The sequence below is a fragment of the Canis lupus genome, chromosome 3 (assembly GCF_011100685.1).
Source record: "Canis lupus familiaris isolate Mischka breed German Shepherd chromosome 3, alternate assembly UU_Cfam_GSD_1.0, whole genome shotgun sequence".
Lineage (NCBI taxonomy): Eukaryota > Metazoa > Chordata > Mammalia > Carnivora > Canidae > Canis > Canis lupus.
Window position 1 is genome coordinate 53037952 of NC_049224.1, and position 258102 is coordinate 53296053.

At 47.5% G+C, this 258102-nt stretch overlaps 8 protein-coding genes, 4 long non-coding RNA genes and 1 pseudogene across 31 annotated transcripts; 5 read left to right on the forward strand and 8 right to left on the reverse strand.

Annotated features, from left to right (window-relative positions):
- Positions 1 to 880: 880 nt before the first annotated feature.
- Positions 881 to 18558, reverse strand: LOC102153997. Of its 4 annotated transcripts, none has more exons than XR_005357064.1 (5): positions 18094 to 18558; positions 6151 to 6332; positions 3617 to 3747; positions 1261 to 1323; positions 881 to 1033 (listed from the first exon to the last, which is right to left on the reverse strand). It is a non-coding gene; the product is annotated as an uncharacterized LOC102153997 (long non-coding RNA). The 4 variants fall into 4 exon arrangements; XR_005357063.1 differs by having other exon boundaries at positions 3641 to 3747; positions 18094 to 18556; XR_005357061.1 differs by lacking the exon at positions 3617 to 3747 and having other exon boundaries at positions 18094 to 18551.
- Positions 18559 to 35171: 16613 nt separating this feature from the next.
- On the forward strand, positions 35172 to 80486 carry TICRR (TOPBP1 interacting checkpoint and replication regulator). Of its 2 annotated transcripts, none has more exons than XM_038532829.1 (22): positions 35172 to 35907; positions 40740 to 41019; positions 41952 to 42190; positions 43337 to 43571; positions 44548 to 44677; positions 48482 to 48621; positions 49619 to 49822; positions 52098 to 52249; positions 54045 to 54142; positions 54486 to 54579; positions 54664 to 54743; positions 54911 to 55150; positions 55648 to 55744; positions 58013 to 58070; positions 60123 to 60269; positions 71685 to 71775; positions 72895 to 72956; positions 74045 to 74179; positions 74741 to 74898; positions 76532 to 78674; positions 78805 to 78930; positions 79693 to 80486. In XM_038532829.1, the coding sequence occupies exons 1-22, from the start codon at positions 35245 to 35247 to the stop codon at positions 79803 to 79805; spliced, it is 5685 nt and encodes a 1894-aa protein (XP_038388757.1). In that variant the 5' UTR covers positions 35172 to 35244; the 3' UTR covers positions 79806 to 80486. The 2 variants fall into 2 exon arrangements, with proteins under 2 accessions (XP_038388757.1, XP_038388758.1); XM_038532830.1 differs by having other exon boundaries at positions 78823 to 78930.
- Positions 63837 to 64622, reverse strand: LOC102154388 (annotated as a pseudogene).
- Positions 80487 to 80815: 329 nt separating the features above from the next.
- On the reverse strand, positions 80816 to 99905 carry KIF7 (kinesin family member 7). Of its 4 annotated transcripts, none has more exons than XM_038532832.1 (19): positions 99807 to 99905; positions 97799 to 98150; positions 95966 to 96166; positions 95272 to 95665; positions 94551 to 95100; positions 93968 to 94084; positions 93231 to 93458; positions 92343 to 92488; positions 91863 to 91978; positions 91555 to 91707; positions 89976 to 90178; positions 85655 to 85852; positions 85195 to 85320; positions 84858 to 85034; positions 83717 to 83932; positions 82946 to 83152; positions 82077 to 82275; positions 81834 to 81980; positions 80816 to 81624 (listed from the first exon to the last, which is right to left on the reverse strand). In XM_038532832.1, exons 1-19 carry the CDS (start codon positions 99882 to 99884, stop codon positions 81251 to 81253), a joined length of 4182 nt encoding a protein of 1393 aa, XP_038388760.1. In that variant the 5' UTR covers positions 99885 to 99905; the 3' UTR covers positions 80816 to 81250. The 4 variants fall into 4 exon arrangements, with proteins under 4 accessions (XP_038388760.1, XP_038388762.1, XP_038388761.1 ...); XM_038532834.1 differs by having other exon boundaries at positions 91555 to 91704; positions 92343 to 92491; XM_038532833.1 differs by having other exon boundaries at positions 84858 to 85031; positions 92343 to 92491.
- Positions 95145 to 96869, forward strand: LOC119871207. Its single transcript, XR_005357065.1, has 2 exons — positions 95145 to 95694; positions 96060 to 96869. It is a non-coding gene; the product is annotated as an uncharacterized LOC119871207 (long non-coding RNA).
- A 7963-nt stretch (positions 99906 to 107868) lies between the features above and the next one.
- On the reverse strand, positions 107869 to 121476 carry PLIN1 (perilipin 1). Its single transcript, XM_038532835.1, has 8 exons — positions 121203 to 121476; positions 118436 to 118640; positions 116634 to 116716; positions 115073 to 115337; positions 114595 to 114767; positions 112041 to 112229; positions 111389 to 111634; positions 107869 to 110514 (listed from the first exon to the last, which is right to left on the reverse strand). The coding sequence occupies exons 1-8, from the start codon at positions 121245 to 121247 to the stop codon at positions 110179 to 110181; spliced, it is 1542 nt and encodes a 513-aa protein (XP_038388763.1). The 5' UTR covers positions 121248 to 121476; the 3' UTR covers positions 107869 to 110178.
- A 3818-nt stretch (positions 121477 to 125294) lies between these two features.
- On the reverse strand, positions 125295 to 135715 carry PEX11A (peroxisomal biogenesis factor 11 alpha). 2 transcript variants are annotated; one of them, XM_038532844.1, is made up of 3 exons: positions 135511 to 135715; positions 129566 to 129681; positions 125295 to 127342 (listed from the first exon to the last, which is right to left on the reverse strand). In XM_038532844.1, the coding sequence occupies exons 1-3, from the start codon at positions 135564 to 135566 to the stop codon at positions 126771 to 126773; spliced, it is 744 nt and encodes a 247-aa protein (XP_038388772.1). In that variant the 5' UTR covers positions 135567 to 135715; the 3' UTR covers positions 125295 to 126770. The 2 variants fall into 2 exon arrangements, with proteins under 2 accessions (XP_038388772.1, XP_038388773.1); XM_038532845.1 differs by lacking the exon at positions 129566 to 129681 and having other exon boundaries at positions 135511 to 135697.
- Positions 132843 to 134310, forward strand: LOC111095223. 2 transcript variants are annotated; one of them, XR_005357070.1, is made up of 3 exons: positions 132843 to 132997; positions 133756 to 133928; positions 134045 to 134310. It is a non-coding gene; the product is annotated as an uncharacterized LOC111095223 (long non-coding RNA). The 2 variants fall into 2 exon arrangements; XR_005357069.1 differs by having other exon boundaries at positions 133756 to 134310.
- WDR93 (WD repeat domain 93) lies at positions 135630 to 183955 on the forward strand. Of its 11 annotated transcripts, none has more exons than XM_038532836.1 (18): positions 135721 to 135764; positions 137370 to 137522; positions 144142 to 144483; positions 145311 to 145503; positions 147169 to 147233; positions 153160 to 153238; positions 155351 to 155466; positions 157412 to 157450; positions 162904 to 162988; positions 166553 to 166724; positions 168134 to 168204; positions 168749 to 168835; positions 169860 to 169979; positions 171575 to 171788; positions 173892 to 173955; positions 174808 to 174964; positions 175262 to 175460; positions 183576 to 183948. In XM_038532836.1, the coding sequence occupies exons 3-18, from the start codon at positions 144184 to 144186 to the stop codon at positions 183670 to 183672; spliced, it is 2058 nt and encodes a 685-aa protein (XP_038388764.1). In that variant the 5' UTR covers positions 135721 to 135764; positions 137370 to 137522; positions 144142 to 144183; the 3' UTR covers positions 183673 to 183948. The 11 variants fall into 11 exon arrangements, 8 of the variants coding, with proteins under 8 accessions (XP_038388767.1, XP_038388764.1, XP_038388768.1 ...); XM_038532837.1 differs by lacking the exon at positions 135721 to 135764 and adding an exon at positions 135791 to 136117; XM_038532839.1 differs by lacking the exon at positions 137370 to 137522 and having other exon boundaries at positions 135630 to 135764.
- Positions 183956 to 189268: 5313 nt separating this feature from the next.
- MESP1 (mesoderm posterior bHLH transcription factor 1) lies at positions 189269 to 190839 on the reverse strand. The gene is made up of 2 exons (XM_038532092.1): positions 189959 to 190839; positions 189269 to 189625 (listed from the first exon to the last, which is right to left on the reverse strand). The coding sequence occupies exons 1-2, from the start codon at positions 190679 to 190681 to the stop codon at positions 189551 to 189553; spliced, it is 798 nt and encodes a 265-aa protein (XP_038388020.1). The 5' UTR covers positions 190682 to 190839; the 3' UTR covers positions 189269 to 189550.
- A 12129-nt stretch (positions 190840 to 202968) lies between these two features.
- LOC111095224 lies at positions 202969 to 208202 on the reverse strand. The gene is made up of 2 exons (XR_005357071.1): positions 208072 to 208202; positions 202969 to 203232 (listed from the first exon to the last, which is right to left on the reverse strand). It is a non-coding gene; the product is annotated as an uncharacterized LOC111095224 (long non-coding RNA).
- MESP2 (mesoderm posterior bHLH transcription factor 2) lies at positions 208143 to 210444 on the forward strand. The gene is made up of 2 exons (XM_038532846.1): positions 208143 to 209006; positions 209862 to 210444. Exons 1-2 carry the CDS (start codon positions 208143 to 208145, stop codon positions 210129 to 210131), a joined length of 1134 nt encoding a protein of 377 aa, XP_038388774.1. The 3' UTR covers positions 210132 to 210444.
- Positions 210445 to 215300: 4856 nt separating this feature from the next.
- ANPEP (alanyl aminopeptidase, membrane) lies at positions 215301 to 230401 on the reverse strand. Its single transcript, NM_001146034.1, has 20 exons — positions 229770 to 230401; positions 229075 to 229217; positions 228822 to 228961; positions 228276 to 228402; positions 228039 to 228193; positions 227703 to 227816; positions 227453 to 227596; positions 227233 to 227298; positions 227022 to 227087; positions 225340 to 225515; positions 224994 to 225073; positions 223652 to 223785; positions 223464 to 223519; positions 222496 to 222643; positions 219278 to 219369; positions 218428 to 218538; positions 218137 to 218304; positions 217180 to 217320; positions 216682 to 216763; positions 215301 to 215908 (listed from the first exon to the last, which is right to left on the reverse strand). The coding sequence occupies exons 1-20, from the start codon at positions 230399 to 230401 to the stop codon at positions 215756 to 215758; spliced, it is 2928 nt and encodes a 975-aa protein (NP_001139506.1). The 3' UTR covers positions 215301 to 215755.
- Positions 230402 to 258102: the final 27701 nt, after the last annotated feature.

A 258102-nucleotide genomic window follows, 5' to 3' on the forward strand; every position in this document is an offset into this window, starting at 1 on the left:
AAATTGTGAGCCCTAAAGGCCTTACCAAATTTTTTTGCTTCAGTTAACCAGAGCCAAATTCTGTAGCATATGAGCAAGAATCCTGTCTGATTAAAAAGCCCTGATTGACATATGAATTTGGAAGATGTGATAAATTGCATTTTCCCAGGATGGCCTCAATAGTTTCTCCTATCCCACGTGCTGATTGACAATATAGCCTTGCCACTCCTTCCCTGGAGAGGTGGAGTCTGTGTCCCCTCTCTTGAGTCGGAGCAGGCTTCCATAGGTAAGGTATAACAGAAGTGAATGCTCTGTGACTTCTAAAACTAGCCCTGTCTTTTTTGTCCTGGTCCTTTTGAGATGCTTACTCTGGTGGGGAAGTCAGCCCCCATATAAGAAATCCAACCACCCACATACTGGACAGTGCTAGATGGAGCCCCCAACCAAGAGCTATCATCAACTGCCAGCTGAGTGAGTGTATCATCTTGGACATCCAGCCCAGTTGAGCCTTCAGATGGTGACAGCCCCACTCAACAACCACCTGGGGGAACCTCAGCAAGAACTTTCCAGGTGAGTCTTCTCAAATTTCTGACCTATTATGAACAAAACAAAACAAAAAATTTAAAGTAGGCTCCACCCCCAGCATGGAGGCAATGCAGGGCTTGAACTCATGACCCTGAAATCAAGACCTAAGCTGAGATCAAGAGTCAGATACTTAACCCACTGAGCCATCCAGGTGCCTCCCCCCAAAAATATTTTTTTAAGGTGCTACATTTGGGGATTGCTATGCAGTAATGGACACTAGAAACTCTGGCTTACTTGCTTGCTTACTTTGCCCCACACAAAATTGCATAGTCTCAGGAAAAAGAAAGATAATGGGATAAAAGCAATAAGACCTACATTTATTGAGCTGGCTACAGGACAGATCCTTTTCATATACTACCTCATATAATCCTCATGATTCTGTGAGCTGAAGACCATTATTCCCTGGTTGAAATGAGGAAGACACAATGCTGCAGTTAGTAGTCAGATTTCAGAGCTGGTGTTCTTCCTGCTGGAACAAAGCACCCAAAAGCAAGAGTAAATCAAGGAAAGAAGGTTTAGTGTGACCACATGATGTTGTGAGAATAAAGATGACTACAGTTATGTGATCTTTTAAAGGGATTAACGTGCCCACGTTGCTTTGCCCCACGCATTAGTCAAATGAGTGGCAAAACCTGTTGTCTACGAGGAATGAGAATTTCTGCAGAAATTTCTGGGGTTTTCATGCTTGTAAATTACCTCCATTAGTTCTCAGGCAACTCTGCTAAGACCTAGGCCGAGCTCACCAGCAGGTAGTTGACTCTAAGATGAAGAGATAGAATGTATTAACATTAAGATGGGAAATACGAGGTTTAGCAATCCCTGTGTGAGTTCCTACCATAAGCAGGGCACCTCATGAATATTATCCCCAAGTGACTCAATAGCAACACCATTACTCCTTGTGGAGGGAGACACAACTGCAGCTGATTATTTGTCCTAAGCATCATACAACAAGGAGGTGCAGACCACAGAAGGGTCCCACTGGGGTGGGGTGTACAGACGCAGAAGGCAGCGGATGGGTAGCAAGGCTCTGCTGGCATGGAACCGTAGGCAGAGACACAAGCCTAGGGCCCCCTGGAACTGTGGGAACAGAGGATCTGTTGGAAGAACTAGCAAAATGTGGGGTCCACAGCAGGCCACGAGGTCATCAATGCTGGAGCAGGGGCAATGTCCCCATTGACCTATGGATGTCCCTCCTCTGACCCTCTCTCAGCTCCTGCTCACTTACTTCAGAGCAGTCATCATAAGTTGGCATTGGTCTGTGTGTTTGTTACTGATTGGTACAGTCTGCCCCAATTCATTGTCTGGTGAAGCTTCTTCTCATAATGACGGGGGCCCAAGCAGGGATTGGCATAGGCCTATGGCACACTAGCAAGATGATGCAGTCACAGGCGTGAAAAGCATGTGTGCATGGGGCTTGCCCTCTTGGAACACTTCTGTCAAGTGAAGAAGCCCAGGCTGGCCTGCCTAGAGATCCTTCTGTTAGAAAAATCTCAGCCTCCTGCCTGTATTTCCAACCTGTGCAAGTGAGAAAAAAAAAAAAAAAAAAAGGCAGGGGGAGGGACAGTGCTCTAGCAGATTCAAACTTGACAACATAGAGCTTTGGTTCAGTGGGTATCACCCAGAGGGAAGCACCCAAAACCGGAGCTCTGCTGGGCACAGCAGGGCACTTGCCCTGTGCTAGGCAGGAAGAGTAAAATGGGGCCTCTGTTTATCTGTACACAGCTCTAAGTGGGTAGGGAGGCCACCTACAGAGCAGCCAGTTCTAGGGCACCCTGGAAATCTCTGGGAAGACCAGACCCTCAAAGCTGGTCCTCCATCCCCTCACTGGGCTCAGAGAGTAAAAACAAGTTCTCAGGTCCCTTTAGTCATAAGGCTATGGCGAAGCTTTCCTGGTGGACAAGTGGGTGGCATTCAGCTGTCATGCTAGAGTGATCATGTGTCCCATTTGCCCAAGGCAGGCCTGTTTACACCTGCTGTCCTGGTGTAATTATTAATAATGCCCTCTCTTACTCTCTGGTTTTGGTGATAACTAGGGTCACCCTAGTTATGGTCCAGGTTTGATCCCCAGAACCAAAGGAAGAAGAATTTTTTTTTTTTTTAAGAGAAGGAGTTGGGAAGGGGCAGAGGAGAGGGAGAATAATAAGCAGGCTCCATGCCCAGAAGGGAGCCTGACTTGTGGCTCAGTCTCACAACCCTGAGGCCATGATCTGAGCCAAAATCAGGAGTCAGATGCTTAATGGACTGAGCCACCCAGGTGCCCCAGGAAGATGATTCTAAAAGAGAGTTGGTCCAGAAGTGGCAAGACTCTTGTCTTGCCCTGCTGCTGACAAACACAGGACCTTAGCACGATTTCTGTGTGTGAACTGAAGAGGTTGGATCAGACAGGCCTCTTCTAGTTGGGGAGTTAATGTCAAATGTGGGTCATTGGGGTTTCTGTTTTTAGGCCTTTCTGATACAAATAAGACCTAAGACAAATCAGTAAAAAACAAACAAAATAAATAAAATGAGCACTCTTCTTAGTGGTCAGGGAAAATGTTCAACAATCGGAGGATGTGGTAAAACACTGAAGGGAAATCTGTGGAGTGCTCCAGAAGGAAGTCTGTCCTGGAAGTTGGATAGGACCTGGTAGGAGGGGAAGAGAAGGAAAAGGAGAGGTTTAGGAAGGAGGAGTTTACAGCGTCATAGAATCAGGAGAGGAAATGGGAAGGCTCCAGGCAGTAGCTTCGAAAAGTATGAGTCTGTAGGGTGATGAACCTTCCCAGAGCTATCTGGACCTTTGGAATTTCATCTTACAAGGGTCCTATGGGGGCCCATCTGCAGCATCCCAGGCATGTGAAGAAAGATTTCATTATCCTCTATCCCACCTCCCACTTAAATTGGCTCAGCCCACTTGCTCTCACTCTGGGGTGTCTCTCCATGGTCACATCCAGAGGAAACACCAATTTTACTTTGAATGTCTTGTTTATGCATTTCCTGGAGGTTTTCCTGGATTTGGGGTCAGGGCAGCAAAAGAGAAATCATCTCCCCCAGTGTCAGCCCAAACCCTCCTTACCCATCTCTACCCCTAGACACCCACTTCTCAGCGAGGCTTCGATTCATTTGGATCCCATTCTCTGTAAACTCTAAAGCGGTGGTTTTCAAAGCATGATCCCCAGACCAGCAGCCGTCAGCCTCATCTGGAAGCTTGTTAGAAATGTAAATTATTGGAACCTGTGGTATGTAGCATACTGGTCCCCATTCTTAATCCCCAGAACCTGTGAAAATGTTACTTTACTTGGCAAAAGGGACTTTCAGATGGATTAAATTCAGGATCTTGATCTGGGGAGATTATCCTGGATTATTTGAGTGGGCCCAGTGTAATCAAGAGGTTGCTTATAAGTGAAAGAGGGAGGCAGGGGTGTTAGGGTCAGAGAGGGGGATGTAGACCAGGGGAAGGAGGGCTCTGATAATGGAGGGAGGAGCCATAGCCAAGCCAGGTGGAGGAGCTCCAGAAACTGGGACAAGCAAAGAAACCGGCCTCCTGAAGAGCTTCTGGAGGGAACACAGACCTGCAGCACCTTGATTTCAGCCCACTGAGGCTCACTTCGAACTTCTGACCTCTAGCACAGAACGATAATTGATTTTTGTTTAAGCCAGTTAGTTTGTGGTGATTTGCTAGAACAGCAATAGGATGGACCTAGAGGGTCTTATGCTAAGAGAAAGAAGTCAGACAGAGAAAGACAAATACCATATGATTTTGCTTATAGGTGGAATCTAAAAAACAAAGTAAGGCAAAAAAAAAAAAAAATCAGAAACAGACCTAGAAATATAGAGAATAAACTCATGGTTGCCAGAGGGGAAGGTGGGGAGGAGGGATGGATAAAATGAGTGAAGGGAAGTGGGTGATACAGGCTTCCAGTTACGGAATGAATAAGTCACGGTAATAAAAGGTAGAGCTATATAGGGAATATGGTCAATGGTGCTGCAATAGCGTTGTATGGTGACAGGTGGTAGCTACACTTGCAGTAAGCATAGCTTCACGTATACAGTGAATCACTATATTGTACACCTGAAACTAATGTAACACTATGTGTCAACTAGACTTCAATTAAAAAAAAATGCAGCAATAGGTAACTAACCGCTCTATCCCAGACCTGCTGAGTCAGAAACCATGGTGGGGCCCGGCACCCTACATTACAAGCCCTTCCAGGGATATAGAGGTGAGCTAAAGTTTGAGAACCAGTGCTCCCAAACAAGGCTGCTTGACTTTCATTGTGCATCAGACTCATTTCTCAAAATCTCCATTTCTAATTCTGGTGCCCTGCCGAAGTTAAACCCTGGGATTCCCTTTCGCCTTCCTGTTTCAGCCTCTGCTCTTGCCTCTCCCCTTGGTATGGGTTTCCTCTTAGTCTTCTAGACTCCTCCCAGGACTGAACAGTGAGATGTGAGACTTCATCCTGGGATGGTAGGGGACAGGTTTGCCAATATTCTTAATTAAAGAAAAAAATATATGTCACAAACTCAACAAGGAGTGCAGGGTATAGATTTCGTCACACACACTCCTAGAAGGAAAAGACCTTGGAGAACTACCTGATCCAGCCACATTCTTCCCAGTTGAGAAAACTGGGGCCCAGAAAGAGGACGTGACTAGCCCAAGGTTGTCCAGTGAGTGAGGCTCAGAGCCTGGGGCAAAATCTTAGTTTGTAACCCATTGTCCTTTCCAATCCACATGTCACTCTGACCTAGTGCCCTGGCATGGAAAGTGGAGAACTCCAGGATGGGAGTTGGCTCTTTAAAACCATCCCCCACTTCAAGCAGAAGGGGGCCTGTGCAATGAGTAAGCGCTGAATCCTTTGGAGGTGACCTTGGGTTGTGGGGGGGTGGCCAAAGCATGGGAGATTCTGATGGCCCAAGATAAGGGAGCTGCGGGGGAGGAGAGGCAGCCAGCTGAGACTATCGCCTGCCTGAGGAACAGCTAGCCTGTTCCCAACCACCTACACACCACCCTGGGTTGTGGGGGATGGGGGAAGAGGAGAGGGCAGAGTGGGGAGGGAACAAGGGGCAAGCATCTGCAAATAAATGGCAGGGGCCTCCAGCTAACAGGGGCAGAGCATCACTGTGAGGCCTCTGGTGCCCCCTTAACCCTCCCCTTAACACCTGCAGGACCCTCCCCCTGCAAGAGGCAAGGAGGGCACTCAGCTTGGCTGCGAAGTGGCGAGTTTGGGAGGGGCAGCAGCTTGGTGTCTTTAAAAGCACAGGCAAAAAACAAACAAAAAACAACAACAACAAAATAATAAAATAAAATAAAAGCACAGGCAGTCTTTGGATTCACACAGATGTGAATTCAAATCCCGCCTATGCCAGCACTTTCAACTGTGTGATCTGGGCGTTTCTGAGTCAGTTTGCCTTCCTGTGAAATGGGGCTAATGATCCCTGGTCCTTGCAAGGATTTTGAGAAAATTCACATCCATGTATGTACACGTGTGGCTCGAAAACGGAAGGCAGCATGAAGAAGGGTTCAGACTCCTAGGTTCAAATCCCAGCTCCGGTTCTATCTGGCCCAGGAATGCTTATTGCTCTACTGGAAAGGGGAGGGGGGGCACCCACCTGACAAGGGTAAGTGAACTCATAGGTGTGAAAGGCTTCTGGTGGGGGGTGGGGTCGCTGCTCAGTGGGTGGTCCAAGGTGGCAACCTCATTTTGTTGCTCCTGCTCTGTGGTGACCCCAGAAACTCTAGACACAGCACAAGGCCTGCCAGGTTTTCTTATCCACAGAAATATTCGTAAAACCTAGAAAAAAATGATTGGCTCCAAAATATGAAAGGAAAACTGTGAAGTCAAAATTAGTGAATGCTTTGTTAAATGCTCACAAAACATACTATTATTTTAACATTATAAACTGTGTTTGGGGGCGCCTGGGTGGCTCAGCCAGTTAAGCATCTGCCTTCAACTCAGGTCATGATCTCAGGGTCCAGGGCTCCCTGCTCAGCAGGGAGTCTGCTTCTCTCTCTCCCTCTGTGTCCTCTTTGTCTCTCAAATAAATAAATCTTTAAAAAAAACCCAACTGTTTGTAAACATTTAATAACATCTGAAATTCATTTATTGGCTAGATTTTCTCATCCTATGAAAATTGCAGTGATGATAGGAAATCAGACCAATTATAATTTGAGTAATTTTTAACACCCAAATAATCTGAAATGCAAAAACTGTAAAAATAATTTTAGTCAATCACTGTGATAGAGTTGAAAAATGCAAAAAAAATTAAATCTGTTTTAAAAATATAAATATTTATATATAAAAAGTTTAAAGAAATGAATGGAGATAGTACATTCCCACTTCAGCACAGTAGATTCCTCCAAGGGAGGGGAGGCGTATACAGAGTTTCAACTATCTTGGTAACTTTTTACTTCTAAGCGGGTGAGTACTGTAGACTTGTATTTTATTATACTTTATCTCTCTTTTTTTTTTACATATGAAAATGCAATGAAAGTTTAAAATATGTTTTGGTACCAAAAAGAGGAGAAAGAAATGTTCCACATCATTTATTTTTATTTTTTAAAAAGATTTTTAAAGGTTTTTTATTTTATTTTATTCATGATAGAGAGAGAGACACAGAGACACAGGCAGAGGGAGAAGCAGGCTCCATGCAGAGAACCCGACGCAGCACTCGATCCCAGGTCTCCAGGATCATGCCCTGGGCCAAAGGCAGGCGCTAAACCGCTGAGCCACCCAGTGCCTCTTTTGTTTTGTCCCTACATAATTTAAAACAATTTTATGGCAAATGTCTATTTAATGTAAAATGTGTATGTGTGAGGGGTCCTTTAAAATGTTCTATATAATGTAAGGCAGGGCTTCCAAAAGTTTAAGTCCCCAGGGCCCGGACTCTGCCAGGGCACCTCCATGTCCCAGACCCCTTACCTGGGATGGATAATCATTAGCTGCCCACTGTGCCCCCCCCCCACCGCCCTGCACAACCCTGTGGGGGGTTTGTTTTCTTTATTAAGTGTGTGTCTGTCTAGGAGTGGATATATCTGTCTCTCCCTATGTACGAAGTTGGGAGATCTAGGTACATGGAGTTGTGAGAAAGCCAGTTCCAGAAAAGTAGGAATTGAGTAGACCTGGAAGTCTGAGCAGACCTGGGCTAGCGTGGGTACAGCTGCGTGGGACAAGGTGCTGGCTCAGCCTGACGGCCTGAGAGCGTGTCTCCTTCACCTCTGGGGACTGGCAGTGGCTGCCTGAGCCCTGCCAGTTATAGGGAGATGCTGATGAGGCATCTGGGGAAGGGTAAGCCATGAGACTTCAAGGTGAAGGAAGGCAGAGAGGGGAACAGTGTGTGTGTGTGTGGGGTGGGGGTGGGGGTGGGAAAGAGTCTCAGAGATGAAAAACCTGGAGAAAGGGGGTTGTTTATTATCAGCAGTGTGATGAAGCCAGACTCCCCAGAGCATCACTGGGCCCCACCCAGGGCCCTGGCTTGTTGGAGCTCCCTAGAAAGGGGAAAGGTCCTAAATAAGAATCTGGGGGGCACCTGGGGGGCTCAGTTGGTTGAGCATTGGACTCTTGATCTCAGCTTGGGTCTTGATTTCAGGGTTGTGAGTTTGAGCCCTGTGCTACTTAAAAAAAAAAAAAAAAAAAGCTGGATAAAACCTTCCTACTTCTATGGAAGATGCCAAGGAACCTTTAGGCCAGTCTTCTGGGTGGATCTAACTTGGGGCCTTGTTTGGCTTGAGGTTAGAAGCCAGAGTCCAGGGGGACCTGGGTGGCTCATTTAGTTAAGCGTCCGACCTGATTTCAGCTCAGATCATGATCTCAGGGTCGTGAGATCGAGCCCCAGATTGGGCTCCATGCTGAGCATGGAGTCTGCTTAAGATTCTCTCTCCCTCTCCCTGGCTTCTCCCACCCCAAAGTGCACTCTCTCTCTCTTAAAAGAAAAAAAAAAAAAGCCAGCATCTAAGGAAGAGGTCAGCTGACACCTGATCCCTGATCCCTGGGTCTGGGTAATGACTCCTTTGGTCATCGACTCCTGGACAAGAAAGTAAGGTAAAGATGGGACATTAAAAAGAAGAAAGAAAGAAAGAAAGAAAGAAAGAAAGAAAGAAAGAAAGAAAGAAAGAAAGAAAGAAAGAAAGAAAGAAAGAAAGAAAGAAAGAAAGACACATCTCTGCTCCAGTTTCCAACTTGGGGCTCCCAAAGACCTTGTAGATTGCTAAGTGATAAGAGCACGAAGAACATCTTTTGTTCTAGTATTTGGTCTTTGACCCTAATTCTTGACACAGAGTTCCCAAATCCCTTGGAATGTCCTAAGTCATAGAAGTGTCTCTTGTTCTAGTGTGGTGACTCTGAGTGGGCTCCTGGATAGCTTCTGGGTGGGGGCCACTCACCAGACAGACCAATCGAAGATGGAAAACTTGGAATTTTCAGTAGCGACTGATCCTCTAGAGAGAGGAGAGGGGTTGGACATGATCCTGCCTATGTGAGGAAGCTTCCATAAAATTCCAATAATGGGGGGGTCTGGCGAGCTTCCAGGTTGGTGAATACACGCACACGGGGAGGGTCACGCATCCCAGCGCCATGGGGACAGAAGCTCCTGTGCTCAGGACCTTCCCAGTCCCTGCCCTATACGTCTCTTATGTGGCTGTTCATCTGCATCATTTGTCATGTCTTTTAATAAACTGTAAACGTGTTTCCCTGAGTTCTGTGGGCCACTCTAGCAAGTAATTGAATCCATGGGGGAGAGGTCACAGGAACATCTGGTTGATAGCTAAGCCAGGCAGAAGGTGTGGGTAACCTGGGGAATATGTCTTGCGATTGATACCTGCGGTGGGGGCAGTCTCGTGGGGCTGAGCCCTTCACCTGTGGGATCCAAGGCTACCTCCAGGTAGATGGTGTCCAGGATTGAGTCAAATTGTAGGACACCCTACTGGGGTCACAGAGAATTGCTTGGTAGGGGGAACCCCACACATGAAGAGTCAGAAGTGCTGTGGTGGTGGCTATGTGTGATAGTACAGAAGACACAGGAAGCTTTCTACACCAAAAGTTTTCCCCGAAATTCTTATAATCAACCAGAAGAGGGGCCAGAGGGTAAGATAGGGGTGGGGGGTGCAACTGAAGGCTGGACTCCATGCAGCCTCAAGATAAGGAAGGAAGCCTGGAGCCTTGGCTAACATCAGTCCTCTAATAAATGAAACCCTGCGGAAACAGTCTAGTTCATGGCAGGTGCTTCCCTGTCGGCAAAGGTCTGAAGTCCGGTGGAGAGGGAAGGTCAACAGGTAAGAAAGAATATAAACACACTGATGACTTTAATTTATGAAAACCTAGAGGAAACATCATTCTTTGCAGGGAAAATAGGTAACATCTCTTAAAATCCAGATGAAGGGGGCACGTGGATGGCTCAGTCGGTTAAGTGTCTGCCTTTGGCTCACGTCATGATCCCAGGGTCCTGGAATGGAGCCCCGCATCCCATCAGGCTCCCTGCTCAGGGGGCAGTCTGCTTCTCCCTCTCCCGTTGCCTGTTGCTCCCCCTGCTTGTGCTCTCTGGCTCTATCTCTCTGTCAAAGAAATAAATAAAATCTTTAAAAAATCCAGATGATGATCACCAAGGCTCGCTACCACCTTTTCTATTTAGCATTGTGCCAGAGGTCAGGTCATAAAATGAAAGGAAAGGAAAAAGGATTTGGAAAGAAGGAGATAAACCATCCTTGCAAATGATGTAATTGTCTGCATGGAAGGCCAAATGAATCCACAAGCAAATTATTAGAAATAATAAGAGAACTTAGCAAGATGATTGGCTACATAATCAGTAATGGGCAATCATTTTCATTTTCACTGACCTCACATCATGCATTATAATAATAATAATTAACCTTTACTGGATTAGGGGCACCTGAGTGGCTCAGTGGTTGAATGTTTGCCTTTGGCTCAGGTCCTGATCCCGGAGTCCTGGGATTGAGTCCTGCATCAGGCTCCTCATAGAGAGCCTGCTTCTCCCTCTGCCTATGTCTCTGCCTCTCTCTGTGTCTCTCATGAATAAATAGGTAAAATCTTAAAAACAACAACAACAACAACAAAAAAAAACTTTACTGGATTAACTTTTTCCAGGTGCCACGAACTTTATATTTACTCTGCTAAGTGCTTTCTATGGATCAGCTTGAGTCCTTATAACAACTATGTGGGGTTGGTACTATCACCATCCTCATTATAAAAGTGAGAAAGCTAAGGATCAGAGAGGTCAAGTGAATTTCCCATAGTCACACAGCTGGTGTGTGGTGAGGTGGGACGCACCCCAGAGTCTCCCTTTTAATCACTATACTATCCTACACGCTCAAGGCTGCCAATCTCTGACATCCACAGTGGGACTCAAGATCTAGGATCCTTCTTCCATTCTCCACATGTCATGAAAGTTGCCAAGATTACTGTGTGAGCAGAGGGGGATCAGTGGGGGAAGGAGAGAAGGAGGCCCTGGGAAGGACTGAGACTGACTGTCCCTCCAGTCTGTTGGGAGTCAGGTAAAAGCTGATTTCAAGAGAATAAGCAAGTATGATATTTCTCGTGCCCTTGGTAGTAGCTGCAAAGTCCTGTCTGTACCTTATTTAACTCTCAAAGGAAGCATGTCTCCATTTCACTGATGAGGAAAGTGAAATTGCTAGAAATTCAGAGACTTGTTCAAAGTCACAGAACTGGGAAGTGGCAGAGGCAGCATTCCAGCCTAAGTGCATCCTTCTTAACTTAAAACTGTTTAGACTTTCCCTAAAAAACTAGAAGGGAAGGTGGAAAGGGGAAGCATGTCCACTGAGCCATGCATGTAGCAAGGGTACAGAGCAGGAGATGAGCAGGCCAGGCAGGGCAGTTAAGGAGAGGTAGAGGGTCACCTGTGTGGCTCAGTGGTTGGGCTTCTTAAGTGCATCCTTCTTAACTTAAAACTGTTTAGACTTTCCCTAAAAAACTAGAAGGGAAGGTGGAAAGGGGAAGCATGTCCACTGAGCCATGCATGTAGCAAGGGTACAGAGCAGGAGATGAGCAGGCCAGGCAGGGCAGTTAAGGAGAGGTAGAGGGTCACCTGTGTGGCTCAGTGGTTGGGCTTCTGCCTTTGGCTCAGGTCATAATCCCGAGGTCCTGGGATCAAGTCCCACATCGGGCTCCCTGCATGGAGCCTGCTTCTCCTTCTGCCTATGTCTCTGCCTCTCTCTCATAAATAAATAAATAAAATCTTAAAATAAAAAAAAGGAGGGGTAGAAACCACTTCCTGGGAAAGGTGGCCTTCAAGCCAGACTTTTGGGGATGAATAGGAAGGAGCCAGCAGAAAAGGGGGAGGGTGGAGAGAACATCAGGTGTGAAGACCCAGAGGTGAGGGAGAAATAGCAGATTCTGTGAACAACTAAGAGTTCAGACCAGAACGGAGCTGGCTGAGGACTCACCTTCTGTAACCGCCAGTGACCACTGGCCTAAGCCACAGGCAGGCCCCTCAAGAAGCAGCCCAGTGGCTGGGACCTCAGCCAGTTGGACAATGCCCATTGGACAATGCAAGTGAATGGCTGGGAGCTTTGCCTGGGGTCAGCCCTCAGCGGTCCCAATTCCTTAGGCGTGGCACCCTTCCATTCCTCAGTCCAGTATTCCTGCACTGGCCAAGGGAACTCACAGAGCTGCCTGGCCCTGGCTTCCTCCCCTAGTCCCCCTGAATTATATCATCACATTCTCAATACCCCTCCTGACCAAGCAGGGGCAAGTCACACCATTTACTTCAGTGCTTCTCAAACTTCAAATTATGTTCCAATCACTGGGAATGGTGTGAGATGCAGATCCTGACTTGTCGGGTCTCGGATGGGACCTGACATCCTGCCTTTCTATCATGATGTCAGGTGATGCTGCTGGTCCAAGGACCACACTTTGAGTGGCATCATCCAGGAAACTATACTGATCCCCTGAGATCTGCCAGGCGTTGTGCAAGCTGCCTTCTACACTTTTGCTACATACTAATTACAACAATGCTCTGAAATAAGACTTAATGTATACTTTTCAGAATAGGGAACTGAGGGTTAGAAAGGTGAAATATATTACAAAAGAAGTATCAGAGCTGGACTTTGAACTTGAGTCTGTCCAACTCTCTAGCTGATGCTGGGCCTCCTGGTCAGAGGGACTGAATTGTATCCCTCCCCAAAACTCAAATGTTGAAGCCCTCTTAGCAGGGCTGCATTTGGAAGCAATTAAAGTTGAATGAGGTCATAAGGGCGGTACCTTGATCCAATAGGACTAGTGTCCTAATAAGAGGAGACATCAGAGAGCTCGCTTTCTCTCTCTGCCACGGGAGGGCACAGTGAGAAGGTAGCCAGCTGCAAGCCACAAAGAGAGCTTGTACCAGGAACCAAACTGGCCGGCACTTTGATCTTGGACTTCTAGCCTCAAGAACTGTAAGAAATAAATTTCTGTTGTTTAAGCCACGCAGTCTGTGGTATTTTGTCCTGGCAGCCCTAGCAAACTAAGACAGGGGTCCAGCTGCTACCAATGAGCCAAGGCTGCTGATTAAAATGAATGGCTCCCCTTGCGTGGAGTGTTGCTCTTCCCAAACTGAGTGGGACTGGAGGAGAACCAAGATGGTGGTGATGGTGATGGTGATGACAGCGATGCTGGTGACAATGACAGTGATGATGATGGTGATGGCAACAATTATTCACATCCAAACCAAAGCCACCCCTACCATTCCCCAAATGAAAACTCAACAAGCTCAGAACAATGTAGCTATCCCAAACCTCACACTCTAAATCCACGCATATTTCATGAGAAGACAGGAAATGGCACAGTAATTAGGTACCATCCACTAATTTGTTCTCTGTACCAGGATGACCCAGTGCGTCCTCATGGGGTGGATGGATAAAACAAATAAACAAAGCCTGCTTCCTGGGTTAGCCAGGCCCCCTGTGCCTGCATGTCAGTGGAAAACCGGAATGTGGTAGATGAAACACCTGAAAGTCTTCTAGGGAAAAAACTAAAAAAACTGAATACTAAGTAAAAGATTAAACACTATATATATATATATATATATATATATATATATATATATATATATATATATATTCATAGAGACAGAGAGAGAGAGAGGCAGAGACACAGGCAGAGGGAGAAGCAGGCTCCATGCAGGGAGCCTGACGTGGGACTCGATCCAGGGTCTCCAGGATCACCCCCTGGGCTGCAGGTGGCCCTAAACTGCTGCACCACTGGGGCTGCCATATATATAGATTTTATTTATTTTAAGATTTTTTTAACTTGAAAAGATTAGAGATTTAAGATTTTATTTATTTGAAAGAGAGCACGTTAGAGAGACAGAGCAAGCATGAGCTTGCGCTTTGCTGCTGCCCCCCGCCCAAGAGATTAGAAGATAAATCACAGGGTCCTCAGAGGATGTAGGGAAAAATGTAAGCACGCATCTATAGGTACATTTTACTGATACAAAGACTGTATGGCACTCTTTTATAAATAGTAATAAAACCTCTTTCCTGTAAATTCTACATAATTAATTCACACAAAATGCTTTTGTTGATTTTTGCCAAACTCTTGTATCCCTAGCCAAGACACAGCTGTCGTTCTTTGTGACGACAGTTGTCGTTCTAATGTAAATGTTGAGGGACACTTCCCTGATTGATGTGAAGGAGGAAGAGGAAATGAAACAACCAAGACATGTTGGAACATCACTCACTAGTCAGTAACGTGAGCTGCTGCTTGGTTAAAGCAGGTAATTATTTTTGAATGGTGGGAGAATATTTCCTCAGGCTTCTGGGTGTGAGTGTGTATGCACGCATGTAATTCACAGTGTAATGGCCACAGACATAACACACTTTTTAATTAAAGTTTTTATTTATTTGAGAGAGAGCAAGAGAGCAAGGGAGAGCACAAGTGGGAAGGAGAGGGAGAAGCAGAGAGCCTGATGGGGGGCTCGATCCCAGAGTCCCAGGATCACTACTTGAGCCACAGGCAGACATCCCACTGACTGAGCCACCCAGGTGCCCTCATACATTTTTTTTTAAGATTTTTTATTTATTCATCTGAGAAAGAGAGAGAAACAGAGCACAAGCAGGGGGAGAAAAGAAGCAGACTCCCCACTAAGCTGGGAGCCCAATATGAGACTCCATCCCAGGATCTGGAGATCATGACCCGAGTGGAAGGTAGACACTTAGCCATCTGAGCCTCCCGGGTGGCCCAACATAACACACTTTTAAGTTTAATATGAATTATTAACATTTCCCCATCACTTAAGGCTAGACGATCAATAAAACACTAAACCAACACTTGATTTGTGGTTCTTAGAATACTGCGTGGCAAACTGAAATGCTGGCTGTTATTTATTATTATCATCTATGGTCCAAGTCACCCGGTGACGACGCCTGAGTTTGGGTACAGCTGGCTACTAGATTGTCTCCACATGTGCCTGGAGAGCTACATTCCTGGTTCAAGTCCCAGAGAAAGGCAGGAACGTGGGTAGACACAGGGGGTTAAGGAGGAGTTTGGGCTGGGAGAGCAGAAAATGCAGTGAATCACGGGGAGTGGGAGTCTTGCCCTACCGCCCACTGAGTGCTGTGAGGGGCCTCTGGATGGATGGCTGAGGCCCAGGACATGCATGGGTTTCATCCCCACAATGGCATCAATAGAGTTGAGTCAGAACACACTGTTTAGACTTGGCTGCTATATATCATTCGGTTAATTGATTTGGTTAACTCTTTCTCAATATTCTGAATTTATGGGTGTTGTTTTCTTCCCCGCCTCCCTGCCCCTCACATGTAGTGCACTTTGGTCTTTGGGAATCTTGGGGATCAAAGGTTCATAGGGTCCTAGGACCTAGGTGATACTATCCATTGAGCTCTGAGAGCATCCGGAAGGAAGTATTCGTCACACAAAATTCTTAAGTTTCAAACAGGGCCCAGGGAAAATCTTCTGGGTTGTCTTAGAAGACAGTCAGCTCTCCTTTGTATGATCTAATTAAGGAGACTAAGTCTTCTGTGCCAAGAAACATGAAGGTAATTGCCAAGGTAGACAAGATAGTACTCTTTTTTTTTTTTTTTTTTTCCAGACTTCACCAGTGGAAGAGTGATTCCCTCACTCAGCAGCCGTCTTAATGATGCCACCCCAGACCCCTGGGGATTCACATCTCTGTGGGGGCTTACTCCCCAAATGACTAGGGCTTGGGACATGGAGGACGTGGATGAAAAGCGCTCTGGCTGCATTCTACCAACGTCTTCTTCACTCTTCAGTCACAGGTCTGGAGAGATTAGGTGGCAAACACTCAAAGCTGTTGGTTGGAAACAGAACTCCTTGGGGCAGATGTAAGCAGAAAAAGGTTTTGGATGTCTCTAAGAAGCACCAGGAGGATGTGAGGCTGGGTTTGAGAGCTTGGACAAGACAGAGCCGCTATAGGGATGCCTGGATGGCTCAGTGGTTGAACATCTGCCTTCAGCTCAGGGCATGATCCTGGGGTCCTGAGATCAAGTCCTACATCAGGCTCCCCACAGGGATCCTGCTTCTCCCTCTGCCTATGTCTCTGCCTCTCTCTCTCTCTCTGTGCCTCTCATGAATAAATAAATAAAATCTTTTTTTAAAAAGCTGCTGTAAGGGGATATCATGGCCAGGCATGGGCACTCACAGGGCTGATGCTGGGCACCTAGCTCTGCTGCTGCTTGCTTCGGGCAGCTGGATGCTTCTGCCACTACCGCCCCCAAACTGGCACTCACTCCCCAACTGTTAGGCTATCAGGTTGCATCTGATTGGTGGACACTGGTCACACAGCTATGCTCTAACTGCAAAGGAAGCTGGGAAGGTACGTTCCTAGTTTCTACTTTCGGGAGACATAGAAGGTGGAGGCCATCCTAAAACATTCGAAAAGTGTTTGTGGGCAGTCAAGAGGAAGGATAAATATTCACACATAATCAGTAACCTAACATCACATGACTAAGACACCCCCAGAGCTAACTGCACTACCTTGAGAAAGGGCCCTGGGTCCTGTCCCAATGCCTGGATCCTGAGGTTCTCACTCTGCTCTCCTAAAGCTGGTCCTGCCTCCTTCCCAGGAGCCTTAGTTTAAATGAGAAGTGAAGGTTTAATTATTGCTGGTGGGTTTGGTTGGGTCTTTGTAGGCAAATGCAGATGCCTTCAAGGGCCAGGCAGCTAAATCAGTGAAGGAAGTGAACAGAAGCAGGATGTGCTGGAGACAGAGGGACTGATGGAGAAGCTACTCTCTAGATGTTTCCATTTGGAAATATGGAACTGGTGGCCAGATACTCTGTGGATTTCTTTTTATTTTTTTTTAATATTTTATTTATTTATTCATGAGAGACACAGAGAGAGAGGCAGACACACAGGCAGAGGGAGAAGCAGGCTCCATGCACGGACCCCGACGTGGGACTCCATCCCAGGTCTCCAGGATCACGCTCTGGGCTGATGGCGGCGCTAAACTCTGAGCCACCGGGGCTGCCCCTTCTGTGGATTTCTTTATGTGAACTATCCAGATTTAACAATAATTGGCCAAATATTCTCGATATGATAAAAAAAATTTATTATAAAAAACTGCAAAGGTACAACAAAATAGAATGATAGTATAATGAACACCCACATCCAAATACACTCATCACTCAGATTTAACACTTTTACCATTTTTCAATGTTTCATCTACTTTTTTCCTGCCTAAGCATTTTTTTGTGTAAGTTTTTTTTTTTTTTTTTAAGTAATCTCTACACCGATATGGGGCTTGAACTCACAACCCCAAGGTCAAGAGCAGCATGCTCCACCAACCAAGCCAGCCAGGGTGCCCCATCCTGGTTAAGTATTTTAATGCAACAAAATCAGAGAAGCTAATAAAGTATCTTATCCTTAAATACTTCAATAGGCAACTCTTCAAAACATAGATACTTTTCTAAGTAAAGCTACTTAAAATAACAAATGCTTTGTCTTTCCCCAGATTTCTTTCTCTATTCCTTATTTATTTTTAAGATTTTATTCACTTATTCATGAGAGACCCACAGAAAGAGGCAGAGACATAGGCAGAGGGAGAAGCAGTCTCCTTGCGGGGAACCTGTTGTGGAATTCGATCCCAGGACCCCAGGATCACGCCCTGAGCCAAAGGCAGAAGCTCAACCACTGAGCCACCCAGGTGTCCCAAAGATTATGCTTCAGATGGATTGTTCAAACCAGAATCCAATTGAGGACTAAGAATTGGATTTGATTGTTATGTGGCTTAATCTCTTTAATCTAAAAGAGACCTGCATTGTTTTGTTTTGCTATTTTTTGTGTGTGTTTTTACTGACATTGATTTGAAGAACTCAGACCAGTGTCTTGACTGTCCTATTTATCTAGATAGGTCTGATCGTTTCCTTGTGATGTCACTTAACCTGTTCCTTTATTTTCTGCATTTTCTGCAAACTGGAAGTTAGATCTAAAGGTTTGATTAAATTTACTTTCGCATTTTGGCAAGAATGTATCTCGGGTGACGCTGACTGCCTAATCCATGACCTCAGAAAGCATGCCATCCTATTAGTACAGATGTCAGATGAAAGACTAGGTTGAGATCATTCCCTACCTTGTAACTTTGCATTTTCTTCCTTAGATCCACCATTGCCCCCAGAGACATTTTATCTAGTGGTTCTAGCATCCATTGATACTCCTTGCCTGAATCAATTCCTTTATTAGGGATTGCAAGAGGGTGTTTTCTAATGCTATGTCTTTGACTTTTATTAGCTGGCATTGTTCTGTAAGGAAGAGCATTCTTGTGTCATCAGCTGGGACTATGTGGTCATCCTGAAACTGGCAGTACTGGTTCCTACTGGAAGGCAGAAAAAAAATGCATCGTGTTTTGGCTTTAATGAACATTTCTCAGAGTAAGGAGTTGGTGTAACAACCTTGGCCAATCCAGTAGTCCTCCTTATTCCTGGGGGGTATGTTCTAAGCCCCCCAGAGGATGCCCGAAACCGTGGATAGTACTGAACCCCATATACTATGTTTTTTCCCTATACATACATACCTACGATAAAGTTTAATTTATAAAATAACACAGTAAGAGGTTAATGACAATAACTAATAAAAAAAATAGAACAATTGTAATAAGAGCAATATACTCTATGTAATATACTATATATAAGTTATGTACTGTAATAAGAGTTATGTGAATGCAGTCTCTCTTTCTCTCAAAATATCTCATTGTTTTGTGCTCACTCTTTTTTTTTTTTAATTTTTATTTATTTATTTATGATAGTCACACAGAGAGAGAGAGAGGCAGAGACACAGGCAGAGGGAGAAGCAGGCTCCATGCACTGGGAGCCCGATGTGGGATTCGATCCCGGGTCTCCAGGATCGCACCCTGGGCCAAAGGCAGGCACCAAACCACTGCGCCACCCAGGGATCCCTGTGCTCACTCTTCTTATGATGATGTAAGATGATAAGACACCTGCGTGATGAGCTGAAGGGAAGTGGATGACGTAGGCTCCATGACTTAGCACTAGGCCACTATTGACCTGATGATGCATCATCTGCTTCCAGGCTGCAGTTTACTGAAACCACAGATAAGGGGCAGAGAGATTACTGTAATAACAAAGTGTTCTCCTTTTGTAAGTATCCATGTATTCCATGTTGTATAATCAATTACAGCCTTTATTTTTTTTGGTTTTATTTACTTATTTCACAGAAGGAGAGAGCGAGCCAGAGAGCACAAGTTGGGGAGGGGGGTGCGGAGAAAACAGCAGAGGGAGAGCGAGAGAAGCAGGCTCCCTGCTCAGCAGGGAACCTGAAACAGGCCTCCATTCTAGGACCCTGGGATCATGACCTGAGCTTAAGCCAGAAGCCCAACTGACTGAGCCACCCAGGTGTACCCTTTTCCAAATATTTTAAAGGCAGTGGACAAGTTAAGTAAACCATGCTCCTCTGCTGGATACAGCCTATGGCATGCTTGTTTGCCACCTCAACTTTTAAGTTTCTGTAGTTTTATGCTATAAGACACAGGCAATCAAATGTCTCTGCATTGTTGTTGTTGTTTTGTTCTTAATTGTTGATTACTTTTTCTTAAACATAATAAACATCTGTGCAGGATCCACCTATCCATTAACTACCATGCTCACTGTAGCCTGTGAATATTCTCATTTTGTAAAGAATTCTATGGAATAATTTTCTCATAATATAGGTTTACCTTGTCAGCTCCCAACTTTGGTCTCACTTATTTAGGATTATGCTGTGTCCCTCTCGCAGCTTCATGACCCACAGCATTTCAGAAGAGCTGGCTGCCTAGCTGACAAGGTGAGAAATCCATGGTATACTATTAAGTGGGTGCAAGGAGTAGGGTCTTAGAAATTGGCATTCTCATCCCATGCTATTGGGATCATACATTTGCATCACTTTTCAGGAGGACAGCGTTGAGCATAGTTCAGGACTCCACTTACAAATGACAGCAACTGATACAAAACTAGCTTAAACAAACAAAGGATATTCATTGACTTAATTAAGTGGGAAGACCTAGGGAGGGATGGCTCCAGGCACAGCAGGATTCAGGGGCTTGGGGAAGGTCATCAGGGCTCTGACTTCCTATTTTTTGACTTTCCCTGACTGTGTTGGCTTTGCTCTCATGAGACTCCAGTTACGTGGCAGGGAAGATGGCCTCCTAGAGCCTCAAGACTATATTTTTGTGACTTCTGGTCCAAAAGGGAGAGAAAGATCCCGCCTTGCACAAAAGCTTCATCTAAAGTCTCAGGGAATACTATGATTAACTCTGGGTCTTATGCACATCTCTGAACTGAACACTGCAGTTAGAGTAAGACAATACTCTGGCTACCTCAAGTGATATTCAGCCCTGTAGAGGAGAGGTTCATAGAGTCACTGACAGCCCACAGGGGCCACAGAGAGTAGGGGAGGTGTGGCTCCCAAAGGAAAAACAAAAGGCTGTTCTTAGAAGAAGGAAAGAATTCTGAGCAAGGAAGCACATCAGATGTCATTACATTTAGAAAAAAAAGAAGTCAACAAAGACTTTAAAGCAGTCTACCTTCCATCTAAGAGAATAATTCCACATGAAAGAGTTTGTGAGAAAAGGAAATCATGGACAAGGGCAGATTTGTGTCCAAAGATGTCTATAATCACAGTACTGTTTATAATAGCAAAATACTTTAAGAATCTAAATGTCCACTAAGAGGAGATTAAACAACTTAGTACACATCCATGTTATTGGGATGCTAAGCATCTGGTGAAAATGATCATTATTTCCTTGTATTTCATGACCAGGAAAGACCTTCATGATGCACTGTTAAGTAGAAAAGGCAGGCTACAAAGCAGCACACATATTATAATCTAATTTTTTAAATTGGGTATATACCCATTGGGAAATAAACATTGTCAGGAAACACACTGCAGGCTTAATAGAGGTTACCTTTGGGTGATTATTTCAATTTATTTAATTTGCTTATCTGAATTTTCTATAATAAGTACATATTATTTTTTAATAACAGATAACTTTTTTGGAAAAGAAATCAGGATAAACACACAAAGACACTCGAAGAATAGACATAACAAGTAAGGACATAAGATTGGGGGTGACGCAGGACCAATGCCCACAAGGTCAGGGAGGCTCAGATGCAAGGACTCCAGGCCTGTAGGTGCCTGTGGGGACATTGCACACCTATTCATCACCTCTCCTTCCCTGTCATCTTTACGACTCACAGTTATGACACTAATCACAGGGTAGGGTTGGCAGGATGGGTTGACCAGGGCAGGCTGCCACTGGCCTCCAGCAAGTCATCCTCATCTTTTTCCTCATCTGGCCCTGCCTGTGAAAACTACCTTTTCTCAGCTAGCCCTAACTCCACTCCAAGCCCTGCCATTTCTGGCAAGAGCAGCTCAGGTTGGTCCCTGTGCTTTCAGGTTAACTGAGCAATCACCCAACCTGGTAGTAGAAGCCAGCGGGCCAGTAGGCAGGGAGGTGCCATTGTGACCTGGGAGGGTTGGTCGCATTGGCCTGATGCCCTTATGCTCAGCTCCCTGGTACTGGCTCAGCAGACCCCACCCCAACTCTTCCTTTCACTCCCCTAGGGGCTGGGATAAAAGGCTTCCTCCTTCCAACGACCTCAGCTCCAAACTAAAGTCAGTCTCTGCACAGTGCCTATTGCCAGGTGCTGGGCCTTCTGGCCTTGGGTTACTTCTGTATCTCCACTTGGGGAATGCTGAAGGATTTGTCCTCCAGAGGCCTTGATATCATCCAAACAGTCAACTATAACTGATTACCTCTTTTAGACAAGCACAGTGGGCAGTTCTCTTGAATCTTCAGTAGCAAATTAAAACTGCCAAGAAGCAGAATCTCTGGTTACAGAGAGAACAAGAGCCCCCAGCACAATTTGCTAGACTTGTTTCCCAAGAGAAAAGAAGAAGAAAAAAAATCACTATGATTAAGTGTTGGGAGGAAGGGGCACTTCAGGCCAATAAAGGGAATATATTCAAGAATTGTCTGGAACATTCCTGTTCTATCATATAAAGTTCACACGGATTTTATATGCTACTCCATGAAATAGCTATGTCTTTTTTCAACATTTTTAATTAAAAATTTCAAATATAATGAAAATATCCCTATACCCATCGCCCAATTTCTATTATTAATATTTTATTATATTTGCTTTATCATATATCTCTTTACTTTTCTATCCATCCATAAATACATGTTATTTTTCTATGCATCTCAAAGTAAATTGTAGACATCAGGTACTTCCCCCTAATTACTTCAGTATGTTTATCTTTAACTAGAGCTCAGTATTACTTGTTTATAGTTTTTTTTAAAGATTTATTTATTTATTAATGATAGACATAGAGAGAGAGAGAGGCAGAGACACAGGCAGAGGCATGGAGCAGGGAACCCGATGTGGGACACGATCCTGGGTCTTCTAGATCACTCTGTGGGCCAAAGGCAGGCGCTAAACCGCTGAGCCACCCAGGGATCCCTACTTGTTTATAGTTAAAAAAAAATTTTTAAGTAGGCTCTATACCCAATGTAGGACTTGAACTCATGACCCTAAGATCAAGAGTTGTATGCTCTACCAACTGAGCCAGCCACGCACCCATTTATAGTCTTTTGAAGTGAAATGTATAAGCAATGAAACACAGAATCTTAAGAGTGTCCAATTTTCACAAATACATAAAGTTGTACACTCCAACCTCTGTCAAGATATAGACCCCTACCATCACCCCAGAACATTTCCTCATGCCCCTTCCCAGTCAATATCTGCCCCCAATCTCTCAGAGGACACCACTGTTTGTATTATTTCCACAATAGGTTAGTTTTACCTGTTCTAGAACTTCATATATAGAATCATACAGAATATACTCTTTTGTGTAAGGCTTATTTCACTCAACATAATGGTTTTGAGTCATTTATGGTTTTGCACGTACCAGTAGTCTGTTCTTTTTTGTTTGGAGTAATATTCCATTTTATGAACATAGCACTGTTCCCCAATCTCCTATTGATGAATGTCTGGGCTGTTTCCAGCTTTTTGGCTATTATGAGAAAGCTGCTATAAACATTCCTATACAAGTCTTTTTTTTTTTTTTAAAGATTTTATTTATTTATTCGTGAGAGACACACAGAGAGAGGCAGAGACATAGGCAGAGGGAGAAGCAGGCTCCCTGCAGGGAGCTGGATGCAGGACTTGATCCCAGGACCCTGAGATCACACCCTGACCCAAAGGCAGATGCTCAGTCACTAAGCCACCCGAGGTGCCCCTGTTCAAGTCTTGTTGTGGACATAATTTCATTTCTTTCAGGTCAATACTTAGAAGTAGAATTGCTGGGTCATAGGGTTGGTGTATAATTAATTTTAAGAGAACTGACCTGGGGATCCCCGGGTGACTCAGCAGTTTAGCACCTGCCTTTGGCCCAGGGAGTGATCCTGGGGTCCTGTGGAGCTCCCTGCATGGAGCCTGCTTCTCCCTCTGCCTATGTCTCTGTGCCTCTCTCTCTCTCTCTGTCTGTCATGAATAAATAAAATCTTTTAAAAAATAAGATAACTGACCTTTTCCAAAGTGGTTGTATTATTTTATACTCCCAATAACGATATTTGAGTTCTGGTTGCTCATTATGATCATTAGTCTTTGGAGGGGTGGGGGTCAGTCGTTTAAATTTTAGCCATTTTGTTGCCTATGTAGTAGTATCTTATTGTTTTAATTTGCATTGCCCTGATTATTAATGGCATTGTCTTTTTTGCATGCCTATTATCAATTCATATATTATCTTTTGGGAAGTACTTGTTCAAATCTTTTGCCAATTTTTCACTGGGGTTGTTTGTCTTTTTATTATTGAGTTATAGAAATTCTTTTTTTTTTTTAAGATTTCACCCATTTATTCACGAGAGACAGAGAGAGAGAGAGAGAGAGAGAGAGAGGCAGAGACACAGTCAGAGGGAGAAGCAGGCTCCATGCAGGGAACCCAATGCGGGACTGGATCCCGGGTCTCCAGGATCAGACCCCAGGCCGAAGTCTGCGCCAAACCGCTGAGCCACCGGCACTGCCCTCTTCTCCTCCTCCTCCTCCTTCTTCTTGTTCTTCTTGTTCTTGTTCTTCTTGTTCTTGTTCTTCTTCTTCTTCTTCTTCTTCTTCTTCTTCTTCTTCTTCTTTTTCTCCTTTCTTGTTCTTCTTGTTCTTGTTCTTATTCTTGTTCTTCTTCTTCTTTTAAGTTTGTTTGTTTCTTTCAGAGAGAGAGAGAGAGAGAGAGCACAAGCAGGGGGAGCAGCAGTCAGAGGGAGAAAGTGAAGCAGGTTCCCTGTGGAGCAGAGAGTCAGATGTGGGGTTTGATCCCAGAACTCTAGGATCATGACCTAAGCTGAAGGTAGATGTTTAACCAACTGAGCCACTCGGGAAAGTGGGTTGTAGAAATTCTTTACACATCTTGAATACCAGTTCTTTTCAGATATATTTTGCAAAATTTGGCCCCAGTCTATAGCTAGCCTATTTTTTTTTCTTTAAGATTTTCTTCTTTTAGAGTAATCTCTATGCATATATATCATGGGGCTTCAACTCACAACCCTGAGATCAAGAGTTGTATGTTCTACTGACTGAGCCAGTCCGGCATCCTTTGCCTTTTTTTTTTTTTTTTAAATAATCTATTTGATAAGCTTAAACTATTGATAAAGTCTTATTTATCTGTTTTTTTAACTTACAGCTATTGCCTTCCTAAGAAACATTTGCTACTCTCAAGCCACAAAGATATTCTCTGTTTTCTTTTAAGAGCTTTATGGTTTTGGCTTTTATGTTTGCATTCATGATCTGTCTTGAGTTACTTTTTGTGTATAGAGTAAAATAGGAGTTAAGGCTCATTTTTTTTTCTATTTGGATATCCAGTTATTCCAGCCCCATTTATTGAAAAGGTTTTTCTCTCCCCCTTGGATTGCTTTGGCACCATTGTCAAACACCAAATGACTAAATAAGTGTGAGTCTATTTTCAGTTCTCTGTTCTGCTCCTTGATTTACTAGTTCTTTCTTATAACATTACCACACTATGTTGATTAATGTAGTTTTATATTTAGTCTTTTTTTTTTTTATATTTAGTCTTGATGTAAGGTAATGTAAGTCTTTAACTTCTTTTCAAGATTGGTTTGGATATTCTAGATCCTTTGCTTTTCTGCATAAATTTTAGAATTAGCATGTAAATTTCTATAAAAAAGCCTATGAGGTTGTGATTTATGAATTAAATCTCTAAATCAATTGAGAAGAATTAACAGTATTGAGTGTTCTAATCCATGAACATGGTATGTCTCTTCATGTGTTTAGATCCTTTAAAAATTTCCCTCAGGAATGTTTTGTAGTTTTCAGTGTGTAAGTCTTGCAATCTTTTGTTAAACTTACTCTTAAGTATTTCCTGTCTTTTGTTTTTATTGTAAATTGGATTTTTTTAAGGGAGGAGGGGTAGAGGGAGAGAGAGAGAGACTCTTTTTTTTTTTTTAAGATTTTATTTATTTATTTGAGACAGAGAGACCCCGAGGGGTGAAGAGGTGCCGAAAAAGAGAGAAGCAGACTCCCTACCGAGCAGGGAGCCCAATCAACTGACCAGAGCTCCATCCCAGGACCCTGGGATTATGACCTGAACCAAAGGCAGATACTTAACCAACTGAGCCACACAGGTGCCTGGAGAAAGAGAATCTTAAGCAGCCTCCACACCCAGTGTGAAGATTGGTGGGGCTCAGTCTCACAACTCTGAGATTGCGACCTGAGCTGAAATCAAGACTTGGACACTTAACCAACTGACCCACCCAGGAACCCCCAAACTGGATTGTTTTTTTATTTTATTTTATTTTAAAATAATTTTTTAAAAGATTTTATTTATTTATTTATTCATGAGACACACAGAGAGGCAGAGACACAGGCAGAGGGAGAAGTAGACCCTCTGCAGGGAGCCTGATGTGAGACTTGATCCCAGGATCCCAGGATCACGCCCTGAGCCAAAGGCAACTGCTCAATCACTGAGCCATCCAAGTGCCCCTTGGATTGTTTTCTTTAATTTTACTTTTCAATTATCAATTATCTACTACTGAAAAATATGGAGTGCTTCACAAATTTGATGTCACCTTACCTTGGGCAGGAACCAAGTTAATCTGTATCATTCCAGTATCAGTATACAGGTTGTCAAAGTGACATTTATATGTTTTTAATAAAAACACAATATGATCTACTCCTGTGAGTTTTTAAGATACACTCCAGGCAAGGAAGTCCCTTCTTTCCTGAGGCTTCTTGTGCTCCTAGCATACTGCTGGGACCCCTAGATGGAGCATTATGGGATCTCTGCCCAAAGTGCCTTTTCTGGGTCATTATCTGGCTCTCTGAGGTTGGATACCTATATTCTCCACTACAAACTCCACACAGTCACATCAGCTGTGATTTTGTAAAATGATTGATCAGTCCTAAAATGTGGTGGTAAAAAATGTTTCCTGAGTCAGGACCTAGGACCTGATATATTGGTTCATTCCTCACATGCATCTCCAAATATTAGTGGATAAAGAAAATCCTGTCTCATGTACCTAAGGATAGCTAGAAAGAGTGAGAAGAGAGGCACATCTGTCAGGCTCCTTAAGATTTATTTCTAACCCCTTGGGTGGGTCACTGTAAGGCTTGAGGAAAAGACAATGCCTTCCTCAAAAGTTGGGTGGCCACAGTCTGCAGGTGTTCTTGGAGCATGTGGAAACCTTTCTTCAGACTCAAATGAGACTGGCCTGACATGCTTTCTAAGCTAACAACAGTTTCACATCCTTCTTTTTTTAATTGTAGTGAAATATACATATCATAAAAGTTAGTGTTTTAACAATTTTAAAGTGAACAGTTTGGCAGCATTAAGTAAGTACACTCATACTGTTGTGAAAATAAGCATCACCCCCATCCATCTCCAGCACTGTCTCTCATCCCATATCACAGTTCACCTTCTAAAATATTTTTCATCTGACCTATGCTTTTGAAGAATGAGTTAAAAGCAGAATACCTAGCCTTCCACTTCTGAACCATTTGGCATTTCTGGGGTTCACAATGTGATAGAAATCTTTCCTCATGGTACCTATTCGCGGGTCCAGGCCTCATTGGCTCAGCCCAGCCCGGGCCTGTGAAGCAACAGTTCCCCTCTCCTGAAGGGGGATGGGTAGATTCCTAGGAAATGGGGCCTCCAGATCAGCTTCAGTCTTCTCTGGTCCGGCCATGGATCCATTAGGGAGATTGCAGTCCTGCCCACCCCACTAAATTGTCTGGGATCTCCATCCCTCCCCACCCTTCCACCAGGACCTCACAGCTCTCCTGAGCCTCTATAAGCCCCTCTAAGTGTAGGGAGGGAAATTTGAGGCCCTACCTCAAAGGTGAGTCGACCCTCTGTTGGGCAGAGGTTGAGGCTGATGATCATTCTCAGAACTGTCCCAATCTTTGTGGCAGACTCAGGTTCTGTGCAGTATAACTGACTCCAGAGAAGGAGTTTGATTCTAGAAGGAGTTCCAGCCTGCTCAGTGGCTGCAGAACCACTGCATTAGCCCCATCTCCTGATTGATATCTGTGAGGAGCCCAGGCTGCCTTCCCAGGAGAACTTCCTTTCATCCTTGGGTTCTCACATCAGTGAATGGACCCAGTGTTCCAAGCCATTTCCACAGGACCCAGGGTGAAGGGTTTCTGAGCTCTGTGTAGTCCTGATAAGGCAGGCCTGGGCCATGCCTCACCGGCTTCAGCCACAGCTTGGGCTTCTCAGGCAGAAAAGAGCGTCAGTCCCACAGGACTCTGGGATTGTACTGGCCCTCAGAATTGGTTTCCCAGGAAGCACTGTGCTGGAGTGGGAGTAGAGGTGAAGTTTGAACAAGAGATTAGGGTCCCAAGCCTTAGGCCAGCAGGACTCAGAGAGATGACAGGGCAGGAGTGAGGCAAGTACCACCCAGCCTGCACTCCTGCACCCCACTCTACCACACCTCTGAACCACAGCCCTGCCCCTCTAGTAAGTAGAGGGACCACTCAATGAGCTGTGTGATGTCCAGCAATTTACTTAGCTTTCCTGGACTGTTAAAATGGAGATTTAAAAAAATACCCAGAAGGGTTTTGGAAGATTAAATATGAGTGTTCCTAGTGCAATGCCAGGCACTCAGAAAGTGTATGATAAACATTTTCCTTTCTGCTTTCTCCTCCCTAACAGCTTTACACATACTGCTCTGCCTCTATCAAGGGAGCTAGGCAAGCTGGCAGTTCCCAGAAGGCTCAGGGAAGCCACTGTTCTTTCTCCATGCCCAGAAATACCACCGCAAATGGATGGTTTCTCCAGAGACCACCAGGGAACACTGGAGCACTCAGGCCTGGGCAGAATGGAGAGTTGAGCAAACAACTCCTGTGGATGATAAACAATTTCCTCAGAAGACCCACTCCTTATCTAGACCCACCAAGAACACATACTCTTCATGGCATTGCCAGTAAAAATCCCCAGACCTGAGACCTTTAAGGTCCCTGCCCAGGTCCCTGCCCAACGGGAGTTGGAGTTGTCCAGATACCTCTGCTGCTTTCCCAAAGGAGGGGGAGGATAGTTTTGTCATCATCACTCTCAAGTAAGAACCAGAATCTCAGAACTTGAAGGGACTTTACGTGACATGCCCAGCCCCACTGCCACCCAGTTCAACTAGAATCTTTGGGGGGTAAGGCCAACTTTGAATAGTTTTTTAAAGTCCCCGGGTGCTTCTAATGTATAACCAGGGTTAAGAACTTCTGGTTTAGTCCAACCTCCTCATTGTAGAGATTAAAACACATAGGAGGAGGGGTACCTGGTGGTTCAGTCATCTTGATTGTAGCTCAGGTCATGATCTCAGGGTTGTGGGATCAGGCCCTGCATTGGGCTCACATGTTGGGCATGGTACTTGCTTAAGATTCTCTCTTTCTCTGAAAAAACAAACAAGCAGATAAACCCCGTGCACAGGGGGAGAAAACCCCAGAAAGGTTGAAAGAAATAAAATTTTTAAAGTGAAAGTATAGTGCAGATTAGTTGTGCTAAGAGGGAAGCTATTATGATTTCATTATTTCTAGTATTGCCCTAGACAGCTGGCCTCATGGACATGTGCCTTGTACAGTCACACAGGCTTTCATGCTTAGAAGGGCCCCATGCTTTGTTTAATGCTCTATTGTTGCTGTTTTGAAATTTTTAATTTTCTTTTTTTTTTTTAAGATTTTATTTATTTATTCATGAGAGACAAAGAGAGGCAGAGACACAGGCAGAGGGAGAAGCAGGCTCCATGCAGGGAGCCAACATGGGACCTGATCCTGGGTCTCCAGGATCACACCCCGGGCTACAGGTGGCACTAAACCGCTGTGCCACCAGGGCTGCCCTGAAATTTTTAATTCTCTTAATAAGGAGGTCCCACATTTTCACTTTGTACTAGGCCTTGCTGGTCCTGGCCTTAGATCACACAGTTCTTAAAAGCAAAGTGGATTATCACCCCCATTAAAGAAAGATGAAGAACACAGGGCTGAGAGGCTTGTTGGATGTAGGGCTGGCCTGGCCCTCCATTGCCAATGACTCCCTTCCCTGGTCCACTCTATCTTCAGGGAAGGAGGCTGTCCTTGGATCTCCGGCGGGGAAAGAGCATAAACGTTTCAGTGTTCCCTCTTACTAGCTGTGAGAGACCTTCTGAGCCTCAGCTTCCTCACCTGTAAAAGGCAGGAAATAATGCATGCTTTGCAGGATTACTGTGAGAAGAGCCCAGAATCATGACTGTCTCTCTACCCGCTGGAAATATGTGACTTCCCCTCCCTTTATGAGAACATAGAACACATGGTTCCCTGAAAGAATGGGACCCATGGGCTCCAGGTGCGGCCTTGACAGCCACCCCCAAGGTCCCTTCTTCTCCCTGAAAGGCCCAATTACAGTAAGTTCCCAGATTTCTGCCTTTCTCACCCAAAGGAAGGATAAGCAAAGCTTTCTTTCTGGAATGGGGGCATGGGAGCTGGGGAACCCCTAGTGAAGGGTTGCTGCTACTGCCCTCTGGTGGTACTATAGACGTATGTGCACAAATTCCTAATGCCTGACGCTGGGAAATGCTTGATAACATACTCCAATTACAAAACTTCTTTATTGCTGCTCTGCTAGGTACTAGGGATACCAAGAGAAATAAAGCACAGTTCTTGCCTCTAAGAACTCACACTTTAGAAAGTGAAGCAAACTCTTAAAGAGATAGCTGGAATGCAGTACAATGTGATGTTATAATAAAAAAGACACCTGATTTTTCATGCTAGACAAAACGGGGTAGACATATTTATTCCTATTCTTCCAACTAAGTAAAGCTAACAACCCCTGGACATTCTCTATAAACAGATACATGAAGGCTCTTTAAGGTTGAGAGAAGAGGAGGATTTGCTAGCAACCTGAAGACTCAAAGATTAACATGGCGGTGAGTTCCTTGGGTTTGCTTTTGCCCTTTTAGATCTGACTGGATACTGGAGAAGCTGGCGACTTAATACATCAATGGATGTAGATCCCAAAAACCTCAAGAAAAGTCTGCTCTCTCCAGTCAAAGGACCAGGAAAGGGGCACAAGCAAGACAGAAAACTTTTTTTTTTATAAGATTTTATTTATTTATCCATGAGAGACACAGAGAAAGAGACAGAGACATAGGCAGAGGAGAAGCAGGCTCCCTACAGGGAGCCCGATGGGGGACGCAATCCCAGGACCCCAGGATTACTACCTGAGCCGAAGGCAGATGCTCAACCACTGGGCCACCCAGGCGCCCAAGACAGAAAACTTAGACAATAATGGATCTAGTCCAGTCAAACTCCAAAAATCCCAAACAAACAAAATTATATCCCAGCCCCATCAGCAAAGACTGAATGGGAACCTACACTTGCCCCTTTGCTAGGCATAATAAGGCAGCCCCTTCCCCACCAGAGTGATACCCAACGTGTAGTGGGGAGCTGGGACTTTTATCCCCACCTGATGGTAATGAGGCTCAACTCCTGCATATCCGGGGAGGTCCCTTAGGGAACATGAACTCCCAAATCCATCTGTTGGGAACAAGAGGCTCTCCCTGCCCTTGCTAGGGTGATGTCAGAGGAGGCACAGGGGAGAAACAGGACTGGCACCACCACTCATGATAAGGCAGCTCCCCCACCTGCAGGGTCAGAGGAGGCCACAGAGTGCCAGCGGGGAAGCAGTACTGCATTTTTCAAGTGATGGGGTTGGGGGGGGGAGAACTGTCACCCCAGAATTCTATAGCCAGCGAAAGTCCTTCAGGAATAAAGAGAAAAGGGACACCTGGGTGGCTCAGCTGTTGAGTGTCTACCTTCGGGTCCGGGCATGATCCTGGGATCTGAGATAGAGTCTTACTTCAGGCTCCCTGCAAGGAACCTGCTTCTCCCTCTGCCTGTGTCTCTGCCTCTCTCTCTCTGTGTCTCATGAATAAATAAATAAATCTTTTTTTTAATAAATCTTTTTTTAAAAAAAGGAATAAAGGGAAAATAAAGACATTCTCAGATGAAAGAAAATTAAGGAATTTACTGCAAGCTGACTTGCCCTAAAATAATGGCTAATGGAAGTTATAAAACAACAACAACAACAAAAATGGTAAAAGAAGGAATCTGAGAACATCAGGAGGAAAGAATGAACAATGGAAAGAGTAAAAGTATGGGTAATGGATCCCTGGGTGGCGCAGCGGTTTAGTGCCTGCCTTTGGCCCAGGGCACGATCCTGGAGACCCGGGATCGAGTCCCACATCGGGCTCCCGGTGCATGGAACCTGCTTTTCCCTCTGCCTGTGTCTCTGCCTCTCTCTCTCTCTGTGTGACTATCATAAATAAATAAAAATTAAAAAAAAAAAAGAAATTCTAAAAGTATGGGTAAATACAATAAAACTTCCTTCCCTTCATACGTTTTATAAGTTAAGTTTGATGGTTAAGGCAAAAATTATAACTAATATGGTTACCAATATTTATAGAGGGAATAAAGACAATTTTAAGTGAGGGAGGGAGGGAGAAGGACTCAAAAGGAGGTAATATTTCCATACTTCACTACAACTATACTTCACCAGACCATGGTAAGTTATATGTACATATTGTAACACTCAGACAAAACACTAGAAAATCTGGACAAAGAAATACACTAACAAACAAAATTGATCAATCACAATTGAATTGAATTAAAAAAAAAAAAAAAGCTCAGTTAACCCTGAGGTAAGCAGGGGGAAAAACAGAAAACCAGAACAACAAACAAAAACAAAAAAATAAGATGTCAGACTTACGCCCTAATAATCAATAATACATTACACAGTCTAAATACATCCATTAAAAGATAGAGACAGGCAGAACAGATATTTAAAAATGACTCAATTAGATGTCACATAAAGAAACTCACTTCAAACATAATGATATGGACAGGTTGACAGAAAAAGAATGAAACCAGATATACTATGCAAACACTAACCAAAGAAGGCAAGAGGGCACCTGGGTGACTCAGTCAGTTAAGCATCTGCCTTCAGCTTGGGTTGTGATGCCAGGACCCTGGGATTGGACCCCACATTGGGCGCCCTGCTCAGTGGGGAGACAGTTTATCCCTCTCGCTCGGCCTCTCCCTCTGACTTGTGCTCTCTTTCTTTCAAATAAATAAATAAAATCTAAAAACAAAAGCAAGCAAGAGACCTATATTAATAGCAGACAAAGTATTTCAAAGCAAAGAAAATCCCCAGTTACAGACAGGGATATAACAGTGATAGAAGAGTCAATACACTAAGAAGACATAGAAATTTTAAATGTGTATGCACCAAACAACTGAGATGCAAAATATATAAAGTAAAATAATGATAGAACTGAAAGGAGAAATGAACATATTCACAATTACAGTTGAAGGCTTCAACATCTCTCTCTCTCTCTCAGCTGATAGAAAACTAGACAGAAAGCACAGATACAGAAGAACTCAAAAATACCACTAACCAGCAGAATCTAATCAGTATTTATAGAACACTCAACAATGGCAGAATATACATTGTTTTCAAATGCTCATGGAGCATATATGAAGATAGGCCATATCCTGAGACATAAATCAAACCTCAATAAATTTAAAAGAATTGAAACCATACAGAATGTGCCTACCAAGTCAATGGAATCAAACTAGAAATCAAAAATAGAAAGATGACAGGAAATCAGCAAACAACTGGAAACTAAACAACACATTCTCATTAATCCATGGGTCAAAGAGGAATTCTCAAGAGAAATTTAAAAATACATGGATATTAGTGAAAAAAAAAGGTGTCCAAATTTGTGGGACACAGCTGTGCTGAGAAGAGAATTTATGGCACTACATACCAAAGAGGAAAACTCTCAATAAGTTACATTCTCATTTAAGGAATCTAGAAAAAGAAGAGCAAAATAAACCTAAAGCAAAAGGAAGAGAAAAATAAAGAACAGAAATTAATGAAATGGAAAAACAGAAAAGAGAATCAATGAAATGAGCTCATTCTTTGAAAAGATCGATAAAACTGATAAACCTCTAATAAGATTGATATTAAAAAAAGAGAACACAAATTACTGACATCAAGAATGAAAGAGAAGTTTCACTGCAGACCCTGCAGTCAGGTGGAGTCCTGCACTGAACCCGTAGCCCTTTTTACCAAGCCTCCCAATGTCATCCTTATCATCTGGATTTTAACCTCTGACAGCTCTGTATATCCCCTGAGCTGATTCCACCCCCCTCCCTTTCCAAGCTCTCCCTATAGTGTACCGTAAACAACCCCCCCCCTTGGTCTCAGCCTCTACCATGAATATTCCCTTTACCTTCTTGGAAGCCTGGCTTCTTCTATTTGCAACAGGAAATACTTTCTTTTTTTTTTTTTTTTTTAAGATTTTATTTATTTATTCATGAGAGACACACAGAGAGAGGCAGGTAGAGACACACAGGCAGAAGGAGAAGCAGGCTCCATGCAGGGAGCCCGAAGCGGGACTGGATCCCGGCACCGTAGGATCACGCCCTGAGCCGAAGGCAGATGCTCAACCTCTGAGCCACCCAGGCGTCCCAGGAAATACTTTTGATTCATTAAGTATATTCCCCGCTACTATAAAAGTAACAAGGAAATACAAAATTATAGACAATTTAGGAAAGAGTAATATAATTTTAAAAAGTAAATCAGCATAATGTCATCACCCAGAAACCATGACAGACAACTTTCTGTACAGTTTTATCTTAACAGTTTAAAAATATACACATAGGGATGCCTAGGTGGTTCAGCGGTTGAACATCTGCCTTCTGCTCAGGGCATGATCCTGGGGTCTTGGGATCCAGTCCCCCATGGGGGCTCCCTTCGAGAAGTCTGCTTCTCCCTCTGTTCGTGTCTCTGCCTCTCTCTGTGCCTCTTATGAATAAATTAATAAAATCTTTAAAAAATAATAAAAATATTCACATAGAAAATCCAGGGTTCTCACTGCATGCAGTTTGGTAGTCCTTTTTTTTTTTTTTTTTTAAATCTACTATTACATATAAAAAGCTACAGGATGTTCCTTCCCTTTAGGGTGTACCATGCATTAACCATTGCCAGTTCCCATTTGAGCTGTTTTCCAATTTTTCTCAAGTTAGCTGACTCTGATAAACATACGTCTTTCATTTGTATCTAATTATCTTCTTCAGAGAAACTCCTTGAAATCATTGGGACAAAGGAAATGAACTTGTTAAGACTTTTTTCTTAAATCACAGAAAACGGAAGTCTTTATCATCAGATTCTACTCCATAGAAAGCCTGGGGTGGCTTCATCCCAGTCTGAATCAGACCTTCTCCATCCAATTCCCTCCCACTACCAAGTTTGCAAACTTAGTAAACTCCTCCCAGCAGCCCGCACCCGCGCCTGCGCACAATCGCCCAAACGCCGGCCTCCAGCCCAAAAGGGAAACTTAAGGACACGCCCCCGAAGCACAACCTCTTTAAATTTTAAAACGAAGGCCTCAGCCAATGAATGTGAAGTTTCTCCCGGAACACGGGGCCCCGCTCACGGCCACGCCCTCCGCCAATTAGGCAGAGGGCTTCTCCGTCTCCCTTCCAATCAGCGCCCAGGATGGAAGTTACTCACGTAAGGTACGTAAGGCAAGCGACCAATAGGAGCTGATTTTGGGGGAGGGCTCCGCCAATGGCAGGAGCACTCGGAGAGCGCGGGAGCTTTTCCACCGCAGCTCCTGAGGGAAGCGGTGAATGGCGCTGGTTCTCTGAAGCGAGGCCCGCGGCTGGAGCTCCGGGGCTGCGGCGCGGGCGCCATGGCCTGCTGTCACAACGTGATGCTGCTGCTGGACACCGCGGGCGGTGCCGCCGGCCGGAGCTCAGTCCGGCGGGCAGCCCTGCGCCTCCTCACCTACCTGAGTTGCCGGTTCGGCCTGGCCAGGGTCCGCTGGGCCTTCAAGTTCTTCGACTCTCAGGGGGCGCGGGGCCGGCAGTCCCGCGTGTCTGACTTCCGTGAACTGGGGGCCCGCTCCTGGGAGGACTTCGAGGAGGAGCTGGACGCCAGGCTCGGGGCCGGCGCCCACGGCGCCCACCTGCCGGGCCCCGCGCCCAGGGCCAGCCACACGCACGGCGCCCTGATGGAGACGCTGCTGGACTACCAGTGGGACCGGCCCGAGATCACGTCGCCCACGAAGCCGATCCTTCGCAGCAGCGGGAGGAGACTGCTGGACGTGGAGGGCGAGGCCAGGGAGGCCGAGGCTGCGCTCGGGGGCTTCGTGAACGCGGTCTTCCTGCTGGCTCCCTGTCCGCATTCGCAGAGGGAGCTGCTGCAGTTCGTGTCCGGCTGCGAGGCCCAGGCCCAGCGCCTGCCGCCTCCCCCGAGGCAGGTGATGGAGAAGCTGCTGCCCAAGAGAGTCCAGGAAGTCATGATCGCCCGAAAAATCACCTTGTACTGGCTGGATACCACCGAGTGGCCTAAGGTAAGTTCGCGGTGAGCTCTGACTTGGCGCGCGGTGTCCTGCTGGCTGACCGGGACCTGGCGGTGTCTCCGCAGAGGCGGGGAGACCCAGAACGAGACTAGCACGACCAGCATGTGTCTCCTTCAGAAGGAGAGTCCTGTGATTACGAACTGGGACGATAGGTAAGTAGATCCTTGGTACATCCTAAGGTCAGCATTTAAGGTCCTTCATAATTTGGGTCCTGTCTGCCTTCCCCGGTTCTACTTTTCCTACGAATCCTCCAGCATATTATTATTATTATTATTATTTGGGTCCTGTCTGCCTTCCCCGGTTCTACTTTTCCTACGAATCCTCCAGCATATTATTATTATTATTATTATTATTGTTGTTGTTATTATTATTTTAAGATTGTATTCATGAGAGAGAGAGAAAGAGAGAAAAAAGCAGGCTCCATGCAGGGAGCCCGAAGGAGGATTCGATCCCGGGACTCCAGGATCACGCCCTGGGCTGAAGGCAGGTGCTAAACCGCTGAGCCACCCAGGGATTCCCCCTCCAGCATATTATTGAAGCATCCTCTAGTCGTTCAACAAATCTTGACTGCTTGTTCTGTCTTACCAGTCACCCTGAATGCCAGCGCTCACTCTGCTATGCCTGTTTAAACTCCTCTCTAGCCTTGCCCCGTGGCAACTACTCAGCCTCAACTGAATTTCCATGCACTTTTGTGGCACCTACCCTTTCCGGGTTATAGGTTCCAATTGTGCAAATCGCCTTTCATTTAGTCTAAAATACCTCAAAGGCAGGTACACACACACACCTTTGTATTCCCTGCAGATGCATGTCGCTGAACATTGTAAGTGGAATGAATTTGGGTACTTACAATGGTAAATGGCTCATTTGGATCTTTATTGAGCCAGTAGGACCTCTGCTTCCGTTAAATACACAGAGATAAATATGTACTTTTACCCTTAGCATTTTCCTTCTGTCATCTTCATTTAGTGAACAAATAGTCATTGAGAGGGACGCCTGGGTGGCTCAGTGGTTGAGTGTCTGCCTTCAGCTCAGGTGGTGATCCTGGGGTCCTGGGCTCGAGTGCCAAATGGGGCTACTTGCAGGGAGCCTGCTTCTCCCTCTGCCTATGTCTCTGCCTCTCTCTGTATCTCTCAAGTATAAATAAATAAAATCTTAGAAAAAAAAATCATTGAGAAGCCATTACATCCAGTGCCCACTATACTGTTAGAGCTGTGGAGGGGTGTGGTGGTCAGCTGAGGTGGTTTACCTTCTAGTGAGGAAGATACATTAAACAGATAAGAATAAACAGGTGAGCAGGAAAAGGTAGAAGGGTGGGGGACTGTTGTATAAAGGGTCGGGAGTGCTCTATGAGCAGAGGAGGTGACAGAGGAGGAACAGGAAGGTTGGGAAAGAACATTCCAGGCAAAGAGCAGGTATAAAAATTTGAACTGGAAATAAGCTTAGTTTGTTTCAGAAAGCACATGTCCTTTTCTAGACAGTAAAAGTGCGCAGTTTCTTCTAATTGCTGGGCAGTGGCTTAACCAGGTCAAATAAGTGGGCATGTGTTTCCACTTATTGGAAACACATGTCATTAAACTAGGAGTGGGTTAAATTGCAAGATTACAAATGGAAAATGAGCAGGTACCTAAAGAATGATAATACAATGTTAAAATTTCCAACATGCTTTCACACACAAAGCTCAAAAAAGACATCGTAAATCCAAAATAAGGCAGCAGTGGCTTGTCAAAGAAAAAGAACAAAGGTCTTCAAGGTGATTGTAAACATTTGAGAAAATGGAATTCTAGAACTTAAAATTTGTTAAGGCAACAAATCAAGTTTTGGACATAGTACACAAGACCTAACTGCTTGATTTGGGATAACTGACACCAAGTCACACCAAAAACTTTATTCTGGAATTATATCAGAAACTGGCTAGAAATAAATCTTAGCAGATGGGGCTTGGAGATTTTTCTCCTTTTTCTCTTTTTGGAATAGCATTGCAATAAATAGATTGACCGAATCTTTTTAAAGATCTCTTTCAGTTCTCACATTCTACCATCTGAGGGAATGGGTCCTCTCTGAGGCTTTCCTTCTCACATCTGCTATGTTGTTTCCCCTAAGAAAATGCCTATCAAACTTTTCTGGGATTTTTTTTTTTCTGGTTAAGATTCATCTTTTCCTATTTGGAAAGCCTCTGCCCAGCCACACTAGAGACAAAAGGGAGCTTTAGTTTCTGTCCTTGGAGACCTCTTGCTATAAGGAGTAGAGAAAAATCCATGTCCTGTCTTGTGGAGCTCACAGTCTGGGAAACAACTGGAGGAAATAGAACGTGGACTCAGACTAGGGGAGGAGGGATCCAAGCACAGGACTCTTGCAGGATAAAAGGGAGCATGGGAGATCACTGGCACGCTTTTGACTTTATGCCTCTCATTTATTCACCCATTTATTACATATTTGCTAGATGTGCTGGATGTACCATTAGTGAACCAGACACGTGTAGTTCCTGCTCTCTTGGAGTTTATAGTCTTTTTTTTTTTTTTTTTAAGATTTTTTTTTTTTTAAGTAGTCTCTGCTTTTTTTTTTTAAGTAGTCTCTGCGCCCAACGTGGGGCTTGAACTTAACCCTGGTATCAAGAATCAGATGCTCTACTGACTGAGCCAGCCAGGTGCCCCTGAATTTATAGTGTTGTGGACATTTATAAGTCTCCAAATTTTAAACTATCACTAAGATTTTCCTCTCACTTAATCTGCAATATGCATAGAAGTGAAAAATGTAACTGTATTCTATATACTGATTTTTTTAATCCTGTGCATATATTACTTCTCATCAAAAGTTGATATCTTTTCAACTCTTATTAAAACTTTACCTTTCAGCTGATGAGCAAAAAAAAAAAAAAAAATTTTTTTTTCCCTGGATGTCCTCTAGCCAGAATTTCTAACAACTTCAACAAATTTTTTGTTTCTCTTCGGCAGAAAATCCTTCCTAATCAGGATCTCTGGTAGATGAGCCAGCTTACTGTTGTCCCCCATAGCAATGAACACAGGCAAGGACATATGAATGGTTAACAGGACATATTAATTGATTAATTTCTAAACTGGCATGCATAGCTGAAACAAAAGTTTTACAATATATTGTTTATCTACACTGTGAGATATTTTCTTTTGGGCTCTTATACTTTCTATTCTGTTTTTTTGTTTGTTTTGTTTTTGTTTTTGTTTTTTGCTGTTGATCCTTAGCCAATTGATCCATCAAAGGGTCATGACCCCTGTTTTAAAAGCACTATCCAAAATGGTTCTTGGATCAGTTTGTCCTTGTCTTGCTGTGATCTTTAGCACTCTTATGCCCCTTTTTAAACTTGAATAAAGGAAAAGTTTGGAGATGATTGGAAGACCTTACATTCCATAGCAACTTATGGTTTACAGTTGTTAACTCCTGTAGAGTAGGTAAACCAGCATAATAGCTGTATTTTGGAGTAGATGCACTTCCATCATGTTCCCATATTACTTGAATATTGTCATGTTATATTGTGCTGTTAAATATTTCATATTATTGCTGTTTTACTCATTCCATCCCCAACTTTAAGATTTTAGAAGACAGGACTGGGTCTTGCTAATCCATGGTCTATAAAAGTTTGTTAAAAGAAAATTGAACACTTTGCAGTGAGGAAATAAAGACTGGCTTTTACAGAGAAAGCAGGATTTGAGCTAGATTACCCAAGTTGGAGAAGAGGGGGAAAGCACGGGAAACAGAACGAATGAACCAAAGTGTGGAAAATCAGTTAGGTGTGTTCTGGAAACAGTAAATGGTTCAGTGTGCCTGGAAGGTAGTGATGGGTGAGGGAAAGATAATGTCTTTGGAAAGGTTGTTTAGGGCTGGGCTATGCCCAAGAGTTACTTTATCATGGAGGCAGTGGGAAGCCCTTGAAAGTATTTGGAGAAGTAACATGATCAAATTTGTGATTTGGAAGAATACTTAGAACAACATGGAGGACAGATTAGAAGCAGGACACAGACTTCAGCGGCTGTACAGTAAGAATCCAGGCAACAGATGACGAAGGCAGTAGTGAGAGCAGGCTGTACAGTAGCAGGATACTAGCCATTATTTGTGTTTGGCTTAAATACAGTAATTATTTCATTTGATCCTTTAATGTAGATATCAACTTTACTCTCTCCTGCTCTCCCCAAGCTTTATTTGTGGATGCCCCGTTTGTTTATTATTATTTTTTATTATTTATTTTTATGGTGAAAAAATTTAGATTTATAGCCAGCTGGACTCAGTTTAGATGATCCCAATTTTGTTGGCAACATAAAGCATCATAGTCAGGAGCCAGTCGAACATATGCTTTCTTCTCTTCATCAGGCCTGATCAAGGTGTTGACCTTGGCCACATCAATGTCATAGAGCTTCCTCACAGCCTGTTTGATCTGGTGCTTATTGGCCTTGACATCCACATGAACACAAGTGTGTTGTTGTCTTCTATTTTCTTTATGGCTGACTCAGTCAGGGGGAACTTGATGGCGTTGTGATCAAGCTTGTTTCTCCTGGGGGCGCTCTTTCGAGGATATTTGGGCTGCCTTTGGGGACGCAGGGTCTTGGGTCGTAGGAATGTAGGTGCCTTACAAATCTTTTTTTGTGACTGTGCCGCCTTTCAGCACTGCTTTCTTAGCTTTCAAAGCCTTTGCTTTGGCTTCGGTTTTGGGAGGGGCAGGGGCTTCCTTCTTCGCCTTCGGTGCCATCTTCAGTGAAAGGGATTTCCAAGGCTCGTTTCCACGGGCTTATAGAGCTGAGTCTCACCCGGATGCCCCGTTTATAACCACCTGAGGTTCGTTGTCATTTTTATTTTAGTTGTGGGAATCCCCGGACCACGTTGGGTACTGGACAATGTGTGAACTGCTCCACCTTGTAGGAGGCACTATCTTACCCTCCGAAACTTTCAGCCAGGATTGTGCAAAAGCTGGGAAAATACTGCTCGGTGGTGAAAAAAACCGGTCAACTGAATCTCCCCTCTCTTCATGGATTTCAATTCTGCCACCTGATGCCACTTTAAACTGTTTGCTCTATAATTCTCCTGCATACGAAGCTTCATTTCCACGGACTGAAGGAACGTTATTTCTCCCTCTTGAAGGTAACCAGATACTCTTTTGGGAGGGACGCTTTATGGTCTCAGGCATGTTGATTTCTTCAAGGCAAGTCCATGCTTTTCACTTCTTTAGAGTTTCCCACAGTCTAGGCACTCAGTGAATGCTTATAATCAAGATGTCTGTGCAGGATCAGGTACCACAGGAAAGTGTTAAACACAGGCACAGGATAACTACCAGCCCACCTATAAAAAGAACTAGCAAGTGATTTTTAAAGAATTTCCCAGCTATTGCAAAGAAGGTAATATTGTTCAGGTGCCTAAGCAAAGGGGTGGCAAGATTTCCTGCCTCATAGACGAGACTGATAAATTGAAGACCACAGAGAAGCAATGATTGATGAAGAGAAGAAACAATAAATTAGTAAACAGTTTGTAAAAATGGTGCTCGTTACCATGTTAGACTTCATAAATTTGTTTTACTGTATGATCTACTGTATAGTGAATCTTCTTTCTGAATCCCATATTCACACAGGAGTCCTACCATATAGAGTTGTATACATAAAACTATGTTATATATTATGTGCAGTTTAAGGAAATCTCAAGAGTAGTTTGTGTAAGCAGTTTTGTCATAATCTTTAGAATTTAACATTCTCATAAGATGTGATATATTGTATTTATGAATTCAAGAAGCAATAATGTCTTTTTTTTAATAAGTAATGAGCATTGCTTAAATATTTATTTCTAAGGCATAATTATTGAGAAGTGCTGGCATTTAGTTGTACCCTCACTGTCCGTTCATTTATAGCTCTTCCTGTAGAATGAAATGCACTTGCTATACTAGCCTGTTGGCAGTAGAATGAGGGTTGAAGTGTGAAATGACAATACTAGTACCACAACTGACAATCTCATTTTTTTCTTACTATTAAATCTGTTTTTAGTAACTATTACATTAAAATTTTAATATTCTTTATTTCTAATAGGGAAAGAGATTCAAGAAACATGGACAGTTACTCTAGAGCCCTTGGCCATGCATCAGAGACATTTTCAGAAACCAGTCAGAATTTTTCTAAAAGGCACAGCAAGCCAGTGGTCTCTCCCAGCAAGTAGCAGTTTGGGCACTGATAGCTGGATGCTGCAAAGTCCAGAGGAGAATAAATCAACTCAAAAGATGTTATTTCAGCAGCTGATAAGCAGACTGACTGCCGAAGAGGTACACTTGGTAGGTTTCTGGCGCATGCTAAATTCTTCTGGTCTAGAAGCACACTGATGAGGTGAAATTAGTGTGTTTATGAGATGCCAAGGATTGTTCTACAAAACGTAGTTTCAGTGATGCTTGTAGCATCGTGACGATGCTCATTAGTGAAGAAACAGCTTATAAAATTGCCTGTACCTTGATTCCAATGAAGTTAAATTATATTAGCAGGGGGGGAAAAGGTAGTGGACTGAATGGAATGCAAGTATTAGTTTAGGGTGGTGAAATAATGCCTGATTTCTCGTTATTTTGTAAGTGTTCTATTATAAATTTTTATATAATATCATTTTTAAAAAGCCCTACACTGTAAAATTAGATTTAATAGTGTTTACTAGTTATACAAATTTAGAAATGTCTTCTGAAAAATACATACATACTCAGATTTGATTGAAAGGTGATGATTATTTATTTATTTATTTATTTATTTATTTATTTAGTGATGATTATTTTTAAATGACCAGCAAATTTCTTACTTTGTCTTTTGCCTTTGTAACCTCAGAAGGCTTCTGTCTTCTGGATCCCATTGTGAGACATTTAGAGAAGAACTGTATAGTCTCTGAACTGATGTTCTAAGAGTTGTGTGTTCTGATGGGAAGAGCACTTGGGGCAGGAGTCAGGCCGTTTGGGTTGGTCTCAGCTCTGCTGCCCAACCTTGTGATCTGAGTAAATCCCTTAAGTGGTAGTATTGCCTCACGGTTAAGAGCATGGGTTTTGAATTCATATGCACCTGGCTTCTGTGTCTTACTGAGTGACCTGAAAGAGGTTATTGATTCCTCAGCCTTAATTCCTCCTCTGTAAAATGGGTATAATAATCATTTTTACCTCAGAGTGGTTGTGAGGACTCAGTTATAATAAACACATAATAAGTGCTTAGTAAATATTCCTGGTAACCTTAGATTTTTCTTATTTGTAAATTGAGAGATTAGCATTATATGGTCACTAAATTCAATTCTAGCACTAATACCTATCCAGCCTGTCTTTTCCACAGTTTTCTCTTTTATAATAGTAATCATTGGGGGATACTATCTTTTTTTTTTTTTTTTTTTTACTAAGCTGCATACTTCTTAGCCATAGGTCAATAATCTTCTCAACTAATTAGAACTTCTGATGTAGGTTGCCAGTGTGGACCCTGGTGAAGGCTGGCCCCCCATCACAGGAGTTATTTCCCCCCTCTCTACCAATGCTACAATTCTCACTGTGTTCCGCACTGAGGAAGCTGAATTTCAAAGACATTTTTTCCAGACAGTTGTGGCAGAGAGCTCCCAGGATACAGCTTCCCCTTTTTTTGATGTTATGGATATTGTATTACATCAGATTCACAATTCACTTGAAGATCCAGCTACCTGCGGTAAGCTTTTGAACCAATAATTAAGATACTCCAGGACAGTGGTTTATAGTTTTTTCCACCATCAGAATTTTTTTTCACTGTGCTCTTAGTAAAACCCCAATATCTATTATAAAACAGATAAGAGCAACCTACAGTAATACTTTAGGCAATTTAAATCATCATCGTTTATAGAAATTTTGAAGTGCTTCTGAGGAGTCTAAAAGCTCTGTGAAACTAGTTTGAAATCAACGGTATAAGATGAAACCTGTTTTAATACATTTAATGAAGACTGCATATAAAATTATTATAATTCTGTCTACCTTCCAATTTGTTGAATTGTCACTAATATGATGCAAACTTTATTTATGCTAGGTATATATAAGTATAACCAATTTAATACTTACTTCATTTATTCAGCAGATTTATTGAGGGACTGCTATGGCAGGCACTGTTCTAAATGATGGGAATATCAGAGAACAATATAGACCAGAGTCTCTGTTCTTATATAGTGTACCATTTAGTCAGGGGAAATAGGACAATAAATAAGGAAATTGCATAGTATGTTTGAAAGAGATAAGTGCCATCATAATAAAGCAGGAAAAAAGGAATAGGAAGTGTCGGGTGGGAGGGTTGCAATTTTAAACAATCTTGTTGATAAAGTAGTATTTGAGCAAAGGCTTGAAGGAAGTGGTATGGAGAGAACATTGCTGATAGAGGCAACCCTAAGCACCAAGACTCTGAGAAGGGTGCATGTCTGTTCTGTTTGAGAAATGTGAACAAACCTGCAATTGTGGATTATTGGAGTAGCATTTTTCATAGACAACATAAGCTGATTGGAGTTGGTAGTACGGATGAAGGAAGGTTGTTATTGATGTGGCTTTGTGTGTCCTTTGTAAGAATGCCACCAGTGCGAGGGAGGAGCACTTAAATTCTCCACTTTGGTCCTAATGCCTCTTTTTCTGTCCTTCCTCTCCCATCTCTGCCCTTGTCCCTATAGCTCCTCTTGTTCCAGAGTGGGCCCAACAGGAGCTTGGCCGCACTGATCCCTGGAATGCAGCTGTTGTGGAGAAGTGGTTTCCTTCCTCCAACCTTAGTGGTGCCAGTTCAAGTTTGATGGAGTCATTTTGGTAAAACTTTTTTCTCTGGATATTGATTGATAAAATCAGCTCTCACCTACATATGGGCTTGTTTGTTTAGCATATCACATTTTCTTAGTATTATTTTCAATAATAACATTAAAAACTAATTACAAATGGGCAGCACATTGTTTACTCAGTTTAGAGTTTCAGTTTTACAAGATGAGAGTTCTGGAGATGGTTGGAGGTATCGGTAGCACAACATTAGGAATCTGCTTAATACCCCTGAACTGTGTACTTAAAAGGGATTGGATGGAATGTATTCATGGGATGTATATTTTACCACAATAAAAAAAAAAAATTGGAAAAAATTAATTACAAAAATAAAATGCTCTCATTATGAAAGTCAGAAAATATTTAGTATTAAATCTCAGTAAAAATGAAAAATAATACATTTGTTATGCAGCTAAGTTTATATGTCAAGGAAGATTTATAGAGCTTAAACTATCTTTTAAGGAAGAAAAGTTAAAAAATCAATTAACTAAGGTTTCAGTACAGGAAATAACGCAAGAGAATAATAAACCCAAAAAACAAGACAGTAATAAAGATAAGAAAAATATGAATCACAGAAACAGTAGAAATCAACAAACCTAAATTGATTCCTTGAGAAGCCAAGTAAAATAATCTATAACAAAATCGAGCAATTTTCTTTTTTTAAAGACACAAACCATACTAGAAATGTAGAAGAGGGGTGCCTGGGTGACTTGGTTAAGCTACTAACTCTTGATTTTGGCTTAGGTGTTAATCTTGGGGTAATGGGATTGAGTCCACATGCGGCTCTGTGCTTGGTAGTGAGTCTGCTTGAGATTCTCTTTTTCCCCCTGCCCTCTATCCCCTGGGTGCACTCTCTCTAAAATAAGGAAATAAATCTTAAAAAAAAAAAAAAGAAGGAAATCTAAAAGATAAAGCAGAAATTAAAAAAATAGTATTAAGAGATAAAGTAAAGATTTATTTTTGCTATAGAGATAACCATTTGTTCAAACTCCATTTGCTAAAAAATACTCTTTTGCTCACTGAATTACTGTGGTACCTTTGTCAGAATCCATTCACCACCATCTTATAGGTCTATTTCTGAAAAGAATCTAGTCCAGAAATTGTTAATATCACATTATCTGGAGTACTGTAATCAGGTAGTCTTAGTCCTTGCAACTTTGTTTTGTTTTCAGAATTGCTTTGACTATACTAGATCCTTTGCATTTCACTGTAAATTATAGAATTAGTTTGTTAATTTCCACCAGAAAAGCTTACTGGGATTTTTGACCAAGAGTGCACTGAGTCTATAGGTCAATTTGGAAATAATTGACTTAATAAGAAGTCTTCTGATTCATGAACACAGTACAACTCAAAAGGGCTAAGACAGAACAGGTGCTTTTTCCCCTCTATGATAGCAGTATTTACCGTAAAGTTCTAATGAGTAAGGCAGTGTGGTATTGGTGCAGTGATTGACAGAGAAACCCATGCAACCCTAGAGAGCCCCCAAAATGACCCACATTTGTATGGGAGCTTGGTAAATGACAGAGGCAGAATTATAAATCTGGGAAAGAATAGACTGTTTAATAAATGGCGGTGTGGCAATTGGCTCTCCAGAAGAAAAAAGATAAAAATTAGATTTCTACTTCACAGCATACACAATGATAAATTCCTAATACATTTTTAAAAACAAATGTGAAAACTTGAAAGTTGTAGGAAGGGCATAGAACTTACTTGAAAAAAATAATAATGCTCAGTTTAGGCAAATCAAAATGAAAACTCCAATAAGAAAAACCCCACAAGATTCTATCTTATACCCATTAGATTGTCCCAGGTCAATAATTCTGATCTAGCACACAGAAAAATAAGAACACTGTGGATGATAGGATTGTAAACGGTTGCAACCATTTCAGAGAGCAGTTTGTATTCCTAGTGGAGCAGAAACATTACATACTGACAACCAGCAATTCCACCTGTATGTGTTTCTGTTAAAGAAGTATTTGTACAAATGAGAGAGATACACTCAGTTGTTCATTGCCAGTCATTCAAAGTGAAAAAGTGGAAAGAACCAGCTGTGTCTCAGTGGGAAGTGGATAAACAAACTATGGTTATATGATAAAATATTATAGATTAATAAACTGAATAAACTAGAGCTGTTTATATGCTCATGAGAAATATGTGGAGTACAGACAGAAAATTGCAAATTGATGTATGATATTTTTAAAAACTTAGAATGTATAATAGCAATTATGTTGGCTTTGATACATAAGTATGCCTCTATAAAAGACACACGGGTCTAGGAAACCTCTGGAAAGAAGGTATGGGAAAAGATTGGGACTTTTCTATGTATAATGTGTAATTTCATTAAAACAATCTGAAATAAAAGGGTAAATTGTTAGCAAGTATTTAGTCTTGCTGAGGGGTACATATCTAATAATGCTTTCTCTACTTTTCTGTGTATTTGAAAAGTTCAGAAGTTCTAAAAAATTAACAGAAAGAAAAACCCCTCAGTAAAAGGCAATCCCAGCACACTTAGGGACAATCAGTCTGCTTTAGATCTGCTGCACATGTGAACCCGAGGGTCCCAGCAGATTCAAGTAATGTCACCATAACTCTCCTCTAAATCAAATCATATCACAAAATGGAAGATAGTGAAATACAAGTAATACGTTTTGAAAGTTGGGTGAGTTTCCTAGTTTGCTTAGTGACTGATAGTAGCCCTAGACAGAAAAGCATTTAATAACCAATTATCCCCTCTGCCCCACTTCTCCCTTTCTCATCAATCCCAAATTAGTTTATACTATGATGTGAAAGAATTATTTATTTATTTATTTATTTATTTATTTATTTATTTAAGATTTTATTTATTCATGATAGAGAGAGAGAGAGAGAGAGAGAGGCAGAGACACAGGCAGAGGGAGAAACAGGCTCCATGCCAGGAGCCTGATGCGGGACTCGATCCTGAGACTCCAGGATCATGCCCTGGGCCAAAGGCAGACGCTAAACCACTGAGCCACCCAGGGATCCCTGAAAGAATTCTTTAGATGCTGCTGTGACACTTATTATACTGTTATGTCATCTTATACTTTAATGTTTGGACACTGAGTAAAAAATAACTGGAATAGTTTCATTAGACGTATACCTGAGGACATTAAGAATCTTATTAATAGGGACACCTGGGTGGTTCAATCAGTTAAGTGTCTGACTCTTGGTTTCGGCTCAGGTCATGCTCTCACCATTGTGGGATTGAGCCCTGTGTCAGGCTCTGTGCTTATTGTGGAGTCTGCTTCAGATTCTCTCTCTCTCTCAAATAAATATATAAAATCTTTAATCTTATTAATAAAGCTGTCAGTACCACATGTAATGATTACTGATTTTAAGAACAGATATTTTTTGTTCCTGAGTCTGTTTATTTTTAAATATTTATTTATTTTAAAGATTTTATTTATTCATGAGAGACACACAGAGAGAGGCAGAGGGAGAAGCAGGCACCCTGCAGGGAGCCCGATGTGGGACTTGGTCCCAGGACCCAGGGATCATGACCTAAGCAGAAGGCAGACACTCAAACCACTGAGCCATCCAGGCCGCCCCCCCTCGACCCCCCACCCGCGTGTTTAAATCCTGAGAAGAGACCTACATTTCCCTCCTGAGAAGATATTGTTTTGTTTTTGTTTTTGTTTTTGTTTTTGTTTTGAGAAGATATATTTTTGAAGACTTCTTGTGCAGACATCTTTTGATTAGCTTTTAAAAGGATAATGCATTATTAAAGCATTTTGGAAAAACCAGAATTTCAGCTTTATACTAGACCTCTTGCCTTCTTCATAGGTTACTACAGGCTGCCTCATCTAATAAGGAAGAGTCTTCCAAAACTGAAAATGAATTAACGTGTTGCCTGTCGGAGCTCTACCAAAGAAAGTCTCGGGAGGAATCCAGTGTATCCAATCAGGAAGACAGCAAAAAGAAACGTATGCACACAGACTTTTTCTTGAGGCAGTCTTTTTTGAGTGTGTATGTTTTAGAAGACTGGCGTTCCCTGAAATGAGGTTGAAATGGTAACTGAATAAGAGAAGGATGAGTTCTTACATTTCAAATTTGAGAATGATTATGTTAATACAAAAGTGATGTTAAAAATTGCCCATAATTCTACCTTCTTAATAAACCATTTCGATTTTTACTTATAACAGAAATATAAATACAATTTTGTGTGCTACTCATAAATACTAATCTGCTGCCTTGCCTTTTTAGTTACTATTTCACTTCATTGTGTCACGAAATTTATGAAATTCTTACATTATTGAGCAGATTGTTTTCAGTTTTTGTTATTATAAATAATACCGTAGTGTACATCATGCATATGATTTATTCGTTGAGCGGCTTCATTAGAATAAGTTGTCAGGGTCAAAAAGTGGGAAAAAGTAGCTTTTGATGAAGACTGCTCAGTGGCCCTTCAGAAGCTTCCTCACAACTCTGACCATGAGGGATCACTGAAATGGAGCTGTTTGGCATTTACCTTACTGAAAATCATCTGATCCTATTGCAGTGTTTAGTTCCTAAACTTCAGTTTATTTTATTTTATTTATTTATTTATTTTTTTATTTACTTATGATAGTCACAGAGAGAGAGAGAGGCAGAGACACAGGCAGAGGGAGAAGCAGGCTCCATGCAGCGGGAGCCCGACGTGGGATTCGATCCTGGGTCTCCAGGATCGCGCCCTGGGCCAAAGGCAGGCGCTAAACCGCTGCGCCACCCAGGGATCCCTCTAAACTTCAGTTTAAAGAAGAACTTTCTACTCTATATTGTAGCTACAAAGAGTTGGAAGAACCACCTAATTCAGATCATCCTTAAGGGATATACTTTATTTCAGTATTTTTTCACAGAATATTAAATCTGAATTAAAGTGGCTCCTAATTCTGCAGAAGTAAAAGCTATTTTACTCTTCATCCCATGATGCTGTTTCCATAGGTGGGGTCCCTCGTACTCCAGTGAGGCAGAAGATGAATACCATGTGCCGCTCCTTAAAGATGTTGAATGTTGCAAGGCTGAATGTAAAGGCTCAGAAGTTGTGTCCAGATGGCAGTCCAGATGCAGCTGGGGAGAAGGGGAGTCGAAGGACAGCAGATAAACTGGAAAACCGAGGAAGGATACTAAGAAGCTCTAAGCCTAAAGGTATTCCTCAATTCCATTGCTTTTGGGTGTTTAAGGCCATGTTTGCTCTTTCATACCCTCAATTTTTTATAAGTTTTGATCCTGTCTCTCAATTAACGAATGTTTATCAAATGTCTGCTGCATCCCCCAAAGTGTGTTATGGGGAATACGATAAAAGTAAGGTTGTGTCCTGTTCTCAGTTTATCCCAACCACAAAGATGATAATGATAATTCATATGTGTAGACATATACGCACACAGACATGTATAAAATACATAGTAAACTAATGAACGTAATACATAAGAAAGCCAAGAATCTACAACAGGAAAGACTTGCTTGTTGGGGAAGTAAAGACAGTAAGAGTTGAGAATGGGAAGGTCAGCCTTGGGCTGGAGCAGGTTGAGGAAGTTTCTGAAGAGTCAGTGGAGCCTAGGCTAGACGTTGAGGAGAGAGCAGAGTTGAGATGACAGGAACATAAGAGACAGTGTGCCAGATGGGGAATAGGCATATGCCAAAGTCACAAGAGGGGCCATGGCATGGCCGTAGAATAAATGGTTAAAGAAGCTTTATACATTTAGGAATAAAGAGAAAGGGAAAAACTTTGTGATTGCTGTAGGGTATTGCAATCTTTGAGAATTGGGAGGAAGAATTTCATCCAGTAATGTTAATTTTCCTATTCTTTATTTCTTTTCTAAAAAATGGATAGAATTGCAGTGGGTTTCTCATTCTCAGGGCGCCTTCTTAGTTAACGCTGCCAGAGCCAGTCCTGTGAGAGGACTTGTAAAGATAGCTTATGGACCTTGAGCAGTAACTGCACAATGTCACCTTTGATATCTTTTGAGAATTCTGGAATAAAATTTTTCTGCTCCTTGAAAGTTTTGGTCTTTCTTTTCTTTTTTTTTTTTTTTTGCCTGTGGAATGCTAGATTCATAGATGATCATCAGTTTGAATGAGACAGAGCATCTTTAATGAGCTAGTAGAAGTATTTGAGGATGTGGATGGTCCATTCAAGGGGGAGCAAAATTAATAGCACTCAAGACCATGTGCTATAATTAACACAGTTTCTGGACTAGATTCTGAGCATAAATAGAACTGTCTGACAGTGGCACATTGGCTTTTGACAAAGGTGCCCCAGTAATTTAGTGGGCAAAGGATAATCTTTTCAGCAAATGTGCTGAAATAAATGAGTGCCTTTATGGAGAAAATGAACTTCAACCTTGCCTCTTACTAGTTATTTCAAATGTTTTCTCTATTTTTTTCATTTTAATATTGCTTATTTATGCTTTCCCTTGTTCAGAATGGCTCAGTGTTACTATTGGTTTCTGTATTTGGCTTTTCAGAGAATCATTTTTTTGTTTCTGTTGACATCTCTTGTTTCTTATTTTTTTTCCTATTTTTGTTCCTATCTTTATCATTGCCTTCATTTTGAGGGCTTATCGTAACTCATGTCATTTCTTGGGTTGGACCCTCAGCTAATTGGTTTTTATTTTTTCTTTGTTGAAAGATTACTTAAGTCTATGAATTTTCCTTTAAGTATAAATTTAACTGCATTATATAAGTTTGCCATATTCTGCTTTCATTGATACTCTCAATATTTCCTGACACATATAATGTAAGGAAATTTCTTAATCCAATCTGATAGTTTCTACCTTTTACCCAGCAAGTGTATTTGTAAAATAAATGTTTATAATTACTGATAAGCTTGGATAGTATTTGGTGTCTTATTTTGTACTTTCTAAAGTTTTTTTCCTTTTTAGCAGGCTATGGGATTAAGTTTTGTTTATTCCTCTTTTTTCTTTCTGTTAGGTTTGGAGGTTATATAGTTATTGTGGGTTTTTTTAAAGATTTTATATTTAAGTAGTCTCTACACCCAGAGTGGGGCTCAAACTCACATCTGTCTGATCAAGAGTTGCATGCTCCACCAACTGAGCCAGCCAGGCACCCCTATAGTTTATTTTCCGTTAATGGTTATCCTTAAATTTATAACATGCACACTTGATTTGCAAAGCGTTAAAATGACCATCTCTGTAATTGCTCAGCCTCTACACTATTGACGTTTTGGGTGGGATCATTCTCTGTTGTGGGGGCTGTCCTTTGTGCTAGGAGATATTGAGCAGCGTCCCTGGGTCTCTGGCCTCTGCTCACTAGATGCCAGGAGCATCCACCTCCCCAGTCTGGCAACCCAAACAAAGCCAGGTGTCCCCCAGGAGGCAAAATTTTAGTTGACAACCACTGGCTTAAATAGTACAATGACTTCAGTTGGATGTCATGATCAGTTTGGTTGTTTTTTTCACAGATTTTAAAACGGAAGAGGACCTCCTATCTTACATACATGAAAATTACCAAAAGACTGTGGCTGCAGGAGAAATCACATTGCATTCATGTGCTCGGAATATGATCTCAACCATTAAAGCGTTCCTAAAGTCCAAGGGCACCAAGGAATTAGAAGTAAGAGAGTATGGATGCTGCTGTCATAGATGGAATGGTTGGTTGCTCACTGGTGGGTTTGGTTCACTTGTCCTGGGAAGTGACTATTATGTGATGTGTGGTTCACAAGTAAGATTAAGCAAGAGGGTGAACATAAGTCCAGACCTTGGAAGGTGGACATGGTGAAACTGGTAAGACAGAAACTCAGGAACCAGGCCAGGTGAGTGGTAATAACATGTACTTGTTTTCTAACGAAATCTCTGTCCTCCACTGCATGATAGCTGTATCAAGCCAATGGTTCTTCTCCAGAGTCACTTAGAACATTCTTTTAAAATGCTGGTGCCTGGCTTCCTCAAGACCAACTGAAACAGATCTCTGGGGCTTGGGTCCTGGGCATAGGAACTTATAAAAAGCTTGCTAGATGATTCTTTTGCACAGAGAGTGTTGCACACTACTGGTTTAGACTGTAGTATCATTGTCTTTATTCATGGTTAGTGGTGAAAGCCAGCTGCCTCTTCTAAAATGGATAGGAGGGGCAGCCTGGGTGGCTCAGCGGTTAAGCGCTGCTTTCTGCCCAGGGCATGATTCTGGAGACCCAGGATTGAGTCCCATGTCCGGCTCCCTGCATGGAGCCTGCTTCTCCCTCTGCCTGTCTCTCTGCCTCTCTCTCTCTGTGTCTCTCATGAATAAATAAATAAAATCTTTTTAAAAAAATAAATAAAATAAATGGATAGGAGTTGTTTAATCCTTAATTACTTTTTTAAAAGTAGGCTCCATGCCCAGTGCAGGGCTTGAACTCACAACCTTGAGATCAAGAGTTGGATGCTCCACCAACTGAGCCATCCAGATTCCCCTATAGTCCTTAGATTTCTCAGTTACTCTGTTAGGGATTTTTTTTTTTTTTTTTTTAAAGAAAGGTCAGATATGTAGGCTTGTTGTATGTATCCCTCATCCCTTTCTTTTTTTCTTTTTCTTTTTTTCTTTCTTTTTTATTTTATTCTAAGAATTTTATTTATTCTTTTTTTTTTATTTTTTTATTTATTTATGATAGTCACACACACACACACACAGAGGCAGAGACACAGGCAGAGGGAGAAGCAGGCTCCATGCACCGGGAGCCCAACGTGGGATTCGATCCTGGGTCTCCAGGATCGGAGCCCAACGTGGGATTCGATCCTGGGTCTCCAGGATCGCGCACTGGGCCAAAGGCAGGCGCCAAACCGCTGCGCCACCCAGGGATCCCCAGTATTTTATTTATTCTTGAAAGACACAGAGAAATAGACATAGGCAGAAGGAGAAGCAGGTTCCCTGTGGGGAGCCCAATGTGGGACTTGATCCCAGGATCCCAGGATCATGACCTGAGCCAAAGCAGATGCTCAACCACTGATCCACTCAGATGCCCTCCAATGCCCCTTTCTCTTAAATACTTCTTACCGTATTCCTTTTGAAGATATGAAAGAATGTTTCTTTTTCTTTCTTTTTTTTTTTTAAGAATTTATTTATTTAGTGAGAACATATGAGTGGAAGGGGAGGGAGAGAATATCAAGCAGACTGCATCAAGTACGGAGCCCAATGTGGGGCTCGATCCCACAACCCCGAGATCAAGACCTGAGCTGAGACCAGGAGTTGGATGGCTCAACTGACTGAGCCACCCAGGTGCCCCAGATACTCATTTCACTATTTTCCATTCAAGTGAAATAAGGAAGCAATTCGTAAGGGAATGTACTTCCCTTCTTAGGGCATTAATCAGTTGTGAAATAAATTAGAAATAATAAGTAACACAATATTCTCTTGTGTAATAATTTTGTATTTTCAGATGACCTGCCTGAATCAAGTAAAAAATAGCCTCTTAAAAACTAGCAAAAGTCTTCGACAGAATCTAGGGGGAAAACTGGATGAAGATAAAGTCAGAGAGTAAGTAACTACCTTGATTTATTTACTTGTTTTTTTACTGTCACTCCAAAACAGCTCCAAGATTTACTTGGATGAATTTTAAATTGATTGATGAATTGATAAATAAATACATCAAACTAGATTGCCAGTTGCTCATTAAGGCTTTTTGTGGCTGATTCTTTGTGGTGTTCTGATGTGTAGTTTGAGTTACCTATTTACCTAATAACCATATCATCATTTGGAGAAAGCAGTGGCTCTTCTTCTTGGTTGTTGGTTCTTATGTAAAGAGATCTTTGCTTAAGGAAGGAGCTTTTAGTAAAATGACACTCAAGATATATAAAACCAAGTACTTTTTTCTGTCAAGGTGCCAGCTTCAGGTATTTCTTCGTTTGGAGCTGTGTCTGCAGTGCCCTTCTATACATGAAAGCATCGTTGAGATGGAGCAGGTGGTGAAGGAGGCAAGTATATAACTTAGTGACGCTGGAAATAAGCCTGAAAGCTTCCCTGCAGAAAGCATGGTAATTTTCAAATATCTTCTTCAGGTGACAGACTTGCTGCGCATGGTGTGTTTAACTGAGGATTCAGCATACCTAGCAAAGTTCCTGGAAGAAATTTTGGGATTGTGAGTTTGATGACTACTAGCTTTAGAACAGTTTTACCTGGAACTACATGTGGTATTATGTGAGAATTATGGAATTGTAAAGGCTGTTTCTCATGTCATAAAGATGAGGGATGGAACAGGAAGGGTGGAACGGTGACTGTTGCATATTTAACCAATCTATTCCATAGGTATATTGACTCCATCCCGAAGACACTTGGAAATCTTTATGACAGCCTAGGGTTTATGATTCCTCAGAAGCTGGCTGGTGTCCTTCCTCTAGATTTTTTCAGTGATGACTCCGTGACACAGGAGAACATATCACCCCTCCTTTCTGTGCCTCTTCTGTCAAGTGCTCATAAGTCAGTGTTGGGTGGCACTGAATTTGATCAGTTGGAAGAGCTTCGTACCAGGTCAGCTAAGAAGAGAAGGTAGGAGCTCAAGGAATTGAGGGAATTACCTGCACTTTTGTAGTTCTGACAGAGGGCGGTTGGCTTGGTATAGAATTCCTTGAATTACTAGTTGCCCTTCTGTTTGAATCCCAGAAGCCATCTGTTGGCATTCCTAACATGCAGTGTCTGGCACCCTTCTAAATATCCAGAGAATATACAGTATCAATTACATAGTCCACGGTGCCCTTCTTGCCTGTCCACATGGGGTCTCCAGGAGCTAGGAGCCTTTTATGAGATAAGCTTAGAGCTTCAGCATACTTTTTGTTTTCTTTGATGCCCTTCATTGTTCATAACTAGTTGAATTTATAGTAGTTAAGGTTTGGAAATTGTGAGGTTGGCATGTTTTGCTACAAATTCAGACTAATGCCAAGATAACTGATTTTCATTTAATTACTATTTTATTTTCAACTCTGATTCTTTTCAAATTTACTCATGACCTCTGTTGAATGTATATTGGTTGTTTCTATTTTTAAAAGGAAAACTGCATTAATAAGACATAAAAGCATTGCAGAGGTTTCACAGAATCTTCGACAAATTGAGATCCCCAAAGTGTCCAAGAGAGCTACAAAAAACGTAAGTTATTTCTAAGGGACAGGAAATAGTGCTACCAGATCTGTTCTGCCAGCATGGGTTGACGCAATAAATAAGCTTGAAAGGGCAGTGTTTCTACTTTGAGGAAGTGGACAGTGGATGATACAGAAATAAAACATGTTTTTATGAACAAGTATTCAGCATGCAACAAGCATGCAACAACTAGAGAACTATAAATTTGTTAAAGATAAACCATCTTACTCAAAAGTATGATGGTTAGAGATGATACAAAGAAAAACAAAGGAGCGAGTAAGTTCATTAAAAATCTTGAGATTGAAAAAAAATCTTGAGATTAAAAAAAAATCTTGAGATAAGAAAACTCAAAATAGTAACTTAGGCAAAGAGACCATTGAAAAAGAATGTGCACCATAATAGGACTTTCGTTGCAGACCAGAAGGTATCAGTGCGTTTCACTTTGGTAAGGTGGGGCAGGGGGTGGCTGTGGTGAAGCTGAGTGGTCGCTGTTATTTTGGTGGCAGTAGATGTGAGAACTTGAGGCTTTGTTGGTTGCAAAAAAGAAAAACCCAGCTGGAGTCTGTTAAGTTGAATTGATGTCTTGGAAAGGAAGGAGAGAAAATGTGTTGAAACTTTTTGAACTGCATGAACTGAGAAGAGTTAATTCTGTAAGAACTAGCTTTAGCAGCATTAGTCATCTCAGCAGTGGTTTGCGCTGTTTCTAGAGATTGATAGGTGTCTTTTGGAATTGGAAGTGGGGTGGTTAAGAGTTAGTGGTGTTCACTTCCTTACCATGCCTTAAATGTAAGTGAAAAAGAGGCAAATCTTGTGTATCTTGGAAACCTATTTAGAGAGTGGGGAAATCCAGAAGTGGATGGCCACAAAGGTGTCAGCCCTCCTCTCTCTAGATGTTAACAATGATTTGCAGTCCTTTCTAGCACTCCTTAAGTCAGCCTTTATGTGGTAGTTCATGCTTCAAGAAGTGCTTTGGCATAATTGGAAAGAAACAAAAGCTTTAAAAACAATTCCATTGTTTAGATGCATCTAAATTTTGACTATTGAATAGCAAATACATTAATACAGATAAGTTCTTAAGAGAAGTCATTCTCTAATATATATGGGCTTTCCCTTATTTTTTAGTTATAAAAGGTATACGTAATCATCATGAAAAAAATAGAAAATCCTATAAAGTTAAAAGTGAAGAAGGGGGATACTTGAGTGGCTCAGTGGTTGAGTGTCTGCCTTCAGCTCAGGTCCTGATCCTGGGGTCAAGTCCTGCATGAGGCTCTCAGTGGGGAGCCTTCTTCTCCTCTGCCTATGTCTCTGCCTCTCTCTCTCTCTCTCTCTCTCTCATGAATAAATAAATTTAAAAATCTTAAAAAAAAAAAAGTGTCCCTCCTCCATTCATTCTTCAGAGAATAATTTTTTTTAAAGATTTGTTTATTTATTTATATGAGAGAGAGAGAGAGAGAGAGAGGCAGGTACATAGGCAGAGGGAGAAGCAGGCTCCCCGAAAGGAGCCCGATGTGGGACTTGATCCTGGGACCCCGGGATCACGTCCTGAGCTTAAGGCAGACACTCAACCGCTGAGCCACCCCAATGTCCCCAGAAAATAATTCTTGATGACCATTTGCTGTGTCTGTCCCAGGTTGTTTTCTATATATACAGCAGTAGCACACATCAAGGTGTCATCTGTCATACACACATATATGCATTAAAAACAGTTGTACAGAGCAGCCCTGATGGCCCAGCGGTTTGGTGCCGCCTTCAGCCCAGGGCATGATCCTGGAGACCCAGGATCGAGTCCCACGTGGGGCTCCTTGCATGGAGCCTGCTTCTCCCTCTGCCTGTGTCTCTGCCTGCCTCTTTCTCTCTCTCTCTCTCTCTCTCTCTCTCTCTCTCTCTCTCGAATAAATAAATAAAATCTTAAAAAAAAAAAAACAGTTGTACAAACCTGCTGTACTTATTCTACTTTTCTTTTTTTCCTTTATCCCCATTATGAGCTTGTTTCTGTGTACATAGATAGGTCTTCTTTCTCTATTTCTAGAAGTCTTCCTGATCTTTTAATGTCTGCGTTGGATGAATGTATCAAAATTTGTTTCACTCTATGGATATTGAGGTGTTTTTTATTTTATATTACAATGCAGGCTTCGGTGTCCTTGGAACATATATCTGTTTTTGTTCATTTTACAAGTGTTTCTGTTAGGGATTCCTACAAGTGAAACTGCAAGGGTCAGAGGATTTCACGTGGAATTCTTATTCTTTTAAATGAATGCCAATTTACTCCTCTTTTAGGAGACCTCTCGTTCTACTGTTCAGCAGCCTCCACTTCCGGTGAAAGATCCAGTACAAGGTAAGCTGTGCTCTCCTAGCGCACAGATTTATTAACTAGCTTGACAAACTTAGTTTAATTTCATTTATTTTAGCAACTGTATACAGTTATAAATTAGAATTTTGTATGATTATACAAATCGTTAATTATATCCAAATACCACGTGCTAGGAGAATAAGAGTCACATAGTCTCAAAATATTGCATTCTACAAAATCACTGGCCAGAAATCTTTTTTTAAAAACACCATTATTATGAAAGCCACAAAAAGGAAAAGCAGTGATAAACTGATTTAGATGAAAGCACTTTAAGTGTGGCAGCTGAACGCACTAGGTGATCCCTGTTTGGATCTTAACTTCCAGGAGGACAGGGTCTCTCATGAGACCATGAGAGAAATGGGAAGCTGGATAGTATGCTGAGTGACTTGCCCTTATTCTTGGGAGATCTGTGCTGAAGTACAGGGAACTGAAGGGTTGAGATGTCCCCACCTTACCATGCCGTGCTTGGATATGGCAAGAATTGTGTAAATGTAGAGAGAGAGAGGTGGAGGGAGAAAACATATGTTGACAGTTGTGGATTTTAGTGATGATTCTCTGTGTGATGTATTCTTTGAAACTTTCAATATTAAACTTTTAAAAAACTTGGGAAAACAAAGTAGCAAATCAAATTTGGCTGTCAAGTCATAAATTCATTTCAGGCATTTTTTTTTTTTAACTTGGGTATTATTGATGTCCTTAATAATAATGTTGGTCCCGGTGGGTAATATAAGGGCTCCTCCCAGCTTGTGGATCATGGCTAATTTGATTTGTATTTAAGTGACCTGCTCTCAAAAGAGTTTATCCTTGGTGAAGTTTGAGGAGCCTTCAGTAGGCCGTCTTGCTTCAGATTAACATGCCACCCTGCTGGCTTTGTCAAGTAATTTTTGACTCTGAAGCTATTTCTCCTAACTTTGAGTCTAAATGGCCACAAATTCTCATGCTCTGGAGTCAGGAAGAGCATTTAAAATAACCTAGTAAATTGGTAAAATATCCTAAGAAGAAAGATTTGTGGAATTGAAGGAACAGTTTTCTCCTTGGAGCTAAGCTGAATACAAAGCAGTTAAAAGGCCAAAGGTGAGGAAAATCCTCATAACACTGGTTTTTATTAAAATGACCCTGGAACACCTGTGTGGCTCAGTGATTGAGCATCTGCCTTTGGCTCAGGTGGTGATCTTGGGATCAAGTCCCACCTCCTCTCAGGGAGCCTACTTCTCCCTCTGCGTGTGTGTCTGCCTCTCTCTCTGTCTCTCATGAATAAATAAAATCTTTAGGAAGGAAAAAAAAAAAAAAAAAGACCCTGATCTACATTAAGAGACATGCCAGTCTCTTAAGGATTGTGTCCACTTTACAATGAGGATAGCCTCCAATTTAAGCGATGGCCTTCCTTATGTTCCTTATGAAAAGTTGGATTTAAACTGAATTTTTTTTTTAATTTTTAAAAGATTTTATTTATTTATTCATGAGAGACACAGAGAGAGGCAGAGAGACACAGGCAGAGGGAGAAGCAGGCTCCATGCAGGAAGCCTGATGTGGGACTCGATCCTGAGACTCCGGGATCACACCCTGAGCCAAAGGCAGACGCTTAGCTGCTGAGCCACCCAGGCGTCCCCAAACTGAATTTCTAAAACTAAATAGTTTAGGGATCCCTGGGTAGCGCAGCGGTTTAGCGCCTGCCTTTGGCCCAGGGCGTGATCCTGGAGACCCGGGATCGAATCCCACATTGGGCTCCCAGTGCATGGAGCCTGCTTCTCCCTCTGCCTGTGTCTCTGCCTCTCTCTCTCTCTCTCTGTGTGACTATCATAAATAAAAAAAAACAAAATAAAAAAATAAAAAATAAATAAAAATAAAAATAAATAGTTTGAATGTACCATGTGAGTATAATATTTAAGGAAATTCTATTAGTAAATGTGAATATAGAAGCTGGTCTATAGAATACTTTCCTTAAGCAGCCTCTGAGTATCTTTCTTTTCCCAGATATGGCACATATTAGTGATAATATTAGATGCTTTTGTTTTTTTGTTTTTTTTTTTTTTCCAGAAGTGACCAAAGTTCGAAGAAATCTCTTCAACCAGGAAATGATTTCTCCTTCAAAGAGATCGGCAAAACGGGGGTTACCTAGAAGCCACTCTGTGTCAGCAGTGGAAGGTCTAGAGTGTAAACTTGACAACTTCAAGAGGACCAAAGGTACCATGTTTTAGGGTAACCAAGAGAAGGGGAGGGCTTTTGGATCCAAAGCAGCCTCCAGACTCTGTTGCAGAAGCTCATTGATCTCCTGTTTTCCTCTCTAAGTTCCATTAGTTTTCCCCTGGGTGTCTCTCTCCCTCTAATCTTGAATGAAGACTTAATCCTAGTATCTGCTCAGTCCTCCCCTTCCTGTCGTTTCCACAGACAAGCATCTATTTTACAAAACCAATGAAAAGGAAATGAAAGATAGTGACCGGTTATTTTCTAGTCTTTTGGGGATTTTTTTGGCTTGGTTTTGTTTTTGTTTTTGTTTTTTCTTTTTTGTTCTTTTAGTAACTGAGTAAAATATGTGATTTACCTGTCTTCATTATATTCACAAAGTTGTGCAACCATTATCACAAATTCCAGATTTTCATCATTCTAGAAAGAAACCACATATCCATTAGGAGTCATTCCATTTCCCCTGACTTTCCCAGCTGGAGGCAGCCACCATTCTACTTGCTGTTTCTGTGAATTCACCTCTTGTTGGTATTTCTTATAAGTGGAATCCTACAGTATACACCAGCATCTTTCATTTAGCATAATGTTTTCAAACTTTATATGGGTGTCGTGGCACATCTCAGCACCTCATTTCTGTTTATTGCCCGTAATATACCATTGTATGGATAAACTGCCTTTTATTTATCCCTTCATCAGTTGGTGGACATTTGAGTTGTTTCTACTTTTCAGCTGTTATGAATAGTGCTTCTGTAAACATGTACAAGATTTTATATAGACATGTTTTTAATTCTCAGGCACTTGCCTTGGAATGAAATTACAGAGCCATATGGTAACTCTGTTTAACTGTTTGAGAAAATACTGCATTGTTTTCTAAAGTGGCTAAACCATTTTACATTCCTACTACCAGTGTATGAGGGTTCCATTTTCTCCACACCCACCTTCCGTTGTCTCTCTCTCTCTCTCTCTCTTTTTTTTTCTTAAGTAGGTTAGGATGCCTGGGTGGCTCAGTTGATTACACATCTGATATTTTACTTCATCTCAGGTCGTCGTGATCTCAGGGTTGTAAGATGGAGCCCTGTGTCAGTTCTGCACTCAGCATGGAGTCTGCTTGAGATGCTTTCTCTCCCCCTCTCCTCCTCCTTGCCTCCCTTACTCCCTCCCATGTGTGCACTCTCTGTCTTAAATAAATAAATAAGGGGTACCTGGGTGGTGCAGTTGGTTAAGCCTCTGACTCTTGGTTTCAGCTCAGGTCATGATCTCAAGGTTGTGAGATCAAGCTCTGTGTCAGGCTCTGTGCTCAGTGTGAAGTCTGCTTGAGTTTCTCTTTCACCCTCTCCCTTTGCCCCTTCCCATGCTCTCTGTATCTCTTTCAAATCTTTAAAAATAAAGTAAATAAATAAAATCTTAAAGTATGCTCCATGCCCAGTGTGGAGCCCATATGGAGCTTGAACTCACAACCCTGAGATCAAGACCTAAGCTGAGATCAAGAGTTGGACACTTAACTGACTAAGCCAGCCAGGCACCATGTTGTCCCTCTTTTTTAAAATTAAAAAAAAATTTTTTGTTGTTGTTGTTGTCCCTCTTTTTGATTCTAACTGTCTTCCTGTGTGTGTATGCAGTAGTATGTCATTGTGGTTATCAGTTGTATTTCCTTGATGACTAATGTTGAACATCTTTTCCTGTGCCTACATTTGTGTGTCTCTTTTAAAGAATGTCTATTCAAATTTTGCTCATTTTGTAATTGAAATATCAGTTAAAAATTATCTTGCAGTTGTTGAATTGCAAGAATTCTTTATATATTGTAGATATTAGTCCCTCATCAGATACATGATTTGCAGATATTTGATCCGGTCTGTGGGTTGTCTTTTCACTTTGATAGTGCCCTTCAATACACAAAGTTTTTAATTTTGATGAAGTCTATTTTTTTTTAAAGATTTTATTTATTTATTCATGGTAGATATATATGTAGAGAGGCAGAGACACAGGCAGAGGGAGAAGCAGGCTCCATGCACCAGGAGCCCGACGTGGGACTCAATCCCGGGTCTCCAGGATCGCGCCCCGGGCCTAAGGCAGGCGCCAAACCACTGCGCCACCCAGGGATCCCCGATGAAGTCTATTTTTTTTTTTTAATTTTTATTTATTTATGATAGAGAGAGAGAGAGAGAGAGAGAGGCAGAGACACAGGCAGAGGGAGAAGCAGGCTCCATGCACCGGGAGCCCGACGTGGGATTCGATCCTGGGTCTCCAGGATCGCGCCCTGGGCCAAAGGCAGGCGCCAAACCGCTGAGCCACCCAAGGATCCCTGATGAAGTCTATTTTAAAGCAATTTATGAATTTTTGTCATTGCTTATGCTTTTGGTGTCATAGCTTAAAAAAAACAGTACTTAATCCAATTTTAGAGTGTAAGCTGTTACATTTCAGTCTTTGATCCATTTTGAGTTAACTTTTGTGCATTATTTTGTGTGAGATGGGAGCCTAATGTCATTCTCTTGTATGTGGCTATCCTGTTGTTTCAGTCCCATTTGTTGAAAAGGCTTCTTTCCTCATTGAGTTATTGTGGCATCTTGGTCAAAAGTCAGTTGACCACATATTTTAAGGTGTTAATTCTTTTTTAAATGTTAGGTAGAATTCAGCAGTAAGCCATCTAGTCCTGAGTATTTCTTTGTGGGAAGTTTTTTGATAACTAATTCCATCCTTTACTTGTTATAGGTTTATTTAGATTTTCTGTTTCTTCTTGAGTCTCTTTTCAGTGTTTGTGTCTTTCTAAGAATTAGTTTCTTCTTGGTGATCTAATTTGCTGTTAATACAAGTTGTTCATAGTATTCCCTTAATAATCCTTTGTATTTCTGTGAGGTTGATATCTATGGTCCTTCCTTCATAGTAGTTTGGGTTTTCCCTCTTGGTCAGTCTAGTTAAAGGTTTGTCAATTTAATGATCTGTTCAAAGAACCAACTTTTGGTTTCATTGATTTTTCTGTTTTTAATTCTTGCTTTCATTTATTTCCTATGCAATCTTTATCATTTCCTTCCTTCTGCTTGCTTTGGTATTAGTTTGATCTTTTTGAGCTTTTAAGGTTAAGTTGAGGTTAATGATTTGAGATATTTTTCTTTTTTAATACAAGCATTACAGGTATATATTCCCTTCTAAGCACTGTTTTAACTGTATCTTGTAAGTCGGGGTTGTGTTTTCATTATCTCAAAATATTTTCTAATTTCCCATGTGATTTCTTCTTTGACTCATCGGTCATTTAGGAGTACGTTGACCTCCATGTATTTGTGAGTTTCCCAAATTTCTTTCTGTTGATAATTTCTAATTTCATTCCATTGTGGTTGGAGAACAAACCTTGTATTTCATTATTAATTTTATTAAGACTTATTTTATGCTTTCCCATTTGTCCTGTAATGGAGAATGTTCTGTGTGTATTTGAGAATAGTGTGTGTTCTGTTCTTGCTAGGTGGAGTGCATTACTATTCATCTGTTTGACCCATTTATTTTATAACTGAAAATTAATTCCCTTTATCTTTTTGATTCATCCCTCACTCACCTCCCCTCTGGCAACCACCAGTTCCATGTATGTAAGAGTCCGGGGTTTTAAATTAAATTTTATTTTATTTTAAGTTGAATTTCCTTTTATTTGTCCTAAAATGCTTACTTTCAAACTTGAAGGGACTTCATTTATTCCATGTAGTTTTGATAACATTCTTTTTTATCTTTTCAGACCAGAGTCAGAATATTCGTACAGTATTCATACTGCATCTTCCATCCACCCTTTGGTCACTTGAACTGCCCTTTGGTTCTTTTTATGCTTTCTCAGATCTGTCTTGTAGTAAACAGAACTGTACTGAGTATTCCAGCTGTGGTTTGGTCTATATTGTCGGAATGGCTTCTGCTATGCTGTGGTCTTCCAGCCAATCTACTGTTTCTAGGTCTATAAGATCTTCTATGGTTGTAATCAAAGGACTGGCTTCTTGATCTTCTTTCATAACTTGAGCTTCTAGAATGTCTATATCTGTCATAATCATCATAGTGTGAAGAACTGTACTCATTCCTCCCTTCCTTGACTTTCATTTGATTTGGAGTCTTCCAATCCCCCTATGCAAACTGTATTTCAATTTGGTGTCCACAAATCCATTTTTTGTCCAAATTATGTAAAGCATCTTCAGCATCATGGACATCCTCAAATTGAACATAAGCAAATCCTCTTGGATGGCGTGTGTAGAAATCAAGTGGAACATACACATCAACTATAGGACCATAATGACCAAATTCTCATCATAAATCTTCCGACCTGGTATCGTCAACCACGTTCCTTATGAACAGAGACATGTTGTTGGGGCGCAGGTAGCAGGACATGACGGTGACATGAGTCTCAGCAGGGGGAACTAAACCATTCACGGATCTGGCGACATGGATCCTCAGCCAGAGGGTTCCACTACCTGTTTTGTGTTTTAGATTCCACGTGTAAGTGAAACCATATGGTATTTGTCTTTCTCTGACTTAATTCACTTAGCAAAATACCCTGTAGGACGATTCATGTTGTCATAGATATCAAGATCTCATTCTTTTTAATGACTGAGTAATATTCCATTGTACATATACCACATCTTCTTTATCCATCCATCTATCAATGGACACTTGGGTTACTTCCATATCTTGGCTGTTATAAAGCTGCAGTAAATATAGGGGTGCTTATGTCTTTTTGAATTAGTGGTTTCATTTTCTCTGGGTAAATACCAGTAGTGGAATTATTGGATCATATGGTAATTCTATTTTTACTTATTTTTATTTTTATTTTTTTTTATTTTTACTTTTTTTTAAGGAACCTTCATACTGTTTTCCCCCAGTGGTTGCATCAGCTTGTATTCCACCAATGGTGCATGGGGATATCTCTTTTTTCCCCATATCCTCGTCAACACTTGTTTCTTGTGTTTTTGATTTCAGCCGTTCTGACAGGTGTGAGGTGGTATCTCGTAGTTTTGATTTGAATTTCCCTGATGATGAGTGATGTTGAGCATCTTTTTATGTGTCTGTTTGCCATCTGTTATATCTTTAGAGAAATATTTGTTCATGTCTTTGCTCATTTTTTTTTTTAAGATTTTATTTATTCATGAGAGACAGAGAGAGAGAGGCAGAGACATAGGCAGAGGGAGAAGCAGGCTTCCTGTGGGGAGCCTGATGCAGGACTCTATCCCCAGACCCTGGGATCACGCCTTGAGCCAAAGGCAAATGCTCAACCGTTGAGCCACCCAGGTGTCTCTTCTGCCCATTTTTAATTGGATTATATTTCAGTTCTGACTTGTCCTGAGTCTTTATATATTTTGATAGTAACCTTTTATTGGATATGTCATTTGCAAATATCTTCTCCCACTCAGTAGGTTGCCTTGTGATTTTGTTTCCTTTGCTGTGCATAAGCTTTTTTATATTTTGATGTAATCCCAATGGTTTATTTTTGCTTTTGTTTCTCTTGCCCAAGGAGACATATATAGAAAGAAGTTGCTAAGGATGATGTCAGAGAAGTTACTGCCTGTGTTCTTTTCTAGGTTTTTTATGGTTTCAGGTCTCACATTTAGGTCTAATCCATTTTATTTTTTTTGTTTGCCATGAGAAAGTGGTCCAGTTTGATTTTTTTTTTTTTTTTCATGGAGCTGTCCAGTTTTCCCAACACCATTTATTGAGGAGATTGTCTTTTTCCCAATGCATATTTTTGCCTCCTTTGTTGTAGATGAATTGACCATATAAGTGTGATTTCTGGGCTTTGTATTCTGTTCCTTGATCTATGAGTCTGTTTTTTTGCCAATACCATACTGTTTTGATTACTGTAGCTTTGTAGTATATCTTGAAATCTGGGATTGTGATACCTCTAGATTTATTCTTTCTCAAGATTGCTTTGGCTAATTGGGGTTTTTTGTGGTTTCATATAAATTTTAGTATTATTCTAGTTCTGTGAAAAATGCTCTTGTTATTTTGATAGGGATTATATTGAATCTGTAGATTACTTTGGGTGGTATGGACATTTTAACAATTTAAAATCTACCAATCCATGTGTCATCTTCTATTTTTTTCATCAATATTTTATAGTACTCAGAATACAATTCTTCACCTCCTTAGTTGAATTTATTCCTAGGTATTTTATTCTTTTGGGCACAATTTTAAATGGGATTGTTTTCTTACTTTTTCTTTCTTCTACTTTATTACTAGTGTGTAGAAGTAGAACTGGTTTCTGTATATTAATTTCATACTCTGCAACTTTACTGCATTTATCACTTCTATTAGCTTTTTAGTGGGATCTTTAGGGTTTTCTATCTATAGTATTGTGTAATCTGCAAATAGTGACAGTTTGACTTCTTCCTTACCAGTTTGGATGCCTTTTTATTTCTTGTTTGATTGCTGCAGCTTGGACATCTAGCACTGTGTTGAAAAGTAGTTGAGAGGGGGCACCTGGGTAGCTCAGTGGCTAAGCATCTGCCTTCGGCTCAGAGGAGTCCCGCATTGGGCTTCCCCCAGGGAGCCTGTTTCTCCCTCTACCTATGTCTCTGCCTCTCTCTGTGTGTCTCATGAGTAAATAAATAAAATCTTTAAAAAATTTTAAATTAAGAAATTAGTTGAGAGTAAACACTCTTGTCTTGTTCCTGGTCTTGAAGAAAAGCTCTGTTTTTCACCATTGAGTATGATGTTAGCTGTGGGGGTTTCTCATCTATGGCCTTATTACATTGAGGTATGTTCCCTCTAAACCTAAACTTTGCTGAGAGTTTTTATCATGAATGGATATTGTAGTTTGTCACATGCTTTTTCTTTTCTGGGATGATCATATGGTTTGTATTCTTTCTCGTTTGTGTGAAGTATCACATTAATTTGCAAATATTGAATCACTCTTGCATCTTTGGAATAAATCCTCCTTGATTGTGGTGAATGATTTTTTTAATGTATTGTTGTATTCAGTTTGCTAATATTTTGTTGAAGATTTTTACCTCTGGTAATCAGAGATACTGGTCTGTAGTTATTCTATAGTATCTTTGGTTTTGGTATCAAGGTAATGCTGGCCTTCTTGAATGAACTTACAAGTTTTCTTCCTCTTTTATTCTTTGGAATATTGAAAATTTGGTTTCTTTTAATTTTTATCACTTTATTGATATTCTCATTTTGTTCATATATTGTTTTCCTGATATCCTTTAGTAATTCATGATTTTCTTGAGCTCATTAAGCATATTTAGAAAACTTGATTTGATGTCCTTGACCAGTGATTCTAATGTCTAGGATCTCTTGAGGATGGTTTACATCAAATTCGTTTTTTTCCTGTGAATGGGCTCTACTTCTCTGTTCTTTGTATTCTTTGTTGAAAATTTGACATTCTGAGTATTATAATGTGGTAACTCTGGAAACCAGATTCTCCCACTTGCTAATCGTTGTGTATTGAGAGCGTTAGCTCTGTTTTTTTTTTTTTTTTTTTCTCTCTCTGTTTTCTAAGCTTTTTGTAAAGTTTGTATTCCATGTGTGTGTGGTCACTGAAGTTTGTTCTGTTATCTCTGTGGTTAATCAGTGACCTGACAAAGATTTCCTTAAATGTCTTGACTCCAAAAAGGGAAAAGCAAGAGGGTATACTTGTCTCTTAAATCTTCCCAGGGGTGGGGACCCGGATGGCTCAGTGATTTAGTGCCTGCCTTCAGCCCAGGGTGTGATCCTGGAGACCTGGGATCCCACATCAGGCTCCCAGCATGGAGCCTGCTTCTCCCTCTGCCTCTCTCTCTCTCTCTCTCTCTCTCTCTCTGTCTTTCATGAATAAATAAATAAAATCTTAAAAAAAAAATCTTCCCGGGATGGGGCACGTGGATGGCTCAGTTGGTTGTGTCTGACTCTTGATTTCAGGGTTGTGAGATAGAGCCCCATGTTGGGCTGTATGTTCCATGTGAAGTCCACTTGAGAGTTTTTCTCTCCCTCTACCCATCCCCCACTTACTCTCAAGCATGCTCACTCTCTCTCTCCCTCAAAATCTTTAAAAAAAAAAAAAAATCTTCCCAGGAGTGCATTGAGGGAAAACTACTGCATCCTGAGAAGTTCAAAACCAGGGCAAGCACCTGCATCAGCCCTTCAGGGATCCATCAGATTGACCAAAACACACAACCCCAAGTTTGGAAGACAGGGTGTTTACTGTCTGTCTGCTCTACCTCGAGCCAGCTGCTCCCAGAATGTGGACCTCTCCCATAGAGGTGGAGCGAAGCTGAGGAAAAGAGATCATAGCTGTTTATGCATGGCATTCCCTTACCAAAAATCAGCATCTTCCTTTCATATAAAGCATTTTCCTCATTGTTATAAGTATCCAGTTGGGTTCCATAGCTCCAAAATATTTGATTCTGATCATTTCTCCCCCTAGTTTACTAATTGTTTCAGTGGGGAGACCAATCCTAAGAGCTTCTTACACCAGTGTTGTATGACATTACCCCCCCGCCCCGCCCCGCCAGGGATTATGATTAATATCTTGTAACAGCCTCATTCAGATGAATACCAATTTAATTTCAGTAGTGTTGAAGAACTTTGCTCTTGTAAATTCAGTTGTTTCCTACCTCCTCCTTTGTACTATATTGTCATACACATCACATCTTTGTACATTGTATGCTTATCAGCACCAATATATTTTTTATTTTTATTTAGGTCTTTTTTTTTTTTTTTTTTTTTTTTTTAAGTAGGCTCCATAACCCAGTTTGGAGCCCAACACGGGTTCAAATTCAGGACTCTTGAGATCAAAACCCAAGCTGAGATCAAGAGTCCGACACTAACCAATCAAGCCACTCAGGCACCCCCATCAATACCAATTTATAATTATCACTTTATCTTTTAACTCCTAGGAGAAAAGAGTTACAAACAAAAAATGCTTTTGTGCTATACATTATATTTATTTATGTAGTTCCTTCACTGGTACTCTTTAATTCTTCCCATGGATTGGTCTCACTCTTGAGTGCCCTTTCCTTTTGGCCTGAAGGACTCCCTCTAGTGGGGCAGATCTGCTACTTAAAAATTCTGTTTTGTTTTTTGGGGGAGGGGAGTTTGTTTTTAATCTGGGAATGTACTAATTTTCCTTCATTTTGAACAATAATTTGATGGATATAGATTTCTCAGTTGAGTCCTTTTCAGCGCTTTGAATATACCATCACATTATCTTTTGTCCTTTCTTTCTGTTGAGAAATCAGCTTTACCCTTCTAGAGGATCCCTTATACTTGATGAATTCCCTGCTCTTTGGCTCCTTTCAAGGTCCTATCTTTGACTTCTGACAGTTTATGATTTGTGCAGGTGTGGATCTCTTTGACTTTATCCTTCTTGGGTCATTGAGGTTCTTGGATATGTAATGTCTTTCATCAGACTTGGGATTTTTTCAGCCAGTATTTCTTCAGATGTTCTTTGTGCTTCTCTCTCCTCCTCAGACTCCCAGTACGTGGACGTTATGCTTGATGGTGTCTCACAGATGTCCGAGACGGTTTCTCTTCATCCTTTTGCTTTCTGTCCCTCGGATTGGTTAATCTGAATTAACCCATCTTCACATTTGTTGATTCTTCTCCCACCTCCTATTTCATAAGTTTTTCATTTTTCAGCTTTAGAATTTCTGTTTGGTTCTTTTTTAGGATTTCTGTCTTTATTGACCTTCTCTATGGGGCAAGTCTTCAGTCTCATACTTCCCTCTGGTTCTTTGGATGTGGTCTTTGTATTTCAAATAGCTCTTTTAAAGTCTTGGTCTAACAGATCCGATGTTTGGAATTCCTCAGGGACTGCTTCTCTTTTCCTGCGCCTGGGCTAACCTCTGTTTCTTTGCATGTCTTATTTTGTACTGAGCACTGCACCTCACAAAGGCAGTTCTGACAGCCAGACCTGTCCCTTCCCAACCAGGGTTTGTTGTTATCGTTAGTGCTTTTGTTGGCTTAGTAACTTTGCTGAACTACCTTAAAGTCTATTCTGTCTCGTGTGGCCACTGACATCTGCTCACTTAGCTTAAGTGATCCCACTAACGATGCGACAGATTTCCTTTAATGTCTGGAACCAGTTAGTTTCTCAGCTCCTGCTGAGGGCCCTAGGTGAGCTGGCTCATTCCTTCAGAGAGAACGAAAACTGCCTGGCTAAATGTGGGAGGCCTCGAGAGTAGTCATGGGTGACAGCTTCAGCCTTAGTGGTTTATTCTGGGCTTAGGTTCCCAGGAATATGGTGGAGGTTTGCAGAGGCCCCTACAGATGTCTCCTTTCCCAGTGTTCCCCTTTAAACTTTTGGTTAGCCTGTTGTTTGCCCCAGCTGTTAGCAGTCTCTCTGGCAGCAGTGATGTTTACAGTTGCTGCCGACTGGCTTCAGTAAGTGTTCCCTGGAAAGAGGTTGTTTGCACTGGGTGAGTTCTGTGTCGGGTCAAATAGAGACCACCCCTGCGTGTGGGGTTTTGCAGGAAACTGCCAGACGGATCAGATAATGAGATCTGGGAATGGTGTTTTGGAGGAACCTTAGCCCCGTTCACAGGCCCCTGGGCTGTTGGTTTGCACAGTGATTGCAGACTGTTGGTTCTCAAGGCTGCAGGACTGGGGAGAGGAGGGACCTGGGCAAGATAAAGTTCTGTGAAGCTCACTCTTACTGGGATTCACTGTTTTTGTTGGATAAATACTCCATGGATTGTAATAAACTGGTTAGTTTCCAGAGTTCTAAAAAAGCTGATTTTGCCTATTTTTGCCCAGTGTTCTCATTCCTTTTATGGAGAAGAGTTATTTCAGAGGTCCTTATGCCACATTCCTGCCGAAATCACTTCTTTTCCTAGGCACTTGTAACTCCTTTTAAACTAGTCCTCCTATGAGCAGCTTGGTTACATACTCTACTGGGGAAATTTATGCCAGCTAGCTGGATCTTATTATTAAATACCTTAATATCTGCATGGCATATCAGCATTTTCACATACTTTATTTCATTTAATCATAAATGAAAGAACTGATGAGTGAATGTATTAGCTTTAATAAGTGTATTTCATTTTTTTCAGAATTGCTTATTAGAGAATAATTTTAGGATTTTATTTATTTATTTGGGAGAGAGAGAGCGAGAGAGCACAAGCAGGGAGGAGAGGGAGAAGCAGCCTCTTTGCTCAGCATGTAGGGCTTGATCCCCTGGGATCATGACCCAAGCTGAAAGCAGCCGCTTAACCCACTGAGTCACTCAGGCCCCCGAGAATAATTTTACGATATTTTACATTGGCTTACTATTTAATCTCTTATGCTGATGAGCTGTTGTATCATGTTAAATTGAGTCCTATGGTGAGACTTTAGTCTAAAAACCATTAAGTGAAAACAAGCAAAAACCACTCTAGCATGAGTAGTAAGCCATACATAAGTTCAAACTGCCCCCTTTGCCTTGTTGGTGCTTCTTGATAAGGTTAAATGAAATTTATGCCATTTACATTTTAGGTTATCATAGACTGTTGACTAGGAGTGTGGCTGAAACTCCAGTACATAAGCAAGTGTCCAGAAGGCTTCTTCACAGACAAATCAAGGGCAGGTGAGAACATCCTTGTCTAGCTGCTTTGTGCATCCACACGGCCTTGCTAAAGATCCTGTGGGCCACTGTCCATCATCTCAACCCTCTCATGATGTAGGTCTTAACTGTCTTATAACCAAAAAGCATTTAACATTCTATAAATTCCATGAGGGCTGGAGAACCATACAGAATGTACTTTTTGTTTCACTTACTTCATTTGCCATAATTGAAATTTATCCGTGGTGTTGCATATGTCCACAGTTCATCCTGTGTGTGTGTGTGTGTGTGTGTGTGTGTGTGTGTGTGGTGCGCATGCGCGCGCTGAGAAGCATTCCATCAAATGGATATTCCACATTTTTAAAAAGCATTCATAATTGGACGGAGGGAGTCCTCATTGCTGCTGAGCAAGCCTGGAAGTCTAGGATCTCAGCTTGGCCTCTGGGTGTGGTGGGGCCACAGTTTTCCGTGACAGTTAGCATCTGAAAGTTTGTCATGTGAGGCTGCTCCTTTCCTGGTTCTTTCGCTAGAGAGAACTGGCTTTCCTTAGGGCAGTTTTTGTTCCTGTTCATATATCTGGGTTGTCTGTTCCCCCAGCACCCAGTCTGGGATTTATGAAGCAAAAAGGGATCTCTGGGAGCTTATTGCCCTGTCTCACCTGGGGTTCTGAGGACCTCAGCCAGTTTGCTTCTTCCTGCCACCTTTTAGTCTGTAAGTCATTTTATATATAAGAATGTTGTTATCATTAGTGCTTTTGTTGGGGCTTTTTATGTCCAGGGCTTTTTAGCTGCACTTAACAGAAACAATAGGGAAGGGCTTGTCAAGGCTTCTTCTAGACATTATTTGTGTACAGACTTTATACACTTGTATAAGATATCTACAGCACAAATTGCAAGAAGTAAAATTGGTGGTTTAGATGGCATACATATTTCTAATTAATTTTTACATTGTAAAACTGCTTCCCGAAAAAATGTTCTATTTTACTTTGGACAGTAAAGCATATGAGAGTGCGTGCCAACACTGGTGTTATCAAACTCTGTGGTCTTTATTGCTTTGTGAGGCGAGAGGCTCTCTCTTTAATGTGCATTAAGTATGTTAATAATGAGTGATGCTGAATAATCTTTATGCCTTTTGTTCCTTAAGGTCCTCTGATCCTGGTCCTGATATTGACATTGTTGAAGAGTCCCCAGAAAAAGGAGCAGACGGTATTTACCTACAGTTGCTTTTTGTTGCCTTTTTTTTTTTTTAAAGTAGGCTCCTCACCCAATGTGGAGCCCAACTCGGGGCTTGAACTCACGACCCTGAGATCAAGACCTCAACTGAGATCAAGAATCAGATGCCTAACCAACTGAGACACTGAGATGTCTCTGTTTTGTGTTGCATTTTAACTAGTTTCTATGAAAGCCCTTCTGTACTTGTGCTATCAATTAGCATATCCTAGGATATTTTACAGACATTGTGATAGCTCTGGGCCCACAGTATAAATCAGTAAATATTTATTAGTAAATGGTCTCTTACACAGAATTTACCCAAGGGATTTCTGGAGAAATTTTTTTACACAGTAGAAATGGACGTCAGGGTACAGTCTAACCACTGTGTAATACAAAAAAGGGCTATTGTTTATTTTAAAAGAACATGTAGGGGCATGCACCTGGTTGGGTCCATCAGTAGAAGATAGAGCTCTAGATCTTAGGGTTGTGAGTTTAAGTTTCGTGTTTGGTGTAGAGATTACTTAGAAATAAAATGTTCAAAAACAGGTGATACAGAAGTTTCCCCCAAAACAAGAAAACCACTTCTTTTTTAATGATTCAAGTAATTTGTTTATTGAAGAAAAATTAGAAGCCAAGTTTTTAACAATTGCTTGATAATCCCACAATTCAGAAATACTGTTAAGATTTTAGTTTTAGTAATACTTAGAGGTGTTGTTTCTATACAAATGTATATAACATAAACATGAAAACTGCAATTTCTAAATTAAAAAAATTTTTTACAGAAGTCACACTATACACACCTTTTTTTTTTTTTTTTTTTTTAAACCCAACACAATGGTTAAAGGGTGGCAGTTTGAAACTTCTGAAGGGACTGTCTAGAGGGTCAGTGGTTGTTTTTGGACTTTGGGGCTATATATCATACCCCTTGTAGCTTTGTTAAAATACTTTAGAAATCTCAAAGTTAGTAATTTGTCAAATTTTTATCATGTGTGTGGCACTACATAAATTTGACCCATTTCATAAATGGAAAATGTAAAGTTTGCATTTCTACCTTGTTATAAACTACAAATCTGCTTTTGCAGAAGTAAGCTTGAGACGAAGTCCTCGAATCAAGCAATTGTCATTCAGCAGGACAAATTCTGGTTCCTTCTACTCTGGGTCTCAGCCAAAGTCTCGAAGTGTGCAAAGAGTTCACTCATTCCAGCAAGAAAAGTCAGGTAACATGCTTGCCCATCTGCCTTCAGAAGTCTGTGCCTACTTCGTGGGAAGTGGTTTTGGGAAGAGTACAAAATTTGACATTTTCTTTCTTGACATTGGAGCAGTAGAATAGGTATGCCCATTAGAGGTTCAGGGTGATGAATAATCCATGGCCTTAACAGTGTCCTCCCTTTGGATTCTTACAGCTGGTCCATACTATCCTTAGAGGTAATTATTCATTTAACAGGAATTACCCATTATTTCCACCTTGTGTTCATATTCTACACTCGGTGTCCTAGGTGGAAGGTGATATGTTTGTCCTTCATGCTTTCATCCATCATTGGTTTGGATCCTCAGATACATTTACAAATAGTTTTACTTGCATAATGTAAGGGCTCAGGTTAATATGGAGTCTTATTAAAATTCAAGATGGCAGGAATAATTGTAGCTGTTGGCATAATTAGGTGGGTTCCCTCTCCACTTCCACTTGCTCTAAAAAATTGTGATCTTGTATGGACTGGCTGTTCTAATAGTACTAGGAGGGCAGGAGTTAAGAAAGAATCACTGTTTTTGACTTGCAGACCAAAGAGAAAATTCTCCAAACCAAAGTATTCGTTCTCCTAAGAGGCTGCTTTTTGGGGCAATGTCTGAGATGGTCAGCCCCTCTGAGAAGTGTTCAGCTCGAATTCAAAGGCCTTCAAGAAACTCATTGGGCTCTGAGATACCCACCGCATATCAGGTATAACATTTCTATAATGTTTAAAATTGTGTGGTCTTGAGGGGGAAACGGAGACATGGCCAAGAAAACCCACTGAGTCCATTAGGGAAGAGAAGATAGATGATCTATAGATACTGATAGCTATTTGGAGGTCATTGGGTGGATCCAGATGAATGATGATTGGGTATGTGGGGATGTAAGACAGCAGTCTGGTAGAGGCCAAGAGAATATAAATGATCTCCCCTGGTCTGTTGGTTTCATCCACCATTTTTATCATGCTATGTATATATATTTTTGAAATGGGCAGGGATCAATCCTCTGTTTCCCTTACATTGCCCACCTGATCCAGTCACCCACATTAGAAACGTGGGAGTCTCTCTGGACTCCTTCCTCTTACCAGACTAAGCCAATCAATCAATCCTGCCAGTTTACAGACTATTTGATTGCATTCCCTCTTCTCCATCCCCTGCTATTCCTGCTCTACTACTCTTTGTTAAAGCAGGGTTTCTAGGTTTTCCTAAATTGAGACCATTGTGTTAAAAAAAAAAAAAATTGTTTGTAAACCTAATCTGCTTAGAGGTTGAGGGAGGACATAAATCTATGGGAATGGGTTTGAAGACCACTGATCTCCAGGACCAGGTTCAGTCCTCCCCAGACAGGCACAGGCCTCTGTGGGCTGGCTGTGGCCCTTGCCCCGCCCCTGCTTCATCCTCCATGTCCCTGGCAACATCAGGCTGCATGCTGGTCTGCACACAGCTGGTGCTGTTCCTTTTAGGCGTAGAAAACTTTAGAGCCCAAGGCACAGGAGTTCCCTCCTCCCTATCTTTTGCCTTTACCTGCTGACACCCATTCTTAAAGACCCGACTATTCCTGTCCCCATTTCCTGCTAGCTGGGTTAGACAGACAGCCTGTTCTTGTGCCCCCATGTTGTCCCATGCGTGGCCCTGTCAGTGCACAGGCACCACTGTGTCATCATCTGGCTGTATACCCCGTTGAACATGAAATGCCCACCAAATCAGGATTCCCTTGAGATGATCGAGCAAGTTTGTAGAAATGATGGGTGTCTGATCTCCTTTACCTGTTGGGAGTGTTTAACTGCATGTTGCAGGAAGGGAGGGAAATTTTTTTGCTGGGGTGTCCTTCCTGAGACATTATCTGTGTTGCTGTACCTTATGGATCTGTATATTCCATACCCCTCCCGCCCTACCCCCCCCACACACACACAGCCTGGCACATAGTGGGTGCATAGCCGGCACATGTTTGATGCAGGTGAATAGCAGGTGATGTGATATCTGGAGGCCACATTAGGCAGAGACCAGAAGGCGCTGTCTCATTGAAGAGAAAAGTAGCTGAGAGTGGAGTGATATATCGTTAGAGGCAAAGCCTATTTTAGCTGGAGCATGCATACTATGAAAATTTTGTCTTAGAATCAAGATTAGATTCAGTGTTTGGTGCTAGAAAAAGTAGACAAGTGAAATCTGGGTCATGGTTAGAAGTGGAAATGTGTCACTATTTGAGATCCAGCTTACGGTCATTTGTTCAGCTGCCCAGAAATCTCCCATCTGCCTTTCTCATTGTCTTAGAGATTATTCTAATGCTCGATAAAGAATATGGGTCATGCTGTGTATGCACTGAAACAAGTATCTCTTTACAGACTCCTAAGAAGAGTTACCGAAAATCTCCAGGCTCCTCTAAAGCTACACCACAAAGGTTCCTCCGTACACCGCAGACTCCACCGTACACCCCTGAAAGGCGGCAAAAAAACCCTACAGAAGTGACCCCTGGCAAACAGGTCATTTTTAAGGCATCCTTAAAAGACTGCTCACCTGGCTGGGATTCACCATCTCCACCAAAAGTCACTCCTCAGAAAGGATGCTCCCTGGCAAAAGGAGGAACCTCTCCTCTTGAAAAGAAGATACCAAGAACTCCCAAAAGGCCAGGTGGTCAGCCACCTGGATTTCTGAATTCAACTTGGCCACCTTCACAGACTTCCAGTCCAGAAAACACCTCCAGCAGGGCAGCGATGACCAGGAGTGAGAGTCTGACTTCCAGCAGGTATGCCCTAAGAACTCCTCCGAGAGCAGCAGCCTCAGGGCTGCAAAGAGAAACCTCTGTGGATCAAAAGCACCCCCATCCCTGTGTCCCCTGGGCTCCTCAGGTAGAGGAGCTAGCCCAGAAATGGAAGGATAAAGCTGTTTCAGTCCCCAAGACACTGGAGAGTACAAATCTGATTTCTCTCCCACCTTCTCCTCCAGAAAAACCTTTGACCTCTCCCTTAGGTGAGATTTCCACAAAAAGTCCATTTTGGAAATTTTCGATAGAATCTCCTCCCCCTGAAGAACTGGATTGGGAAGAGCCCCAGAAAGCACCCACTGTATCCTCGTCTCTCTCCTGCCCTGTGCCTTCAACGCCCCCCAGAACCTCACTGATAGCCCAGTCTGACCCCATGCCCCCTTTGCTCCCTTCTAAAATTGGAAAAAGGCAGAGAGACACCTCTAATCTTGAAAGCAGCTCCCTGCAGCGCCAGCCTAGCCCCTTTGCTGCTCCTAGGGTTACCACAGCTAGCAACCCAGCTGCCATCACAGATGCCAGAAAAGACCAGAAGGAAGCAACCCTCTCTCCTCAGCCTTCTCCTGAAAGACATAGTTACTGTGGGACTGGCTTCAACAGTGACTGGCGTCTGTCCTCTCCTCTGCTTATTGTGAGTGACACAGAGTATTTCACTCTCCTGGACGAAGCAGAGCACCATGGCAGTAATGGCTTACAAAGTCATGTCACACCAGCGGAAGAAGGTGAGGCGTCAAGGATGGTGGTTACCTGTGAGCAGCCTTCTCCATCGCACCATGGGCTTCCTTCATCCCCTCAGCCCAGCTCACCTCCCACCCTGTCATATGACCTGCGCTGCACCGCAGACAGGAGGCAGCGCCAGGCAGCCTCCCAGCTAGAGAACCTGCAAGCTTCACCTCGGTTTCCCAAAGCCTCTGCCAGCCCACAGACCTATGAGGTGGAGCTGGAGATGCAAGCTTCTGGCCTTCCTAAGCTTCGAATTAAAAAGGTAGACCCCGGCTGTCTATCTGAAGCTGATCCACCACAGAAGGTGGGCTGCCTGGGAGAGGAGAGTTCCCTCCCTGGACTCAGCAGCATGTCCCAGGCCAGTAAGGTCTCAGGTAAACCTGAAGCCACCTACATGTCACCCCCCTGCCTGCGCCCCGCGCACAGCACCCCCGGCAAGAGCGGAGGACAGACCTACATCTGCCAGTCCTGTACCCCGACCCACTGCCCCTCCAGCACCCCCTCTCCGTTTCAAACAGATGTCGGTGTTCCTTGGACCCCGTCTCCCAAGCACGGCGGGAAGACCACTCCTGACACAATTAAAGACTGGCCCCGGAGGAAGAGGGCAGTGGGCGGCAGCTCCGCTGGCAGGAGTGAAGTCGGCACTGACTTTCTTGCAGGCGTGTCCCTGCTCGAGCCGGAACACAGGGAGCGAGCAGGCCTTGAACTCAGCAGCTGTAGGACTCCCCTCTTGGGGGATTTTGAGCTTGAGGGGGTGTGCCAACTGCCAGATCAGTCACCTCCCAGGGACAGTGTGCCTCAGGCTGAGGAAGCCTTCTGGGGACAGTTTGGGTTGGGCTCCAGGAAGAGGCTCCTTCCTGCCAAGGAGGAAGTGGAGTGTCAAGCCAAGAGAGCATGTGACGAGCAGAGAGGAGACACAGACCGTAGCAGGAGTGAGGAGCACTCTCCGAGTATGAGTGGGCGGCACCTCCCCTCCACAGGGGACAACGAGGTGTTTATTTCCAGTGAGTCTGGGGCCCTTGGCTGGCAGCTGGCCGGGTGGGCAGGGAGGTGCTTCCTGAGAAGGTTCTGGCTCCCTGGTCTGGGGTGCTGGGGGCCGCGCTTACCCTGTGCCATTGCATGTTGTCACTGTAGGTTCCACACCCCCGGCAGGTTGTGCTGTGCGGAGCTGCCTTTCCACCAGCAGCCTGCAGGCGCTCACCCAGTCTCCACTGCTCTTCCAAGGGAAGACCCCTTCCTCGCGATGTCAAGAAGCCAGAGGTAATTTGTCCATTAATGGTCCTGGAGACTTACAGGATCAAACCTCTGTCCTTTGGGGGACTCCCCAGAGTTAGCTCAGGGTTGCCAGGTAGCTGGATGGATGGTGGAGGAGTCAGATGGCCCGAGTAGGGGACAGATGACTTTCCCTGTGGTATCATGTACTCTTCCCAGAGAAACTCCACCTGAGAACTCCAGTGTGTCATTAAGCAGACCTAAGTTCCTGCTCTATTTTCTTCAGCTTCCTTAAGCAGTGACAGCTGTGGACATAACCACACACCACGTGGCTCTAGTCCCTGGAGCCTGAGGAGCGTGTGTCAGGCAGCATGGGACACAGGTGGCACACTGGCAGCCAGCTGCTTCCCTCCAGGGGTGTATACTTCTGTACACAAGCTAGGATTAAGGACTGGCTGGCATGCACAGCCTTCAGACTCAAGGATTCCCTTTACTGTACCCGACCTGGGGAAGGACTTGAGTGTCTAGAACTGAAGGGGAGTGCAGGAGATAGAGGCCCTCCAGTGATTCCCTTCCCTCGAGACCAGGATATAAATCACGCAAAACAATGTACAATCCAGCTGAGGGAATTCAACCCACAGCACTTTACTTTTTCAGTTCCTTACCGCCACCAGCTCAGTGCTGATGTGGTGGGGCGGAGAGCCTTGTGACAAGTATGGGCAGTGCTTCAGCAGCACTCAAACCTGCAGGGTTTAAATCCACCTGTGTGTGTATCACTCTCTAGTTCAAGCCCTTTCTGCCTTTTTCTAGATGAGGATACAGAGGTCTTCCCCACCACGGCCGAAGAATCTCCGTTCAGCCGAGCAATCTCCAGGAGACGCCCCATCAGCAGAACTTACTCACGGAAGAAGCTGATTAGCTAGTTAGGACAGAACTGGCCAGGGGACTTATAACAACACTACCAAGCTGAGCTAGAGCCCTGACACTCCCTACACAGAGGAAGTGCACCAGGAGCAGTTTTCTGTGGACAGGGTAGGAGTTCAGGCTCATACCACAGAGGAATTCTTAAATAGACACTCAGTTCGCTGAGCCAGGGCCCAGCTTATCTGTCCTACATTAACGCTGGGCTTGCTGCACAGAAACATGAAGAACCAGGGCTCCGTGGAACCAAGGAAGCTCAAAGATGGAAGTCAGCCCAGTCCCTGGGAGCATAAAGGAACAGGGGGGCCTGGGCCTGCACCTCTCTTACTGTCCGCTATCAATTCTGACATGAGTGCCTTAGGGGTTTTAATCCTCTTGGAATGTGTCCTTCCCACCTGGTACCCCAATCCACCACCCTAGCCCCCTTGTTAGGGAGGTGGTATAGCTGGTGCCCTAACTCAGCCTAGGGGTTGGGGGCAAATGGAATTGTAGGGGCTCCCATTCCAGCCCTAGCCTCTGAGAGACCAAGGCAAGTCCGACAACCACCCCCCATCTCACTTGTGAAGTGGGAGAAAGGGCTCCCCACAGGTCCCTTGAAAAGCTGAAGGCTGTGTCCCATGGCAGAATAAATTTCTTGCATTCCTCATGTAATAAAAAAAAAAAAAATCCTCTCTGGCTACTTAGTTAGCATTCGGGCCCTTTCTGTTTAAGCTCACAGTCTCTGGTTGACTCACTCAGGCCGAGCGCTAGTGGTTCTTGGAGCAGCTGCGTCTCCGGGTCAGCCTGAAACCCAGCCCGGCCCCAGCCCCACCCTCACTGTGCACGGGGAGATGCCTGTGTCATGGAGCAGCCAGGAGGGTCCTGGGGAACCGCTTGTTGGCAGTCTTGGCCAGGGGCAGGACTAGGGCTTCTTAATTAGGCCTGTCTCAGGAACTCTGAAAAGCTTTCAAGCCCAACATGTCCTCCAATCTGATTCTCTTGGCTTGTACATCAGACCAAGTCAAAACTCCCATTTCTTCCTTCAGAGATTCTCATTTATTATAAAATGGTTTTACAAAATTCTAAAAATACACAAAGCTTCCCACCATAAAAACAAGACCATTTAACACACAACCCTGTTGTCACTAATTGTTCTGTGTCCAGCACTGGCTGAACCACAGCCACACAGTCTTGAGACCAGAACTGCCTTTTGCACACTCTCAAGCCAAAAGATGGCAATCTGGTACCAAAGCTCAAAGGAAGTGGGGGGCAGGACTTAGCATATTTTTTAAAAAATTGAGTTGAATTCATTGGGCTGTAGTCCAAATTTGCTGACTCCAATTGTGTCAAGATCAGGACCTGGATCTGCAGTGGGAGGTAAAGACTGCCCTTCCCAGAAGCAAAGGCAGGCAGCTGGACCTTGCTGCAGGCCTGGAGTGTCCCTCTGGGGTGGGTTCTGCCCATGAGCCTACAGGGGGTTCTTCCTGACGTCAATCATCCCTGGGCTGCCTCGGCGCAAGTCCCGCCGGGGTGTGGCCAAGGGCCCGAAGTTCCAGGGCAGCCCCAGCTCACCCCCAGGTAGCACCCGTCCCACCAGGGGCTCAGTGGCCTCCCGAGGCCGCAGCTCCTCCAGAGAGCCAGGCTCCTCACCGCACAGGCTCGAGCGTTTCCACGTCAGTGGCAGCGGGGCCCGGACCACATCCCGCACCTCATCCCGGGCACGGGGGACGCTGTCGGGCAGAGGCTGCTGCCAGAGCAGCTCAGGGCCAGCAGGGAGCTCCTCCTCAGTTCCAGGGGGTGGTCTGTTCTCCAGGCACAGGGTCCTCTTCTCCCCACCTGTCACTGGGAGAAAGGATGCGCTCATCAGAGGCGGAGGCAGTGCCTTCCAGGGCAGCCCCACTTCTCCAGGCCCCAGCCCAGGAAGCCATGTGTGAACTGCCCTGGGAAGAGCTGGAGTTCGCACAGTTTCAAAGCTTCCCCCAGGGAGGGAAGCCTGACACTACAGGGCAGGGCAAAACGTGGCCCAGCTCACAGACTCAGGTGAGAATTACCCCTGCTGAGGCCTGCAGCATTCCAACTGCTGAGTTTCTGTTTCAGTTCCTGGTTCATCCACATGTGGCGGCCCAGTTCCTTCTCCAGAGCTTGAATCCTGGTCTCATATTGCCTCTTGCTGTCTGCTAACCCCTCACCAAGGTGATCTGGAGGGCAGAGACCGAGGAGGTGGTGGGAGGCTGTGGGCGGGTGGGTGGCCAGGAGCTGGGCCCAGGGAGTGTGTGGGGCCTGGGGTGCCTCACCTCGACTCTGCTGGAGAAGGAGCTGGATGTTCTGCTCGTGCTCCTTCTGCTGCAGGGTCAGCTGGCGGTCCATCTCCAGGCGCTGCCGCTCCAGAGCCACCTCCAGCCAGTAGACCAGCCTCTGCTGCTCCTCCAGCTGCATCTCCAGCTCCGAGAAGGCAATCTGCTGCTGGTGCTGCTCCTCTCGGAGTGTTACTACCTGTCCCGAACCCAGACACACTTAGCCCCGAGCTCTGGCTCCCTTTGCCGACCAGGGACAGCAGGTATTCGGCCAACTTGCCACCATTGCCCCCCGGGGCAGATGTCTCTAAGAAATTGCCAGGGTGTTCCACTGAGCCAAGACTTGGCCTCAGACACCTCAACAGTGTCCCAGCTGGTGACTTCCTGATGACAAGAGTCAGCTCTCAAGATGAAGCTTACTTTCTCTCCCTGTCTCAATCTCCTTCCTCTTCAGGTGCTCCTAGGCTCCCAGGCAGAGCCTCAAGCTGTGGGATCTCACTGAGGCCAGGATATCTCAACCTTGGCACCAGTGACATTGTTGGCAGAGAACTGTGGTTGTGGGGGTCTGACAGCATCCCTGGTCTCTACCCCCCACTACTGTGATGACCAGAAGCATCTCTGGACCCCTGGGGGCAAAACCTCCCTGATAAGAATCACTGATCCGGGTCCACTGGAGGGGCCAAGCAGGGGAAGGTGGTCGGGGAGAGTACTGGCTCTTAGTTTCACTAAGGCAGGTTTTAGAAAGTAGAGTCCAAGGTGGCCTGGAGTTAGCCTGGGAGGAAATGGAGCTGCCTCTGCAGCTTTCATCAAACCCACCCTCATCTGAAGGCCAGAAGGCGGTGGCAGGGGGTTTGGGGCCGCAGACCCACCTTGTCAAAATACTTGCAAAGCAGAGCTCTGGTCTCTGAGGATGAGAGGTAGCTGAGCTTGGCCATGAGATTCATCTCACACTGGGAAAGCAAGGAGGCTGAGGCCCGCAGCACCCGCTGGCGGCATGTGATGGCCTCGTTCTTATACTCGATGGCAGCGTCCAGGGCCTCGATGGCCTCATCCAGCTGGAATAGCGTCCGTTCCTCCTGCAGGACAGGGGCATGCGTTGAGGGGGAGGCCCGGCTTCTACCACACGCACCCAGTGGCTGAACGACACACACACAGCCCAGGGCAGACAGCAACAGCTTGTAGCCACAAGGGAGATGTCATGTCCCCTCGTCCTGAGCACGCAGTCAGCACAGCAGGGACAGGAAGCTTCCATTACAGCCCCAACTCCAGGGGGAGGCCAGGGCTCTGGGAGGCTACTTTCTGCAGTGCACCGCCTCACATGATCTCTAGCAGGAAGCACAGAAGACCCTTTGCCCAAGGGAAGCATGGGGAGACTGCTTCCGAGCACAGAGGGTCCGCGGGGCCGAGTTTATAGCAACAAAGCTCTCCCTGCTGCCGACACTCATTCCCACACGAGCCCAGGCATGTAACACATGGATTGACACCCAGGGCCCAGCCTGTGTGTCCCAGAGCTGACGACAGGGCCAGGCCAGCAACCCTGGGAGCCGCCCCCCTCTCTGAGTCTCACCTGCGGAAAAAGCACATTCGGGAAGCAGCAGGGCCCGGCACCAGGCTGGGGGGAGGCCAGCCACGGGGCTCACCTCGGGTGATAGCAGGCTGCCCCGCCGCAGCTTGCTGTCAATGTCCAGGCGCTGCTTCAGCAGCGAGTCCTTCTCCTGGCGCAGGGCATCGATCTCGCCACGGAGCCGCTGCTGGCTCTGGGCGCTGCCCTGCCGCAGCTGCCCGCTCTTCTCCGACAGCTCCTTCTCCAGGTGCTCCAGCCGGCTGGACACACGCACGATGTCCTCGCTGAGGGCCTGGGGGCAGCCCCGCCAGGGGTCAAGGAGGGAGCAGGAGTTATGGCAGCGATACTACCTCACCCCACCCTGGGATGATGCCCTTCCCTCAAGCCCTAAGATCCAGGAGCGCTGCTCAGCGGGGAGGCCTGCGGAAGCTGAGGGAGTGGGGCCCAAGGGACCGGAGCCTCTGAGGAGGGGCCCCCATGGATGGCCTGGAAGGACACAAGACGAGCACATGAAAAGGCACTCCTGGCAAAATGGGGGAGACCCAGCTGGAAGCAGAGCAGGCCCTTCCAGGAGCCCGATGTGGGAGGAAGAGAGGGCTCTGAGGGCAAAGGGAAGTTCCAGACAATCCAGCAGCACCCTGAAGCCCCTTGGACTCAAGTGTTCTAGAATGGCAGCAGCAGTGGGGCTGGACCCCTGCAGGGACCTAGCCAGGCACCTGCTCCTGGCCCCGCCCTGGGCTTTGTGTTTGACATACCCCCTTCTCATCTGCACGGCAACACTGACTCCATTTGACTGAAGAGGCAACTGGCTGAGAAGCTCCTTATTTAAGAAGCAATGATGCAGGGTGGACGGAGGTGACCAGGCCACGTGCCTAGGTCTGTCTGCCTCCAGCACCACTGAGTGCCAGTGCTCCATGGTCAGCCCTCCTGTCTACACCTGCTATTCCTTGTTCTGCCTGCATAGCTGCACATCAGAACCTGCATCATAAACACCCTAAGGTGATGTAAGCCCTGTAGGACCGAGCTTCACACAGCTGCAGCTTACATGGCCATTACGTGGGACATCACCCAGAAGAACCTCACCTGCCTAGACCTCACCTGGCAGGGTTATTGTCTGGAGTGACCTCAAGTGGAAGGACCCACCTAATGGAATCTCACTTGGAGGAACCTCAACTGGCAGAAACCCAGCTGACAGGTTTCTCCTGGCAGGACCTCACCTGGCTGGACCGTAGGCGCTTGCTCTCCAGCCCCGTCTTTTCTTGCATCAGTGCCTCCTTCTTGGCCAGGATAGCCTCCCGCTTGTGGAGCTCCTCCCCCAGCTCCTCCAGGGCCCGCCGCTGCTGGAGGACTTTCTCCATCTCTTGATCTAGCCACTTCTTCTGTTCCTCGATCTTCTGGGGGAGGGTGGGGGAGGCAGGGAGGGAACTCAGCTCTCACCCTGGGCCAAGGGTCCGAGGGGGAGAACAGCGAACCTGCCAGCTGAGCCCCAGGGGCCTCTGGCAACCCGGAGGGCTGCGGGTGCTCCCAGGGATGCAGGCCCAGCCCGGACCCCACCTGCTGCTGCTCCAGGCTGACCACGGAGCCATTGCTGCCGCTGCGCCGCTTCCTCTGGAATGCCGCGATCTCTTCCGTTTTGATCTTCAGGATCTTCTGCTGCTGCTCGTGCCTCCGCTCCAGTTCCTGGGGAGGCACCAGGCGAGCAGCTCAGAACTGCCTGTGGTCCACAGAGCCCCCCTGGAGATGGCCTCGCCGCCCTGCATCTCCGGGACCAGCAGCAGCACACACTGGCCTGGCTCCTGCGAGACGCCAGTCAGTAGGCACAGCTTGCCCCTGGGACCCCCGGCCCTCCCCTTTTCCAGGTAGAAGAACACACCCCGGGAGGCCAAGTGACCTGTTTATGAGGTCACACAGCCACAAGTCGGGGGGCTGTGATGCAGTGCTGGCCCACCCCCCACCCTGCTGTGCCCCAAGCCGGCCTCTTGCCCAGACACCTGCACCCCAGTCCCAGCCTGACCTTGACGCGGTGCTGCCGCTTCGTCATCTCTGTCTCCAGGCGCCGCTTCTGCTCCGTCTCCTCACGAAGCCGCTTCTGCAGCTGCCCCTGCTGCTGCCGCATGAGCTGCACGTGCCTCTCGAGCTCCTGCAGGCGCTTCTCGCTCTGGGCGGACAGCGACACCAGTCGCTCTGTCGCCTGCTTCTTCTCCTTCAGCACCTGGACCAACACAGCCTCTGCTGGGTCAAGAGCTGTCACCACACTGACACAGCCAGGGTGGGCAGGACCAAAGAAGGAGAACAGATAGAGGGGCAGACAGAAGGGGACACAGGCCACTGGCTAATGTCAGAAGGCTAGTGATGGTGGCTAGTCTGACATTTCCTATGTACCAGCCACACACCAGGTGCTCTGTGTGTATCAAGGGATCCTGACTGTCTTATGAAAAAATAGGATTAGCATTATCCCTACTTTGCAGATTAAGAAACTGAGGCACAGACAGGTCAGGAAACTTGACCAAGGACCCAGAGCTAGTAAATAGCAGAGCTGGGATTCACACCCAAACACTCAGGTTCCAGAGCCCACACTCTCAATCATTCTACTGAAGTGTCTCTCAGACACCTGAACTGAGAAAAGGAAGGAAGGAATGAAGGATTGACAGCTGTATGGATGGATGGAAAGGTGGGTGGTGAGATGGATGGGATCATATAAGGGTAAATGTGTTGGGGAATGTCACTGAGAGATGTGACCACTGGCTAACCCATGAACTGGATTGGGGTGATTGGGGCACCTCACCCCTTCTCAGGCCTTGGATCATGGGTTCCACTTGCTTTTCCTGCTCCCAGAGGTGGCTCCAAGGACCCACCCTTGAGATGGGATGTGGAGCTGGACAGCCACATGCAGAAGAATGAAACTGGACCACTCTCTTATACCATACACAAAAATAAACTCAAAATGGATTAAGAACCTAAACATGAAACAAGAAACCATAAAAATCCTAGAAAAGAGTATAGACAGTAACTTCTCTAACACCAGCTATACCAATATCTTTGTAGATCTGTCTTCTGAGGAAGGGGAAACAAAAATAAACTATTGGGACTTCATCAAAATCAAAAGCTTCTGCACAGCAAAGAAAACAATAAACAAAACTAAAAACCAACCTACTGAACAGAAGATATTTGCAAATGACATATCTGATAAGGGGTTAGTATCTAAAATATATGAAGAACTTACACAACTCAACAGCAAAAAGACAAATAATCCAATTAAAAATGGGGAGAAGACCTGCAAATGGCCAACACACACATGAAAAGATCCTCAACATTACTTATCACTAGGGAAAAGCAAATCAAAATCACAATGACGGGTTACTTCATAGCTATCAGAATGGCTAGAATAAAAAGACAAGAAGTAACAAGTGTTGGTGAGGATAGGAGCAGCGAAAAGGAACTGTTGCTGGGAACGCAAATCAGTGCAGCCACTATGGAAGACAGTATGGAGGGTCCTCAAAAAATTAAAAATAGAAATGCCATATGATCCAATAATCACACTACTGGGTATTTACCTAAAGAAAATGAAAATGTGGGGATCCCCGGGTGGCTCAGTGGTTTAGCGCCACCTTGAGCCCAGGGTGTGATCCTGGAGTCCCAGGATCAAGTCCCACATCCGGCTCCCTTCATGGAGCCTGCTTCTCCCTCTGCCTGTGTCTCTGCCTCTCTCTCTCTCTGTTTCTCATAAATAGATAAATAAAATCTTAAAAAATAAAAAAAACGAAAACACTAATTCAAAAGGATATAAGCACCCCTATGTTTATTGCAGGATTACTATTATTTTTTAAAGATTTACTTGAGAGAGATTGAAAGAGAGAAAGGACAAGCAGGCAGGGAGAGGCAGAGGGAGAGGAAGAAGCAGACTCTCTGATGAGCAGGGAGCTCGACATGAGACTCAATTCCAAGACCCAGGACCATGACCTGAGCCGAAGCACACTCAACTGACTGAGCCACCCAGGTGCCCCTATTGCAGCATTAGAGCCAAGTCATGAAAGCAGCCCAAGTGTCCACTGATAAATGGATGGATAAAGATGTGGTCTTTACAACACAATGACTATCATTCGGCCGTAAAAAAGAATGAGATCTTGCCATTTGCAACCATATGGATGGACCCAGAGTATTGTGTTAAGTGAAGTAAGAGAAAGATACAATATGATTTTGCCTATATGTGGAATCTGAAAAACAAATGAACAAACAGCAAAGAGACCCAGAAATACAGAGAAAAAACTCATAGTTGGTGGGGTGGGCAAAATGGGTGAAGGGGCGTGGGAGGTCCAGGTTTCCAGCTACGGAATGAATATATCATGGGGATGAAAGGCATAGCATAGGAACATAGTGGTATTGTAACAGCACCGTGTGGTGACAGTTGGTAGCTGCACCTATGGTGAGCACAGCAAAACATACAGACTTGTCAAATCACTGTGTTGTACACCCGAAACTAATGTAACCCCGTGTCAACTACAGTTGAGTAAAAAAATCAAAACCAACCATACAAAAAGATTAAATTATTAGCAGATAAAACCAGTCTGGCTGAGTGGACTAAAGTACTGCCCCAGGCTTCAATACATTTGAATGATCAACCAGTAGGGCCATTTGCCCCATATGCCAGACTGGGGACCCCTGCCAAGGCACCCAATCCCATGAGGATATGCAAGACATGGGAAACAGCCATTGTCCCAAGTCTTACCATGGAACAATATGCTATGCTGCTGAGAACACCAAGCCCCTCTATCATGCCCAGGAAAGGGATTACCTACCAGAACATGCCATGGGATGTCCCATCAGGATGGTGGGAGACTTCACACCCCCAAGTGAGAGGGAACCATCCAATCTCCACTGGCTTTTTTTTTTTTTTTAATACTTATTCATGAGAGAGAAAGAGAGAGGCAGAGACCTCTCTTTCAAAGGCAAAGGGAGAAGCAGGCTCTCTGCAGGACTCGATCCCAAGACCCTGGGATCACAACCTGAGCCAAACGCAGATGCTCAACCACTGAGCCACCTAGGCGTCCCTCCACTGGGATTCTGTTGTCCTGCTACAAGCTGGACCAGCTGAAATTTACTATTTGTGGAATGGAATACATACCATTGAGCCAGGGAAGGCAGCAGGGGTGGGCATATCCCACCCCAGTCCATCTTTACACGCCTGACAGCGCTGCCTCCACCAGCCAACATGTGTGGTATGCACAACCAGGTCAATTTCCTAAAGCTGCCAACCTGCCTCTCCCTGAGGCCAGGTGGACACCATTTTCCAATAGTATGATCATGTGGCCACCATCTTGGTTCCCTCCATGGCCTGGAGGTTACAGCACACATGGAAGCCCTTCCTAAATTCATCCAGCAAGCCTTCGATAATAGCCAACAAAGTCTATCCTTATTGAGAACACTGAAATGTCTCTGATGAGAATAGCTATCCTCCAAAATAGGACGGACGGCCTTGGACATGATTGCTCCACAAGGAGGCACCGGTGAAATTATCCAAACAGAATGTGGTGTGTCCCCTGGCTGAGTCTGCTAATGCATGATCTTTATTAAATCACATAAGAACAGAAGTGAACAACACCCTGGGTGATCCAATCCCCAGCCTGGGGGAGTTAATAAACCAGTGGTTCGGATCACGGGGCTCTTAGAAAAAGTGATCACTGATTTTGGAATCCGTGTCTCAATCTGTATTCTCTCGGACATGTGCCTGTGTTGTTGCTGTGGCATCCAGAGCGCCACCAAAGGAGCCACCTTCAAGTGAATCAAAACCCCTTGATGATGGCTCAGAGAGGTGCCTGTGGAAAGGGGCACCCAGGACGAGTTCCATTGCTTAGTAAACCTGCCACTTTCCTCATTGGAGTGGCTGTCTCTTTCTTCCATTTCTCCCTGACCTCCAAGTGTGGGGACCCAGTTCAGGTTACACCTGGGAAACTCCAGAGGGGAGTTAGGAACCAATTAAATGAAATGGGGTATGGATGAGACAGACATATGGACTGGTGGGTAGAAAGAGGGAAGATGGAATGGAGAGGCAGGTGGCCACGGAACTGGGAGACGATGGTTGCATGAATAAGAGGTAGCCTGTTTTCATACCCGCCTACCCACCCCTGGTCTCCAGGCAGGACTGGCCTCCCTGCCTCTGCTGTGTTTAAAGCTGAGCCGACTCCCAGCGCTGCGGACTTCTTTGTCACCCCAGCCTCACCCTGCGAGGCCGCCAAACCAGCCAGGGGCTGGGGCACCAGGGCCTGAGCATCCATAGGTCCCAGTGAACTTGGGCCCCAGGACCCACGTGTCTGGATCCCGGGACTCCCAACACTGACCTGCACCTGGCTCTGGGCGGCAGCCACGCGCTGGCGGAACTCCTGGAGCTGGGACCGCTCGCCAGGGTCCTGAGGCTCTTTGCCCTCGAGCTCCCGCAGCTGTCTCTGGCTTTCACTCAGCTCGGCCCGCACACGTTCTGCCTCCTGCTCCAGCTCCCGGATGTGCTGGCTATGCTGGCGGTTCAAGGCCTGGGCTGCCTTCCCTGGAGGGGATGGGGGCTTCATCAGCACAGGAGGCCCCTCCCGCCGGGAGGACGATCCTTTCACCCCCCACTCCTGAGGTGGCCACCTGCAAGACGGTACCAGTACCACAAGTTACTGAACGTATTTTCCTTTAAATCACTTGCTTTTCAAATTAGCCTCATCCGTCACAGTGTCCCAGGGAAATTATGGGTTCCGCTGCCTTTATTTTTATCTAATACATACTAGCAAAGACCTAGCTTGGGCCTCCATAGAATTAAGCCTCTAGAACTAACTTCCATTTGCAGGAAATCTGAGGACAGAGGACAAGTTGAATAACACCCCAGGGAGCAAATAGGCAGACCCAGAACATGGCAGGGTGGGGGTGGGGAGGCTGTGAGACATTCCTCAGGACTGGGAGAAAGTACTGGAAGGGAGACTTTAGAGGCCTAACAAGCAAACAGTGTGTGGAACACATGTGGAGCTAGGTTCTAGCAAACCAGCTGCCGAGGAACCGAGGGGACAGGTCTGTGCTCTGGGCATCGGGGTGACATTAAGTGTTGTTAGATGCACTCATGGTATTTTGGTTAAAGTGTCCAAAAAGAGGCGCAGCAAAAGGTATGGGGGCGAAATGACAAGATGCCCGGGATTTGCATCAGAACGCTTCAGCAAAGGGAAAAAGAGAGATGAATGCAGGGCAAGACATTGTAATGTGAAATCTGCGTGACAGGTGTGAGAGCTTTACCAGCCTTTCCTCACGGGTTTGAAAGTTTTCACAATGCATTTTTTTTTACAATGCATTTTGTAATAAACTTACCTACTAAAATAAAAAGGCTCAGCTGGCCACTACCTCAAATCTCTCCCAGCCCCTTTACATGCATCACCAAGGCAGCCCAGGTGGCTCAGCGTTTAGCGCGGCCTTCGGCCCAGGGCGTGATCCTGGAGTCCAAGGATCAAGTCCCATGTCGGGCTCCCTGCATGGAACCTGTCTCTCCCTCTGCCTGTGTCTGTGCCTCGCTCTCATGAATAAATAAATAAAATGTCGTGTTTATATGCATCACAGCGGCAGACACAACATGATTTGGGGACATTATTTGCTCCCGAAAACCAAGAGAGTGTGAGCACCACGGTGCCTCACACAGCAGGCAACTGATAAATGCAACTAATAATGCTAGGTAATGCTTCCTGAGAACCAGTCTAATTACTTACTTCAGCTGAATTCACTTCAACAACCCTTGAAACAGGTACGATTACTATCCCCACTTTAGAGATGAGAAAACTTGAGTCCCAGAGGAGCTGTCCTACCTGCTCAAGGCCACACAGCTGGAAGAAGCTGAGCTGGTTACCAAACCTAAACGACCGTCCGGTGGGAGGCCCACCTGACAGACCAGCACCTCACCTGTGCGGACCAGCTCGCCAATGAGCTCCTCCTTCATGCGAATGTTGATGGACAGTTCCCGGATTTTCTGTTGGGCCTGGGCCAGCCGCCACTCAGAGGCCATGGCAGCTGGGGTCTGACGGGGTCGAGCCGGAGCCTTGCTCCCACCAACTACTGTAACAAGCACACTGCACTGTCAAGGCTGCTGCCCCAGCTGACAGTGGGGGAGGCGGGCGAGGGAAGGGGCAGCCAGGGGTGATGTGTGGACTGTCCAGGATGGCCAGTCCAGGACGGTGGAGGGGAGGGTCTCTGCGCCCGACCCAGCTCACCTCTGGGCCCTGGGATGGCTGCACCCAGTTCCTCAAGGTGAAGCTCTGGGCCCTTCCTGTCGAGTGGACTCCCCGGGCAGGCCCCCTCCCTTTGGCTCCATTTGTTGATGCCATTTCTGGAAGACAGAAGCAGGAGTCATACGCTTCCCAGCCAGAGGAAGGCAGTGAAGCCACTGGGTCAGTGGAATCCCAGAGTGTCAGTCCAGCAGGACAGAAGCCAGGGGGCTGAGTCTCAGGGGCACTGGGATGTTGGGGGCACCGAGGGCCACCTTGAAGGCTGAGGACCGGGAAGCCCAGGCCCACCCAGCAGCACATTCACCCCAGTGAGAACTCTTGGTCCCAAGTCCACCACCCCCATCTGTTCTTCGCAGCTAGGGAAGCAACATAGGTGAGGGCACCCTGAGACCACAGCAGGACCCTTCTCCAGCCCTGCCTGGGCCTGTGGTGGTTCTGGTCAGGTGGGCAGCTGGTCCCACTCACCTGCGCAGCTGCAGGTTCCGCTGAGGCAGCTGTTCCTCCTGCTCCTCCTCCTGCTCCTCCTCCTCCTCCGATGCAGCTGAAGAGCCGCTTCCTGGCCTGTCTACCTCCGCCAGCAACTTGGCTCCAGCCTCTTTGCCATTTGTCACCTGCTAGGGGAGTGCCAGGGCTTCAAGACAGGAAGCCTCTAGGGGGCCCTCCATCAATCATTTCCCAACACCAGTCTTTGCTGCGGACCAAACCCTGCCAATCCCAGGGTAGAGCAGGAGCTTCCTCCCTGCCCCCCTCCACCCCTCCCCTCTGCCCCACAGCACCTGGGACTCCCCAGGTGACAATCTGCTCTGTCTTTGTATACAGATCATCTGCACCCAAGTCTTATCTCACCAACACCTTGCCCAGGTGGTGTGTGTATGACAGACTCCTGCCAAACTCAAGCCCTCCCTCTCCTCCGTGCCTCAGGCTTTTACAGCTGAGATGACCCAGCGCTTTCAGGAAGATGCAGGAGCAGCATTTGTCCAAAAGGTCCCAAGTGAGTAGGCAGCCAGGCTCAGGGAAATTAGGGCTCATGGAAAAGTAAACTTGCAAAGACAGAAGGGGTGACCTCAGAGGTGCTAAGCTCCACATCTCTGGAGGTACGTAAGCTTCCCATCCAGTGCTGGAAGTCAGAAGCCCGTTTGTAACCTCCTCACTCCACAGTCAATCTCCAGCCAGCCCAGGGATGCCCAATGGCACCAGATCCTTCTCAGCAGCCCTAGAGAGTCACCCAAATTTTGGCCTTTCCTCACAGCCGGTCCTAGGAAAGCCTGGAGTGAGGAGCACATTCCCCAACACTGCTTTCCCCTGCCTGAGCCTGTCTAATTCAACAGACACCCAGCCTTGCTACCTCCTCACCTCTCCCCAATTCTCGGGGCCAACATCATCTCCAGGAAGGCAGGCAGGGAGCACGACACCCAGTGCATGACTGTGAGCACCCCCCAGGGGGGCTGTGTGAGGCCGGGGCACAAAGGACCCGGGAGGCAGGCCCTGCAGGAGCCCTGGGGTCCCCCAGCCAGGCCGCACCAGTTCTAGCCGCAGCCGCAGCTCTGCCATCTCCTGCTGTTGCTCACGCAGCCGGTCGCTCTGCAAGACAAGTTCAGGTGCTAAAGGGAGATGCTGGATGGGGAGGGTGCAGGGATGCCGACAGGCAGAGGAGGCCACCCCCCGTCCCTGAGCCAAAACTCAGAAGGGCCAAACATCTCTGACCACCTCTTGGTCTCCTTCCCCCCGAAACACACACGGACACACACACCCCTACAGACCTAGCTCTCACCCCACCCCGTTAGGTCCTATCCCTCCCTGCGAGTCACAGGCCAATGACTGCCGCCAGAGGGCGCCCGGGGAAACGCTGACTCAGTTACCTGGGACAAAAGGGCCTGATTCCAGGGACCCATCCCAGCCCCTCCAGCCCCACCTCTCACCCCCCTTCACTGGGATCCCCCCCAGTCACTGCACCGTTCAGTTCCTCACCTCCACACGGGTGCTCAGCTGTGCCTCCCCCATCTCTGCCTACCCTGTCAGAAGCGTGCCCTGGCTAACTCCCTCTTCTCCTCGGGAAACTTCACCTCAAGGAAGCCTCCCCCGCCAAACACCTGTAGTTTGTACTGTTCCATGGCGTCCTCCAGCGCAGCCAGAAAGTCTCGGTTCTCCTCCTCCAGCCGGGCCACCTGGCTCTGCAGGGCAAGCAGCTGCAGTGCCCCTTCCTCATCCTATGGAGCAAGGAAAGAGGTTTCAGGGGCAGGACAAGACTGCCTGTCTCTGGGACACCCCAGCTTGCTGCTCTGCCCTTAGCTCCGCCTGCAATTGGGGCTCCAGAGCCCACCTCACCTACGATCCCCTCTGCAAGCTATTTGGGCCACCTCAGGTCATTAATCGTACTGTTATTAACAATATCACCACTCTTAGTAGGAATCCGAGACTCCACTAACGTGCTGGGTGGGGTACCTGGTACACCTTCGGCCCTTACAACAGCCCCGGGAGCCCAGAAGGTAGATACTAGCGTAATCCCCATTTCACAGATGGAGACCCTGAGGCTCGGGGATGGACAGGTACAGAGTGTGATCAAGGTCACTGGCAGAAGTGCCTCTGAATCAGGAATGTGGAGCGGGGGCAGGGGTACCGCCGGCTGGACGAGAACCCTTTCCTTCCCCGCTCCCTCCCTCCCGCGGGCCACACCTGGCCTTTGGCCACCTTCGGCCCGCCGGGCCCCTGCGTGGCCGGCTCCTCGGCGGAAGCGCTCTCGATGCCGCTGTCCGGCCCAGAGGCGGAGCTCAGGGCGCTGCGCTCGCCCTCCACGGCGCACAGCCAGTCGCGCACTTTGCGGACGGCGGCGCCGGGCAGCCCGGGCTCGGCCTGCAGCTCGCGCAGGAGGCTGTAGGCGGCGTCGGTGCGGGCCCGGTAGCGCGCGCACTCGGCGCCCAGGCGGGCGGCGGCGGCGGCGGCGACAGCGGCAGGGGGGGCCTGGGCGGGGCCGGGGGCGCGCCGGCCGCGGTGGATGATGCGCGTCTCCGAGCGGTGCCGCGGGGGCCCCCGCGCACCGGCCGCCACCTCCTCGGGCGCGCGCTCGGTCTCAGGCCGCCAGTTGACCGTGGCGCGGTTACGGATGTTCTGGGCGCGGCTGGCGTAGTTGAGGGTGTTGAGGGTCTCGTCGAAGTCGGAGGACGAGGGGCTGACGCAGGCGATCATCACCGTCTTGGCGTTGCCGCCCAGCGAGTCTTTGAGGATCCTGAGGACGCCAGGTGGGGTGCGTCAGGAGCCCCGGCGCCTGGACTCGCCTGCCGCCGCAGCCCGCGGGCCAGCGCCCCGGGAACACACAGGACCCCTCCCCTACCGGCCTCCCCTCACCCAGCGGCCCGAGAGGGGCCCCTGCTCCCGTGGGCCGCCCGGGGACCCTCACCGGGTGATCTTGGAGTCCCGGTAGGGGATGTGGCTGCCGCGGCGCTGGGGGTCGCCCAGGGCGCTGATGACGTTGCCCAAGGCCAGGAGGCTGCTGTTGATCTGGATGCTCTCCTTGAGCCGCTCGCCCGTGCTGCCCGTCTTGAGCACCCTCTCCGAGCCCGCCAGGTCCACGAAGTGGAACTTGGAGACGAGCAGCTGGCCGGCGGCCGGTCGGGGCATGCGGCTGGGGGCGCGGCCCCGCTGCTCCAGGGTCACGGTGAAGACAGTGTGGGAGCGGCTGGACAGGCGGTTGAGGTGCGTGGCCCCGGTGTGACGCGCCGCGTTGCCCATCTCCAGGAGACTCAGCACCTCGTCCAGGCCCTCGACGTCCACCTCCTTCACGCCACACAGCACTGCGGGCATGGAAGGCTGTGAGCTCGGGGTAGGGACAACTCGGGACTGGCCAGGATCCAGTGGCTGGATCTCTGCAGCATTCCCGACCCAGGGGCCCATGGAGGGAGGGGGGGAGGTCCTGCCCATCCTGGCTCCAGCCTGCCCCAGGCCCACCTCAATGCCTTGCATGCTGGGCACAGAAGTCGATACTGAACTCAGTGGAGACCGGAGACAGGAGACAGGAAGGCAAAACCTTCCAGTGCCACCCCTCAGCAGCTGCAGCCCCACTCCCAGCCAGTGGGGCCCCCAGAGTTCCTCACCAACATTTCCCCGATCATCCTCCCGAAGCTGGATGTCGCGGCTGGCAGTGCCCACCTCCAGCAGGTCTCGGAACTCCTCCTTATACACTTCCAGGTAGGACACGTGCACCAGACAGTCAAGCAGGTCATTCTCATCGATAAGCTTGAAGGCTTCAGCCATGGCCCGGGGGATGATGCCCTGCTCGTCCTCATGAAGGGAAGCTAGGGAGACACCACAGAGCTCCTGCCACCATGCCTTCAGACGGACATGGCTCAAGGCCCCGAGGCCCCTGCCAGCAACTGGAGGATGGAGCTCCAGCATGCACGTAGCAGCAGAGGCCAGGATGGCTGGGTAGCCTGAGCCGGGCCATGCTCCAGGATGGTCAGGCAGATTTATAGAATTTCAGAGTTGGAAGCAACCTCTCAAGATTCCACCAACCCCTTTCATATTGTAAGCATCCCCTTCACTACATTCCTGCTAGATCATCAGATACCCCTGGCTTGATTACTCCCTGGGGCAGGGAGCTCATTGCTATAATCTATGCTCAGTTATATAAAGGACCTCCTAGGGGCAGCTGGGTGGCTCAGTTCGTTAAGCATCTGCTTTTGGCTGAGGTCATGATCCCAGGGTCCTGGGATTGAGCCCCACATTAGGCTCCCTGCTTAGCAGAGAGCTGCTTCTCCCTCTACCTCTGCCCCTCCCCCTATTTATGTGCTTTCTCTAAAATAAAATCTTAAAAATAAATAAAAGGAAAGACTTCTTAAATGTAACCCAAAAAAGTAATGAGAGGATATTCAGAGCAGCACTCTTCATAACTTCAAAAAAATGCAACCATCCTAAGACCCAATAGAGGATGCAGTTAAATAAACTATCTTATATGCACAATGGAATACCAAACCATCATTAAAAAACTGGCTTGAAGTATATTTAGTGACACAGAGTAATGTTTATGATATATTGTTAAGAAAATAAAAACAGGATATAGGGATGCCTGCATGGCTTAGTGGTTGAGCGTCTGCCTTCGGCTTAGGACGTGATCCCGGGGACCTGGGAGCGAGTCCCACATCAGGCCCCCTGTGAGGAGCCTGCTCCTCCCTCTGCCCATGTCTCTACCTCTTTCTCTGTGTCTCTCATGAATAAATAAAATCTTTTTTAAAAAAAACCCAGGATAATAAAAAAAGGGTATAATATAATCCCATTTTTTTTATATAATCCCATTTCTTAAAGGTAAAATAATTTCCTCAGAGAGAGAAACTATAATGCTAACAGGGTGATTGTTGAAAAGCAATTATCAAGTAAGTTTTCTTTTGTGCTTGTGTTTTTCTGTATTTTCCTAATTCGCCATGAGAAACACGCATACCTTTATAACCTAAGAGAAAGCAGTCTGTGCTACTTAAAATGGGGCAGACCCTCCAACTGGCCCAAAGCATCTCTCCCAAGAGGCTGTTCCCTCACCAGGCATCAGCCAAAGCACAGCTTTCCCTGGACCCTCCCCATTCCAACTACGACTAGAACACAGATTCCTGACGCTTGGCAGCCATCCTGACAACCTCCAGAGACAAGCCAACTTCTCTTCCCTTTCTTCCCACTGAGATCACCAGAATCACACAGTGCGACCTCGTTTCTACAGAGTTGAAAAGCACCCCCTGCCACATCCAAGGACTCATCCTTCCTACCCCTGGTCAGCCCACTGATATGGCTGGTCCCACCCTGGGCTGCAGATCTGATGAGGAAATCTCCCCCCAGCACCCCTATCTTCAACAGGGAATGGCAGCAAGAGGGCAGGGGCAGAAGTTCAGGAGACACGGAGTCCCCTCGATGCGGGCACGGGGCCCTCAAGCAGGGTCACTCACCCACACTGGCCTCCCCCATGGTGTATGTCTTCCCAGAGCCAGTCTGACCGTAGGCAAAGACAGTGGCATTGAAGCCCTCGAAGAAAGCCTCGAGGAGGGGCTGCACACAGGCCTGGTACACCGCCTCCTGCCCGGTGTCCTCATCCAGCACCACGTGGAAGCCAAAGTGGCGGTCTCGCCCCAGGGTGATGCGGCTGTGCTCGGGCTCCACCCGCAGGCAGCTCTGGTGTCCGTGCAGCAGCTCCTTGGGCAGCAGCGGACGGACTCTCAGGGCCACCCTCACGGGGGCCTCCTCGGCCCCTGGCAGCCTCTGGGTCTCCAGTCCCATGTTGCAGGAGGGCTCCTCCTGGCCCTGCAAAGAGAGGAGGAGGCCCCTATCATCACCCCCTGTACTCTAGGGGCAGGACTCAGCCCGCAGGTGACCTGAAGCCAGATCCTGGGGCTCCTGACCTTGGAGAGATGAGATGAGAACGTCCTCCTTGCGACCCTGGTGCCCAAATACTGCAAAGGCCAACACAGTCCTACACTGTAACATTCAATGGCTCCCATCACTGGCAAAATAAGGCCCTAACTCCTCCACTTGACTCCCAAGGGCTTCTGTGTTCCAGTCATACCCTTCCCCTGGGGCCCCATCTCCTAGAACACATACACACCCCACTACCACCACCACCACCACACCAGGGAATTCCTTTCCCTAAGACCTACTGGGGTCTCCATAATCTCTGCCTTTGTCACCTCACATCCCCCTGCCCCACCTTCTTCAAAAAAGATCCTTCAAGACTTTCCATCAAGCTCCCACCACCAGATCTGCCAATTCTATCTCCTAAATATCAAGTTCACCTGCTTCTCCCCATACTATTGCCGAAGCCCGGGCCCCTGCCACGGGCCTCTTGACAGGATGACATTTACCAGCTTTGTCACTGCTCTTGGTCTCCCTGTGCAGTCCAATGGGGCAGCCAGGGGCATCTTTCAAAATTGCAAATGCAATCCCGTCACTCTCCCACTTAAACTCTCTTAAAAGAGGCTCCCCATTGCCCCTGATATTCAAAACTTTAACATCCCTGCCTACCTTGTCTACACTCACTTCCTGCACCCACCTTGGCTCCCCTTTCTCTGCAACACACTCCCATCTCTCCCGGCTGAGGCCTGCTGGGTGTTCCTCAGGGAGCCAGGGAAGCGCCTGTGTTCTGTGTCCCACCACTACACACGCACAGCGCCCAGAGGTGCTCCCACCAGCCACGGGCCACTCTGTCGCAGAGGGGGCTGAGAGGCAGGGACTCTGCGGTCCCGCTTCCTGCTGTATCTCCAGCGCCCAGCACAAGGTCGGACGCTTAATAGCCGTCCAACAATGATGATGAAACTGCACCCCAAAAAGCTTTCCCAGTCCCCTTCTCTTATCGCACTGGCCCCCTCCCCTTCGGGCCCACAGCACTCTATTTGTCACTATTTAACTTTTCTCTACAGGTGTAACGGTTCGTTCGTTCCCTCACTCGATCACCCAGTCCCTGCTGTGTGCGGGGCCCTGGGGACACGGCGGCAACTACCGCGCAATCCAGTGGGCGCCTGCGCGCGCCCCGCACCCTGAGCTCTTCAGCGCCGCGCGGTCCCGGCTTCTCCGCGCCCCCGCGCACCCCGGGCGCCGGGACAGCCCCGCGGCTGCGGTCGGCGCTGGAGGAGGCGGGCACGAGACCGGAGCTCCCGGGAGTTTGGAAAAGTGATTACAGATGCGGAGCCGACCCTCGCAGCGTCGGCGCTCGCTGCTCCGCGCCAGGCCCGGGATGCTGGCCTCAGGCCCCCGACTTAGGGAACGGGGTGCTCCCGGCCGCCCAGGAAAGGGGCCTCCAGGAGGCTGGTATGCAAGCAGCGGGGGGCTCCTCGTGCTGGCGCAGAGCTCCCCAGGTGCCGGCTCCCACTGCCACCCCGCCCAGGCCTGCGCAGGGAGGCGGCGAGCGCGCGCCTCCCCCACCCACCCGGTCCCCGACCTCCCCGCTCCCCGGCCCGCACCCACCTGCTCGGGTGGGAGCGCGGTCCCCCCGCGGTGCAGTCGGGCGCCGAGCCTCCGCGCGGCGCGATCCGATGCCGTCATCGGGACCCCCGCCCCCCAAAACATCCCGCCCCTCACCCGCCCCCCCGCCCGCGCGGGCGCTCGAGGGCGGAGGCGGGAGCCGGGCGGCGCCGCGGAGTCTGTCCGCAGACGGGGCGGGGCCGGGAGCGGAGGGGCGGCGTGGGGCGGGGCCTCGTCCGGGGGCGGGGCCACGGTGCCGGGGGCGGGGGGCGCCCCCCAGCGCCGTCCCCGCCTGCAGGCGCCGCACTCTGGATTCCAGCGCAACTTGCAGAATGCTGGGGACTCGGCGGACGCCAAGGCCGCCGGATGCTCCGAGCTGGAGAAGCCCACCTGCTCTTGGAGCGGGGCCCCTAAATCTTAAGGCAAGTTGCAACAGGTGAGGAAACGAAAACTAACTGGGAGACTTTCGCTCCACGAGGAGAGAGGTTGGCTTCTCCAACCCTAGACTCTGAATAACAGCGGACTGAAGATAAGCTTCTATTTGTTCGTGAATTCATTCGTTCGGGTGCAGACCTTCGCTCCTCCCGTCATTGCTACGCGGGTATCGCAGTCCTCCCTACACTCTCTCAGACCTCAGCAAAGCTATCCCTTCCCCAACCTCAGAAAGCTTCCATCCCGCTTTTCTCGGATTTCACTACCCCTTCTAAAAAAGCTGAGAAGGATCCAACCCCCAGGAGATTTTCCAGGTAGGGCTGGGGGCCCACTCCACCCTGTGTGAAGGGGCTCTGGCTGCACCCCCTGCACTCACACCAGGGAGTCCTCGCTGTGCCCCTTCTTCACCAAGACCCAAAGTGACATAGAGGGTGGATGGATGAAGCCACCAGGGACCGGGCATGCCAGACAGAGAACAAGCTGGAGACTGCCCCTGGGAGAGCCTCACCAGGGCAGGCCCTGACAAGGCCTGGCACCCCCCAGCACTGGCTTGGAAGCCCCCAGTTTAGAGTGAGCAGGGGAACCACCTGTCCATTGGTAGACTGCACCGCCACCCAGCCTCAGGTTCCTGGATGCCACAGTGTCACAGTGCCCGGGAAAGAGGCCACTGGGAGGTGAGGTTTTTGGAGAGTTCTCAGCCAACCTCTCCAGTTTGGGAGGTTACTCTGGGTGAACAGCTAGTGGGACCCTTGCTGAGGTGTTCATTCTGAATCTACCCAGGGAAGGTGCTGACCAAGGGACTGCCTCCCGCCATCTACCCCAGCACTCCAGCCATCCTTGTCTCCTCCTCTCATCCTTTCTGCCAAGGAGCCCTGACTTTCCCCTCCTCCGTAGCTTCCAGTCCAGGCAAAGCTTTCTCCTCTACACCCTGGCCACCCAAATCATCACTACCTCTCATCTGGGCCACTGCAGAGCCTCTTCACTGATCTCCTTCCTGTCCTTGCAACACAGGCCAATTTAAAATAATAATAATAATAATAATAATAAGCATGAAGTATGAAGGAGACAAATAAGAATACTCAGTGACGGGGATCCCTGGGTGGCGCAGCGGTTTGGCGCCTGCCTTTGGCCCGGGGCGCGATCCTGGAGACCCGGGATGGAATCCCACGTCAGGCTCCCGGTTCGTGGAGTCTGCTTCTCCCTCTGCCTGTGTCTTTGCCTCTCTCTCTCTCTGTGTGACTATCATAAATAAATAAAATAAAAAATAAAAAAAAATTAAAAAAAAAGAATACTCAGTGTCTTGGAGGGTACCCTTCCAACTCTTATTCTCTATGTATCTTAGTCCATTCAGGCTGATATAATAAAATATCAGATGCCCAGACTGGGCAGCTTATATATTTTTTTAAATTTTTATTTATTTATGATAGGCACACAGTGAGAGAGAGAGAGAGAGAGAGAGAGAGAGAGAGAGAGGCAGAGACACAAGCAGGCTCCATGCAGGGAGCCCGACGTGGGATTCAATCCCGGGTCTCCAGGATCGCGCCCTGGGCCAAAGGCAGGCGCCAAACCGCTGCGCCACCCAAGGATCCCCTGACTGGGCAGCTTATAAACAGCAAACATTTATTTCTCAGTTTTGAGGGCTGGGGAGTCCACGATCACAGCCGTGGAAGATTCAGTGTCAGATGAGGCCCCACTTCCTGGGTGTCCCTAGAGGGCCCAGGCCACAGCGTGCTCATGTGGTAGAGACAGGCTAGCTCCCTGAGGTCTCTTCTATAAGGACACTGACCCCTTCCACAAGGGCTCCACTCTCACAACCTAATCACCTCCCAAAGGCCCCATCTTCAGTATCATCACCTTGAGGGTTAGGATTTCAATTGCGAACTTGCAGGGGGACACGAACATTCAGACCACAGCCCTACCATACACAAGCACTTGCATGTGTGTTACACACGCATATTATACACATATTATCACTTGCCCATTTTACCTGCTAAACTGAGAGGTCCTTGAAAGGAGAGTGCACTATTTACCCATGTCTCTTTCCCTTGGCCCACAGCCAAGCACCATCACTCAATAGAGGTTTTCAGTAAAAGTTATAGAAGAAAGGAAGGAAAACCTTTTTGCATTAGCAGAAATATGGATATGGATCACTGTGGCTCATGTTTTTGTATTGTAGGCACAAAGTGATAGAGTGCCACGTAGGATGTATCTGGAGAGGAAGGAAGGAAGCGTCCACTTAGAGCACCTGGGTGTCACTTAAGTATCTGCCTTCAGCTCAGGTCATGATCCTAGGGGCCTGGGATGGGCCCTGCATTAGGCTCCATGCTCAGCGGGGAGTCTGCTTCTCCCTCTGCCCCTCCCCCTGCTTGTGCTTTTCTCTCTCTCTCTCTCTCTCAAATAAATAAAGTCTTTAAAAAAGAAGAAGAAGAAAAAACATCCCTTTGATGATATCTTATGCCTTTAGAAGTCAAGTCCCCCATCCAGATACCAGGCCATCCTGTCCTCAGCTCAGAGTCTTGTCTTCAGTCACCTCTGCTTTGCACTCTCCGTCCTGACCCTCCCCACCCAAAAAGCCTAGTAGAAATGTCTATCTCCCCACATCAAAAAAATGCTTGCTCAGTTCTGAGACTTGCATTTTCCCACATTGTAACATTTGTGAAATTAAGTTGCATCTTGTGGTCATTGCCAAGGGAAATGTGGCACCAGGAGAGGTGAGAGGGGATGTCCACAAGCCACTTCAAGGAGATGGTGCCTTCTCTGTGACCTCTGATGGACTGGTTGCATTGGGAGCACCATGCATGGTTGAATTTTAATTAAAATCTAGAAACAAATTTGTCATTTTAAATGTCAGTAGAAAAATTGAACTGTGATGTAGTAGCGAAATTTAATTTATTATGTATACAGAAGATTGCCTGTCATCACAGGCAGTATCATTAAAGACTGTAGAAATTGCCAAGTCTCTTTGGATGGATCTATAGTGGGAAGCCTTCAGCTTCAACCAACACAAACCACAACTTGAAGTGGCTTGAACAAAAAGACCATTTGTTCTCTCAGCTGAAAGACAAGAGGGAGGTGGCTCTGGGGCAGGTTGAATCAGTGGCAATGTGATAGAGGACCTGGCTTGTCTATTTCTCTGGCCATCACCTTCAACCATAGAAGATTCAGAGGAGGAAGAGAGCATTGTATCATGTGGCATTCTTCGGATTAAAAGAAATTTCTTAGGAGCCCTAAGAGCGGCTTTCCCTCATATCCTTTTAGGATTTAGGGCTGCCCCCTAGGAAATCACCACTGGCGAAAAAGCAGAATGACTATGCTGGCTTAAAATATGCACATGAGATGGGTCAGCCTGTATTGGGAAAAGTGATGGTTCATTTTATGTATTCACTTGACTGGGCCCTGGGCTGCTCAGATATTTGGTCAAACATTACTTTGGGTGTTTCTGTGAGGGTGTTTTTGGGTGAGATTAACATGTAAATTGGTGAATTTGGAGTAAAGCAGATCAGCCTCCCCATTGTGGGTGGGCCTCATCCAATCAGGTGAAGGCCTGAACAGAACTAAAAGGCTGATCCTGCCCCAAATAAGAGTTTTCCTGTCTTCCTTGAACCAAGACTTCAGCTTTTATCCCACCTTCAGACTCAAATTGAATATTGGCTTTTCCTGGGTCTTGAGCCTGCCAGACTTTAGACTGGACTGTACTGGAACTCCATCTCTGGCTCTCCTGGGTCTCCAGCTTGCTGACTCACCCTATAGCTCTGAGGACTTGCCAGTCTCCATAACTGTGTAAGTTAATTCCTGGTAATGAATCTCTCTGCATATACACACCTCCTATGGATGTATATTTATATACTGTCGGTTGGATCTGTTTCTCTGGAGAACTCTAAGACAGAAAGTCATCCACAACCACATCCTAGAATTTTCAAAGATAAGAGAGGCTGGTCAACTATTCATATGCATGAAGGATCCTCATTCAGGTACCAACCATCTGTCTGTCAGAAGCTGCATCACTTCTGTGATATAAAATGCAATTAGGGAAAAAAAATTCAATCAGGGAGAAACTAAAAATTCACACATTTGGGAAATATAGATGCAACCCCAGTGTTCTCTGACATGCTGTAGAATTACATTATTGGTCCCAAATATTCTAAAGCAGCTGGGGTCCTGAGCTGGAATGATATAGAAAAGCCTGGTACCATAATGGTCAAAACAATTCCTTTAGTCTCTATATGTGAAGAGGCTGGAAATGAAACTTGAGTCCTCATGCTTGTAAATGTAACAAAAGTTGACAATGATTGGCGAAACCTCATTATTTAAGAAAAGGAAGTGCAATTACAATTACAATTACAGTTATTAAGCTTTAAGAAAAAACTAAAACTTTTTTGTTACAATAAAATTTTGAGAGAATTTTGTGACCTTAGAGTTCACTGGAACCATCAATGTGAATTCATAACTTTGGAGAGAAATACCTTTTTTTCTCGCTCTTATTAGTAGTGATTGTGCAATGTTTTTTGTTTTGTTTTGTTTTGTTTTGTTTTTTTGTCTATCACCAATATGCATGTGGAACAATCAGATATGCTTACCCCAGGGTTCAAACTGTGGGCTTTATATCTGCTCCCTATTAAAAGTAGCTGATTCCAGAGATGTCTGGGTGGCTCAGTCAGTTGAGCCACTGACTCTTGATTTTTTTTTTTTAATTTGTTTTTTAATTTATTTATGATAGTCACAGAGAGAGAGAGGCACAGAGACACAGGCAGAGGGAGAAGCAGGCTCCATGCACCGGGAGCCCGATGTGGGACTCGATCCCGGGTCTCCAGGATCGCGCCCTGGGCCAAAGGCAGGCGCCAAACCGCTGCGCCACCCAGGGATCCCCTCTTGATTTGTTTTTTGTGTTTTTTTAAAAGATTTTCTTTAGGGATCCCTGGGTGGCTCAGCAGTTAGTGCCTGCCTTCAGCCCAGAGCATGATCCTGGAGTCCTGGGATCCAGTCCCACATCAGGCTCCCTGCATGGAGCCTGCTTCTCCCTCTGACTGTGTCTCTGCCTCTCTCTGTGTGTCTCTCATGAATAAATAAATAAATAATTTAAAAAAAATTTTTTTAATTTTTATTTATTTGTGATAGTCACAGAGAGAGAGAGAGAGGCAGAGACACAGGCAGAGGGAGAAGCAGGCTCCATGCACCGGGAGCCCGACGTGGGATTCGATCCTGGGTCTCCAGGATCGCGCCCTGGGCCAAAGGCAGGCGCCAAACCGCTGTACCACCCAGGGATCCCAATAAATAAAATTTTTATAAAAAAATAGCTTCTAGGTATCAAAGGCCAAAAAGCATACTATAAAAAAACAACAACAACCATTTTCTTTATCTATTAGAGAGAGAGAGCATGAGAGGGAGCTAGCACATGGGGTGGGAGAGAGGGGAGGGGCAGAAGGAGCAGGAGAAGCAGACTCCCCACTAAACAGGGAGCCCAATGCAGGGATGGATCCCAGGACCCTGGGATCATGACCTGAGCCAAAGGCAGATGTTTAATGGACTGAGCGACCCAGGAACCCCAAAGAGGAACTCTTTACCTTCCCACAGTGTACACTTCCACTGAGGAGAAACTAAAAATTCAAGAAATTAGAAAATATGTATAGGACAATCAGTTCTCCACGTGGAAGAAAGGCTGGGACTTGGCCATATGACATGCTTTGGCCAATGGCATTGAGGAGACATGATGCAGCTGGAAGGCTGTGCTTTGTTGTGAGAGAGCAGGCCCCAGATCTCCACTGACCCTTACCCTGGATCCCCAAAATAGTATACCTGGATCAGATTTGAACTCATGCACAACCTGAAGCCAAGTTCAGCTGATCCACAGGCGGAATCAGAGCCACCGTGAGTACCAGAAGGATGAGCTGAACCACACCCTACCTGCTGACCCACCCACAAACATAAGAATAAATGCATATTGGGATCCCTGGGTGGTGCAGCGGTTCAGCGCCTGCCTTTGGCCCAGGGCGCGATCCTGGAGACCCAGGATCGAATCCCACGTCGGGCTCCCGGTGCATGGAGCCTGCTTCTCCCTCTGCCTATGTCTCTGCCTCTCTCTCTCTCTCTCTCTCTCTGTGTGTGTGACTGTCATAAATAAATAAATAAATAAATAATTAAAAAAAAAGAATAAATGCATATTGTCATAAACCACACTATTTAGGATATTTGTTGTGCAGCAATATGGCAGAGGCTGACTAATACATATTGCTATTTAGGCCTTTCTATCTCTCAAGACTGGTTCAATTCTGATACAAATGACTAAATTTATATACTTATTATTAATATACTAATTTAATATACTTATTAAATATAAAGTGTAATTGTTTTAGTCCGTTTGGGCTGCTATAACCAAATACCACAGACTGGGTAGCTTATAAACAATGGAATTTATTTCTTATAGTTTGGAAGGTCAGGAAGTCCAAGATCATAGTGCCTGCATGGTCATATTCTGGTAGTGGCCCTCTTCTTGATTTGTAGCTGGTGTTTCTTGCTGGGTCCTCACATGGTGGAAGAGGCAAGGGACCTCTCGGGGGCCTCTTTTTTTTTTTTTCTTTAGATTTTATTCATTCGTGAGAGACACGGGGGTGGGGGAGAGAGAGAGAGAGAGAGAGAGGCAGAGACACAGGCAGAGGGAGAAGCAGGCTCCATGCAGGGAGCCTGACATGGGACTCGATTCCGGGTCTCCAGGATCACGCCCTGGGCTGAAGGCAGCGATAAACCGCTGACCCACCCAGGGCTGCCCTGAGGCCTCTTTTATAAAGACACTAATCCTATGGAGTCCTCATGACTTTATCACCTCCCAAAGGTCCCACCCACCTCCTAATACTGTCATCTTTGGGAGGGGGTAAGATTTCACTATATGACTTTTACAATCAGATTACAGCAATATTTGTATTTAAAAAAATCTCTAGTGAACATGAGTGACTGGCAGGAACATCATTTAGAGTGAAACAAAAGCAAGTCTCAGACGAATACATCAAATTCAACTTAAAATGCAAAGCCTGCAAAACGAAATAGCATTGGAATGGCGAATATGCACAGGAAAGGAATCTATAAAGAAAAGCAAAAGGCAAAAAAAAAAAAAAAAAAAAAGAAAAGCAAAAGGCATAATAAACACAAAGTTCCAGATTATAGTTCCTGGGGGCAGGGCCAGGGTGGGAATGGAGATGCCACACAGGACGTTCTAACAGTACCGCTCACGTTCTGTGTGTCCCATTGAGTGGTAGGTAGGACAAGGGTCCACCCAGCAGTACGTGCAGGTTTAGTTGCCTCTCTGCAGACAGGAGAACCTGTGGACGCCTGCTAACTATAGTCAGGTGCTGGTGAGTCGTGTGGAAGTTTCCATGGACTCAGGCCTTACAGGAATGTTTAAGAGAATTTGACTTATTTGTTTGTAATCAACATTCCAGTATTTTCAATAATTTGATTTATGCATTTTGTAATATTTGACTAAGTATGAAGTACTTAAATGTTCAGGAAAATTATGCTTCATATGGTGAGCAAGAAAGCCCAAGTCATAGTGCTATCTGTCTCCAGTCAAGAAGTCCTTTGGCTACTAAGATCCTAAATAATTATGAAAGAAAAAAGTGGTAAATAACTGTGCATATAAAGGTATTTTATGGGCTGTAATTGTTATTTTTCCATCTCTGAAAGCTGTGATTAAGTTGGAGGTGCATTTCAGGAGCTGGACTAGAAGAGAGAGGATAAGGAAAGGGGCCTTGACATCCCAGTGTGAAGTGAAGGTCTTCCTGAGGTCATGAGCAACAAAGATGAGTGTGGATGAGCCTTCACATTCACATGAGCAAGGAGACTTGCCAAAGTGATGTGTCTAGGAACAGTGAAGAGTCTCACACCAGACAATGAAGTACATTTGTATCATTTAGAGGAGGTATTTTGCTCTCATTTCTCTCCAAAAAGTATTCAGAAGCCCCAAGGTCCAGGCTCAGAGCACTTTGCTACCTAATCAAGAGGTTTCTAACGGTAAAAAGAATCTTTTACAACTTAAACTGTTTCCTGAGCTGTCCTATCCCATACACTGGCCCCCAACACCTGAGGGGTGGGGGTGGGGGGTACGGGCCTGGCCAGCAGGTATGTTGATTGCTATTGTCCTGTCAAGGCCCCAGTTCTTCTGGGCTGCTGAGAGGGCAGTTTTTGTGCCAACTGGAGTATGGTCTAGAAGGAAGAGCCACAGGACAATGGAAGAGTGGACAGTCAGGAGTGTGGTTTCTGAAGCTCCAGGAAGAAAGCAGCATGGACAGGTGAGTCCAGAACAGCTGGGTGTTCCTCTCTGCACACTGAGGCCTGAGGTCACTGCACCAGCAGCTACCCACAGGAGCACTGTCAGGGCTAGGCTGGACTCGATCTTTATAGCCCCTGCCATATTGGCTTATAAGGGCCCCTCTTGCCAGATTATACTCCCTCCTCAGGGAACTGCTGGTAGTGGTGTGGATTGTAGAGGTGGGGGTGGAGTGCCCAAGGCTAGCTCAGAGTCCTGGTCGTGTCCACAGGTGCATGTCCACCGGCACTTCCATCTCCCCATCCTGGGCATCTTCAGATTCCAAAACCAAGCATCAAGGCCAAGGACTCATTACACCAAAGATCTGCCAGGACCCAGACTCAGTTTCAAAAAGCTGGGCTTTCAGGTGTGCAACAGAGTGGGGGCCAAGAGGGTGCTCACGGGTCTGACGGAGAGGTAGGAATTATCTGTGTAGCTGCAGATGACAGTAACAAGGAAAACTGAATTTGGTTTAAGGCTACTTGCTATTATCTGATAATAGTTAAAATGCACATACTCTTTCACCCAGCATGCCATGGTTCCAAGTTATAAATTTCTCCTATAGATATATCTACACAAAACATTTTATATGCAGACATTTATTGTAGCACTGTTTGCAGGACCAAAAGAAAAAAAAAAAAAGGAAACAACCTAAAAATCCATCAATAGGAAACCACGGATAGCACATGTACATCATGAAACACTTACTACATGGCCATTAAACAGAGCAAGGAGGATTTATGGTGCTGAAACAAAAAGATCTCTAAGATGTATTGTTCAATCAAGAAAGCAGGATATCATCCCACAGCTGTGTGGGCAAAACGGGGGGCGGGGGGGACGGGGCTCCGCACATGGGTTTCACATGCACCGCCTGGACCTGCAGGATACACCAGAGACTGGCAGCGCGGTGGTTTTTGTGAAGGGGAATGGGTCAGAGAGGACACACGCCCTTTTGCAATATTTGAATTAAAATGTATATACGCATTCCCTAGATTTACCAAATATTGACATTTTCAAAAATAGGGCTTGGAATGAATCGTGGCTACTAGCGTCCACACGTATGGTCTACGCAGTCGCCGTTGGCCGTCCCCCGGCAGCGGGGGGCGCCCGCCTTCAAAGGGCGGTGGATGCAAGGCGGGCGGGATGCAAGTGGCAGTGTGGCCGTGAGCCAGGAGGTGGCGCTACAGAGCACAGGCCGGGGCTCGCCCTGCGGAGTCCCGCGTACTCAGTAAGGGGGGGGGGGGGGGGGGGGCGTATTTAATATAAACGTACAACCGCTTTCGCACCTGATTGACGCTCCCTTCGAAGTAGGAGCCTGGGTACTCAGAGGAATCCCCGACTCAGGCCTTTAAACACACGTCAGAGACTCCTGCCTAATTTTGGAAACTGTCAAATGTCATTTGGCCACAACTTTGGTTAAAGAGGTGAGAGATCAAGTCAGACAAGTAATCCCTTCGTTTAAAAGACAGAGCAAAACAAAACAAAAAGCCGCCAAGCGTAGAGTCCAAGCAAGCTGCTGCTCGGATGCTTCTTAAAAACAGGTTGTGGCCGCGACGCCCGAAAGCGGGGCCAGGACGACGCGCGCCTCGGCAGCGCGGCGGGACCGAGGCTCGGGCTCCGGGGCCCCGGGGCCCCGGGGCGCGGGGCTCAGCTCTTCTTGCGCAGCTGGCTGTACTGCGCGCGGCCCAGGATGGGCTCCATGACGCTCGGCCGGAAGAAGCTGTCGCTGACCCTGCGCGTGGGCTTCTCGCGGGCCGCCGCCGGGAAGGCGGGGCGCGGCGCGGCGGGCGCGTCCAGCCTGTCCTCGGGTCCCGGGCCGGGGGGCGCCCCGGGGCCGCGCGCGGGCCGCGGGCCGCCGCGGGGCTGCGGGGGGCGCGGCGTGGGCTCCGGCGCCCCAGACGCCCTGCGCTCCGCCTCCCGGCGCCCGGCCTCCTCGATGTCCCGGAATTCGCTCTCGGGCTCCATCAGCGACAGCCTGGGGAGCTGAGGGCGCGGCGGCGCGTCAGGGTCCCCGGCCTGCACCCCGTCCCCGCGCCTCCCGCCCGCCTTTCTCAGGGACCGTCGCGCGCGCGCCTCCCGGGAGCGGCCCTCCGGAGCGCACCGCCGGGGGTGGGACTGGGCGCGGGCAGGGGAGACCCGGACGGCGTGCCCTCTCCGGCGGTCTCCCGCTCCGACCCCTAAGGGAGGCCGGCAGCCCCCCTCCCAGACTGTCTGGACCCCTCGGGTCTCCCTCCTGGAAGGTCAGCGGCTTTCCCACACAGCACCCCCCTTGGGCCCAAGCACAGCCCACACCCTGCCCCTGTCTGGGTCGGGGGCCCATGCCGGGCCGTTGGGAGCCCAAGGTGAACAGGCTGGCAGCCAAGACCCCTGCATGCTTCTGGAAGTGTTGAGTAATTTCTGCCCCCAACCCTTGCTCTGAGGGGTCTGGTGTGTCCCTGGCCCCCCTGGAGCCTGCACAACCCAAAACTTGCTCTGGGAAGGGGCCTGGGGACCCCCAAAAGAGACAGTATTGGTGTCTCTTGGGTTTTTCCTGTTGGTTATAGGTGATACTATCGAGACGGGCAGCAGGGAGCAGCATGCAAACCCCCTGGGGGGGATGGCTGGGCCCCTGGAAACTCCCAGACTGAGGGTCAGAAGGGAGGATGTGGGGGAAAGGTCGCAGGCCTGGGCCAGGGTCTCTACACTCTCTGCCGGGCTAGCAAAGGGCCCCCTTCGTCAAGGGTGCAGTTTGTCAAAATGTTTCTGGAGCTCTGAGGACCGGAGCCCGCCAAGGAGTTTGGGGAAGGCAGGACTGCTGCAGCCCCTTCAGTCAAATCTGCTTTACCTGTCCTTCCCCGGACCCTGGGGTGGGACTCACCGGGACATAGTGCACGACTGTGTCCACCACGTTGTCAGTGACGCCCTTCAGGGCGTCTGACAGGGACATGGCCCTCCCTTTGGTGGAGGAGACAGCACGGGCTGGGGCGAGGTGTAGCATCCTCGCTGCTGAGCCCAGCACGGCCGCAGGTGCCCATGTCACGGCTGAGATGGTGCTCTGGACGGCCTTCTGCAGCGTGTGGGCCACACTGCCCAGGAGGCCTTGTGGGCTGGGCAGGGCTGCTACCTGGGGGCCAGAGCTAGGTCAGCACCTCCTGCAGCCCCACCCATGGCCCTGATCCCTCCACCTCCCCCCACCTCCCGGAGTGGAGGGAAAGAACTTGGACACCTAATCAAAAAAAAACTGTCTGCCAATTTCTTCCAGCTCTGTGGCCTTGGGCAGGTCACTTCCCCTCTCTGGACCTGCTTCTTCATCTGCAAAATGGGAAAGACAGTCTCTGCCCTGCCTACTTTGTGAGGCTGCTGGGAGGGTCTGCCGAGAGAACAGTGAACAGCGCAGCAGGCCTGCATGATGTCTCTGGGCCTGGGGGCATAGACTTGTTTCATCCATTGCCTCTGCTTCACATCCCCTCAGTGGCCTGTGGGACCTCGAGGTGGCCACCTCCCCACTGGGCTTCTACTTGCTCCCTTACCTCACTGAGCTTGTTCTCCTCGGTGTCTGATTCCTCCTCCTCTGTCTCCTCTCCCTCGGTGTCCGTCTGGTCATTGTGATCCTCCTCCTGGGAGGCAGTGAGGTTGTGCAGCCAGGGCACCCGCACCTCACTCTGCCGCCGGGGCACCACCTGCATGGCTACCGATGCGCCCCACTGGGCCAGACTGCTCTGGGGGTGGTGGGGAGAAGGCCAGACAGGCTGTTGGCTTCACGGCGCCTGCCGGGGGGCTTAGCGGCTCCAGAGGGCAAATTCCCTCACCCCCAGGGCCTGGCCCCAGCAGGCTGTGTCTAAAACCTATCGAGGGGGATCCCTGGGTGGTGCAGCGGTTTGGCGCCTGCCTTTGGCCCAGGGCGCGATCCTGGAGACCCGGGATCGAGTCCCACGTCGGGCTCCCGGTGCATGGAGCCTGCTTCTCCCTCTGCCTATGTCTCTGCCTCTCTCTCTCTCTCTCTCTCTCTCTCTGTGTGTGTGTGACTACCATAAATAAATAAAAATTAAAAAAAAATAAATAAAACCTATCGAGGGATGCCTGGGTAGCTCAGCGGTTTAGCGCCTGCCTTTGGCCCAGGGTGTGATCCTGGAGTCCCGAGATCAAGTCCCACATCAGGCTCCCTGCATGGAGCCTGCTTCTCTCTCTGCTTGTGTCTCTGCCTCTCTGTCTCTCATGGATAAATAAAATCTTTTAAAAATATATTTAAAAAATAATAAAACCTGTCCTCAAGTGATAACTTGCATACCTAGAGCACACACATCATTAGTGGGTAGCTCTGTGAACTTTTAGAAGCACACACTTCTGTAACTACCACAGGACAAGATATAGGTGATTTTCAACACCCCCAAAATCTGCCATGTGGTTGCCCCCCTCCCAGTCAGTAACCCCCTCCAAGAGGAACCACATGTTGTCCTCTGCCACCATGCACTGTTTTGCCTGTTTCTGAAATCCATATAAATGGACTATTGCGATGTGTCTCCTTTCATGAGACGCTTCTTTTGTTCAACATGATGTTGTGAGACTCATCTGTGATATTGTGCCTCTAAATAGCCCCTTCTTTTTCACTTCTGGGCCATATATCATGTATATCTACCACAATTTACCCACTCTGCTGTTGGTGGACATCTGTGTTGTTTTCAGTTCTTGGTCAAGGATAAAGACTGATAGGAACCTGTCTTTTGGGGGACAGAAGCTCTCATTTCTGTTGGGTTGAATTGCTGAGTCTTGGAGGGTAAGTGTGTTAAACTTTAGTAGAAAAAAAAAAAAACTTTAGTAGATACTCATTGGAGATCTTTAAAGAGTGAAAAAAAAAACCAAGAGGACTCCAGTATCCCATGGGCGAAAACAGACCTGGGCAGGTGGGCTAGTGTCCCCTTGAGGCAGAGCTTGGCTCATTCCTCACCCCAGGGAGCTCTACAAACAGGGCGTCTTCACCATAGAACTTCAGGGGACAACATTATGTTCTATGTGAATAGGGTGCCTGAGGTTGCATGGTACAGAAGGCCCTCCTGACTACACATAAGGCTGAGACAAGGGTTAGTTGCAGCCCCCACTGGTAGGTAACTTATCCCCAACACAGGGGACAGTGATACTCCTGTATCCCTACTGGAGCCACAGAACCTGACTCCTAGTAGGTTTTCAGCAAGCATTTGAGTGAATGAGTCAGTCCTGGTGATGCTTTTTAAAGTGTCACCCAGGGGCGCCTCGGTGGCTCAGTTGGTTAAGTGTCTGCCTTCAGCTCATGATCCTGGGGTCCTGGGATGGAGCCCCACATAGGGCTCTCTGCTCAGTGGGGAGCCTGCTTCTCCCTCTCTGTCTGCCTGCCACACACCCCACTTGTGCTCTCTCTCAGTCAAATAAATAAAATCTTAAAAATAAAAGTGTCACCCAAATGATGGCTGAGAAGTGGTTGTTTTGTTTGCTGACCTTTATGCTTTAATTTTCAATTTTTATTTCCTTTATTTTGGCCTTAGTTTCTTACTTAAAGGTCCTTATGAAAAAAAAAAAATCCAGTCTATATCTGCTAAAATACACAGTGGAGAGTGGGATACGGTGGAGGGTTAGCCCTGCCCAGGTCTAGAAAAGGCAGCTTTACTTTAGGTGCAAGTAGGATGCAAATTAGACACTTCTAGAAGAGAAATTTTTAAAACCTGAGGTCAGTCAGGGATGCAGTCCCGCCAGCACTCTCTCCCCAAGAGAAGGGGTTTGAGGCCTTGCCTATTTACAGGTGACAATCCCCAGTGCCTGGATAGCAGCTGAGGGTCTCTGCTCCCTCATAGGTGGGAGAGAGCCCACAGCAAGAAGCCCCTTTGCCAGGATGAATGCTGGGGGGTGGGACTCAGAGGGAGAGGGAGAGAGACAGAAGTGGGTGGCTTGCCCTTGGCTCACGTCCTGTCCTTTCTCTCTCCTAAAGCCCAGAAGACTGGCCTTCAGTCCCCATAAGGCCTCTTGTCCTTAGACCAAAAGCCCCAGCCCAAGCTGGAGGAGGGATGGGAGAGACACAGACTGGGGGGTCAGCCAGAACTCAGGACAGACACTCACCAGGGGTGCCACGCCTGGGATCCACATGGCCAGGGCCTGGCCCTGCTTCAGTGCCCGGGCTGTGGTCTGGAAGGTGTGTCGAGAGAGGATGTTGGCCAGGGCCCCAACCCTGTGCACAAGGCTCGGCTTGGCTTTGGGGGGCTTCTGGGTCTGCTGGTGTCCTGGAGCAGGGGCTGGGTGAGATTTAGGGGGAAAGAAAGGAAAGCTGATCAGAGAGAGAGGGGCTGGAGGAGCTGGGCTGTGTCTAGGGTTGGAAAGAGGTCACCCTAGGTCCACCACTTGGGTCACTCACTTTCCCCACTTACAAATGGAGAGAGGAGGCTAACTTAGGATAGATCCATCTGGAAATCTTGCTGGGCCTTCCCTGTTCCAGAGTAGTGGCCAGGTGCGCCCTGGCTGCCTCTTGCTAATTCCCAGGCAGCGTGGGCAGTCAATTCCCTTCCCAGGGCAGGTCTGCCAGCCCCCTAGCAGTAGATACCTGAGTCTTCCTTGGCTGAAGGGAGGAGGAACTCTACCACCTTCTCAACACCACCCAGGGCCAAGTCGGCCCCTCCAGAGGCCAGCCGGCCCGCCCGGGTGTTGGCAGCATACTCAGCAGTGTCTTTGGCTACCCCCCAGGCGAGCTCACAGCTGGCCAGAGCGGCCCCTAGGACCTTGTCCGAAGTGCTGGCGATGGGCACACTGATGCTATTCCTGGCACTGCGAAGGCGAGTAGAGATGGTGTCCTTCAGCTCAGAGGCAATCTGGGGGAAATGGGGAGGGGAGTCAGGCCTGTGGGTCTGGTAGCCCTGAGCCCAGCTTCCAGGAAGGTCTCACCTAAAGGCCGAGGTGGGGAGTATCTGGCTGACTTAGTTGGTAAGAGCATGTAACCTTGATCTCGGAGTCGTGAGTTCAAGCCCTACATTGGGCATAGAGCTTACTTAAAAAATAAAATACAGGCCCAGTGGAGTGGCACCAATATCCAGGCTCCTTGGTTAAGATGGACTTTAAAGGGAAAGGGCTCCATTCGTCCCTGGGCATGACTCTCCGGCTTCTTCACGCTCCACTTCGGCCTGTCAAGATCCTAGCTAACTGACCCTCCAAAGGCCAACTCCTTGGTGACACCAGCCTTGATATTCTCATGCACATAAGGCAACTTCGCTCTCAAATTCCTTGAATGTCTTGTCTGTCCATCCCTCAGAACACACATCCCCATCTTCGTTTAGACTGATTCAAAGATGTGGCTGATCTTCCTACCAGCTCCATATTGGAATAATTTCTCTTTCCCTCCTATTCATCTGGAAGCTCTTTTGTGACAAAGATGCCCTTCATCTGGAAACATGTGAAGAGCACAGGCCTCTGAGCCAACACACCTGCTCTCATGTGGCCTCTGCTTAAGGCTGTGTGGCCAGGGAGAAATCACTGGTTTTCTCATCTGTAAAATGAGGATACTCACTCTGTCCCAGAGGGTTGACAAGAGAAGATTAAATTGGGAAGGCCCCATAAATCGCATCATGGCCCCTGGCACAGGGTAGGGCTCAGTAAATGTTTGTGGGGTGAGTAGATAGTTGGTCAGTAATTCCCCAAAAGCATCTGATATGGCCCTTAGTTACTAGATGCCCAATGAATATATAGCTAGGTAAAGTGATTTTTTCAGTCTCATGGTCCATAAAGGGTTGATTTTGAGGACGCGGGACTTCACAAGATCTGATGAGTACAGCTCACAATCTTAGGTGACTGTAGTTACCAAGTGGCCCAGGGCAGACCCACTGGGTATCCTGGGATGGGGGAGGGGGAATGGTGGCATCAGAAGCAGTGGGACCCACCCCAAGTCCCTGTTTGACTTTGCCCCTAGGCTGTTCCTGCTTTCCAGAAAGCCTGCCCTCATTTGGCACCACAGGGAGAGGAACAAGCCCACTGTGTGGCCTTAAGGGCAGGCAGCCACCCACAAACTTGGATGGCACTTGGATTGAAATGAAAGGCTGGTAGTCGTCGGCCTGTGCCCTCCCCTCCCAGAGTACCGGCACACTAGAGACACTAGAGACGGGGAAGGGGCTCACCTTCTCAGGAGGGTACTGGAGGGCTGGGATCTTTTCCTCCAGGTGGTCTAGGCCGCGGCAGGCCAGCTCATTGGCAGCTGTGACTAGAAGTGAAGGGCCACAGTGGGGTGAGCCGTGAGGACCTGCCAGTGTGCCAAAGAAGGCATCTCGGAGCCCTCAAAACCCCCCAGCCCTGCTGCCTCCAAAGCATCTTGGAACCTGAGCTCCACCCCCCTCTCCCGGCACCTTTAGCCCCCATCCTCTGTGACTCCTAGAGGTTGAGCCCATGTCTTCCCTCTGTGTAGCTCTGGAGTCAGGCAGATCTCAGAGCCCTGAGCATGCACCCGCAGACTGCAGATCTGGGCAAGTGTCAACCTGCTCCCCATTTGTTAAATGTTGACTAGTGGTGCCTACCTCGCAGAGTTGGGGTGAGGAGGAAGCAGCAGGGACTCTGTGACTCACCAGCACATAATAGTCCCTCCCCTCTCTGGGTAAGGTCTGGGTAGGCATGAAGGACAAGGGGAGTGAAGGTGTGAGAGGAGGGGCCGCAGGGCCCTTGGGTGGGCTTTGTGGGAGTAGGGCCGGCACTGCTTAGTCCTAGGGGTCACCAGGTCTGAGCTGCAGCCGGCCCCAGGCCCCAGACTATCCACATCCTTCCTTCTACCCTCAAGGAGTAAGATGATCAAAAATGGGAACAGGGTCACAGGGAAGAGAAAGGAGCTCCCCCAGAGAGGGGAGCAAGTGTGAGAGGATGCAGATGCTTCTAGGAGCTACTGCCCAAGGGCTGCTGAAGACAGAGCTTTGCAGTCATGAACATGGAGATTAGTTCTCTATTTTTTTTCATATATTCTCTCTCCAGATAGCTTACCTTTCTTCCCAAAATTCTCAAGCAAAAGAAGAGCCCAGATGAGATGGGCCATCTTCTGATTGGACAAAATGAGACCCAGAAAAATTATTTAACGAGTTTGTAGGCAGGGAGGCTAGCCCAGGGTGGAATCCTCAGATACCCATAGTTCTCTAATCAGGATGATAGAAGGTTCTAGATTTCCTGGTGCTGCTGGAATTTCCCTCAGCCCTGTCAAGAGGGAGGCACTTGTCATGATGAGCACTGCATGATGAATTGCTGAATCACTATATTGCATGCCTGAAATTAGCATAACACCATATATTAACTGTACTGGAATTAAAAAAAATAATAATAAAAGAGCCTTTCTTTGGAGACCATATTTTCAAATGGGGCAGAACAATTTGAATTGGGCTGGGTCAGGTAGTAGGGCTTGCATGGACAGGACCCTGGCTGCTACCTCTCTGCTGCTGGGCCCAGAGGTCTTCCCATCCCCCTCTGAGCCATCCCCCAGCCACTCTGCCACCCCAAGGCTCTGCTGGGCCAGACCTAGTGTCTGCTGCCCCTGCTTCTGTGTCAGACTCTGCTAGTTCCTACTGCTGCTGCCCAATTTGGGGCCAAAGTGCATATCTGCTCTACCATGAGCCCCACTCCCACCACTGCCCACACAGCTCTGCCCATCCCTTCCCCTGCCAATTCTTTGGCCTGTCACTGTCATCCCAGGAAAATGACGACTGGGCTGTAGATGGCCAGATCTACAGATGAGGAGAGATGTATGTCTACTTCCGTACCTATACCTACAGCCATCTGTAACTGTATCACCTGTATCTGTAGATAAGATCATGTAACGGGATGTAGGTGGTTAGAAAGGCAGTCAGACAGGCAAAAAGGTGCACAGAAATATTGGCAGACAGACAAGCAAGCTATCAGACAGTGAGAGAATGATGGATGGTGGCCTGCAAGTGCCACGAGGACTCACACTGGGTGGACAGCCTGCGGACCACCGGCTCCATGCTCCAGGCTGCCAGGCTGCTGGCACCCTGCACGCCCTTCTCGTAGGCATTGCATACAGAGGCCACTAGTGGGTAGGCTTCCTTGGTGCTGGTGTAGGTCTTCTGGAAGCACTCACAGGTGCCGCTCACCACTGGCAGCTGCAGGACCCGCTGCAACACGTTTTCCTGCTCCTAGTGCCAGAAGGAAGGAAGACAATCATGGTGCTCCCCTGCACACTCCTGCCTCTTGGGGAGGTGGCCCTGGGTCATGCAGCCCACTGATGAGGCAAGCCTGTGTCCCAGTGACCTGGGGGGGTGGGGCAGGCCACCGAGGTTTCTGGATGGCCAACAGGAAAAACCAGAGCCAGCCTGCCACTCTCCTGGCTTGGTCCAGGCTCTGGGGAGCTGCTGGAACACGGCCTCTCGGCCTGCGGATGCTGTTCGCCTGCCCGTGCGTGCTCCCCCTTCCCTCCCATACTCCTTTCTATCTGGCAGAATGCCACTCCCTCAAGACACAGCTGGAGCCTCTGCTGCTCTGAAGCCTCCCACCCCTCCACGCTCACATTAGCAGCCATCACTCCTTCCCTGGCTCGTCTCTACATTCCTCACATGGTGCTGTGCTAGGATTGTGTTGTACTCATCTCTCTCCCAGGGGACTGTCATCACTGGGTCCCCACTGTCTAGCCTAGAGCCTGTACAGTGACTCTGGCTGAATAAGTCAATCAGACTGCACCCGGGGTGGTGGTGGTGGGGTAAGTTTAGATCTGCCCAACAGCACAGAATCACAGATGTTTGGGCCTCCAGGAGCCTCTGTAGCAAAAGGGCTTCCCATAGTCTCTTGGGCAGGCTTGTATTTAGATGCCTCCTTAGATGGACCTCATAGAGTGGCCTGTGGCCCTTGTTGGACTGCACCACTGAGCGCAAAGCGCCCTCACCCGCTGCTCTGCACTCTCCCCTCTGCCCTCTGGGGCAACACTGAGCAAATCGATTTCATCATTCATGGGCAAATCTATTTCACCATGCATGGGCTGGCCTTCCACATATTTGAAGGCAGTATGTCTTCCTTCAGTGATCCCTCTCGGGTGCTAACTAGCTTAAGATCCTAACTTTGCTTACTGCCCTGGTCTGGTAGTCCCCTCTGGATATGCTATAGCTTAGTGCTGCCTTTCTTTTTTTTTTTTTTTTTTTTAATTTTTTTTTTTTAAACTTTTATTTATTTATGATAGGCACACAGTGAGAGAGAGAGGCAGAGACACAGGCAGAGGGAGAAGCAGGCTCCATGCACCGGGAGCCCGACGTGGGATTCGATCCCGGGTCTCCAGGACCGCGCCCTGGGCCAAAGGCAGGCGCCAAACCGCTGCGCCACGCAGGGATCCCAGTGCTGCCTTTCTTAAACATGGAGCGCTCAGACTATGTTTCAAGTGCTTCAAGTGCTTCAAGGGCCAAAAAATTGGCCATGGGATTAATGGCTGTTGAAGCTAGTGTAGGGTGTTAATAGTCTTCTGTCCACTTAAGAGTGCTAAGGATTCTCCACATGAAAAGTAAAAAGGAGGAAGTGCCCCGGGTCCTGACTCAGACGCTGGAGCTCTCTCTGCAGTTTGAAAGGTCCTCTGGGGTCAAGGACCTAGCCTCTTCTATTTGTAGGTTGAGTTCAGAGACCCATGAAGGAGACGTGTAACAACAGGTTACAATATTTTCACTCTCATTTTGCAGCCAAGTTTGAAATTTGAACTAGAAAAAGATTATGACTGTAAATAAGAGTATATTTTAACATTTGGACGGAGCCTTCTGGGGTTGTTGTAGGCAAAGCCAAAGAGGGATAGAGAGAGGTCCTGGGAAGGGAATAAACCACCCACTGTTAGGCTGGATTAACTATGCACTGGTTCATTTTATGCTTCTGTGCTCTATGATTGATTGATTGATTTCAATCATTTATTCATGAGAGACACACAGAGAGACACAGGCAGAGAGAGAAGCAGGTTCCCTGCAAGGGGCCTGATGTGGGACTCGATCCTGGGACCCTGAGATCATGCCCTGAGCCAAAGGCAGACGCCCAACCACTGAGCCACCCAGGCATCCCTGCTCTATGATTTAATATAAAGCCTAATGGTGATTCTGAGTGCAAACGCTAGCTAAAGCCTAACTTGGGACAAGATGGGTGTTATATAGGTTCACAGTTTTTAAAGTTTCACCAACTACCTGAACTGTGCCTAAATCCGAGGCCTGGCCGGGAGGCATCAGGTACACTTCAAAGTCTCAGACTGCTCCAAGTCACAGTGAAAGCCAGGCAGCACACAAAACCCCGGAAGCAATGCTCCTCCAACATACAGCTCAGGCCGCGAACTGCATAACTCATAGAGGTGCCATTCATGTATTCTAGAACATGCACGACACCCTGGAATTACAGAAGGCAGTGGCTCGGCATTTGAATCTATATCCCGCCTGGGTGAGCAAAGCACGGGCCTTTGCATCAGCGCTCAGAACGCAGTAGCTCCCTTCTTCTCCTTACCCTCTCAGCCAATATTTCTGTTCTTTTCCTCTGAGGAGCTCAGTTTTCCGTAGGCACTCCCCCTGATCCTCTAAGAGCCCCCCTACCAAAGGTACTGAGGGCAAGAGTAATGAAGACATGATGGTCAAGAAAAGAGGGACACAATCTAGACAGAATTTGTTCTGAGTCCCCTGAACCTCTTCTCCGGCTCCTTCCTCCCCTGCTCAGTGGTCCCCCCACTTCTCATATAGGCCCAAGCTACTTACAGGGAGGTCTCCATCCGGCAAGGTGGGGCCCTTGTTGACTGCCATCGTAGCTCTTCAAGCTGCAAGGCAGAGTTGCAGGTCCATCAGAAAGCCCTCAGCTGGAGGCCTGTAGGATCAGTCCCCTAGCTCCAACTGGGCTCAGGCTGCTGGGAGCTCCAGCTCCCTCAACAGAAGACATCAGGTTGGAGGGTAAGTGTCACAGACAGGCGGCCACTCCCTAGGGCCCCACTGGGAGGAGCTGCCCCACAGCCTACTTGTCAAGATTGATGTTTCTTATAAGGGTTTGGGGTAAGAAATGACAAATAAGGGTAAGAGAGAAGAGGTTTTATATGGAGGTAAGGGGCTCCCAGAAGAAGATCCAAGAGACTAAAAGAGTAAGTTTCAAGTTTAGTCTTTTCTGATGAAAAAGTTCTGCATTAACTCCTCTCTTTTTAAGCAACCCTATCTGCCACCATTCCCTGAAGGCTCAGTGAGGAAGCAACTAGTCACTTAAAACCAGCTATTTCAGCTGTGATCTGGAAAAGCTAGTGCCCCAGCATATCTACCCTACACTCTTGGTCATTCACCTTGAATGATCTCGGTGGATTCCTTGTAGGCCTCTTCATCTTCAGGGACATTCTCAGGAGACCCCCACCAGCTTCTTCCCTTTACCTCTCAGAAACAAACCAGGGAAGGCAGATGTTTCTGGATCCCTGCACTCACACTAGCTGATGCTGTCTGTCTCAGAGCCCGGGTTGCTGAGCATCTCCCCCAGCAGAGACAATTCTAGCTGATCCAGGGAAGCCTTGGGCAATGCTACTAACACCTTCAAGCTAGAGGAGGGCAGGGAGGAAGAGGACATGGGGTCAGCCAGTTGTCATGGTTTTTTTTTGAGCCAGGGTCCCCTGAACATATATCCCAACCTCTGTAAGGAGATTTAGCCAACTAGGAGGAGGAGGAGGATCGTGGAGTTGACGGAGATGCAGCTCCAGGAGGGTTCTTATTCCAGAGCCATGAAATATCTGTGGGTTTTTTTCTAATATTTTATTTATTTATTCATGAGAGACACACACAGAGAGGCAGAGACCTAGGCAGAGGGAGAAGCAGGCTCCCTGTGGGGAGCCCGATGTGGGACTCGATCCCAGGACCCTGGGATCATGATCTGAGCTGAAGGCAGATGCTCAACAACTGAGCCACCCAGGTTCCTGAAATATCCCTTCTGTAACATGTTTCAGGCCCCGGTTCTCAAAAAAGTGCCTTCCAGAAGGAAGGTGTTGGGATTATAGGTCATTAAACTCATAAATTCTAAAGTTCTATAATCCTTGGCTCCTTTTTCACAGAGTCTCCTGTAAGAGTTTTCAACCCATTTTCCTCATCCCTTACTATTTACTATTAAGAGCAAATTTTGAACAGTAAGATTTAAACCCACACAGGAAGTTCACTTGAATGTACTTACTACTCTTTGGTTACTAAGATAAACTACTCTCGGGGTGTCTGGGTGGCTCAGTTGGTTAAGCAGCTGTCTTTGGCTCAGGTCATGATCTCAGGGTCCTGGGATCAAGCCCCACATTGGGCTCCCTGCTCAGCAAGGAGATTGCTTCTCCCTCTCCTCTTCCCTTCGCTCCTTTTCCACTTGTGTGTGTGTGCACATGCATGCTCTCTCATGCATGCTCCCTCAAATAAATAAAATCTTAAAAGGAGAGAGATAAATTGCTCTCAGTGAAGAAAAGGACAAGAGCTAGGGGTTGACTCCTTGACAATCTAGCCTTTGAGCAGGGAATTTCAACCTCTAGAATTACTAGATTTCAAGGAAGTTTATTGAACTCTACCTGGTCTAAGGTGCCACCAGAATATGCTGTGGAGAGCCAACTGGATTTTGCTGAGTCTGGAAAAGTGTTAGTGTTGACCAGGATCCTCTTACTGATCAATAGCATCTAGACAACCAAGAACTATTACTTCTCATCCCTTCCTTAGCAACAAATCAGGCAAGAGCCTGAGTTCCAGTTCCTGGCTTCAAAGATGATAGAGGACTGTGGTATAAGCCATAGTTTTCAGATTATCTGAGAAGGGCTTTTTAAAATGGATAATGGGGCACCTGATGACTCAGTCAGCTAAGGGTTTGGTTATGATCCCAGGGTCCTGGGATGGAGCCCCACATGGGGCTCCCTGCTCAATGGGAAGTCTGCTTCTCCCTCTCTGCTCCTCCCCTCACCTCCCCAGCTCATGCTCTCTCTTGATATCTCTATCTCACAAATAAATAAATAAATAAATAAAATCTTAAAGGTGAATAAAAATTAGAAATAAAATGGATAATGGGGATAGGGCGTGCCAGGCTGGCTCAGTTGTAGAGCATGCAATTCTTGATCTCAGGGTCGAGGGCTCAAGCTCCATGCTGGGGCTTTATTAACAATAAAATGGATAATGAGGGGACAAAACTTATTTTCCTTGTTGTTGGTAGAATAACCTCTATTGCTGACTCTCTAAATTGTATGCTGTGGGCAATAAGAGAAAGAGGCAGAAGGTGGGAAGATTTCTCATAGATCCTTGGTAATCAAGTCTGTATCTGTGATAGAATAAGGCAGGGAATGAGAGGTCAGAAAAAGGGAGGAGAGTTAAGCAGGGAGCCTCCAAAAGGAGTTCTAAATATATGATATATTTAGGGATCCCTGGGTGGCGCAGCGGTTTGGCGCCTGCCTTTGGCCCAGGGCGCGATCCTGGAGACCCGGGATCGAATCCCACGTCGGGCTCTTGGTGCATGGAGCCTGCCTCTCCCTCTGCCTGTGTCTCTGCCTCTCTCTCTCTCTCTCTCTATGTGACTATCATAAATAAATAAAATTAAAAAAAAATATTAAAAAAAAAAAAATAAATATATGATATATTTAATACTGATCCAACTCAGACTTTTTAAAATACAAGACAGTGGGGCACCTGGGTGGCTCGGCTGGTTAAGCGTCTGCCTCCAGCTCAGGTCCTGATCCTACAGTCCTGGGATCAAGCCCCACAAGGGGCTCCCTGCTCAGTGGGGAGTCTGCTTCTCCCTCTCCCACTCCGTGCTATGCTCTCTCTCTCTCATGCTCTCAAATAAATAAAATCTTTTTAAAAAAATCATCCACTTAAAAAATAAAATTAAAAAAATAAAATACAAGACAGTAATGGAGAGGAAAGGCAGCATCTGAAAAAGGAGACTCTGCCCTCACTTCAGGATTCAGGACAAATTATCCATGAGGCTGTGTCTGGAGAATTGGGCCAGAGGGCGGTTCCAAGCCTTTGGAGTAACGGCTCTGGGCCAGAGAGTGTATAGGGCTCTGTGCCAGAAAGCTCTGTTGACAAAGCTGACCCTTTGGCAGCTTCGGCTGGGAGTCTGGAATGTGGGTGAGAGGTGAGGAGTGGTGAAAGGGCCTAGGGCGGTCCCCTGGGTGCAGTCTGTCTTCCAGCCTCAGCTTGAAGGATAGTTATCTTCTTTCCTCCTCCTCCCCACCCCGCCGCACCCCTCTCACCCCTTTACCTTTCCACATGAGCATAGAGACCTTGGTCCTCCTGTATAAAGTAGATCCCAGAGCTAAGCATGGCATTCAAACATCTGTTGTTGGATAAATTCTCAGGGAACAATATTCAGTTGTGAATGTACTGGCCTGTACATCTATTAGGAATGTCTTTGGTTTTTAGAACCCCTCATGAATGCGGAGGCTCGGAGTGGGGAGGTAGTTAGAAACGAGAAAGATGCACAAGGAAGGATGTACCATTAAGGTTTTCACAAATTCCAGAAGGGGTGGTTATTATCCAAACTCATCACCCACCCTAAATTAGAGGACAAAAGTACCAAGATGGACACCACCATAACATGCCACCACAGATTTGAGGCCAACTTCTCCAGACAGAAGCCAAAGCACCATCTGAGAGTTAATACAGAAGACCCTCTCCTGGATGAGATCATCCCAGAGGTCTCTTTCAACGCAGATGTTCCGATCTAAAGCTTTCTTGATCATCTTCCTCAGCTTGGGTCCTCCAGGCGAGAGCTTATTTTTCCTGGAGCTCTCTCTACCAACTGTGTATACTCTGATCATCTCTGGATCGCCCTTCTTCATTCCCAGAATATATTCACAGATACAAGAGTGTCTTTTGTCTAGAAATTTATTAGACATAATTAACCTTTGATAGTAGAGGATCTGGACAAAGTAATATTTAATTGCTTAAAACGTTTTATTTGCCCTGACCTAGCAGCTTTCATTCCTCTTAAAATTCCCCAAGTGTTTTCTCAAATCTCGTTATCTTGACTAATCACTTTAAAAATAAGAGAGCCAAGGACCTGAGTCTACTTCTTAAGAATCTCATTCACATTTACGGGAAATTTATTTAGTGGCATTTCTCTTCTCATTTCCCTTCAGGTAAGTGAAATGGCTTTACTGATAGGACTGACATTGGCTTCCTACCTGACAGCATCCTATTTTTCTATATCACCGCCCTCCAATCGGAGGATCTGCAATCACAAATAAGAACTCAACACCCAAGATGGGAAGGAGGACCATGAATAAACGGTCTTCTCAGTAGCCCCTAATTGCTCTTTCCACTCCCCCAACCACCCCACACATATGAAGCCTGATTTATCACAGAAAATTGTGATGCTCCTCCATTCAGAGTATTCATGAAATTTCTTAACTGCATGAATTTTGATGAAAATTAATGTACAAGTACCCAAACTGTTATATGGCTTTAAATAAAAAATCTAGTTGATAAATCTAGATAGTTTTTTTTATATAAACCACTAACAAAGTTCTAAAAAAAGGCTTTTCACACAGGATTCTGGAGTCTCACACTTCCACTCAATCAGGAAGGCAACAAACTATTTTGGAAAGAACACTGGATTGGGAGTGAGAGGAATGAGGTGCTGGCCTGTTTTTTTTAACCTGTTTTGTCCATCTGTCACAGGCTACCCACAAGCACCTGTTGTAACCTCCCATATTACAGGTACTCTAGTCCTTTCCATGTGCTTCTGATTTCTGCTTACTCACTGTACTACCCAGTCATCATTTACACCATGAAGGGACCTGATGCATTTCTGATTCTACTTCCGGACAAAGAAATCACAGGATAAAAGGACGTAAGCCTAGCTCTCCTGTGTCTTGGCATGGGCCTCTATGGAGAAGTGGGGGGGGGGTGGGGAGGCAAGAGCTGGGGTTGGTATCTGGTCAGAGGAATGAGAGGCCTCTACTAGGTCTGAAAGAGGGCTGGGTATCAGACCTACAGTAGTGAGGCACACAACCAAAAGGTCACTGTATATTAATGTTCAATTGTTTGGGCCTTTTTCAATTTTCACCTACTCAGCAAATAGTAAGCTCCCACTATGAGCATATCAGATGCTCGATTAAGTATTAGATGAAAAGAAAATACTCAGAAATGCAGAAGTCACTCCATCTCTCTAAAAAACACAAATTTTCAGGCACTCCTGTTCTCCATTCTTGGCCCCACCTCTGCTCACATCGCTGGTCATGAAATGCTCCCATGAACGAGTCTCTATGCTCAGTATAGCATGGTCTGTGGCTCACAAAAATGTCCATCCTAAGGATGCTGTCTCTTCAGTCTGAAACCACTTCAGTGCATCTTCAGCCTCATCTGAGGATATGCCACAATGATGATGCCTGCTATGGAAGACACAAGACCTCCAAGTCCAATAAGGCCAGGATTGGACTTATAGATCCCCAACTGGTCCAAGGGGTTCAAGATATCACAGAAGTTCTTCACTGTGTCCAGGAACAAGGGAGGATGCTTCTTCAGAGAGCGGAATAAGAGAAGGAGAAAGGACTGGAGCCACTCTGTTTCCTCATCGGCCACGTTGTACTCAAGAGGATCCTGAGACAGTGACTTCTCCCTCTTTGCTCTGTTGTGTGCAATCTTTTCCATCTGCAGGGAAATTTCATACAGATCCCTGGCCAGGCTCAGCAGGAGAGAATAGTAGTAATGGCGGGCCGCCCACATTCGCCATTTCTCTTTGTTAATGCCAGAGGCAAGCCCTACGCTCCTCACCCAGAGGATGGTATCACAGATGAAATAAATCACACGGTTCACGTTGGCTAACGTTAGGCATACACGGGGCACCAGGTCAGTGGCATGAATGCTCTGCTGAGTCGCCTGCACAGCATGTACTACATTGCCTAGTCTGAACCCTGCAAGAAGAACCCACAACAGTTAACAAATATTTAGTTACTATGGGATATGAAGGCAGGATCCCTATATCAGGATGAGAGACCAGTGCTGGTGTTCTGACAACTAACTGTCATTTGAGGCTCAGTCTTCACTCAGGAATAAGGAAGGACTTTACAGCATATTAAGGACACCCAAAATGATCCTGGAAGGCATAAAACACAGCAACTCTTTAAATTTATCACTTCTATTCAAGTGAATACCTTAACACTGGCTTACAACATCCTTCAGGCAAGGTCAATCATGAGTGTGGATTGTGACATTTTACTATTATCAGCTTATCAGCTCTACATCTTTAGAAGTAGTACTATGATAACATGAAGTCTAGATGCAACTTTATTTACTTCCTTGTTTATTTTTGCACATATTAAGGTTTGATTCACTGTGGCCATTCCTCCCGACCCAGATGCCAATATCCTTTTGGAGAGTCCGATACCTTAGATTTTATTGACTTTCCAGACAAAAGACTGCTTTTTTGTTTGTTTTTTTGTTTTTAAATAAAACACCATTATCATTTTGCCATCTCTGTGTCCCAAAGCCCCTTCAGCTCCGTAGAGATGGTAGGATTTAGAGGATAGGAAAACTATTAATATTGTCATATGTGACTCCTAGTTGAATTCAATCAACCACTATAAGGCATAGCCATATCTGAGCATGTAATTCAATTAATCGGGGATGTATTAATCAACAAATATTTACTGAGTGTCTACTCAAAATGAGTTATAGTCCTAAACATTATGGAGAATACAAAAGAAGTATTTTCCATTAAGGACCATATTTTTGACTCAGCAAACACTTAATATCCTCAATAGACTTATAATCTCAAGAGAATGTCTCGTATTATATCAAAAATAACACAAAACAGAGTATGTAATGAATAATCCTGGGTTCCAGTTCGGACTCTTGCATCAAAATGGCTGAATGACCCTGGGTAATTCCTTCCTCAACTTCAGAGACTAGTAACCTCTAAAGGACCTGTGAGTTCTAACATACTAAAGAATCTGAGAACTTCTAATCCTATCCTTCAAAGCCATCCCCCAAAGCTCACCCTACCCCCAACATGCCTCCACTTGAAAATTTAAGTCTCCTGGGCACTCCGGTGGCTCAGCAGTTTAGCGCTGCCTTCAGCCCAGGGCCTGATCCTGGAGGCCAGGGATGGAGTCCCACGTCGGGCTCCCTGAATGGAGCCTGCTTCTCCCTCTGCCTATGTCTCTGCCTCTCTCTCTCTGTCTCTCATGAATAAATAAATAAAATCTTTTCAAAAAAAAAAAAAGAAAATTTAAGTCTTCTGTCAAACTAGTTTCCTCATTGATCGTCCAATACAATGGTCTGCTCATAACAGTTCTGAGCTTTCACGGAGGAAATCATCCTTCAGAAAGGCTCTCCTTCCCTTATTCTCTAGCTACAGCTCAAGTTCCACTTCCTCCTAAACCTTTCTTTCCCTCTATCCTAGCTAATATATTTGGCACTAAATCTTATTATTTACACCATGTAATCTTATTTGTCTCATAAAGCTCAGCACCATACCTAAGGTAGGTATGCAAAAATAATTGTTCAACATCTAATTTCTATATTCCACTCTAACATCTCCACCTTCCTGCTGTGACAACATCTGATTCTTACCAAACAACTAAGATTTGGGTATGAAATTGTTATTAGAAGTACGAGGTTTTCCCGGTATGCTTTATTATTAAATTGAATTAATAGAGTGTAAAACACTAACTTCATTTTTGCCTTGAACATGAAACCACCCCACAAACAGGCTGAGAACCACCCCATTGATTTTCTCTAGCAATCCCTCAAGAGAAGGAGAAAAGGTAAGCTATTCTGCTCTTCTAGAAAATACAAAGGCCTTCCAGGAGCCAGAAGCTCATGTTAGGGACTGCCAAAATGTTGTACAATTCTAAGAATGAAAGACGAGCAAAATGCCATATGTCCACTGGTTATAATTAAGCAAAAAGATACGGTACAGCACCAAGTGTGCACATAGGAGGGTGTTTGCAAATGGTCGGTAGCAAAACATCCAATTTTCTGGGCCTGTCATTTCATGAGGGCAGCCTTACTGGTCAACTTCATCAAAAAACATGATGGATTAGAAATCAATGATCTAGAAAGCATTTTGTGAATTACAGGGTCTGATGATTTGAAACCAGGAGCCACTGTCCCTCAAGAGACCAGGTACTTACATTTACGGCCAGTGCTCACACTGGACTCCAGTTTCTTGAGCTTCATTACCACCTTCTCTTTGCCAGCTTTAGGCTCTAACAAATATCTAAGCAACATGCATGTGTACTGAGTGGCTCTGAAATGGAAAAAAAAAATGAGGAGAATGATTTACAAACCAAACAAAATTTGATTCATGCAGTAAGGAAAGCAGAAAAGTGTGTTGCTAAAAGCAAAATTTCCAAGACAATTTCTCATGGAAGTGGCTCTTACAAGAGCATAATTTTGCAACAGTCACTCCAAGGGCCAAAGGGTAGAACATGTGATGGAAATATGACACAAAGGTAATGCAACAGAACTCTGCAGGAATAGTGAACAGCCCCTAAAGAGGCCTGTTGCTGGCACAGAGAAATGGGTAGTCAAAGCAGTAAAATGTACAAATATCTCCTTCATGGTAAGTTTCCAGTGATCCATATTCCTTATTTTCTCCTATATAGAATGATTTTTCAGATTTCTAAAATGAACTTTTTACCTACTACCAACTACTGATATGATTGGACATACACTCAGACCAGAACCAAATGAAAAGTTTAGTTGGCACATTGCTTAATTTTTTGTAAAAAGATCAAATACATGCCAACATAAATACATATAGATGTGTTTTTATATTTGTCTTTCAATATTAAGCAGGAGCCTGTATTTTTTTTTAATTTTTATTTATTTATGATAGTCACACAGAGAGAGAGAGAGGCAGAGACACAGGCAGAGGGAGAAGCAGGCTCCATGCACCGGGAGCCCAACGTGGGATTCGATCCCGGGTCTCCAGGATCGCGCCCCGGGCCAAAGGCAGGCGCCAAACCGCTGTGCCACCCAGGGATCCCGAGCCTGTATTTATATAAAACCCTAACTAGTTTTGTTTTGTTTTTTTTCCCTAAAAATACTAAATATTCAGTAAAGTGATTTTTGCTAGGACTATAAATAACAATCCTTACTAAAAGCATTAACACATGAGAAATTTTATATCACAGAATCAAACATCTAAACACATTAATATTTAACAAAGTGGGTGCCTGTTTCCCACAGTCCTGTAACTGCACTGGAACCACTGTCAGCTACCAATATTATGCTCAATAAAATGTGGCACATTTTCCAAAATGGTGAACTTGGTACTGGAGGTGAACTAAAAAGAATCAATCTCTCTCTTTCTCTCTCTCTCTTTTAAAGTAGCTTCATGAAAAAAAAAAAAAAATAAAGTAGCTTCATGGCCATAGGGCTCAAGCTGGTCACACCAATAAGTCCCCCTTTTTCAGATTTGGTGTAATAACAGGAATGTGTCCCAAACCAAGGTATTATTTTATGAATGCCAGTTAGTTTACGGGAGCTATAGATCACCATGGGTGTTGGGAAATAAATACTAGAGATCTCAGATCTTACTGAAAAGTATATCATAAACAATTTGTTTATTAACCAACCTCACTGATAAACCTTGCAGGGTACATTCCAAGAGCAGTGCATTAGAAGGCTTCTATTTTAATGAAGCTTGTATATAATGCAACCATTTAAAAAAATTCATCAAATTAATTACAACAGTAGTATGGGTTGGTTATTACTATGTGGGCACTGGAGTCAACCATGTGGATTTCAATCTCAGTTCTGCCACTTAGTTCCTATTAACCTTCTGCCTCAGTTTCCCAATCTGTAAAATGGGAATAATTTAGAGTATCTACCTCTTAGGGTTGTGATGAGGGTTAAACGAATGAACAGTTGTAACACACTGAGAACAAAATCTGGATAAAATCGGTTTCCAAAAGTCTCATGACTGGGGGCATTCATGGACTGTCTTAGCCCTTCCATATCCAGGAGAGAAGGGAAGGGAAAGATGTTAAATGAAATCACAACCCTAACTATTCTTTCTTTATTAAGAATCAACCAAATTTTTTTTTCCAACCAAATTTCTAAAAGAAATATCATTAGTGTTACTAATTGGAAACTAATTAGTGCTAAACCACAATCTCAGGGCACCTGGGTGGTTCTGTGGTTGAGCATCTGCCTTTGGCTCAGGTCATGATCTTGGGGTCCTGGGATAGAGCCCCATGTCAGGCTCCCTGCTAAGCAGGGAGTCTGTTTCTTCCTCTTCCTCCCACTCATGCTCTCTCTTTCTCAAGTGAATAAATAAAATCTTAAAAAAAAAAAAAAAAGCACAATCTCTGTCTAGTATTTCCAGCAGCATAGCATGCACCTTAGAGGTACAGTTAGTTCTGTCTCTCCATATTGTACTCTGGTGCTCTCCATATTGTACTTTGTTTTATGGTTCACAAAACTATTCCACACACTGGGCAGCCCGGGTGGCTCAGTGGTTTAGCGCCTGCCTTTGGCCCAGGGCATGATCCTGGAGACCCGGGATTGAGTCCCACGTTGGGCTCCCTGCATGGAACCTGCTTCTCCCTCTGCCTGTGTCTCTGCCTCTCTTTCTCTCTCTCTGTGTGTCTCTCATGAATAAATAAAATCTTAAAAAAAAAAAAAAAAAAAAAAACTATTCCACATAGAATCTTGAAGGGGCCAAGAGCAGGCTGCCCCAAAATCTGTACACTGATTATTTTAAATAAAAGTTACTGAAGAAACAGCTGGTACAAGGACACTCAGACTCTCCTTCATCCCCCAGAAAGCAGGAAATATATCTCCCACATGAAAAATACCCTCCCTGTACTAAGAAGTAAAATGATCAAATATTTTGAAATGTTCTATGTAGGAAATGTAGGAACAGGAAATCTTGCTTCCTAACAAACTTTAGTCAGATCTTTAATCATGGCCATTTTTAACATTTTTATCATTTATAGACAGTTAATACTTTACTCAGATTCTTTTACAAAAGCTTCCTGCAAATATGTTTTATCTTAAGAGATTCCTAAAAACGAATTTTTACAAATATAGGTTTCGATAACCTTAAGATTATAATACTGAACTGGGTAAGGAATTTTGTAACTAATGGAAGAAAAGAATTTAAGCAGATCAAGAATAAATAACGACTAAATGAACTTTGGAGAATAATTATAATTGACAATTTTGCTCGAAACATTGCTAATTTTTTAATGCTTTGTTTTACAGATTTAAGAAAAGTTTTTCTCTTAACCTATGATTTACAACAATTTCTTTCTCTCCTTATCTGATCCCTCCAGAATTCAAAAACTCTCATTGAATTATTCTATTTTTTTTTTTTTTTTGGACAAGATTTAGGTAAGTTCAGTAAGAATTAGTTCTCCTTGTAACAGGACACAAGTGGAAACATGGGTTACATTACCAAGGCTTTGACTGGAATGTCACACTTGGGAGACAGGCATTGACTAAGATATGACTGGACAGTTTTAAGGCAGTAAGGGTGACTCTAAGGAGCCAGTAAGGGCCTTTGGAAAAAGAGCCTGAGAGCTTGCTTACAGGGCTCCCAGCAGCCTTACCAGGTGAGTAAAGGAGGCCACTTCCTAACAGATCCAAGAACCTCAGGGTATTTTGGGGACCTCAAGAAGAGAAGAATTAACTTTTTTTTTTTTTTAAGATTTTATTTATTTATTCTTGAGACAGAGAGGGGTGGGGGGCAGGGGCAGGCAGAGGGAGGAGCAGGCTCTACGCAGGGAGCCCGACGTGGGACTCAATCCCGCCCGACATGGGACTCGATCCTGGGACTCCAGGATCACACCCTGGGCCAAAGGCAGGCGCTCAACTGCTGAGCCACCCAAGCGTCCCGAGAAGAATTAACCTTAATCTTTCGGTATTACAGGTGAAGTCTGATGGCAATATTTGACTTGGCTTCTGGCTTCAAGAGGTTGTTTAAAGTTCAGTATGGAGATTCCTAAAAAAAAAGTTCCAGCAAAGCCGATTTAAAAGAGCCTATATGTTTAATCACCATTTTTGCTTTTTGCTGCACTTATGTAAATAATCAGGCCAAGTTTATCCCAACTAGATTTATTTTGTAAGAAATTAGTCTTGATTTGGCTCTCTTTGGTAAAATGAGAGTGAGTATATGAAAAAAATTATGTTTCAATAATACACCTTTGTGGAAATTAGATTCAAATACAATTCTTTATAAACTGGGCTAGATCCTAATTTCTTCTACCTTCTTCCGAAGCCTGGTTACAATTCTCCAAACTAGTATTTTTGGTATTTCCTATCCTTTTGACATGAAATCATTTGATAACTAGGATTGCCTTTTTTCTTAAAGCCCTGCAAATTGAGTATGAACAACTTGATGTGAACTTCAGAAAAGTCACAACAGCTCACACATGAACAATCTTCATGCCTGGTGCTCTACAAGCCACTCAAGATGATCTCCAGAAACACTCAACTACAAACCAAGAAACTCTGTCAGGTTGCCACTGCCTGCCCTCACTTTATGTAAAGATGCTTTAAACCTTAACAACTAGAAATCTTTGACTGGCTACATTCAGAACTCAGAAGCTGGTTCATAATTTGATCTAATCATTAATTGTTTTTCTTTTGTTTCCCTAAAGATGCCTTATTTATAATCTGATAATTTGAACCCTGGCCAAACTTAGAACACACTGCGTCACCACCTCCTGAGTTTAACTAAAATGACCTATCGTCGGAACTAAGACACTGGTTCAAGGACATGGGACAATCTACCAGCTCAACTTTTAATGTAAGAAACTTCCAGGGAAGTTTCGGAAAGGGAAACTGTAGGGGCCAAGGGTAGGCCAACCCAAAAGGTGCCACTCTGGCATTTAGATTATTCTAAATAAAAGTTATTTAAGAAACAGCAGTGCAAGGACACTCAGACTCTTCTCCATCCCCCAGAAAGTAGGAAACACATCTCCCATGAGAAAAAAATACCCTCCTTGTACTAAGTAAAAAGACTTCCTTATCACCAAAGAAGGGCTTTAAAACAGAGAAATCTATAGAAACAAACCTCGTTACTTTTTTTTTCTCTTCTTCTCATCTTACTATTTCAGCCTAAATCCTGTTTAGGATTTGCTCCTAAATGAAGCTCCAAAACACCTGTTTTCTTTATCCTGCCAATTCTTCACAAATATATTGTCTGTTTGTCTAAAATGTAGACAAACTGCCTCCCTGGGTCATTTCTTTAGGTCTTAATTTCAATACTGGGACTCTGTGCACACACCTTTTTTTTTTTTCCCTGTTTCGTGTACATTTATTTCTTAGTCTAGTTGAAAGACCTTAAGGATAGAGGGAGAATCTTTACTTCCCTACAATCTCAGTGAGATAGAAGGGCAATAATAGAAGAGAAATACAAATTCTGTCTCTCCATAAGCATTTCATGGGGGTATTTGAAGCCACAACCAAGTGGCTGGCTTCCCGGGCCACAAATGTCAGCCCAAAGTTCATCTTAAAAATAAATAAAGAAACAAACAGGGGGGTGGGGGGGGGGTGGGGAGCGGGGCACGCCTAGTTGGCTCAGTCGGTGGAGCGGTGGACTCTGGATCTCGGGGTTGCCAGTTCGAGTCCCACTGTGGTGTAGCGATTACTTTGAAAAATTAAAAATTTTAAAAGATTTTGTTTGTTTATTCATGAGAGACACAGAGAGAGGCAGAGACACAGGCAGAGGGAGAAGCAGACTCCTTACAGGGAGCCCGATGCGGGACTCGATCCTGGATTCTAGGATCACGCCCCGAGCCTGGGTGGCTGACGCTCAACCGCTGAGCCACCCAGGCGTCCCCCCAAAAATTAAATTCTTAAAAATAACTCCCGGGAGGAATGCCGAGTGGAGAAGACCCGGTGTTCCCCGGGTTAGGAGAGCGCTGGTGGGTTGGTGTGCCGTGGTTGGGGTCAGGGCGGCCGCGAGGCCCGGTCCGGCAGAGTGCCGGCGAGAAGGGCTTTGGAAGCCAATTCCGTCCCGCCGCCGTCCACTGCGCGAGTCCCTCCTCGGGGAGCCAGGGGTCAGGGACCAGCTCGGGTCGCAGCGCCAGGAAGGGGTGCAGGCCGCCGGCGCCTGACTCACCTGAAGAGTCGGTCCCGGCCCTGGGTCTGGTTGGTGAAGCGCGTGAAGGCGTCCATGGCGCCCGGCCCGAGGCCACGTGTCGCTCCGGGTTCGGTCCCGAGTCCTCAAAGGTGTCACTGGGTCCCTGCGGGAGAGGCTGAATCTCCCCGCCTCCACCCGGGCGGGCGGGCGCGCCTTCGGAAGAGCGACTTCACGGGCTTCCGGCGGGGACCGGAAGTGGCGGTTACTAAGGAGACGCACCGCCGCCGGCCCAGGTGAGCGGAACTTCGGCCTCCCGGCGCGTGTTCAGCGATTCCCCGCGTGTCCCTGGACACCCCTCGATATCTAGAGTCTCCTAGAGAGGGGCTCTGCTGGGGGGGGGGGGGGTACCCGGGCTCTGAGGAAGGGGAGGACCCATCTCCCCAGCCTCGGGTGTCCCCGGAGATCCTGGGAACTCCCTGCGGCATCCCGAATGGAGATTCCCCCGAGGTTTTGCTTGGGGACTTTGGGGCTTAATCATTTCCCACCGCTATGCCTCTTGAGCACCACCAGCTGCGGGTCTGGGGAAGAAATGCTTAGCGCAGAAATCAGCCAGTGCGTGGCATGTACTTCTAGCATGGAAAACCCGGTAAATATGAGAGAATTTTCTGTTTGGATCATTGAGTCCTCAAAGAAGATTGCTGCCTGAGGATATCCTAGAAGGGCTAATATGAACAAAGTGGAGGCAGAAACTGATTTCGAGGAAATTGCACCACTGAACGTTGGTTCTTTGGGGCTTGAAAACATGGAAATCCCACCTGTTCCATAGCAGTAATTTTACGAAATATATCCCCTCTAATCAAAAAGCGAGGTCACCTATTTTTGTAATCGTTATTGCCTTGGTCATTCCTGCCCTTAAAATGTGCAGGCCTCGGGGTAGGATTGCAAATACAGACCCACAAACCATATGCTTTTTATTTTATTATTTTTTTAAAGAGATTTTGTATATTTTAAATATTTTTATTTCTTTATTTGAGAGAGAGAGTACCCCAGAGGCATGCAGTGAGTGGGGGCTAGGGCAGCAGGAGAGGATCCCCAGGGGACTGGTGCTGAGCACTGTGTGGGGCTCCATCTCAGGACCCTGAAATCATAACCTGAGCTGAAACCAAGAGTCAGAGGCTTAAAGACTGAGCCACCCAGATGCCCCAAAAGATTTTAAGTAACCTCTACACCCATCCTGGGGATCGAACCCATAACCCTGAAATCAAGAGTCCTGAGCTCCAAGGGCTGAACCAGCTAGGCACCTCTCCCACATTTCATATGTTTAAATATTTGAAAGGTTTTTAAAAAAAATATTTATTTAAGATAGAGCAGGAGCAAGAGAGAGAGACATGTAGGGGTGGGGAAGGATAGGAGAGAGAATAAGAGAGAGAAAGAGAGAGAGAGAGAGAGAAAAGCAGGCTCCTCACTGAGCAGGGAGCCCGATGCAGGACTCAATCCCAGGACCCTGGGAATCACACTCAGAGCAGAAAGCAGATGCTCAACTGACTGAGCCACCCAGGTACCCCTAAATATTTTAAAGTTTTAAGTCTAGGTAACCAATTGTCACATCAGATATGTTCTGTTCTCCTACCTTGTCATATATATTTTCATAATGACCTACAAGTTCAGTTTCACATTCAGAATTCTTGGGCTCCTTGAAATACCTGGAAACACAGCTGGAATGTGGGACTGTGGGGAGAGCTGGCCCCCAGTCCTTTCCCACCCGCCACTTCTCTTCTCATTCCTGGCTCCCATCCACATCACTTGAGGGGGCCTTGCATACAATGTGTGGATATTCCAAGCCATATCCAAGTTCTGCCCATACTCCTGCAAACAGCCACGTTCTGGCTACCTTTCAGGTCTAGGAGTGCACATATTAGCATCTGGGCCTGCCCTCAAGAGAAAGCTGGGAAAGAGGCTTGTGTCGGCCTTGGCATCATCTGGGCAGTGAATTTCAGGTTATAGTTACCTGAATGTGGTCTAGACTCCAGAAGAATGCATCTAGGCTCTGGGTACGTATAATCTCTTGGCCCCATAAATTGCTCATCCTTGTCAGAGGTAAGTGCTTGTAAGAGAGGCATTTAGTATTCTCTAATTTGATGTCCCAGGTCAGGGCAATACTGCAAGCAAATGGTTTGTTGATGCTGGCCATGTACCAACCACTGTGCTAAGGCCTAGGTTAATGAGTGACATAAGTAAATAGTAAATACAACACAGTGATATGATGATAAAGATGAGCACTTTTGCTTTTAAAGACAGATTTATATTGTTTCCTACACCTATAATTCTTCCTTTTCCACAATATTATACAAATTGAATCATGTAGTATATAGCTTTTTCTATCTGATTTCTTTCACTTAGCATCATGCATTTGAGTTTGTTCCATGTTGTATATATCCTATCTGTAGTTTTTGGCTTTTTATTGTTAAAAAAACAAAGTCCATTGTATGGATGTACCATAGTTCATTATCTCTTCACCCACTGACGTACATTTGTGTTGTTTCTAGTTTGGGGCAATTATAAATAAAGCTACTGTAAATATTTAAGTACAGATTTTCATATGAAACAAACTTTTCTTGTGTAATATGTAGGAATGGGATTCCTGAATCATATGACAAGTGTATATTCAACTTTGTGAGAGATTGCTGGACTGTTTTCCAAAGTGGCTATGCTATTGTTTTTAAGATTTTATTTATTTATTCATGAGAGACACAGAGAGAGAGGCAGAGACACAGGCAGAGGGAGAAGCAGGCTCCTTGCAGGCTCCTTGAGCCCGATGTGGGACTCAATCCTGGGATCCCGGGACTCCGGGATCATGACCTGAGCCAAAGACAGGTGCTCAACCACTGAGCCACCCAGGCGTCCCAGTGACTATGCTATTTTATCTGGTCGCCCGTTGATAAACATTTGGGTCGTTTCCAGTTTGGAGCAGCCAAGCCATAATGAACATTCATATATAAGACTACATGGGGACATATGTTTTCATTCCTTATACCTAGGTGTGGAATGTGGAATGACTGGCTATTGTGGTAGGTAGTAGGTTTAACTTTTTAAGAAATTGCTAAACTGTTTTCCAAACTGATTGTACCATTTTATCTTCCCAACAGTATTTGGAGGAGTTCCGTATCCTCCACATCCTTGACAACACTTGGTGTGGTCTTCTAGCTTTAGGCATTCCAGGGATCCCTGGGTGGCGCAGCGGTTTGGCGCCTGCCTTTGGCCCAGGGTGCGATCCTGGAGACCCAGGATCGAATCCCACGTCAGGCTCCCGGTGCATGGAGCCTGCTTCTCCCTCTGCCTATGTCTCTGCCTCTCTCTCTCTCTCTCTCTCTCCTCTATGTGACTATCATAAAAAAAAATAAATAAATAAATAGGCATTCCAGTACACATGTTGTGGCATCTCACTGTGATTTTATTTGCATTTCACTAACTAATGATGTTGGACATATTTTCATGTGCCAATATGCCATCCGGTCTATCTTCCTTCTTTGGTTAAGTGTGCAAATCTTTCGCCCATTTGAAAAAATTGGGTCATTTCTTATAATGGAGTTTTAAGAATGTGCAAAACATTCTGAACACAAGTACTTTATCATATATATGACCTGCAACTATTTTCTCCCAGTCTGTGGACTACCTTTTATTTTCTGGACAGTGTTTTCTGAAAAGGATAAATTTATTTTTGGAAGGTTTAAATTACTCATTTCTTCTTGTATAGGTTGTACTTCAGTGTCATATTTAAGAAATCTTTGTCTAACTAAAGACTGCAAAAGTTTTCTCCTATATTTTTTTCTAGAAGTCTTACAGTTTAAAATTTTACATTTAGGTCTATGATTTACTTTTTGAGTTAATTTTTGTATATGCTGCAGGGTATAGATCAGAGTTCATTTTTTTAAGATTTTATTTTAAAGATTTTATTCATTTGAGAGAGAGGGAGAGAGAGAGGGAGAGAGAACAAGTACATGAGTGGGGGTAGGGGCAGAGGGAGAGAGAGAGAAGCAGACTCTCTGCTGAACAGGAAGCCTGACACAGGGCTCAATCCTGGGACCGCGGGATCATGACCTGAGTTGAAGGTAGATACTTAACCAACTGTGCCACTCAGACACCCCTTAAGATTTTGTTTTTAAGTAATCTCTACACCCAACATGGGATTTGAACTCATAACCCCAAGAGTCATGTGCTCTACCGAATGAGCCAGCCAGGTGCCCCCAGAGTTCATTTTCTTTTCCATTTGTATATCTAATTGCTGCAGCATTACTTATTGAAAAAAAAAAAACTATCCTCTTTTCCATTGGATAATCTTTACTGTGTCAAAAATAAGCTGTCCATACATATGTGAGTCTAATTCTGGGCTCTTTATTTGATTTCACTGATCTATTTGTGTATTTTTTTAATAGATTTTTTTTAAATTTTTATTTATTTATGATAGTCACACAGAGAGAGAGAGAGGCAGAGACACAGGCAGAGGGAGAAGCAGGCTCCATGCACCGGGAGCCCGATGTGGGATTCGATCCCGGGTCTCCAGGATCGCGCCCTGGGCCAAAGGCAGGCGCTAAACCGCAGCGCCACCCAGGGATCCCTCTATTTGTGTATTTTGATGCCAGTACCACACTGTCTTGATTCCTGTGGCTTTATAATAAGTCTTGAAATAGGTAATGTTAATCCTCCAATTCTGTCCTTCTTTTTCTAAGTTATTTTGGCTATTATAGGTACTTGGCATTTCCATATGAATTATAAAACCAGCTTCTTAATTTCCTAAATTTTTTTTTAAAGGACAGCTGGGACTATCATAGGGATTGTGTTGAATTCATAGATGAATTTGGGAAGAATTGACATCTTAACAAAATTGAGCCTTCCAACCTATAAGCAAGGTATTCTGTCCATTTATTGAGGTCTTCTTTAATTTATCTCAGCAATATTTTACAGTTTCAGCATACAGGTCTTATACATCTTTTGCCAGACTTATCCCTATTTCATATTTTGATACTATTATAAATAGTATTTTTATGTCAATTTTTGTTTCTTGTTGCCAGTTTATAGAAATACAGTAGGTTTTTTATATTGAAATTCTATCCAGCAACCCTGCTAACCTCATTTTATTAGTGTTAGTAGATTTTTTTGGTAGATTTCATCAGATTTACTATATAAATAATCATATTGTGTGGGAATAAAGACAGCTTAACATCTTTTCCAATCTGGATACAACAGCTTCATCACCCCAAAAATCTCCCTCATGCTATCCTTTTTAAATAGCATCCTCCTGGGACACCTGGGTGGCTCAGTTGTTGAGCGTCTGCCTTCGGCTCAGGTCATGATCCTGGGGTTCTGGGATGGAGTCCTGCATCAAGCTCCCCAGAGGGAGTCTGCTTCTCTCTCTCCCTATATCTCTGCCTCTCTCTGTGTGTCTCCCATGAATAAATAAATAAGATTAAGAAAAATAACATCCTCCCTCCACACATAGCTCCTGGCAACTACTGATCTGTTCTGCATTACTTGTTTGTGTTTTCTAGAATGCCATATAAATGAAATCACTGCACATAGATTTTGAGACTGGCTTCTTTCACTGTGCATAATGCCTTTGAAATTCACCCATGTTTTTGTCTGTATCAGTAGTTTTTCACTTTTTATTACCGTGTAGTATTCCTTATGTGGCTATCCCACAGTTGGTTTATCCATTTATGTGGTAAAACGTATTTGGATTGTTTTTTTATTTGGGGCAATTAAAAATAGAGCTGCTATAGACATTTGTGTACAGGCTTTTGTGTGAATGTAAGTTTTCATAGTCTTGGAGTAGATAGATACCTAGGAGTGCAATTGCTGGGTTATATGGTAAATATATGTTTACCTTCATAAGAAACTGCCAAATCCTTTCCTAGAGTGGTGGTATCATTTCGTATTCCAGTTGCCCCACATCTACATTAGTACTGTCAGTGTGTCATTTTTTTGTATTGTATTGTCAGTATTTTTTTATTTTTGCCATTCTAATAGGTATTTAGTAGTGATCCATAAGTTAGTGAGAAGTGTGTTATTCTTGAGCTCTTGTGTATTTCTAAATATCTTTGTGTCATTGATTTCTGAAATAATTCTGTGTGGTCAGAAAATACTTTGTATTTCTTGAGTATTCTTAAATTTAAGAATTGGCTTATGTCCCAGAATATGATTTGTCTTGAAAAATGTTTCATGTGTACTTAACAAAGAAGCTGTCTGCTGCTGTTGTTGGGTAGGGTGTTCTAGAACACTGCTCCACTGTTCTTTACCTCCTTAGGAAATCTGCTGTCATCCTCTATTTTGTTCCTTTATTCATGTCTTCTTTTTCTATGGCTGCTTTTGAAATCTTGTCTTTATCACCAGTTTTTTAAAAAGATTTTATTTATTTATTCATAAGAGACACAGAGACAGAGAGGCAGAGACATAGGCAGAGGGAGAAGCAGACTTCATGAGGGGAGCCTGATGTGGGACTTGATCCCAGGACCTTGGGATCACGCCCTTAGCCGAAGGCAGACACTCCATCACTGAGCCACCCATGTATCCCATTTATCACTAGTTTTATTCATGAAGTGCCTTGGTATAGATTTCTTCGTGTTTCATTTGCTTAGGACTTATTTTTTTCTTGTATCTGTGAGTTTATAGTTTTCATCAAATTTAGAAACATTTTGTCTATTTCTACAGATTTTTCTGTCTCTTCCCCCTTTAGGGAGTTCAACCACACTTATGTTAGGCTACTTCAGGTTCTCCCACACCTCACTTTCTTCATTTTTTTCTCTCTTTTGTTTCATTTTTGTTTCTGTATCTTTTTCTGTATCTTAAAATTTATTTATCTTCTGTCCATGTAATTCGTTTTGTTTTGAGAGCTTGTGATTAATCTAATCAAATGTAGGGGTGCCAGAGTGGCTCAGCTGGTTAAGTATCTGCCTTCGGCTTGGGTCATGATCCCAGAGTCCTGAGATAGAGCCCCGTATCAGACTCCCTGCTCAGAGGCAAGTCTGCTTCTCTCTCTCCATCTGCTCCTCCCCCGCTGATGAGCACAAGCATGTACTCTCTCATACTCTCTCTCTTAAATAAATAAATTTAAAAAAATTTAAATCTAGTCAAATGTATTCTTTGTCTCAACATGGTAATTTTCATCTCTAAAAGTTTGTTTGGGTTTCTTTGTATCTTCCACATCTCTAGCTAACATTTCCTCTTGGTTTTTGAACATGTGAAATATAACTGTTTTGTCTGCTAATTCTATTAGCTGTGTTGATGATGAGTCAGCTTCAATTGAGTGACTTTTCTATTTATTATGGCTATGTTTTCTTGCCTCTGCAGGCCAGGTAATTTTTTTTATTGGATCCCAGACATTTATTTCATTGAATGCTGGATATTTCTGTATTCTTGTAAATATTCTTGGGCTTTGTTCTGGTATGCAGTTAAGTTACTTAGCAATTTTTTGATCTTCTAAGATTTGGCAATACCAGAGAAGCATTTATTCTAGGGCTAATTTTTTTCCACTAGTTGGCAAGACTCTTCTGAGTACCCCATCCAGTGTTTGTGAATTATGAGGCTTTCCAGTTTCCCTGGTGGAAACTGGTATTATTCCTGGCCCTGTGTGAGCTCAGCTTACTGTTTCTACCAGTTAATTCAGGTGGTTCTTTTCTCTCATATTGAGACTCAGCTATCTCCTCTACTCATGCACTGGAAACATCACAGATGTATTCTAGCAGACGAGGAAAGATGATGGCAGCAGGTTTTTATAAGAGTTCCACGGCCCCTAGCACTTTGACAGTATAAGACCCCACTCTGCTACATGTTAAGCATCTTAAAATGGACCACAGGTGCCACATTAAATGCCTTTATTTAACTGTAATTTTGAAAGCCTTTTTATAATTTGTATAGCTTTGTGTTTTATGAAGTACAGATTACTTGTTCTTTTCTATGGTCTGACATGTTACGCATACACACGGATTGGAACTGATAAATTGTAATATTTTGTGAGTGTTTAATTATTTTGATTTTGTGGGGATTCTGTTTTGTTTTAGTCCAATTTTTTTGAGTCTCCAATATTTTTGTAAGCTCTAGAAAAAAATTTCACAGGCCTACAAAAATACACTCTGCCTACAGAACTCCTGATTGGTAGCAGTGAGCCTAGAGAGAAAGGAACAAAAGAGACAGCTAGGATTGCAAGTGCTTGAACGGCATCTGGCATCTGGTTGGAAGTGAGGGAAAGGAAAGAGAGCAATCCTGGTTCACTACTCAGCTGGCCTGGGCACAACCATTTGCAGACATGGAAGAAGCAAGAGAAAACCTAAGTGGTAGGAGAGAGGTTGAATTCTCATTGGGACCGAGACAGACCGTCTCTGAGCAGGAGATGGAGAAAGCAGCAAGAATGCCAGATTCTTCTCCCTGCACTATACCACACATTATCTTGGGCTGGCCTGGAAGATGTGACTCATCAATACCCATTTCTGCCGATATCCTTATAACATGAAGAGCATACCTTAGCAATGCGGTAACAATCCTGTGATAAATCAGGAGAGTGGCAGTCTCTAGAAGAAATAGTCCCCATGGGATTTTACACTAGAAAGGGTAATAATGTGCTGTTTTCTGGTAACTTCCCCTTTTTCTCAGAGTACCTCTGCTTGCTTCCTTTATCAGTTATTCAGAGTTTCATAAGAGTTCCCCGTGCCAGCTTCTGTGATGTCAATCCCCAGAAGTCAAGTTGAGAAGAAGAGGTTCTCCAGTTTTACAGGAAAGGGGCTCCTGGAAGTGCCATCCCCAACAGAGAAGGACTGGCCAAAGGATGATGAAGGTGATTATGTCTTCAAAGATTCAGGTCAGGAGATGGATTCCCTGCCTCAGCCTTATCGAATGATCAACAAGATGGTGAACCTTCTATTTGACCAGTCTTGGAAAGTTATCCAGGAGAGGGATGCATTGAGGGAAGCTGAGCTCAGCCGGATCCAGCCTGTCACCTACCCTCCACATGTAGAAAACAAGGTATAGAGCAGCTGACCAGGAGTCCCTGTTTCCCAGTTGAGTGTTAATAAATGAAAATACCTGATTCAGGGAAGGAACTGCTCCAAGGAACCTTCATTCACAAGACAGATGCAATTTTGAAAGATTATAGGCATGCTCATGGTGATTAAAATGGATCTAGTAATTGCCTGGGAAATGGGTGTTCTAATTAGTTGAAGATTACACAGAAAATCTTTTATATTCTATTGCTATTTAATAATATTTCTGGGGGGGAGCCCTGGTGGCTCAGTGCTTTGGCACTGCCTTCAGCCTGGGGCATGATCTTGGAGACCTAAGATCAAGTCCCATGTCGGGTTCCCTGCATGGAGATTGCTTCTACCTCTGCCTCTCTCTCTCTCTCTCTCTCTCTCTCTGTGTGTGTGTATGTGTGTGTGTCTCATGAATAAACAAAATCTTAAAAAATATATTTCTGAATGTATTAATCACCCTCTTGCTTGATAGTTGAGAATCTGCCAGTGTCTCAGCTATAGCCCTTTCCATAGTGTTCTCAATGAAAAGAGTACAGGGAATGGGGCCGCCTGTCCATTCATCACAGGACCTGTGGTCATGGTTAACATTGTAAATGTGTACTTATTCTTAACTTATTTGTGTTCTCTGGCCCCTTTGTCCTAAAAATAGAATGCTATGACTTTCTTGATGCTTGGGCAAGATAATTAGATAAGCACTGTTTGGGGGTAATATTATATCTAGGAAGGGCCCATATGCCTCTTTGAAAAGCTAGCTCATATTCTTATAGATGGGGCAGATGAAAATCACTCCTTTTTTTTTCTTTGTTTTTATTTTCCCAGCTCAGCAAGATGCCAAATTGTATGGCAGTTTCCCAAGACTATGTCTTCATTGGAGGAGCCAAAGGATTCTCCATCTATAATCTGTACAGTGCTAAACAAATATGTATTTGGGAGAAACTTAAGGTCGATGTCACTTCCATCTGGACCACAGATTTAGGGAATGAAATACTTATTGCTCCTGTGGATGAAATGGGTACAGATTCTCCCTCTTATTTGTAGCCTCATTTATAGTTATCTGTAGACTATTTAATTTAATCTCCTTTCCAGGTATGGGTGGGGCCATGTAATATTGACTTACATCTACAGAACAGGATGGTGTTCTAAGCACTAGTCTGTAGGTTGGCCCATTTAACCCTCACAACAGCCCTAGGAAGTAAGTACAATTCATTATCCCTGTTTTTTCAGAAAATGCATCTGAGGCATTGAGGTTAAATAACTCACTTGAGGAAATGTAGAAGGTGAGTGGCACAGGCAGGATGCCAACCAGCCAGTATGAACCCAGACTTCATACCCTTTGGGCACTCAGAAGTCCTGCTGCTCATATAAACCAGGGATTGTTTCTTTCCCTTCAGCCTGAGGGCGAACCAGGCCTTCACAGGGCCTACAGTACACAAGAACCTTAGACAGTGTAATAGAGGACACTGTTTATGTAGGAGAGTGACCTGACTCAATCGGTGTTTTAGGAAGGACACCATGGTAGGAGTAAGTCAAAATGAGAGGCAGAAATGTTTGGTTTTGTAGTAGTTTGCTTGTCTGGTGATGCAGTTCTCTAGTATCCCCAAATAAACCTATCTTCTGTTGGGGGAGGGAGGGAGAGGAAGAGGAAAGAAGGAAGGAAGGAAGGAAGGAAGGAAGGAAGGGAGGGATGGATTTGAGTGAGGTGTTCTTTCTTCGTACAGTCGGGTCCTCCTTCCGTCCTGGCTTCCTTCCTTCCTCCTCCTTCCTCCCTTCGTCCTCTCCTTCCTTCCTTCCCTCCCTCCTCCCTCCTCCCCTCCCCCCCCCCCCCCCTCCCTCCTCTCCCCTCCCTCCCTTCCCTCCCCTCCCCCTCCCTTCCCTCCCTCCCTCCCTCCCTCCCTCCCTCCTCCCTCCCTCCCTCCTCTCCGCTCCCTCCTCTCCCTCCCTCCCCTCCCTCCTCCTCCCTCCGATAAACATGCCCTAACTATTGCTTTCATCAGGGAGAGAAATTCTGAAGGTCTGAACCAAGGCACAGGCTATTAAAACGAGAGGAAAAAATCATAGTATTGTTATGTAAGATGCAATCATTGAGGAAACGAGGTGAGGGATATATGGGAACTCTGTACTACTTCCAAAACTTTTCTATAAGTTTGAGCATGTGCAGCCTTGAGGCAGCTAGAATGGGAATGTTGATACTTAAGAGGAGTTTGGTCTAAAGATGGGATTGCATTTATCACTCTGCATTATATCTACTTGGAATCCTATCTGTGTGACCCTCAATGTAATGCATTTGAATGCAGCAACTGCCTTGGTTGTCCGTAGCACATCTGTCGTGCAGCAGATATCCCTTGGATATTTATTGGGTTGAGTTAGGCCTGCACCCACGGTGGGCTCTTTGCCTTTGCCTTTCTGGATTATGGGTGTCAGGGCAAGTTCTGAGTGTCTCACCGAGGCTCCCAGGATAAGAGAATGGGTAGCAGTAGGCAGAGAGGACCCAGGAAGGAGAACAGCCTGAACATGTCGAGTCAGTGGGAGAGGAAGCTAGGGAAACAGATCGGCAGGAGCCAGTAGGGCAGGGGGAGGCCTAATAACCCATGAGCACAAGATGATAATTCAAAAAGTCAGATATAAAAATCCCAGTTTTTCTTTGACTTACTTGTTTATTTTACATTCTCTGTTTCAGGTATTGCTAGACTGTTTTACTTTTATAAGGATAGTCTTTTCCTAATCAAAGCCATCAATGAAGCGGTAAGTTCATGTTCTTTCCCTTATAGCTGGGCCAAAAGCTGTAGCAAACAAAGTTCACTTTTACTGTGGAGGTGATGACAGCTGTCCTAGGGTAGAAAGGAAGAGACTCTCTGGACAGAGAGCCTCCTCCAAAATATCCAACTTAGATCCCCCACCAGCTGAGGGTACATGCTGGATGCCCTGGATTTATTCAGAGAAGTTCCTAAGGAACTCCAGTCCAGACTGAGCATCAGACCAATATATTCAGCCACTATTTATAAGTCCCTAAATGTTCCAGGCTGCTTCACGTGCTGTTCCTTCTGCTCACGTTCTGTTCTCCTTGCCTCCCTACCTGCTATGAGTGCCTCTTAAATATCCCTCGTTCCCTTATATTTCATTTAAGACCAGCTCAGATTATCTCCTTCTCTGAGATACTTTCCCTTATATACTCAAAAAGGACCCAATCTCTCCCTCCTCTGCCTGGCCCCATACAGAGCAGAATCTCTATCACAGTGTGTGTTTTCTCCACTCTCCACACTTATTTGTTTGTATGACTGCTTCTTCTCTTGGATGTAACCATCCTGAGGGCAGGGGACATGTCTTACTTACCCGTGTAGCCCTTGTTCCTCGCATACTGTCTATATGCCATGGGTCTCAAAAAATGTTTAGTGAGTCAATGAGTTCAAAGAGAGAAAGAGAGAGAGAGAGAGGAATGTTCAGAGTAGATTTTTAATTGTAGCTTGTCTTGTAAAAATACTGTTGATGGTCATCAAAGCAAGTCAGTGGGGAAAAGAAAGTGTTTTCAACAAATGGTGCTAGAATGCTAGATTAACCAGTAAAGGGGGGGGGGGGGAATGAACCTCCACCCTACTTCACACTGTATATAAGAATTAATTTGAACCCAAAAAAAAAAAAAAAAAAAAAGAATTAATTTGAGATGGATTACAGGTCTACATGTAAAGGCTAAAAACATTATCCTTTTTTGAAGAAAACACAGGGAAATATTTTAGCCACTTTGGGGAAGGCAAAGATTCCTTAGACATGGAAAGCACTAAATACAAAAGAAAAAAATTGATATTGGGCTTCATCAATGTTAAACACTTCTTATTCTCACACCATACACAAAAATTCACTTGAAAATGGGTCATATGTCTATTTGTAAAATCATAAAACTTCTAGAAGAAAACACTGGAGGAAGTCTCATGACCATGGGATTGGCAAAGAGTTTCTAGCTGTAACATCAAAAGTACCATCCATACAAGAAAAAATTGATAAGTTGGACTTCATCAAAATTAAAAACTTCTATAGGTGACACTGGTAAAAGAATAAAAAGACAAGCAGTAGACTGGCAGAAAATAATTGTAAATCACCTATCTGATAAATGACTTGTATCCAGAACATAGGATGAACTCTCAAAATGCAAACTAAAAAATTAGGCATTAAGTAACCCAGTTTTCAAAATGGGCAAGGATTTGAAAAGATAGTCTTCACCAAAGAAGATATGTGGAAAGTAAATTAGATGCTCAGCATCCTTAGTCACTGGGGAAATGCAAGTCAAAATCACAGCGAGCTACCATTACACATGTCTTAGAATGCCTAAAATTAAAGAGTGACCATACCAAGTGTTGGCAGAGTTACAGAACAGCTGGAACTGTCATACACGCTGATGGTAAAGTACAATGGTACAATCATTTTTGCAGTGTTTTTTTTTTTAAGTTTTTTATTTATTTAAGTAATGTCTATACCCAATGTGGGGCTCAAACTCACAACCCTGAGATCAAGAGTTGCATGCTCATCCAACCGAGCCATCCAGGCAGTTTTTAAGAAAGTTAAACATACATCTACCAGGCATTCCACTTCTTGATATTTACACAGGAGAAAAGAGAGCATATCTCCATCCAAACACATGTGAGTGTTTATAAGCTGCTAGATGTGTAATAGCCAAAAGCTGGAAACCACCCAAATGTCCATCAGCAGGTGAATAGATAAGAAAATTGTGATATACCCACACAATAGTTCTGGATATACCAGAACTAGTAATGCACATAACAACATGGATGCATCTTAAAATATGCTGAGTGAAGTCAGAGGCAAATTATATGATTCCATTTAAAGAAAATTCTAGAGAATACAAACTAATGTAGTGATGGAGAATATCAGTTTTTACCTGGGTAAGGTGGGAGGAGGATGAAGGGGATGATTACCAAGGGCAGGAGGAAATTTTGGGGGGGTAATAGATATGTTCACAGTCTTGGAGTGATAGTTTCAAGGAATATACATATATCAAGACATCAAATTGTACACTTTAAACGTGTAATTGGTATATGTTATCCCTCTAACGCTGTTTAATAAAACTCATCAAAAGATGTTATTAGAGTTCACTCTAGCAGGAGCTGACTGGAACCCTGAGAGCCTTGAGTGGCCCCACCAGTGCCGGCCCAGTGACCCGCACACCTCAGGAGGAGCCACAGCTATCACACCTGGCCCCCATTAGAGTAACCACAGTCCTGAGCAGTGAGGTGGAGACCCAGCGGGGACCTCCACAATGCCCCTGCCCACACCACTTGCCGCCTTGCAAGGAGCAGTGGCACCTGCTGGTGGGGACAAGAAGGTCACGGCAACAGAGGTTTAGCGAACAGTCAGATGGTTCTATGTGCAGAACAGACATGGTTTCATCAGCCGCAAGGACACCAAGGAAGATGTATTTGGACAGCAGACTGCCATAAAGAGTAACCCCAGGAAGGGACTTTTTGGTATAGGATATGGAGAGATGGAGGATTTTGACATTGTCGGAGGAGAAAGTGTGCAGAGGTAGCAGACATTAAAGGCCCTGGTGGAGTTCAGTGCAAGGCAGTAAATCTGCAGCCAAACAGAATCACTGTGAACGCTGCCATGTCTAGGGCTAGGCCTCCATGCAATTACCAGCAGAATTACAGACTTGTGGGAGCAGTAAAAGGAATAAGGGGTCAGAGTGCCCCTGAAGGTCAGGCCCCACAGCATTGGCCCTGGTGCCAGCAACACTCTCCACCTGCATATGGGCAGACACCCTGAAGGAGCTCATCACACCATGCCAACTTCCTGTGCAGAGGGGATGGAGGGGGTTGTCAAGCAGGGCACAGAAGCATATAGACCAGTGAGAGAATCTGTATCGGGGTGGCCCGCCTCAACAGATAGCCTAGAGAGGACAGCAATAAAGAGGAGAAGGAAAATCAAGCAGATGAGACCAAGGTCAGCAGCCATCTCAACCCCACCACTTCTATTACTGATGCAAATGCCTGGACCACCTAAGCCATGAGATGGCAAAGGGACAAAAGTAGCTGAGAATCCAAGTGAGACTTTGTGGCTTCTGAAGCTAAATAGGACAGAGCTGAGTAAATGCAGGCTCATCACCTGTACCATCATGCACTTCAGTCAGCCAACTAGGAGTGATCACAAAAAACTCTCCGGACTACACCAAAATGTATTTGCACAGTAAAGGAAACCATCACCAAAATGACAAAGCAACCTACCAAATGGGAGAAGATGTTTGCAAATGACACATCAGATAAAGGGCAAGAACTTCTACAACTCAACACCCAAAACCTAAACAATCCAATTTAAAAATGGACAGAAGACAGAGAAGAAGACATGCAGATGGCCAACAGACACATGAAGAGATGCTCAGCATCACTCATCATCGGGGAAATGCAAATCAAAACCACAGTGGGATATCACCTCACACCTGTCAGAATGACTAGAATGAAAAAGACAAGAAATAACAAGAGTTGGTGAAGGTGTAGAGAAAAGGAACCGTTGGTGGGAATGTAAATCGGTGCAGTCATTGTGAAAAATAGTCTGGAAATTGTTCAAAAAATTAAAAATAGAAATACCACATGATCCAATAATTGTACTAATGGGAATTTACCCAAAGAAAATGAAAAACTAATTTGAAAGGATATGTGCACCTCTGTGTTTACTGCAGCATAACTTACAATAGCCAAATTATGGAAGGACCCAAGTGTCCACTGATAGAATGGATACAGAAGATGTGGTATAAGTCACAATGAATATTAGCCATAAAAGAGAATGAGATCTTGCCATTTGCAACATGGATGGACCTAGAGGGTATAATTCTAAATGAAATAGATAAAGACAAATACCATGATTTTACTTTTATGTGGAATTTAAGAAATAAAACAAATGGGCAGAGAAAAAAAGAGACAAATAGATTCTTAAACACAGAGAACAAATTGGTGGTTGTCAGAGGGGCAAGGTAGGATGTGGACATGGGAAGATGGGTGAAATTATGACATTTCAGCAGTAAGAGGCAAATGAAAGAGTGGAGCTGAAGACCTTAAGTCCTTGTTTTTCTATGTTGACCACACAACTAGAACTAGTGGCATTATCTATGCAGCATCTGGCTTTTATTTTTTCTTAAGGATGTCTCTTTGGTAATACCAAATGGTTTTTTTTAAAAGTATGGGTTTTTAAAATACACCTTTAAAGGTTTTTAAAGTGTTTTGTATCTAGCCAAGTTTATTTTTATTTTTTGGAAAAAGAGAGAGAAAGTGAGCCAGGGGTGGTAGGAGAGAGGCAAAGGGAGAGGGAGAGAATCCCAAGCAGGCTCCATGCCCAGTCCGGAGCTGGACACAGGGCTTGATCTCATGACCTGAGCCAAAATCAAGAGTTGGACACTCAACCAACTGAGCCACCCAGGAACCCCTTGCCAAGTTGAGGTTTTTAAGTACCTCATTTTAAATTTGTAATAAAACATTGCAACTTGACTTTTTTCAAAAAAGCTCAACAAAATGCAAGCACCTATTAATAAAGGTCTTAATGAGAACAATTATTCATTATTATAAAGGTACAATTAAGAAAGTGTAAAAGCAAGCCACAGACAACCATAAGTATGGAGTCTCTCACCTGGCCTGAAATTTGAGCAGATTTCATACTAGGGTTACAGTCAGTCTCTACTTGCTATGGACTGAATATTTGTGTCCCCACAAAATTCAGGTTGAAATCCTAATTCCCAGTGTGATAGTATTAGGAGGTGGGGTCTTTGAGAGGTGTTTATTGGGTCATGAAGACAGAACCTTCATAAATGGGATTAGTGCCCTTATATGAGGCCCAAGAGAACGCCCTCAACCCCTCCACCACGTGAGGGCATACTGAGAAGGTGGCAGGCAGGAAGTCTAGGAAGCAGCAAATGGGCTGCTTGGGACTCACTAGACACTGAATCTGCCAGATTCTTGAAGTCTTTGGAAATTGGCTTTCCTGCCTCCAGGATTGTGAGCGATAAAGGTTTATTGTTTATGAGCCATGCAGTCTATGGTATTTTGTTATAGCAGCCTGAACAGATGAAGGCACTGCTGTGGTCCAGATAGAGCCTTTCTTCAAGCACCTGACCAGAGTTTTCAGTGTCATATAGAACTTATTTCAGGGACCCCTGGGTGGCGCAGTGGTTTAGTGCCTGCCTTTGGCCCAGGGCACGATCCTGGAGACCTGGGATCGAATCCCACGTCGGGCTCCTGGTGCATGGAGCCTGCTTCTCCTCTCTCTCTCTCTCTCTCTCTCTCTCTCTCTCTCTCTGACTATCATAAATAAATAAACATTAAAAAAAGATTTATAAAAAAAAAGAACTTATTTCAACTCATTTTGAATAACTGAGTTCTAACGTAGGTAGTTTGCAGATATGACCAGGAGAACAGATAATATGCAGTCACCACAATCATCAGGAGTACTTAAGAAACCAGGAAGTAAGTTCAAAATCTTTAGTTCCACTAAAGTTCCACTTCTTTGTATATGATCTTGTCCAACTGCTGTACAAAAATGGGGAGTATGAAGCAGTTTGAGGCAACTTTTCATGTCTCTAGTTTAAGAGGATTTTGTGAACCACAAAAGACCCTGAAACACATTCTTCTCTATCATCAGGCTGAGCTTACTCCATCAGCCCCTCTCTTCTTTTCAGGATGATGCCAGCAAGCAAACCACCTGTATAAAGATGGAGATCTGTCAAGGAGGGGACTTTGCAGCCTTCCTCCTACAAGGCAAGATTACCCGCAGGCTGATAAGAAAGTTCAGATAGAGCTTTCAGATAACCCCCTTTTTTCAAACCTTTTTAATTAGAAATAATTTACAGAAGAATTGTAAAGATGGGTACAGAGTTCCCCTGGAACTCTTCACCCAGATTTTCCAATACCAACAAATAACATGATCACTGTACATTTGTCAAAATTAAGCAATGACACAGGTATAATACTGTTAAGGTGGGTTTTTTTTTTTTCAGGTTTTGCCCATTTTCCACTAATATTTTTGTTCTAAGGCTCATTCCAGGATATTATATTTAGTTATCGTATCTTCTTAGCCTACTCCAATCTGTGACAATTTCTTTCTTTTTTTTTTTTTTAAGATCTTATTTATTTGTTAGAGAGAGAGAGAGCACAAGCAGGGAAGCAGCAGAGGGAGAGGGAGAAGTGGGGACACTGAGCAGGGAGCCTAATGTGGGGCTCCATCCCAGAACTCTGAGATTATGACCTAAACTGAAGGCAGCTGCTTAACTAACTGAGCCACCTAGACACCCCAATCTGTGACAATTTCTCAGTCTTTCTGTGTTTTTCATGACCTTGACACTTTTGAAGAATACCAGTCAGATATTTGGTTCAATGTCCCCCAATTTTAATTTGCCTGATATGCTTCTCATGATTCAACCAGGGTTAAGGATTTGGGGGAGATGCCACAGAGGTGAAGTGCTCTTGTCATTATATATCAGGGGGTATGTGCTAGCAACATCACCTAATTAACTGGCATTTGCCAGGTTCCTCCATGGTTAAGGTACTGCTTTTCCCTCCCCATACTCTGTTAGAAACAAGTCAGTATGTCCAGGCCACATTCAAGGGCAGAGGATTTTAGCATCTCTTCCTGGAGGTAGGAGAATCAAAGAATTTGGGGGCATATGCTGAAACCACCACAGTAGTGGATAAACATTTGTGGGGAGATACTTTGAGACTGCAGATATCCTGTTTCCCCTTAAAGGATAGCCTACCAATTCTAGCATTCATCCTTGGATCTTATGTGCTGTAATTATTACTGGTGATAGAACATATTTTATTCAAGTGACTGTTCGCTTGATTTTTAACTTTTAAATATTTAGACACATGGTATATGGGCCTCTATATTCTTACCCCACGCCCCTCAAATTTTTTTTTTAGATTTTATTTATTTATTCCTGATAGACATAGAGAGAGAGAGAGGCAGAGACACAGGCAGAGGGAGAAGCAGGCTCCACGCTGGGAGCCCAACGTGGGAGTCGATCCCAGGACTCCAGGATGGTGCCCCGGGCCAACGGCAGGCACCAAACCGCTGAGCCACCCAGGGATCCCCCAGGCCCCTCAAATGTTAAGGGCTTGAAGAAAGCATACACTTTATTATGCTTTATGCATCAAAGGAAGCTTTTATCTCTGTGGTGGTTCCTAGGGCTGCCCCAACAAAACACTGCAAACTGGGTGGCTTAAAACAAAAGATATTTATTCTTTCCCAGGACTGGAGGCCAGAAGCCTGAAATCTAGGTGTCCAGATGATGACTTTTTCAAGGAAATACTTAGCCAGAACCCCCATACTAAGGGAAAGTGACCCCTCCCAGGTTGACAGGTATTCGGTATAGAAGCTGTGTGTGTTTCTGTGACAAATTAAAGCCCCACAACCACTTCCATCAGTTGTCATTTCCTCAAATATCAGAAGAATGCTCTTGAGGGATCTCTCCCAATTCTAGCCATACCCCTCTCAGTTATGGATTCTGTGTAATACCACCTTCCTCCCCAGACAAGAAAAGTTATACGACAAAATGTCAGTGGAATCTCCTATGTGGAACCTAGAAAGCATGGGGACTGGGGCAAGAAGACAGCATGGTCAAAGGCTGTAATGTCAGTGAGGAGGCCTGTTGCCTTGAGATGGTAGTGGCCTGAGAGGGACAGGCTGTACAGCTGTTCATGAGTGAGGACCCGAAGAGACCCATAGCAGGACAACATCCCTTTGCCCAAGTCACTGCTCCAATCGTGCCTGCTGGTCCCTGCGCCAGGGGTTCTGAGAAGACAGGCCATTCCTCATGGGACACTTGTTGCCTGCTTGCTGTTGCTCAATGGCTCCCTGGTTTCCCAATGCAGGAGCCGGAGATGTTTGGCTGGATGTGTATAAATTGCCCAAGGAGTCTTGGCTCAAGGAAGTGGAGCACCCCCAACTTGCTATAAATCCTAAGAAAAAAGGCAGACAGCCACAACTGGTAGGAAACATCCCTCTTTTCCACTGATCTGTTTCTCCCTACCCTTGACCCACATCTAGCCTAAATCCTCCTTGCAGTGTCAACACGAACGAGGCCTTATGGAGGCTGTCAGAGAGGACAGCAGGCATACTGGCCCATGACTCTAAAATCAATTTGCTTTGGTTAAAATAAGATATTAAAAAGTAGAGGTGTCCTCAGTAGTGGGAGTCTCACTCTTTTTCTTGTCTGAGGGTTGCCTCTGCACCAAAACCACTCCCAGGCATTTCTCTGGGAGGAGGGTCTTTCATCCTGACTCATGCCTCACATTCCACTGAATTTCCCAGATTATGGTATAAACCAGTTCTCAATATATAGGAAAACATATATGCTTCATATCATTCTTAGGAAGTAGGAAAGTAGGAGCTCTACAATTTCCGTTTTTTTTTTTTAATTTATTTTTAATTTTTTAAAGTAATCTCTATGGCCAACATAAGGCTCAAATTCATGACTCCCAAGATCAAGGGTTGCACATTCCACCAACTGAACAGCCAGGCACTGCTGTTTCAGTTTAGTTATATGTGATCCCTGGGCCTTGAACTGTGTCTTTAGAATAGTTCCTCGGTAAATATTATTTTGAAACTTAATTTGCTGGGCAGCCTGGGTGGCTCAGCGGTTTAGCGCCGCCTTCAGCCCAGGGTGAGTTCCTGGAGACCCAGGATCGAGTCCCACGTCAGGCTCCCAGTATGGAGCCTGCTTCTCCCTCTGCCTGTGTCTCTGCCTCTCTCTCTCTCTCTCTCTCTCTTTCTCTCTCTCTCTCTGTGTCCCTCGTGAATGAATAAATAAAATCTTTTAAAAAAGGAAACTTAATTTGCTTATCTATCCAATGTGCACTTACTTTTTTAGCCAAGAATTATTGAGTGTGCTCTTAAAACACACTGTATCAGGTGCTAAAGAGCTATGAAACTCACATTCACTACTGAGCTCATTGAGTGGCTTTAAACAAATGCCTTTTCTCCCCAGTCTATGTCTTCAAATCAAAGTGTAGTCCTGATTACTGGAAGAGTCACCAGCCCAGAGATCTTCCTCCTCTAAACTCTTACGGAATTTCTTTCTTTTTTTTTTAAGATTTTATTTATTATTCATGAAAGACACACACACACACAGAGGAAGAGATATAGGCAGAGGGAGAAGCAGGCTTCTCACAGGGAGCCTGATGTGGGACTCGATCCCCGAACTGGGATCACGCCCTGAGCCAAAGGCAGGCACTCAACCACTGAGCCACCCAGGCATCCCTGGAATTTATTTCTTATACCTCTTTTTGGGTACTTCCCATATACTACCTTGATTTTAGTTATCCTTTTGTGCATGAACTTTTTTTTTTATTAACTAGATATTTCTGGATTGTTAAGAACATACCTTCTTCTTCTCATTAACCAACCTCATGGTATCATACTCAGTACCCAACAGATACATTTTTGAGGGCTTAATTCATTATCCAACTGGGAAAACCACCTTGGAATGGGGATGTTTCTCACCATAATTCACTCAGTGTCCATACACTAAGAAGTAGTCAATTAACACCAGTTACAGGGGTAGTCCTGGTAGCTGTGAATTACATTTAGAGTTGGTTAAATAAAATTGTCAACATTGCCAATATATTTTGCCAATCAGAAATATTTGCTTCAACTTAGATTTTTCTGGAATGAGCTCCTAACTGATCTTACCTCTCTGTTCATTAATATTTCTTCCTATCACTATTTCCAGTTTCCCCTCCTACATTTTAAGATTCTGGACAGTAGGGATCATATGTTAAAATCCTGCAGGCCAGAGGATTACACAAATATCAGTCCTCCATGTCTCCAGGATGAGTTGATTCCTGACAACAGTAACGGGGAGAAAGAGATGAAAGGGGAGGGGGAACATACATCAACCCTATTGTGAATTAATTTCTCACTTTTCTCCTCAGAGCACTCTTGAACCCGTGACTTCAGAGACTTTAGAAATGGTAAGGACCTTTAAAGAAATTCTTTAAAGAGATTTAAGTTGCATGCAACAGTTTTTTATTTTGACTTGAAATTTACTTTAAATATCAAGTATACTAGTAAAATGTTCCACCAGGGCACTATTTTCAGACTCTCTGTGACTTAATCTCGAGCCCCACATCCACAGAAGATGGCCCTCTATCCTTGAGGATAATTGAGTCGTTTGTCCAGAGATGGGTTTCCATGAAGATAAGTGAGGTCAAATTTCAGGACCTGTCACTTGTAGGGCCTCTTCCAAGCCTGCCCGTGAGGGGCCCTCGCCATGTTTTCACAGGGCCACATGGTTTTGTAAAATTAGCAAAAGTAACATGTTAACCACAGTCACTTAAGACCATTGTCTCTTTTCACTCAAACTTCTCCTGTCATAACTTACCCCATATCGGATGGTATTAGGATGGTCATGGGCATTTTGTGTTCAAACTTTTTTGTTCCCTTTTTTACAGTGGCCCCCAAATTATACATACTCAGGCCCTATGAAACCCAGGTCACCCTTCCAAAGTAATAGCCAAATCTGCCAAGCCAAGTGTCTTGAGGGATTTCATCTTTATATTGGGATACCTTAGAGAATGGAGAGCTTCTCTGGAGCTTCCTAGCTCTCCCTTTGAGGCGTAGAGCACACCAGGCTTTTGAGAAGCTCAGCTTAGGGAGGACTCAGGCTTACCAGTAGCGTAGCGGTGACCTCCAAATAAAAGTCTCTCTAGAGCCCTCTCTTTTTCCTCCTTTTAAATTACGTTATATTTTGGGGTGCCTGGGTGGCTCAGTGTTTGAATGTCTGCCTTTGGTTCAGGTCATGATCCTGGGATCCTGGGATGGAGTCCCTCATCAGGCTTCTTGCAGGGAGTCTGTTTCTCCCTCTGCCTATGTTTCTGCCTCTCTCTGTATCTCTCATGAATGAATGAATGAATGAATAAATAAATAAAGTTATATATATATTTTTAAGTTATATTTTAAATTATACAAACAATATGTGAACATATCACTCTGGGAAAAGCCAGGTAATTCAGAGAGAGCAGCCATCTCCACAGGTCCTCACCATTATTAGCTCGATGTATGTTTTCTCGATCTTCAGTGTACATTTAAATTCTGATATGTTTATTTTGAAAAATATAGTTTTGTTTTATGGAAATGCTTTTTCTGTGGAAATTTTTTTCTATTTTGTTTTATGAGAATTTCCTATACTATTTATATTTTCCTACAAACTTGTGTTTTTCTTACTCATCAACTTATTGGCAACATTTTTCAGTGTCCGATAAGCCTACCTTGTTCTTTTGACCTCTTGAATTCTGTTCCATGTTATGCACATACCACAGTTTTTTTGATTGTGAGTCTACTGATGATACTGATGATATCCCCAGTTTATGGCTTTTATAACACAGTGAAAATTTTTGTAAATTCTTAGTATATCTGAGTGCTTCTGAGCATTTGGGTGCATGCATTTTTAGTGTTAATACAGATACTGTTAAATTGCCCCCGCCAAAGTAGCATGACAATTTACATTTAATTAATATTTCTCCACAGCCTCCCTGACCTTGATATTATCCTTTTTTTCCCAAACTGATGGAACAAAATAGCATCCCATGTAATTTTTACTGATCTCTATATCTTCTGTTGGCGACGAGATTTTCTTTGAAATGCCTGCCTATATCTTTTGCTTGTTATATATTTGCTTCCAATTTGTTGTTTCCCTTTTTCCTCTGTTTATGTGCTTTTCTGTTGTAAAGAAGTTTTAGGTTTGCAATGCCTGGGTGGCTCAGTCAGTGGGGTGTTCAACTCTTGATTTCAGCTCAGGTCATGATCTTAGGGTCGTGAGATCAAGCCCCACCTGGGGCTCTGTGCTGAGCGTGGAAACTGCTTTGGATTCTGTCTCTCCCCTCCTGTCCCTTCCAGCTGCCTACATGTTTGCATGTGCTCTCTCATTCTCTCTCTCTGAAAAGAGAGAGAGAGAGAGAAAAGAAGTTTTTGGTTTGGATATAGTCAGAATTTTCTCTCTCTCTCTCTCTCTTTTTTAATATTCATTGCAGCCTGAAGAAGGCTTTCCCAACCTCAAGGTTATAAGTAACTTCTCCTGTGGTTTCTTCTAATAATTTCAAGAGTTTTGCTTCTAACATTTCACTCTAATTCATAGGGAAGTGAGTGTCTTTTGTAAATGAAGTGAGGAAGGGATCAAACTTTTATCTTTTTTTTTTTTTTTCAAATAGCCAACCATCACACAAATATCTTTGAGTAATTCATCCTTTCCCATTTGTTTTGAAATGTGATCTTTTATCATTCCTATATATATATACTTCTATGCTCTTTATCCTGTGCCATTAAAATATTCATCTGCCTACACCAAGACCTTAATGAACTTTGGAGCAAAAACTACCAGGGTTCTAATCTCGTCAATGCCCCTGTTTATTTTCTGTTCTATTTTCTGTATTTTTGTTGTTCTACATTTGAGAGAGCTCAGTGGCTCAGTCTCTACCCTCTCACTGAGTTTTTCATTTTTGCTATCATCTTTTCATTTACAAGGGCCCTTCTTTTTTCTCTGATTGTTTGTTTACTTGATAAATACTATGCCTTCCCTAAAAACATTTATAATAATTACTGATATTTCTTCTCCATATATGGCCTATTTTCCCCCAAGTTGCTTTTTTCTTTCTAATTGTTTTGGTCTCTGTCTTTCCAAAGAGATGCTGTCTTCACTTGTCTGGTGGTACTTGGATCTCTGCCATAAACTAGAATAGGGGTCATGGGGAAATAAACAGGACGCCAGGCCTGTGGGCATAGGTGGGTCTTGTTGATTGTGGTTTTGCTAAAGAGTGCCCCAACTGGGCTTTTGTGTTGGAAAACACGCATGTCAGTGTCTTGGAGAATACAAATTTCTCCTGCTATCCAAAAGGAGACCGTTCCTATAAAACCTTTCCTAAGTCAAAATGGTATAAAAAGCAATTACCATTAATTTATATGGAAAATTTTTTAGGTTCCTAGACCCAAAATACAACCTCTCTGAGGCTTTTCTGATACCTTAGAACACATCTTGCTAATGTATATACAAAATAAACCAATATGAAGCACAGATGCTCACTGACACAGTAAAGCTCTGGCACATGGCACATGATGCTGACAGGCTAGGTGTAGCTCCTCAGGAAGGATATGGGCGGGGCCTCTAAGTGGGTGCTCAGTGCTCAGCTCTAATCACAGCTCTCACCTGAGTTGCAGAGGCTTGTGGGGAAGACACCTTGGGGGTCAAGGGTAACTTCAACATTCAGTATGTAAACTTTAACTTCATTATGTTGGCTGCTGGGAGCTTAAGAGTCTGAGTTTAAATGCTTTTTTAAAAAAATATTTTATTTATTCATTCATGAGATACACAGAGGGAGAGGCAGAGACATAGGCAGAGGGAGAAGCAGACTCTGCTGGGAGCCTAATGTGGGACTCGATTTAAGGACCCCAGGAACATGCCCTGATGCAGATGCTCAACCACTGAGCCACTCAGGCACCCCAGAGTTTAAATGCTTCTTAAAAAGATTTCCAGTCAATCCTGTTGCTGCCTCACTGGCGCTTCCACTCCAGACATACCCAGTGCTGGCATTTTCTTGAGTCATAGGGCATTTGTGGTATTGTGGTATATTTATAAATCAGATGGCTGCTAGGCTTTCTCCCCTACTGGTTCAGATCTGACTTTCTTGGGTCTGCTAAATCATTAGCCACCTGCTTTCCAACCTCAAAATGTTCTTGCTTTTGTTCCCTTTTCATTATCTTGTTCCTTATAAGTTTATTCCTTTTTTAAAAAGCAACTTTCTGTCATTTTAATGGGGTTTCAGGAAGGAAAGGTGTTACATGTTAAATGTTCACACCAACGTCTGTATTTTCCAGCTAGTTATTGCTGGTCTGTGGTTTTATCAGTATTCATCAGGGCCTTAGTTGCAGCAAAGAAATTGGAAGGATATCAAGTTTCAGAAAATTGGAAGGAAACAAGGGAGGGTAGGCAGTGAAAACATTTTCTAAAGTTAAAACATTCTTCCTTCCATTCTTAGGTAATCCATACTTGGTAATAATTCATTTAATTATAATGTCAGTTTGCTTTGCTAACATTAAAGTCCTAAACAAGATATTAGCAAAGCAAACCGATAGCTTTGTGTTCATGGATAGTATCTATGTTCAAATATGAGATTGACCTATTGTGGTTTTATTTCCTTTTTCTTGTGGTTTTCTTATCAGCCTTTGGTATGAGTGTTATGCAAGATTTGTAAAGAAAGTTGGATGTCTTTTTTTAACCCTCTAGGTCTAAGTAAATCCTATATTATCTTTTCAATTTCTTCTATGATTATTAGTCCATTGTAAAAAATTTTGAGGCAATTTAAGTCACAATTCATATAATTTATCAGTATAGATATAGAACTATAGATACATGTAAATAAATTTCTCCTATAGTATAAAAGTGAAAATCTATCTTTTAAGTTATTCCTTTTTCTTGTTTTTAATGTTATTTATGTGTGCCTCCTTTTTATTTTTTAAAGAAACTGTTTGTAGATCCGACTCACCAATTTTAACTTGGCAACATTTGTAGGATCTAAATACTGGAGATGTTCCAGATATCTTTCTTTTTGTGGTTTCTAATTTAATTCCATTGTGATCAGAGAACATACTTCATATAATTTGAAGCCTTTTAAATTTATTAAGATTTCTTTTGTGCTCAGAATATGGCTTATCTTGATAAGTGTTCTAAGTGCACTTGAAAAGAATGTGTATTTATCTATTGTTGGTCAAGTTATTTAAATCTCCTACATATTTACTGCTTTTCCTTCTGTATCTGTACTATATCCTTACTGATTTTCTGTCTATTCTATCAGTTATTGGGAGAAGAGTGTTCAAATCTCTAAGATTACAGATTTATCTATTTCTGCTTTCACTTCTCTGAGTCTTTGCTTCTTGTATTTTGAAGCACTGTTATTATGTGCATAAACATTTGGAATGTTATATCTCCTTAATGAATTGACCATTTTATCATTATTTGGTGAATCTTTGATCCCTGGTAATATTCTTTGCTATGAAATCTGTTATGTCAGATATTAATATAACCACCCCAGGTTTCTTTATATTAGTTTTACAAGATGTATCTTTTTCTATACTTCTAATATTTTGGTGTTTTTGTATTTAAAATAAGTTTCTTTTTGACAATGAATAGTTGGGTCTTACCTTTTATATAATCTAACAATCTCTACCTTTTAATTGGGGCAGTTAGACCACTTATATTTAATATGATTGATGATGTGTTTGGATTTAAATCTGTCACTTTGCTAATTACTGTCTTTTGTCCCACCAGTTTTTTTTTCTTTTCCCTCTTTTTCTGTCTTCTTTTGGGATGTGTTTTTAATGATTCTGTTATATCTTCTTTGTTTGGCTTATTAGCTGTGCCTTTTCCTTATCGTAGGATACAAACATTTGTTTTAGAGGAGACATTAAGTTGAGTCATCCAGTTCACATAATGAAGATCAAACCACCCAAACCAGTTACAGGTTAGTAAAATTCAACTAACACTTTCTTCTCTTCTGCCTTTAATTTCTGTTTTTTTCTTTCTTTGTCTTTCTCCACATGTCCCGTCTTTTCTATTTATTAGGGGCAATATGTAAATTATAAGTATAGTTCTGAAGAGGAAAATTTTTTAAAAGTCATAAGCTCTGGGATCAAAAGACAAAACATATAAATGTTACAAGAATACAGCTAACAGAATTGGGAAATCAGGCAAGACACATCTAGCTGGAGTTCATCCATTTTGATATTCCTGTGTTAGTTCATTCATCAGTGTTTGCTAAGTGCCAGTAATGCAGTAAGCACACAGGTGAGTAAGACACATCATCTTGTGCCCTAAAAGCTGCTGTTCCACCAAGGGAGAAGAAGAGGAATCCGGCATTATAGGATATGATAAGTGCAGCACTGGGGAACACCTGGATCCATGAAAACATAGAAAAAAGAGTGACTAACTCTGTCCACAGAGCAGGCAAAGGCTTTATCAAAGGAAGGGGCACTTGGGAAGGTTTTGAAGGATAAGTGGGAATATGTCATGAGGAAAAGAGAAGTCAATTGTAGGCAGAGGACAGAGTATATCCTTTCAATACCTGCATATGGCATCAAAGATATATCTATAAGAATGTTCACTGCTGCAGTATTTATAGAAGCAAAATCTCATACACTTCTCCAGAGGAATACTTCGCAACCATAAAAAAACAAAGGAAGGGATCCCTGGGTGGCTTAGCAGTTTTAGTGCCTGCCTTCAGCCCAGGGCATGATCCTGGAGTCCCAGGATTGAGTCCCACATTGGGCTCCTTGCATGGAGCCTGCTTTTCCCTCTGCCTGTATCTCTGCCTCTCTCTGTGTGTGTGTGTCTCTCATGAATAACTAAATAAAATCTTTAAAAATAAAAAAAAAAAAAACAAAGAAGGAAATTCAAAAGGCCAAGAATATCCAATTCACTCTTATAAATGAACATGATGATACAACATGCTCCATCAACATTTATTGTAAAGCTACGGTGATTAAGACAGATAGAAAAACAAAGGAGTGTATAGTAGATTGCAATATATATAAGATATAGAAATATAGATAGATAGAAAAATCAATGAATGAAATATCAGAGGCCAGAACAGAGCCAGGCATTAATGGCCACTGGATACCTGAGGGGTGGCACTCCAGAGCAGTGGAGAAAGGATAGTCATTTCAATAAATGGTACTGGTTGTCCATATGGAAACAAAAGTGAGACTTGACTCCTGCCTCACACCATCCACAAAAATTAATTCTAGATGAACCATAGAAATAAATAAGAGAAAACAATAACGCTTTTAGAAAATGTATAAGACAATATCTTGATTTCTGGGTAGGGAAAGACTTTGTAAACAAGACACACAAAACAAATACAAAAAGCACTTATAATAAAAGAAAAAATTTATAAATTTGGCTACTAAAATTAAGGACTTCGAGTCACCCTAAGACATCATTAAAAGCATGAAAGAGCAAGCCACATAGAGAAGACATTTGCAAAACACATAAAACTTATGAATTTCATATCAAGAGTATATAAAGAATTCCCACAACTTATTAAGGAAAAGAGATAATCTAGTATAAAACAGCAAGAAATTATTCAAATGGCCAATAAACATATGAGTATATATATTCAACATCATTAGTTTATCAGGGAAATGCAGATTAAGACCATAATGAGCTTACCACTCTATACCCACCAGGATGGCAACAATGAAAAGACACTGACTGTACCAAGTTGGTAAGGATATGGAATAACCATAACTAGACTTCTCATACACTGTAGTTAGGAATGAAAATTGATAACAATCACTTTGGAATGATCTAGTAATGTTGATGATAATTTATACCCTGAGAGCCAGCATTTATACATTTACACTCCTAGGCAGTGTGACCAACTATACTAGTTTGCCTGGGACTGAGGGTTTCCAGGGATGTGGGGCTTTCAGTGCAAAGCAAACCAGGGTGAAGTGGCCTCTCTCCTTCTAGGTATACATCTGATAGGTTTAAAAGTAAATGCGTACCTGGAGTCATGTACAAGAATCGTAACAGTGATGTGATATTCAATAGCCCCAAACATGGAATAACCAAAATGTCCATCAACAACAAACAGATCAACTATAATGTCTTCACTCGGTGGAATACTATCAATAAAAAGGAACAAACTACAGCTATCACAACAAAGTGGCTCACAAACAGTATTAAGCCAAAGAGGGCAGACATAGAGTTAACACTATATGTAATTCCATTTGTGTATATAGTTCAAAATCAGGCAAAACAAAGCTGTCATGTTTAGATGCACATTTAGACAGCAAAAGTAAAATAAATGTAATGCAGTGCTTACATAATAGCCAAGGGAACAATTGCTGCCCTTCCCAGAAGGCTGTGACTGGAGACGGGCCCTTGCAAAGCTTCTAGGGAACAGGCAATGTCCTGTCCTTGGATCTGAGTAGAGACAGATGTTTGCCTTATGGTAATTTATTAAGATATATATATTTTATGCTCTTTGCTGGATGTGTTCTATTTCCCAAGAAGACAAAGTTTTAATGAATGAAAATAAGCAACAATGAGGAAGGTCTATAGTACTGATATAAAGAGATCTCCAAGCTATTATGAGTGAAAAAATGCAAGGGTGCTAGTGTATAAGAGCAATTCTCAAACTTTAGCTGGATCAGACTCACCTGGAGAACTTGTTAGAACCCAATTTGCTGGGCCCCACCTACAGAGTTTCTGTTTCAGCCTGGGGTTGAGCCCGAGAATCTGCATTTCTAACAAGTTCCCGTAGAGCCTGTCAGATCCCTGCTGATCTGGGACCACACTTGGGAAACTACTAGTATCTTATATGCTAGCTACCATTTGTTTAAACAAAAGGGGTCTCTTTGTAGCAACGTATGCAAGGAACCAGCAACAATGGTGGCCACTGGGGAAGGGGAGCTGGGGCACCATCGGGCCTTTCAGGGTACCCTGAAAGCTGGGATGGGAACCCAGAAAATCGATCACCCAGTTTTACTGTGGATTTAGGAACAGTTGAAAAAGAAGGAAATGAAAGGTTTCAGGGTGGGAGGAGGGAGTAGAGTGGTAAGAAAAGTGATTGGCAGACAGGAGGTTTTTGAAGGAAGTTAGTTGGATAGATGTAAACACAGGTAGGGGTGGGAGTGTATGCTTATGTTAGCCTTCAGCAGTGGCTCAGTAGTGACCAGCTGGCAGGTTTGGGGCCTTACCAACCTGAGGAGACACCAACAGGGGTCTGAGGCCTCTAATGCCCTCGTGGACGTTTCCTTGGCTTTCTCTGGGGATCTAGTAATTCGGAAACAGAAAGTGATAGGGGGATGGAGCTGGAGGAGCTAGAGGAGGAGGCAGCTGTCCTTTGCCTGTGCTCCCTGAGCGAGTGGGTAGGAAAGAGGTGGAGAGAAACCCTGGGCTCCCACATGGACTTCTGAGGATGAGGGATTCTGCAGGAAACTGGGGAGCATGGAGGAAGGGGGGAAAATTAGACAGAGGGAAGTCCCATGGTTTGACTAATTTTGGCATCTTTTCACCTTAGGGACCACATTTAAAAGCCCCCTGGAAGTCTTTGCAAAGATAGAGGACTGCTATGGGTTGGGCTCAGGGCAGAACCACTTCATCAAGGAAAGTCAGTGGGAGCAGCAAGCAGCCATCTTCCACGCCTCCTACAAGAAGTACCTGGATGAGAAAGGGGAGGAGGAGCCACTCAGGTGAGTGGGAAGGAGCACTCTGCTCCCAGGGAGCCCTGGGGCACGTGCAGGAATCAACCCAAGCCCTTGAACTCGTCTGAGGTGTAAAGGCTCCTCTTGATTTGGGAAATTTTTCCAAGAGTTTCAGCAGATCTTTTGAAAAGGTGTGTGGAGATTGTTCAAATATAGTTAGAACAAAGGTGGATCACATTGTGGATTTCAAAGAGGGGGTAGGCATGTATGGAGATAAGGAGTAGAGTTTATTTTAGTATTTTATGCCCAGCCCTCATCTCTTAAATTTTTTTCCCCTGATTATCTAGACAACACAGAAGACCCTAAAGACAGAAATGAAAGTCACTACTATTCAGATTTTCTCCATTTCTATCCAGGCTATTTATTTATTTATTTACTTATAAAAGATTTTATTTATTTATTCGTGAAAGACACAGAGAGAGAGAGAGAGAGAGAAAGACAGAGACAGAGACACAGGCAGAGGGAGTAACAGGCTCCATGTAGGGAGCCTGACATGGGACTCGATCCCGGGTCTCCAGGATCACACCCTGGGCTGAAGGCAGGCGCTAAACCGCTGAACCACCCAGGGATTCCCTATCCAAGCTTTTTAAACATAATATATTCATGTATAATTCCTGAAATACCTTCTAGCAGCAGGTATGGCTCATGAACCCCCTGCTGTGATTGTAAAAAACCGAGCCCAAGTTTTAAAGAGTGCAGTGGAGCTGGTTTTAGGAACTAGCTCTCCCCACAGCTAAGCTGGACCTCAGGGATGTTCTTGCTTCACACAGGAAGCGGAGCCTCTCATCTTGCTGTGAAGTGCACCTCCAATATTCTCACTTCAGAACACAGACTCCTAGGGCTGCACCCTCATCGCAGCTGCTTGATACCTGAACTAGGACCCAGTGAGGTTCAGGGGTGCACTGCCTTGCAGGGTAGTTGGGAGTTTTGCAGGCTAGCTGTTAAACTGCTGGTAGTGTCTGTAGTGAGAGTCTTTAAACCACAAGAAACTATAAATCAGGAAATTTTTTTTTTTTTTTCGTTTTTTTTGGGTTTTTTTAGAGCAAACTTAGCACACCACTCTTTGGATTGTCCCCAGCATAAGTGACTATTATTCATGTCAGCCAAATCTGGTCACTACAGAGAAAGTTCTACTCAGTGCTGGGTACTGTTGCCAGTCTGGGAGTGACTCCTGCAGCCCTGCCTGCCCTGCCCTGCCCTCACCAAATTCCAAAGTCTGCAGCCACCAGACCCAGCACATAGAATCTGATTTACCTTATGGCCCTATGCTCCTGGAAAGGTCCATCCTAACATTCCCTTCATAAACCCATTTCTGATTTTAGTGCCAAGCCTCTGCCAGCATCTCTCCTGGCCAAGGAGTCTGCCGTGGCTCTGACTAGTGTCTCTTTTTTTCTCAGCATGGCCTCATTCCATTTCCTCCTTCCTAGCAGCATAATTGCAATGCCAGCAGAAGTCAAGAGCCCCTCAGGTAAATGAGCACGAAGCAGGTGGTTATCCTGGGCAATGATCCACTCAAGGGAATGCCTCAGCAAACCATGCATGGTGGGAGGGAATGAGGCAAAATGTGCGTCACCTGCTTCGCAGTTGGAGCTTAACAGTTTCTGGTTGGACATTAGGCATCCAGATTCCTTGATAATGGAGTTGGGCATTGTTTTCAGGGAGAGACTTGCCACAGAGGAGGGTATGAGCACATATCCTGCCAGGCTGCTTCTGGACAGGAATTCATTTTGTGGAAAATGTTATTTAAAGCACTGACAGCCAAAAGGACGCTAATTATCTAGAAGATGTGAGAGCAGCTGAGGGGCAGTGTGACTGTCCTCCCCACCCGAGAAGGCGAATTGTCCCTAGGAACCACCCTTCCAGGGGTGTCCACCCCTTCTGTTGGGTGCTGCCCATTAGAACAGGCTACTTTTGATTTCAAACTGAATTCCTCTTGAGTCAACACTTTCTGTACAAACCAGAGGGGACTCAGATTCTTTACATGACACCCCTTTCCTCTTTTTCTTTCCCAGGAGTAGCCTGTATCCTTGGCATACATTGGACTGGAAGTCACAACTTCTTCCTCTATTCGCTTAACCGAACTCTGAAGGATAAAGTCGGTACTTTGGGATGGGAGTTGCCTAAGCGGGGCTCTCAGAACATGTCCTCCTCCAGCTTAGTTGAGGGCATGTGACTGACATGTCACTTCAGAGGACCAGAGACATGCCAGCAGAAGCAGGTGGCTCAGTGGCTGTGGTGTCACTGTGAGGCTCTGTCTCTGAACAGTCCCGTTTCTTAAAGAGAACAGGTCAATAGGGACAAAGCCCAGTCAGGTCCACAGAGCTCCTGTGGCAGCGAGGTAAAAAAAGACGTGGCATCAGAGGCCAGATCCAGCCCTGGCCCAACAGCCTGCAAGCTGCGTGCTGTCAGGCCAGTCACCCCTGCCCTAGTCCTGTCTTCTCATCTGAAACAGAGCTAATTCAGGACACCACCCCTGCCCCTTGCTCACACTTGTCATAAATAGGAGAATCCCGAGGTTCTCAACATAGGCAACTCTTGGAAATTGAAAGGCACTTTGGAAATATGGTGGTTGTTTGGTTTATACAGGCTCATGGAAGCAGTTGCATGAGCACACTCACCCTGTGGTAATTCCGTGAGTTGTACACGTAGGTCAAACTTTAGAATTGTCCTTTAAAAGTAACATTTAAAAATAGGGAAAGGAAGACTCTCTCTCCTATCATCCCTCTGTCTCCCAGGCAGCATAGCTTCCAACCTCAACCTCTGTACTGACTGGCTGGGACCCTGGGCAGGTCCCTTACATCCTGCCTCAGTCTCCTAATCAATGACATGGGGGTATAATGGGCCCCCCTCAGGGGACCCTTGTGAGAATTCACCGGAAGGAGGCATGTAAAGTGCTTAGCACAGTGCTTAGCACCTAGTAAGCACTCATTCCATGTTAGCTGCAGTCGAATAGCAGCATGACCCATTGTTTTATCCTGAGGAAGGAGACAGCATTGCAGAGAGGTGAGAGGGATGGTGAGCCCGGACAGGCAGACTAGTGTGGGTCTTGGGCTGCACACGTAGAGGTGATGTGTAGGTGCAGGGGCTGGGGGGGCAGCCTCGTGCATGGTGTCCTCCCTGCAGACCCAGAGGGTGTGTGGCCCTGTGCTGCGCCCATTGCTGTCTCTCAGCTCAGCTATACCTGCTCCTACCTGTTGATTGCCTGCAAGGATGGTGTGCTCACACTGTGGGACCTGGCCGAAGGTGAGCCCCCCACCTCTGCCTAAGCCCTGGATGGGTCTCTGGGTAATGAGAGTCCGGGAGCGCAGGGATGTCTGCAGGCGCTGGGCCTTCTGTTAGTTACTGCCTTCTTTTGTCAGCTTGGGGAGGTGGTCTTGCTTTCCCTTCATTCAGCCATTCAATAGACACTTCCTGAACTTAATATGTTCTGATGGTTTCCATTCTCTGTGTATTTATTGAGCGCTTGCTCCATACCTGGCACCAGACCAAGGCCTGGAAGTCTGTCCATTACCTCATTATCACACTCCAGTGAGGAGGTGTCTTCCAGCTCAGGGTGTGAGATCCTGGCAGTCTCAGCCCTCCTCCCTCTATACCCCAGGCTCTCAAAATAAACATGTCTTCCTTGCTGCTATTCTACCCTGAGCCTGGTCAGGGGAACCTCACTGGTGTGCAAGCTAAGAGACCTACAGCGTGGGCAGGGCAAGATCAGCAGCTATTCTGGGTGGGTGGCACCTTGCTGGAGTCCTGGGGTCCCAGGGTCCCCAGGGAGAGAGTAGATGAAGGGGCAGAGGGAGATGGAGAAGCAGACTCCTCATTGAATGAAGAGCCCAACAAGACCTAGATCCTAGGACCCTGAGATCATGACCTGAGTCGAAACCAAGAGGCAGATGCTTAACTGCCTGAGCCACCCAGGTACCCTGGGAGTGTCTCCTTCTTACCAAATGTTTTTAGAAGTAATGACTGAATCCCTGGTTTGTCATTTTTGAAAGTAGAGGGGGGTTGTCTTCCCTGGCGGCCTTCCTAAGGCAGCACATTGGTGAGAGTCCGGGACAGTGCCCTGTTTATTGGTGGCCTCAGGGAGGCTTATGTCAGATCAGTTAAGTGCCTTCCTCACCTGAGCTACTTCCACCTGAAAAATTCCATGGTTGTTTCCAATAGCGGGCACTCCGCCCACATGGTAGAAAGATAAACATGGCTATAGGCCCTCTTGAACTTGAGCAAGAGTTACAGCACCCACAGTGTTCTTTTTATTTTTTTTTTAAGATTTTATTTATTTATTCATGAGAGACACAGAGAGAGAGGCAGAGACACAGGCAGAGGGAGAAGCAGGCTCCCTGCAGGGAGCCCGACGTGGGACTCGATCCTGGGTCTCCAGGATCAGCCCCTGGGCCAAAGGCGGTGCTAAACCCCTGAGCCACCTAGGCTGCCCCCGACAGTGGTCTTAAAATAGCTGAAGATACATCATGGGCAGAAGAATGATCCTAATTTCACATTCACTTGCCCAATAGCTTGCTTTCATTTTTCTGGGTATTGATACATTCTGGATATTGCTTGGCTACAGACACACTTCCCTCTCATTCTCCGAGAACCACCCCATCACCTAACCCCTCGGATCTACCTTGCCCTACCACTCCTCCTCCATGAGGCTGGTCCTCTTCATTCCCTGTGCCTCTCCATCCTTAGGAGGAAGGCTCTTCTCTCCCACTGGGCATTGGGGTTCTCTGGTTTCACTCTCAGAGGGCTCTCCCTCATATACCTGCTGATCACAGACCCTGCGCGCATGGCTGCATCATCCTCTACCTACTTATCTGACCTGCCTGTAACATTTTTTTCTCCAGGTTTCCCACTTGGGGTCGTTGCTCTTCCCGAGGGATGTTTCTGCCAGAGCATTCACTTCCTAAAATACTTCTTAGTCTACAAAGGACAGAACGTGTATCCTGAGGGTCCCTTGAAATCCCAAATGCAATGTGTGGTACTATGCACAGATTCTTCCCTCCATCTTCTGACAGCCAAGGGGACCCAAGTGCCCACCATCAGCGAGCTTGTTGAGAGGTTGGTAATTTGAGTGCAGGACAGGGTAGATGATCTGCCAGACAGATGACGCCATTCAATAAGGAGAAACCAACCCCCTCCCCAGCAGGAGTCCACTTGCTCTGTAGTCACCACACTCCCTGAGAACCTCAGGATCCCCGCTCTCTTTCATGTGTGGGTATCTATGCAAAACGTGTGTCACAAACTTGTATGATGGTGTAAATGACACCTTTGTGTCCCACGTGACCAAGAACAGTGTTGTGTCTACCAAAATAACCTTTTATCAATTTCCTCAAGCGTCTTTCTTTTTTAAATTGTGAAACACTTTATGTATGCAAATGATGTATATAATATATATGTGTGTATATTTAGGGTGTATCTATACCACCTAGGAGTACACATTATATACACACATATATACACACTATATACATATTCTCTATAGTTTGTGTGTGTGTGTGTGTGTGTGTGTAGAGAGAGAGAGAGAGAGAGAGAGACACAGAGCAAGAGAGAGAGAGAGAAACTCCCATGTAAGAAATAGATAATCTTTGATTCAGTTAAGGCTCTCTGTGTGCTTTGTCCCCGGTCACACCCCTTATCTACTGCTGTGTATAACAAACCACTCTACAACTTAATGACTTGAGAAAACAGTCATTGTTGGGACGCCTGGGTGAAGCACCAGCTTGAGCCCAGGGTGTGATCCTGGAGGCCCAGGATCAAGTCCCACGTCGGGCTCCCTGCATGGAGCCTGCTTCTCCCTCTGTCTGTGTCTCTGCCTCTCTCTCTCTCTTTGTGTCTCTCATGAATAAATAAATAAAATCTTTTAAAAAAAGAAAAAAAAAGGGATCCCTGGGTGGCGCAGCGGTTTGGCGCCTGCCTTTGGCCCAGGGCACGATCCTGGAGACCCAGGATCGAATCCCACGTCGGGCTCCCGGTGCATGGAGCCTGCTTCTCCCTCTGCCTGTGTCTCTGCCTCTCTCTCTCTCTCTCTCTCTCTCTGTGACTATCATAAATAAATAAAAAATTTAAAAAAAATTAAAAAAAAAAGAAAAAAAAAAGCCTAGAATCTGAGGTGGGTTTAAAAAAAAAAAAGAAAGAAAAGAAGACAGTCATTGGTTAGCCCCTAATACTGTAGGTCAGCAACTTGGGCCAGGCTCCGATGGGCTGCCCTTCCACGAGTCTTGCTCAGGCTCTCACGTGCGCCTTAAGCAGCATCTGGCAGCTCAGCTGGGGGCTGGATGGTCTGAGATGACCTTGCTCACATAGACAGCAGGTGGCTGGGACCCTTGGTTCTCCTCCTTATGGCTAGTCCTGTGGGCTGTCTCAGCCTCCATCACCTGGCAGCCTACAGGGTCCTCCCAGCAAGCAGGGGCAGCCACGATGCACAAACGCTTTCCAGGCCTCTGCTCCAGTCATCCTGGACAGAGCACATTATGTGGCCACACCTGCAGTCAAGCAGTAGGAAAACTGACTCCACCTTTTTATTTATTTTAAAGATTTATTTATTTTTGAGAGAGAGCATGAGCAGGGGGAGGGGCAGAAGGAGAGAATCTTTCAAGCAGACTCTCTGCTGAGCAGGGAGCCCAATGCGGGCTGGATCCCAGGACCTGATCATGACCTGAGCTGAAACCGAGAGGCAGCGCCCGCCCCTTGACTCCACTTTTTGATGGGAGTTGCTGCCAAATACCATGGCCAGTTTCTTTTTCAACCTACACGTCATCTTCCAAAATTCATCATTCGCTTTTCTGCAAGAATTAATCACATGTATCTCCAAGTAACATGTCCTTTAGCAGTGCATATTTGGGGGATTTGTAAATGGAATCATGCTCTGTGTATTCTCCAGATTATTTCTCAGCGCTGTTGCTTCTAGAACTTGCTCTGCGACCTTGTTCACAAGAGTTGCACATGTTGGCGAATGCAGCTACGTTTATTTTCCCTGCTGTACCGCAGCCTGCCATATAACAGACCACAAAAGGCACTCTCCTAACAGTGGATGATCAGATTGTCCCCAGTGTCTGCTACTCAGAACAGTGTACCAGAGTGTCTCTGGGATGTATGCCCAGGAGAGGCTAGCACAGCCTGGACTTTTCCAGCATGAATGTCTATGTGTCTCGTTTCTTGCAGGCCCGTGAAACATCCAGAGGAGGCCATCTGTGCAGTGGCCCCGGTTCAAGCCTTCCCCGGCACAGTAGGTTCCTCATGGCCCTCACTCCTCTTCAGTAAATCTGTTCACTTTTCCTTCAAAAATTATCTGTCGAAGGTCTGTCAAGTGCTAGGCACCACACTACCCCTGGGGTATGCAGGATAAGAGTAAGCCACTGCCCTGGTGGGGCACACGGTTCAGCTGGAAAGACAGACGAATCACCAAGCAGCTGCCCTGGGAGATGAGAGAGGCCATGCAGCATCCTGGCATCCCACACTGGATGCCACAGAGCAGAGAGAGGGGTCACTGACAGCCTGTGGAATTTGGTGGGGGTGGCTGCTTTCGGGAGGTGGTGACAGGACAGATGAGGTGGAGAGGTCAAGGACAGACTCCCCCATATTTGAGTGCAAGGGAAGGGAAATGGTGTGGTGGCTGGGAGAGGATGAGATTGAGGCACACCTAGCATGCTCATCTGCAGGGAGGAAGGGGCCCAGGCAGGAGAGAGACCTATCTTGGATCTCAGGCCAAGAGGGGACGTTGGATTGAGCAGGGGTCCCAAGGACAGGCAGGAGAAGAGCCAGCTCCTCAGCAGGGGGCTGCTAGTGCACTCGAAGAGAAGCCAGGGCAGAAGGAGGAAGCACTGCTCAGGATCAGACGCAGCACCTGGAGGGCCTGTTGTTGCTGGGGTCACCAGAGAAGTACACACATGTGTACACACCCAAATATGTGTACACACACATACACACACACACACACACACACACACCTCTGCTCCCTGGGCAGCTCTTGGTGCCTGAAAGCAAAGCAGTTCTATTGCCAGTTTTTATGTCCAGCTGCTTCTCTTAATCCAAATGGAGGTGACCAAGAAATCCCCATCACCATCTCTTTGCTTCCCAGGTGCTGATCTTTTGCAGGAATGGCTCTGTACAGCTCATGGATGTGGCCAAGCCTCAGATCATCTGTGCCTTTGCTCCACCCAGAACTTACAATCTGGCGGTCCCCTGGAAGCCTGTATTTGTCGTGTCTTTGCAACATCCATGTTTCCTGCTCCGAGGTACAGGAGGGGGACCCTGGGGGCTGCTGCCCAGATCTGTGGCCTGCTAGTTCCCTGACACCTTCTGTCCCCTCCCAAAGCACAGAGGGATGCCCCCAATCTCTTACCCCTTCTTTAGACACATAGCTAACAGGCAAGGTCTTCTCTCTGGAATCCTGCTGCTCCAGATCAAGTGAGCCCCTCACAGCTTAGCCCCAGTGACCAGGCCTTTACAAGCAGACGGCAGCCCCCCTGTACCCTCCCAGCCCACAGAGAAGGTCATCACTCCACAGAACGTGCACTCTTGTTTCATCTCAGGAGACCATCCAGATGAAATTGAATCTGACGACACCAAGGACATCCAGAACTCCATCTTCTACTTTAATCTCGAGGCCTACCCACTCCTGGAAAACATCTCAAGAAATCACACCATTCCTAAAACGGACATAACCGAGAACATGGCTTTCACTCAGGTGTTGCCCTTGGAGAAAAGATGTGAGGATTTCCTCGAGAGAAGGTAGAGTCTTGGGTCTGCTTCCCACCCCTGCACCTGGGTTTGTCTCTGTTTTCTTTTTTTTTTTTTTAAGATTTTATTTATTTATTCATGAGAGACACACAGAGAGAGAGAGACAGAGACACAGACAGAGGGAGAAGCAGGCTCCATGCAGGGAGTCCAATGTGGGCCTCGATCCCGGGTCTCCAGGATCACACCCTGGGCCGAAGGCGGCACTAAACCGCTGAGCCACCCAGGCTGCCTTGGGTTTGTCTCTGGATGGAGGACTAGTGGAGTTTGTTTGGTGGTAAGATCCATCTAGCATTTCGATCCCCCCGTCAGCGGGGACCCCACTATATCAGAGTCCAGGAGCCACACTCATTCCCATTCAGCTTGGTAGAAAAGGAGCAGTGGGTTCAGACTGATAAAGGAGGACTGGCAGTTGCTGTTTTCCCCATGTCCAGACTGTCTTTTCTGTCTGCTTTCTCAGTCCTTTGCTTTTTTTAAAATCATATTTGGATTTTCAGACACAGTCATCTAAGGCAGGGGCCAGCCAACATCATGCTGAGGGCAAGTGTGGCCCATGCCCACTTTTGTGACTAAGGTGTTACTGGAACAGTCACACCTGTTTGTTACGTCTTACCAAGGCTGCTCGTGGGCTACAACAGCAGAGCTGAACAGTGCCAGCAGACACCATATGACTCATAAAGCTGCCTCATTGGCCATCTGGCCCTTTATAGAAACTGTTTGCCAGCCCCTGGTCCAAGCCCCCTCTGCTGTATCCAGCAGCTGGACAAATGGTTAGGCCATGCATCTCTCTCCTTTCTGCTAACCTAGTCCTGTTAGGACTCTGCTCACAGCCCCTTCTGCTGCAGAAGCATAAAGAGCTGTGCTCTCTCAGCTCTGGAGAAGCAGGTGCCTCCTCTAGTCCATCCACCTCAAATTTTCAGCAGCTTGAAAATTCATGTTGATGATTTGTGTTGTAATTGACCATACACTTTGGGCGGGAAGGGGTCACCAGTGGAGTCCTGGATTCTCATCCTGAGCCTGCCACTACAGAGCTGACTCTCCTGGCCCCTTCCCTTCCAGGGCCTTCTATAGTGTCCACTCTGGGACTCTGTGATCTCTCCAGTCCACATAACATCGCTTTATGATCACTTCCCTTTTTGGCTCTAGAGGAACCAAGTGGGCCAGCTAGGATACTCAGGTCTGAAATCAGATGCCACCACTTACCTTAAGATTTTGTTGAGTCCCATAAACTCCAAGAGCTTCAATTTCTTTGTTAATCCAAAAAAAGATTTGCCGAACACCCACAGTGCACCAGGCTGTGCTGTGGACTCTTCAACAATGGCTGGCCGCCAGGTGTTGTAGGAATTCGAAAGAGGATACATGTCAAGTGCTGGGCACAGGGTGGTCACTCAATAAATGGTAGGTCCAAGAATGATGATGGGTTAATCCCAGTTGGTTCCCCCAGGGAAACTCTATACACCACCGCCAAGTGGCGCCATGGCCCCCACAGCAGCATTTACCTGTGGCCTTTGGTTCCTTCCTGGCTGTGGTGGACTGCCTGATGGCTTTCGGTATCTCCTGGAGGGAAGTAGGCCCATTCATCAGGAGAGGGGGATAGCCTGTGGATCTTGAGGAGGACAGCGAAGAAGGAACTTTTCTCTGGATTGAATTTAGGTCATGGCTGTAGTGAGACTGTTCTCACAGGAGGTCCCAGCATGGAACATTCTAGAGCTCTTTTTTGATGAGGCCCAGAGAACTCTTTGTTTAAGGAGTGATCTCTGTTTCTGCATTTCAGTCTGGCCTCACTTTTGTTGGCCTAAAAAGGGTGAGCCTTCCCACTTGATCCAAAAGCCAATGGGGGGAACGGATCCCAGGCCCACATTTCCAACCCTTGGGAGGCTCACCTCCTGCCTGGCAGCAGAGGGTCCTGCCAACTCAGGCTGCTCAAGTCCCTGGTTGACAAGTCCCATCCTCAGCCACGGTATAAGTGGAGATTAGGACTTGGACGCCCATCAAAGGAGCCCTACTTAGCCCCTGAAATTTGCTTCAAGCAGAACTACTTCTAACGGAGCACTTCCCCACTGGGGAGAAAAAAATTATTCGTTATTTCTAATGGAAGTTATATGTGCACTTGTAGAAATTTGGAAAACAGGACAATGCAAAAAAAAATTTTTTTAAATAACATCACAAACCCCCTAGCACTGCTGTTAATATGTTAGTGCATTTCCTTCAGTGTTTTTATTAAGCTGAGATTCTGTTTCATGTTGAGTTTTTCGGTCTGGTTTGGTGTCACTCCAGAATATAAGTTAATTATTTTTTAAGAAAAACTTCCTTGTAAAAAAAAAAGAAGAAAAACTTCCTTGTAAATACGGTTTTTAATGCCTCTGGAATTTCCATGAAAGAGTTGTGTCTACAATCTGTCTCTCCACTCCCCTACGGTTGGGCTGCTCTCGTAATGACAAGGCCCTTCTGCCCTGCCCTCCTTCAGTCTGTGTTCCTGTGGGAACGGGACTCTTCTGCATTCCCTTTGTCCAAATATCTTTCCTCTCTGTCAACACAGCTTAGCCCTTAGGTCCCATACCCCAATCCCTCCCTGGGAAGGCCCCACGGCCGCTGAGAGGGTGGAAAGGACTGCCTCCCAGGAGACTTCTGCAGAGGAGAGGGCTGCAGGGGCTGACCAGGTGGGCATCAGGGGGCCAGGGGCAGGGCTTGGGAGCTTGGGAACAGAAAAGCTTACGGAAGTGCTCACTGGGCTCGGGGCCCCAGCAGGAGCTAGGAGGGGTCACACTGTGGTTGGTGCCAGCTTGAGCCACAGCAGTTTGGGCCTGATGGCAGTGTTCGAATTATATCCCTTGTGGCAACCTATTTTCCAGATTGGATGCCAGCAATAAACTGGGAAATGTTGATTTAAAGAAGGCTTTTCCTGTTCTGCTGCTTGGAGATCTGATATCTAGGGCTTTCCCAATGAGGAGCCTCTGCCCCAATATTTTAGTTTGAATTTTTTTGTTTTGTTTTGTATTAGAGAGAGAGAGAGCGTGTGTGTACGTGGGGTGAAGGGGGGAGACAGAGGGAGAGGGAGAGATAATCTTAAGCAGGCTCCGTGAGGCTCAATCTCATGACCCTGAGGTCATGACCTGAGCCAAAATTAAGAGTTGGACTCAACCGACCGAGCCATCCAGGCACCTGTTATTTTCAGAATTTTCACACCTACAGCAGCTTTGGAAGAAAAAGTCACTGACCATCCACAAACCCATAACTTAGACTCTGTCCTTAATGTTTTCCTACTGTTTATCACACATATCCATTATATGTCCCAAAGGTTTTCATCTCTTTTTTCCATCTTTTTATTCCTCATGTCTGAAACAGCTTCTGTTGGCTCTAAAACTAGGTGAAATTTCAAGGCAATGGGTTTATGTGGCAATTGACTCAAAGTTTCAGACTTGCAATAATCTGTCCAAATTGTTTTCACAAAACCGCACTTGGGACTTTTATAAACAGCCACTGTGAAAGGGAGCCTGCCTTTGGGGCTTTAAAAGGAGGCCGGTTAGCATCAAATATGTGTCTCCACCTCCCACCCCGCCACCCCTTCCCCAAGGCCTGGCTTCTGTTCCCATCCAGCCCCAGTCCCCAGGCACCATTTCCTGGTCTGCCATCTCTGCCTGGGTCTAACTGGATCACAAGACAGAAATTTCTGGACTCCAGGAAACAGAAACAGAGTGCCCCATCCCCCCCCCCCCCCCCCCCCCCCCCCCCCCCCCCCCCCCCCCGGCTCTCTCTATTCCCTTTGAAATACAAAGCCCAGCAAGATTCAGGTTCTACATAGCCAGCTTTCTGCCAGAAGGTGGGCTTCTGGGGTAGCCCAACAGGCCAGGTCCACAGGCCCCTGGCTTCCTTGGCCAGGGCAGGCAAGAATTGATGGCTCATTACATTTTTTATTGATTGATTGATTGATTGATTGATTGATTGAGACAGAGCACAAGCAGGGGGACAGGCAGAGGGAGAAGCAGACTCCCCCACCGAGCCCAGGTCCCTGGGATCATGACCTGAGCCAAAGGCAGATGCTTAACTGACTTAGCCACCCAGGCGCCCCTATGTTTTTCTCTCTCCTTCCTTGACTTGCTTTGGATTTTCTCCCCAAGCATGAGTTCATTTTCTTTTGATTTTAAGAATTCTTCATCAATGTGTTGTGAATCATTTTGTCCTGGTTTGTTTTGAGGTAGGAGAAAATTTGGTTGCTCATCTAGCCAAAGAGAAGTTTCAAGTGTCAGATGGCTGGAGTCTTCCATCTTCTTCTACCTTAGGCTTCACTGAGAGGCGGGTGTAAAGAGCCTCAAATTTGGGGTGCAAGCTCTGCAGTATGACTGGGTCACAGACTAGGGGCCTCTAGCTGTGTGATGGGACAGGCGGCAGTGTCTTTGTGCATAAAACCAGTGACAGCTGTATCTCCGCATAGAACATTATGGCGTTTGCAGTAAAGGCTAGCCATGACTTATCATTAGATCATAGAGAAAGTCCTTCTCCGCACCAACATTATGTTTTGAAAATCATCCATGTTGTCTTGAACACATGAATGGCTTTATTTTCAGGCTTCCTTTTATCTTATTTTTTAAATTTAAATTCAATTTGTCAACATATAGTGTAACACCCAGTGTTCATCACATCACGTGCCCTCCTTAATGTTGGGCTTCCTTTTAAAACTTGCCCTAGTTTTGTCTATTCAACAGCCTTGTGGATGGTTGCTTTTTTTTTTTTTTTAAGATTTTATTTTTAAGTAATCACTATACCTCCTATGAGGCTCAAACTTTCAACCCCGAGATTAAGAGTCATGTGCTCCAGTGACTGAACCGGCTGGGCGCCCTTGGATGGTCGCTTATTGAATCCATGTTGTTATGACCTCCTGACCCAGAAATTTCACTTCCACTAATTTATCATTGGCAGAAGTATGATTATAATTAACCTTTACTGAGCATGTACTGTGTGCCAGGTACTATATGCTAAGTGCTCTGTAGGCATAATCTTATTTTTCTTACTGTTATCACTACCCCCACTGCACAATGAGAAAGCTGAGGCTGACAGAGGTCAAATTGCCCACCCAGGGTTACCAGCTTGTGGGTGAACTCAAGCACTCTGAGTTCAAAGTCTGAGGGTGGAGACCCCTGGGTGGTTCAGTGGTTGAGCATATGCCTTTGGCTCAGGTCGTGATCCTGGGGTCCTGGGATTGAGTCCCACATCAGGCCCCCTGCGAGGAGCCCGCTTCTCCTTCTGCCTATGTCTCTGCCTCTCTCTGTCTCTCTTGAATAAATAAATAAAATCTTTAAAAAAACAAAAAAAGCCTGAGTGTGTAACGTGCACACACACTGCCTCCTCCCTGCCCTTCGCTCCCACATGCAGGCACGGTTGGTTCATTGCAGCCTGGATGGAGCGTTCACAAAAGATTGCCCGAGTGTCAAGATTGCCAACCCCAAGTGTACGCATTTGGGAAAAGAAGGTGGCAGGTGTGTGAGTGCCACCTGGAGGCAGTTTCTAGGATACATTTCCAGGACAAACACCAGGGAGCCCAAGTGGGGGGAGGGTGGCAGATTTTATGCATGTCTATGCTTGTACGCATGAAAACAATTTCCAAGGATTTACAGTGCGCTGTTAATTACAGTTGCTTTGGGAACAGAAAACCAGGATCTGAGGTGTGAGGGAGAGATTGCTTGTAGTTGTATACACACTTGGATTCTTTGTTTTTGTTTTTGTTTTTTTTTAAGCAAAGTGTACATTACTTTTTCAAGTTAAAAAAAATTCTAGTGCATTGAGAACCAAATAGGTCTCCGTGAGGATATTCCTTAGCAGGCAAAGCCTTAAAACAGATCCAGAGCTGCCCAGAAGTGGCCCTCCTCCTGCTTGCCTGAAGCATTGTAACAGCCTCTGTGCGCTCAAGCACCCCCCAGCAGAAACCTGGCCCGCAGCCCGCACCCCTTCCCCAGAACTAAGGCTTCCTCTGCCCTGCTTACAGCAGCCCCATCTGCGTGCAGAATGAGGGATGAACCTTGAGCTTCTCTGACTCTCCTGTACCCATTCATGTGTATTTGTTATTTAAAAAAACAAAAAAACCTCTTATTTTGTAAAAGACCCAACTCAAAGGCCTTCTCTTCCAGGAGCAACCTCCACTCCCACCCCAGGGAAGGGTAGACCCTTCCCCCTTCTGACATTTGAACTCATCAAATGACATTTAAATGCCTTGTATTACAAATGTTCTTTCTCTCCTGTCCCTCTTAGTACACTGCGGGATCCGGGGCTGTTATAGTGACTCTGGTCCTTCCCACACTCGCACCCATGCCTGTCACCAGTGTAACCAGAAGAGCGTGAGCTCACAGAGAAATGACACCAGATGAACTGTCGCACAAGTAAACTTGATTTGCAGCAAATGAAGAGATGGCCTGAGTCAGGGTGAATGGGTTCCTTTTATTGTAGGGTTAGGATGAATATTTAGATAGGAAGGCTTGTCGTTGTCCATAGGGTCATGCTGTGCTGTAAGGACACATGCCTGTGCATACATAGTGTATTTATTTTTTAAGATTTTATTTATTTATTCATGAGACAGAGAGAGAGAGAGAGAGAGAGGCAGAGACACAGAGACACAGGCAGAGGGAGAAGCAGGCTCCATGCAGGGAGCCCAATGTGAGACTCGATCCCAGGTCTCCAGGATCACACCCTGGGCCGAAGGCGGCGCCAAACCGCTGGGCCCCCAGGGCTGCCCATACATAGTGTATGTTATGCCAGTGAGGCTTATGCTCCTCCTTGGCAGAGATTCTAGTATTGTATATATTTTTTAAAGATTTTATTTGTTCATGAGAGACAGAGAGAGAGAAGCAGAGACACAGGCAGAGGGAGAAGCAGGCTCCATGAAGGGACCCCGATGTGGGACTTGATCCTGGGATCACACCCTGAGCTGAAGGCAGATGCTCATCCACCGAGCCACCCAGGCACCCCAAAATTCTAGTATTATAATGAGGTAAAAGAATCTGTCGGTCCCTCCGTGGGTCACTCCATGGTCCATGTGTGCAGGTGTGAGTTGGGTGTTAAGTTCAAACTGGTCTGGGTTGTCTGAGCCTCTGAAAGTCTATCTGGGCAGTTGTTATTACTTGAGGGGTAGGTTCGGGTTTAATCACAGGATGCTGTGTCCCTCAGTTCTTTTGCTTGAGTTAAGAGATACGCTGGAAAGAAGAGCTTAAAGAAAAATGTGAAACAAAAGTCAGCGGGTACAAACAGGTGATCAGTCAAGGTCAGGTCTTGGGGTCCAGCTGGTGACACTGATAGATGTTCAGGAAGTGTTTACTCACCGGACATGCTGGCATTCTGATGTGGCTAATGGGGGTCCACGCACACAGACCATGACTCCCCCAGCACACCGTGCTTTCTATCAGGGGTGGGGGGCATCTCCTGGTTTAAGATGCCCACCCTGTTGTCAGGCAGTAAGGGTGTTCTGAGGGTGGGCTGTGCACCAGGCTGAGTCCTGAGGACACAGACGTGCAGCAGATGTGCCATTTGGAGAATTCTTCTCTTTTTTTGTCTTTTTTTTTTATTAGTTTCAGAGGTAGAGTTCAGTGATTCATCGGTTGCATATAACACCCAGTGCTCATTACATCACATGCCCTCCTTCATGTCCATCACCCAGTTACCCTGTTCCCCCAATTTCCTCCCCTTCAGTGATCCCCAGTTTGTTTCCTATGGTTAAGAGTCTCTTATGGTTTGTCTCCCTCTCTGATTTTATCTTGTTTTATTTCTCCCTCTCTTCTCCTATGATCCTGTTTTGTTTCTTAAATTCCATATATGAGTGAAATCCTATAATAATTATCTTTCTCCGATTGACTTATTTCTTTTTTTTTAATTTTTTTTGACTTATTTCATTTAGCATAATACCTTCTAGTTCCATCCACATCATTGCAAATGGCAAGATTTAATATTTTTTGATGGCTGAGTAATATTCCATTGTTTATAGACACCACACCTTCTTTATCCATTTGGAGAGTTTCTTAGATTAGCACAGGGCAGGCAGGGTCTGCCTGGGGACCTAGGAGGAGGAGGAGTGGGGGCACACGGAGTGAAGCAGTTTCCTCTCATCTCCACCTATGCGGCCCACAGTTTCCAGAAGCTGGAGAAGAAGGTGAAAGAGGAGGAGCACTGGACCCGGCTTCACAGGTATTCCTTGATGCTCCAAAGAGAGAACTTCAGGAAGTGACTGGGCTGCCAAAAAGCTTTGCAGTGCACAGCCTTCACCCCAGGATGCCCTGAGGTCCAGAGACACAATGACAGAGGACAGCAGCTCAGTAGGCCCCAGGGACCTGGACTGGCAGGCTGGGACCTCAGCAAGGGGGAGGTAGGCCCTGGGAGCCTATGCCCCTAAGCCACTTGTCAGAGCCCTTGGTGGGCAGAGGTGCCACCTCAATAAACAATGATACCGTTTCCAGACTCCAAAGTTGCTGTGCTGTGTAACCCTCTCTTCCCACCCAGTGCAGACCCCAGCAGGGCCCAGGCAGCGATTTCAGGCAGAGTCCCGGTCCTTGTGAGGCCCATTCATCTTCTAGAGAAAGAGAAGGAGAGTCACTTCGCTCAAATGAGCAAGACCTCAGGCCACCTCTTTCTCCCCACCCATTTCCTTTCCTTCCCTGTGCTGGCTCATGACCTTTCTGGAATCACTTGGAGAGGCTGAGGTTCTGAGTGGCTGGGCACCTACCTGAGGTCACAGGGGCCTGAGAGGCAGGGTGGCAGGCAGGGACTGTGGCACTACTGCCCCTTGCCTGCTGGCCTGGACCCTGGAGGATCCCCGGGGGCGGGGCTGGAGGACTGGAAGGAGCAGCCCCTGGACCCAGAATACGGGATGCAGAGCACCCCCTCCACCCCGCAGGGGGTCCCCCAGCTCCAGCCCTGTGCCTGCCTCTCTGAGGACATCGTGTGGTGCCTCTGAGAACTGCAGGCAGGTGGCTCGTCAGCCTCCCCCACCAACTGCAGGTGGGGGCTGTGACCCGCAGTGACCTTTCCCACCTATCTCCTCCTTTGGGTCACACATGCTCCCCACTGCCACGACACCTCCTCCACGGTGCTGGTGCAGACCGCAGAAGGTCCCTGGATGGAGAGGTCCCCCCCCTGAGGTGCCTGCCCCTTGCCTTCCCACCTGGAGCAGCAACGACTCCCACAACCACCCTCTTCCTCCATGCAGCTTGCCCTGAGGCCACTCTCTCTCAAGATGAGGGGGGAGAACTTGGATGATGGCCTTGGCCTTACCCACCACCTGAATGGGACGGGACACTAACATTTATGGGGCACCTACTATGATGTGTGCTTGCCGTGTGTGCCTCAAGTGATCTTGTGAAATGTCCATATCATCATTACCCACATTTTACAGACAGGAAGTTGAGGCTCAGTTACACGGCCTAGAACAGCCTCTATCAAGCCCTAAAGGACTTTTTCAACATCAAGTGGCAGAGACTCGACTCAAATTAGCTTTTGGACTGGCTCATGTCAAGTGAACACCCAGGAGCATCATGCTCCCCGTGTAGCTGGGTCCAGGTGTTAGATAATTTCAGGAACCTCTCTCCACCTCTATTCTGATTCCCTTTGCAGGGAGGCCCTCTGCGTGGGTGGCAACACGGCTACCAATAGCACCCACAGCAAGTGTCTCTTTCTTGATAGTTCTGGGAACATCTGAAGCCTGCTTCTCCCCGCCCTGAGCCTGGTCACATCCTCGAACCACTCGTGTGCTGACTGGGTGGGCCTGTGGCCTGTGCCAGCCCTGGAGGGACATGGAGGTCATGCCCGCCCCAGCTAAGGAGGGGCAGCCATGTGAAGCAAGGAAAGTGCCAGGCACAAGGGGAGAAGGCAGGAGGGGTGCTGAGCTGGCCAAGACCCCAGAGGTGCCCTGTCTGCCTTCTCCAGAGTCATGTGCTGCCCACACCCCGCTGCTACCTCGTTTCCTAGTATGGGGAGAGTGGGGAGCAGGAGGGGAGTTGGGGCATTCACAAGGCACCTCCTATGCCTGGTCCACAGGAGGGAGGAGAGGGGAGAGGGGGAGACCGGAGGACCCAGGGCCTGGCCATGTGCAGGGATATGGGCAGAAGAGGCCTTAGCAGCGCTGAGCAGGGGCCCCACAGCTCTAGCCCCACTCAGGACTGGTGCACCGGGGGGCTGAGTGGGCTGTGCCAGGGGGCCCCAAGGAGGTCCTGGCCCATTGGGGAGAATGCCTCCAAAGCACCAAGAACTTAGGGTGTTCTTGGGGCACCTGGGGGCACTCAGTTAAATGTCCAACTCTTGATTTCAGCTCTGGTCATGATCTCAGGGTCCTGAGATGGAACCCTATCTCCTCCACGCTCAGTGGGGAGTCTGCCTGAGATGCTCCCCCTCCCCCACCCTGCTCATGCCAAGTGTGCTCGCTCGCTCTCTCAAAAAAAAAAAAAAAAAAGGAGAACCTTGGGTCTTCCTCAGGAGACTGTTGGAATTAATGTGAGTCAGAGGAGTGCCCACGGTGCCAAACTTAGAAGGCATCAGGCTCAGGGTTGTGCAAATGCAGGGACAACATCTGGGGGCAGGGGAGCTGGGGTGGCCAAAGTGGCCTGGCCCTGGGATAAGCAGGGGCTTTGCAGTCAGGACCAGCCCCAGTTCTCCAGATACAGGGTGTCTCAGTATGCCCCTCAGATGGCCTCGTTTATGTAGCTACAAGTGGCTAGAGGGAAGACAGCCAGCCCATGACCACCACCCCCTTCTTGTCCTCGAGGTTCATATGGTGACCCACGTAACATGTCCTTGAATCAATGTCTTGAGTACAGAACCATCAGCTTAGCTGCCTCCTTAGGACGCGGCCCAGCCAGCATCAGCACCCACAGTCCGGCCTCCTCGGCGAGCAGAAGCAGCTTCCCTGCTGGCGATCGGTGGCACTGGTGGTCAAGGTGCATCAAGAGCTTTACTCTACACCCCCCAACACACACGCTTGCCTGCCGCCACTATTCCGAGGACCTGATTTGTCGACGACTGCCCACCATCTGCCCATCTGCCTCAACCGCTCAGTACTAGCTCTGTAAAAAAATCCCCACTGTCCATGCTTCAGCGTCCTGATCTGTCCAACGGGTAGAAGCACACACACCTGCCCACTTCACCTGTGCCTGGGAGGCTAAACTGGCTTGAGGTTAGATGTTGAATTTAAAGCCCTTGATACAGGGCACCTGAGTAGGTTAGTAGGTGAGTGATCTGCCTTTGGTTGGGGTCTTGATCTCGGTCCAGGGTTGGAGCCCCATGCCAGGCGCCCTGCTCAGCGGGGAGTCTGCTTCTCTCTCTCCCTCTGAGTCTCCGCCTGCTTGTGCTTTCTTTCTCTGTCAAAAAATAAAATCTTTAAAAAAATAATAAAAATAAAGCCCTTAACACAGAGCCTGGCTGATGGGAGCTGCTCCGTGTGTGCCTGTACCCCATGGGCTCTGCCCGGGCCCCTGTGAAAGCAGCTCCCCCGGAGGAGGCAGCAACGCTGGCCAGCGGCCTGGTGGAGCACCCCCTGCTGATGCCATTCCCTGGCTCCCGTCTTGCAGCAGGTCCGCGCCCACTCCCTCCAGGCGGGGACCCGGGTGAGGTGGGGCGCCACCCAGTCCCCAACACAGGCTGGCGTTTAGCTCTGACAAACACCATGTGACCTGGGGAAGCACACATACGCACTCACCTCCGTGTCCCAATCCAACACTGCCACTGACCAAACGTGGGGCACATTAGGGCGCCTCTCCCTACTCAACTTCTCCATCCTTAACACGGCCCCACCAGCTGACCGCTTTCACGGGTTGGTTGGCTGAGACCTGAGAGAGCACACGCTCTCACCTACCTAGATGCCGCGGACGGTCCCAGGGCCTCGGAGCGGGAACACCGGCCTTCCTCCTGGGGCGGGTGGCGCTGGCCCAGCAAGGGGGCGCAGGAGCAGTGCGAGGAGACCCCCCCTCCATCCCCGATCCCCTATCTTATTAGCAGAGACCTGTTAATGAAAATTCACACCCAGGTGCTAATAAACACTGGGCCGCTCCCGGGCTCCGAGAGGGAGGGTGAGGCTCTCCCCAGGGGAGGGCGCTGGCTGATGAGACCCACTTATCTGTGAAAAGACTTGCTAATAACTTTAATTCCCCATCCTAAACCACAGGGCCTTTGCCATGCAAACAGATTTTCTAAATTGGCTAGGCCCCTGGAAAAGCCTTCCCACTCGGCTCCAGTTAGGGTCCTGGGAGGGGAAGGCAAGGTGGGAGGGGAGGTGTGGGAAAGGAGGTAGTCATCGGAGGTGTGAGGTCTGCCCTCCTGCAGGGACTCTGCTTTTGGATCCCACTCTGCGGCCAAATGCTGGCCAGGGTGCGCCTGAACGCCTGAATGACACAGCAGTGCCGCAGGCCTATTCTGAATTACTGCCCCTCCCGGCCTGGCGAGTCCTGGAAATGATCTCTGAGGTGGTTTCAAAACAACCCTATCAGTATCAACGGCCAAACAGATAAACCAGGTTGTATCTATGCAATGTAATATCACCAGGCAGTAAAAGAAGTACTGATGCACGAGACCACACGGATGAACCCTGAAAATGTTATGACAGATGAAAAAACCCAGACACAAAAGGCCTCATATTGTGTGATTCCATTCATACAAAATGTCCCTGACAGGCAAATCTATGGAGATGGAAAGTAGATGAGTGTGCTGGGGTTGGGGGTGAGGGGTGAGGGGTGGGATAATCAGAGTGACTGCTAATGGGCACAGGGTTTCTTTTGGGGGTGATGAAAATGTTCTACATTAAGACAGTGATGGCAGTTGCATAACTAAATACATTAAAACCACTGAATTAAAAGGTTGAATTTTATGGTACATACACTATATCTCAATAAAACTCTCATAAAAAACAAACACCAACACCTGTATTTCAAAGATGCTTGAAGGAGAGGGGAAAACTCGGTATCCATCCGCAGAGGGCCGAGGGATCCTTGGGCAGAGGCTGACCTGGACCCACCACACCTCCCCATTAAGGCTTGACTGCTTACCAGACCCCTTGAGTGAGGCCAGGCTCCTTCTGGGTCGAGGCTTTCTTCTTCCCCTTATAGTGTGTCCCTGACCTGAACCTAGCAATGTAGACAGGAGTGTGGTTCCAGGTCAGGTGTGTGGATTTGGATGCAACCCCATGAGCCTCTCCATCCTAGCAAGGCCGCTAGGAGGGCACAGTTACATAAACTCTCCGGACTGACTCACTGATGTTATTTTATGTCCCTAAACCACCTGGGAGAGAAACCAGAGTGGAGGTGGATGAGAAAATCCCAAGGTTCAGGTCATGATGCTCCAGCACAAGGGGAGAAGGGGCTTGGGACGCATGAAATGACCCCTTGGAGCTCCTGTCCCCTGGCAAAATCCTACCAGGGATAAGAAACTCAGATTCTGAATTCATATCTGGGCTTGAGTGCTGATCCCTAGTTGATTCTTCCGTAAAATGGTTATTCAGGTATAAAATGTGTAAAGGCCCTGGTGCACAGTAAGTACTAACGGAAATGTATTTTCTACAGAGATGTTTTGGTTTTACCCAGCTCCCACCGGGTTCAAAGAAAACATGGACAGACTCCACCTGCTACCACCTCCGCATATGCAGCACCTCCCCTTTCCAGGCTGACCTTCCTAGAATAGGAGATGCTAAGCCAGGGCTGGGGGCGAGGGGGAAAGGGTCTGAGCCTGTGTATTTTGAGGACTGAAGACTGCAAGAAACTCTCATGATTCTCCTAGGTTCTTTGAAGAAGGGGAGGGAGCTTTGTGTCCATGTAGAGGAAGAAGAAACTGCCAATTGACACCAGCACAGTTTATTCACAAATAAATAAATACATATGAGGCAGGCACCCCCTGCCGGGGTCCAAGAGTCTACCTATGGGTCCGTCCATTGCGGGAGGGGCTGGGGAGAGGCGTCCTGGGTGGGGACAGGTTCTCACTCTCAGGAATGTCCATGCCAGTATCACAAGTGCCCCCTCCTAGGAAAGGGAGTCTGTCGGGGGGGTGGGGGGCGTTTTGAAGGTGCTCAGGACAAAAATGCCTCGATGCTCACAGACAGGGCTCCAGTTGTATGTTGTCACTTCATCTGTTCAGGCCGGCGGCCACTCCAGGGGCGAAAGGGGCATCCAGGTCTCCAACAGGGCCAGCACGTCGCCGGGAAAGAGCTGCGGAGGGAGAGGGAACGGAGTTACCATCAGCACTGGCCGCGGGGTGTGGGTGTCGCGCTCGTGGGTTCCACTCCCAGGGCACCTTTGGCGGGACACAGGACTCTGTCCCTTGCGTGTCCTCTCCCTCCCCTCGCCGCTTGAGCGCCCCGGGCACACCAGCTACGCTGCTCCGGACAGCAAGCAGGCCGGCCCAGGCTGCCGGTGGGGGTGCCGCAGGGCGAGCCCCCCCTCCCAGGGTAAGCTGCGCGCCGGGGACGCGGCCAGCACGTAGCACCCCCACCCCCGCCCCAGGGCTCCGGGAGGGCGTCCCGTGCGGGAAGAAGTACTAACCGGAGACGACGGGCCCGGCTCCACGGCCTGCGATTCCGAAAACGCCGCCTCCTCATAAAGCACCGGTGGGTCTGGCGGCTCGGGCGCTGCTAGCGCTCCGGGACGGGCCGGCGGGGACCCCCAGGGCGCCGCGGAGCCCAGGCCCCCCGGGGCGCGCGCCTGCACCTGCACCTGCACCGGCGTCTGCGTCTGCGCCTGCGCGGGGCCGCCGCCGCCGCCGCCGCCGCCGCCGCCGTCGGGGCAGAGCTGGCAGCACGGAGGCGCCGCCGCGTCGCCACGCCGCCGCCGCCGGCGCTGCAGGCTCTCCTCGCTGAGGCCCAGCACGGCCGACAGGTGGCCGATGTAGCGGATGGCCAGGCGCAGCGTCTCGATCTTGGTGAGGCTCTGGCCGGCGGGCGCCACGGACGGCGGCAGAAAGCGGCGCAGCTCGTGCAGGGCGCGGGCGAGCGTGCGCATGCGCAGCTTCTCGCGCTCGCTGGCGCTCTGCCGCTGTCCGGACCCCAGGCGGCTGCCGCGGGCTCCGCGCCTCCCCGCGCTGCGGGCTCGCGGGGCCGCGGGGCCGCCGGGCCGCCCGGGGCTCGGCTCGGGGCTGCCGGCCGGGACGCTGCCCCAGGAGTCGGGGGACGAGGCGGGGGAGCAGCCGCCGTCCGGATGCCGAGCCGGGCCCCAGCCGGCGGAGAGGAGCCAGGGCTCGGGGAGCGGCGGACACAGGGACTGGGCCATGGCGGCGGCGGCGCGTCTGGGGGCCCCGTCCCGGCGGCCGCTTTATCCTTTATCCCGAGCCCGAGGTGTGAAGTGGCCCCTTCCAGGCCGCAGCATCTGCACTTCAAAGCGGGCTCGGGGCCTGGAGGGGGCGGGGCTCGACCCTTTGAACCAACGGGGGGCGCTGAAGGTGCGGGGCCCCTCGGCTGCTCGGCTGCTCGGGTCGGCCCCACCTGGGCCCTCGCCTGGGCACCTGACTCGGCCGCTCGGGCCTCTTGCTGTCGCCCAGTGGCCAGGTCAGGGACCTGAAGGATAGCACCCGGATTGGGGGCCACCTTCACCTGTTGGGACCTTAACGTTTTCTTGCAAAGTCGTTCCCACTTGGTATAATGGGAGCCGTGCGTGGGGCATGCTGCATCCAGGTCTGTAGAACCTGTAGGATGGGGACTCCAAGTGGGGCCCTGATCCCCCCCTAGAGGTGAGAGGAACAGTAATCCGTGTCTCCTCTGAGGCAGGCTGTCCTGGACGTGGCCTTACCTGGTGGTGGTGGTCATGGGAGGAAGGGAAACTATCCGAGGCAAGTCCAACAAGCTGGCCAAATCTGGTCAAGTTGCTGGACCAGCTGAGCTGAGAGAGGGGAAGCCTGATGCCCTCCAGGACACCCTCAGCCTGGCGGCACCAAGGGCCTGACCTGCTGCCACAAGCTGCCACCACTGGCCTCTAGCTGGTATCCTGCCACTTTGGGGCAGGTACAGAGGCTTTGCAGTTGAAATGTGAGTGGATGTGACACAGAGAAAGCATTTGACAAAATTCATACCCCTTCATAATAAAAATTCTCAGCCAACTAGCAATTGAGGGGAACTTTCTCAGCCTGATAAGAGGCATCTACAAAGAACCCACAGTTAATATCATACTAAACAGTGAAACACTGAATGCTTATCCCTAATACTGAGAACAAGGCAAGGATATCTGTGCCTACCCAGGCCTACTCCACATTGTCCTAGAGGGCCTAGCTTGTGTAGTCACAGAAGAGAAATAAAAGGCATACATATTGGAAAGGAAGAAATAAAACTATCTCCATTTATAGACAATATGACTGTGTAGGAAATCTCAGAGAACCTATGCTGCCTGCCTGACCCCCTCGGAGTTTGAGTTTGCACCTTGTCATAATAGCTACTTTGTGCACAGATAATCTATTCTCCACTAGACTGTGAAGTACCTGATGTCTAGCATCAGGTCTTCAAGAGAAGTGGTATATACCATCTTTCTCAGGGCAAGGGGTGTAATGTTTCACATTGCCCATGGCTTCCAGCCTAGTGAGACCATTGGGTGAGCTGGTCTGTAGCAAAGGGGGGCCAAGTGGCTTAGTACCTTCTCCCTGGTATCTCTGCCCACCCCCCCCCCCCGTCTCTCTTTTATCTTCTACTGCCCTTGGCCTCTTCTGGCACCTTCTGTACCCTCTTCCCCTGCAGCCTGTCCCAGCAGCCCCAGAATTCTTATGCCTATGGTCACATCCAGGAGAGGCAGTGCCAACCCACCCTTGGGAAGAAGGGGAGGAGCTCATTCCCTGGGCATGTGCTGTAGACCCACCTATTCCCAAGAAGAGCCTGCTCCAGGAGGGTGCTCCTCAGCCTGAGGCTGTCAATGGGTCTGCTCCTTTTGGACCCTGGTCAAGGGATGCCTTCCTGGGGCTCCAGATCTAAACCAGTGGCTGGGCCCCTTCAATCTCATAGGACCCAAAAGGACTAACTATTATTGGTAGAGCATATTGTGCACTCAGGGGAGGAGGTGCAGAGTAAAGACGATCAGGTAGGAGGGTGGGATCTGAGAGGGCTCTGGGCACTCTGCTGCCAACCTTCTGAATGTCAAAAAATCCCTCCAGTTCCCACATGATTCGGATTTCCACTTTGCAGCTAATAATTGAGGAAACTCAGAAGGACCCCCAAAACACCTTGGCAGTCAGCTGCCCTTTGGTTTCATTGTCATCTCTTTGAAAATACAACACATGCACCTTATTCACAAAAAAAGTCCAAAGCTCAACAAGTCCCAAGGGTATAACAAAGTCCATTGCCATCCTGTCTCTGAGGCCTGCACTTCCCGTCCAGAGGAAAGCGCCAGCACTGGTTTTTTTGCAGAAATGACTTTTTATTTTATTAAGTACAAAATCAACTAGACATGTTTTGGACAACAGGCATGTGTGGGAGGCAGGCTGTTCATCCGAAAAACACAGCTCAGGCTCCTGAGGATTCTCACATCTGGGCCCTAAGATTTAAAGTCCCTAAAAAAAAAAAAAAAAAAAAAAAAAAAAAGTCCCTTGTGCACTTGTGCCCTGAGCAGAGTGTGACCTGAGGATCTCTGGTGTCAGGCTTGGAAGCTAAAAAAAAGAGCCCAGGGAAAGTGCAGAGAGGCAGGGTAGATGGCAGGCTCCCCCCTCCCCCCACCCCCACCTTGGGGACCTCAGCCCTCAAGGCTGCCACCTGGGGATCCCTCCCTCTCCTGCTGCCCCTGGGGTGTCCGGGCTCAGTTCGTGCAAGAGTCATGGCCAGTGGGCCCGATGGAGCCAAGTTGGGGCAGAGGAGGGACTCCCAACCCAGAGCCTGGGCTTTACCACCTCCTGCCAGTCGCTGCTTCCCCCCACCCCACCCTTCGGGCCTCTCTCACCTTTGATCACCTTATCGCCAGCCTCTCCTGGGGGCTCGTTTGGGAGTTGCCCAAGTTAATGAGTTCTCCGGGCAGCATGGCCCACATGCCCTCCCGCTGGGGTGAGGCCTTCACACCTCTGGGGCCTGTGTTTTGACAAGTGCCGGAGCCAGTGGCTCCTGCTCCCCTGGCCCGAGCCTGCCTTCGCCTGCCAACGTGTAAGGCTGGGAAATGAGGCCTTGGGGTAGCCCCACTGAGCAGAGGTGAAAGTTCAGTTGGGGTCCTTGGCCGGGGTGTCGGGGGGCAGGCACAGGGCAGCATCCTCTTGGGCTGGGGCCCGGGTCTCAGCCTGCCCGCTAGGAACCAGCCAGCTCCTCGGGCCAAGCCTGAGGTCCTGGACTCGGCCCCCCTCCCACCCCCAGCCTCCGTGCTCTCATTTCCCGGCCAGCCCCCTGACACAGGAGTGCTAATCAAAGGTGCTATGTCAATACTCCCCTCGTAGCCCCTAATCCCGGTCCCCGCCGGAGCCAGAGGCCCCAGGAGAAGGAAGCAGCTCTTCTGCTGCCAGCCTGCTTAGCATCAGCAGGCGCATCCCCTGGGAAGCTCCTCATTTAGGTGTCCCCTGCGGCCAGGATCTTCCCATCACACCCTGGCACCAGCCCCTTTCAGGGGAGGGAAGCTGTCACCTTTACACGGCCTAGGACACCCTTCTGGAGTGTGGCCAGTGTGGGTTAGAATAGAATCCCTGTCCTGCCCTGTACCACCTGCATCAGGTGGGGAGTTCACTCTCCATCTCAGCCCCAGCTTCTGCTTTTGTGCCACAGGATAATTGGGCAACACTCACGTGCATGTTTGCTACTGTGCTGGGGCCTGGCTGGGTCACAGCTCACCACCCTGTGGTGAGGTGAGTGTCACTGCTCCCTTTGCAGATGAGGAAATGGAGTGTAGAGAGGTTGTCCTGTGTCACATGGCAAACAGGGGCAGGGCTGCAGCCTGTTTGCCTCTGTCAGGGTCAAAGCCGGTGTTCTGTCCTCCCCACCACCTTCTCCTATCTCCTCTGGAAGACGAGAGGGGTTCCTTTCCTCCTCGAGACTCCCCCAGTCCTCAAGCACCCACAACATCTTGGAGTGACTGGAAGTCACTTGGATCAGTGGACATGTAAAAGAGGAAGGTTTCCACACCCACCCTGGACCAGCAGCACTAGAGCCCTGGTGAATGGAGGTGGAGAATTCTCGTATGGAAAGTACAAGTGCCCCAGAATGATGAAGCTCGGTGTCCTATAGCAGCCACCTGCCCCCAATGCAGAGATGGAGAAAGCACTGGGAGTGCCCAGTACCCGCCTCCCCCAGCATGGATCCTAAGCCCCCATGGGTCCCAGATGGATAAGGCTGCAGTCACCTGGAGCCCCAGAGCAGTCAGGGGGCTCAGCAGGCAGGCCCCCTAGGCTTCTCCTCCACCTTCTTCCTTCCCCAGCAGATTTCCCAGCTAAGGCCCCTAAGGCTCCCAGGGAGCCCCTTCCAACTAAGATCACCCCCCTTCCTCACACCTTTAGCTGCCGGAGCCTCTGAGCTGGCAAGCCATATGGAATAGATTATTCTGGACCCAAGGTAATCTGATTATCTTGGTCATGGATCAGCTGGATGCACAGCCAGTGGAAGTCACAGGAGGCAGAGGGGTGATGAGGAGGGAGGGGGTGGGAAGAAAGGAGAGAGATTTGGCGGATTCCAGGAAAGGCTCCAGTGAGAGGAAGTGCCAGAGTCTCTGCCGTGCTGGGAGCCAGGCTGAGAACGCAGGGGAAGCAGATAGTGATAGTGCCTCTCTCTTAGGGAAGTCACATGTACGCTGCCTTGCTTCATCTGGGTAAGTGGAGGAAGATCTAAGCTTTACAGTGAGCGTGGGGAAACCAAGGCATAAAGGGAATAAGGAGCCAAACCAGCCCAAAGCCACGAGGCCGACCTGGGAATGGGGGGAACCTGTCACATAGCACCTTGGTTTCTCTAACGGTAAAATGGAGCCCAGTACTCCCAACTGCCTGCTGAGATGTTCTGGGAGATTGTATGCCTTGGATGGAAGGCTCCAGTCTCAGAACAGAGAGTTGACCCCTGGGTCAACCAGCAGCATGGACCAGTGTCCTCAAATTCCCAGCCACCACCAGCAGAGGGCACTGCCCAGCCACCTGGGATTTGGTGATCTGAGTCAGGGGCCTTTGTTCTGGGGCCAGGGTGGGGTGGGGTGGGGTGGGGTGGTGGGCACTAGGAACCAGAGATGCTGGGGCCAGCTTAAGAAGTGGCTGAAGCCACGCAATGCCAGCCCTTGCTCCCAGCCACCCCATTCTGGCCTGTTGGAGGGTTGCGGGAAACATTAGTTCTGGCCTCTCTCCCTTCCACTCAGCCAGGTGCGGTTGTGGCACAGAGGCTTGCATTTAGGGAGGGGAGGGAGGAAGCTTGCCGGGCCTACCTCACCATGCTTTATCCCACTGCAAAGGGCTTACTAGCTTGGGAGGTCCTGGCCATCCCCTCCCCCTGGGCAGGCAGGATTCCTGACTCACAGAGGGTTGGCCCTGTAGGGCTGCTTTCCCTGCATAAACCTGGGGACAGCTGAGGGGGCCCAGACTCACTCTTCCACATTCCCACATTAGCCTGGCCTGCTGCCCAGCAGCAAACAATGCTAAGCTCACCACCTGTTCTGAGCCCCAGTGGTGTTGTCGGGCAGGCTGGGCCTCCACCTGGACTTGCCTTACCCTGGGCTGACATTTGCCCCTGGGGCCCATTACTGAACTCCACTGACTCCTAAAAAAATGTGAAATGAGTGTCCTTTCTTTAAAAGAGGAAGGAGAAGAAGAAGAAGGAGAAAACAGGAAGAAAGAAGAAGGAAGAGGAAGAAGAGAAAGAAGGGGAAGAAGAAGAAAAAGGAGAAAGGAGGAGGAGGAAGTGGAGGAAGAAGAGAGAGAAGAGGGAGAAGAAGAAAAAGAGGGTGAAGCCAGCTCAGGGCCAGTGTGATGGGCTGTGTGACTCCCAGACGGGCTACTTCGCCCTCTCTGGAGCCCTGTCTGCTCCTCTGTCCACTGGGAAAAACATCCATCTGTGTGCTGAGAAGCAGCACAAGGTAGAGCCAAGAGGAATGAGGAGAAGGGTAATGGGCTTGGGAGGGTAGGGCCCAAGCAGGGCTCCCTGGTCTATAGACCTGCCCTGTACATTCCTGGGAGCAAAGGTTGAAAAAGGACCACAAGTTGATGGAAGCTCTGGACAGGGGACACCTTGGGCTCTGTGCCCTTGCCAAGTTCCCAGTAAGGATCTGCAGGTCCAGCTAAGCCGCCAACCTAGGACATGTCCAACACAGCCCCTCCAGAAAACACACGATGGAGCTGCTGCCAGGCAGGATGTACAGCTTTCGGACTTCTCGTAACGCCACCCCTACCACTGCTGACCACTCACAACAACATGGTGAGGCACCAGGACAGTGATGAGGCCCCTGCCAGGTCAGTGGGTGGCTCAGGCCCTCAGCCGGCTCCAAGGGCAGAGGAAGCAGGGGAGGGAGGGCACCCCCAGAGGTATCTGACTTCAGGCCCAATAAAAAGCGGGCTGGGGGCTCTAAGGCCTGAACTGGACACTTGACTGGGACCTGGGGGAGTGAGGACCCTTCGGGCAGAGAATTCTTTGCCAGGGGCTGGAGGACAGGGGTGTCCCTGGACAGAGTGGAAAACATCTCGGGAGAGGGGACACAGCTTAAACTGACTAGATGCTAAATCACTCAGGGGAAGGGTCTTACGTGGTCAGCACTGGTTGTTTGTGAAAGGAAAGGATGAATGCCACCCTCAGTTCTGGAGGGGCCCCTGCCTAGAGGAATCCAAGATCCAGCCCCTGGCCTGAACCGAGCGAGTTTCCTTACCCTTAGAGATCATACCCAAGCCCAGGCTCTGGGAGTACACACGGTGCAGGCGGCCAGGATAGCTGGGGCGCCCCAGGTGTGCCGGCTGCTGACAGCCCCAAACCAGGTTAGCCTCCCTCAACAGCCCACTTCCAGGGCTCCCCAGGGCCGGCCTGCAACTGCAGAACAGCCTCAGTGTGCCTTCTGCCCAGCAGTTTCCCTGATGGGTATTCATTCTGGTTGAAAAAAGATTACAGAAAAAAAAAAAAAGAAAAGAAAAAAGATAAAAGATTACAAGCACACGTGCAGACGTACTGCTGCGGGGCAGAACCAAGTTGCAGAAAAATCCGTTCAGTAGGACACCCCCGATATACGCAATAACGAGAGAACACAGATCTAAAAAAAACTGCCTCTAACCAGAAAGTCATCCAGTGATGCCATGCAGGTTATGAGGGTCGACTGTATGCATGCATGTAGACCCAGAAGCGGTCTCAGGACACTCACCCAACCTAAAACAACATCCCAGGACTTACTTGGTGTGTGTGTTGGGGTGGAGGGGTGGGGTTGGGTGCAGGTCTGGGTTCTGGGAGGCAGTTAGGGGAGACTTTAATCTCATCTGAAACGCTTAAATTTTTTACAAGAAGTTTGCATTTGATTATTACACATGCAACTTAAAAATAATTTTAAAAATCTAGGTACAAGGATGTTGCTATGCGGAAATCCATAAGGCACCTCAGTGTGTACTAGAGAACTTGTTACCAAAACTGCTACCACAGCCTGGAGAACCAGGCGCACCCTAAACATCTCATTGCACAAATACATCTACTGATGGGGCGTCTGGGTGGCTCAGTCTATTGAACAGCTGACTCTTGATTTCAACTCAGGTCATGATCTCAGGGTCATGAGACTAAGCCCCTGCATCAGGCTCTGCACCCAGTGGGGAGTCTGCTTGAGATTTTCTCCTTCTCTCTGTCCCTCCCCAGCCCTGCCCCCCACCCCACTCATGCACACACGCTCTCTCTCCTCAATAAATAAGTATAATCTAAAAAAAAATTACATCTATGATATGGAGAATGTTAATACATTAGTGAGAAAAGTCGGTCACAAAACAACATGCTCTTTTCATATCCAAAGAACTTGAAAGCAGGGACTGGAACAGAGATTTGCACACCAACTTTAGTAGAAGCATTAGGCACAGAGGCCAAAAGGTGGAAAAAACCAAATGTCCAGCAACAGATGAGTGGATAAAGAGAATGTGGTCTATATGTATGATGGAGTATTTTTCAACCACAGGAAGGAACGAAGTTCGGGCACATACTACACCATGGACAAACCTTGAGGGCATGATAAAGTAAGCCATATACAAAGAGCATGTACTATGATTCCACTTCCATGAGGTGCCTAGAGCAGTATGTAGAGACAGGACGAGGCTGAGGTGCTACCAGGGGCTGGTGGTAAAGGGAGTGATTGTTTAATGGATACATGCTTCTACTCAAGGTGATGGAAGGATGTGGAAAGAAGTGGTGACAGCTGCATAAAACTGTGGATGTAATTAACACCATTTAAAAACAGTTAAGATGGCAAATTTTTATGTTATATATATTTTACCACCATTTAAAACTATTTTAATGTAATATACAAAACTACTGAATTGTACACTTTACATAGGTGAATGCATGATGTGTGAATTATATCTCAATAAAGCTGATATAAAAAAGAAAACATAGAGACGCCTAGGTGGCTCAGTTAAGCGTCTGGCTCTTGATTTCAGCTCAGTTCGTGATTTTAGGGTCGTGAGATCAAGCCCTGTGTCCCGGCTCAGTGGGGAATCTGCTTGAGATTCCCTCTCCTTCTGCCCCTCCCCACCATGTGCTCTCTTGAGGGCTCTGTCTAAAATAAATAAAGAAATCATTAAAAAAAAAAAAAAAAACCAACATATATACCAGAAACTTCAAAAAATGGAAAAACAAAAACAAAAAACCTCAGCATGCTCTCTCCTAAGGCCTCTAGCTCTATGTTTGTGTATTTGCAGGGATGCCTAGAAAAGCTTAGGACACCGGGATATGTGCTAACCCGGTGCCAACCCGGTGTTAACCTGGTTTTCTCTGGGTGGATGGAACCAGGGGCATTTAAAATTCCTTTTGACTGTCTACATTTTCTCACTTCCTTGTAATGAGCATGCATTGCTTTGATAATTAAAATAAGAGGAAGAAAAGGAAGGGGAGGGATGGGGGGTTTGAGGAAAAAAACTTTGCAGAACCACCCAAACTTGTTTGCCTTCCAACAGGTGGACCCAAGTGCCCTTTTGGCTTCCTGGGCCGGGAGGCTGGGGCTTCCCTCCCAGAGCCTGGGCCACAGGAGTGCCTGTCACTCGCTTTCCCACTCGCTCTCCCACTTTGTACTTCCCAAGAGCTGCAGGACCACAGGTGGTCACTTCTCTCTGGCAAGGGTAGGCAGGCAGGCAGGCAAGACTTCTGGAATCCCACATGCTGAACACATTCTGCTCCAGCTAATCCTTCCAGCAAGGACACCCATTTCATAGATGAGAAGACTAAGGCTCAAGGGATGGAGCCAAGCCATGGCTGGCACTAGGCCGGAGCCACCTCCACTGGCTCTTATTGCCCGGGGAGTGGGACCAGGCAGTCCTGGGGCCTCTGGAGGCCCTCCCCTGCCAGCCACCTGCCCCAGCCTCCTGCTGGAGGAAGAGCTGTGGGTCCACCTCCATGGCCCTGGCCACTCCTGTGCTTCTCCCAGCCAACAGGGGCCATGTCCTTCTTGCCATAGTCCACATCCTCTGCCCGCCCATAGACTCCTCGGCTCACTCCCAGGCCCTGCCCTGGCTTCGGCTCCGGCCAGTCCACACCTGGAGACTGTGGTCTCACTGCTTCCTGCCTTCCCCTGTGAGCTGCCCTGATCACTGATCACTCGATCACTCTCATTCGACCTAGCCAGTAGGGCCTCTCTGTGGCCCTGACCCTCCACAACCCCCACACCAGGTCACTGCAGACTGAGAGGGGATCTTTCCTCTCCCCCAAGTTCTGATTCCCTTGAGAGCTCCTCTGTCCCTTGAGCCTCCCCTTGGCCTGGGGCAGCCTTTCCCAGTGGTGGGTGCATGGCCTTTGTGGGTCTGAATCCTGACTCTGATGGTTTGTCTTCTACACCGAACTTTGGGAAACAAAGGGTTTCAGAAGGAGAGGTGAGTGGGGAGACAGGGTAACTGGGTGACAGGCATTAAGGAGGGAATATGGTAAGATGAGCACTGGGTGTTGATAAATTGAATTTAAATTAAAAAAAGAATCCTGACTGGGAAATGAAGGTCAAGGCACTTTCTCTGGGCCTGGCACACCTAAGTCCGGGGAGAACCGCAGGCCGAAAGTCATGGGGTCTGAGCAGTGAGCAGGTTACTGCAGACGCAGTGTCGGGCACTCTGCAGCGTGGCAGTGCTCAGAAGACCAGGTGGTTGTGAGGCCCAGTCAGGGTGACCTTGCCCTGGTAGCTGCATCGCTGGGCCTCCCAGAGACACTGATGGCACTCGACCTGGCAGGGCCTTGCACACACCAGCCCCCAGAGCCAGGAGAGGGGACATTCTCTGGGCAGGCAGACTTGGGGCTCCTGTCCTCCCCCACTCACCCTCTTTCTCCCTCCCCATCCCAGGGGCACAGGCCCTACTCCTTCCCTGGGCCTCCCAGGGTGGGGACCTGCAGCCTCCCGCCCCCACCCCCAGAAGGGCTTTCTGGGGTTTCTGAGAAGACCTGCTGCCGGACTGTTTTGGAGGCCCCAGAACACCCTCGTTCCCAAGTTGACACCTTCTGCCCTGGGGGAGGTGGCCTTGTGTCAACAGGCAGAGAGGAGGTGTGAAGGCAGCCCCAGTGGCCAAGGGGGAGGCTGGGCTGGGCCTTACTGCTCCCTGGTAATGAGAATACCACACGGCTGCTGCAGCCCCCATGTGCCCTGCCTCTCCTTCCCTTCCATGTTCCCACAGGCTGACCACCCCCAGGGCCTGGAAGGGAACCCCGGGGAAGGCAGGCAAAGACAACATACAGGGCAGAGGCCAGGCCTTCACCCGGCTCCAGGTCCTTGGGCCTGCTCTGGGGCGCCCTGCACTGCCTGCCTGGGGAGAAAGGGCAGGTGGAGAGCTTCCAGGAGCAGGGCTGGGCATGAACAGAAGGTGGGGGCCGTGCTGCCACCAAGAGCAGGCTGGGCCACAGTCCCCACCCTCCCACAGCCTCAGCAGGCCCAGAGCTGAAGAAGCCCCTTCAGGGCCCCACCCGGGCCTCTGGCCTTCCGCTCTGACTGCTGCCCTGGGGCAAAGTCCGAGGAAGTCCACAGGGGATGATGTGTTTCCTCGCCCGTGTGAAAGGATCTTGGACACCCCCTGCTTCGGGGCGTCGACCTGACTGGTGCCACACTGGCAGACATAGCTTAGGGTCACGGGGGCTTTATGGCTCCAGCCCACGCACTAGCAGGCCCAGCCGAGCCTGGGCTTCAGGCACAGAGCACAGGGGTGAGAGTGGCAGGGTGATGGGGCACCTGGGAGGCCTCCTTCTGTGCCCCCCAGCCCAGCCCACGACAGCCTGAAGGGCCCCCTGTGGTTCTTCACCCTCACACAGCCCAGAGTCCTGAGGTAGCCCCAACCTCTCCCTGATTCTTGTACCTCAGGGGTTTTCAGGTCCAACCTCCTTGTTTTATGGGGCTTGTGAGTATTGGCAGAGGCAGTAACAGCCATCCGTTCCAGCTTCTGCATGTGTCTACTGTGTACTTGTAGTCTCTTCTTGATCACCTCCACAAACAGGCCACTCACTCCCTCACAAAACAGCACTTCCAATCTTTTTTTTTTTTTTTTAATTCATAGAGACAGACAGACAGAGAGAGAGAGAGAGAGAGAGAGAGAGGCAGGCAGAGACACAGGCAGAGGGAGAAGCAGGCTCCATGCAGGGAGCCTGATGTGGGACTCGATCCCGGGTCTCCGGGATCACACCCTGGACTGAAGGCGGCGCTAAACTGCTGAGCCACCAGGGCTGCCCCAGCACTTCCAATCTTAAGCAGCTCTTCAGTCTCTCTAGGGTATTCCCTTCTAGGTACACAGAGACACCCATCATACCCTTAAGTTTTTTTCTTGGGGCACAAAACATCCCTGAGTCCTTCAACTATTTCCCTGGTGACCAGGCTTAAAGCCCTGTCACTAACCTTGCTCTCCTTGGCTAGGGCCTGTTTCCTTCCATTATAAACGGTGGCCCCCACATTTTGAATGCTTACTCTGGCAATGGCCCATCCTGTATAGGGAATAAGAGACTCATTATCCCGTTTCTTGCAACTGGGATCACATTTGTTTTATATGCCTGTGATGCCCAGGAGGCAAGGGCTACCATGCCCTTTCCAAGCGTGCTTCTGGTTACATGATGCCACCTGACCTTGAACTAAGATATGCAGAGGATACCTGGAGCTCTGTTGCTCCCTTCCCCTTATTAGATCTGGTAGGTTGTTCTAGCCTGTCAGCATCTGTTGAGATTTTGGCTGTTACCCAACTCCCTCGCTGTGTGCTTACCGAAAATTCGACCAATTTGTATCTTTATTCAAGATCATGATGAGGCCTTTGATGAGGCTGGGAACAGAGCTAGTGGCCTATCACCGTAGATCTTCCTCTAGGTGAACACCCATCCATTCATCATCTGTGGGAACACTGAATCTGTCATGAATTCCCTTAACTGTCATCCAACTCACAAGGATTTGTTGACAAGGATACCCTAGGTACTTACTTAGTATGTAGACAGGAATTGTACATGGCTGCTCATACCCAAATGTCAATGACTTGGATAAAGTGGTGATTTATTTTCTCTCACATTAAAGAAATTCAGGGATAGATAGTCCTGGGACAGTATGGTGCTTCTATGTTGTCATCAAGCCCTCAAGATTCTGTTTGCTCCGTCATCCTTAATGTATGACTTCTGTCCTTGGGATTGCTTCACTGTCACAAAATGGTTGCTGAAGCTCCAGTCATCACATTTTCCAGGAAGAAAATATAAGAGGATAGAAACATGGGTGCATCTCTGCTTTAAAGAGCTTTCCTAGTGGCACTGGGTGGCTCAGTGGTTGAGTGTCTGCCTTTTGGCTCAGGTCATGATCTGGGGTCCTGGGATCAAGTCCTGCATCAGCCTCCCCATAGGGAGCCTGCTTCTCCCTCTCCCTATGTCTCTGCCTCTCTCTCCATGTCTCTCATTAATAAACAAAATCTTTATAAACAAACAGCTTTCCTAGAAGCCCCAACCAATACTTCTGTTAACATCTTGTTGGCTGTTACATGAGCAAGAGATGCTGAGAGATGCAGTCTTTCAGCTGGGCATACTGCTACCCACATAACACCAAGTCCTGCTATGTAAAAAGGTTTAAGAATAGAGGCTGTAATGGATGCTGTGTGCAACTAGAAGTGTCTGCCATACTCGTGAACATTCTACTGACCATGTTTCTCTGAACTAACCACCACCTTCTGCTATCACAGGAAGCAGGGGGTGCACCCGGTCCGGTGCCAGTAGCCCGCTGAGGCCCAGACATTAATCACCTTATCTAAGAGCATACAGCCTTAGATGTCCCTCCTTCCACCAGGAGAGTCGATGGGGAAGAGAGAAGCAGAGCTGGCCCAACTAGAAGCCTCCGTGGGGCAGGACCCAGACCCAGCTTATTTGCCAAGCACCTGGGGCAGGTTTCTGCATAGAGGGAGGAATGCCTGAGGGTCCCAGAGGCAAGCTGGACAAGCAGCTGGGTCAGGACCCAGCCCACCAGGAAAAGCAGGCTCAGATCCTCTATTTCCTAGCCTTGGCTGGGCTGGTGGGCTCCAGCTTTGGCTCCAGGTATCTGAACTCTCCTGTTCCCTCTACGCTGTAGCTGGGGTGACGCCTGCCACAGGCCAGAAGCTGGAGTGCCCTGCTGAAGATGACCCCCCATGCTAGGTCCATAGAGGCAAAGAGCTGCAGATGGAGGAGGGAGATAGAGCAGGATGTGCTGGGCCTGCTGCTGGAGTCTCAGGGATGGAAAGGATTGGCTTCTTCTAGGGCCAAGACTAAGAGATACCACCCCCCTTACCTACACCCAACCTCATCCTTTACCTACTTCATTCTTCTGCCCTTGAACTTTCTATAAGCAAGACTTGTAAGTGTAGGCTCTGTGCTAAGCACTGTGACATGCATTATCTTTATTTACCCCAACAATCACCCTGGCAGTCAGAATCCCCACTTTACAGATTAGAAAACAGATGCTCAGTAAGTTGCCCAAGTTCTCACAGCTTATAAGGGGTAGAGCTGGGACTCTAAACCTAAGTCAGTCCGATTCCATAGCCCAGCCTCCTGTCAAGTGACACTGCTTCCCTGTGCTAAGCAGGCCCAATATGAGGGGACCTACTTTGGCATCTTGGCATACTCTCCCAGTAAATGGGGCTGGAAGACAGTTTGTCCCTGTGCTTCCAGAGCCTGGCTAAGAGCCAGGGCCCCACTTTCTAGAACTTACACTCTGACATCTTACAGCCCAGTCTGTAGCCGGGGCGCTGGTGCTAGCCCAAGAGAGGAGGCCAGGCTACCCTAGAGACAGGAGAGTAAGAAGGGCTCTATGCTGACAGTGGATTCCCATTATTCACCAAATTCTTTCATATGAAATCCTCCCAGGCTGGCTCTAAGGGTGGGGATAATTCTGGATTTTCAGAACTTCCTGGAGATTGCAAGCAGATCTACCTGCCTATGCATGAGGCAATGCTATTTGGCAAAAACTAAACACACACTAAAGATGCCTCAGTAAGGGCCTGACTGGTGCACATATGCTACAGAATATCATAGAACAGTTTAAAAGGGGTGAGTCAGAAAACTTAGTACCAACAGCAGGTTGAAACTTCAGAATCTAGATTAAGAAACACACAAGAGGGATGCCTGAGTGGCTCAGCAATTGAGCTTCTGCCTTTGGCTCAGGGCATGATCAAGGTTGGGTCCCACATCGGGATCCCTACGGAGAACCTGCTTCTCCCTGTGGGATTGGGTCCCACATTGGGATCCCTGCGGAGAACCTGCTTCTCCCTCTGCCTATGTCTCTGCCTCTCTCTGTGTCACTCATGAATAAATAAGTAAAATATTAAAAAAAAACACATAAGGGATCCCTGGGTGGCGCAGCGGTTTGGCGCCTGCCTTTGGCCCCGGGCGCGATCCTGGAGACCCGGGATCGAATCCCACGTCGGGCTCCCGGTGCATGGAGCCTGCTTCTCCCTCTGCCTGTGTCTCTGCCTCTCTCTCTGTGTGACTATCATAAATTATTTATTTATTATGCCAGCTTCTCTCCAGAGAAAGCCTATTTGGAGTCCAGAGCACTGTTAAGTGAGTCATCTTCTCTCTGTGCCATGGACAAATTAGAAATTCCTTCTCTTCAATCACGGCAGCTAGAATAAACTAAACAGGTGTTGCCCTGACCAACATTGTTCAATGACAATCATTACTTCATCATCACATCAGAGTGGTAATTTGGGCATATTTTCTCTGGTATTTTAAAAAATAAGTCCTGAGCAGAAGTGATGTCACCTGGTCATTGAAGGTTTGTCAGAGCCTCCTGCCATTTTTTTTCCAGTTAAAATGATCTGCTCTAATGTTCACACAATGTTTAAATGTTCACTGAAATCATCTATTACCCTCTACAAGTCAGCTAAATATATCCTGATGTGGGATGCTCTAAGGCACAATGTTGAATGAAAGAAAGCAAGTTACAAGTCACAAGGCTCAGTCGGTTAGGTGTCTGCCTTTGGCTCAGGTCACGATCCTGGGATCGAGCCCCACGTCGGGCTCTTTGCTCAATGGGGAGACTGCTTCTCCCTCTGCCTCTGCCCCTACCCCTGACTCATGCACTTACTCATTCTCTCTCTCAAATAACTAAAATCTTAAAAAACAACTGCAACTTACAGACAACAGGCTGCAATGTTGCCTCATTTACATACATCCATGTGAACATGTGGGCCAGGTCTGGAGGGGCACATGACAACCTGATAGCTGAGGGGTTACAGGGATCCCAGCTTTACCTGGAATGTTCCCACTACTTACAAAGAGAATTAGTTAAATATTTGAGGAGCAGCCACAAATACTCCAAGGTCATTATTTATTACTTCGAGTTGATATAGGCCAACCTATTCTGGAAACATCATAATGTTGACCTTTAGTTACTGACCGCCACCCCCCCTTTTTTTTCACATCACACTTCTGCTCCAAGGTCCATCTGGCAATCCAACTTCTTAGGGTGGCCCCAGCCAAGCTGTCCTCCAGCTCTCTACAGCAGCACCTTTGCACAATGTTCTGGAAGCACCTTGCCAAGTCCCACTGCCAGCCCTTTGTTTAAGCAGTTCCCACAGCCAGAATGTTCTACTCGCCTCTCTCCTTAACCAAGTCCTACTCATGGCCCAGGGCCCAGTGGTGACCTCTCTAGCTCTGTGGTCAGAGCTCTATAACCTGACCCTCATTTGGGCCTCAGCTTCAGAGTATAGCACTTTCTCTGAAGATCACAAAGGACAGTGATGCCTCCCTTAAACTGTAATCATTGCTGAGGAGAGCTTTACTACTCCCAAGTTTATTTTATTTTTAAATATTTTATTTATTTATTCATGAGAGACACAGAGAGAGGCTGAGACACAGGCAGAAGGAAAAGAAACAGGCTCCATGCCGGGAACCTGATGCAGGACCCGATCCTGGGACTCCAGGATCATGCCCTGAGCCAAAGGCAGATGTCCAACTGCTGAGCCACCCAAGCATCCCTACCTCCAAGTTTATAATACGAGACTGTAACAACAGTCCTACAAGTAGATACTATAATCATTATTCCTGTTTTATAGAGCAGAAGCTCAAGCTCAGACTCAAGCTCTGCCCAAGAGCACACAGCTAGTTGGTGGTGGAGCTACTAAGTGCATAATGGCCTTTTCACCTGTCTCTCAGCACAAGCCTGAAATGTCATGAGTAGAAACCACAACTAGCTCACACTGCTATGCCTGGCTTTTGCCAGTTGCTAAATAAATATGAATGAAATGTGGTGCCTATAGCATCCTGAAATGTAAGTAACCTTCTTCATGAATGGGAACAGCAAACATTTAGCTCACCTGCCAGGCCCATACTGAATGGTTCCACCCAGTACCAGCAGCCATCCTAGGTGGTGCGTTTTTGTATTACTGCTAAGAGATTGAGGGAACCTTGAGTGTCAGAGGAGTTAAGTGACTTGCCCAAGGTCACACAGCAAACAGATTCAGGCCTGCTTGGGGGCTCACCTTCTCCCATCTTCATCACCCACTGCTCCCTATCCCTCTTCTCCTGCCTGTTCTATTTCTCAGGGACAGAAACTATCTGTGGGTAGTGAGATGACTTTCTCTGTACCATTCAGCAAACCGGCAAGTGTGGGTTCCAGCTGCAACCCAGGAAGGATCCACCTGTAGGTCCCCCTACTTCCACCCCACCCCGAATCATTGTGGGCAAATCCCTCGGGGCTTGTCTTGACCTCTTACCCAGCACACCTGCCGACAGTGAGGGGAAGTCACTGGGCGAGACCACCCCCAGCCCTGGGAGAGGGCAGCTTCTCTTTGCGCGGGTCCACATGTCACACGAGGGCCAGCCCGGCCGTCCCCAGACCATGGCACTGCCCACCACTGTCGGGCTCCTGGGCACTCACCGCGCCACGAGCCCGGGCGGGTGGGAACTCGGTGAGAAGCTTCGCAGCTCCAGCCAGATGCGAATTGTCCCTCCCGCACCTCCCGGGCTGCAGGGGCCTCCATTAGAGCCCCCGAGGAGTCAGAATCCACACCTCCGCAAATGGGCCCGCTTTCCCAAGGCCCCCCTGCCCAGGCCTTCCCTGGGCTCTGTGGGTTTTGACACCTCTCTGTAACCTGGCAGGGGGCCACCTCTCACCTTCGGGCCAGATAAAAGCTCAGGCCTGGAGGTGGCCGGCTCAGCCTCCCAGAGCCCTCGGCGGCCCGGCCATGGCCCAGTCCCCTCCTCTGCGCGGCCTTCTGGGCCACGACCACTGGGCCTCACCCCGGGGCTGGGGCTGGGCCGGCCACCCCGACTCCACGTCCCCGGCCTCCTCCTCGGATTCGTCGGGCTCGTGCCCCTGCGACGGCGCCCGCGGCCCCTCGCAGCCCGCGCCCCCGGCCCGCAGCGGCCGCGCCGCAGAGGCCGCCCCGACGGCGCCCGCACGAGCCCGCAGCGCAGCGGCCGGCGGCCCGCGGCAGAGCGCCAGCGAGCGCGAGAAGCTGCGCATGCGCACGCTCGCCCGCGCCCTGCACGAGCTGCGCCGCTTTCTGCCGCCGTCCGTGGCGCCCGCCGGCCAGAGCCTCACCAAGATCGAGACGCTGCGCCTGGCCATCCGCTACATCGGCCACCTGTCGGCCGTGCTGGGCCTCAGCGAGGAGAGCCTGCAGCGCCGGCGGCGGCGGCGTGGCGACGCGGCGGCGCCTCCGTGCTGCCAGCTCTGCCCCGACGGCGGCGGCGGCGGCCCCGCGCAGGCGCAGACGCAGACGCCGGTGCAGGTGCAGGTGCAGGCGCGCGCCCCGGGGGGCCTGGGCTCCGCGGCGCCCTGGGGGTCCCCGCCGGCCCGGCCCGGAGCGCTAGTGGCGCCCGAGCGCCTGGGGAACGGGGTGCCGGACGTGGATCCCTGGGTTACACCCCCTTACTGCCCTGCGATGCAGTCGCCCCCGCAACTCTCCCAAGGGAGAGCCCCCGACGCTGTCCTTTGGACACCGCCCCAAGCCTGTTCCGGAACTCAGACGTCCCCAGAACCGAGGAACCAGGCCACGCCCTGGACGCCGCCCCCTGCGGCCCCCGAGCTGGCTGTAGTATACCAGGTACGCGCGCATGTTAGGGTGCTACTTCCCTCGGGGTGGTCCCCAGGTTCCTTTGGAAATGGCAGGGGTGGGTAGGCTCTAGTCTGCAGGGAATTACAGGCTTTTTCTATCCCAGTTTATCTAATCCGACAACCCTATGAGAGGTAGAGAGAAGCTGAAGAGAGTATGGAGAGGACCCTTACCTCCATGGGGAAAGAGGTGTGGCGGGCCCCAGGTCGTTAAGGCCACCACCACCTGGACCTAGAAAACTTGACAGCCGAGTTAAAGAGGGAATCCTTGGACTTGCTCCAGAGGCAAAATGAAAAGTAATAAGAGCCATTGGGGATTCGCTCCCAAGTGCTCCATTAAGGTTTGGGGAGAGGGAGCCCGGCCGGCCCCAGGGGTGGGGACTTCCAGGGTAGACTGGTTTGGAGCTGGTGACTGACCTTCCTCTTTCCTTCAAGCTTCATTTGTTCATGAGGCCCATGAGTGAATGAATCATGGTCCATAAAAGAGCATATTAATAACCAAAATTTACTGCTTGCTGTTTGCCCAACACCTTCTTGACGCTGTACATGTATTAACTCAGCCAGCCCTACAACTGTGGAATAGGTATTGTTATCATCACCCCCATTTTACAGATGAGAAAACTGAATAAAAGAGATTGAATTCTTAAACCTAATTAGTAGCAGAGGTGAGATTTGAACCCCTGGAGTGTATCTCCAGAGCCAGTGTTCTTCACCACTTTGCTTCACTGCATCCACGGCACCAGGGCTGTCCAGAAGCTGCCAGCCACGTTCCAGGGAGCATCCAGGGTCAAGGTCTCAGGGCATCAGGCAGTGGCCTACTAATCAGCTCCTTTTGTCTCTCTTGCAGGGTATCTCAGTGTCTCCAGAGTCCTGTCTGTTGCCAGAAACCCCACCCCTCCTGTCCCGCCCAGCATGCCAGAGACTCCAGCCTCAGACCCAATGGGGATGCTGGAGCCACAGCGTAGAGGTGCTCCCCAGCTCAGAGAACCAGGGACCAGGCTCTGCCTTCCAGCTCGGTGATGAAAGCCCTTCCCAGAGCTCAGGCCTGCAGCTCAGTGGCTGCCCTGAACTTTGGCAAGAAGATTTGGAAGGGGCCCACCTGGGCATCTTCTACTAATGGTCTTGCCTGTTGCCTTGTCAGCCAGGAATCGGGCCTTTGGTGTGAAGTGCCCTCCTCATTTGCTACTTGCTGTGATCTTCAAGCTTTTTTTTTTTTTGAGCCAATGATCTCTTTTCCAAGTGATGTCTCTCACAGAGGCAGTGTTTGAAACATAGTGGGTGGCCTCCCTGGCTGGAATCAGGACTGGGGTAGTGTCCTCCACATCCTGGACATCCCCCAGAATGACCAGTGCTCTGCAGGGCACTGCCTGAGCCTCAGGAAGGTGGTGGCTGCTTGACCACAGAGTTGGCCAGGCTGGGATTGTGGGGGGAGTGGGTAAGGGGGTGGGTGAGCGGGGAGAGAAGCCTGTATGCTTAGATTTTGTACTTCTTAAACAACAACAAAAATTTTTATTTGGTCTGTTTTTCTTCTATCAACCTGGGTTTTTATTGCCCTGGAGAAGGAAGAATGTTCCCAGCCCACAGGGAACAGTCATGCTGCTCTTCCTCACCCTGGGACTAGGCCTCCTGAGGTCGGTGTGTGCCCTCACTTGCCATTTTGACGAGTCTTTATCTCCAGGGGCTCCACCTGGCCTGCTGGGCAGGGTCACACAGGGGGTTAACGTTTGGGCCTGTTCACTTGCCTCCGACCCATCACCACTCTGTTGTCCATTCTTTTGAGTACATTCCCGCTGACCCGGAGGGCTCTTTCACAGTTATATAAAAGTGATTTAAAAAAAATAATAAAAAAAAGAAATGAGGTGGTTAGCTTGCATAAGCTAGGGCCAGTGTATTTATTTCTAGGGTTGCCATAAGAGAAGAGCGTACATCAGGTGGCTTGAAGAACAGAAGTATAATTTTCTCACAGTTCAGGAGGCTAAAAGCCCAAGGTCAGTGTCAGCAGTGTTGGTTTCCTCTGAAGCCTCTCTCTTTGGCTTGCAGATGGCCACCTTCTTCTCTCTGTGCCCTCACATAATTACCCTGTGGTCTTTGCACTTGGCTTAATCACTTCTGGTTAAGGCCACCAGTCATACTGGGTTAGGGCCTACACATACGACTTTATTTTACCTTAATTACCTCTTCGCAGGCACTATCTCTGAATACATTCACATTATGAGGTCCTGGGGCTTAGACTTTCACCATGGATGTTGGGGGAACACAACCCATAATACCTGATGTGAGGTCCTGGAGAGACAACATTCCCCAGCTAGCAGGGCAGATTAGAGGAAAGTGAGCGGTCAAGGCCCAAGTTGAGGATGTGAGTTTACATACAGTACAGAGAGAATGCGACAGCGTGGTGGGAGACAGGGTTGACACCTCTTTCTTGAGTTACCTGATCCATGTTACTGCTGCTGTTCTGATGTATGCTGCTTTAAGTAAAAATAAGAGGCATCTCCAGAATCTTGAAAGAATGCCACCCAAGATCCATAAGTCAAGGCCACCGTGGGCTTGGGCGCCAAAAGTGGTAACAACCTCGTTCTGTATATACTGACCCAAGTAGGGGAGAATCGCAGGATATAGGGGATGGGCAGTGAGGGATGTTTGCCAAGCGGGCGAGTGGGGAGTGACCCCGGCAGAAGAAACCGCATGTCCAGAGTTGACAGAGGTGATGAATACAGTCGAAAAAGGAGCTCATAGGTTATGGGGATCCTGTCTGGCCTCTTTCTTGGGTGCTGGGAAGGCAGTGAAGGCGGGGAAAGTGGAAGGAATTGGGTCAGAGGCACGGGTGGTCCCTTGGGCTGCTTGGCAGAAATGGAGCTGGGTGGGGAGGCCACAGTGCAGGGCGACAGAAGCGGAGGGAGGAAGACCAGAGCACAAGCTGCTTGAGCTCTCAGCTGCACGCAGGCCAGCCATCCGACCCGATGATGTGCCCGCTGACATCAAGCAAGTCACTCCTCTGTGCCTCAGTTACTCCATCTCCTAAAAGAGGAACTAGTTTAGGTGCCCACTGAGGTAGCTTCTTCCCCTAGCCTTCTAGGGTTCTGGTTCTTACCAAAGGGGCTCCTGTCCCTGGGGCCTGCCAGCCACAGGTGGGAGGATGAGAAGACCTCACACAGTGAGGAGATGGTTACAGGGGCCTGACCTGGGTGTGCGTTCCACTCAGCTCTAACTCTCCGTATAACTGGGAAAACTATGAAACCTGCCCAAGCCTCAGTTTTCTCAGCTATGAAATGGGGACAGTAACAGGCCCTATATCTCAGGGTTCTTGGGCTTGGCACATAGTAATTGCTGAATGGAGGGAGATGGTGTGGTCTGGTGGGTGCCTAACCTGACTGCATGCCGAGACACCTGGTTCTAGGGGCCCACCCTGAGAGCATGATTCAGTGCATTCAGCTGGGACTTAGGAACCTGGGGCTTTAAGAAAATCCTTCCCAGATTTGGTTTCAATGGATAGTCTTCACTCCTTCATTTTATAGCTGATGAAACAAGCCCAGGGAGAGGAGCAACTTTCCCCAGCCCCCCAGCTAGGTAGGGATGTCAGGCCCCTGACTCCCTGTCCAGTGCTCCCTCCTTCCCTAGAAGACCCAAGGTCTTGGCTCCATGGTCTCATAGCAGCTACACCAAAGGCAGAATTAAACAACTGCCCATCTCTTCCTTTGGTTCGCACAGATCTGGAGTTAGTCCTCATAGGGACAGAGGGGGATACTCCCTGGTCCAGGCACGGATGGCCATGCCCTTCCAGCTCCAAGGCCAGGTCCTCCCTCCTGTGAGGGCTGGAGTGGAGCCCCACAGAGCACTGGCCTCCTCCAGCAGCATTTGGAGCGTCTGCAATTCGGCAGCCAGCAGCCGTATATTCCCAGCTCCCCTAGCTCCCCTCAAGAGGCAGAGGTGAGAGGCCACCAGCTAGAGTTGCCTGGGAGACACCTGAGGTGCTGCTGGAATGGGGGTACAGAGCCCAGGGGGCTTGGGCCGATCTCCCAGCCCTGTCCTCAGCCTCTGCAAGGGAAGACTCAGGCCCACCTCTCAGGAGCAGTAGCCCCTCACCTCCATCCGTGGCCTCACCCCTGCTGTGCTTGCCTGCTGCTAAGTGCCTGGCAGGAGAGGGAGAGGGGCTGATGCCTGAGCCCTGCCTGGTGACTGATCTTTCCAATCCTTCCTGGGGACACCCTCTACCCCTGCCTCCATCATCATCTGTAAGACATTGGACATCCTTTCACGGCCCTGTCATAGAGAACATGCCTCCTGAGGAGCCTCCTGGGGAAAAGGAGGGAGGAGACATTCCCACACCAGCGGCTTCTTGCCCATCCCCAGGGTCTTCCTTCCCTGCTGGCCCTGAGTGGTCAACCCCCTGCAGAGTGCTGGGCAGGGACAAGCAGCCTGAATTCTAGTCCACAGGCCTCTGCTCTGTGTGCGACCTTGACCATGGTTCTGCAGGCGGGTCTCTGGCTCTGTGCACCCTCACTGTATTCTCAGGACCCAATTTCCTCCAGACACACAGGGCATTCGGGATGCCAGCCTCGGAAGCTGTCAGGTGGTGGGGAGCACACAACATGTGGATGCCACAGACCTCGCCCCAGCTCCAAATGGAGGAGGGCTTCCGCCACTCTGCCCCAGCTCAAGAGCCTGCTTCTCATTCTAGCTCTACTGAGTTAAACTCCCTGCGCCTCAGTTTCTTTATCTGCAAACCTGAGATAAAAACAATCCTTATCTCCCGGGTGTGTTGAGACCCAAATGAGATAATGCGCATAAACACTTGGCCCAGTGCCAGGCACCAAGACGAGGATCCCTGCAGACACTTCTCCTTGGAGGTCAGCTCTCTCCCAGGGACCCTGGGGGGGCCGGCCCCTCCCCCAGCGGGACCTCCTGAGGGGGCCTGCCCTCTGATCCCCAGAAGGTTAAGTGCCAGCCATGGCTGCTGGGCACTGGCGACAGGAAGGGCTGGCTCACAGGGGCTAGGCTGAGGGAAGCCTCCTGATTGGTGAAGAGATCCCACCCCATAACCTGGGCTGGTCTCACTCTTTGGCCCGCCCCGCCTTTGATGTAGGGACTGCAGTTGCCGCTGAGGAGCCTTCCTGGCCCAGCCCCACCCCCACTTCACCCAAGAAGGAACAGAGGCTGTGAGGAGAGAGGGGAGGCCAGGAGGCAGGACTAGGGGTAACAACACCCAGATTTCCTCCTCCTGCAGGGCAGTGCACCAGATAGCCCGATATGTGACTCTCCTTAGATCCACACCCCAACCCTCTGATCCATTATTTTTATTGTACAGATGCAGAAACCAAGCCCACGGGTTTGCGTCACTTGCCCAACAAACTGGCCAAGCTGTGATCTGAAACCAGGCCCCCTGCTCTCTATGACTCCAGCCCCAGTGACTCACTTGGAGGAGACCCCCAAGGAGCACTGTGATCTGTTACCTCCCATGTTCTCTCCACCGGCCTGGGGTGCTCAGCTGGGCCCTGTGGGGCTGAGGGCAAGGTGAGCTTCCAACAACCTGGCTCCAATTGCCTCGAAACTTCCACCAAGGCTAATGGGGGCCATGGAGCCATGGGGTCCCAGACCTCCTCCTCAGAATAGGCACTGACCACCAGCTGCCCCAAGTGATCTGGGGGGCATCTGCCTTTTCCTGCATGCTACTCGTGAAAACAACCACTTTACAGACTGATATCCCACCTGCTACCATGGATCCTGGAGAGGAGATGGGACATGCCTTTGGCCAGTGAATGGTCAGACCAGACCTGGGTCCCAGAGCTTTCTGTCCTCACTCCAAGGCCCCCTCTCACTGTCCCACATGTGCTGGCTGCGACACAAGAAGAGGAGCCCAGTCAGCACCCTGCTCCCTTCCCTCATGTTAGGACAGGTGCTGACCCCAGTGTCTGGAACTATGGAAACTTCTGCTTTCTGAAAAAACACTCCCTTCACTGTCAGGACCTGCTCTGGGCCTGGCACCAAGCCCCAGCTCTCCCCACACCACCATCAGAACCATCGTGTCCAGTGGCCTAGGGCCCCTCCCCCCATAGTTCCCAAGCACCCAGGTCTCCAGCCTGCCATTGATTATGGATGAAATGAAGACTGCCGGCAGACCCCACAGGGACACACAGGCATTATGTAGGAGGGACCAGCAGGCTGATGCTTCTCGCCCTCTGCCCACTGGGGGTCCCATACACCCCAGGTACCTCCCCTCTCAGTCTTCCTGGCTGCTGGGCAAACCCACTCCTGCTCTAGTTTAGCAATGAGTCTAGACATTGATCTAGAAATCCTTTATTTACATTTTCTCTTAGAAAAAAAAATATATAGATCTTGTCCCCTGTTGATTCTTCAGGTTCAGGATCTCTATGGAAAGGTGAGAGAGGGCACAGGGCTGCTCCCCTAAGGCCATCCATCGTCCATCAAGGGCTTCTGCTCATCTGGCCCTAGAGCTGGGCTTCCCTGAGATCAGCCCCAGGGCCCTGGGTGACAGACACCAGGCCAGTCCTGGGGTAGGGGTTGGCATGAGGGGCAGCGGCTTGGGAGGTGCTTGGACAGTCTGGCCATTGGGAACTGGACTGGCCCCCATGGGCAGAGTGGAGAAAACATGGGCCAGAGACTTTGTCCCTGAGGGGAGGACACCATTGCCTCAGGGTCCGACATGGGGTCCTGCTGTGGGCCACAGGGACAGGCACATACAGGCATCTCCCGTGGGGGCCAGGTGATGGTAAGGACCAAGGACTATTGGCTGTTTTCTCTGAACCACTGGAGTACTGCCTCCTTGTTTTCTTTCACCCACTTGATGTTTGCTTTGGTCTTCTCCAGGGCTTGCTCCAGAGCCCGGGTGCCTGAGCCGAAGCCCGTGTCCATGTTGTTTGCCTTGAATTGCTCCAGCTGCCGGGAAAATGAAAATTCTCAGCCCCAGACTGGGTCTCTAACACAGCCTTGAGGAGAGGGCTGTCCAGTCTTCTGTCCTCCCACCCACATTAGGGCCCTTGGCAACAGAGCCACAGCCTGTTCTCCAGGAGAGGAAGGGCTGTCCTTCTTTCTCTGTAGGAGAAAGTCTTCATCTAGGGCAGAGGTGAAAACGAACAGCCTCATGCTTAAATCTGGCTCCTGGATATATCTGACCTTCATTGCATGGTTCTTTATTGAGTTGGCCCTCAGTTTTTAATTGAATTATAATCTCAGCCCAATCAAGGGAGGGGAGAGGGACAAATTAAGCAAGATACCACAAGGAAGCAATCAGCAAATTCAAAATGTGGCCATTTCTATACTAAAAATTACCTAGTTGTTTCAACAAATAAATGGTATTATTTTTTTAAATATCATAGATTAAAAGATATATTAGTACTAGTGTAGCCAGGATAATTAGGCAAGAAAATGAAATAAAAGGCATCCAGAAAGGAAGAAATAAAACTCTATTAGCAGATGACATGATTTTGCATACAGAAAATCCTAGGAATCTACCCAAGAAACTATTAAAACTAACTAATTCAGCAAGGTTGCAAGATGCAAGAGCATAGTACAAAGATCATAGTACATTTCTACACACTAGCAATGAAAAATACAAAAACTAGGGACACCCTGGTGGCTCAGTGGTTGAGCTGCCCCTTTAGATAGGGGATGGACCTCTGCGGGCTGCCCCAGAGTCCAGGGCAGCTTACCTGCTGCAGCTCAAACTCAGTGGAAAATCGTCGGGTCACTGCCTGGATGAGGTTGGAGAAGGAGAAGGAGCCGGTGCCATAGCTACAAGGCGGGGAGAGAGAAGAGCCATGAGAAACTGAGAACTAAGCTCAGTGACTGGCAGGGGACACTATATCCTTACAACCACCCTGTGACTGTTCTCATCTTATAGATGAGAGGAAATGACATGCCCTAGGGATGCGAATACAGGTCTGATGGCACTGTCCCTGCTCCTATCTCTGCAGAGAACTAGATTTTCTTCACCCCCGCCCCCACCTGAGGGCGAAAAGGGACAGCCCAGACCCTGTCTTGTCTTGCATTATTTGCCCCTCACCTGACCTCAAGCTCGGTTAATTTGTCAGCACTCCTAACTTCCAGCCCTGCAGTGTCCCATGCACACAGACACACAGACACACGTGTCTCCCTCCAAGGACACTCCAGCCTCAGTGGGCACTTCTAACATGCTCTCGCAGACTCACTCCTCAAAGAGCTTTTTCCAGTTGCTCTGAATGAAGTCCCAGGCCAGACTTTGCCCGATGACATTGCTGGCGATGCTGCTAAGAGTGGAGATGACATCTTGCTTCCGGATGAATTCAGGGTTCAGGGTGTAACTCAGGTACCTGTGAGGGCAGGATGTTGTGTTAGTGACACTTCCAAGGGCTAGAGTCATATGATTCGAGAGAGGATCCAGGACAGCAAAGGGTCCCATGCTCACCTCGCCCACACCTCTCCTGTAGCCTCTTAGTATCTCTTTACCCTACTACGGGCTGAAGACCCCTTAGTGCTACCTCCCTCTGCCTAATGGGACACTGAGTCTCCTCGGTGGGGTCATTGGCTAATGCCAAGGGTCATGCCTGACATGGACCAGGTGCCTGATAAATATCTGATGACTGACCATGAATGACTGAGTAAAGGAAGGACTCCCAGAGCCCAGAGCCCTGTACCAGGTAGAGTGGCTACTCTTGTCCTTGACATTGAGGGAGGCTCTTCACTGGAGTCTGGGAGATGGTATATGTGGCACACGGCGGGAGCCAGGAGCCCTCATCCCAGACTGTGAGGCATGCCCGGCTGCACCTCCAAAGTACTCAGGTCCAGCTGCACCAGAGTCCCTGGTGAAGTTAAACTGAGCTGCTATCAACTACAGGCCAAGAAGCCACAGCAGTTAAAAACATGAGACATGGATGCAGATCTGGGTTCAGATCTTGACTTCACCACTTACTAAAACTTCTGGATTTTGGGCAAGTTGTTTGGCTTCTCTGAGCTTCAGTGTTCTCATCTGTAAAATGGGGAACATACTGCCCCCATTGTACAAGTTTATGGGGATCCCCCGTAAATGAGAGTGTGGAGGCCCGGCTGGTTCATTGTCTCCCATGTGGAGATCCTGGTTCCCAGTGGGGAGGGAAACGTGCTCAGCCCCGTCCGGGCCCAGTCCTCACCTGTTCAGGATCCAGACCTGGGTGCTGCATGCCAGGGCTGAGCGGAGTTTGTCAGCCTCGTTTACCAGCGAAGTGTTCCTAAACTGCTCCCACACAAAGTTCCACTCCTCCTCGCCACCCTGGGCAATGGCGTTGCAGTACACGGTAGACCGCAGGTTGGGGTAGATCCTGGCGAGGGTGGGGGTGTCGGGGAGAGCAAGAGCAGGGAGGGTAGGACGAAGGTCTGATGAGGATGTGGCTATGGGTTTGTGGGACAGATGGAGGTTGGGGGAGGAGAAGGGGTACACTCACGGGTTATTTTGGGGGTTCTTCCTCCACTCTGCGAAAAGAGTTGAGACCAGGTCCTTACACTTAGGAACCCCATAAGTGCAGGCGGTGCTGACGGCATTAATCTCGTTGTACCTGTCCCAGGGGTGACACTTGGTCAGCAGGCCCATGGGTCACCTGGCCTAGACTCTGGCAAAGATTCCCCTGCTGATGCAGAGCTCTGGAGAGGATGGCACGGCCCAGGCTCTGTCTGAGGCTGCAGTCCATCCCACCCACTGGGTTCCTCTGTTTGCTCTGTGCCTTGGACAGCCCAGGGACCTAGAGGGGTCAGCACAGGCTCCAGCCCCAATTTGAACATTTAGAATCTAAATGACCAAGGGGCGCATGGGTGGCTCTGTTAAACAGCCAGCTCTTGATTTCAGCTCAGGTCCTGATTTCAGGGGGTCCTGGGATCGAGCCCCACATTGGGCTCTGTGCTCAGTGGGGAATCTGCTGGGGGTTCTCTCTCTCTCTCTCTCTCTCCCCCTCTGTCCCTCCCCAGCTCATGTGCTCTTGCTCTCTTGCTCTCAAATATATAAATAAATCTTTAAAATAAAATAAATGACCAAGCCAGTGAGGGACCTCAGAGTTTCAGTTTGGTCTCTTATACAAAGGGCCAGATGGCCCCACAGGCCACAAAGAGCCTTAGGGCAGGCCACCTCCTACTCCTAGGAGGGGTTCTTTCCCTGCTGGTTGCCCAGGTCCAGAGATGTCTTCCAAAGGAGGATACTGCAGGGCTGTGCTCTGGACTCCTCAGTCAGGGTGGCTGGGCCGCCCATGACCTCTGGGAATGAGGAAACGAGCAAGGCCCTGAGCTTCTCAACTGCATACTCACTGTTCTGTGAGGGTCTGTGGGTGATCGGTCCAGTTTTGGGTGATTTTTTCAAAATGATTAAAGAGAGGTGTGACCTGCTTCCTCAGGTAGTTCTGGGGAGAAGAAAACACAAAGAGCTTTGAGGGTGAGACTCATGCCTGACCGCTCTGAGCCCCATGCACCCTCTGACGTGGGTGGGTAGGTGTAGAAGGGCTAACGGCACAGAAGTGAAGAGGCTGGAGGCTTGGGTATTGCCCGGGACCGGCCAGTGCGCAAAGGGTCCGGGGCTGGGCCAGCTGTCAGCTGACCGGTCTCAGGTTCTCCCTCCCTCCCTCTGCCAGTCTAACACTCCATGTGCTCATGTTACCACTTTTTCATACAGTGTTGGGTCCCACCATCCCTGCTGCCCGATGCTAAATATCACATGTGTATTGTGGGAGCAGCCTCTGCAGAAAATAAAATCCACCCAGGAGCTTCCCTAAACTATGATTTTCAAGTTGGTGAGTTCACCCCTTATTTTTCTTCTTCTACCTAGTGTTTCTATAAGTCTGCACACTGCTCTTTGTCCCTGACACTGGAATGTAAGCCTTGCTTCACATGATCAAAACCCCTTGCAGACTCTGGTGCAACGGGGTAGATCGCCACGTGTGCCAATCGGCATCCACGTCCAAATGTTAAAGGAATAAACTTCCAAGAACAAAGGAAATAGGAAGGAAAACCGGAGTGGATGAGGGCCCTGCGCAGACAAGGAGCTGGAAGGTGGAGAGAGAGGGATGGAAGAGCAGAGTGGCATGGCCTGCAGCACAGCACCTGCCAAGGGGTACATGGAACTGGAAGTGAGATTGGCCAAGACAGGGCTCAGGGTCAGAGGGACAGGGCTGCAGTGGGCAGGGGTGAGGCAGGGGTGGACACAGAGCTAAGGAGTCAAAGTCTGTAGCAGGAGCAATTAAACCCCCCAAGCTCCCACTTCTCTTCTGGCAGCAGGCAGCACCCTGCCCTCCCCACCCTCACCATGGGTGAGGCCCAATGTGTGGGGACTCAGAACTGGCAGTCACCAGACACAGGGGAAGGGTTGGCAGACTGCAGAGAGGCCCAGAGGTGAAAGTTTATATCCCGAATGCAGAGATCTCCAGTTTCTTCCCTGACCCTCAATCCCAAAGAATGAGCATCACCAGCTTTGTTATATAAGATAGAAGATGACTCTCTGGTCTCAGAGAAATACACTCATAGATACTAAATTTTTTTCTTTTTCTTTTTTTAGTAATCTCTATATTCAATGTGAGGCTCGAACTCACAACCCCAAGATCAAGAGTTGTGTGGTTTTCTTTTTTTTTTTTTTTTTTTTTTTTTTTTTAGTTGTGTGGTTTTCTAACTGAGCCAGCCAGGTGCCCAGTGGCTACTAATATTTGAGGGTCCCCATGAGGAATCACTTGGCTACCCAGTCATCCCACCTCCCCAACGAGACCTGCAGGTGACACATGTGACCTTTGCACGGAACTTCCAATGGCTTTTTATTGCCTCACCTTCAAATCCGAAGGGGGCAGCATAGCCTCTGATGTGGTCTCTCCAAAGACCAAAAACACCAGAAGACTCAGGAAACAAGTCAATGGAAAAAAAAGAAAGCTTTGTAAAAGCCTGAGACGAATACCTTCTGAATGTCCAGAGAAGATTTGCATAAGATGCTAGAACCAGGACCAGGACTTGGAAGTTTAAACACGTGACAGAAGAAATGCCAGCAGTCTGTAGCAGAGAGGTGGCCTGCCAGGCGGAGAGGTGGTGCATCACAGAGGGCAGAACAGAAAGTCAGCGAGCTGGAAGCTGGAAGTCAGAGGACAATCAGAGGGCCAACACAAGAACAGTAAGTTGGATTAACAGGGGCCTGGGAAGGAGAGAACCCAACAGCAAGGAGGGGAGGGATGTCTTAGGAAGCAATGCTAAAAGGTCCAGATGGAAAGGGGAGGAGGAGGAGAAAGACTCATGCAAAGGCCCACTAGGATTGAGAAAAGAGCCCACAGGATTCTAGAAGGGAGAGAACAGCCACATTCAAATAACCAGGAATGAGCAAGACTCTGAGCTTCTCAATAGCAACACAAGAGGCTGGGAGTCCGTAGAGCAAGGCCTGAAAATCTCTGAGGAACAATTTCCAACCTAGAACCTTCCAAACCCAGGTAAATTCTGGGTCCAGGGGCACCTGAGTGGCTCAGTAGTTGAGCATTCGCCTTCAGCTCAAGTCATGATCCCGAGGTTCTGGGATCGAGTCCCACATGGGGCTCCCAGCAAGGAGCCTGCTTCTCCCTCTCCCTATGTCTCTGCCTCTCTTTCTGTGTCTCTCATGAATAAATAAATAAAATCTTAAAGGAAAATAAAAATTTTTTAAGTAAAAATGATCTCTTCAAGGGGCACCTGGGTGGCTCAGACTGTTAAGTGCCTCATTATTTATTTCTTTTCTTTTCTTTCTTTCTTTCTTTTTTTTTTTTTTTTGGATACTTGTTTGATTTCAGCTCAGGTCATGATTTCAGGGTGGTGAGATTGAGCCCCACGTTAGGCTCCATTCTGGGCGCAGAGTCCAGATTTGGTTAAGATTCTCCCTCTCCCTCTGCCCCCCACCCAATCTCACCCATTAGGTCACTTTCTCTCTCTCTCTCAAAAAACAAACAAAAAGATCTCTTCAAGTATCATCTAAGGGCTGTGTACTATTCCATGAAATGGATCTTGTAGTTTACTTAACCAATCCCCAGCTGTTGGACATTTAAGGTCTTAGGTGCCTTTTTTTTTTTTTTTTTTTTTTTTCGGTGAACCTGCTGAGTTTCCCTCTGGTCTCCCCCATGGGAGCCTCAACATATGTGCTCCCTGCTGCCACCCCAAGCTCACAGCTGTTAATACCTGCACCTCCCACCTGCACCTCCCTCATTTCACAGAGGGGTTCACTGGGGCTGATGAGAGTTGGCCAAAGCCATACAGCTGGTAAAAGTGGGGCCCTCCAACTCCCAGCTCAGTGGCTTTTTCTGTGCTCCTGACAGTGCTAATTTCCAAAACAACAAACCCCGCTAGAAGTCTGGGTCCTTTCTTTGTCCTCCCCAACCTGTTCAGTTTGTCAATCCCTGCTCCCTTCATCCCACAGCCCTCTCGCCTCTCTGAAGGGTCCCACCACCCCAGACCATGTTTCTGTTAACCCCCTAATGATGCAATTCCAGGCAATGAGTCAAGTGGTCCTTGGATCCTGCCATGACCTCCTGTACCTTCATGGGGCCGTAGACCTCAGAGCGGTCGAACATGAGCTTGAAGTAGCTCAGGCTGCTCAGGGCGGCCTCCCAGGGCATGTACTCTGTCTCTTGGTTCAGGAAGAGGGTGCTGTTCAGCGCCAGAGTGACAGGGACGATTTGGGCACTGGGGACAAACAGAGAGGCTCAAGTAAGTCAGCCACACTAACGGAACCCTGACCCGTTCGTGGAACCTGAGGTCGTGGAGCCCCAGCTGCGCCAGCTCTGGGGTTCACTGTGGATGAGCTGGGGGACATGGACGCTGGCCACTACCACAAACAAGGCCAGCTCAGGCCCTGCCCTCAGCCGCTGCCAATCACGTTCCCTTGCGTATTATCCCCATTTTACAAACAGGAAACTGAGGCTCAGAGAGGTCATGTGATTTGCCTAAGGCCACAGAGCTGAGATTCCTAAGTACAAAAAGTCTGTGCTCCTTATTCGGCCCACCTCTTCTCTGATTTTCTTGGCTCTCCGTCCCTTCCTTCCCCCTCCTTCTCAGGCTGTGTGTGCACATTTGGTTCATAAATGTCCACGTCTCTGGGGACATCACTTAAATCAGAGGGCTGAGCACCTGCTGGGGATGCAGTAGGTACAGCATCTCCTGTCCTGGCCTGTCAGATTTTTTTTTTTTTTTTAGCACTTAGCATGGCCGCCTGGCACCCTGTGAAGCTTCAGAAAAAGCCTGGTGCTGTGCAGCACAGCATGGTGCTAGAGGTAGACAGGCCTGCGTCTGGCCCTCAGGGGCTACTTCTGTGTGACCTTAGGTAAAGCACTCAAACTAAGTCTCAGATGCCTTATCTGGGGGTGTGCAGCAGCTCAGGGAGCCTGCTGCCCTGTGCCCCGGATGGTAAGGCCAACAGGAAGAGTGCTGCTCTTGTTATGGGGCACCTCTTGCTAATGTCACCAGGCCTGAGTTGGGCTGTGCCCAAGAGGGAAAGGGTACTCACCTGGCCAGGTCGAAGGTGTCATGGATGACCTGAGCCCGGTTGATGACAGGGATGACCTAGAAGGGGCAACAGAGGATGTGACCTCAGGTTGGCGGTGGGGGCAGGCCCGGCTGTCTGGTGCACCATCCTTGGGCCGGGCCTGGTAGGAGGACAATTGGGTGGGGGCGGGGGGGGGGGCAGACACCCACCGACAGGTCTGTCTGCAGCTGAGTATGGATCTTCTTCCAGTTGTTCTGGTCATAGTTCACCAGGTAGTAGCCCGTCACATTGAGGTTCAGCAGGACCCACTCATCACCGGTGGTTTTGAACAGGTCATTCTGGACTGTGGGGAGAGACCAGCACTGGATGGTGCTGCTCAGAAGGCCACAGGCTGACCCTTGGCCTTGGTGAGAGCAGCCTCCCATGTAGCCTCTGGCACTGTCTGGCCCTGAAGCCCTGGGTGATGCCGAGGAGTGGGGAGGAGAAGAAGCACAGGACTGCCGGTGACTTCAGATGGACCTAGTGCCATCTCTGCCCCTCACTGCCCACCCTGCCTCCCATAGGATCCACATGGCTGGGTCAGTGACAGCCACCCAGATATCTCCATCCGCACTCCCCAGGCTACTGCTCCTCCTCCCCAGCTCATAACAGCAACATCATCCCCCAGTCACTGAGGAGGAGGCTCAGGCAATGCCTCCCAGCCAGTCAACCCCTCAGTGTTGCCCCTCTCTTCCCTCCCTTCCAGCCTTTCTCCGGGCAGCCAGAGGAAGTCCTTCCATAGAGGTGGTCCTTGCCCACTTCCCACCTTCCCTGGCTTCTCCTGGCCTGAAGACACAGCCACTGTGTCCTGCAGCCTGCAGGGACCTCAGGAACCAGCCTTACCTTGAGGGCACACCTCTGCCCAAGTCACAGGCCTTACTTCTCTCCTGCCTCTATGCCTTGCACTTACTATTATCTCTGCCACCATGGGCCTGGCCAACTCCTTCTCTTCCTCTAAGACTGCTCACCTCCTCCAGGAAGCCTTCTCTCACCTCTCCATGAAGCCAAATCTTTCTTATTCCTGGCTTCCTGCCCCATGCCCCGGAAGCTGTACATGCCTCGGTTAAAGCATTCAACATGGCTCTGGAAAGTTCTAACTGCTTATCTTCCTTCTCTTCACCTGCAGTTCTGGCCTAGGCCAAGGATGAATTACCTTGAGCTTGGCGTCCTCAGTAACTGGCAGAGCAGGGCTGTTCATACTTTGTGCCAGGTACTGTTTTAAACATTTCATGTAGATTCTCTTCTTTAGTCCTCACACAACTCACACAACTAGATATTGTTCTCAGCCCCATTTTATAGATGAGGAAATGGAGACCAGAGAGGGATAATAACTTGCCAAGAGTCACACAGCAGATTAAAACTTAGGACCAAAGCAGTTGGCTCCATTAATTGAATGAAATGATGAAGGAAGCCATCACTGAGACCTGTCTTGACCCTCAGAATGTGGGCCAGGAGATGTGGGCCCAGGAATATGGGGTGGAACTTCTGTCCCCTAGGGCAGGGCTGGATTACCTTTTGCATTGTCTGGCATCCAGTAGTGTGCCTGCTGTGTGCCACTTTTGACAGAAGAGATGGGTATAATCCACAGGTAGCTGCAACAAGAGCCCCCAAACCAGGTGGTGAGAGATAGCAGCTCCTGGACATGGTCAGTGATGAGCAGCCCAGGCCCCGCTCCCCATTTCTGCCCAGCTCCAGCACAAAACACTCCCATCTTCCCAGCCAGAGAGGGAGAGCCTGGCTCCAGCCCCTGGGGCTGGGGCCACCGCAGGCCAGGACCTGCAATGGTTAAGGGGTGCCATGGCAACTGCCCCTCAGAGCCCTCACTGGGACGCCTGGGTCAGCGACCCTGTCTGCTCACTTGAACTTTGAGGGGCGGGTGACGTTGGACTGAGGGTCAAGAAGGAAGTGCTTCTGGGAGAGGGTGCCTGTGGTGGTGTCCACAGTGACGACGGGGAAGCCCATCTGCAGGATCCAGCGGTCCATGATGGCGTTCACTGTGTAAGGCAGGTTGATGGCTGTCTGATTGCCTAAAGCCTGGGGCAGAGCAAGATATAGCGGCCATCAGCGGACCACCCCTCCTACCTCGCCCATCCTCAGCAGCCTCCGTACACCTGGCACCACCCTGCAGGGAGGCAAGAGGGAGGTGGTCCTCAGCCAGGCTCTGCCTCTCCTTGGCTGCCAATGGTTGGGTAGGCTGAGAACTTCCAGGTGTTTGGTGCGTTGCACTTCGGTTAAGCAAATCTAAGCCCCCCCACTCCCTGCTTCTGTGGCCTAACGGGAGGTGGGTATGGGAGGGGGGCGTCCAGCATGAACAACCCCGGAGGAGGAGAGGGGAGAGGAACAGGCAGGGTGCAGAGTGAGGGAGAGGATGAGAGTGTGGGTGGTCTGGGCATAGGCTTAGTGTGGTTGCTATAGTCTTCTCAGGTCTTTTTTTCATCTTTTCCCATGTACATACGTTGCTTTTATAATAACAGCAAAAAGCCAACAACATCTGTTAATAACTGAGAAAATAAAGACAGGAAAGAGGAAGAAGAGTGTCAGAAGGGCAGAAGCTGAGCAGGGAGGGGAGCTGGGGGCTGCTGCAGAGAGAGGGGGCTCAGGGACAGAGCAGGTAGAAGGGAGGGGTGGAGCTAGAGGGGCACGTGGTTTGGAGGAGGGCTCAGCTTTGCAGGAAGGAAGGAGAGGGAGACTGAGGCAGGCCAGGAAGACAGTGGAGCCAGGATGTGGAGGGAAGGGACAAAGGCAGTGAGGTAGGTGCCCCTGTCAGCAAGTTGTGGGAGGTTCCGGGAGGGGGGATGTAGGGGTGGGGGTAGACCAGCCTCCTGGCAGATAGAAGTTGGGCTGCAGACCAGCCAGTGGGGGGCACTAGAGGCCATCTGTGATCCCATGACAAGGCCCTGGGTCTCCCCTCCCTGCTGGGACTGGGCTCGGGATTCTGGAGGGGTCCATCAGGCTGTTGGAAGGAAGGGGAAGTGATGGGAAGATGGGAGGATGCAGACTCCAGCCCTAAGAAAGGCAGGGAGGGGAGAGTGGAGGTGGGGAAGGTCAGAGGGTCTGCCCAGACAGGGCTGCGTGGGGTCTGAGTGGACAAGAATACAAAGCAGGGCTGGGTGGCAAGGTCAAAGTTGGTGCTGGGGGTGCCGGAGTGTGCACAGTCATGCCTGGGAGGGACCCATCGGGGCACAGGGCAGCCAGGAGTGCTGAGTAAGTAGAATGACTAACTCCAAAGTTCGAGGCAGAAGAGGCTTAGGAACTTTGCAGGCTGGTTGATGAGGGCAATCCTTGGCTCGCATCATGGAGCTCACTACAGTGGGGGGCGAGTTGCCTGCCAGGGATCCTGACCCTTGGTCTCCTAACACCTCCTTCATGGAGCTGTATCATTGCACCCATTTTACAGATGAGCAACCGAGGCTTCAAATGACCTGTCTGGGCTGGTAACCAGTGGAGCTGGACACATTCTCTCCCACATGTGCTGCCCCTGGGGACTTACAGCATCTCAGGACCCCAATAAAACAGCTCTAGGGGGCTGGCTTTACTGACCCACTGCAGGTGGTTCCACAGGTCCAGGTAGATGGTGTTTTGGTAGGCAAAGGTATGAAGGTAGGACTGTGGAAAGACAGGCCACAGTGAGCACAGAACCGGTGCTCCCCAGCCTTTCCCACTGAGCCCCTGTGGTGGGGGGCGGGGCTCGGGGACACAGGGCAGGGGCCGGGGGCAACCCACACCCCCATGGCTGGCCAAGGGTACTCACTGCCACACCCTTCTTGAACAGGTCCTCAGTCAGGAAGCTGGAGAGCATCCTGAGAACAGAAGCTCCCTGGGGAAGGGCAGGGATCTCAGAAAGCAGTGCTGTGCCAGCAGGACCCCGTGTCCCCCCTTGGCCAGGGCGGGTGCTCCCAGAGCCCTGGTTGGGGTGGCTTCTGTGGGCTGAGTCCCTGCTCCCTCTGCCTGCCTCCCCATTGTCTCAGTACCTTGCTGTAGGAGATGGAGTCGAACACCTCACTGATCTGGGCCGGGGTGTTGACCTCGCTGGCAGGCGAGGACAGAGGGTGGGAAGAGGCCAGCGCATCTACCGCCATCACACGGTATACTTCATTCAGCACTATGAGGTCTTTCTGCAAATCCCCAGTGGCCATGAGGAGGGACCAACCTGGTGGGGGGTGACCACCGACCCTGCACACAGGGGCCCCCCCTTCCCCCTCCACTAGGCAGCTGGCTCACCAGATTCCAGGTAGGCTCTGCATAGTCAGCGCCCAGGTACTCCACGTAGGAGGCAAAGCCCTCATTCAGCCACAGGTCATTCCACCATTCCAAGGTCACCAGATTCCCAAACCACTGTTGGGGAGGGAAGGTCAACCCAGTTAGCCACTCTGGCTCTGTGACCCAGAACTCCCCTTCAGTGAGCGTCCCCCATGTGCCAGGTGCTGGGCAGGACTCCCCTCTGCTGTTAGTCCAGGGTGGGGTCCAGATACCCAGGACAGAGTGAGGACTTGTGCCCTCTCCTCCCAGAGCCCCCCTGCTCACTTCCCAGCACTCTCTGGGATGGGGGGGTGCTACCTGGTGGGCCAGCTCATGAGCAATCACAGTGACCACGCGCTCCTTGTTGCCGATGGAGGAAGACTGCGGGTCATACAACAGCGCACTCTCCCGGTAGGTCACCAGCCCCCAGTTCTCCATGGCACCAGCATTGAAGTCAGGTAAGGCAATCTGGTCTGGGAGGGCAAGGCCATTGGCAGGATGGCCTCTGGGGAGGAAGCCCCATCCTCTGCCCCCACCCCAAGGCCCCTCACTCACCAGATTTATTGAGGGGGTAGGGTGTGTCATAATGTCTGGAAAAGAAGTCTAGGATGGGGCCTGTCACCCTCAGGGCATAATTTCCATGGCCTTGGTCCATCGCACTTGGCCGAGCCCAGATCCGGATCTGCAAAGACAAGGAAGGTAGGTCAGAGGTCCCTCCTGGGTTCTGGTGCAGATGGGCTGAGCCCCAGGGGCCCAGTAGGCTAGTGAGGGCATCAACTGAGTTAAACTGAGAGCTGTGGGCAGCAGAGGAAAAGGCTGGTGGTCTCTGAGGGGCTTTGAGTCTTAGGGAGGAGGCTTTGGGAATAATAGCAGTCATGGCCACCATATGTCTGGCACCCACATGTTAGGAACACCCCTCATGAGGAGAGACCCATTTTTCAGATGCAAAGACTGAGGGTTAGCATTTAAGACACTTGTCCAAGATCACTCAGAGCTGGGATTCAAACAAATCTGGGGCTTAGATGAAAATGAATTAAAACAAGACTATCTCTCCGGCCAGGACCAATCCCAGGGGAAGGACAGGTGGGCCCAGCTTCTTACCAGGACATTACTGGGCGTGTTCTCCTGCACATTCTTAAACTCGCTAACGATGTAGGCCAGCAGGTAAGTAGACATGATAGGCGTGGTTTCAAACTCAGTGACATTCCAGTTGGGTTCTTCGGTAAAAGGGACACTGGGACCTAGGCATGGAGCATTTGAGCACATAGAGATGCCTCCTCTCCCTTGCCCTGCCTCCTAGCCCTGGAGGTGCCTCCTTCCTAAGGGTGTGTGGCTCCGGGACAGACCCACTCACCTCTGGGCAGCATGTTAGACAGGGCCACAAGGTTGCTGGGGTGGATGAGGGTGATGTTGAACGTGGCCTTCATGGCTGGCTCGTCAAAGCACGGGAAGGATTTCCGGGCATCTGCAGCCTGCATCTGTGTTGTGGCCAGCACCCTGTCCAAACCAGGATATTAGAGCGGGTGCCGGTGGAACGCCTGCACCCGTGAGGGTGAGCAAGGTGGGGTGGGGGATTTAGGGTGTGTTGCTGGGCATGTGGGAGAAGGGGTGCATGAAAGTCCGGTCTGGCCTCATCCCTGCCCTCCCAACTTCCAACTTCTGGATCCTGACAGGCCGCTCCTTTGAGAGATCAGAGTCAAAGTCCTGGCAGGGTAATACAGGTCTCCCTGTATTAGCCGGGAGACCTTGGGCAAGTTTTTCTCCTGTGAGCCCCAGTTTTCCTATCTGTTCAGAGGCTCTTTTACCACTTTCCCCTGACTCCCTATTGCGGGGAATGGGGGCCCCCAGGAGAGGGCTGCTTTCTAGGTAGCCGCTCCACCAGTACCTGTGGACGCAGTCATGAACCAGCAAAAGCCTCCAGGAAGTTCAAAGGCCTGCCAGTCCAAGCCCTCCCTCCCTCGGCCCCCAGGATCCAGCTCTGCCTCAGCATCTAGGACCTGCCCACCCCCCACCTCCCTACCCCCAGGTGCAGACCCAGCCACAACTCACTTTTTGACACCATTCTCTGTATACTCGCTGCGGTAGAAGCCCGCCAGGTCGTCGGCCAGCTCCCCCTCAAACTTACTGTCCATCTCATATTGGCTGTTGACCTGCAGTGGCTCCCGCAGGTGCACCACCAGGTACTCGGTGACCTCCACCAGCTCGGTCCTGTCAATGGCAGGAGCCTGGGAACCCCCCACGCCCCGCAGGGCCACCCGCTGCCCCTGGATGTTGGTGTAGTTCAGCTTCTTGCTGTGGATGATGATCATGCTGGTGGACTCCTTGCACGTGAAGCGAACTGTGCTGGAGCCTTTGAAGGTGTACAGGCCATTACTGTTAGGGGTGAGGTATGGCCTCAGCGTCACGTTGTAGGAGCTCGGAATCAGAGTCTTGGGCAGGCGGTAATGGTTCCAAGGTTTGCTTTGGGCCAAGGTGGTAGCCGCGGTGGTGCTGGGGTTTGTGGGGCTCACCGGGGAGCTCACCGGGGAGCTCACCGGGGAGCTCACTGGGGAGCTCTCAGCGTTCTTGTTTTTCTCCTGGGCATACACCACAGACAGAGCGATGATGGTGGACACGGCCGCAATGCCCAGGACGATGGCCAGGATGCCCAGAGCCTTGGAAATGTAGAAGCCCTTGGCCATGGTGAGGGCAGGGGCGGGGAAGCTGGGGGAGGTTCAGGACGGCGAGAAGCAAGCGAGCCTCGGCCAGACTTATATCCCTGGGAGGGAGAAGGAGGAGCCCCACAGCCCACAGACTGGGCAAAAAATTAACCAGGGCTCACACAGGCAAAGGTCAGTGGATGGGGCAGGGGCACCCTGTGCTCAGGTTCCGGAGAGGGAGGAGATCCAGACACAGCGCGCCGGGGTGCCTGCTGGGGAGCAAACGGCGTCCGGTCATAGGCTGCAGGAAGAGGGTGCAGGGAGAAGGAGCAGCGGGGCCGGGTAGCAGTGAGCCTGCATGCTGTGACAGTGGGGACAGAAGCAGATCAGATGAGGTCAGAGTCAAGGAAGGACTTCCCAGGAGTGGGAGGTGGGAGATGCAGAGGAGAGTCAGTTTCTGGTTTGAGTCAGGTGTGTCTCGGGTCACCCCTATGGTTTGGATCCTGGCAGGACACCCAGGGCTCCTCAGTGGCACGGTCCTAGCCTCCCTTGCGATCTTCCAGGGCAGGAGGTCTCTCCTTCTCATCGCTTCTTGCCAAAAACTTCTATCCCAACTCTCCAGCATATTGAGGAGGAAGAAGATGTTTTGCCTTTTTTTTTTTTTTTTAAGAGAGGAGGCTGGTGGAGGTTTACCCTCTTCCCAGCTGTGAGCTTAGGCAGGTAATTTTACCTTGCTGAGAGCTCTCTCCTCATAAATAGAAAATAGGACTCACCTTTCAGCTTTGTTGCACAGATTTAACAAGAAAATATATTAAACACTACAGAGCAGAACCCAAACACCATTCCCTTCTTCCTTACTCAGAGCATGGCATGGCCTCTTTTCCTATCCTTAGTAGCAATGAAGTTACTACTTATCATACGTAATAAAATAATGTTCAATATCACTCTTCTTATCTAGCAGCCCAGTGTCTCAGACATTGACTTCTATGTCCAATTCTGCCCCCATCCCCTCATCTCACCATGTCCTTGGTCAAAACCACTCTCCTTGTTTATGCAGATACTATCCCCTCATGGACTCGCCACTTCCACTCAGGCCCCCTCAAACCTGTTTGTCACAAGAACTGGATCACTTTTCATCATAGCTTGCTTGCTGGGGCACCTGGCTGGCTCAGTCAGTGGAACATGCTGCCCTTGATCTCAGGGTCATGAGTTCAAGCCCCATGTTGTGGGTAGAGAGGACTTAAAAATAAAATCTTTAAAAAACTCCAAAACTTCCCATTTTGCTCACAAAATCCAGATTAAATCTTCTAAAGGTCCCACAAATTCAGGTGACATCAGCCTGCTCCCTTCCCAGCCTCATCTTCACCACATTCCCTTCACAGTGGTCCAGCCACTCTGGTCTTCAGCCCTTCTGCTACAGGCCCTTTGCACATGCTGGCCCAATGCCTGGATCATCTTCTCCTCCTTCTTTTTCTAGTTATTTCCTATTCATCCTTTAAGTCTTTCTCAGAGAAGCCACCTCAACCTTCCTGACCAGGTCAAGTCCCTATTGGTTCCAGTAGTCCCACAAACCTCTTCATCAAAGCTCTATAACTCAGTTGTTAGTTTTCCGTTTGGTCTGTGTGGTAAAGACTTGAGTCCTGTCTCTCTCTCAGCAACTGCTGTCCTCATGAAAGCTGGCCTTTGGCTACTTCCTGGTATGCCTGGCACATAGCAGGTGCTCAATACATATTTGTTGAACGCACACATGCATGAATTGATTCAGGAGTCACTGCTTATTTGAAGTCTTTCTAGTCCATTTCCATCCCTGTCCCTGTCCCCACTCTGGCCCTGAGAGAAATGCCTGCCTGAACCTTCCTGCCCCTTCTCTGAACCTTCCTCCAAACATGCAGACAAGCAGTGCTCTTATTCAGGCCAAATGTATCTCAGGGCTCACATATGCCTGTTCCATCAGCTTGTAAGCTCCTTAAGAACCTCATTCATCTACCACTCCCTGCCTTGGCTTGGGTCAGCCTTCCCCTGAGCCTGAGAGAATGCTTCGTAGATGAAAGCTCACATGAATTGAATGGACACCTACATTGATTTATTCATGCATAACTACAAGAATGAAGGACTGCCACCTGTCATCTAGCCAGCGGAGGTGAGGGTCTGAGTGCGGGATCTTCAGGGGAATCCTTCGTTCCCATCTTTCAGATTGGGGGTGTTCTGAGCCCTTGACATGTATTTCTTTACTTCTCTCTAGAGACCTACCTTTGGAGCCCTGGTCTGGACAGTGTGTACTTCCCACTGTGGGGGCCAAAAGCCACCCTCCTCAGGCCTGGGCTGATGGCCAAGACCCACTAATAGGAAGCCAAGTGCCCAAGAAAAGGCTTCAGCTAGGGCGCGGTGACAGAGGGAACAGTGGCTCCCATGGGTGATGTGGCATGTGCTCCCAGGCTCCTACTATCGAGGCCAGGATTTGCCTAAGGAGGACATCTTTCTAGTAACCCTGTAGGCTGGCACCGAGTGCTACACGTCCCCCTAAACCAAGTTTAAATCTGACCCTGACTGGGCCTGCAGCCCCCCACCTCTGAGGCAGAAAGACCCACAAGCCCACTTGGCCTAATCCCTTCTCCAAACAAAGAAAGAGGCCCTGCCTGGCCCACTATGATCTCTTCCTGTTTGTTTTGGACATGGACCACACGCCCAGCTGGCTACAATCTTCACTATTTTGGAAAGAGCCTCTGGTTTTCAAAGTTGGTACAGCAGGCGGCTTATTGCCTTGTAATGAGGGGTCCCTGCTCCAGGCACCATGCCAGCTCAGGCTGGGGGCACAGGGAGAGGCATGCTCCATAGCCCATGGAGCTATGGCCCAAGCCTGGCCATCTTCACACCCCCCGAGCAGTGATGGCTGTCCCCAAGCTCACCACATACCTCAGTTGAAGAATTTTCCTTTCCTGATCAAACTCAATCTCTGGCTCCTCACTGCCTGTAGAATGAAATCTCAGTCTTGAGTCTGAAGACCTTCTGTGAACTTGACCGTCTGGCCTCTCCTCTTTCCAATGCCTATTGTGGCTCCAACTGCAGTCATTTCCCTACACTTGCTGGGCCTTTTCACTCACCCTGTTTCTGCTACTAGGAATGCCTTTCCTCTCCCTCCTGTCAAACTCCTACTCATCCTTCAAAACCCAGCTCAAATGTCACTGCCTTCTTGTGCATGGGGACCGGGACCTCTCGCCTTTCTGTGCTTCCCTGGCCTCTGGTCCACATCTCTATCACAGCATTCACGGATAGACCATCTATGTGTTCAAAAGCCTGACACTGGACCCAAGCACCTTAAAGGAAGACCCTAATTTTGTAGGCCTCCTCCATTTCCAACACAGGGCAGGAGTCTAGCAAATACTGGCTAAATGAATGAGCATACAATCCTTGCCATGGCTTCTAGGTCTGACATGGTACAGCTCTCCAAGATTCTCTGGTCTCATCTCAAGCTTTTTCCCCCTATCACCCTCTGGGCTCTGCCCACTGGCCTCTTTCTGTTCCTCAAGCTCACCACATTCTCCCCCTTCCAGCCGCATATCGCAATCCCCTCCCCACCTGCAACAGCTCTGGGAGGCTTCTGTGTTTCCCTCACCTATCCCCCTGGAGGCCCACTGCAGTGATGCTGTCCCAGGACAGTCCTCCCAGCACTCCCAAGACTCTGAGCATCATGGGGATAGTATCCCCTACACGAGGGAAGCACCTAGTACACAGCAGGCAGGTACCACATGCTTGTGAAATGGATGCATCAAAAAGAAAATGAGCCAGTGGTTGAAAGATGGAACTCACCCATAGTTCAGACACTTGATTCTCGGGGAAGATTCCACCCCCCACCCCACCCACATACCTCATACTCCTTGGGCTCTTGGATCACCTTCATGAGTTTTGCCATACCTGTGATACTCTTGTATATTATTCACTTAATATTTTTCTTGTGTTTTTAAAGATTTTATTTATTTGTTTGTTTGAAAAAGAGAGCGCACACATGTATAGGAGCAAGGGAAGAAGAGAGAAGCAAAGGTGGAAGGAGAGGGAGGGAGATTCTCAAGCAGACTCCACACTGAGCATGGAGCCCAACATGGGGCTCCATCTCACAACCCTGAGATCATGACCTGAGCCGAAATCAAGAGTCAGATTCTCAACTGAGTCCCCCAGGCACCCCAATATTTTTCTTCAAATCAATCGCTTCTTATTCTCTTGACCCATAATTACCAGGAACTCATGATTAGTTGTGTGAAGCTATCGTTTTTTTCCTGGGTACAACTTAATTAATGATTATTGATTTAAAAACTATTCATCTAGGTGGCCTCTCAAATCATCTTGCACTCACTTTGGAAATCACTGCTCCACCCTGTCTGGTTCTGGGGGTGGCGCCCCCCATGGGCTGTCTTTGGAATGGGACCCTTCTGCAGGTGAGCAAAATGTGTGTCCTTTTACTGTTCATCTCTTGATGAGGGAGAAGCTGCGGATCTCCAGCCTCATTGCAACCAAAGCAGCCTTTCTATGGGTTTATATGTTTCTGTCTATGTTTTGGTTTAGAGAACAAAAGTTCTTCTAAATTAAAAAAAAAAAAATTAAGGTTGACAACTTGGAGAATATTAAAGGCATAGATAGCCACACATGTAGGAGACATCAGCTGAACAAGAAAAGTCTCAGAGGTAGGGGGTACAAACTACTTTTTATTCTAACATGGGAAGACCAGGAGCCTGGGAGGGAGTGTGGTGGGGAGAGCCCAGGAATAGCAGTCGGGTGTGATCCAGGCTCCCTCCCAGCTTACCTCCCCTGGGTAAGCTGCTACTTAACACTCAGTTTCCCCTTGTCACCTGTAGGGTCAGGCAGGCTGGGTCCTAAAGTCTGAAGCCCAAATGTCTGTCCCGAAGGAATCATGTGGGGGAGGCAGGGACGAGGCTAGGGCCCCAGCATAGGGCACACCCTGGCCCCTCCAGCCCCTGGCCTACTCCCAAGCTTCTGAGGCCTCCATCTGCAGCTGCATGAGGCTGGGTGTGGGCCAGCCCCCAGGGTGCTTCCTCTGGGAGCATCAGATACTGTCTGTCCTGTGAGAACTCAGAAGGCCCTGATGGGAAGTTAGCTCCTGCAGTGGATTTTCTAACCCAACGAAGAGCACTCAGGAGGGAAAGAGCAGAGAGGCCCTGGTGGGATGGGGGTGGAGGGTGGGGAGTACACCAGCTGAGGAGGGACCATTCTGGGCTGTGGATCTTGCCTGACAGCTCCCATCTGTGTAAGTGAGCATCTATTATGGGCCCCACCAGGATAATCACCACCAATGGGCTGCTGAGGAAACCAAAGCAAAAGGAGATTAAGTGACTTGCTCAAGGTCACACAGCTAGTTAGTGGCAGCTTCTGTAGGCTTAACTATACATGCACCTTCCCAAAATCATAAAACACTCTCCCAACCCATCCTGCATCTTCTCCTGGTTGGAGGAGACAAACACCTTTTAGCACAACAGAAGAAGAGTAAGTCACAAAGGCAGATCTGGGCAGGATGAAAGGTCTGATCACCTTTTAGGGGAACTGTATGTCCCTTGTGAATTTTTATTTTATTTTATTTTATTTTTGAGAGAGTGAGAGTGAGCACGCATGCACATGCTTACAGGGGCCCTTACACACACCCCTTACAGGGGTGAAGTAGAGGCAGAGGGAAAGAGAGAGAATCCCAAGCAGGCCTCAAGCTCAGCATAAAGCTCACGGGGCTTAATCACACATTAAGAGATCTCACATGAGATCATGATCTGAGCTGAAATCAAGAGTCAGACGCTGAACTGACTGAGCCACCCAGGTGCCCCCTCTTTCTGAATGTTATAGGTACATTAAGGGTCATGGAGCTGAAGCAGCTGTTGTAGTGAATGACCAAGATGCTGAAAATCTGATGCAAGCCAGCTTGGGGGCTCTGCAAGTGTGCTATGAGCCCCATGCCTCCAGACCAGGACTGGAAGCCAGGGGTGGCTCTAGGAACAAGAAGTGGAACTTCTTGGCAGCAGGGCAGTGCTGGGGGCTGCTACCAGGCACAGGCCTGTGGAAGACCCCAGCTATACTTCCATGGCTGCAGCTGGGGCCACTGTGGGGTCTTTGATGATACCTGCAGTGGGGCCCAGGCAGGTGGTGATGGCTGTCAGTATGGATGACAGCACCAAGGGGCCTCGGTGTGAGCAGCTGGCCCACTGTCCCTGCCATCCCTCTCAGACTGTCCAAGAGCACCCAGCAAGGGGTCCTGGACCTTCCACCAGAGCCACAAGCTGAGGAACTATGCCCAATTCCACTCCCCTGGCCCCTTCCAATGTGGGGACCCCTGCTATCGCCTCAGAATGCTTAGCAATAAAACTTCAAGCAGAAGGGCTGGAAGACCTGACTAGGGGTGCGGGAGTGGTAAGGAGCTGGGCCCCTGGCCCCCAGCGGCTGGGGTGGGTGGTGGGAATCCAGAGTGGAGCTGGGTGGCCTCACACAGTTGGGCCTGTTCCCCATGTGCGAAATGGAAGCAGCTCAACCTTCTTCCACGATGGTCTAGTCTTAGACTCCAAGACTCCATAGGAAAGTGGGCTAGTAGGCCACAAGATCACCGTGGGCTGTCTGCCAAAAGAATTCCTCACACTTCTGGTGGTGACGCCTCGGAAGGAGCAGCAGGCACCTGGTCCCGCGGCAAAGACGGCAAAAAGAAGCCCCTGAAGCAGCCCGAGAAGCTGGCCAAGGAGGGGGGTCAAGATAAAGCACTCAGGCAGGAACAGAAACAGGAGCAGGAGAAACTCCTACCACCCCCACCCCGCCCCGCCCCGGGCTCCCCCAGGGGAAGGGGAAGCCCCCCCCCCCCCCATAGGTGCAATGAAGAACTCTGGCATCAGAAGCCCTTCCCGTGCCTGGGGCAGTGGGCGATGAAGATTCCATTCCTGGGGAAACATCTGGGTTCCCTACCACAACATCTGTTGCCACCTACATCTAGAACGAAGTGTTGCCTTGGAACCTTGTACACTTAGGAATAAACTTTTGTAAAAAGAAGAGGAGGAGGAGAGGCGGGAGAGGAGAAGAGAGAAGTTTTCGCTCTCCCTGGGCCTCAGTGTACACGTCTGAGAAGGGGGCGCCGGCAGCAGACGTGGGGTGCTCTGCTTGCGCTTGCGTCCTTGTCCCCCGCTCGCTCGGGCTGCCGCCCCCGCGGCCCCGCAGCCGCCCCGCAGCCGCCCCGCAGCCCCTCCACGCCCCACTTGCCTGCAGCCGCAGAGGCGCCCGACCCAGGCCGCTGGGAGCTTCTCCCCGACTACGCCGCGCGCCGCGCGCCCGGCGGCCACCGACACTGCCCCTCCAGGGCCTGACTCCTCCTTTCCCCGGCTTTTTAAAGGGAAGTAACCTGACCCGACCACTACTCCTCAGGGTTAACCCCTTTCAGGCCGCGCGCCCGCAGCTCCGCCGGGACCCGTGCCCCCCCAGCCCTCCCATTCCCCGGAGCCCCCCGCGGGTGGGGAGCCGCTCCGCCGGGCCCGGCCGCGCCGCCTGGAAGCGCGCTTGGGTCCCCGATCCCTTGCGCACCCCCCACCGCGCTGCCCAGCGAGCCCAGCTGGGGCCCAAAGCCCCAGCGCCCCGCCCCTCCACATCTGGACAGCACGTGCCCCTGAGGGAGGGGCGCAGCGCTTCGCCCTGGGAGTTGAGGGTGGGGGTGGGGGCAGAGCACCACTCCAGAAAGCCGACTGGCGTCCCCTGAACATGAGTGTTCCAGATAACGGAATCATGCATGCCACCACAGAATTGAACTTCGGTAACACCTTCATCATCAAGAAGGCAGAGACGCAGCAGGACTTAGCTAAATAAATAAATACATACGTACATAAATTAAAAAAAAAAAAAAAAAAAGACCAGAGCCAGAACTATGCATGCGCTTCTCCTTCAGATTCTGCTTCCAGGCGTTGTGCAACCAAGGGCAGGGCACTCTTCTTCCAGGGGCGTTGTTCTGCTGGGCAGTACCAGATCACACTCTCTTCCTTCCCTCTGGCTGCTGTAATAAATTAGCACAAACTTCACAATGCCCATTTATTACCTTACAGTTCCATTAGTCAAATCCAAAATGGGTTAAACTAGGCTAAACTCAGGGGTGTCCGCAGGGCCTCCTCCTGGAGGTTCTATGGAGCATCTACTTCTCTGCCTTTTCCAGGTTGCAGAGGCCACCCACATTCCTTGGTTTGTGGCTGCCACCAGTTTTTCAAAGCTGGCAATGGTCCCATCTTTCTGACATTGTATCAATCCAACACTAACTCTTCTTCGGCCTCCTGCTTCTACTTTTAAGATCCTTGTGATTACAGTGTCCGCCAAGATAATCTCCCTATTTTAACATCACCTGGTTAGCTATTTTAATTCCATCTGCAACTTTCATTCCTCTGTCACGTAGCTGTAACGTGGTCACAGATTCTGGGGACTAGGAGGACATCTTTGGGGACAGGGGCATTATTCTGCCTACCACAGTATTCAGGATGTCTGCCAGAACCTCAGGTTGAGGAGCACATCTAGAGATCACCTGATCTAATCCACGCCTCCTTATCCATTGCTGGGGTCTGTGGGACAGTTAGCACTGTGCTGCATGGTCCAGACTCACTTTCTAACTCCATTTTATGATACTTTCACTTGCTCTTCCTTTGGAAACCGTACTGTGGACCAGGATGCCTCTAAGCAGCAGTCTTGTTTCTGCTTCCTAATTTGTTGCCGTGCTCTTAAAAGCCAGATCACAAAGTTTATTGGAATATAGACATGTGTGTAAAGTAAGAGTAGGTAGGCTCTGAGTGAGACCCTAGCAGCTACTGTAGGTTTTCCTTCTCTTTCTCAGGTCTCATCCTGTCTCACCCCCTCCTCCAGCATATTTCACATTATCTGCTCTATGGCTATAAAGCCAAGGAAAGGTTCACTCAGGCCAGGAGAGAATCTTCCACCCTAGGTCCCTGCCACTCTGCCTTAGGCTCTGAGGACATTTTGAGAGGAGTAAACATGCCTCTGTGGCAGAAGTGCAGCCCAACTTTCAGGAGGGCAGTTTGGGGACAGGAATGAAGGCTGCTTTCAGGAATCTAGCCCAATGAAATAGATTATTTGGGGAACCTGGACAGCTCAGTTGCTTAAGCTTCTGACTTCAGCTCGGGTCATGATATTGGGATCGAGCCCCATGTCGGACTCCTCACTATGTGGGGAGCCTGCTTGTTCCTCATCCCTCTCCCTGCGCCCCTCCCCCTGCTTGTGCTCTGTCTCTCTCTCAAATAAATAAATAAACAAACAAAAATTTTAAAAGAATATTTATGGACAAGGCTCTTTACTGAAGTATGACTTATAATTCAGGAAAATCAGAAATAGCCTAAATGTTCAGCTACAGATGATTGGTTAAATAAATTATGGTTTTCTCATATGATGAAGTATATCCCGTCATGAAAAACAAATCATGTTTTCTAACTACTAAATGGACCCATGGGAGAATTAAAAAAACAAAACAAAAACAAAATAAAAAGCCAGAAAGCACAAATCCCAGAGTGGGGAAGTCCTTTCTAAGTATTACACAAAACCTAAAGTCTCAAAAGATTCATAAATTTGATTACAAAAACAACTAAAAATTTCGGCATCACAAAAACTACAGCAAGCAAAGTCAAAAGAAAAACTTTAAACTAGGAGCAGTGTGTAGAGGGCCGGGGCTGGGGGGATGGTTGTGCAACTCATGACACAGGCAGAGGGATGACTTCTCTAGTATATGAAGAGTATCCACAAATTATTATTTTTTAAAAAGATTTTACTTATTTATTCATGAGAGAGAGAGAGAGAGAGAGAGGCAGAGAGACAAGCAGGCTCCATGCAGGAAGCCTGATGTGGGACTCAATCCTGGGACCCTGGGATCACGCCCTGAGCCAAAGGCAGACGCTTAACTGCTGAGCCACCCAGGCGTCCCTCCACAAATTATTTTTAAGTGAATCAGCAATGACTGAAGTAGAAATAGCCAAAGGATATGAAGAAACAGTTCATAGGAAAAGGGGAAATTCAATTTCTTAAATATGTGAAAAGATGCTCAAAACTCCCTTATAAAGGATAAATGAAAACTTTATCTCCAATGATACTGTTGTTCACTTACCAGATCAGCAAAGACAACAAGGTTTGGTAACATACTGGGTTTGCAAGTGTGGGAGAGAACAGACACCCTCCCACCTGGCTGGTTGGTGTGTAAACTGATTTAACCTTGACAGAAGGAATTTGGCAATATTTATCAAACATATAAACACACGTCCCCTTTGACTCAGCACTTCCACTTCTGGAGATTTATCCTACAGATATCCTCACATAGAAGTGAAATGGTGAATGCATCAGGCTTTTCACTGCAAAATCATCTGTAGTTGGAATGAACCTAAACATTCAGGATAACGTTCTTGTGTGTCTGTGCAACAAGGAATGTGGGTAGCTATGAAAAAAAAAGAACTAGTGTGCTACCTATAACAATCTCTAAGACACGCTGTTAAGCAATAAAACTAATAAATAAAATTTTAAAAAAGATTTTATTTTGGGGAAGCCCCAATGGCTTAGTGGTTTAGCGCCTCTCTCTCTCTCTCTCTCTGCCTCTCTCTCTCTCTGTTTCTAATAAATAAATAAAATCTTTTTTAAAAAAAGAAGATTTTATTTATGTATTCATGAGAGACACACAGAGAGAGGCAGAGACACAGGCAGAGGAAGAAGCAGGCTCCCTGTGGGGAGCCTGATGTAGGACTCGATCGCAGGACCCCAGGATCACAACCTGAGCCCAAGGCAGATGCTCAACCACTGAGCCACCCAGGTGCCCCAATAAATACATTTTTTAAAAAAGGAAATAAACAGATCAATGTCCAAGTAGATTATCAATTGTATTTTAAGCAGGAGAAAGCACATAATTCACTTTCACATATGTAAATAATGATTCTAAAGCTACACAAGACACTGATAACACTGGTTGTTTTCCAGGAAGGGAATGGGGGAGCTAGCAAACAAGGCAGAAAGCAGATTTTTCCATGTATCCTTTCATTTTTTGGCACATTGAGCCACGTGAATATGCTGTGTATTCAAAATATAAATAAAAGTGCAAGGCAAAAAGACCAGAGGATTAACAGATTTTGCAATATAAAAATTGTTTAACTTTTCTATATTTGCAGATGAAATGACTTGATGTCTGGGGTTTGCTTGGAAATAATCCAGGCACAGGGGTATGTCAGGGCTGGCTGCTCAATATAGCATGATTTAAAGTAGGGGAAAATCACAAGCAACCTTAATATTCAGTAATTGGGGATTGATTAAATAAATTAAGGTCCTCCGTGTGGACAAAAAAAAAATACTATGTCATCATTTTAAAAATAACAAATCATGTTTTGGAAGTAGTAAAAGAATCTGTTTTTGTTTTGTTAATAAACATGGACTGGAAGGACCTTTCTAAGAATTATGCCAAGCCCAAAAGTCACAAAAGGAAAGTAAGTAATTTGACGTGTAAGCAAAAATCTCTGCATTACAAAAACCACTGCAAGCAACATCAAAAGGGAAACTTTATACTGGGGGGAACATCAGCCTTATCTTGATCACTGTCTGGGAGCTCAAAGGTGGGTACACTGGGAGCTTATTATACTGTTCTTATTATGTTGAGTATGTTTTCAAATTTCTGTGATAATTTAAAAATGATTTAAGTATATATGCACTTCTACGTGGCAAAAGACAACTGCCCTGGACTATAATATTTGCAACACATATAACAAAGAATATCAATAACATTCAAAAAGTTGCTACAAGGTGATTTTTAAAAATAAGGATCTCACAATTCAAAACTGGTGGAAGGGTTAGATTCAAAGACTTGTGGAAGAAGAAACTAAAACGGCCAATTGATATATGAAAAAATGTTCAATCTTAGTCCTATTCAGGAAACCATTTCAAAGCAAGGAGATGTCAGATTTTCCCCAGGATACTGGCAAAGGTTTAGACAATTGACCACACCTAGAGTTGGCCAGGGTGTGAGGGTCGCATTCCTGGAACACTTGTGAATTGTTCTGAGTGCTGGAGAAAGTAAAATGGCAATTTTACTGTTAAACATGTAAGGACATGGTGCCTGGGTGGCTCAGTCAATTCAGCATCTGACTCTTGGTTTCAGCTCAGATCATGATCTCAAAGTCATGAGAAGGAGCCCTGCGTTGGGCTCCACGCTCAGTGGGGAGTTTGCTGAAGATTCTCTCCCTCTGACCCTTCCCCTCCTCTGAAAATAAATTAATAAATCTTTTGAAAAATGCAAGGATGTGTAGGAGGAGGCTTATTGAAGCATTCCTTGTCATAGGAAAAATTAAAAGGCCAAAGGGTCCGCAGCATGCCATTTAAACAAATGATTATAAACATCCCAGGAAGCACAGCAGTTAGACAGAATGAGTTAATTCTGTATATTTACCTTGGAAAGATGTCCATGGATATTTTTAAGTAAAAAAAAAGAAAAAGAAAAAGCATGTGCTAAAGGAACATGCGTACTATTGTTCTTCGTTAGAGCTCTTATCTTCGTAAGCACTCTCCTGGGGGTGGTGTCATGAGTGTTGGGATGAGTGGAAAGTCACGTGCCCATTGATTAACCTGTGTTCTCAGTGAGGTCAGTTTGCTGCTGCAGGGGGCTGGGGGGAGGGCAAAGAGACTGCCCCTATTTTCTTATACATCTGTGTACTCTTTAAATTATAGAACAAACCTACTATCTTTGTAGCAACCACCACCCCAAACAGTAAAATACTATTTAGAAAAGAAAAGGATACAAAAAAGCCCTGGGGAAGGGGGAGATGGGGGGAGTCAGCCCCCCCCCGCCCCCCGCCCTGCGTGGGACACCTGGGTGCTCCTGATCCCGCTGCAAGCTCTGGAGCAGCTGTGCAGAGCCCTGGCAGGGAGTGCCTAATGTCAGGGTGGGGTAGGGACCAGCCCAAGGCAGCTCAGTGAAGGTTCCCTCTCAAGCCCCCTCCTCCAAGCTGGAGTCCCTTGAGGACCAAGGAGTCCCTTCAAGGTCTCCATCTCCCCATGAGTTCACAAAGAGAGTGGGAGTAGGCAGGAGAGGGGTGGGGACTCCTGGGGTCCTCAGCCTCGAAGACCAGCAGCATTCAGTTTCCTCATCTCTCAGGGTCCCTTCCCTCCACACTCCTCCCTCTCCTGGGGGAACAATGTAGCCTAGAACTGAACACCTATTGTGAGCAAGTGATTTAACTCTGAGGCCAACACAGTTCCTGCCCAGGAGCCTCAAACAGTGAAGAGAGAAAGGGTTACAGTTATTCATTCACTCGTTTGGTTGGTCAATCAACAGACATTTAAGGAGCACACACTGCGTGCGTGTGGACACCAAGCGTGGCTCTGTGGACACAGGTGGCACCTGTCCTGGGGGACTCGTGGTCTACTGAGGCAACAGTAGCAGAGATCATAAACTCCAAGGGTGCAGGGGCCAGTCGGTACTGTTTTCCACGGGGCCCCAGTGCCTAGCGTGAGACTTGGCACATTTATCAGATGAATGAAGGAACCAAGTTCCACGTCATTGTTGTGACGACAGCAAGAGGTCTGCTCTGTGCCTGGGAAGGGCAGGAGAGGGTCAGTGAACAGGGGGAGCTATTTGAATTGAGTCTTGAGGATGGAGTTGAATTAGCCTAGTGGACAGGTGGAGGAAGCTTGTCTGGAGCAGAGGGACCAGCATCTGCAAAGGCAGGGGGTCAAGTGCATGATGGGGCATCAGGCTGGGGCATCAGGCTGGGGCAGGTGAGGATGGGACATTAGAGCCTTGGATGCCATGCTGAGGATTTTAGACTCTGCTCCTAGGGGATGCTGAGTCTCTGATGAATTTTGAGAGAAAGACCCTACTGGAGATAGATTTGCCTTTTAGAGCACGCTCCTGGAGACAGTTTGGGTCCCCTTTGGAGGGGAGTCAGGTGGGAGGCAGGGAGCCTGATGGGAGGGGGCCAGGCTTTCCAGAGGTGGAGGAACTCAGTGGACGAGGGAGGAGGGAGGGCTTTGCCTTCACCAAGGGGGCAGTCTGAGGATATTGAGGAGGCTTGGTAACCAGGAGCTGCAGGCTTGAAGAGGTAGATTTTCCAAGAAGGAAGGAAGGTGAACCCGTTGGCTGCTGGAGCTGGGATTCTTGTATTATTATTCCTCCTTGGTGTTGTTTTCAAGAATTCAGTTTGGGTTTTATTATAAAATTGATTAAAAACACATTGTTGGAAATAAAGGAGGACAAAGAGCAGCTTTGAGAGCAAACTGCCTTGGCTCAGGCAGGAAGTAGGAAAGGATTTTGATGTGAGGCTGGGCCCAGCAGGGTCCTGGACCTCAGAAGGGACAGATTGGACCCAGAGCACAGTGGGAGGGACAGAGGTCCCGAGCCCGGGTGAGAAGGACAGGCATGCAGGGTAGGAAGGCAGTGAGCCCTGAACCCCTTGGTGGGCTCCCACTTTAGTGCTCTCTCAGCCCCCCAGTCCAGGGAGTCTCCTCAGGGCAGGAGAGGGCAGGGCAGGGCAGGGTGCTCAGTAGGAGGCCAGCTTTGCAGTCAGACACATGGCCTCCTTTCAGGGTCTGACGCATACAAATGAGTTAACTGACTTTGAGTGGTTACTTACCCTGGAGCCTTCACCTTCCTCATCTGTGAAATGGGCACAGTCCCTTGTGGGGCTGTTGTGAAAACTATATGAGAAACAGTGTGTCCAGAGCATTCGAAACCCTCACTGATGACTCCACCGTGGAAGTGTCCATCTTTGACCAGCTCTGCAAGGTGTAAACTTGCACCTCTGGCCATGCACCTTCCTGGGCCTCTTTCCCCAGCAATGGTCAGCTCTGGGGGGGGGGGGTTCCCCATCTGCCCCTGTGACCATCCCTCCTACCTCCTTTCCCAGACCCCCCTGTCTCCTGAAAGTGCCCTTTCCTGTGCCCCCCTCCTGGAGCCCAGCTCTCCCATCCCTCTAAGAGCTCCAGATCCTCTGCCCACCTCCCACCTGCGTCTTGTCTATCCTTTGCCCTCTGCAGGCCTTCCTGTGCCCTCCCTGCCTGAACCCACCCGAGGTCACTGGGCAGCCCCGCTCTCTGGCTCTCCCTCTGTTCGTCCCCCTGCCAGTTTGTGAACCTCCTTTCCCATTGCCCTGTGCAGTGGAGGACTCTGTAATATGCTGGTTTTCACCTCCACTGTTTTGGTTTCCTAGGGCTTCAGTAACAAATGACCACAAACTGGGTGGCCCAAAACCATAAAAATGTATTCTCTCACTGTTTAGAGACCAGATGTCTGAAATCCAGGTGTCACCAGGGCCATGCTCCCTCCAAGGCTCCAGGTGAGGATCCTTCAGTGCTCTTCCAGCTTCTGGTGGTTCCAGGAGGTCCTTGGCTTGTGACTGTGTCCCTCCGATCTTTGCATCTATGATCATATGGCCTTCTCCTCTAAGGGCAGTTGTCGTTGGAGTTGGGGCTTACCTAAATAATCCAAGATGACCTCATCTCCAGAATTTTCACTTACTTATATCAAATATCCTTTTCCCAAATAAGGTCACATTCACAGGTTCTGGGGATTAGGAGGTGGACGTACTTTCTGGAGAGCCACCATTCCACCCATCCTTAGCCTCTTCCAGGTCAGCCTCTGCCCACGCCCCATGTGGCTCACCTAGAGCACACCAACCCCTCACTCCACACCCCCTGTCCCAGCCTCCCCTGCTTCAGCATCAGACGGGTCCTTCCTCCCTGCTCTTGGGGCCCCAACCACCTCACACCAGGGAGACCTGCTCCAACTTGTCACCTCTGGGACCTCGTCCTCTTGCTCTGGCAGCCTGAACCCTTTTCTAGAATTCCCTTCTCTGAAACCCCAGACCTTGGACAGTCTGACCCCTTTTACAACCCAGGGAGCTCTCCACTCACACCTTCCACTGACCAGCTGAGAGGCTGTCAGGCTGTGCAATTCCTGGAAGTTCGGCTTTTCAGAGCCCTTGGGAGGTCCTGGGGCCTCCACCTATCCAGCTTCACCCCTAGTGCTCCAGGGCTCCCAAGAATGGCACCAAGCTGTTTTGGGAAAGAGGCCCACCCACCCTTGGCCTAGGTCTCTGGAGATGGGTTGGCCCTCTCCCTGGCACTCAGACCTGCACTGTGGTCCCCAGGACTAGCTGTGCACAGGAGAGGTGAGGCCATGGGCCTGGTGATCGCTGAAGCCCACTCCAGGTTTCTGGGGGCCTGGGGTCTGCACGTGGCTGAAGGTGAAGGTTTCAGGAAAGAGGCCAGACCCTGTGACCAACAGTGGTCAGAGTTGTGGGGGACAGAGTGTGGACAGTGACTGTTAAGAATCAGGCTGTGACAACTTATTAGCTGAGTGATTGGTCAGGTAGCTCCTATGTGCCTCAGTTTCCTCATCTGCCAAGAGAAACAGCACTCTGCCTCCCAGGGGTGTGATCAGGCTTTAAGTGAAGAAATACATTGGGCAGCCCTGGGCCTCAGTGCCCAGCTGTGCTTGCCCCTACCGCCCCTGCCACCCTCACCCCTGCTGGTAGCCAGACCCTAGGGCTCGGTGATGGGGATGGTTAAATGTTTAACAAGCAGCCAGTGGCGGGCATGAGGTAGCTCTGAGTCAGCATTTTCTGATCTCCATGTATAATTAACCCCCCTACATCTAAGTTTAGCTCCAGGCAGAGTTGGGAAAAGATGCTGGGGGCGGGGCACAGCATTGTAGAATGCTCCACCATAGGACACGATCAGCATGTGGAATCTCAAGGGCATAAATACCGGTCAAATGTGGGAACATAATTAGGAAGCCATGAGTTTTGAGTATTACCTTTGTTTTTGCTATACTTTATTTAATTGTAAGCATTATAATTTAATTTTTAATAATGGCTGTGCCTCACAACTGACTCACAAACTGTGTAATTCTCACAAGCTGGGACACACTGACTCCAGCCCCCCACTGCTGCCATGCACTCTTCCAGGAGAGGTAGAGTTGGTCTGAAAACTGGGGTCTGGGGTCTGCCCACTTCCCCTCTGTCCCAGGCTGACTCTCAGGGAGCATGTTTAAGCAGGGGCTGTCTCTGGGGTTCCTGTATGTAGCCCATGTCCGTATCCTGCCAGCCATTTGGATTCCCTCAAGGTTGAAAGGCACAGGTTTTGGATTCAGGTACACTGGGTTCAAATTCTGGATCCATCCTTTAGTAGCTGTGTGACCATCAGCACGTGATCTAAACCCAAAGAGCCCCATCTTCCTCATCTGTGAGATAGAGATAAGGATTTTATTAGAATTCTGATCTAACAGAGGTGGGTAGAGTGGAGTACACTTGACATATGGTAAACTCCTTAAAGTATACAAGTCCTGGCAGGTACATATTCATGACTCTGTCTCTACAAGTAAGATACCAAAGGTATCTGTTGACCCAAAGTCTCCTCGTGCCCCTTTGTGATCCCTCCCTCCCACCCCACCTCCTCTCCATCCCACCTCCTCCCCATCCCACATCCTCCCCACTCTACCTTCTCCCCACCCCATCACCAGCTACTAGCCTGCTTTCTGTCATTATGGATTAGTTTATGTTTCTAGAATTGTACATAAATTCAATCACGTATCTGGCTGCTGCTCTCACAGAGTTGTGTGTGGATTAACCCCACAGTCCCCAGGACAGAGGAAGCACCCCAAACCCAGAAGCTGCTGAGGCAGTCAGCTGAGGTCATGCTACACTGCAGTAATAAACAGCTCCAACACTTTACGTCTTACAACAAGGCTTGTGTCTTGTCCATGCTGCATGTGTCGTGGGTTGGCTGTAGCTCTGCACCAAGTCAGCTCCACACCCAGGATGAAGGAGCGGGCCCCCATCTGGGACACCACTGGTTCTCTGGGCAGAGATGAAAGCAGATATGGGAGCACCATACCATGATTCCAGAAGTTTCTCCTTAGAGGTGGTGTACCTCACTTATGGTCAGGTCACTGACCAAAGCAAGCCTGATGGTAAAGTTGTGGGAGGTGTCCTGTTCCTCCAGAGCAGAGAGAGGCAGTGGATCTTTTTGATCAGTAATAATGTCTACCACCGATGCTTTCCCTATTATTACCATTGTTTCTGAAACAACCCTTTCTACGAGATGGAGATTGTGCAAAGGCTCCACACACGTGGTCCAGCTTGACGTCCCAGGCACCATCACCCCATGCTGGACTCTCTTCTCCCCATGACAATATCCCCCTATTCACCAGTGCCCAGTTCACTGTTTTAGAAATGTAGAGATTAGCTAAGTCCATCAGACCCCACATCTCGGTTATCCTTGGCCACAGCTCTCTCTGCACCCTCCTTCCCACTGAGCCCCAGAAACGCTCCTTCCACAGCCCCCACTCTCCTAATCATTCTCTGAGGACATGGTTTCCCTTTCCTTCCATGACCTGGCCTCTCACAGACTTTGCCCACTGCATCTCATCTCTCCTTGCTCAGTTCCCCAAACCTAACTTATTGCACCCCTAATCTTGCTCTTCCCATGGCGCCTGGCAACACAGGGCCCCATCATCCACATGGCTGCCCAAAGCTCTGGTCATCACGTTCCTCCATGCCACATGACGAGCCGCAAGCCTTGTCAGCTCTAACCCCACTACATTCTGTGCATCCTCAGAGACCGACAAGTGACAAGGACAATGGTAATGACACTGACCTAACATTTATTCAGCTCATACCATGAGTCAGACACTATCCCAAGTGCTTCCCATGGATTCTTTTTTTTTTCTCTTAAATCCATGGTATTTTGTAATGAAGTTTAAGAATATGAAATCATGTGAAGAACTCAATGAAGAAACTTCACAAAGTGAACACACAAGCAAAATCAGCACCCAGATCAAGAAAGTGAACATGCCCAGCGCCCCAGGAGCCCCCCTCCTGCCCACTTCCGCCTTTAGCCTTCCAGGAGGACACCTGCTATCCCAGCTTCTACCACCATTCGTTCAGAGCGCCTGTGTTTGCAGGTGCAAAGAAATGAAATCAGTCTATGTGGTTTTGTGCCTGGCTTTTTATGCCTGGTATTATGTTCACTAGATTTATCCATGATGTCATATGCAGGTGTAGCTGGCTTTTTCTCATTCCTGGGTACGTACTTATTCATTCATTCCATTTATATTTCGAAAGATTTTATTTGGGCAGCCCGGGTGGCTCAGCGGTTTAGTGCTGCCGTCAACCCAGGGCCTGATCCTGGAAACCCAGGATCGAGTCCCACATCAGGCTCCCTGCACGGAGCCTGCTTCTTCCCCTGCCTGTGTCTCTGCCTCTGTGTGTGTGTGTGTGTGTGTGTGTGTGTGTGTGTGTGATGAATAAATAAAATCTTTAAAAAATTTTTAAAAAAAGATTTTAATCATTTATTGGGGGGGGGGAGAGAGAGAGAGAGAGCACAAGCAGGGGGAGGGGCAAAGGGAGAGGGAGTAGCAGCAGGGAGCCCGATGTGGGGTTCTATCCCAGGACCCCAGGATCATGATGTGAGCCAAAGGCAGACTACTTAACTGATTGAGGCAGCCAGGAGACCCCATGCATTCCATTCAGATGGGCACTTGGTTGTTCCTCTTCCTTGGCAATTATACATAGGGCTATCAACATTTTTGTCCACATCTTTTGGTAGGACACATGCACTCATTTGGTACCACTGAGTCACATGATAAGCATATGTTAACTCCAGTGGATTCCACCAGACAGTTTCCCACCAGCTGTAAAGGAAAGTTCTGCATTAACTCTTGACCCACACAATAGCCCTTGGCATGCAATGTGGTGGACAGCTGTCTCTACCTCGCTTGGCAAGCTCCCCAATGTGTGAGGCTGGGGCCAGCCTCCTCTACTTCTGCTGCCAGCCCCTGGGCCCTGGCTTCACCAATCAAAGGCACCTGCCTAGGAATCTGTGTCTTCAAGGATGGACAGCAGGGTCTGTGGCCCTGAAGTCCAGGGTTGGCAGTGTTGGTGACATGTTCCAGAGGATCTTTTTTTTCTCCCTTTGTGTCTGGGTCAGCTTGGTTTTGAGCTTTCCACCTTCCTTTTGAGTCTGTGAGAGCTTCACCATAGCCCTTCAGGAAGTTTTTAGGTTGGTTCTATTGTTTGTAACCAAGAACCCCAACTGATTCAAGGGAGCTATTTTATTCCCATTTCAGAGGTGAAGAAACAGAAACACAGAGGATTAAGTATGTTGCCTAAGGTCACACAGCTGACTTGCTGGAGCCAGGACTCAAACCAAGTTTATACCCCATTTAGGGCTTTCTGTCTATATGATCAGTGTTTCTCATACACTATTCCTACAGCTTGAAGCAGGCAGCTAAATGACTCACGCAGGGTCACATAGAGAATCATGAAGTCAGATCCCATGACTCCCACCTCAGAGCTTCCTGGCCTGAAGCCTGGAGTGAGTGTGGAGCTTCAGTCCTTTGAGAGGGAAACAGGGACATGCATTCAAGCGTTGAATCATTATTTATTTACTAACGGCTAATGGGGATCAGGCATTGTGCTGGGTACCAGCAAAATAGCAGCAGAAAATAGTGAAAAAAGCAGAGGAGACATTACATATGCTATCATGTCAGATAACAAGTGCCACGAAGGACAAAGGGGGGTGGTGGAGAGGGAGTGACTGGAAAAACAGGCAGGACAAGGAGGTCCTCTGAAGACAGTTGAGCAGAGACTCCCAAAGTAAGGAAGACCAGAAGACTGGCCATTGGGAGGCAAGGGTGAAGGCCCTGCAGTGGCAGTGAGCCCTGCATGTTCACGGAACCCTGAAGGCCATTGTGGTTGGAGCAGGGAAATCAGATGGAGGAGCAGGAGAGGAGGACAGAGAGACAGGTAGGGGCCAGCTAGGCGGGGCCTTGTGCTTTGTTCAGAGGCTAGTGGAAAGCCTTTGGAAGGTATTAAACACTGCAGGGCAGTGTTGTGGTCTGCTGAATGCTTTAGAAGGTTCAGTCTGGCTGCTGGGTGATAAAACAAGCTATAAGGAGGCAAAGGAGGGGTAGAACAACAATTTAGGGGCTGTGATGGTGTCCAGGAAGGGATGAGGGCAGGGGGTGGGGCATGGAGGTAACCTGTGGGTTCTGGGACAGTCGGTTGGTTGTGAGACAGTATTTGTGAGTGGTGGGCAGTGGCTCCTGGGGAGGCGGCTTACCTTTGAGGGCTCTGAAGGAGTCAGAACATAGTGGTTTGGGCCACCTGAGCTTCATCCAGGCACAAGGCTGGGGACTGTAGGCTCAGGACAAAGGTACCACTTCTGAGGACACATGGGAGCTAGAGGTCACTTGGAAGACCAGGGGAGCCCAGCCTGGCCTTGGATTCGTGGCCCTTCTAGGGCCACATGAGCCTAGAGCAGCTCAGCAGGGCTGGGTGGGAGCTGGGAATGAGGTGGCTAACCGGGAAGAATTATGACCCTGAGTGAGCACTGCAGCTCAGGTGGGGCTGACAGGGAGGGCCCCCTCTGGGTTCTCAAACTGAGCCAGGGACAGCATGATGCCAGGTAGCACCACTGTAGCACTTGCCTGCTTGGCACAGACTTTGGACTCTGGGATTTCCTTCCAAAGCTGTAATGTCATCGTGCACTTTAAACAGTTGATGGCTTGGTCGGCACTTACGAGGGCCCAGAAGGGCCTGGCTGCTCGAGAGAAGGCAGTTAGGGGCTAGGAAATTCAGGCAGGGAATTTCAGCAGAAAACACCCCCAAGTGCCAGCCCAGCATCTGAGCGGGAGCCTCCTTCCCAGGGGATGGGTGCTGGGGAAGAAGGTATGCCCATACCTCCCAGCCACATAAAGGCATTTCCAGGAAAGCTGGCTAAACAGCTGGCACCTCAAAACAAAACAAAACAAAAACAAACAAAAAAAACCCAACTTGCCTCACTTTCCCCAGCAAGAATTACTTCCCAGGCTGTATGTGTCGCCATCTTTGGGCAGCCAGAGCGAGATTCGTGTGGCCTGTGGCTAGCTGGGGGAGGCCAGGGGAGGAGACCAGGGCTGAGAACTAAGAAGCTGGAGGGAAGCTCGCCCAGTCTGCCCAGGGCAAAAGCAGTGATCTCGACCATGGCATGTGCCCTGGGTTTGTGGCTGTCTCTTCACCGCCAGCTTCACTGCCTGCTTGTGAGGGTCCAGAGATAGGGTATGGGGAGGCTTCCTCCCACTGCATCGCCCCATGTTGGAGGAGGCACGCTGGCTCACGTAGCCACACAGGCAAATCCAGGGGCTTATCTTGGCTGCACCCACGGTGGTAAAGGAGTGGCTCCTCCTGGGTCCTCTTCTATTGCCTCAAGAGAGACAAGGTCCTTCCTGGTGGCAGATCGACATGGACCACTGGTAACACCCCTATTCCCTGTCTCATACCTCCACTCTGAGGAGTCACTGCCTGAGCCATGCTGGCAGGTAAATATTTTGAGGATCATCTCAATCTGGAGGACCAGTGGACTCCAGTCTTTGAGAATTTACCTGTTCTACCTTTATATCATTTTCAGCTGTGTCTTGATGTCAGGTGTTTGCAGAGGGCATTCATTTTCAGCCATGCAGAAGAAAACCTTCCACCTGCCCTCTTAAAGCCAGGGGCCAATTCTAGGAGGCAGGAGAGGGCATTCCTGTTCTCAAGTGCTCTCAGGAGGCCAGATGATGTCAGAGTTGAACAACAAAGTAAGATTTGCTCTAGCGAAGGCTCAGAGATTCCACTTCTCGTGGAAAGTGTGGAGTCCCTACAGAACTCCAACTCTCAGCCAGGCCTGCTTGTCCAGAGGCCCTCACCCCAGTCCTGGACAAACACAGACACCTTCCACTTCCCTGCTGCCTGGGAGGGGGTTCCAGACTGCGGCTCCCACACTTCAGGTCCTAACGATCAGAAGTTTGCTCTTCTGTCTTCAAACTCCTCATTGTAAGAAAAGCTTTGCTTTCCAGAGACTTCCCCACTTCCACTATGGCTTTACCCAGGGGTGGCCTGTGGATAGGAGCCTGGCCTCACTGCTGGGGCTGGGCCAGCAGCCTGCCCTCTGAGGCCCACCTCGGGTCCCCTCCCACCTTCCAAACCTCCTAGTTTACTGCATCTTCTGTCACTCTCTGCAAAACGCCCAGTGGTGACATCAGCCAGGGATTGGGGGCCCTCCGTGGTCTATAGCAGTTCTGTTAACCCTCACAACCCCTGGAGGCAGGGGTCCCTGGTTCCTGCTTTTTATGGCTGAGGATGCTGATCTTCTGCAGGCTGTGTATGTCCCAGAGTGGAGTTGTGGCCTACACAGACATGTTCAAATATGTCTTGCAGTTGAAATATGCCTTGCCACTTGGCTGGAGCCACCCTTCAACACCCTTCCTGAACTGTGTTGTCTCACATGTGGACAACTATGAGCCCAGAGACCATGTCCTCAGCCCCTTGGCCTCTTACTGAAGGCCCCTTGACTGGAGGTGCTGCACCGTCTCCTCTCCCTTCCCCTGCCCACAGGCCATGTCCACACTACGCACCCCTGCAGCTTCAACCGGTTTCCTCTCCTGCCTCCTCCCAGGCTCCCTGTTGGCTGGTGGATGTCTGCCCCAGCTACTCTCAGGCAACTCCAGTCTAACATGTTCACATCCAAAGTCTGGGTTTCTCTTCCTCCCAAACCACCTCCTCCCCTCTCAAGTAATTCCCTCGCCGGTCTTCCAGTAACTCGGGTTCCTCAGTCATCAGCTTTGTCGCTTTCCTCCCCCTCAGTTTCCACAGGCCATCACCTGGTCCTTTCCTTCCTGCTGCTCCCAGCGCCATTGCCCTGGTTCTCCTTCCCGAAGGACTAGCACAGGGCCCCAGAGAGCACAAGTTATACATTACCGTAAGATGGAATTGCAGTTTGCCTTGACTCTCACTTACCAGCTCCTGACGGAGCAGTATGCACCAGGCACTGTCCACACAGTACCAAACAAAGGATGAGCCTCCCTCATCGCCCCCAGGGGCATACATCCTATCTGGGGACAGACAGTAGCTACTGTCTGTAGCCCAAATATATATATTTCAGAGTGCCATGGAAAAAGAAAATGCAGGGCAAGGATAGGGATGCAGAAGTCAGGAAGCTACTTTATGTGGGGCGGTCTGAGAGGCCCCTCTTCTGTCCAGTGGGGGACATGCTATAACAGGCTGAGATCAATCACCAAAGTCAAAAGGAATTTAACTCTTTCAGAAAGAGAACACTCTCAAGTTTTGGTTATAAAAATCCAGGGACTTTATTTCTTAATCCTTTAAATTGGAAACCCGTGTTGCTACTAGAGGTAGGGGGCTCTGTGGTTTATGGGAACAGAGTGGGAATCTGGCTGAACAGCCTTCTGTTATCTTAAATTTTGAACTACATGAACAGATTTCCTTCTTAAAACATGATTCACTGAAATAGGAAAGAATGTGCAGTCTTTCGGAAAAGATTAATCATTTCTATGGAACCATTTCCTTAAAGGGGGCCTGTCTGCGTATCTGCTGACAGCTCCCAGAACAGAGCAGATGGGAACCCTCTCGTGCTCCTTAGAGGGCAAAATCTCACACTGGGGGACAGCCATTTAGCAGCCTGTGAGCATGGGCCAGGTGGCACAAGGGCGTGTGTGGGCACTAGAATAACCATGAGCACAGGGAGACAGGCACCCCTGGGAGGCAGGGCAGGTGTGGGAGGCTGAAACAAACACAGTGCTGTGACCAGGCCAAGAAGAAAAGTTAAGTAATTAGGTGCCTTGTATAGATGAATGTGTGTCCTTCAGATTTTGATGCTGAAGGAAGTCTAATCCCCAGTGTGATGGTTTTGAGGGGCGGGGAGGAGCTTTGGGAGGTTGTTAGATTTGGATGAGGTCAGGGGGGTGGAGCTCCCACGATGGGACTGGCATCCTTATAAGGGGATGAAGAACCCAGAGCTTTCTCTCGCTGCCACGTGAGGACACAGCAAGAAGACGGCAGCCCATGAAACAGGAAGCAGGTTCTCAGGAGACATCAGATCTGCTGGCATCTTGATCCTGATCAGACTGCAGACTGTGAGAAATGTTTGTTCAAACACCATCCAGTCCATGGTCTTTTTGTTATAGCAGCTTGAACTAAGACAAGCTATTTAGAGTATTGCCCAGAAAGGCATGATGGGGCTATTGGGGGTGGGAAATGGTTCTTGTCCTTTAAATATTCCATATTAACATAGTCACCAACTCCAGACTGCTAGCCACTCAATGTGGGCACTCAGAGGTACTCAGCAGAGACAAGAGTACAAATTCAGACTACAAATTCAGACTGCTAGCCACTCAATGTGGGCACTCAGAGGTACTCAGCAGAGACAAGAGCAGGAAGCTGAGCCTGGCATGTGCCAGGCACTCAGAAACTGCATAACAAAATTTTTTAATTAGGGGCAGTGAGCACTGAAAACCCAGTATTCTGTCCCACGTCAGGAGGCCCTCAGTGTAAACAGTCCAGGGACTCCAAAATTTAGGCCCAGTCTCTATTTTCATAATTGACATTTCTCAGCAGAATCTATATCCTTCTTCAAAAAAGGCATATAGGGATGCTTGGGTGGCTAAGTGGTTAAGCATTACACCCACTCAGGGCGTGATCCTGGGGCCCTGGGATCAAGTCCTGCATTGGGCTCCCTGCAGGGAGCCTGCTTCTCCCTCTACCTGTGTCTCTGCCTCTCTCTGTGTGTCTCTCATGAATAAATAAAGAAAATCTTATTTAAAAAAAAAGGCATACAATTTCCTCTTAATTTAAAAAAACAAAAAAAGAAAAGAGAAGTTTATGGCTTTGCTGGTAGCAGGCAAGAGAGCTGGCTGGATTTACAGGTAACCTCAAGTAGTTAATGAAGTTACTGTGGCTTGTCCAAAGGCACAGAGTTTTCCAAATAAAATGCTAGGATGAAGTTTTAGGCTACTTTTAGAGGCAGTCTGAGGAATGTCACTGGGATGCTCCACTTGTTGGGAGTCTACGGGACCTGTCAGTGGTCAGTGGTTCGTGGGAGCAGAGCAGAAACCAATGGTTTCTGGCAGCTAAAAACATTTGAAGGTTGTCCATGGAAATCTAGTATATCCAGCTGTCCTGAAGTAGTACACGAAACCACAAAACTAAATAAACGCAAGAAAAAGGACTAGGTTCTAGCTTTGTGACTCTCAATCCAACACTGAACACTCTGGGCTACTGTTCCCTCATCAGTTCCATGGAGCAAGTAAGGGGCCTCCAGCTGTTGCCCTCAAGGACATTGTCATTGGTCCACTGAGCAAATCAGGCTTGGCTTCATCAGTGTTTATGAGAAGCCACTAATCTGTTTCCTTATCTGTAACAAAAAGGATAAAATTGAAGAAGCCATCACGAGCAGTAAAGGAAAATGGAATTTAGATTTAGGCAGAGTCTCAATTCTTAGTCCTATATAAGCAGGTTACTTGACCTGAGCCTTACTCTCTTCACCTGCAAAATGGAGACAATCCTGTCTGTTCTAAGGGCTATAGAAGGATCTTGCTCACAAGGCCTTACGGTAGGTGCAAAGTAAGTATCAGTCTTCTTCCTTCTTATTCCACATTCGGAAATGTGAGGGGGGGGGATATGAATGTGCTGAAATGTCTACTAAAAAAAATTAAACCCTTCAAAAAAAAAAAATGGTATCAGTGGGGACATCAGATAGAGTAACCTCCATCTCTGACAGAAGAGGGCCTAACTTCTGATCACCACACTCATCTCCGAGGCTATCAGGGACAGTCTGAAGGAGTGAGGACAAGAGACTGCAGGGAGCAGTGGGCGCCAAGGACAGAAGCACTGTGGTCCCATGGGCACCACCTCAGATGGGCTCTGCAGCAGCAGCAGGAGACTCAGGCAGGCAGTCTGGGCCCTCTGTCAGCAGGCACAGGAAACCTCCAGACTGGGGGGCTTTGCCATGATGCAGTGAGCTCCCTAACGTCCTGAGACCTGGCCCCCTGACGCAGCACAGGAAGAGGCACTACTCTAAAGTGCAGTTTTAGCTCTAAATTAACCACAGACAGAAAGATTCTCAGCACACAGAAAAATTTACAAGTTTCCAAAGCCAGCTATGGGAGGCAGTCACCTGAGGGGAATGGCGAGGGCCCATAAGCAGAGCTTAGGAAGGGACTCCTCCCAAGTTAGGGAGATGATGCTACACAGCCACCAGTCCTGGCCAGCACGCTTTCCATGTCCCCAACCTTCCCAGTGCCAGTTCTAGAACAAGTGATCCCAGCTTAGGCTCTCATACTCCACAAACTGGTACAGATGGCAATGGCTTTCCTGTATGGAGAAAACTCATCATTTATAACACAGCAACTGACCCGTCTGCTCCTCGTGAGAAGAATGTATTTTAAACCTCGAAAGAGTCATAATTCTGAGATGTTCCACATGTTGTCAGCTTTGCCTTCCACAGACACGGGGCCTCTCCCTGTGGATGAGGGACCCTGTGGCTGTGCTGAAGAAACAGCCGTGGGGAAGGGGGTGTTCTCCCTCCTGGCATGCGCCAGGTTCATGATCTGGAGTGTGTCCTGGGCAAACCGAGCTAGGGCAGTGGCAGTGAGGGAAACATTCTGTAGGTGGTGGTAACCAGAAAACTTGCCTATACGAAAGAACTCTGGGCATGACAACCCTAGTAGAGCCAGCAGGCAACTCCAGTTCTCATAAAACTCTGCCCTTGTTTGCCACTCACCACGTACCCTCATATGAAGTGTCAGCCCTTTCCTAGCTATGGCACCCTGCCAGCAAGTGAATGCTATAGGTCCCCAGGAGCCTCGCAGTGCTAAGGATGAAGACTCTAGTCAGGGAATGTCCTAGTGGTGGGTTCTAGGAAGCAGGTGGGTCCCAGTATAGTGCCCAGTC

What these genes read in the sequence shown, in the direction of transcription:
- KIF7 (XM_038532831.1), bottom strand. Translation starts at nt 99,884, where the DNA reads ATGACGGCATCGGATCGCGCCGCGCGGAGGCTCGGCGCCCGACTGCAC. An exon ending in CGAAGGTGGCCAAAGGCCAG is followed by an intron (nt 94,085 to 94,550) that starts GTGTGGCCCGCG and finishes CTTGCTCCATAG; the next exon opens with GATGAGGAAGGGGCACTGCA. An exon ending in AGCGCCTACGGTCCAGCCAG is followed by an intron (nt 83,933 to 84,857) that starts GTGAGGTCCTGC and finishes GGCTGCCCCCAG; the next exon opens with GCCCTCAGCGAGGACATCGT.
- PEX11A (XM_038532844.1), bottom strand. Translation starts at nt 135,566, where the DNA reads ATGGACGCCTTCACGCGCTTCACCAACCAGACCCAGGGCCGGGACCGA. An exon ending in GGCCGGGACCGACTCTTCAG is followed by an intron (nt 129,682 to 135,510) that starts GTGAGTCAGGCG and finishes TTTCCATTTCAG; the next exon opens with AGCCACTCAGTACACATGCA. An exon ending in TGTGAGCACTGGCCGTAAAT is followed by an intron (nt 127,343 to 129,565) that starts GTAAGTACCTGG and finishes TTCTTCTTGCAG; the next exon opens with GGTTCAGACTAGGCAATGTA.
- MESP1 (XM_038532092.1), bottom strand. Translation starts at nt 190,681, where the DNA reads ATGGCCCAGTCCCTGTGTCCGCCGCTCCCCGAGCCCTGGCTCCTCTCC. An exon ending in AGCCGGGCCCGTCGTCTCCG is followed by an intron (nt 189,626 to 189,958) that starts GTTAGTACTTCT and finishes CTCCCTCCGCAG; the next exon opens with CTCTTTCCCGGCGACGTGCT.
- PLIN1 (XM_038532835.1), bottom strand. Translation starts at nt 121,247, where the DNA reads ATGGCAGTCAACAAGGGCCCCACCTTGCCGGATGGAGACCTCCCT. An exon ending in TTCAGCCAAGGAAGACTCAG is followed by an intron (nt 114,768 to 115,072) that starts GTATCTACTGCT and finishes AATCTCACCCAG; the next exon opens with CCCCTGCTCCAGGACACCAG. An exon ending in CAGTCGTGCACTATGTCCCG is followed by an intron (nt 110,515 to 111,388) that starts GTGAGTCCCACC and finishes CCGCGCCCTCAG; the next exon opens with CTCCCCAGGCTGTCGCTGAT.
- MESP2 (XM_038532846.1), top strand. Translation starts at nt 208,143, where the DNA reads ATGGCCCAGTCCCCTCCTCTGCGCGGCCTTCTGGGCCACGACCACTGG. An exon ending in AGCTGGCTGTAGTATACCAG is followed by an intron (nt 209,007 to 209,861) that starts GTACGCGCGCAT and finishes TCTCTCTTGCAG; the next exon opens with GGTATCTCAGTGTCTCCAGA.
- ANPEP (NM_001146034.1), bottom strand. Translation starts at nt 230,401, where the DNA reads ATGGCCAAGGGCTTCTACATTTCCAAGGCTCTGGGCATCCTGGCCATC. An exon ending in ACACGCCCAGTAATGTCCTG is followed by an intron (nt 228,403 to 228,821) that starts GTAAGAAGCTGG and finishes TTGTCTTTGCAG; the next exon opens with ATCCGGATCTGGGCTCGGCC. An exon ending in ACTCCATCTCCTACAGCAAG is followed by an intron (nt 227,299 to 227,452) that starts GTACTGAGACAA and finishes GCCCTTCCCCAG; the next exon opens with GGAGCTTCTGTTCTCAGGAT.
- WDR93 (XM_038532839.1), top strand. Translation starts at nt 144,184, where the DNA reads ATGTCAATCCCCAGAAGTCAAGTTGAGAAGAAGAGGTTCTCCAGTTTT. An exon ending in ACCACCCAAACCAGTTACAG is followed by an intron (nt 162,989 to 166,552) that starts GTTAGTAAAATT and finishes TTTTCACCTTAG; the next exon opens with GGACCACATTTAAAAGCCCC. An exon ending in AACTCTGAAGGATAAAGTCG is followed by an intron (nt 168,836 to 169,859) that starts GTACTTTGGGAT and finishes TCCTCCCTGCAG; the next exon opens with ACCCAGAGGGTGTGTGGCCC.
- TICRR (XM_038532829.1), top strand. Translation starts at nt 35,245, where the DNA reads ATGGCCTGCTGTCACAACGTGATGCTGCTGCTGGACACCGCGGGCGGT. An exon ending in AGGTCAGCTAAGAAGAGAAG is followed by an intron (nt 55,151 to 55,647) that starts GTAGGAGCTCAA and finishes TATTTTTAAAAG; the next exon opens with GAAAACTGCATTAATAAGAC. An exon ending in GGTGAAAGATCCAGTACAAG is followed by an intron (nt 58,071 to 60,122) that starts GTAAGCTGTGCT and finishes TTTTTTTTCCAG; the next exon opens with AAGTGACCAAAGTTCGAAGA.